This window comes from Arvicanthis niloticus, chromosome 9 (genome assembly GCF_011762505.2).
Source record: "Arvicanthis niloticus isolate mArvNil1 chromosome 9, mArvNil1.pat.X, whole genome shotgun sequence".
NCBI classification, from domain to species: Eukaryota; Metazoa; Chordata; class Mammalia; order Rodentia; family Muridae; genus Arvicanthis; species Arvicanthis niloticus.
Genome location: NC_047666.1, coordinates 48,322,551 through 48,610,908, shown reverse-complemented (window position 1 = coordinate 48,610,908; position 288,358 = coordinate 48,322,551). Strand labels below are relative to the sequence as shown.

General features: G+C 36.3%; 1 pseudogene; it reads right to left on the bottom strand.

Moving 5' to 3' along the window:
- Positions 1–184,721: 184,721 nt before the first annotated feature.
- On the bottom strand, positions 184,722–185,262 carry LOC117714655 (60S ribosome subunit biogenesis protein NIP7 homolog; annotated as a pseudogene).
- Positions 185,263–288,358: the final 103,096 nt, after the last annotated feature.

The following is a 288,358-nucleotide window of genomic DNA, read 5'->3' as shown; positions in this document are numbered from 1 at the left end:
ATTTTTTTTAATAAAGTAAATCTTTTTGAAAAGAAGGCTTAGGTCTCAGATTTTTGTATCTCTGGTGATCGTCAGCAAGTCACTGCATCTTTCATAACTATAATTCTTTCTTTATTTGATATTTTCTTTAGTAATGTTTCAAACGTTACCTCCTTTTTGGTTCCCCTTCCCAGGAAATCCCCTATCCTATCCCCCTTGCCCCTGCTTCTATGATGGTGTTCCTCCACCTACCCACCCACTCATTCCCATGTCCTTGCCCTAGCATTCCCCTACACTGGGGCATCAAGCCTTCACAAAACTACAATTTTTAAATGCTGAAAACGGGTATATCAATTCCTCACAGAAATAAAAGAAGTCATGGTGTGTCATTAACAGAAGTCTAAATGAACTATTCAAAGAAAAATGATAAAAGCTTAGAGTAAGACAAATGAATCCGTAAATGTGCCCAATGGGAACTTATTCAACTTCACTTCCCCCCAAAATTGCCCAATAGAATGTAAAAAGTAGAGACTTAAGAGGCAAATAAATACTAAAATTTCATCACACAATGTCTCCGTTAGAATAAAATTTGATAAATGGGCACAATCAGGAATGGAATGCTTTATGTTACCTTCTCCTTTTGTTTCTGTTTAATTTTTATAGCACCTAAATCAAAGGTTAGCAATATTTGAAAAAAAAATCAATCCCTAGAACATTTAGGATAACATGTTTTATACAGCTCAAATAAATGGAATTTTAAACAGCTAAGATAGCAAATCAAGACATTTGAAGGTAAATTCTCATCAAGATTAACATTCAGATAAAAGGATAAGCCTTCAATATGACATCAAGATTTGGAAGTGAAAAGGAATATGTTATATTTAATATTTTACTAGGGAGCAGACTTCATTCTAAAACGCCTCAATCATCCCAAGGCCATCAATTATTTCTAAATAACTAAATATTATACATGAAATGGATAATCCCTGTAAAGTTCTGTATTTCAAAAATAATCCAGCTATACAAAATCCAAAAATCTGTGAACATAACATATTGCTTGAATTCCAATCATGTGAACAAGTAGAAACAAAGTATGTTATTAAATTAAGAATCCTTAGACTGAAGAGTGCTTTGTTGCCATGCAAACAAGAATAGTTTATGCATGATGAATGAAGCAGGCAAGAGGCTCTCCAACTGAAAACCACAGGAAACATAGAGATTATGACCTCTTTCCAACATAGGTTTATCTAGACCAGTAGACTTTTTCCTTACAGATGCTAAAGAAAATACCTATGTGTGGATGCAGAAAATCATAAAGAAATTTGAGTTTTTGCAGATAGTCAAGAAAACACATCTGTCAATCACTTATTTGGTTACAATACAACATCCTTCATATTAAGGTTAAAAGAAAACTGGCCTGGACATTTAAATGTATTGTTAGAAAATCCAGCTTTAATTTCATTTTATCTGAGCATACCTAATCAAGGTTTTCAATAAAAGAATATTGGTTTTCTTATATATGAAATACAAGTGATGAAATTTATATGGTAATATATTTAGAAATATCAAGATAAAGAAAACAAGCCATGTGCTTAACATGGTTCAAGAAGTCATTTAAAATTGGACACCATTTCTTAATAATTTTTTGTTAAAGAAAATATTCTTGGGCTTAGTTCTTTTTAATTCTGGAATAAGAAAAAATAGACATGTAAAATTGTTGTTCCCTCTGCTATTTCATAACATAATTTTATATAAATAAGGAATTATAAAGATGACTATGTTCTTTTAAATGAATTGGAAACAGAAAACCAAGTAAACTCAATGGATATTAATCAAGTGCATAAGACCAAATGTAAAATTAGAAGGCAAGGTTATTTGTGACCATTAATCTTCATTGTCAACTTGAATGGATTTGTAGTCACCTAGGAGTCACATCTATGTGTCTGTCCATAAGGATGTTTCCAGGGATGTTCATTTAATAAGGAAAGACTCCTATGAATGTCAGTAGCACCATCTCTCACTCTCTTTGGAATGTTGTCTGTGTCTTAATCCACAATGAGCAATGGAATATTTGAACAAATCTTATGAATTGGTCCTACTTAAAGTAACACTACAAAAATACATTGATATGAGTCTTTCTGCAAGAATCTTATATTGTAAAACTGCATACATCTGAGTGAAAGATGGGCAAATGAAGATCAGTCACAAGTGTAAAACTAGTCTTCAAGTTACACAACAAACACATGGACCTGTCAATTATAGATCTGGATTGTGTTCTACAGTTTTTGGCAACTTAATATGACAGTGGTGTAGTAAAGGTATTTTCAATGCAGAAGAGTTTTGAAAAACAGAAATCTGAAAGTATCTTGATCTCTTGACATTAAGCTACTATTAGATGCTCCTGATAATTATTCAATGTTGTTTACAGATCAATGGGACTTTACATACAAATCTACCAATCACTTGTTAGTGGTCTCTGACAAGAGACTCAAGTGAAAAGATAAATCACCTATATCACTAAACACTAAGCTGAGTTTCATAGGCAATTTTTCTTAATTAATTACAGTGTGCAGTCACTTATGATAGGTCACAACTTTCTTATTTCTTAGTGTATCAGAAACAGGAGATAGGCACTCTAAATAGCTAAGTACTGGATTATTTAGACAAAAGCCAAAGAAAGCTAAATTGATTAAGTATAAATCAATCTTTACAAAAAAGTAACTGTTTTAAATACTGCTATGAACCATAGTGTATAAGCTATACAGTGAGTCACATCTTTAGCCAATTTTAGTGTCAAAAATGAAAGTTCAAAAGGAATCAGAAGCAGAGAAATTACATCCTGATAATTTACTATGTGCCAGGGGCCATGATAGGCCATTTATTGCATATTTGATGAGTGGCATGTGAACTAAGTATTCAGAGAATATGATTTTAAAAGATTTGTTACAGTTTTATATTTTTGTAAACCTTGATGGTTCTAAATGAATGAATCTAAGGTTTTCCATTCTCTTGTTGCTTTTTCTCTCTCCCACTTGGACACTGAAATTTCATGCATGTCATTGATTCACTTAAATATGTAAAAACTCGTGATACTGTGCCAGGCTCACAATACACTCAAACTCAATGCTTTGAAGAACGCAAAAGTAGCTGTCACCATCGTGATTGGACTCACCATTAGTAATGGATGTTTACATAGTAAAGATATTTGGAAACCAATACCTTTTATAATTGGCATTAATCATCTTTAAATCAGAACTCATTACTTAACAAATAATAGACTTACCTTGCTCAAGGTCTCACTGAGGAAGAGAGCTGGAGTCTGATAACATGTAACCACATGGCTTTTATTCAGTGTTTTGCCATGTGCCACTGTAACAAGCACATCTATTTGATTGATACTCAGAGCCTCAACAAAAGTTAATTCTTACTGTTTGTTCTTTCCTATAGTCCATGCCTTTGCTCTTCCATGCATCACTATATTTTGTGATCTTAAAAGTTTTAGGTGAATTTACTTTAAGAAGCTGTTGAAGGACTATGAACTGGTGTATTTGAAATATCTTGATATCCTAATGTGTATGATCAGCTAATGCCTACTATCAGCAACAGCTTAGGATTCTTCTAGCTTCTTCATTTTAAATATTCTTGCATTTTCTTGCCCAGAAATGATTACCCACTTAAACAAGTGACTGTTATTTTCTGTTCTATGTACTTTCGGTACACTCTTTTATACCTTTTGACGAGTGTTCAAATGAGTCTCAATGTGGGCATTCCAGATTCAAATGGATTCAATCGATATTGAAGTGACAAGTGAACATAGACTTGTTTGTGAATAAACATGATAATTAATGACAATCAATGGGACAGTTTCAGTCACGTACATTTTAAGAGTATTGCTCTTATTAATAAGCATTTGTCAAACTGTTCTACACAGTCAATTAGCTTGTCTTAGGAAGTTATTAGCAACAAGTTTTATCAAAACTACTGCCAAAAGAAAGCAAATGTACAAGGAAACTTCTCAGGAATATAAGGAAACCATGCTAAATTTGAAGGCTTAGGTATAAATTATTGACAGAATCTTTAATACATGTCTATTCTTCGTAAATAACACTCATTGGCTCAGAGAGAAAAAAATCATTATTTTGTTCTGCTCTACCACCAAAAATTATAGAATGTGAAATTATAGGTGGTGCCTCTGTGTGCATTTTTATAGCCCACAGAGTTTGGACTGTGACTGTAAAAAATACTTCAAAGTAATAATGAACAGAAACAAGCTACATGTGACAAAATGAATTGAGTTTAATTGAATTTAATTAGAAAATAAGCCAAAAAATGAGGTTAAATTATCTATGAATTATTTATGAATGTTTATAATGAAAGACGCTTTTAAAATTATCTATTGGGTCTCTAATGGATTTTCATAATAAGAATGAAATCCAGCTATTTGATCAAAGTATTTTGTGAGTAATTTTTTGCATTTATGATACTATTTCTAGTTGCCACTGTAGGAAACAATTTGGTTTCACATTTCCAATGCTAGTTCAGGACTTCAAATCTGAAAGCTTTGAGTTGGTAAAATGCATCTTAATTAACAGTAGATATTAAAGATCTGTGTCCAAATGCACACTTCAAATTCCTTAGAAAGCAAACAGTGACTGTTTCATACACTCCAAATTATTCAAATGCAATACGTTTCTTTTTGCATTAAATTTTTAAAATATCACCAATCCTTGTCTTTATAAAATGTAAAATGGCAAGTTACTTATCATGTCTATAACCACATAATCACCATGCTCTCAAGATCAAACAGTAGGACCTGAATCTTTTGGTGAGAATAAAATATTAGCTGGGTGTCAGCCTTTTTATGTGTAATATTCAAGCAGACTCAAAATAATGCAGAAAGGTTGATAGTGTTACAGTAACCAGGAATAAAGCTCAATGAAGATAAGTAGCCTACTTAAAATAAGCAGAGAAGGCAATAAAATGACCAATTAAAAATAACTTTTATAGTGTTTTCCATTGTCCATCATGAAGTTCAAGCAAATTAACATTCTTCTTTAACCAGCTTCTCCTTGTTTTGATAAATGAAAAGGCACAGTCAACCTTCCTCATTTATCAGGATTAACTCTTACAAGGGAAGACAGTCTGAATCTGAAGGTAAATAAGCTTCTAAAATATTGGGTAAGTATTAACTGTACACAGCAAGCTTGTGTTTTCTCTCTCTGTTTCTCTCTCTTTCTGTTTCTTTCTTTCTTTCTATTTATTTCTCTCTCTTTCTAAAACACACACAAAGACACACACACATACACTCCTACACCTACACACAAAGGGAGGGGAGAGTCAGAGTTAGGATTTGAAGGTTTTATTTTTTCACTTAAAATTATCATTCAGCTCTGTTTTTCTATACTTCCAAGGCTCTGTAAGTGCCTCAATACCAAAGTAGGGTTATATCATATAATGGAAACAAGATGATCTGGAGAAACCTTTTCAGGTGTCATGCTAAATTTTTACACTTGTTCTTCAACATGGTCCTTGTGAAATTCTTTACTGTACCTCTGTAAGGTTGTATTGCCATAAGACTCATGTGGGAGGGTATGTAATTTTCCCAGTTCATACTGCTAATAGACATAGAAAATAAGACCCTAGTACACTATCTGAAGTTGTAGCTGAATGCTGAGTGTTTAATGAGCAACTTGTAATATATAATGCATTCATCTATGTTTATGCACATGCCTATTATTATTTATGTAACCTATAGAAGAGAATCTGTAGGGATGGTGTAAACATAATTTATCTTGTAATTGAATGTCTCTTTTCCTGCCTAGACACTGAACCAACAAGGTTCGATTATCATTTTTCTTTTTTGTTAAAGTTCCGTACTGTCCAGCTCACAGTAGAAGTTCCTAATTTATGAGGAGCAAGATAGTCTCTGGTTTGAAACTACAAAGAAAGAGTAAGAAGAAAGATGGCACAAAGATAAAGTTTTCATTTGATTTCATACAGATTTGAAAGAGAAGCATATACTTCTTTACCGTAGCTGATAAAGCCCTTGAAGACCCAAACGTGGGCAAGAACAGATTAAAATATTAAAATATTCCTGATTAGCATTCTCTAAACTTGGAATCTTAAAAGGAAGGAACTTACTGTTGACCTACTTTTTTGGCATGATCAGATTTGTCATGCAAATAGATACCTTTACCTCTTTTTTCTTTTTTTTTTTTCCCCTTAACTGTGTGGAATGTATTTCCTTTCTTCTCTTTTTAAAAAAATCCATACCTCTTCCTTTCCTCCTTCCCTATTCTCCCTTTTAAAGCAGAGCTTTCAGTGAGTATAATAATAACCTCCAACCTTTAAGCTCACTGCAGTTAAGAGAGTAGTCCGGGATCTTTGGCCTGACCTGAATATTGGCTACATTCCTAACAGGAACATCTTTGGCCAACACAATGGGTCGGATCTTCAGTAAACTTCTACCTTCTGTTTAAACCACCTGTGGGAAAATATGATTCAACATAGAATTGTGTGAGTTATAAAACTTTTCATTAACATAATTTTTAACTAAAACATAAGTAGAATGTCTTGGAGCTGATATTTGTGCCATAATACACATTTAGAGGTGTTTTATTAATTAGAGGTAACACATACATATATGTGTTTCTGTAAGCACACTATATAAAATACTGCCTGTGTTATCTTGTCTTTCTTGGGAGGTTGTAAACATACACACAATCTTTACTCCAAAGCACCAATCTGTGATAAAGCAGAAATCAATTCTTCTTTTTATTTAGTTCAAGGTTGTTTCCAAGCCTTTTAATGTCTGATCACTGATACTGTAGCTGAACTTCAGAACCAGACATGAGCAATCTGAGGGCTTTGGATTTCCCAATGTTTAGTTGTCTCCCAACATTAAGTCATTTTCTTAGGTAATTCCCTTCTCTGGGTCTCTTGATGCATGATGGGGTTTTTATTCCAAATGATCTTGACAGGTATGCCTACATGATCCTGAGACTTGAACTTGGGAACCAGATTCTCTACAAATCCAAGAAAAGACACATCTTAAGCTTCCTTTGCCCTTACACATTTTCTATTGACAAGTAACAGAAGACATCATAGCTATATTTGACTACTTCATTGTTCTTATCATACAAGGTTTTAGTTCAGGTCTGAGCAAGTTTCAGGACTATTTTTGAATATAGTTAGCTGTTAGAGGGAAAAGACTTTTTCAGATAAGATATTTATTTCCTTCTTACTACATCTGTTGAGACTTATTTTGAATTTCAAATAATTATTGACAAAGATTACCCTGAAGGCTGAGCCCTGTGGCATTTCACTGCAAATCTTCTATTTTTGATAACATATCTTTATTTTCTGAAATATTTTCCCTTGGAAGTTTTGGGAACATCTAAATAATAAATTCTCAAATACTGTGTGTCTCTTCAAGTTCTTCCAGAAAATAGTAAGAAAGGGTTAGGCAATTGAATGGTATATGTTCATAAGGAGGGCTACTACCATTTTCCTTTGATCTTTTAACTTCAACTCATCCCCAAAATCCATTCTTTGCTTTCCTAAAAGACATTTCTTTTTTCTGAACAAAAGAAAAAAACATTAAATAATCTGAGGAATATGACTGCTTCATTTAGCCGGGCGGTGGTGGCACACGCCTTTAATCCCAGCACTTGGGAGGCAGAGGCAGGTGGATTTCTGAGTTCGAGGCCAGCCTGGTCTACAGAGTGAGTTCCAGGATAGCCAGGACTACACAGAGAAACCCTGTCTTAAAAAACCAAAACAAACAAACAAAAAATGACTGCTTCATTTAATTTTCTGCGAGAAGTTTACCAGCTAACTCAAGTTCAATCTGGTTGTATCACCTATGGTTCTCTCAGTTTAAACCACAGTTAAAACTTCATGATGATAACATATCCCTTATTGTGTACATGTCCACCTTAGAGTACCCCAGGTAATTTTCTATCCACAAGCCATCTCATTTCCAGATGAATCATATGAGATAAACATCCCCATATTATCCTAATTTATGAATAGTACAGCATACCACATCAACATAAGGAGCTTTGTATAGCACAATCCTTGTTTTCTTTAAGCTTATTACTCTATCTTTACATTAGACAACAGTCTACCAAGGTGTAGGTCATATCCAGCTTGCAGTCATTGTCCAATGAACCAAATTTTTTATACATTTTAAATGACTGTATTGTTAGTTATGTAAATAAATAATGATTCCATTTTCCCTATTGGGAGTCAGTTTTCAATCCTTATAATTCAGGTTTACAAGAATACAATGCTATGGATAATACAGAACTTATATTAGGATTCACTGAAGAACATTCAGTGACAGGGAAAACTGCATCGTCAAAACTTCCAAAACAACGGCTGGCCAATCTCAGCCAAATGGGAGACCATGAGGATATCCAGCTGAGCATCTCTTCTCTCCTGCTTCATTCCTCAGGTTTCTGTATTCTGCATTATGCTAACATAAGCCACCCCCCATTTGCCGATCTCAGATGAGCTCATCTGCATACTCAAATACATGTAACAATAAAATACCAGCATTATAGATTTGAACAGTACCTTGACAGAGAAGTTGAGATGACTTTAAGAGAAAAACAGGTGTGTGATCTTCAGCATTTTGAATAAACATCTCCATAGAAAAGAAATTTAAAATTCAATGTTGAAGACAAGACAGAAATAATTGAGTACAGTTGGTTCTTTTTTATGGACAACTTTTGAATCTAAGGAAAAAACACTGCAATTTCTCCTGGAATTCAGATCTACTTGAATAATTAACACTCTTCTCCCATTTTTTCAATATCTTAAAGTCCTGAGGCCCAAAAGACTCTTCAGGAAGGAGGAAAGGCCCACACAGACTTCTTTCTAACAGCCTTACTCTTTTGATGTCTTATAGCCTCTATTCTAAATTATTGGTTTTTATTGGAGTTATCGAAAAGATTTAACACTCTAGTTGCTCTGGCCAGAGACCATTTCAATTACACAGACTGCCTGAGTATCTAAATATCATTAAGTAATTACAATTCCATGCAAATTTTAGAAAGTGAGGGTTTGATTGTCTCACTGAACTAGCAGTTATGGGGTACAATTTTTCACTATGACAGCAACAAGCATAGAGTTTGTCTTGTTCACTTAAGAAAGACTCCTTGTCTTTACATCTTGACAGTAGGCAAGACCTATATGACATCAATTTTAATTTTCTGCTTAAGAAAATCATTGTCTGTCAATGAGACAGCATGCTGTCTTTTAAGTCAGTGTTCCACACCATCTTCCTGCAACTGTCTCCAGCATCTTCCTAATACCTTTTCTAAAATATATGTTTAATTATTCAACCAATAAATATTGAGCATAAGTTGTTTCAGAAACAAATCTGGAAATGTAAAGAAATATAGTCTTAATCAAAAAATTTATTCAACCTTCAATTTAAACAGCAATTTTTTAAATGGCTCACCATTGTTGGTGTCATGCACACTGAGTCTACCTTTATGAATGACACACACTTCTGCATCTGTACCTTTAAAGTGTTAATATAAGGTAATTTTTAGTAACACTTTAGGTATTCCTTCCAATTTGACTACAATCATCTGAAAAGTAGAGATATATTACTAAATTTAGATTTGCTGATACCGGTTAAGTATAAGTCTACATTTGGACTCTGCAGAACACTGGTGAGTAGGACTATTTGTGCGCTGTTCACATCAAAGCTCAAATCTCAACTAAGCGACCTTCCAAAAACAATGGCTGCTTATTTCTTTTAAATTCTGTATACTGATATTTACCTTTATAATTCTCACCCAAGAATATTTTTCTAAGACTAGTGGGCTGATGGTTTTTATTAACTTGGCCATTCATACTGTATTTGTGATTTGTTCTGTACATGTAGACTACTATTTTTGGCTGCACATCTGATATATTTAGCCTGCTCATGCATTAGCTATGTCATCAAAGCCAGACCAGATAAAGCTGATGCATGAGCTGTTTGATTGGACCTAAGCTAGACAAAACCAGAAAATAAGTCTTGGTCTAGAGGAAGGATTATAAGTATCGAGGTGAGAGAGAAAAGAAATGAAGAAATGAGACTATGAGGGTAAGATCCAGAACTATGCTCATTCATATACATCATGTACATATACATCATGTATATATATATATACATGATACATATATATATATACATATATATGTGTATATATATATAATATATATATATATATATATATATATATATATATATATGTATAGGTATATTTCTACCTATTGGTAGAAATCTGTATAATTATTATCAAGATGAAGTTATAATTCCTTAAATGGCACAAACTTTACTTTGATTTCAAATTTAAGGTTTTCATTGGTATGAGCTCCTTATTGATATAAAAGGGAGATGAATATTGATACTCTCATGGGCATTGTGCTTGTATAACACATTTAGAAATACAAGGCTTAGACCCAGTCCTTCTTTAACTTTTTTAACTGATCTGAGATGGTTAGCCTGTGAGTTAAGGGACTATAGCAAATTCATGGCTTTGAGTTTATTGTTAGGGTGTTTTCAATATTTTATTTAGAATTAGCTGAGAGGACTTAACAGACAACAGTCCAGGTTACCTTACATGGATAGTTGGTTTTCAAAATGTCAGAAGTCCATAGAATTGACGTTACAAATATTTCTATATTAATGTTCATTTTGATTAGAAACCTGTCTGCTCCTGATAGCTTCCTGTCTTGGATTCTAAGAAGAAATTGAGCATCCTTGGAGTTACTCCAGTTGTGGGGAGACAGCCACTAGGCAAGAATTACCTCTTTCCATCTACAGACAAATCACTGTCCAGAAAAGAACACATTTGCAGAATAGTCTACTGATTACATCTGCCTAGACAGAGTAATCAGCCTTTAATAATTCTGCATCACTAAGGTCTGTCAGATGATTCTGGGCCAGAAGGCTGAAGATTTGATGCTCCAACGTTCGGTAGTTTAGGGACTGTCCAGGTGTTCAGTGGTCACTATAAATTGACTAAGTTTTAGAAGCTATGCTTAGTGCTTCCCATAATTTCACTTAACTCAGTCATTCTGGACTTCTGACGGGGTTGAAGACCTATAGTCTCATAGCCAATCCTGGCTATTTACTTTGAGAGAAAAGATCTGAGTGGATGGTTTTCAACTGACATTCATTCTAAAGCCAAGAAAAAAGCCAGGTTCAAAGCTAAGTGTTTTAGTTAGGAGAGATGACAGAGGTTCTGGCTAGTTAACAAAATGATGGACTGGGTATTAGGACTATCTTGTACCTCACTGGTACAAATAGGCATAATTATGTTCTAATTGCATTTTGAGAGAAAAGGTTTATTTTAACAGGAAGGGTGATATGTAGGAGGAGCTAAGGGGGAAGGAGTACCGAGAGGAAAAGATGGAGTAAGGAGAGGAGAAGATGAAGGAGAGGAGAAGCTAGGTGATGAAAGAGAGAAACAGAGGAGGGGCATGAAGACAGATGTTCACGTGTCTCCACCAGTCAAAGATAGTTTATATATCTAGGTTGGGTATTGGGTTACACTTCTGATTGAGCATTACCAAACTTTTAAAGCCTTTGATTAATATTTTTAAAAAATTGTATAAAAGCAAAAAGGAAAAAGGGGGCATGGGATGGGGGTTTTCTAGGGAGGGGAAATGGGGAAAGGGGATGGCATCTGAAATGTAAATAAAATATCAAAAAAAAAAAAAAGAATGTATCTGCTTCCAAAATAACTCTTTCTTAGTAAAATCTAACATTACTATAATAAAGTAAGTAGGGCAGGAAAGGGTTTATTTGGCTTAAACTTCCTTCATCAAGAAGAAACACAAGCCAGGGCTTGAAACAAAACAGGACCCTAGAGAAAAGCTGAGGCAGAAGCTATGGAAGGATTGCTGCTTACTGGCTTGCTCTGTATGGCTTGCTCAACTTGCTTTTTTGTTTTGTTTGTGGTATTTTGTGTTTTCAGTTTGTCTTTATTAATTCCCAAAGTATGAAACACACATGTATAAAATATTAGTTTTCTGAGCTACAATGTGAAAAACAGATTATATATTTATATACATATATACACACATATATAATGCATATATACATATACATACACACACACATTATATATATATACACACACACACACACACACACACACAAACACACATATATGAATGTGTGTGTGCTATTCCAGAGAGACTCAATATATTTTCCAGGTATATATTAATTTAAATTGGAAAGGGAAACAGCAAGGAAAGGGGAACAAATAGAGAATATAGGAAGAAAAGGAGAAAAATCTATCTCACTTTCTGCATGTCTGTATGTCTGTATGTCTGTATGTATGTATGTAGAGAGAGATGGCTCAGCAGTTAAGAACACTGACTGCTCTTCCAGAAGTTCTGAGTTCAATTCCCAGCAATCATACAGTGGCTCACAACCATCTTTAATGAGATCCGATGCCCTCTTCTGGTGTGTCTGAAGAGAGCTGCAATGTACTCATATAAATAAAAAAATAAATAAATCTTGCTTGTTGTGGTTGCGCATGCCAGTAGGATTTGCGGAAGGAGGCATAGGCAGTAGGATCATGAGTTTGAGGTCAGCTTGCTTTCTTAAAGAACCCATGACCACCAGCTCAGGGACGGCATCACTCACAATGGACTGAACTCTCCCCCATCAATCAATAATTTAAGAAAATGCCCTATAGGCTTGCATACAATCTGATATTATGGAGATTTTTTTTTAAATGAAGTTTTTTCCTATCAGGTAAGTTTAGATTGTATCAAGATAAAACTGTCCAACATAAATTTTATTGGCATTAAGTAAAATTAACTAGAAGTTCCAGAACTATATTTCCTTCCACGTTAGCCAGAAAGATAACATGAAGAACGGTTCAGTTTGTTCAGAGGATAAGTGAAGATCCCACCATTGAACCTCTCATTCCTAGAACGTTGATCTTAGCAAAGGACATGGGGAGATCTTTCTGTAGATATGCAAAAAAAAATTTAAAATATATGCTCTAAAATGTGAAATAAAATCTTGATACTTCTCAAAAGGACTGGAACCTGAGTTGGCTGCATAAATATCAGATGTGCTGGATGCAAAGGGGATTGAAAATACTGAGATGTGGCACTCACTCTCAGGAATATTGATTTAATGAGCTGGAGGCAAATGTCAGGTTTTCTAAAAACCTTCAAGGAGATTTCAAAATGAGCAAATTCAACAAAAAGCACTGAAGAAGCCCTTTACACTTAACACATATTCGAAATATCTGGAAGGCTAGTCAATCACCTACACATCCTGATTATGGTAACATTTCTAACCATCTTTTTTAATGCTTATACTTAAAATCTTGTGACCACCCCTTGAGGTGCAAGGTCCTTGCATCTCAAAGTCATGGGTCAGTCATGACAATTATAATTTTGCTGTTAACGTGACTAACTCTTCATCTGGTCATGGAGGTTTGTTGTTTGTTTTTTGTTGGAGATTTGTTGTTTGTTTTTTGTTTATATATTTATTTATCATATAATAGAAACTTGCCCATGTCAGAGAACATAATTCATAGTGGCTGTCTGTATGCATATTATCAAATATTACAGCAGACAGCCTATTCTGAACAGTCATGAGCAGATAGCCTGTACTCAAAGATGTAACTGATGATCACAGACATGGAATGCTTGGATAAACAGAATAGCTCTTTTTATCCATCTGCCTGCGTACTTTTGAGGAGGGACAACAGACTATGTTAAAGATGTTCACATGATTTCCAGGATCAAGGTGCTCATGCCATGCTTGTATACAAACCTTTTAGTTCAGAAGACTGGCTGCTCAAAGTGATTAGAGAAAAAGCAAATGGTAAAAGCCAGATCTGGGCAGACAGCTTCCTCTTCTGCCACTGGCACTTTTGCAGAAGACAAGTTTCTTTCAGGATGTGTATATATACACACATATATATTTATATGCTTATGATTATACCTGTGAGTCTCAGAGGGAAACTATATAAATCTATTCTACATTAAGATGTTCATTGTCATTATTTATTTATAAAAGCAAAAGCCTTGGCTTTTGGCTAAGAGGAATCATTCCTGTTTGTACAAAAGCATAAAATCGAAGTTCACAGCCCAGGAAAAAGAGGCAGCACATATCCATGATAGACACCTGTGAGTGACAATTACTTATTCTACAATGACGCAAATGATCATTATTCAAGACAGTGAATCTGTGCAGCTTTCCATTTGTCATTCATAAGAGCGTAGTCCTTTACTATTGGATTGTTCCAAAGCAGCATTCAGTCCAGGTAAACACATTGTGAAGCAGATAGTATATATACAGAATTACAAAAACAATTGAAGGGACAAGTGTCACCATGACAAGGCTGTCACTTCAAGCTCTGTTGCTCTCAGCGACTGGAGACATTTTAAAACACAGTTTTAGATTAAAATATTTGAAGTAAAAATTTATTGTATTTTTCCGTATATATCTGCAAGCTTGTGCATGAATACTATACTTGTACAGGGTGCCCATAGTCTCCAGAATATGACATCAGGTCCCCTGGACCTGCAGTTACATATGATTGTGAGTTCAGGTCCTCTGCAACAGTGTATAGCTTTTAACTGCTGAGCCATCTCTCCATCCCTTAATATTAGGCTATTAAATATAACATGTGATGTAATTTTAATAGTAAAAATCTTTTCCAAAAGTCACTGGGACAGGTGCTGAAAGTTGGTTCCTTGCAGCCCATAAACTCTGGGTTCTTTTAATAGATAGATTGTCTACCCACAACTGCCTCAGTCCTTTGCTCATTCTGTCCGTATAATTATTTGCTTGTATTCTTCTTATATATGAGTTTGCTTGGTACTAATGTATTATGGGTAGTATATTAATAAAATTTGGTGTGGATGAAACAGTCTTCTTTCTTTCTTCACTAGAAGCAGAAGCACATAACTTCGAAGAATCATTCTCAAGGACAAAGTAATTCTGACATTTCTACTGTCCTAAGAGTCACTTAGCTTGAAATCGAGGAACAGTACTTATTTATAAATGTGTCTTTTAATTTTTTATCTACATTTTCCCACTATTTTATTACACATTGTTGTTGTTTTGAGACGTGTTTTCATATAAGATTAACAGCTGTATTCATCTGGGTTCTAGAATGGAGCATGATGAAGATCAAGGTCAGCTTTGATAGCTGTCCATTGGGTTTTGAACACAGGTTTTTATTATTTATATTTTTATTTTATTTTCTATGGGTGAGTGTTTTCCTACATATATGTATGTGCATTGCATGTTTGCCTTGTTCCTACATAGGTCACAAGATGGCACTGGATGGCCTGGAAGTACAGTTTTAGATGGGTTTAAACTACCACCTTAGTGCTGAACCTGAGTCCACTGCAGGAACAAGTGTCCTTCACCACGAAGCCATCTCTCCATCCCTTGAATCAAAAGTTTAACTACTATTATTTATATCATATAAACTTCTTAAACAAGTGTTCTCACATTTAAAATGTGGCTAGTAAAAGTCTTTATCACATGGAGGTATTAAAAGCAAATGGGTTGTATGTTTAAGGGAATGGCTTCGTCCATAGGAAATTAGATATGCACACTGAAGAATTTATATTACCTTGTTTACCTCTTGTTAGTAGTATATGGTGAATTCATTTTACCAATATTTATTTGTCTCTGTGTCTCTGCATGTCTGTGTGTATGCAGATGTGCATGTGTATACGTGTTTATATATAGTTATAGTTATATAGTTATAGTTACAAATACATAGATATGTGCATATATGTGTTTGAGTGTATATGTGTTATATGTGTGTAGGTCTGTGAGTGTATGTGGGTATGTGTGTATGTGTTGCTCCTTCTCAGTTCACATCATCACCTTTCATAAAAACATAGTCGTGTCCAGTTAGAACTGGTCTTACTGTTTTGCAGATCATAAAGCTGTAGCACCTCGACTTGTTATGCAACTGACTTGCACCTGACATAGCTTGTTGCTCAGCTTATTTATGTCCCTTACTAGTTGCTCTGCAACTTCTGGGCAGTGACTGTGCTTTATGGATTTTTGCCTCCAATATAACCATACACATTTTTGTTAGAATGCCAAGGACAGCTCACATTTCTAGATGACCCTGTTTTCAAATCTGTAGATCTTGGTGTAAGTCAGGATAAAGTTTATAGGTAAGAAAATAGAAACTTGCAACCTTTGAGACTTAGATAAGATAACATGATATAGAGACCATAAACATCATCATTTTATGTCTTTGACAGCCAGTTAAATTATATTATATATTCCTAAATTTCCTTTCTACGTGTCTATGTGCATGTGTGTACATTTTCACTTGTACATGCACTGCACATGTGTGCCAGTGCGCATGATGGTATATGTGCATGCAGGTACTCGTCCATGCTAGTGGAGGTCAAAGACTGAACTGGAGATCCCTTTTTATTCCAAACCCCCTTATTTTTATGGACAATATGGTTTATCACTAAACCCAGAGCTCACCTATTTGACTCAACTGGCTGGTTTTAAGTTTCAGGAATCTTTCTATCTCCACTTCACCAGCACTTGAATTACTAGTATGTGCTGTTACACTCACCCTTTACATAGGTACTCAGAATCTGATCCCAATCTCTTTATGGGTGCAAACACTTTATCCACTAAGCCATCTCCCCAGACCACATAACTCACATATGTAAGACAGAAATAATTGAGGCAATGTCAACATATAGACAAAGGAAATATCTTATAGCCAACAGAGCATAGTATAGTAAGATATAGCTTGGTATGAGTTTCCTTGATACTAGTTTATTTGGGGAATTATTCTAATAAGATTTATGGAGAAAGCAACAATCTCAAGTTTTGTTTCTTTGTCTTTTTTCCTGCTAGACCCAGAATCACATATATTAGATGAATCACTGTCAAGATCAAAGCAATGCTGATGTATCTAAGTGGCCTAACAGTCAATGAATTTCAATATCACCAAGATTCACCATCTTGAGATTTAATGACAAAGTACTGAAGATATGCCCCATAAATGCATTTTTGTATTTAGTACCTTGTCCAGTTGCAGAAATATTAATGTGAGAAAAATAACTTTACTCCTTACACATGTGCTCTGACAGGATGAAAAATGAATGGTTTTGATCCCAAAATAACTAAAAGACTTGGAGGGAGAACATACATATCTAGTCATTTAATTAATGTAATAATAAAACTATCCATATTATGTCACTCTTAAAATACAGGAATGCACTGTTTACTTTGTTGAAGAAAGATTTACTATATTTCACTAGAGGACCACCCACAAAAATATGTAAATAAGCATATTTATGGAAAACATAAAACTTTCCTAAGCTATTTTAGGTACCTTGCTTTATGGATGTTCAAACAACCTAAATAACAACCATTCAATTTTCTTTCTGCCCAAACTCAGTGCTTCTTCTAAATAAATGTATACAAGCATTTGGTCATCAAACCCTAAGGCAGCAGTTCTTAGCCTAACCAATACTGTGACCCTTAATTACAAATCTTCATGTTGTGACCACCCAACTATAAAATAATTTATTACTTCATATTGTATAATATTTGTATTAATATGTAATTGGTGCTTTTATTAATTCTAATGTAAATATCAGATATGCAGGATATCTAATTTAGAACTGCTACCCTAAGCATCCCAGGTAATATGTCATGTACTTGGTGAAAAAGCAAAGAATACCTTCATAGAAACAATGATTATATTCTGCTTATCAGAATATCTGTGTATATATATATATATATATATATATATATATATATATATGATTATAATTTAACAATAATGGTATTTTCCTTCTAGAATTATACATAAAACATAACTATGTGATCATTTGATATTAAAATTGTCTGGATATTGACTAGTTCTTCATCTCTCTGTAAATTTTCATCTGCTTCAAAAACAAGTTTTAATAATTAGAGTCAAGATATCCATTAATTTATGAATATAAAAATAAGTAATTAGGAATCATATTAATGTTCAATTACCAGAATCATAGTAGTAGGTTCTTTCCTAGGAACTATGGCCTGACTAGCCACAGATTCTTGGCCACAATATTAGTGCCATGTATATTCTTTGACTTGAGAATGAGCCTTAAATTATAGACAATTATTTTATGTTATCTTTTCCTATTAATGTACTAAGTCTTGAAAAGTAGATTATCATTGTAGCTCACAAGTTTCACAGCTGGGTAAGACTGATGTTTACTTTTCTCCCCCAGTAGTGATCATAGAAACTTCTAGTACTATGAAATATAACCCTATTGGATGAAGCATCTAGATAAGTAGCAACTTGGTATCTGTCTCCTCTGTCTTCTCAAGTGTATCAAGTATTTCAATAGGATCTTACTGTCAAAATCTGGGGGATAACTAACAGCAATAGCAATAACTTGTAATACTTATGGGTCTCTGGAGCCTCACTGGCCAAACACTTTACAAACAGTATCCCGTCATTATCACTGGACATTATATTTGCTAACATGTGGTATCTAGTAGGGCCATTATCACCCCATTATAGAATTACTCCATATAAACATTTTATCTTTGTACATGCATGTAGTTTTGGAAGTTTCTACAGTGGTAGGTTTCCATATGATACTTTAGAAATATTTTAGTGGTAGTTATCCATCCATTCTTTCCTCCTCTACCCAGACCCCTCAACCATCACCAGAGGAGAAGCTTCTTGTTGCAGTAATTGGGTATTAACATACATATCCTTAACTGGTCAATAGGTAGAGAATAAAGCGACTGTGAATACTCAGCCCTAAGTAGAAAATCTATTTTACAGTCCTTACTCTTCAGGCATAGGGATGATTCTGAAAGACAGGATGTAAACAGTTTAAGAGCCTGAGGTAAGTGTTTAAATGAAACAGTATTTCTAGATCCAAAATGGCAGTTGGTCATATAAATCTACAGCCATTGAAATACACGTGACCCATGCAAACTCAAGTTTGATCAAATTGCAGCTTAGAGAGGCAAGGTAGGTATGAATTTCTATACACATTCAAGGGGATATTGACAATAAATAGGCTCTGAAAGAGGAAGAGTCAGTTTCTCTAAAAATGTCACTGGTAAGTTGTCTATGTTTCAATAGAAGACTGCATGCCCAAGAATATGTAGGGAAAAAAAGTAAACTTGACATTGAGGAGGGAAGAATAAGGACACAATTTTTTTGTGGATAAAGATGGAGGATCTGCAAGAATTTAGAAGGGAGGAATAAATAAAAACAAAATGTAAAATTCCCAGTGCACTAATTTTAAAGGGAGAAAAATGTTGTCTGTGATTTGACAAGCTTATAGCATGGATGCAATTTGTTCTACGCCCTTTGTCCTTCTCATTCTACTTCTAGTCTATGGAGAACAGGGTTAGAGTAATAACTATGCTTTGCTAAATGATGTATATTTTGTTTCTCTTTCAAATGACAGCATCCTATAGGCATAAATTTTCAGTGACTATTTCAACAACAATTTGTTATCCATGCAGTAATGGAATGGTCGGATCTTACTGCTTACCATAGTATTAGAATGGGATCTTAAAATTTTAATGATTTGGCCTCAAAAATGATGAAATTTCCTAATATCTAAGCTCTCTTCTCCATAAGCACTTTTCATTTACAGCCTTCAATAATCAGTTCTTGACAATGCTCACGGGATGCTGCATTAGTTAAAGAGTAGACATATGCATCCCTCCTTTAAACTTTCATTGCACATTCATCATTTTGTGTCATTGCTGGTAATATTTTTCAGATGCCTCAAATTTATCATGCTCCATGCATAAATAAAACAATCATTTTCTTGATATGCTTATCAAAGATTTCATAAAGCTGTAAAGCAGATAAAATTTTGTACAAACAAAAGTTAATATTTACAAAAATACCTCCCCGCATGTAAAGCATAAATGTGGATATTGAAAGATAAATGTGAAAGTCTATAAATCCATAGTTTTTTCAATAGAAATACCAAGTAATAGTGACATGAAAGATTAACTACTCTTCAATATGAGATGATCACATTTCAAATATTATGGTAATTATATAACAATCATTACATTAGGTAGTGTTTATGGGTTCAGAAAGGTTAATATCATTATCATTACTTTCATGACAGTTAATTTTATCTGACTATTCAGCTAAACTACCCTCCCTATATCATGGGTCAAACATAAATTTAGATGTTGCTATGAAATTTGATTTTATATATGATTAGCAATTATATCAGTAGACTTGAGGGAGATAGCCCTCTGCTGTGTGAATGGGCCATATTCAACCAATTGAAGGTCTTAATGAATAAACACTGAGATTCTCTGAGAAAAAGATAATTCTGCCTCCAGGCTGCCTGTGACAAGAACTGTAACTAATATTAACTCATCACAGCTTACTACCCTGCACTTGCCTGGTCCTGAAATCACATGAACCAATATTTTAATCTCTCTCTTTTTCCTTCTCTTTCTCTATCTCTGTCTGTCTCTTACTCTCCATGGATATAATTAAATGCTTTTATTTTATGAAATAAAGGCTATATGTTTTCCTTAAAGGGGAATTCTGGGGTATATTGACAAATGATCCATTTGATCTTTACATCATAAAGTATATATGCTTTACCATCATTATAAATTTAAGATATTAATAATTATTTTTATCAAATTACTGCACATGTGGTATAAGCTATAATGCAAGGGTCAGTGATTCACTGAAGAATCTGTTCTCCATTCTATCAACTACTTAATCAGGTGAATTAAGTCTTCTCAAAACAATTATGAATTCCACAAATTATTAAGTCTTTTACCCATGCAACAATTGATTTTTCCTAGCATGGAGGTAAGGGTGGTCCAAGTTATGAATTCTTCCTTCCAGAGATAATATTTTCAAAATGTGTTGTCTTAATATAAACAAACAAAAGAACAAAAATGGGCATATTTAGAATGATATCTACTAAATTTTAAAGTTCTATTACTACTTAACAAATGATACAGTTTTGCTGGCTTTTAAATGCTATTGGTTACAAATGTAGTCTACATATATTTTTACATTCAGAAAAATAAACAAGAGAAGATGATCTATGAAAGGCAGATAGTAGTCTCCTCGGGGCTTTAAAAAGTACTGAAAGAAAATTAAGTATGCTTCATCTTTAATATTTTTTTAAAAGTCGGTACGTGACAAAAATATTTCAGTAAAAACATCTTTTATAAAGAATCTTCATAGCAATAGGCTTTGGTTTTGCTGATTGCTTTTTTTGCAGTACATCTCCCAATGTAAGAGTGTAACACATAAAACAATGTAACTTTGAATAAATATTTCCTTATAGTTGTACTGCAAAATAATTGCCACAATAAAACTTCAGAGAAATTGTCAGTTTACATATCAGAACATGAAAGGTATTTTCCCATTTATTTAATTATACAGAGAAACATTTTTTTCTTCAGGCCAGACAATGACATTTTCTCTATTTTTCATTTTCTAAACTTACAAATAAATTAAAGGGAAAAAAGACTTTCCTTGGTTCTGTCAATGAATCTGAATCTGATAACATACCCCACACAACTAATAATATAATTTATAATAACAAAAAATAGATAATGGGCAATGGTTTTTTTAGCAAGAAGAAGAGAAGGAGAAGGGAGGGGAGAGGAGGAAGAGAAGAAAGGAGAAGAGTGAGAAAGTAGTAACCTTCAACACTAAGCCTAGTGTGAACTCTAAATGTTATACATATTGTAATATTCACAAGAGCTCATTGAAATGGTTTATTTTGGAATTAACTGAATTCAATCAAACTATTTTTACTGTTAATTGTTTGGAAATTTTTATTAGTTCTTTGAGGATTTATACAACATATTTTGATTGTTATTCATCCCTTCCTCAACTCCTCCAAGATCCACTGTTCTACACTACCCACCCATTTTTTGTCTTTATTTTTCCTTAGCCATTAAAAGTATAATTTGTGCTTCCTGTGTGCTGTGCTCTTGAGGATGTGGCTATCCACTAGCATATGGTGGCTGTACCAAGTTCTATCTTCTTAAAACAAAAACAAAACCCTCTCTGCCCTGGAAGCTAACAATTACCAGTACCTCCCCAACTAGGGCTGGGACTTCATATCCACCAGCCCTCACCAAGTTTGGATTTAATCTGGATTGAGCATGCAAGGTCTTGTGCATGCTATGACAACTGCTCTGAACTCCTATGTGCATCTGCCATGTTATGTCCAAGAGATGTAGTTTCCTATTTTCTATGTCTGGATCTTATGTTCATATTGTCCCTCTATCTTCAACCACTCCTAGATATTTGTGAAAGAGTGTATGATAAAGATGCTCCATTTAGGGCTGAACTTTGACCAGGTATCTCTGTGTTCATCACGATCAACTGGAAATCAAAGCTTCTCTGATATGGGTGGGAGATTCATTAATATATGGACAATGATAACTCATAATGAGTCACTTCCATATGTCAGTTTAGTAGAATGATAGTAGCAGGTTGTTTCTTAGAATCTATAATTTGTATGGCAACAGGTTCAAAGCCATAATAATAATACTTTACTCTGAAAATCTTTACTCTGAAAATCTTTATAGTTTTAGGACGATTTTATGCTTATTCAATACTGGTGTAGTAGTAGAGAGAGATTCAATAGCAGCTGCTATATACTCTCCATACTACTAACATCTTGCATTAGTGAAATATGAAGCTATAATTAATGTGTCACTAACAGTTTATTATTGACCACAGCCTACAGCTTTTCCTTTATTCTGTGTATTTATATTGAAGTGTGCTTTTCAACTTTTTCTTATTTGATTATATCCCCATATACATATACATATACATATACATATGTGTATGTGTATGTAATGTATATTATATGTGTATGTGTATACATATGTAATGTATATGTATATTTATGAGAGAGAGGAGAGAGATTATAGATATAAATACATAATTACTTTTCCAATAGACTTCCCACAGTTATTGGATACTATTTTTTTCTGTTTCTCTTAATTGCATTCCAGTTGCCAGAGTTTTAATTGTCATGCTCTCAAGTTCAGGGCTTCTTTCAATGATTCTTTACAGTCTACTGTAAGGCTGTTGAAGCCATTATTCATTGTTGTTATGGGGATTTGCTTTCCAGGCAAGTTTCTCTTTCCTTATTCCTTCTTTTTTTTTGAAATTTATTTTTTATTGGATATTTTATTTATTTACATTTCAAATGTTATTCCCTTTCCTGGTTTGCCTCTGCCCCAGGAAACCCCCTATCCTATCTCCACTCCCCTTGCTTCTATGAGGTTGCTCTCCCACCCACCTACCCACTCCTGCCTCCCTGCCCTGGCATTCGTCTACACTGGGGCATCAAGCCTTCAAAGGACCAAGGGCCTCTCCTCCCATCCTTGTTGGATGCCCAACAAGGCCATCCTCTGCTACATTTGCGGCTAAAGCCATGAGTTGCTCCATGTGGACTCTTTGCTTGGTGGTTTAGTCATTGGAAGCTCTGGGGGGTCTGGTTGGTTGATCTTATTGTTCTTCCTATGGCATTGCAACCCCTTCAGCTCCTTCAGTACTTTCTCTAACTCCTCCAAGTGGATGCTTTAGTCCTTCTTAGAAGGAGAAACAAAATATTAATGGGAAGAAATACAGAGACAAAGTGTGGAGCAGAGACTGAAGGAAAGGCCACCCAGAGACTGCCCAACCTGGAGATCCATCCCATATACAGACACCATACCCAGACACTATTGCAGATGCCAAGAAGTGTTTACTGACAGGAACCTGATATAGCTGTCTCCTGAGAGGCTCTGCCAGAGCCTGACAAATACAGAAGCAGATGCTGGCAGCCAACCATTAAACTAAGTACGGGGTCCCCTTATTCCTTCTTTACCTCATTTCTCCTCCCCAACTTCTCACTATGTCTCCTTCTTTCTCTGGCAGTGTTTTGTTTGTTTGCTTGTTTTTATTTTGAAATAATGTCTCATTAGTCTAGGCCAACTTTGAATTATCAGCAGTCTTCTGGCTTCATCCTCTCATGTGCCAGAGTTACAAGAATAAGTGAACGTGCTGAGTTTAACATTTCTGTTATATACTTAAATCAAGCTTTTATCATCATGATTATCTTATTCGTCTATTCTAATCTGGTGTCTACAGGTTGATGTAATATTGTATTAATTCTCTGTGAGTTGTATACATGAATACAACATATTTAATTATATACAGCCTTCATTTCTCCTTTAGTTCCCTTTGATTCATCTTTATTTTTATTCCTTCCAAATGTCCATTTTGTTTGTTTCTTTATAGCCTACTGATTTTAATTTGTGCTCCTCATATATGTATTACTGTGGGGTCTATCACAGGACTAAGGTAAACATACCAACACCCTTAGAGAAAACTGACTGCTACTCCCCTAAAATTGAAAAACTTGTCAATAGCTCCTCAATTAATGAAGGACTGTAAGCCCCTGTCAATGATGACAGAATATTGCCTGGTTTGATCCTGTGCAGGTATTATGTACAAATAGTATGAATCCATCAGTGTAGCAGTGCTGTCATGCTCAAAAGATAGTGTTTTGTTCTGACATCAGGTCCGTACAGTCTTCCTTCCTTATAGTCCACAATGGTCCCTAAGTGTTTATACTTTGCTCATTAAACCATCTATGGTTTATGTAGAGGAATTTCAAACTTCTTATCTGACAATTCTAATGTTGGCACTATGTTTAAATCTCAATCTGATATACACTTTGTCTAATCATAGTGTGGTTTCCTTGTATTTTGTTGTGATTTAAATTTAGTTGAAAACTGGATATAATGTAACATATAAAAGAAATGAAAAATGCGTTAATTTTGTAGGAGTTTTTGTTTATTTGTTTATATTTGTTTGGGGTTTATGTTACAATAAAGTATTAGGTAACATTCGTAATAGTTTTAGTGTGAACATCTTTGATTTTCTTTTCCTCTTCTTGTTTTTGAGTGTTCTTACATACTTCTCGCTGCTTTCTCAATCATTAAACCACTCCTATTACACAAGCAATAACTACTAATCGTATTTACTACTGCATGATAATGCTAATATTTTGTTAGAAGTAAACATTTTTAATGAATAATAACAAATGTGTAGATGATAGAATAAGAAGCATTATACAATTCTATGGGTAAGTTTCATTGTTTTAGTTAATCTTGATCTATCATATGAGGTTCAGAATCATGACTATGTGTTTCCCTCAGTTGAAACAGAAAGGAGAATGGAACAGGACCTGGAATGAAGTTTTATTCATGTCCCACCACTGTTAAGTAGGGCCCTAGCAAATTAGATTTCACTGGAAGATGACCTCTTGCCTTGGCATCTTCTCCACAGCATTTCAGAAACAACTGTAGATGCTGCAGGTAAAACCTTGAAAGCATATCAATGACCTATGACTAGTCTCTAGAAGTTTTAACTCTCAAACTAGTAGCCATTTCTGATCTACCAATTATCAGTAACCATTTTAGGGTAACTACCAATTAGCTATTTCATAGTTATAGAATATATTTTGTTTGTGACTTCCATATTTACCTGTCTGTTTGTGATGACTCCAACCTCAATTCCTGATAGATATATGAAAATGCATTGTCACTGTGTTCAGATTTAAACTTAGGAGAGGGAAGTGATGATGTGTAGTGTTTAGCACAATACAGCTGGAAAATACAAGTCTTTGTAGATCGTTTTTGCATTCTTCCATTTCATATTCTACAATGGAGACATTTAGGTTTCTAAACATTTCTACACAAGATTCCCTGCTAACTAGGTGCAAGGTAGGTGCTTAACTTTGTGTAATTTTATAAATGAAGCAGATTGTGTCATTTTAAATTTTTTATTTATTTTAATTGTATGTATATGCATGTTCAGTGTTTGGGTTTAAGTGATTGTAGGTGCCCAAGGAGCTGTAGCTCCCCCATATCCCTAGAGAAAGTTTAAGAGGAGGTTTTGAACCACAAAATGTATGTCCTGGGAATTAAATGTAGGTCTTCTTCAACAGCAGTAGGAGCTCTTAATAGCTGAGCCATCTCTCTAGCCCCAAAAGGCAGTTTCTCAATCATTCTGCTTTGTTATTTTACTTTGAGAAGAAAGCTTCAGATGGAATACAAGAGATGGACAAACCTTTTCAAGTATGAGTTTGTCTTTCTGTGCCTACTGCCTGTAATCCCTACAAACTTCTCAGATTTTTAAGAGTATCACCAAAAGTAATCCCTAAGAAGATGGCACATGTTCGAAAAGAAAGATTTTAATTACATACAGCAACAGAAATCTGGACAACATATATGAGTTTGATGTCTAAGAATAATAGATAAGCAAGAAAGGAATGCATTTACCTGGGATGCATTTACTAGCATCAGTATACTAGGATAAAACTGTGTTTTCTCTTGAATCTATCTATGTGGTCCCAAGAAACTTTCACTATGTAAGACTTATCCTATTTGTAATCCACAGGGGACTCTGGAGATACTCTCATGTCTAGACAGAGAGAATAATACTCGTGTTTGTGTTTGTGTGTGTGTGTGTGTGTGTGGGCAGCCCCTATCATTCTAAGCTGAATCTTTGATCGTAATAAGGACACAGAAATCCCAGTATGACACAATCAAAATGGTGACATTCAGCTGCCTTACTTTGGCAGGTATGGATAACATAATATTAGTGCAGCATAGCCCTTACAAGTGAATCCTGATACATAGAGGCAACTGGCACTAGTAGAGACTCTTGTGGCCCTATGATTGAAATATGTGAGAAAGTAGCCAGCCTGTGATCACTCAGCAAACTCAGGATGTCAGGTGGTTGTTATGGAACAGAGAGGATTGCCTTTATATTGGAAGCTCTTTCATGTTCAGGTGAATGTGATGGTTCATACATCATCAAAAGCTTGTCTGGCTTTATATTATTTGCAACAAACATATTTTCTTAATAAACTTTCACTTCTCTCGTTGGGGCCCTTATAATCAATGTGTGTCAAAGTTTCATTATTAACCCTATTATTAATACATTTGCATGTGATTTTAAGTTACACTTAAAAATAAACTATTAATAATAGACAAAGAAATGTTAGGAACAACGTTTGGATGCTACCATTATTTTCTATAACAAATCATACAATAAGATTACTTACATTTTTATATAAACTTTTGATGTCCCTAGAAACTCACAGCAAATACAATTTTAACTTAATAACTATCAAGTTTCATGATTGCACAGGTCATTTTCTTATAAAGAAGTGTAGAGAAGTATAAATGTACTGGTAAAAAAATTGCTCTAATTTCAAATTTGACGGCTTGAAAATAGAAAAGTAGATTGCAGGCATATGGAAGGAATGCTGATAAACTTACTTTAACATCTGTGTAAACATACTGATGCTATTATATTCTGATTATAATTGTGCTTTACATGTGACATAGCAGAAGAGATGTGAATGCCTTGTAAACCCTATGATTTATACTGCTCATAGAAAATAAAATGGAAAAAATAATTACTTGAAAAATAAAACCCACAGTTTGAATTTGGTTCACAAGAAAAATGATTGTTCTGATTTGGTCCTATAATAAAATTTAGAATCAATATATCATTTAATTAATTCAATGAATGGTATTACGTTCATCAAGTTTAATTTGCTGAATTAGGGGCTGACAAGGTGGTTCAGTCAATAAGATATGCAAGCATGAAGAATTGAGTCCAGATATTCAGCACTACCATAAAAACCCACCATGTATCTGCATGTCAGTGCTGAGTAGGCAAAGACAAAAGAATCCCAGATAATTGATGTGTAGATGGTCTTTTAGAATCAGCAAGGCTCAGGTTTGGTGAAAAACCCTCTATCACAAAATTAGGGTATAGATTCAAATGAGGAGGAAGGAAGAAAAAACTGAAAAAAGTGGGGGTAGAGAAAAACATAATGGGAACAAACCATATGAAAAAGTCTATTTTCAGTAATATTTTCATTTAAAAAAATTATTCGTTATTTTATTTATTTACATTTCAAATGCTATCCCCCTTCCTGGTTTTTCCTCTACAAACCCTCTAGTCTACCACTTCCCCCCTGCTTCTATGAGGGTGCTCCCCCAGCCACCCACCCACCCACCCACCCACTCACTTCTGCCTCCCTGCCCCAGCATTCCCTTATGCTGGGGCATCAAGTCTTCACAGGACCAAGAACCTCTTTTCCCATTCATGGCAGATAAGGCCATACCCTGCTACATATGCATCTGAAGCCACGCGTTCCTCCATGTCTACCTTTGGTTGGTGGCTTAGTCCCTTGGAGTTCTGGGTGGTTAAAAGAGAAAGCTAAGGTAAATTATTACCAGGAGTCTACCTAACTGTGACATGCCTAAAAATTCTTTATTTGCAGTATGTTTTTCTTTTTTATATATTTTAAATGCATGTTCTTTCCTACAGGTCTGATGGATAATTAATGTTTGATTTTAACATACATTATTTTATTTACTTACATTTCATAGGACAATGACAAGCAACCACTTTTAGCAGATAATATGCAAATAATTAAGTGATAAATTGTCCTTCATAAAAATCTTCCTGACAGATAAAAGGTCAACCAATAACAATCTTCTGTATGTAATCCCTCCTACCCAAACCCACTAGAAAACCAGCTTTCATTCTCCTGAAAGATTTCAGGTTTGAAAGAAAACCTTGCCTCGTGGTTCACCCACAATTTAGATTGTTTAAAGCCCATAAAATAATGCTTAATAATTCATAGAATCATTGAGGCATATTTGGTGTCAGCTAACTAAGGTAAAAAGAAAAAAAATAACATCTTTAAGATTAAAAATAAAACTGTAGGTGATTGAAATAAATCATGGGAAAAATAGTTGTTGCTTTATAGGTAGATTGCTAAAGTTCTAGTGGCCAGTAGAGTCTCCTTAGAGAAGAAGTCTCAATAAGCTTAATATGTAATGTGCCCTGGTCACATATCTAGGGTCATGTTAAACAGTGTGCGAAAATCTCTTGTCACCTGAATGGCAAAGAATCTCTTCTACCTTTTGCAAACTAAAAGGTAAAGCATTCCCAAGTGGAATGATGTTCTCTCCGGTATACCACTGAGTATTGAAAGCCATGTGTCAAAGATGTCAAGAACTCTCAGTCTTTGAATATCCTACCACTCTGAATTCCTCCCACAACCATGTCATGACTACCTTGTCAGTTAGACTTCACATGTGTGGAAAGACAATGTTAGATGTTTGAATCTACTGAAATCTTACAGCTTTTATATTTTTTTGTTGCAATGCAAGTTATAACTCCAAGTGAAACTTTACTTTCTCACTCTCAAGTACTATTTATCCAACCATTTCAATGCTTTTGAGATACTTAGTTTATGCTGGGCATGCATTGTTGTATTCACAGTGCCTACATAAAGTTAACAAAGACTCTCTTAAAACTTTAAGGCCACCACCTTTCTTCTAACAGTTTTTCTCTAAATTCAAACAAGTAAAGAACAAATTTAATACTCAAATACTTTTATATGTCCCGAGTACATAAATCTAAGTTAAGTCATATTCCAAGTAAAATCTTGCCAGGCCATGCACAACAGGGAAATGAGGCATTATCTCAGTTACTTTTTCGTAGTGTTATTAAATACTTGGAAAAACCAACTTTAGGCGAAAAGGCTTTCTTTGCTTCAAAGTTAAAAGATGAAGTCTATCTTAACCAAGAAGCCTGGCATAGTTTCACAATTATAACTAAGTTAAGATAAATTTTATCCATTGGAGTAAATCTAATAGTGAGAGAGAGACAGAGACAGAGAGAGAGAGAGAGAGAGAGAGAGAGAGAGAGAGAGAGAGAGAGAGAGAGAAGAGGAAGAGGAAGAGGAAGAGGAAGAGGAAGAAGAAGAAGAAGAAGAAGAAGAAGAAGAAGAAGAAGAAGAAGAAGAAGAAGAAGAAGAAGAAGAAGAAGAAGACATGCAACTTTTAAGTAGGAAGCTAATAAGTCCCTCAAATTGATTTTTTCTTATAAATAAGTTCAAAAATAGAATTTAAAGTGTTTGTCTATGATTATTCTGGAGGAAATGGTTCCTAAGGAAACATGAAATAAATGCTTCACTTACATTAAACTCCCATGAGAGAAAGAAACTAACAAAATTTATTTATTAATAAACTAATAAAAAAAACTCCATTACTATTTGAGAGGAAGTAACTCAGAATGTTTGACTGTGTTATTGTGTTCCTCATCACCTGCTGCATCCAATTGACTCACTGAACTACAAAGGATCAAAAACAGTGAGTGTTGTGATATTGAAAATGGAAGTCTCAGAGAGGTGGCCCTTCTCTCCTACATTGAAGAAATGAGTAACTGTGGCCTAAAATGAAAAGTAAGGCAAAACACAAACAAATATATCATTACTATTGACCTACTTAGATTTTGATATGATAAACACCATGACTGAAAGCCACTTAGGGAGGAAAGGTTTATTTCAGTCTAGAGCTGATAATATTTCAGAAAAGAGAGTCAGGGAAAGAATTCAGCAAAAGAACCTGGAGACAGGATTTAAAGTAGAGACCATGGGGGAACATTGTTTACTGACTTGCAACCCATGGCTTTTCAGCCTGTTTTTTTTTTTTTTTTATACAGTCCAAGACCAGATGTGCAATGGTGACACCATCCACCCTCCAGTGGGCTGTCTACTTCCATGTTAATAGTAAATAAAAATATCCCTCACAGAATTGCCCATAGGTAGTTTCTCAATTGAGGTTTTTCTCTTGTCAAATGATCCTAACATGTGTCAAGTTGATGAAAAACTAACCCACACAACCATATGCTCATAGAAAATGAGGGCATGATCTGCTTTACTCTGTTCTTATATACTTACCCCCTTCTGCTGCCTTCTCCACCTCTCTCTCTCTCTTTCTCTCTCTCTTTCTCTCTTTCTCTCTCTGTCTTCCTGTATGTCTGTCTGTCTCTGTCTCTCTCTGTCTCTCTCTCTTTCTCTCTCTGTCTTCCTGTCTGTCTGTCTCTGTCTCTCTGTCTCTCTCTGTCTCTCTCTCTCTGTGTCTCTCTCTCTCTCTCTTCTCCTCACATTCCACAATTCTTTAATTTATTATGGAAAAATTACTAAGACTGATTACTTAGGTTTCAGAGCAACAGTGAATACAGCCTCACACACTCTTGCCAGCAAGAGAACAATAAAGCTGTGGTTCTTCCATGAGGTCTAAGAGAAATGATTAGGAATGAAGATGCAAAGAAGACAGTAAAGACAATACTTTCATCCTCAAACCTAGGATACTAACAACATTCACATTGCCTTAAGTCCACTTCGCCCTAGAATCCTTTGACTACAGGAACCTAACTAGGAAGTAGCTGACAATATGTCAACACATGATAATCAAGTATGTCCCTGTAAAGTTTTTTTTAATTCGTAGTTCATGCTGAAGAACACCAGCTGTTTGCTTCTGCTTGTCACATGTGAGCCTGATGCCACTGTTTGTGCCTGACAGTCAGATCATTATTTCTATGAGGGCTTTAGTTTCCATGGCGATAGCTACACAGCAGTGACATTGCTCTTCTCTCAGTTTCCATAAGATGAGCTTTCGCAGCTGCAGCAGGGCTTCTCTAGTCATCTGCAGTCAAGGATCATTTCATCTTATTCCCAGACCATCATACATTTCAACAGGTGGTCTGCTCTGTGTCATTAGCATGCACTCATGCCACATATGACCAACTATGTAAGCTGGCCTGCCTTCTTTATTTAGTAACCAAATCTATTAATTGTGTGATCCTAGTTGCAATAAAAACTCATCATTAAAAAAGTTCTTAAAACTTAGCTGCATCTTATTTTTTTGGTAGATTTCTCATTAATGGTGATAAAGAGCTTGTTTACTAGCTACAGAACTTTAGTTTACATTGTTACATGACATGTGTATCATTCTCTCTCCCTCTCTCTCCAACTAACTATCACACCCACACCCACACTCTGAAAAGTAATTTAAAATATGAAATATTTCAAAACTTTGTAAAAATGCATTTGCCTTTTTGAAAATTTTACATTCTCAATTCACAGAAAAAAACTACATTTTCAGTTTAACTTATAAAGGTCTAGAAACTTATGGAGTTTAGGGAAATAGAGAGTTCCTGCTCGTACCATGCTTTATATATGAAGTTGTTTTGAGGCTGGAAGGGTTAGTGGCAGTCATCTGAGTAGGAGGAGAAACACAGCACTCTTCCTGACCTGTTCTTCTCCCACATAACACATGGAAAATCCAGTTTAATTTCATGATATTGTCTCCAAAATATGAGTCAAATTTCTTTAAATAAGCCATTTATACAATGATACAAAGTGCTGAAAAAAATATTTTGCAGTATGACACCATTCCATTTGTTTAGTGATTTCATTAGGTGGTCAGTGAGAAATCTTAGTGGATAAAGTGCTTGTTCCACCACATTGAGGGAAGCAGTTCTGATCCCCCAAGTATACATAAACTCTGGGCAGGAACGGGGGTTATGTATAATATCAGCAATTAGAATGTGAAACTATCTAGCTACTCTAGCCCAGATTGGCTAACTCCAGCTCCAGTGAAAGACCCAGTAAATAAAGTAGAAAGCAATTGAAGAAAAAACACAGTGTGTACATTGTACTTGTACACAATTACCCACAAGAACCTATGCAAATGCAAAATATGTACACACACAAGTGTATACCATACACATACCCATGCAAAAAGAAAAGTATCTATAATTTATCTATGGCTCTCTGATGAGTTTTTCAACAAACATCTAAGTTTAAATTTTAAAGAATAAAAACTAGCTCTTCTTTTACTCTGCTCAAACTATTTTTATGCCTGTCTTGCATTAAGATGTGAAATCTACAATTTCCTGAGTGATAGATCTCATCCCTTTCAAATCTTACCTTTCACCTTTCCTCAGAACTCCAATCTCACCACTCCTCACTTCTTTAAGATTTCTTAACCACTGACATTGACATTTACCCAGGTTGATCATTTTGTTTGAAAATCATTTCCATTATTCAAATGAACTAAAATTAATTATCCAGATTGAAAAGAAATATCCTGGTATCATCATCAATGACATTCTATATCCCTCCACTGTAGAATGTACCATATTATCACATATTTTAATGTATATGTTTCTTTATTAAAATTAAAATATAATTACATAATTTTCACCTTTACTTTTCTTCTTTTAACTGCTTCTAAGTACATACTACCTCTCTCTCAAATCCATGGTTTCTTTTTCTTTGTTACTCCCACACATACACACACACATACAAACACACACACACACACACAGACATTTCTGAAACAATTTGTCTAGTCCATATAATGTTACTTGTATGTATATAATTTCTGAGCTGACCACTTAGCCTTAGATAACTAATTATGGGAGGGTCTCTTCTGTGGGGAAGTCTCTTCCATCATAGAATTCCTTAGCTGTCTACAGTTTTTTGTTTAGGTTTAAGGTCCCACAAGACTTTACTAAACAAACATACCCCCTAACTATAATCTAAGAATTTATCCTGATGCTCACAAGTAAGTATCGTCTTTGCCCTTCATCAAGGAATCTTCATGTAATGGAACAGAAAGCAACCATCAATCAAAATGAAGAGAACATGTAATTTTCTGGTGTGTAGGACCAAATAATATATCTATAACACAACTGTTGTATCTACAATGCAGAGGTCATTGTCAAAGTCTGGGTACCAGGATTGTAGAACCCAGAGAAATAGGGAGTTTTTAGTGAGACTGCATCTTCTAGAAGTATTGGAGGAAATATATCCAAGAAGTTTTAATAATAAGGTTGCCTAAACAAGATTTTAGCAAAGATGACACCAATAGTTTCCAAGCTAACATGGAAAGGAGAATATTTTCACATTTGAATTGATTATAGATTTATAGATGTCTGTTACATAATTAATTTTAAAGATAACCTCTAATCAAGTTTTCTGGGCAGAACTATATAACACATTGCAAAGCTCTTAATTCAGAGGCATTTTAAAACTTTTCCATTTATAACCTTCCTTTCCTATAACTCCATATTCCTGTCAGTGTATATGTGTATTTGTGTATATATACGTGTGTGTGTGTGTGTGTGTGTGTGTGTGTGTGTAGCACTGAAGTTTCCTTCCCAACTACAGTGGAAATCCCATGTTTGCAAGTAAGTTTGCTCAGCTCAAATGTACATTCTGGTACACAACAGATCTATCACATTACTAATACACTCATAAAGATATCATGCTGTCTGATATGGTATAAATAATATAATCCAAGTGAAATGAGAAATTAAAACCTAGGTCAATAATAATTATCAATAAAATAATAAATAAGGCCTATATTTCTATGAAATCATAAGTATCCAACATTCCTAGGAAGGTTGTCATCAGAGGTGGAACCCCAAAATTACCTGTGATCTATGCCTGAATAAATGACATTAAGAAATGGGAGAGAATTAATTTGCTTACTCAGAGAAATTACCTGGAAGAAAGTAGTAAAATTTTATAGTCAGTTCAAAACTCATTTTGTGTAGAAACTTAAAGGTGAATGGAAAAGCTGAAAGATTTAATTTTTCCCCTTTTAAATATGGTGGACAAAAAAAATATTCAAGGTCAAAATCAAACAATTAACGTCTGTCACCCAGTTGGTGGAGTGGTTTTATTTGAGTTTTCACATTCTTTTGTGCCTGGTGGCCAAAGATGAATGTCCCATGGCCCACAGAGGAACCTTGGGTAACTAATTGTCCACGTAGCCAATAAGCCTATGCCATTTATAATAGACTTAGACATGCTTGCTCTGCACTTTCTGCTTATTTTGGTAAAATTTATCTTTCTCTGGTCTCTGATGAGTTTAGGGAATTTTTTAACAGCAAAAACCAAGGTTCTAGCTGCCTTCTCAGTCCTCATCATATGTTAAAACCCAAAGCTCAAGCCTCACTCACTCTAGAGCTGCCAGTACAAAGTATAGGCACAATTTACCTCATTACCAAATTAAAAAAAAATTTCCAATGGGCTCCTAGCTGGTCTGCTCCCAAGAAAACAACATATCTTGACCCATCGTAGAGGATCCAATGCACTCAGAGCAGTTGAGGAAGCTGGACTCCCAGGAGTTCTAACACAACCAAGATCACAGGGTTTCAGGACCCTGAAGGCAGCCTGACTCCCAGGAGTTCTTACACCCAGGATCTCAAAATCACAGAATCACAGAAACAGCTGTTCTCTAAGGAGTTCTAACATAACCAAGATAATAGGAGAGACAGACTCTAGTCAAAGACAGTGAGTACGGGTAGCACTAGAGATAACCAGATGGCAAAAGGCACGTGTAAGAATATAAGCAACAGAAATCATGATTACCTGGCATCATCAGAACCCAGTTCTCCCACCATAGCAAAACCTGGACACCCCAATCACACCAGAAAACCAAAATTCAGATTTAAATCACTTCTCATGCTGATGTTAGAGGCCTTTAAGAATGACATAAATAACTCCTTTGAAGAAATACAGTAGAGCACACATAAAAAGGTAGAAGCCCTTAAGGAGGAAACACAAAAATCCCTTAAAGAATTGCAAGAAAACACAACCAAACAGGTGACAGAATTAAACAAAACCATTCAGGATCTAAAAATGGAAGTAGAACCAATGAAGAAATCACAAAGGGAGACTAGCCTGGAGACAGAAAACCTAGGAAAGAGATTAGGAGTCATTAAATTAGATGCAAGCATCAACTACAGAATGCAAGAGAGAAGAGAGAATCTCAGGTGCAGAAGACATTATGGAAAACGTTGACACAGCTGTCAAAGAAAATGCAAAATACAGAGAGCTCCTAACCCAAAGCATCCAGGAAATCCAGGACACAATGAGAAGACCAAACCTAAAGAAAATAGGTATAGATAAGAGGAAAGATTCCCAACTTAAAGGGCCAGTAATATCTTCAATAAAATTATAGAAGAAAATGTCCCTAACCTAAAGAAAGAGATATCTATGAACATACAATAAACCTACAGAACAACAAATAGACTAGACCAGAAAAGAAATTTCTCCCATCTAATAATAATCAAAACATCAAATGGACAAAATATAGAAAGAATATTAAAAAGAAGTAAGGGAAAAGGGTCAAGTAACATATAAGGCAGACCTATTAGAATTACACCAGACTTCTCACCAAAGACTATTAAAGCCAGAAGATCCTGGACAGATGGCATACAGACTCTAAGAGAACACAAAGGCCAGCCCAGACTACTATACCTTTCAAAACTCTCAATTACCATAGCTGGAGAAACCAAGATATGGTTCTCCATGACAAAACCAAATTTAAACAATATCTTTCCACAAATTCAGGCCTACAAAGGATAATAGATAGAAAACTCCAACACAAGGAGAGAAAACTACAATCCACAAAAAACCAAGAAAGTAATCTTTTAACAAACCCAAAAGAAGACAGACACACAACCATAATTCAAACTCTGATAACAAAAATAACAGAAAGAAACAATCACTTTTTCTTAATATCTCTTAACATCAATGAACTCAATTCCCCAATAAAATGACATAGACTAATGCACTGGATTCACAAACGGGACCTGGCATTTTCCTGCATACAAGAAATGCACCTCAGTGAGAAAGACAGACACTACCTCAGAGTAAAAGGCTGGAAAACAATTTTCTAAGCAAATGGTCCCATGAAACAAGCTGGAGTAGCCATTCTCATATAGAACAAAACCGACTTTCAACCAAAAGTTATCAAAAAAGATAAGGAAGGACACTTCATATTCATCAATGGAAAAATCTACCAAGACAAATTCTGAATTCTAAATATCTGTGCTACACATTCATAAAAGAAACTTTAGTAAAGTTCAAAGCACACATTGTACCTCACACAATAATAGTGGAAGACTTAAACACCCCACTATCACCAAAGGACAGATCATTGAAACAGAAGCTAAACAAAGACACAGTGAAACTAACAGAAGTTATGAACCAAATGGATTTAACAGATATCTGTAGAATATTCTATCCTAAAACAAAAGAATATACCTTCTTTTCAGCACCTCATGGTACCTGCTCTAAAGAGACCACATAATTGGTCATAAAACAGGCTTCAACAGATTAAAATAATCCCTTGCATCCTATCAGATCACCATGGACTAAGGCTGGTGGTCTTCAATAATTACGTAAATAATGGAAAGCCTACATACATGTGGAAATTGAACAACACTCTACTCAATGACAACTTGGTTAAGGAAGAAATAAAGAAAGGAATTTAAAACTTTTTAGAATTTAATGGAAAAGAAGGCACATCATACCAAAACTTATGAGACACAATGATAGCCTTGATAAGAGGAAAACCAAAAGCTCTGAGTGCCTCAAAAAAGAAACTGGAGAGAGCATGTATTAACAGTTTGACAGCACAACTGAAAGCTCTATAACAAAAAGAAACAAATACAAGAGAAGTAGACAGTAGGAAATAATCAAACTTAGGGCTGAAATCAACCAAGTATAAACAAAAAGAACTATACAAAGAATCAACAAAACCAAGCACTGGTTCTTTGATAAAATAAACAAGATAGATAAACTTTTAGCCAGACTAACAGGAGAGCACAGAGACAGTATTTAAATTAATAAAATCAGAAATGAATATGGAGACATAAAACAAAAACTGAGGAAATTCAAAAAATCATCAGATTCTACTATAAAAGCTTATACTCAATGAAACTGAAAAAATGGATGAAACGAACAATTTTCTAGACAGATAACAGAAACCAAAGTTTAATCAGGAGCCCATAAACCATCTAAATAGTCCCATAATCCCTAAAGAATTAGCAGCAATCATTTAAAGTCTCCCCACTAAAAAAGTCCAGGACAAGATGGTTTTAGTGTAGAAATCTATCAGACCTTCAAGGAAGATCTAATATAAATTCTCTTCAAACTATTCCACAAAATAGACACAGAAGGAACACTACCCAATTCATTCTATGAAGTCACAATTATGCTCATACCTAAACCACACAAAGACACACAAAGAAAAAGAGCTTCAGACTAATCACCCTTATGAATATTGATGCAAAAGTAATCAATAGAATTCTCACAAACAAGAGTCCAAGAACACAACAGAAAAATCATCCATCATGATCATATAGGCTTTATCCCAGGAATGAAGGGATTATTTAATATATGGAAATCCATCAACATAATTCACTATATTAACAAATTCAAATAAATAAAAAACACATAATCATCTCACTACAGGCTGAGAAAGCATTTGACAAATTTAACACCTCTTCATGGTACAAGTTGTGGAAAGATCAGGTATTCAAGACCCATACAAAAACGTAGTAAAATCAATATACAGCAAACCAGTAGCAAACTTCAAACTAAATGGAAAGAATCTTGAAACAATCCCACTAAAATCAGGGACTAGACAAGGCTGCCCACTCTCTCCCTACCTATTCAAAACAGTAATCAAAGTTTTAGCCAGAGGAATTAGACAACCAAAGGTGGTCAAAGAGATGCAAATTGTAAAGTAAGAACTCAAAATATCACTGTTAGCAGATGATATGATAGTATACTTATGTGACCACAAAACTTCCACCAGAGAACTCATAAACCTGATAAATAACTTCAGCGCAATAGCTAGATATACAATTATTTCAAACAAATCAGTAGTTTTACTCTACTCAAAGGATAAACAGGCTGAGAAAGAAATTAGGGAAATGACACCCTTCACAATAGTCACAAATAATATAACTTGGTGTGAATCTAGCTAAGCAAGTGAAAGATCTGTATGACAAGAACTTCAAGCCTCTGAAGAAAGAAACTGAAGAACTCAGAAAATGGAAGGATCTCCCATGCTCATGGATTGCCAGGATTAATATAGTAACAATGGCCCACTTGCCAAAAGCAATCTACAGATTCAATGCAATCCCCATCAAAATTCCAACTCAATTCTTCATACAGATACAAAGAGCAATTTGCAAATTAATTTGAATAATAAATAATCTAGGACAGTGAAAACCATTATCAACAAAAAAAGAACTTCTAGGTGTATCACCATCTGTGACCTCAAGCTGTACTACAGAGCAATAGTGATAAAAAACTGCATTGTATTGGTACAGAGAAAGGCAGGAAGATCAATGGAATAGAATTGAAGATCCAGAAATGAACCTATACACCTATAGTCACTTGATCATTGACAATGGAGCTAAAACCTTCCAGTGGTAAAACGACAGCATTTCCAACAAATGGTGCTAGTTCAACTGGAGGTCAGCATGTAGAAGAATGCAAATAGATTCATTCTTATTTCCTTGTACAATTCTCAAGTCCAAGTGGATCAAGGACCTACACATAAAACTAGATAACACTGAAACTAATAGAGAAGAAAGTGGGGAAGAGCCTTGAAAACTTGGGCACAGGGGAACATTTTCTGAACAGAACACTAAATGGCTTATGCTCTAAGATCAAGAATTGACAAATGGGACCTCATAAAATTGGAAAGCTTCTGTAAAGCAAAGGACACTCTTAATAGGAGAAAATGGTAACCAACAGATTGGGAAAAGATCTTTACCCATCCTTTATTTGATAGATAGCTAATATCCAAAATATACAAAGAACTAAAGAACTTAGAGTCCAGAGAATCAAATAACCATATTAAAAATGGTGTACAGAACTAAACAAAAAATTCTCAACTGAGGAATACCAAATGGCCAAGAAGCACATAAAAATTTTTCAACATCCTTATTCATCAGGGAAATGCAAATCAAAACAACCCTGAGATTCCACCTCACACCAGTCAGAATAGCTAAAAAACTCAGGTGATAGCAGTTGATGGAGAGGATGTGGAGAAAGAGGAACACTTCTCTATTGTTGGTTGGTTTGTAAGCTGGTGCAACCACTCTGGAAATCAGTCTGGAGGTTCCTCAGAAAATTGGACATAGTACTAACTGAGGACCCTGGGCATATACCTAAAAGATGCTCCAACATATAACAAGGACACATGCTCCATTATGTTCATAACAGCCTTATTTATAGTAGCCAGAAGCTGGAAAGAATCCAGATGTCCTTCAAATGAGAAATGGATGCAGAAAATGTGGTACCATTTATACAATGGATTTCTACTCAGCTATTAAAAACATTAAATTCGTGAAATTTTTGGCAAATGAATTGAACTAGAAAATATCATCCTGAGTGAGGTAACCCAATCACAAAAGAACATACATGGCATGTACTCACTGTTAAGTGGATAGAAAAAAATGATTTACGGTAATGAGGCAAATAAAAACTTGCTTCGCATTCCTTTCCCTCAATATATTACTGTTGTATTAAGACTTTAAATGTTCAAAATTTTAACATTAGTCAATAGAGTTATAATAAGCTATTAGCCTAACTCCGAGAAAGCCTTCTATTGTATGATATACAACTATCATAGTCACGAGCTCAAGATTTTAAATTTTATCTGGTTGTTTTCTAAATATACACTTTTAAAAAAGCCCTCTTTCACAGTCTGTGATCAGATGAGCTTTTGTCTTTTGTTTCAAGGAAGATTTTTTTTCTGAGTTCACCTTAAAGACTATTTATACTTTAACCCCAAATCGTTGCTCAGAGTATCTACTTTGACACAGAGATAAGAGTCTACTGTCGTTTTCTATAATGTGTTTTTCAACACAGATTACAAACAATGATAATGCTAACATGTCTAAGCCTTACTTCTTTTTGTAAACTTAGTAAGATGCTTATAGCTTCTATGGCCCTACAAAACTAGAGGGCCCTTGACCTCCTCATGCCTCCTATGGGTGACACCCGCACGTTCCTGGGAAAAACAGGGCTGCTACTACATCAATGAATCTGAAGAAAACCCAAATCATGTCACTCCACACATATTTTAAAGAACTCCACCAATATAAGCAGGACACATCGTCGGGCAGTGGTGGCACACGCCTTTAATCCCAGCACTTGGGAGGCAGAGGCAGGCGGATTTCTGAGTTCGAGGCCAGCCTGGTCTACAGAGTGAGCTTCAGGACAGCCAGAAACACAGAGAAACCCTGTCTCAAAAAACCAAAAAAAAAAAAAAAAAAAAAAAAAAAGCAGGACACATCTTCATTCCATTCTCTCTGACAGTCTTCACACTTCACGTGACTAGCTCCATTCATATTCAGTTTCTGTTTTGTCAGCATTATGTCTTTTCTTTGTTTATTTGTTTCTTTGTCCTTACTATAAGACACAAGCTGTCCTGGGACCTGTGATTCTTGCACCTAGTCTGTTTGTGCTGATTTTACAGATACGCTTGAAACCTGGTAGGATCTCACTACTAGTCCTTTCCTACAGATCACTATGACGCCATACCTGAGACAAATGGCATGGATGCTTCTCTGAGCTCTCTCTCCCCCCTCTTTCTCTTTCCTTCCTCCTCCTCCTCTTCTTCTTCTTCTTCTTCTTCTTCTTCTTCTTCTTCTTCTTCTTCTTCTTCTTCTTCTTCTTCTTCTTCTTCTTCTTCTTCTTCTTCCTCCTCCTCCTCCTCCTCCTCCTCCTCCTCCTCCTCCTCCTCCTCCTCCTCCTCCTCCTCCTTCTTCCTCTCTCTCTCTCTCTCTCTCTCTCTCTCTCTCTCTCTCTCTCTTTCTCTCTCATCCTAAAGTTACATCTGGTTGTCTTTTTTTCTTCTGGCTATACTCTTTGTGTTTACAAATAGTTGATATTCTGGAGCCATACTTTTAAAAGACTTTCATGAGATATAGTTTTCTATTTTGTCTAATGCCTCCTAATTTATTTCTCCTTCATGTCTCACTTTCTGTTCCAGCCAACCTGATCTGTATCTAGTTGTCTCTGCCCTTGATTTCACAAGATGCCCAGGATCTTCTTGGAAATAATGTCTTGTCAGTCCTTGGGCTTCAGCTTGGATGGAAATTTTCCCTGAGCACTCATTGCCTACCCTGGTGTTCCTTCTCTGTGCTCCCATGACAAGTATCATCTTTTACTTCTGGATGGAAACCAAGTAATAACAAGCACCTGAGGGTAGGATCTTTTTAGTGATGTAGTTAGTTGAAGTCCTGAAAGAAAACAAGTTTCTTATTATTGTTTAAATTGCAATAGAAAATAACTTTAGCAGCTATATAATTTGGGTATTCACTTTATACCAGAACCAAGTATGCCAAATATTTTATGTGTCTCTTAAAATTTGTTCATCAAAGTAGCTTTATGAACTGTATATTATCATTTAATTTTATATATGAAAAACCATGGATACAGAGAATTAAATTGTTTTCCAGTATCAAATAACTGAATCTGACTTGAAGTAGGTCTAATCCATGTATCTTAGACACAGTTTATCTTTGCAGACTATATCTCTTTTTACACAATTACATAAATTAAATACATCTTGTTATATGGGATTTTAAATGTTGAAATGTTTTAGCTTCTTGGTTCTAAATTAAAGAACATACATTTTTCAAAATTATGTTAAGGACTCAAATGCTGACAGTGATTAAAAATATACTATCTATAAATGAAGGGATGCATAAATAGTCTCAACTTAATTTGTTAATTTTATGTTAATTGTTAACTCTTGTAAGTATGTGTTTTAAAATACCAAGTTGAACCTTAGAGTTCAGGCCTAGTTTATAAATCTAGGCCTATATGATTTTTAAGTCTACAAATCAGAGGAAAAAAATCAACTGAAAAATAGTACACACACACACACACAAAAAAAAAAAAAACCTCTGTGAACTGAAATTTCAAGAGTGTGAAAAACATACTTTAAAACACTATTCAAAAATCAAAGGAAAGATCCTTCAATGTGAGCTAAAATGTTGTTCATTCATGAGTTTTGAATATGTAACAGGATTAGAGGTAGAAAACAGCCTGCCAAAGTCTACACCAAAAGTGATTATTGATAATGTTCTCTCTGAGAAATAATAAAAATCACATTAAATTTATTGTTAGTTTTAATACCTCTTATGACTCTTGTATTTACTTTTTTCAGAATTTCAATTTGATATCTCATAAGGATTGCTACAGGAGGTATGGGAAAGTAAAGACACTTTCAGATCCACTTGAGATCATGTTCTTTTGGGGTCTGTGGATAAATTTATTGGACAACATAATCCTCCAGAGCTAACTATAACCAAATAACCTTAGTAATAGTGGCTATCATCTTTTGGGTTTTTTTTATGAATCAATGGCTGTATGAAATGGATTATTTCACTAAAAAATATTTTCTCATGTGCCTATAAAACACAGACCATCTTCATTTGGCAAACAATAAAGCTGAATATCCCTTGTGAGTTCACAGAGCTAGAAAGACTATACAAGGGTTTCTACAACTAATTATAATTACAGAGTCTAGTCCTGCTCTGGACCAAGGTCAAAGTGATCAGACTTTATTTGGTACTTGTGTGTTCAGTACTTTTTAATTTGTTTTTAATGTGTAAATACTCATCTACATATATCCATCACCTTGTGTAGTTGCCATGGTGGCCTGAAGAGTGCATTTGTTCTACTGAAACTGAAGCTACAAAAAAAAATGGATACAGATATTATGTGTGAGAAAGAAGTGCTCTTAACTGCGGAGCCATAATCCCAGTTTACCTTCAATATATATCAAGGGAAACCATGTAACTAGAAAATTCTACTTTTTTAAATTACTCATATTCTTAAAATTCCATATGATTTAATCAGTTCAATATGATTTGAACCGACTCTCCTCTACCCTTAAGTGTGACAGGGCAACCAGACTGGCCAGATAATCCACCAAAAGAAAACAAAGCATAAAATTGTCTTGTTATGCAAACAGGACTGGAGTGTATTATCAATAACGATAGGGTTTTGAACAACTGGAATAAGATTGTAGAGGTGAAACCAAAGACTGCTTTAATGCAGATAACACCATTTAGGAAAGCATGGGTTAAATCAGTGGCCAAAGAGCAACTCTCCTTAATCAGGGGTCTAGTATTTACTAAGTTAATTCACGCAGCTTTCCTGCTACGTGTATTCTGTCCTTAAGTAGTATCTCTGATGCAGGAGCTAGCTCTGTCGGTAGTAAAACACAGAAGAAAAAACATGCTGAAAACTGAAAACTTCTGACATCTATTGTAGTGAGGACAGAGTGTAAATATCACTTTTATTTCTTCAGATGAAGAGATGTGATGAAAGCCATACACATGCCGTGTACATACACAGATTGGAATGAGCCTGGAGTGTTTCATTCTCTTTTCTAACTATCCACAGGCCTACACCTAGAAGCTTCTAGACTTTGTAAATTTTAATCTTCCAAGATGACTGATTCAGTATGGCTTCTGTCAGCTTCTGACTGAATTGCTCTGTCCGGCCTCATACCAACTATGGCAATATGTTCTAATCTTTTGAATTCTGCTAACTCTCTGACTCATTCTGTATTGACCTGTGTCTATCTTGTTCTCTCTTTAACCTGTCTCTGTAATTGCCCCACAACAACAACACACACAACACCACACACTTTTATTTCTCTCTCCCTGCTCTCACCCCATCTCTTCATCCGACCTTCCTATGCTGTTTTTTTTTTTTTTTTTTTTTTTTTTATAAGTTGAGTGTATACTATCTCTGACTCATTCTGTCAAATCTTTCTCTGATTTTGTCTGCCCTTCAATTAGACTTACTTTCAAACGTGGCTGCTTCCTTCTATAAACTAACCTTACCTCATTGTTAGGGATTAAATGTGTTTTGTGTGCATGTATCATCTGTCAAGGAAAAAGTGACTGCCTATAGGAAAGGGCAGAAATAAGGTGGGATATCTGGGAAAAAGAAAATTTTCTGAGATATAGCCAGATAGGCAAGATACATCTAGGAAGATGTGAGAAGAAGGTACCTGAGCACATGTAATCATCCACATGGCAGAATATAAATTAAAATAAATGGGAAATTTTAAGTTACCATCTAATAAAAGAAAAGCCTAGCTAAAGTATTTGTGAATATATTTTGAATCTGAGTCTTATTCTGTGATCATGAGGCTGGGGTGGGGGGAAGAACCAGACCAAACTTTTACAATTAAAGTTGTATACTAAGGATGTGTTTGCATTCTGTCTGGATCATATAGGCCTAGAAGGATTTTGGAAATGATCCCTTGCCAAAACAGTCATGTTGCTGGATTAAAATTCCTCTAGACAGAGAAGAGTTTCCAAATGAAGATTAAATATAAATATAAAAATGGCAAAGTCTGAAGCTTAAAGGAAGACTAATAAGAGGACTTGTTCCTGAGTATAAAAAAGCCAAACTAATGAGAAAGATGGGAGAAAGCATTGGGTAGTGCTACAGAACAGCTGCTCCTACCCTACTACTGCCTCAAGCCTTTGAAGGACCTATGAAAACCACAACTGTCCTTTTATATATCTTTATTTCAAATGCAGCTAATTGTAACATACTGAAAATAAAAGGGTTGCTTCTATCAATATGCATGTATAATGAGTTTCATGTGCCTTTGGCAAATTGCTGCTCTGCCCAAAAGATACAAATCACTGGCCTTTGGCAAAGTCTCTTTCTCATAGATAGATAGATAGATAGATAGATAGATAGATAGATAGATAGATAGATAGGTAGATAGGTAGATAGGTAGATAGGTAGATAGATGGATATGGATATATACAGATAAATAAATATAGATATATATGATTGTGTGTGTGTGTGTCTTTGTAGACATGTATGTACTACCACACAGATGTAGAAATTAATGAAGAAGCACTTGCAGGAGTTGGTTCAATCCATCTAACTTTTGGGTTATGGAGAGCAAATTCAAGCTATCAGGCTCAGCAGCGAGCACCCTTGCCTCCTGAGCCATCCTGCCAGCAATCATATAGCCTATCTCAACCTTCCATTTTATGATGACCACAAAATCATCCAGTCGTGCCCTTTCATTAGCCAGCTTATGACCCTGTTATTATCTGATATTGCAGAATTTTTGCTTTCAGTTAGTTAGCTTTTCTCCAAATTATTTTTTTTACCCCTGTCCTTTCTTACTAGCTGTATAAATAACCTGCCAATTTTGAGTCACACTTACACAGTCATCCCTTGACTTTCTTCTTGTTCGATAACAAGTATCTGGACTGCTGATGAAGAGAGTTTGCTAGTGACCTGCATCTTTTGAGGAGAACAGCAATCACAATTTGCCAAAGGCACACAAAACTCAATGATTTACTTGGTGTGTCACTCAGGAGGGGCAGCTTTCTCAGCCTTATTGCAAGCCTTTCTGTCTAAATTGGATGTTCCATACAGAGTCAATGAAGCAGTGAACATAAAGCTAAGGAAATGAGCAATATCCGTAGATAGATGTCATGTGGGTCTCACAGAACATTCAGCAAACTAAACTATTCTGTTTAGGAATGCAACTTACATAGTCATACAGATTGAACAAAATCTAAAGGATGTGTTCTTAGCGATTTAATATCCTTCCAAAATCCAAGAGCCCCCAGACTTGAATATCTGGTTAATTTCTGACATTACTGATTAAACAAACAAACAAACAAACAATTAGGAGAGGCTCCTAGGAGTTTCTTCATATTTTCTGTTTCAAATTTCGACATTTGTAACATGAATTGCAACTGAGTCCTGATTGCAACATAATTGCATTTACATTTAATAGATGAATAAATGCAGCAATGATATCTAAGTTGTGTTTTACCTTCATCAAACCTAAGGAATATTAGCCATAACTCCTTTAATTTAAATTACTTTTAAAATGTTTGATTTAGATTATACACGACTGCTATTATCTTCTCAGATCACTTCCTTGTAGTGATTAGTTGAAGATTCTGTAGTTGATGCTAAACCTTGCTTGAAAATCAATGTAAATATAAACAGCCTGTCTGGCAGAAAATGCCAAACAATTCATTCTTATATAGGAATTGCCTGAATTCCAATTCACCATAGAACATATAATCGCATAATAATATTTACCTTTTCATGAGGTATAAATTAATTTAAATAACACTTTAAATATAAATGTGAGGAAGAAAAAGACCCCAGAATGCAGTCCAGCATTGTATAATAATCAACTCAATATAATAATTATGAAACAAAAACATATAAATATAATCAAAACATTTTCATTCAATATAGTTATTAATCAATTGATTTCTGTAACTCACCCTGGAAAAGGCATAAATAAGTACCTGTGAATGTTGACTATAAAAACATCAGCACTGAACATAGATTTAAGGAGATAATAGTGAAGCCATTTGAAAAACAATCTATTAAGACATATTAACTCAAGTATAAATTATGTAAGTTAATGTGGACTATGAAGACTATGATTTGTCTGAATAATTCACTATCCAAAGGATGTAATGAAACATTGCACTTTTAAACAGATATTTGATAAAATCATTTTAGACAGCATTTTAAGGCTAAACATATATATCATATATATAATATATGTATATATATTATATATACACATATATATACAACAGTATATATGTTTATATATAGTTATATATAGTTACTTCAAAAATGTAGTTAGAACAAAAGAAAGCTGAAAACTATTTTATGACAGTTTCAAATGTTTGCTGGAAGTTAAATAAAGGTTACAATAAATTTATATAATGCCAGAATATGTAAATTTTTTAAAAAAAAAAAACAGGGTTTAACTAAATTTGGGGCAATTTGATTTTTACAGCACAATAAATCTGTTTTTAATAAATCTGATCTATATTTTGTAATTTGAGTCAGTGTAAACCAATTTCCAAACCCATATATTTAAAGCACTATAAAAATTTCAGAAACTCCTGTGTAAAGGCATGAAGTATTTAACAGGGGAAAAATTTAGTTGCAAGTTCTGTATGCATTTATTTATTTTATTATACTTTCAATTTTTGACAGTCTATTCATGAAGTTCAGATTGTTATAGAAGTTAAAAACATTCTTTCTTAGACTCTTGAGTGTTTGAATAACAGCTTATACTAATATCTGTGGGGGTGACTCATAAACACACACACACACATACACATACACACACACACGAGAGAGAGAGAGAGAGAGAGAGAGAGAGAGAGAGAGAGAGAGAGAGAGATCTACAAACTTAATTATTATGTAGATGTAGGTCATCAATTAAATAGAAAATCCTCTTACTATAGAGAACTGTAATATTTTTCGTAATAAAATGTTCAGAAGGTCAAGTTTGCACATAATTTTCTAATTTGATATCCCACTTGCATTTTGCCCTGATTCTCTTTAACTAAGTTCAGACATTTGTCTTAACTCCAGATACCTGAGATAAAATTAAGCATACTTATATCTGTTTGGAATGTGTATGTACTCACAGTACTTTCAGACATATTTGTAAAAATGCTTACAAGTTGTTTTTAATGGATATTGATACAAATCAATCTTTTCTTCATATTGTAGATTTTTCTGCTGTAGATTTTCCTTGCTAAGAAGTTCATTGTTATGTCAGTAGAACCTCTTGTGCTCTAATCTCATAAGTGAGTAAAAATAACACACATTCCTTGTTATTTTCAGGGGATCTGCAAATATTTTTCCTATTTTTCAAGAGTGCATAGAGAATCCTACAGCACCAAGCAATGTGAAAGTGATTAAGCCCATATTCAGCAGTTCTAGATCAGTAACAAGACGACTTCAGGACAATTACAAATTTACAGATAAAACGTGTCTTTCAGTGTATCACCTTATCATAACCATGGAAATGACTCCCCAAGAAATATTTAACACACACAAACAGCCATAGGACCACTATGTACTCAAAATCAAAAAGTAAAACAATCATGGAAGATGGTCCAAGCTACTTCAGTAGTGTCCTTTGATAAGCAGGGTAGGGAAAGATCTATTCTTCATCTACTACAGTGAAGTAGGTAACACATTGGTTGTAACGTGTCCTAAATAATTATCTTTCCAGTTTAGGATATATCACCTACTGGCCCTCGTACAATATAAACAATCACTAAACCTAAATGCTTCACATTGAAAAGGGAAGAAGCTCACTGACAAGGAAATTGTTATCTGTGTATAGTCACCTACCTTGCTGCTTGCTCTACATCATACCATAATTCCTACTCCATGCTGGGTAATTTAAAAGCTTGTTAACATGAATGTGTTGATGGGCAGACATATTCTCTTTCACCAAGAAGATATCACAAGCCCCCACACCTAAATGAAGAGTTGTGTGTAATCAGTGACTGGTGAGAGAAGGAGAATCAGTTTCTCCAGGGATGATCCCCCATAGGTTTTTTTTCAATCAGTAATTTGAAAGTGGTAGTTTGTTAATCTGCTCTAAACTCCCTGGAGGCTGATTCTTAGATTACTGGTTCTCCATCTTCACAGATTTCTTACTTGCATCATATTCTTTTTCTGACATAGCAATTCTAATATCTTCTTCTCCCCATGGTCCCTTGCCCAGGAAATCTAAATCCCTATCTCTGTCTCTCTGCTCAGCCATTGGCTGCTGACAAATTTATTTACCAATTAGAACCAGCTAGGGGCAGGGACTGTCAGTGTCTCACATGCATACATGTGAAGTCTCGTGTGTGATTTGGGGAAATGAATTAACAAAAATAGTATTAGAACATATAATTGTCCATGATTCACCAAACAATGATGCCCCAGACTCAGATAGTATGTGAACACAAAGAGTGTTTTATTTTGCAGCAGTCTAGCACCCTAGGGTCTCCAGTTACCAAGGTAGGGAGACAACCAAGTGAGCTCCCACAGCTAATTTATAGGACATTAAAGAATTCCATGGTAGGTGGGATTTGTCTTGCTCTATCTCTAATAACTGACTTGCCTGGACTTGCATGAACTTGCCCAGGTCTTAGGCCTAGTCTCCTAAACTAGAGATTTGAAGCCTGTCATTGGGTCAGCCTAGCCTTCTCAAACTAATCCTTATTCATCTTACACCCTTCCTATGTCACTTCAAGATAACTCCTTTTTTCTTACTGTTCAGGCGGGATATTTCTTCAGCCATCCTTCAGTCTTTCTTTTATATATATCTATATCTATATATCTATATATATCTATATATATCTATATAGATAGATATCTAGATAGATAGATAGATAGATAGATAGATAGATAGATAGATAGATGGATATATATATGGATATGTGGATAAAAGAAATATATATCTTTAAAACAGATTTTTAAAACTCTATCTACTTCTTTCCATTGCCTCCACTAAATCCCTGGCCTGAGCCCTTATCAACCAGTTTAGATAATTAGGTTATAATAGCTTTGAAATTGTAACCCAAATCTACTCTTAAACTCTTCCCCAGTTCACTCTCACTCTAGTTGTTTTTTATTTTATTCAGAATAAAACCAGAATTCTCATTATAACCTAGAAACCCTTTAGCAATCCAATCCAGTTGTATATTTCGATGCCATTTTCCATTATTGAAAGTGCCCACACTTACTGGGCCAATGTCACCTGATATGACCATGAAGAAATAAGCAGGTTAAATCAGCACAACTGAGGCTATGACAATTTTATTAAGAGCAGTCAGGCTTTTTATACTTTTATCAGAAACAAAATATAACGGCAATTGTCAGGATCAATATAGTTGTAGTTGCCAGGATATAATGATGTTTGCCAGCTATAGGAGGGTACACAAGATTTATGTCTAAGACCAATTGTACTGTGAACAGTTCATGCTTCCTTGACTACGAAGGGAACATACAGAAAAATACAAAGTGGCCTGAAGACTTCACTGTGTGAGGTAGTGCATCAGTCTCTCAGGAACTGGAAGGCACATTGTGCCCCAAGAGCCATGGATGCTAACCTGAAAAATAGATATGATGCATGTCTCTCAGGGCAGCTAGACAAGGCCAACTCTATGTTTCCCTGCATATCATCATCCTCCAAATCATTCTTTCTAGATATCCTATCAATGTCAGTATTCCTGGAACATTTATAATATACATGTGCTTACATACAACATTGTACTTACTGTCTGTCATGCCTGGAATTTAGTTTTAGAGATATGTTTTCTGCCAAATATCACCTTTCCACAAGTACTTTTCTTAACTTTGCCTGTTTAAGAAGCTACAACAAACTACCAGCCAGCCATAGAGATCAAAGATCAAACCACCAGCAGATTCTGTGTCTCATGAGAGCTTACATTCTAGTGCATAATAAGCATCTTCTCAATGCAACACAAGGATCTATCTGATGGAGCTGTAGCAGGCATCTTTAATAATGACAGTGATTTATATTTCTGTGGCCTCAGTCTTTACAGTTATACTTTTTACAAAAGCGTAGACATTACATTTGTGATTAGCTTTTCATCTGTAAATCCTGGGGATAGACATATAGTCAGACCATATCAAAACTGTCAGGCTCTATTGAATCAATTTTAAGTTAGATGAGTGGATACAGATGTGGCACATAGGAAAATGACTGTTTATAAAGCTAAAGGGGAAATCCTGTGTTAGGATAAGGTGTTTACTTTTAATTGGGCGTGTTAATTGGGTGAGCCAAAGGAGACTTTGGATTGCTGGTCTTCAATAAATTGGTAGCTAGACCTTGGTACTCAGCCTCAGGAGGAGGATGTGGCTAATTAAAGGAATAGAGCTTGGTGGCTAGGGTTCAAATGTCATCAAATGGTTTTTAGCAAGGCAGGGGGAATGGGCAATTAGGAAAAGGCTTGCCAGAGCTATACCTGCCATGCTTGAGCTGGCTGGAGTCCCTTCTGGTACTGCATTTGTGCAGGAAGAAGAGATAGGGCTGATGAAATTAGGCAACTGCCCAAAAATAGATCAAATTTGTCATCTTTTACCCATTGCCATTGGTTTTCAGTTCAGAAACTACTTCCTTTTACTCTGTGACTTTTCACAAGTAACAGATCATTGCTGAATTCTAATTCCATAACAATGAAACAAGGATTGTATTACCACGGCCACAGAACTGTTCTTATAGCATGAAACAGGATTAAATTGTGCAAGGCATTTACTCACTGCTGGCATCTGACTGATACTGAGAGGTAGTAATTCTCATCATTATTGCCTTTATTATCAATTTCCTCAGGCAACAGATTGGTGGTAATATTGTGATGTAGCACTTGATAATTATTTTACCCTTAGCCATTATGATTGCTTAACAAGGAACTAAACTCTGGCATGTTACTATCTGCATTTATTTATTACTCTCAAGGAGGCTCTTCACATGAGGCATTTCCACTGTATACTCTGTGTAGGCAGGTGTGGCTGTGGTTTATAAGTCACTCAGCTATGATGGCTATCATCTAAAAGTCTCTTAACTTCCCTCCAACCTTGTCAGCTAGTGAATATGTACTTTGACAGAAGCCAAGGAAAAAAAAAATGATTGCACCCCAGAATCTTTCAAACATACTTGCCAGACAACCACTAATCCATAAGACCAAGGTAAAGGCAGAGAAGTAAGCGATGATTGTCATGGGAGTGTCTTGAGAATTTACAAGGATAGTGAATGGAACAAGTTATAGACTGGTCACTCACCGTTTAACACTTGTATATGATCCCTTCTCCTCTGCGCATATACTCTAGAATCAGGACAAGTAATTTGTATTAGATGTTAAAACTAAATGAGCAGTAATACTAATATTCTAAATTCAAATGTTTAAACATTTTAAGATGTAATAGGAAGATTTAATATAACAAGAATAACCTACAGGACTCTTTCTAGTATAGCATGAGTTCCTTAGGATTCAGAAGAAAGTTTAAATTGCCATGCCCTGAAAAGCATGTTCCTGTCACATTGACTGGGACAATGAGAATACAGAAAGGACAGACAAAGTTATTCAGAAAATCTGGGAGAAATTGGGCCATGCACACCAAGTATGCAAGAAGAAACCTCAGAACACTTATTATTTACAGCTCAGGAGGAGGCAGTAACTGGTCTCTCAGAAGAAAGCCTCAATCCTGGAAGAGGAAGTTGCAGTTGCTAGTTTTTACACACTCTGGTCAATTGATAGAAAATGCTAATATTTGGAACAGAGGCTTTGCCACCCTCCTGAGCCTCACCCAGAATAAAGATTTGCAAAGTTCCATGGCGCTGAGGCATTTGCCTTTTTCAGTAATACACATCCACTTGGGACCTTATCCACCCCTTCACAATCATTCACAGCTTCCCCATTACCCCCAAAATAAGCCTTTAATATTTGTTCCTTTCTTTTGAACTGGATCTGGATATGTATCCCAAATTGCTGTTAAATTTCAATCCTTTTACATCTACTTTCGGAGTTCTGTGGTTACTGGTATTCATGAAAAAATCTAGCTCATGTTATTTTAAAATACTTAAAAATTTACATTATTTTATGTGATTGTGTTTGCTTCCATGAATGTCTATAAGTGGCACACATGCTTAATGTCCACAGAAGCCAGAAGAGGGGGTTAAAACAACATGAAAATGGATTTCCAGAAAGTTGTTGGTGTTGGGCATTAAACACAGGTCCTCTGTCACAGCAACTAGTGTTCTTCACTGATGAACCACATTATTATTATTTGTGATATACATCCAGGAGGCTGTACTGAAAGCTAAATTACATACCAGCACAAGTTGAAATGATTAATAAAAGTAAAATCAATGCAAACAGGTGAAATCAAGATAGGCAATGTTGGAGCTAGAGAGAAGGCTTACCAGTGAAGAGAACGAGCAGTAGCTGTTCTTCCAGAGAACTTGGTCTTGTTCCCTGCATCCACGAGGTAGCTCACAAGCTCTTGTAACTTGATTTACAGAGGATTTGATGTCTTCTTCTAGCTTCTACATGTAATCCATGCATATATAGGCAGGCAAAAAAACTCATACACATATAATAAAAACACTTATGTTTTAAATTTTATGCATGGATAATAATGAACCAATGTGAAAAATATAAAGAAATATGAGAAGGTACTGAGGTGAATAATTTCTGTCAATGAGAAGATAAATACACGCATTTAAAAATTATACATCTATAGGTTTTATAGAGAACCAATAAATGATAAAGAAGGTTCTGACTGAAATTAACCTAATTTGCTGCCAAAAACTGAATGGGACACAATCCTTTGTTATACTTCTAGGTACTTGCAGAGTTGAAGAATCCAAGCTTAATGAGTATAAAGAGAATCTGGCTTCTGAGAAATGAGCTTCCCTGTAACTTTAGATGGTTGGAAGGACAGGGACAGGTCTTGAATGCAAAGATAAAAGATTTGCATAAGTCATCTGCATCAGCACAGCTATTATCTGCAAATCATTATTTCTTGCCGACCAGTGATAATTTCATTTGCTTGGATAATCACACACAAGCCCATGTTTTCGATGAATATTTTTCATTTCACCTAATTTGGAACTGGGGAAGAAATTAATCTTTTCCCATTGAAAGCATTTAGAAAAACAAAATTTTGTGTTCATGGGGTTAATCCTAGAGAAATAGACATAAAATTGTGACCCTGATTTAGTGTTATCTCACTGTTAGAAATTGAGCAAACCATAACTGATTACATTCCAATGTAGGATTATTAGCTATTCCTATAAACTTGCTCATATTAGTTATTCTGATATGTAGACACATAGAATAGTAAATACAAAAGTTCTGAGCAATTTTCTTTTTGTTTTTTTATAACATGTTGTAACCTATATAATGAATAGAGTATCCCAAAATTAAGAAAATAGCATAGAAAATAACAAACTTCACTACATTTACAGAAAAAGTTCTTAACTTCCCAAATACATGAGCACGGTACAATTACAATGACTTCTTGGACAAACAAACTAAAAGTAATTGAACTTAATGTCTACTATTTTTTACATTTACTTATTTAATCGTTTATTTATTTATTTATTTATTTATTATTTATTATTTATTCATGCTGTATTGAGGTCAAAGGACTTCTTCATGGAGTTATCTTCTCCTATTGTATGTGTCTCAAGGGTAGAACTCAAGTTTTCTACCTTGATATCAAATCCTTTACCTGCTCAGCCATCTCACTGACCTCTGTACTATTTTTTTTTTCTTTTGGTTTGGTTTGGTTTGGTTTGGTTTGGTTTGGTTTGGTTAGGTTTGGTTTATTGCTGTTTTTGTTTGATGGGGTTGTAAATTGGGTGTCACTATGTAGTCCAGGCTGGCTTTGAACTCACCGTCCTTTTACTACAATCAAGTGTTGAGCTTACATACCTGCTTTACAATGCCTGACTCTAGCTAAAGTTATTTTCCTCCTGAGTATGTTCCTCAAATGTAAATACTTCAGTTTCTTTCCATAGACAATAGTGTTAATCTTTTTCTTCTAATATTGAAACTTTCCAACCTTATAGGAATTTCCTTAATCAGGAAGGTAAACAACATGAAAGAACTTCAGGAAGTTCCTGAAACTGACCAGTTAATTAATCCCCTCCCTACAAGAGTAAAAAATAACAGCTGAGGATCTCTCTCAGAGATTTCAAGCTGCAAAGGAGAAGATTTTGAGACCAGACCAGCCACCTGAAAGAAGTAGTGATCAGCTGAGTTTCCTGTAAGAAGTTTGGGCCACTTGAGACATTCTCCAATCATTTGAGTTGCCTGTATGTTGCACAGTTTGACCTAGTTTCCCAGATTTGTGAGATGTCATTCGTGCTAGTGTGGGCTTTGGTGGTATAGTAGTCTATGAGTCATGTTCTGCTCCTGTAAGTAAGCCGAATAAAACTCATTCATTCACCAAATTGGACATTGGTAGTATCCATAATTTGTTCTGTTGTTGGATATTCTCTTAAATAGGGTGCCTATTGCTACATTGAAATATCGGGTTTATTTGACTTACATTTCTACACTGTAGTCCACCTGTGAAAGAAATCACGCCAGAAACTCAGCAGGGCTGGAATCTGGAGGCAGTATCTAATACAGCAGCCATAAAAGAATATTGCTATGTGGCTTGTTCCCTCCAGCTTGCTCTGCCTGCTTCCTTATAAAACCCAAGACCACTAGGTGAGTGATGGCCTTACCCACAATGGTTTAGGCCCTCCCACATCAATCAATAATTAAGAAAACATCTATAGGCTTCAGAGACATTTACTTAATTGAGGTTCCTTCCTCTCAAATGACTTTAGTATGTGTCAAGTTGACATAAAACTAACCAGTATGGATTCCTATCTGGGGTGAGTTGATGTTTGTGTTGTACCTCCCCAGGAAAAGTTTTGTCACACAACAAAAATATAGGTTCATTAATATATTTTAAATCAAATCTTGTATTATAAATGGCCCTTGTATTAATGTTAGAGTTATTTTATTTTCATTTCAAATGACCTATCATTAACTGAAGCTCTCAACAACTTGTTGAAAATACTTCATGCCCTATTCACTATAAATATCTGAGTTCTAAGCTGTTATTTGCAAAATGTTTATTGATTCTAAATCATGAATTCAACTAGATCACAAACTTTCTTATATAGGAGTAATATCTTGATTCTTTGAAACAATTCTTTCCTACTGGTCCATTTATTTGCAGATATTCTTTTCAAGATGGCCACATTTGGTAATGTTCTTAATTTTTGATTTAATGTAGGTTTTGCTATTTACAAACTATAGTTTTGCTTCACCATATTCTTTATTTTGATTCTTTTTCAGAGTCAATAGAGGTTGTTTTTTCTTAAAGTAAACTGAAAAATTACATTATAAGACATTAGCTCTCTCATGGACATTTTAGAATGGAAACACAACTATGTATCCCATATATGGGATCACAGTTTCTCAAAAAAACTGCAAGGCAAGATTTGGGACACAGGGTAGAATTTTCTGAACTTATAAATTTCTAAGAGTTTGGAATTTTTTAAGATCTTATTTTATACAGAGTTGGGCATACATCTAACACCCAGTTGTATTTCTACCATCTTTCTCCCCAGACTGAACTTTGCTTAGGGTTCCAAGGTGTTCCTTATGACCATGTACAGGTAAAGCCAGATTCATCCCCAGCCCTGGTCATAGTTCTTCAAGAGGAACTGTGAAGATCATTATTGTAGAACTTTGCTAGTGATTTGTTTCACTTGAGCAATTGGCAAATTTCCAAACAATGAATGTTGATGAAAACTGACTTGAAGATGGGGCTTCAGAAAATTTATATTGTACCTTTCAAACAATAAGTAAAATATAATCTGTATTTCTATAGACTGTCATGACTAGATCCATTGTGTTTAACTGCTATAACCACAAAAGGTGGCAGCCTTCAGCTAAATAATATATGAAAGCAAGGCAGACACTGGTATAAAAGCACACCTATAATACCAGTGTTCAGGATATTAGAATAAGAGCAAGGCTCAACAAAAGCCAACCTGCGCTACCTAATGAGACTGGCACCAGTCATGGCTAAGTACAAGAGCCTATCTTAAAATTAATAAACATACAAAAAACTGAATGATAACAGCTACCTACATAACAATAAAAATGACAGACTGAAAAATAACACACTATCAAGTTGGTGACATTATCATGTCTAAAAGCATCTTTTGTTATACGAAGAAATATATTTTTCTCAATCTTTTAAAATGCATTCTAAATAAAATATATTGAACATCCTATAAACTATGTTCTGTGGATTATTCTTAGGAAATAGCAAATATGCAATCTCCCGTGGTATTAAATCCAGCTTCGGGTAGAACGAAGCCACAAGTAATTGTTTCTCTGTGTGTTTTCAAACAGATGAGTCCCCTTGTTCTATCATCCTTAACCATCTGCCTTTTACATTACTGTGAAGTTCTAGCTTAACAATCAGTCAGGTAAAAGCATGTCTGAATTCTTGTTTGTTTCTCTTCCTGGTGCAAACGTGGATGAAAACATCAAATATGTCACTGTTGCCTCTGTAAGATACAGAGAGACTAGCATTAAACTCAGCAGGAGAGAGACTACTAAGTGAATCTTCAACAGAAGTCTAGATACACTATTTCGTGGAGATAGGAAATAAATTTTTTTGTGCATGAAAGAATCCACTCATGTTTTGAGGCACTCTACTTCCAAAATTGTAAACAAACTTTTCAAATGCATTACCTCTATTTAGTGCTAAAGTTGTGTGGTCCACTCAGTATTATCTATAAATGGACAAAACTGCTTAAGAAATTATGGTTTATGTAAAAAGTGGTGCATTTTTACAAACAAGCATTGAAAGGACAAAAAAGAGAAGCCATGAATTTTTTCTGACAGGGTACCAATTAATAGATATAGTGTCTGTTACAACATGAGACTATCTGTTCAGCTCCCTGTTCCTAGGAAATCTCACAAGGTACATCCTTCTCCCTATGGCTTCCCCTTGGTGGAGAAGGACACAACCTCCCACTATTGAAGGGTGTGTGGAAGAGCTACTGAGCTATATATCCAACACAGTTACAAGACTGTGAGGATGGGAAACATTGCTGAAGAAAGTAAAACAAAGGGAAAAAAACAGAGAAAAGACAGAGTGAGGAGTCCTCCCCATATCATGTTCACATCTTCAATTTAATTTTTTCCCAAAGCTTTTTACATTTCACAATTTCCTCTACCATGAAGAAAAATGGTAGATGATAAATAGATTATAGGGAACTACATAAATAGAAGAGAGAACATTCACTATATGTGTTTACAACAAACCCATTTTAATAGGTTAATGCATAATTCCATTTTCTGTTGCTAACAGAATATTTAAATCTGTAGTTTTACCACCACCACCACCACCACCACCACCACTACTACTACTACTACTAATAATAATAATAATAATAATAAAGGGTTTATTACCTAACAATTCTAGATAATGCATCTCCAAGGTTAGTTTTCGTAGTTTCACTGTACAGCCTTTGATGAGGGTCCTCTCATCTTCATTTCAGCTTAATCAAAGACATCCTGACAGGGATACAAGGTGGAAGGGAGGATCTCACAGTGAGATGACAAAGCAGAGACTAGAGAGGAACTGGTTCCCTCTTTGATGACAACTAAGAACTGATGTTAGAAGAGAAGCTTTAATCCCTTTAAAAGTCACTTCCTACAAAGACTTAACTTCTTCCAGCTAAGCTGTTTCCCTCTTAAAGTTTCCATTGAATCAATACCACTACACCAAAGACCAGGCTTCAATCACACAATATGCAGACAAATCTTTCAAATCTTACCATTGCTCTGAGCAGTTTCTATTCAGAGATTTTCTTAAATTTTCTTAAATTTTTCAATTATTTTTTCCTCAGCATCATACCTCTGTCCCTTTTCACATATGTATATGCATCTGCACCCTTTCTCCTACATTTTATCTCAACAGAGAGCTGTCTGACCAAAATGTGTCACTCTCAGCATTTTAAGGTCTTTTATTACACCCCCTAAGTTTCCAACCCATAATTCAATTCTAGATCAGTCATCACTCTAGAGATATAAAATGGTATATGATTGTGTGAATATATCTGTCTCAGCTGTTCTTCAATAAACTTACCTGGACAATGGACTTCAGAAGCTACTGAAATTTGGGGGCATTTTGTAAAGTTGCAAATTTTTCTCTCTTAACCCTGCATTTTATCTAATTTATCCACCCATTGTACAAATATTTAAAGAGAATTATTATTTTATTTTTCAGAATTGCAAAGTTTTATAGTAATCCTGATAATTACCAAGTATGGCTCTCTCCCTGTGAGTTCCCAGAACTCAGGTTGAAGAGCAGCATTTTGATTCTGTGCTTCAGTCACTGAGGAGATAATGGGTTGTGATGCTGTCAACCTGAACAGGCCCTTGAAGGTGACGCCAGGAATGAGTTCTTCATTCAATCTGCAATGGCTACACCACTCTAACATTGTTCTAGCCATACCTAGTATGTCTCCAGTTGAATCCCAGACATCCTTCTTTCCCAGTCTCTCAACCAGCCAAAGCAGATTTTCTTTCTGTGTTAAGCCTCTTCCTGGCACAGTCATTGGTGGTTCTCAGCTCTGGTTACTCATGCTTCTTTTGAAGCATATCCAGTGACTCATGATGATGACAGTATGTCCCTTGAAGATTAGACTGCAGATTGTAAAAGGCTGTGACATCTAACTTACCCACTCATTTTTTGTTCTGTCACTGCTCTTTTTTTTTTTTTTTTTTTTTTTGGTCTGAGCTGGCATGTAGTGTGTAGCCCTTCAGAGATGTAAATAGACTAAAGAACCTATGCCAGAAGTCTGCAAAGAGCTCAGTCCTCCCAGTAAACATAGCAGAAAATTGATTTCAGCTGGCTTAAAGAGGTTAGTCACCTCAATAGTCATAATGGGGATGCCGACATTACAAAAATCTAACAGCACCTGGAATTTGCAACATTTTAGGTAAGGGATACACAACTGTGTAGAAAAATTCTTCACAAACATTGTTTGAAATGGCCTCATTATATAAACAAAGGAAATCTGTTGCATCATCATTGGTACAAGGCTGATGTACCACAGACATATGATCTGAAGGAGTGGCAATGCTTCAGTTAAATAAGGTGATGGGAAACTGAAACTCACAGTCCCCCATTGAAAGCCCACTCACTACTGGTTTGTATTATTAGTATACCAAAGTAAATATCTAGATTTCTTAACTGTGATTCTACTATGGCTTAGTGGTCTGAATATATAAGGAGCCCGTTTCTATTCAATCTTTAATTTTTATGGTTCACTTGATACCAACTTCATTCAAAACAATAACTAAACTAAAAGAACCAAAAAGTCAAAGTTCGATAATGCAAAGATCTTCTCTTTCCAGACATGCCTGTAGCCATTCAAGATGTCTCAAAGCATCCTGTTCTTAATCCCATAATGAATCAGCCATCCAGATAAGGAGCAGACTTTTTTGCCACAGTAGGAAGTGTTATTAATTCTTACTATTTAATGTCATATTTATTTTAAGTAATTGATATTTCTAAAAATTTCAGTTTTAATGCCCTAATAAGTTAACAAGCTTGATATTTGAATGAAAAAATCCAAGAAACAATGCAATGTTAAATGCAGTGCAGTATCACACACTGGCAGCTTTAAAACTCTGATTTAACACATTAGAAGAAAAATTAATAATATAGTGAGATACAGAAATCATTGTTGCAACTTAGGCTTTATTAATCCTCTTTAGCTGAAAACAAAGTATGTATTAATGCAGAAAATAAATACTGTCTATGCATCAATTGTCACGTGGAATAAGCAGTAATATTCCACTAACATATGTCTCAATACATTATATAGCTTACTTAGAGTAGCAGGCAAGTTGTTTCTCCATGCCCTCTTCTCTAGAAAGGCAAGCTTCCAATGTCTCTATATTAAACAACATTTAGGCATTGGTGGGCTCAATGGTGGGACAATTATTCTGTGCTTAATTTTACCAATGTACCTTCTCATTGTCTGTGTTTCATTCTAAACAAATTTTGTCTGCTATTAATAACGCTGTATCTAATAATTACTCACTAATTGATATAGGTATATCAATTAGGCAAGGCAATATTTTAATCTTGTATGAGTAATATGATTTAGATTTTATGTAAAGTCTCTAAATCAGACATAATACTGGTGTACTGGTGAATACTGAGACAAAGCATTTGCCACTTAATGAATGACTTGAGACTTGAGTCTAAGTTCCTCTGAATCTCAGAGTCCATGTCTCTTTCCTTTTGTGTTTGGTGACATATATGTGTGACTAATCGGTTCAGGTGTAAATTTTCTGGTCTCAAACTTATGAGGCACAAATGAAGAAACACAGCCTGAAAAAGGTCTTGGGTAATTCTTCAGTTGCTACTGTAGGATTATAGCAGATATATTTTACCTCCCCTACTCTATGTCATCAAAAGCTGAAAAATGTACAACCAGGAGGCAGTTGTCCTAGTTTTAGAAATGTTAAGCTTTAAGAGTGGCAGGAAATAATGTTTCATAACAAAACATGAGTTCAGGAGAAGCAAGCAACACAGAACAAATGGGCATTGACCTCTAATGTGTGATTAGACGTCTTTTTCTTGAGCTTTCTGAAAGTCTGAATCCAAAAGGAATTGAGTTCTGTTTGCACAGTGATGGGAGGCAAGTGCCATAATCTGCTAACTCACGACTCCAGTAAAGTGACATTATCTTTGTTGTGCATAGGCACAGAGACTGAGGCTGTGTCTGTGCATAGGAGACAGGCGTGGGTGAGAACAATTTTCCCAGACATCGAAGCTCTCCAGCCCAGCTGCATCCATCGAAGCTCTGCCCACATGACGCTTTGGCAAAGCACAGAACTAAAAGACGTTTCCTTTGAAAGAAGATAATGAATTATGTCAGAAGTTGTGAATTAAGGCACTGAGTAACAAAGCCAAACCCAGCACTGCACAGAGTTTGGTATAGATTAGGAAAGAATGAAGCCTTGATTACACCTTCTGTTTTCTTTCAACCATCACTCTCAGATTTTTTTTTTTCATCTCTAGTTCTTTCTTCAGTTGTTCCTGGAAGTTGATTTGAAAAAAGCATTAATAAGCCTGACAGCCAGGCATAATAACTTATTGCTTTAATGTGTTCTTTATATTCAGACTTTTATTTTCTTTGAAAGGTGGCAAGTGTTAAATAGAAAAAAAAAATGGTTCCATTAGGTAATATTCACTTTTTCTTAGGAAACATTAGAAATATTTTTCCAGTTGTCAGAATAAACATTTCCAATATTACTATTCTTAAGAACATTGAATGCACTCTGAGAAAACCCCACTAAAATAAAATCAATGTATAACCTTTGTATTGTTTTAAAAAACATTTTACATTATTTTGCACACTCACATTAAGAACACTACAGGTGATAGATCATCTTTAACAAATTTATGTGTGTAATTTGGTATCTTAAAACAAGCACATGTGTTTTGTATACTTTACTTTATCTTATATCAATATTTCATGTGCTAGGGACAGCTAAGGAAATTTACATGCTCTGTAAGCTGATATTTAATTGAATAACAACAGGTAATAGATGTGCATATAACTACTTGATAACTTAAAATATTTGGAAAAATAGAGTATTAAATATTGAATGTACTATTATAAAACACCCTAATGGGGAAAATCATTTCAGTTTGATTTTCTAAAGAAAGTGCAATTGAATTATAACTTGCAGACTTCCTAAGGCCATTAGTTTCCCATATTAAGTCTAAGTAAACAATATAAAATATCTTCCTGTCATAACCTTAGAAGAGCAAAGTTTTACTAACAAGTGTCCTAGCTCTTGAGATCTTGGTCTTGGAGCAAATGTCCTCATTCTAGGCCCTTTGTACCATTTAATAGTACCTTGGAGTAGCCACTAACTCTGTAATACAGGACTTCTTGGGAATGCTTATTAAAGCTAAAATAGCATGTTGTTAAATAAAATTATATTTTATCAATATGGTAGGAGGAAATATAATTTGTTTCTGTGCACGGTAGAGTGCCATCTGATAGTGGTAATAGAGATCAAAACAGAAACAAAGATTGAAAACAAATAATGACAACAAAAACCTTCAAAAACCTAACTTTATGCTAAGAGAGTAGAGAATCTGTAAAGACAGAATAGAAACAAACAGGGATTCAGTGGCCTCTGAGGGCTGAGAATTGGATTGTTGAAAGAAGTAGGCTTTTCATAAAAACTTTGTTAGATACACCAGGAGAATAAAGGTATAATATAATATAATATAATATAATATAATAGTCAAGGCTGTCAGGCTCCATGGCATAGCTCTTTCAATTCTGACTTTAAGAGAATTCTAAATTGTTTACTTTCCAGAATTGCTTTAAGTTGTTTATGAATGTCCTTGTCTGTGGGGCTTTCCTTGACACCCAAATCAAGCCACGTCTTGCACAAGACATTCAAATCTCAACATCTCTTATACAAAACAAAGACAGTTACACTATAGCAGATATTTGGAAGTTGGGCTTTTGATATCTTATCTTATTAGTAATGTGATTTTCTTATTGGGAGTTTAAATTTGTCTAGGAAAGCTGAGCACTTGTAATTCCAACTGTTATTTAGTTGCTATCAATTATTCTTCAATGCTTGATTTTATGTGTCAACCTCAATAGAGTAGCCCATGCTCTGATAGCTGGTAGAACCATCTGTTGGAGGTTTAAATATAACAAAAATAAAGGATAGACATCACATCTTTCCTCTTCTGACCACATAAATCAGAGCCTCTATAGCCACATAAATCATAGGCCTTCACCTGGGTTTGGGTATTGGCCAACTTGTTTGGCTTTCATTTAGGAATTCAGACTCATTCAGGAAGATTCCATGGCCATTTTTCCTACTTCTGCTTGCAGATGGCAGGCTGTAAGTTTTCTCTGCCTCTATAACTATGTGGTCAGCTTTCATACTGAATCTCATGTTTTTTCCTAAAAACATTTACCCAAAGAGAAAGCAATATCACTTTCTCTCTTAGCTGTGGATGTCTCCTAATAAGAACTCATCATAGTCAGGATCTCTCTATTACTAGATTCCTCTGTGCTCTGGGTATCAATTTCCAATCGTCCACCACTGACATCTTGTAGAAGGGAGTCAAGTTCATAGTATGTTATAACCATTTGATATGCATTCACTTTATTTTCCAAAAGCTGAGTGTATTTTTTTCCACTGGAGACAAAATAAATTATGTACCCAGGATGTGGATGATGTCTTGTGACTCACAAACTTGTGGGATTTGCTAGACAGAGATTTTTCTGGTGACAAGTCCTAATCTCAGAATTCCCCCACGCGGACACTTCTATTTTAAGATTCTGTTGCCATTTTGAAGTTTCAGAGTTAAAACTGAATGTAATATTGTAGAATGAGAAAGCCAGAGGGGCATTTTTTTAGTTTTTTTATTTTTTATTTTTTAATTTTGTGTCTTGTCGGAAGGTCTAGGAAATGACCCTGGTAGGTCAGTGCAGGTCTTCTCAACAGGTTATGAGAGCTTCAGTTAGTCAGCCCTACGGGCCTGCAGCTCTTTCAACCACAAAACACCAGTTATAGCCATTCCTTTCTAATTTTCCAGGCCATTAGATACAGCCTACAGGAGAACCACTGGGCACTTTAGAAGCTCCCTCTCTAAGGAAGATCATTGTTCATTTCTTAACTCATGTTCTAAAGTTACAGGTAAAGGGAAGGGCTAGACACAAGCCTCCTTCGGTCTTAAAGCTGACTTTTATCAGTTGAATAATTTCTTGAAACATGTACCTTGATGTTTCAAGTGCTTAGATAAAGCTACTTTTAACAACACAAATAATATTATAATAACTCTTCAGGATTTAGCTTTCTTCCAGGTTATTCAACCTTAAAAGTGATGTATTAAATAGCTACTTGGAACTTGGATATATTTGCTTTTGCCTCATTTTGAGAATTAAAACTCAGTATGCTCAAATGATAGACTGCAATTTGCAGTTTAATAAATTATGAGTTTATCAGTTTGGACAATTCCATTCTATTTTAGGATTTGATGTAGTTGCGAAGGTGAAGGATTCCTGTCATGAATATGAGGCCAACACAAATTATATAGTGAGTTCTGGACCAGGCTTAGCTACAAAGTAAAATGAGTCTTGAGACTTGAGGCACCAGGGTAGGTTGGTACTCAAAGGGGAACTCCCTCTTCTCGGAGTAAGGGGTGAGAGTGGGAAAAGGGACTCTAGGAGGGGGAACTATGATTAGGATATAAAGTGAATAAATAAATGACTTAATGGGAAACAGATCAAGGTTATGAAGTAGATAATATCTAATGATGTTTTGTTTTTAAGTAAACATTATTTTTGTCATCAAAAGAATGAAAAAAATATAACTGGTAAGATTTTTAAGCATTCTTGATTTTATCCTACACAGTATCCCTGTATTCATCAATACCCCTGGTGATTACTTAGCAAGAGATCATGAAAATAGGATTACAAGCATGTGATCAGCAGCTACCAAGGAGCCTCTTGCTCAAAGCTCTATGTAAAGGCAGCAACCGAAGTTGGCAGAAGTTCATATTTTCATCTTGGATAGCTCCAGCTATCCCACTGTTCACTGTTATTCTGTGGGAATATCAGTCTGTCTTTACTTTCAGTTTCCTACCTGGAAAACAGCAAGTGCCTCATTTTCTCTGTTGGAGTTAGTGCAATATTAGTATTACGGTTACTATTTTGTAATAGTATTTCCAAAAGATTTAGTGTAATGCTAATTTAGAAATATTGTTATTTCTTTTAAATATATAATGTATATTGTTTTTTGAAGCTTATGTCAAACATTTCTGGGTGTATAGAAATCCTCAATAGCATATTGTCATCATTTTCCTGGAGTTTCTTTCAATCTCATTCACAATTCAACACACAAAGCATAAAGAAAGTGATCTAGTATAGATCAATAAATTCACTGTTGAGGTCTCAGCATGTGGGCCTACATTCCTATTTCTTCATATGTGTCTTGAAAGGACATGGGAAGATAAAGTGATGGAAATGTATATACCAGCAATACTTGTTCTGAAGCAGGCAGAGTTTATTTTGAAAGCTAACTTTTCTTTTGACTGGCTGATTAATCAGACAAATTACCTTACTGAGTTAAAACTTCTTCAAAAGAAAAATAAGAATTAATAAAGACATTCACAAAGCAGATAAAAAGATTAATAGATAAATAAAATCTAGTTAATCTGTAATACTAATATAAAACTGTACTCACTCATTGAAAGACACACTAAATGACTTTACACACACACACATACATACACACATATATGTACACATTCAGACATGCAAATGTTCCTTTCAAAACATGTGATTTTATATGCATGTGTATGTGTATGTATATGTATATATACATATATATATTCTGAGATTATACACATATATGTATGTATATTCTGCATGTACATCTATGAACCATGTATATATATGCATTGTGTGAGGAAGCCAGAAGAGGATGTTGAGTCACTTGGTAGTTAAAGGCTTTGAGTGAACATGAAGCTTCTGGAAATTTGACCAGAAGCTTCTGGAAGAGTAGCCAATGCTCTTAATTGCTGAATAAACTCCAGCACCCACATCCATATTTTATGTAGCATATATCCATACGTTTTTATATTATTCTCATCATAAGTATATTAAGCTTCAGTGAAAATAAAAAGATATGAGCTGCCCATGTAGGCAGATATATAAAACAACCATAAAGGCAAGGCATGGTGTCTTACCTAGTCCCAGCCCTTTACAATACAATACAATACAATACAATACAATACAATACAATACAATAGTAATACAGTAGTGATTTTCACAAGTATGTGCATAAACATATACATCCTTTGCAAGCATTCTATAGCAGTTCCTTTAGATGTATTCACGTGGTTAGCAAGATAGCTTACAAGATAAAGATAAGCAGTGCCAAGGCTAAGCACATGAATTTGACCCCCAAAACCCACATCATGGGAAAAGGTGACCAACTCTACAAATTGACCTCTGATTTCCACATTTTTGCCACATCTTACAGGAGTACATCTTCATCCCACCTTCCATCATACATAAGCTAAATAAATAAATAAAATGTAATTTTTAAAGTATACATTATTTAAGATATTAACATGTCATGAAGTGTGCTACTTCTGAAGATACTATTAGAGAATAATAAAATAATTGCTAAAGACATCTGGATTTATGACAAAAACCAAAAACAATGCAAATTAAAGATGCTAGTATCAAATATTAGATTCTCCAGGTTTTCTTTAACATCCTACATGTGATCTTATTTTAAAAACATTAAAAATCATTTTATGAGGTTACACTGAGAGAGCTAATATAAAATATTCAGGAATTAATATTTTAAAACTACATCTATTATACTTTTGAGATTATAATATAATTACATAATTTCCCTTTACCTATTCCTCCCTGCAAATCCTTCCATATATCGCTCCTTGGTCTCTTTCAAATATATGGCCTCTTTTATCATTAATTGTTATTAAGAGAATAAGTGTATATGTATTCTTTAAGTACATAAAAACACCTACTGAATATATATAATATTAGTGGTGGTTATTTTTTTTAATAAGATGTCATTTCTGTTCAAATTCACAAGAATTATAAATTTCTTTTGGCACAGATACAACAGAAAACCTTTGGAATGAGAGCCTTGGAAAGGTTTCCTTGGTGTTGAAGCGAGGTCAAAAGAAATCTCAAAGGCACAGGGTAGGCAGGACCAAGTCTTGTCATTGCTAGATTCAGATATCACAGCCTGGCAACAGTCTCCCAAGACTAGTTCCAGATACTCCAACACCAAGCTGAGAAACTAAATCAAAAGTGAAAGTGTGAGTGTGTGTCTTAAAATAAGAGGGCCCATTAAAGTAGAGAAAAATATTTTTTTAAGATTTATTTATTTTACTCATATGAGTACACTGTAGCTAGCTGTCTTCAGACACAACGAAAGAGGGCATCAGGTCCCATGACAGATGGTTGTCATTCACCAAGTGGTTGCTGGGAATTAAACGCAGGACATCTGGAAGAGCAGTCATTGCTCTTAACCTCTAAGCCATCTCTCTAATCCTGATGAACATATTTTTAAAGGGAAGAGGGGAGGGGGAAATGAAGGTAATGATGTGCAGGTGACATGAAAGCTGAAGGGAGAATTTTGTGGGAGAATTTGGGACCAGGAAGAGCAAAGTAGTAGGAAATTGAGACATGCTTCACACAGGAGGCTGAATAATAAGAAAGTCTATTAAACTTACGGGAAAGTGTTATAATAAAATCCATTAGTTTATATTCTAATCATTTTTTTCCAAAAAGATATAGTTCTAAAATTAGGGCCAGAACAGAATAATACTGGAAAACTTTCACAGGTAGGAATAAAACAGTCACCTAATTTCTGAGTCAGAAGAATACATAGAAAATACACCATTAAATTCCTCAGCCTGCAGTACCTGAGAGAAAGCTCATAACTCCAGTCCTATTGCAGAAACCATAGCCAAGAACATGTCCTAAGTGCTTATAAATCTCACTCTTCCTTCAAGCAATGTTTCCAATTCTGCTTCTTTCTGAGGCCGTGCTCTTAGACCAGAGAAGTAACCAGACATTAGAAAAGCAACCATGAATCATGGTGTAGTACCCTGGCTAAAGTAGACACTGGCAGCCTCTGTCAGGTGTGCTTCAATCTCTACTTCACACTCTCAGCTGAGTTACCTAGAAACAATTCCAATATGTATAAACTGCAGTCTCTTCACAGACACAATGGAATTCATCACACCTTCCAAGTCAGGAGCTACTTATATGTGAAAATTACAAGACTTGCAAGCACCTCTGAGTGACAGAGCATTCATCTAGCAAACAGGAAGCTGAGGTTCAAGCCACAGTCCTATCAAACAAAATTAATTAATTATACTAAAATAAAATTCACACACACTGAAAAGTTAACGTGTTAACTTTGTGTGTTATCATGTTGATAACACATAAAGTTTGGCTTACATTGTGTGACAGCATGTTATCATATTAACCATTTAACAAAACTAAGTCCTGGGATGGCTGTTTTATTAGTTGATAGTTGTTTGAATAAATCCAGAGGCTGGACTAGCACCCAGTCTTTATATCCACTTTCATTCATTATTTATCCACACAGCATCCTACTTAAATAAAACACATAGACTCCTTTTCTTCCCATTGTCACGCTCCTTTTCCTCTTTTCCTATTCTTCTTCCTTTTTTCATCTCCTTCTCCTCTTCTTATTTTCACTTCCTGGATAGATGAAAAATACTTTTAAGGAAACTGAACCGAGGCTAAAGCTCAAACAAATGCTGTGTCATTTTGTCCTGTGGGTCACCAAATCCAAGATAACACTGCTAAACACAAAGAAAAACCTCGACTATTTCTTGAATCCTAATAAAAATAAATGCGAGCTTTTCAGAGTGGCCTTGATGATAATGATCATTTGATGCTCTTTCAGAGGACCCAGATTTGGTTTTTATTACCCACATTGTGGCTCAGAGGTATCTGTAACTTTAGTTTCAGAGAAGATGGAGATTTTTTTTTCTAGTTTCTGCAGGCAACAGGAAGGCATGTCTTGTGATACACACACACATAAACATACACACACATACACACATACACACATAGGCAAACACCCATATGCATAAAAATAAATAAATCGTTTTTAAAAGTAGATATAAGGTTAAAATTTATTGCTTAACAATTTATTCAATTAACCCTTATAAGGTAATATTATGATTAATACTATATATTCATGTATATTAACATGGTAGCATTTATCCTTGCATAATGTTACATGATGCAATACCTATTCCAAGGTATTACCACAAGAAGAGGGTAATAGTGAAGCTGAAACAATTAATGAGTGTGGTGTAATCAAGATTGAATGCTACACCCTGTACAAGGATAAGACCTTCAAGCTTTGTACCTCTTGCAAAACTCACAAAATTATCAAAGGCCTCCAACTTGTCTCTATTTCTAGAGAGATTACTCATCTAAATAGTTTATAGGTAATCATCAATACTTACTAAAATTCATTATACATGTGTGAAACTGTAATAAAAATAGAAATAAACTTAAAAATTTCTGAGAGTCTATTTTCTTTGCATTTAGGTGATTCTTTTAGAAAACATTCTAACATTGTGTGTGTGTGTGTGTGTGTGTGTGTGTGTGTGTGTGTGTGTGTGTGTCTGTGTTTGTGTGCATTTGTGTAGAAACAAGAACAACTTGCGGTTGTATATTATTTAATTCCTCCTTCTTGGTTCCAAGGACTGAACTCAGGTAAACTGAACTCAGAGGTTTAGAGGCAAGTGCCTTTACTTGCTGAGCCAATTCTGTTGACCCTCTTTAGATGATCCCTTTGTATTTAAGAACCACTGATGAAAATTTGCATGTTTACAAGAAAACAACTTAAAGTGAATGTATTTAAAAAAGAGTAAAAATATCTGCATTTGAGATCACTGACATGATATTCTACTTTTTAATATTACTTTATTATTTTTTACAGTCCAATCTTTACCACCCTCCCAGTCTGCCCTCCAACAGTTCCTCATGTCATTCCTCCTCCTCCTGTCTCAAAAAGGATATCCCCATTCCCCTTACCCTTCCTCACCCCTGCCAGGCCTCCCCACTTCCTGGGGCCTCAAGTGTTTCTAGGGTTAGGCACATTTTCTCTCATTGAGGCCAGACTAGGCAGTTCTCTGCTGTATATGTGTGCAGAGGGAGGTGGCAGAGTAGGCTCTCTGACCAGCTAGTGTATACTGCTTTGTCAGTGGCTCGGTGTCTGAGAGATCTCAGAGGTCCAGGTAAATTGAGACTGCTGGTCCTCCTATGGGTTCATCCTTTTCCTCATCCAGCCTTTCAGTAATTCAACCACAGTGGTCTCTAACTTTGGTCCATGGGCTGGGTATAACTCTGTCTCAGTCAGCTGATTGTTGTCTCTCAGAAGATAGCCATGTTAGGCTCTTGTCTGTAAGCACACCATAGCATCAGTAATAGTGTCAGGCATTGGAGCCTCCCCTTGAGCTGGATCCCACATTGGACCTCCTTTTTCCTCATTCTTGTCTCCAATTTTGTCCCTGAAGTTCTTTCAAACAGGAACAATGGTGGGTCAGAGGTTTTCACTGTGGAATGGCAACCGAATACCCCAATTTGTTGCCCTGCCTTTCTACTAGAGGTGGACTCCACAATTTTCCTCTCAGCACTCATGGGAATTTCATCTAAGTCTTGAATTTCAGTCAGTCCTGAGAGTCTCTGATCTCCCAATTCTCTGATACATTTTAGAGGGGCCTATTTGATGTAGCTTTATGCTTTTCTCTCACTTTTTCTCTTTCCTTTACTTCCCCCACCTAGCATTGTCTCTCAGCTTTTTTCAAATCTTATCACATTTAGAAAATCTCAAAATATAGTACTGCAGACACCCAACAACCTTTGCTAATACATTTCCAATATATTATTGACATTTTTATTGACATAAAAAAAATAGTGTAGAAAAACTGTCCTTTGAATTTTTGTATAGACCGTCAAGCATTACGTGCCAGTGTCCTTCACTCCAGACCTGTTACATGCTTTTACACAAGCATTCACATACCCCCACACATACATTCACATATGAGTCTAGGCAGAAATTAATCCAGATATTTAAAACTTGGAATTTTGGAGGAAAATTTCCCATAGTTAATTACTGCCTCTTTACTGTTATATGTTAGAACACACCTTATTGAAAAACAAGGAGCTTAGAATGAAAATAATTGTTAAATTTCACCTCAGTTGAATAAGAAAAATTATTTCATCACCATGGGACACTAGTCCTACAGAATGCTAGGTAGAGTAGGGGTGGCTTTTTGACAACTGTGTTTTCCATTTAAGTTGCAGCATTATAAGACTGAAACATAATTTTTATATAAATATAAACCTACCCAGGATGATATTCTCAAAATCCATCCATTTGCCTGAAACATTCATAGTGTCTTTGTCTTTAATAGCTGAATTTTATTCCCCCAGCTATTTTAATAGAATAGATTCCATTGTGAATCTATTGTGAATAGAATGTATTCTATTGTGTAGATGAATCACATTTTCTTTATCCATTCTTCAGTTGAGGGATATCCAGATTATTTTCAGGTTCTGGCTATTTTGAATAAAGCGTCTATGAACATAGTTGGACAAGTGTCTTTGTGACATGGTGGAGTGTATTTTTGGTATCTGCCCAGGAGTGGTATAACTGGGTCTTGAGGTAGAACTATTCCTAGTTTTCTGAGAAAACACAAAATTGATTTCCAAAATGGTTGTACAAGTTCTCACTCCCACTAACAATGAAGTACCCCTTGCTCCACATCCTCAACAGTAGGTGCTTTTGATTGAGTATTTGATCTTAGCCATTCTGGCCAGTATAAGAAGAAATTTCAGGGTTGTTTTGATTTGCATTTTCCTGATGACTAAGGACTTTGAATTTATTATATCTACAAGAAAGGCAGGAGCAGGGGTTGTAACAGAAAGTGAGGAAGTGACCAACCAACAACTGGCCCTACTTGAGACCTATCCCATGGGTAACCTCCAATTCCTGAAAGTTCATTAATACTCTGTTATGCTTGCAGACATTAGTCTAGCACGGTTGTCCTCTTAGAGGTTCCACCCATCAGCTGACTCAGATATATGCAGAGACCCATAGCCAAACACCAGATAGAGCTTGGGGAATCTTATAGAAGAACAGGAGGAAGAATGTCAACCTTTAAGGAGATAGAAATTATACATGAAGACCAACAGAGTCAACTAACCTGGATAGTTGGGGCTCTCAGAGACTGAACCACCAACAAAATAACATACATGGGCTCATCTTAGGCCTCCTCTCACATATGTAGCAGATATGCAGCTTGGTCTATGTATGGACTCTGAACAACTAAAACAGTGGCTACCCAAAACCTTTGTGGGATATGTTCTAGCTGAGTTGCCTTGATGTGCCAGGATTGGAGGCCTACACAAAGGCCCCCCAACTGCTCAGAGGAGAAGGGGATGGTTGATGGGGGTAAGGGTTGTGGAAGGGGATTAACAGGGATGAATCACACAATGATCTTTATTATATATTTCTGTTATTCTCCGACTAATTTATTTAGTATTTATCAACTTTACAGTCTGTATCAAGTAGAATTTATGTACTTAAAAAAGAGTAGTAAATGATTCACTTATAGTCAATAAACCAGTGTGTACTTGATTATCTTCAAAGAGATTTATTCTTCTGTAGGCTTGGTGTTTTGGGGGCACTGTGTAAAGATTATCCTTGTACCGATTGCCCATTTCTCTGCTCCAGTTCTTGGGCATTGCATTGTAATGACATTCCAAGTATCTCCTGTTACAAATTCGTATAAAGATTGCTCCCCATTTATTCTCTGACTTGTCAATAAAAGCTGTTGTTGGGGAAGACAGAAAATAGGGGAGGACTTCTGACAACAAGGGGAGTGGGGGGATCAAGAAGTGGGAAAGAAAGAAGAGGAGAATCTCCATGAGGAAGGGGTTAGGAGAGACATGACCAAAGAATACCTGAAGCCCAGAGATCCAGTTCAATACTGAAATGCAAGTATCTGAAGATTTTGGCTAGAAGGTAGCCAGATTAGCTAAAAAGGTTAGGGTAGATCATGACTGCCCAGTTATTGTGTTGTAAGATAATGAGATGAATCTTAGTCTCAGTCTCATTTGGGAACTAGCCAAGAATAGAGAAAAACTGACATTCGTTAAATTGCTTATATACTCTTCCCCCTATGTGAAGTGAGTACCTCTAAATATTGGTTACCACAAATGGATTGCATTAATTATGAATGTTGTTTCTTCTGTATTCTATCTTTATAAAGGTGTGTGTGTGTGTGTGTGTGTGTGTGTGTGTGTGTGTATGCATGAACGCATGCATGCATGTGTCAGTGTCTACGTGTATGGGGGGACTGTTGAAGAGAGTGTCATTGTGAATACTTGACTGGCTTGGTATTCACTTGGTGTCCTATGATTGCCTCAAGGTGGGGGAGATCTACATTTGGGGTTGAAGTTAGCTAGATCGAGCCTGGCTAACATAAACAAGTTAAGTTTCACATGGGAAACATGGTATATATTCTTTTTGCTTTGTTCCTTTTATATTCGGTAAAAAGAGTTTGTCATGTAGCAACAGTGAATTATTTATCTGTAAAGATAATTGTCAGATATTTGCTCAAAACAAAATAAAAATTGTAGAGTATTTTAGCAAACCACAGTGCTCAGAAAAGTTGAAAGAAAATGGGAGGGAAAATGGGGGGGGGAGAAATAGAGCTTGGAAAGGAAGAAAATGAAATAAAAATACAGACAATTCATGGGAAAAGGGAATACAGTGATTCACTGTCAGACAAGCAAAATTAACCTCACCCAAAGGGAGCTCACTTCGCAATCTGGATCAGTCTTCACCACCACAAAATTACAATTCAAAACAAATCAAATCACTGGAAGTAGTCCCATTTTTAATTAAGCATCATCTCTACACCTGGATGTGCTGCATACACTGTTTAGTTTGTTAATTATGTAATGTGAAGAGTAGAGTAAACCATTCATACTCAATGATTTATTGACTTAAACAATAGAGGTTCTATGTTTTTAAAAACACTTTGGGCATTCATGAGACAAAAAAGATAATAACTCGGTCCAAACCATCTTGGATTTATTTGTTCTTTGCTCTTATATATGTATTCACAGACAAGAAGTAATTTTGCTTCATTTCTACTCACAGTTTCATAATATAAGCTAAATTACCTTCTTTGATTCTTAAAAAAGATAATTTCCAAGCACTGAAGAATTTTGTCTTATACAGCTAATAAAAAGCAAATGTTTCTCTTGCACCAATGGACTGCTTCAGACTCTCAATAGATGCTCAACAACCAAGGTTAAAGAAAGTATTACTTTAATGTTTCTGACATGTAACATGTAAGTTCAAAATTAATTCAATTTTGTTTTTTTCTATGGGATTTCATTAATGGGAAATAGCTCCAGCCAGCACATTCATGTCCTCTGAAAATTGTGTTGAAACTTAATCCCTAAGAGTGATGAGGAAACTATTTCAATTGTGCTCACTATTTCCTGCTTTATTCAAGTGACTGAATCAGGATTTAGTACAATAAAATCAGAATAAAATCAGAGCTCCTCCTATAGAAAAGGAGTCACAAACTAAGACTTTTTTTTTTTTTTTTTTTTTTTTTTTTTTTTTTTGTAAGCTGCAGAGGGTAGGGAATTTTTGTTTCTCCCAGTTCACTTTCATTCCTTCTTTCTTGGTAAGCATGATATGGGGCTTTCTCATCTTTTTCCTATACAGTTTTTTTCTTTCCTAATCAAGAGGATTTTGTTGTTTGTTTGTTCATGTGTGTTTGGGACATTTAAATTTTATTTTCTTATTTGTCTCATTTGCATAATTTATTTATTTATTTATTATTTTTGGTTTGGAAACATTGATGTTTAAATTTTCTAAAAGGCCCTAGAAATGGATTTAAAAAAATGTGCCCCACTTAAATTTGTGTTCTCTTAATAACTTTTCTATTGTGACAAAATGCCATGATCAAGGGGAATAATAAAAAAAAAAACATTTAATTTAGGGATCATAGTTTTAAAATATTAGAGCACAAGACCATCATGGGAAGAATGAACATGATAGTAGCTAAGTGCTCACATGTCTTCTACAAGAACAAGACAGAGATAGAAATAAGGAGGGGGGGGGAGAGAAAGAGGGAAAGAGAGAGAGAGACAGAGAGAGAGAGAGAGAGAGAGAGAGAGAGAGAGAGAGAGAAATGGTATAGGCTTTGAAACTTTAAAGCCCACTCCCCAATAATACACTTCCTCCAACAAGGCCACATCTCCTAATACTTCTCATAATACTTCTCAAAATTGTTCACAAATTGGGAACCTGATATACATAAGCCTATGGTGACTTTTTTCATACAAACAATCATACAATCATATATACCTCAAACATTTCTACAGGAAGGAAAATGATAAGGGGATGCTTTCATGATGAGTTATGTGTTTTTTTAATACATTATAAAACATGCTTACACACATACATGAAAATGAAAAACAAGACATCATTAGTAAACAACCTTAACATGAGTTTCAATAGTGCGTCTGAATTGAAGAAAATTTTTACATTACATGCATTTCTGCAAGTAAACATTTCACATACATCCAAATAATATACTCATTAGCCTATTTAAAATTCATACTATGGTGATTATACTACATGCAAAGTCATGTATTTTTGTAATTAATTAGTAGTTTTTTAGTATTTTTACTCTGTCTAATTTGGTTTCTATTCATGTGAAAAAAGACCATAACAATAAGCAATCTGAGAATTAAAAGCTTTATTTAATTTTACACTTTATAGATGATTTTCCAGGAATCTCAAGGAAAGGAGTGAAGATAGGATCCTGGAGGTAGGAGCTGATTCAGAAGCCATGGAGGTCCCAGGTGCTTAGTGACTTCATTCCTCATGGGTTGCTCAGTCTACTTTCTTACACATCCCCAACCACATGCCCAAGATGGCATCACTCATACTAGGATGGACCCTTCCACAACAATCATCAGTCAAGAACATACCCAGTATACAGAAGCCAACCCTCTGGAGGCATTTTGTCCATTAATTTTCCTTCTTCCCAGAAGATCCTATTTTGTGTCAAGTTGACATAAAAACTTGCCAGCACAGTCTGTAACTGTATTTTTGGGAACTAACCCATTAAAACTAACTCATTTCCTTTCTTTTTTTCTGCCTCATTTTATTTGACCAGGAATGAATGCATACTTTACAAAAGTATTTTCACAAACATTATAAAGAAAAGATATTTCCCCATCAGTTGAATAAATAAATTAATACATAAACAAACAAGCAAACTTCCTTTGCAACCAATGGCCACATAACAATCTTTTGTTGTTGTTTTTTGTTTGTTTGTTTCTCTTTTTTCCCTTTTTTTTCTTTTTTCTTTTTTATTGGATATTATATTTACATTTCAGATTTTATCATGTTACCCCTTTCCCCCCACCACCCAGGAGCTTCCTACCCCATCCCCCCTCATCCTGTCTCCACCACGAACGTGTGTCCCCACCTACTCCCACTCCCACTTCCCCACCCTCGAATTCCTCCCCGCTCGATGTTCAGCCTTCATGGGACCAAGGATCTTCTCTCCCACCCATGCTTGACAAGGCCATCCTCCCCTAGGTATACAGCTGGAGTCATGGGTCCCTCCCTATGTGCTCCCAGGCTGGTGGTTTAGACCCTGGGGACCTCTGGTTGGTTGGCACTGTTGGGGCCACCATCCCTTTCAGTTCCTTCAGTCCTCTAACTTCTCCATTGGGAACCCTTGATCAAATCAATGGTTAGCTGCGAGCATCTGCCTCTGGATATGTCAGACTCTGGCAGACCTCCGAGGAGATAGCTACATCAGGCTCCTGTCAGCATGCACTTCCTGACATCCATATCAGCGTTGTTGTTTTTAACATACAAAGAACTCTTTGGTAAATTAAGTTCTTAGAAAGGTTTTTCCTTGACCCTTTTGTATCACAAACAAAGAAATAAACCAGAACTTTTTCAGGAAGGAAATACTTAGACATAAAAACAGCATTTATAATTCACAGTGAATGACTCTAATACTCAAAGCTTTCCAGGCAATGGCGGATGTTATATAATCTTGTTTAATATACCATAAAGTGCTGCTTAGTGCACAGAATATGTTCCCATTGAGTCATATCCCACTTGGTTCCACTTCACAATTCAAACATGATTTTCTGTGTAATCCTCTTAATATATCCATGTCTCTTAGTTTTGTTCTAGTATACCACAGGAGATGTATTCTTTTGTAGCTGATACTTTTCACTGTTATTCCTGTGAAAACAAAATGGCAATTTTTCCCCTCTAGATTTTTTTCTTCTTCACTTTCATTGCCTTATTATTCATATGTATGTAAAATGACACATAGGGTTAGCACATTATAGATATGCCTGTCTTAAGAAGATATTGTTTATAACATATAGTCAAGTGCTATGCAGTCACATCACTTAAAACACAATTTGCATCTTTAATAGGAAAATCTGAATTCGGAATATTAAAACAAGAAATCAGATTTTTTTTCTTCTTCATTATTTGTGAAGTCATTTGCAATAACTCATAACTATGAATAGGGTGTTCAGTGATATTTGTAAGGTATTTAAAATATTCTTATTAATTCTCTGCAAATTTCTTACAATAAATTTTGACCATATTCATTTCTTTACCCCTATATCCCCCAAGATCTACTTTTAAACTTTATAAATACCCAACCTTGTATGCTTATTTTATTGCGTTTGAACTCCCTGTGTCCCATTAGTTCTGTCTGTACACTCAGGTATGTGGCATTCACTTGAGGTTGGTAGCCCTACTAGAGGCCGCACTACTAAGGAAAGCTATTTCTTTCATTTCCGGAAGTTATTCTTTACCTTAGCTCCTCATATGAGGTGGGACTTCAAGCTATTTAATGATATTTTGTTTTTCTTGATCTTGTGCAGGTTTTGTACATGTTCCCACAAAGCTATGATTTCATATGTGCAACTTCCCTGTGACTAGAAACACCTTTTCTATTTCTTGCTCTTTCTGTATCTCTGGCATGTCCTCTTTGAAAATGCTAATTTTGTAAAGAGTTCCTTGATTTCCATTTGTTTCAGAGATTCTTATTCATTTATGTTTCAACATGTTAGTCTGCTGAAAATTTTTCTTCATTGTCAATAAAGAAAGAAAAGAAGAAATTGGTAAAGATAAATGGAGGAAAAGAGGAAGAGTAGGAGAAGTGTATAGGGGAATAAGAAAGAAGAAGAGAGGCAAGCAAGAAAGGAAAGGAGGAACTCTGCTACTCTGTGTCCATCACTGTTTATAGCTTTTCTGTTTCCTACTTCCTCTTTCATTCCACTCCTTCTATTTTCATATTTCTATTAGAATCTTCTTGCAATCGATCATTTCTTTGTAGACACTATTTTGTAATTTGTTCCAAGCTGTCTATAATTACTCATTGAATAATTTTCATAAAGGCTGAATTAAATGTTGGTTGGGCAACACTAACCTCTTGCCCTCTTAGGTTAACATATTTTGACTACCTGATGTAGGTTAGATACAGAGAAACCACCAAACTAGACCACTTCATGTGTTGAAAGATAGTTAATTTTGGAAAATAAACTTCTGGGATTTTGCTCAGGAGCTGAGAAAAGCAGCCAGTGGGAAAAGCCTTGTCTGTTTAATGGGGACAGGTTAGAAGCTAGAGAAAAGTTCCTGGCTAGAGCAGACTCAGAAGTAGCATCAGAATTTTGATCCCTTGCAGGCTATTTGTGGTAGTCAGAAATAAGGTTCTCTTTGCCCAAGGTAGTTGACCAATGAGGTTAGTTAAGTGAAGTAGCAGCTCTTCTGACAAACAGGAGAAAAGCTTCATGAGATTCCTGATTAAGGCTAAATTTAGGTTTTCATTTACTTCATAAGAATCTTTCTGTTTAATCTTCAGAGCCCTGCCCCTGGAATAGGCTGAGGCCATCATTAAGGGCATTGTCAAAACACTGCCATTTGGGGAATAGGGACACTTTGAACATAAAACACAGATTTGTTTAATTTGAGTTCTTCTTGATTTTGGTGGGACAAGTAGTGATTCTATGCACTAGGAGGGATGACGTTCCCCTGTGCTCATAAATAAGCACTTTAGAAACCAGGAATGTTAAATATACAAAGTTGTCTTTTCATTGAGAATTTTTTTCTATCCAAGAGGCTGGGGACAGATGAGATTAATATCCTGGTGAATTCTGCACTATCTCTCTGGCTAGGGAACACTAGTCTACTAGTTCCCCAAACCTTATCTTGAACTTCTTTACCTTGAAGTCTGATTTATCGGTTAATCTAAAGAACCTATCTTCATGGAAGATGTAACTTGTACTTTTCAAGAGTTTCCACATAATCATGCCTTGAGCTTTGTTGTGAACACTGGATTGAGTTAATTATCACCTGGATACTTTTTTTCATCAAATTGCTCTGTGTTTAAATATACCCAAAATTCACTTAAGGATCGACTATGGACAGTTTGAACCAACACTGTCATGTTGAACCAGACTTTTATTTTTGCTTTTTGCAGATCTATAGTTTCTTGGCCATCATGTTTGAGGAGACCCTCAACATATACAAAACTGGATAATATCTCGCTTCATTGTATCATTTTATGAGACTGCATTCTTTCAAATATATTTTATTGACACCAAGTTGGTGTGTGCACAATTTAAATCTGGCATTATATCCTGCTAATAATTGAGAGGGAAGAGCCTTTATATAATGGGTGGTGAGAAGTATGCACCCATATACTTTTCTGGCTATGAAAGAAAAGAATGCCTATTGCTACCCACATTGCCCACTGCCCTCTTTGGCATGCCCCTACAAGACATTCACTTGTTACACAGCTCCATATACACCTTTGCCTTCTTATAAAATATGACAGGGGATATAGTCCCTGGTTACTTTCTGATGAGGTTAGAAACTCGAGTTTTCCATAAGGTTACCCTGGATCATCTTGTGCTAATAGAAATCTTTATTGTTTTAAGGAAGGAAGATATGTATGCTTTCTTACTTGAGCCTCTCTTAACTATTCTAGTAGAGTAATAGATGTCTCTCAATCTAGATTTCTGAGAAAAATGATGCAATTCCTCATTCTAATGTTGCTGCTGTATATTTTGTAGTTATTTTATATTTTATTTTGTAGTTATATTTGTAGTTATCTTTGTATCTTATGGTTACTGTCAAATGCTCTGCCTGCCAGCATTTCTCCATCTACTTCTTTGAAATGGAAAAAAAATAGGCTATTTAGATGGCTTTCTTAATCTCAACTTACTGGTTTGTTGAATTGTCATTACTTAAGTCACAAACCCATGATATATGTGGTTAGAAGAAAATTCATGGGATTCAACATTATGGAAATCACATCCTTGGTTATCACAATATTAAAGACAAAAACTAATGAAGAATATTGTTTCTCTAAGTTCCAGTTTTCTTCCATGAAATGGTACAAGAACCCTCGGATTTAAAGATACTAAATTATCACAGTAAATCACAGAAATATAGGTGCCAATGTTCTTTGCATACATAAGAAACAACTCAGGTGGTAGATATTATTCCACTCATTTCACAAATGAACAAAGAGGATGAGAAATCAGCTCACTTGCTTAAGAAATAGATACCAAGAAATAGGAAGAAAATAATCTCAGAGATGCTGGTTTCAACAGCCCACTATTCTCACTTGACAAATGATCCAGCCATTGGATAAAAGATAATTCACTCCGGAAACACTGTACGTGAGGTAGTGACAGGAGCCTGTCTTCAGGAGAGAACAGCAGAGATCTTTATAGTTATTGACCTTTTCACCAAGAGTGAAGGTCAAGAATAGAATGAATTCATTCCAGATATATTCATTGATTGCCCAGTATACACTAACAACTCTTATGAGCTCTGTGGATAGAAATAACACTTCCAGGCTTAAGAAACAGCAAGCACAAAGGGCTTATTGTTAAGAAGAGCAGTCTCCTGAACACTTTGACATTTTTTTCATCTCTGTAGGAATTGTCATGTTCCTAGAATACTTTAGTGTTGAAGAGAGAAAGAGATCACAATTTCACTGTATATTCTTGGTTTGTTGCCCAATGTGAGAATGTCTTTTGCTGCTTCATAATCACTCTTTTCTCTCGAATGCTGAAGTTAGTTTTGTTATGTAGGACCTGACAAATGCAATACTGTAAGTATTTCTGAAGGGAGGTGATAAGACCTACATTCTACAGCCTGAGAGAGGTGCATGTATCTATTAACATGGTAGATGAGGGTATATAGATTAGGACAATTTCTTATGAAAAATTCCAAGCCTCTTTGAGGACACTGTTAGCTGCATAGAACCAGTACTTACAGTTAAGGCTGAACTTGTGTTTTCTCTTCTGCTCATGACTAAATCTTCCTCTGTCTAGTAAAGATTTGCCAGTTTGAGAGATTGCTCTACATTGGAAGGGAGTGGGTGGTAGGGCAATTAGGCAGAAACCACATTATGAAACATTTGGAAAAATGCAGTAAGATGCATGAACTTTGCTCCAAGAATGTTAACAGAAAATGTCTTAGTTGTTTTCAAGCAGAAAGTAGTCTCAGGTTGTGGAATTTGTATTGATGATGATAGCTATGTTTACAAGGGGGCAAATGAAGAGAATGTCCCTTCATTTTAGCAGCAGGAGTTTTGTTTTCTCTATTGATCCCAGAAGAGCAATAGGAATTGGGCCATTGTGCCAAAATAACATGTATTTGTTATGCATACCATTATGATTGTAAATATGCCTTAATGAGCACATATTTGTGTTAGGTGCTGTTCTAAACACCATATATGTATTATATTAATCAGTTTGCTCTCCATCCAAGAAAGAGGTTATTAATACCTCATTTGACTTAGAAGAAATCTAAATCATAAACCAGTTATATAATTTATCAAAGTCCTGCAGTTACTTAATTATTTAAATCAAGAGACAAACAATTTAAACATAAAAAGTAGTTTCCTGAGAAACTAACAATTAAATTGCATTTCATTTTTGGCTAGTATAAGAAATGTTTGCAAATTTTAAGTATTTGATAAATACAATTGAAATACACAACTAAGACATTACATTGGCACAGTGGGAACAGGATGTCTTGTTATTAGTTCATTTTTAATATTTTAACAAATACAAGTGTTGAACTGGATATCAGAGCTCATGCCATAGGGATGGTTTCTGCTCCCAATTTCTCACCTTTGCCTGAACCAGCACATTTCTCCTGTGTTTATGTTTGGGTTTTGGTAAATATCATATCACCATGTCCTTAGGAGCTAATTGAGGAGATAAGGCGAGATCAGCTTGTTACAGCCAGGGCAGCAGTACGTAGCTTTTCCTTCTAGTGGATAAGCTCCTGAGAGGAACCACACATCACTATGGGGGTCTGTCTTTGTTCATATGTCATTTTTCTCTATCTCTCAGTGACTCCAATGTACTTATTAAAATCCAGTGTTTGTTGTATCTTAAGGATCACGGAAGCAGATGTTTTATTTTTTTTGGCTGTCTACTACAGAATAATGTTGGCTAACTAATAATTACCAAAAAGCAAATAATGAATGAATAACTAAAAAGTACCCTAAATAATAATAATTTTGAGGCAGAATGCAGAAGCTAAGCACTGGTGCACATGATTTATTATTAAAGATTTTGCTTCATTGTAAGTACTGAACAGGGGATAACATTAAACTAATTTAGACAATAAAATTAGAGGAATCAGAAAAATACAGAATAGATGCCCACAAATATTCTACTCTATATTTAATGGTTATGTGTCTATTTATCATATATCCAGTAAGACTATGACAAAAAAAACCTACTAATTTCTTTAGCTAAAACTATAAAACTTTCTATCACAATAATTTAAAACTAGTCCATACACAGTAACAAATTAGTATGTGCCTACAGCTTTACTAAATTCCATAAAGATTGCTAAATAAAATTTGCAAATCAAAGATCTTATAAAAATAGAGATAAGACAGTAATATTATACATTAACATTTGAGTATACAGACATTCATAATCTAATGAGGTATAACTTAAGCAGTATTTACTATATCAGTAAAGACTCAATCTCATTATAAACAGGATCCCAGCCATATTTAGTAAGATACAAAAGTTAGCATTCTTATATTTATGTCATGATACTTGATTTGCTGGGAATCAGGGACTGTGTATTTTACTGTGATTTTAAGTTCAGCAAATGTGTTTCCAAAAAAAAAAAAAAAAAGGTTGATTACTGAATAGACATTTCAAAAGAGTCCGTTTCTTATAATTTTATTAGCATACTATTGAATTTTCTTCCTGGAAATCACAATTTTAAATGGTGAATAGAAAATTTAAAATTCACATTGTTTAACAGTTTCTCATTATTAATCATATTACAACTATCATCAATAGTTCATGTAGATTTTTATCTTCCCAAACAATGCATAAAACACATTATAAATACTACAAGTATTATTTCATTCTAATGAGCTATTTTTTGTGCTTTACATTGTAAAAGTGACACTGATATAATATGTTAACTGTTTTGTGTGATAAAGATTGTGGTGCTAAAATTTTAAGGAAAAAAGAATGCACCAGAATTTTCTCAAGTATAGCAGGTGATGTTTTTTCTTTAGTTTAGTTTCTTTTCAAATAAAGATATGTGGAGATTTACATTCCTTTATCTTGTATAAAGTAGATGACTTAGATACAAATTACTGCTCTTGAATTTACCCTCAGTTCTGTATTTTCTATCCTTATAATGATGTATTCACAGGATTGTGGCAATAAACATTTAACTAATTTTTAAATTAAACTTTCATTAACTGTATCATACATGGCAAAAAGGTTGCAGACAGACCAAAAAAATACAAAAAAAAAAAAAAAAAAAAAAGAAAATCCATAAAGAATATATAGTTACATATATAACTTACACTCACATTAAGAAACAACATTCATTCTGCATACAAGAAAGCCCTTCTTTTATGCAATCTAGTTGCTAAAATCACCACATTCCATAAACATGATAGTAATGAATAGCATGCTTTATGACCTAAGATTATGGGTTGGAGAGATAACTCAAATATTTCAGAGGAGTTGAGATCAGTTTGTTACACTCAAATCATTTTCAGGAGAGTCTTCTAGCAGGAAATCTAGTAGTAACATTATATCTGGGGTAGACATAAGAATGAATAGTTGTTTTCTAGAAGTATTTTGACCTTGAAAAAAATCATTGTAAAAAATACTTGTTTTCTATTATCTACAGAGATTTTTTTCCTGATTGAACCTTATAGCCTTTGCATCACTCTGGTCCTAAGAGTGTCCTGGCACACCTGGAGGGTCTTTCATTATTGAGTACCTCAAGCTGTACACAATAAGGACTAAGGTTGCAGAGGACTATGTTTTCCTTTGGGAAACATAAAGATTAGCCTATGGGCTTTGGTAGGAGGAACTTGTTTTATCCAAATGCAACTTTCGTGTAACAGTCAAAAAATATGCTTTTGAGCTGTTGTTAAGATTCAGTCCACAGAGACTGGCTCTCCCTCTGCCATCAAGGCCTTAACTTATCTTTGACTGGCTCTTTTCCTTTTATCATCTTGTGCAACTCAGAACACAGAAAAATCCCATTCCTGTTTTAGGAACAAGGCATATACATGGCATACAGACACACATACAGGCGTAAAACTCACATGCAAAAAGTAAAACTAAATAAATCTAAAGTAGAAACCCCAAGTGCCACATGGTACTTCTTGGGAGACTCAATAGTCAGCTACTCAATGGTGAGAATTCTAGACCTGCAGTCCTGGACTTCTCAGGGTGTGTTTACAGTCACTGCTGTAATTGTGTACTTCTTATAAGAAAAATAGGAATGCCTAGACACTACTGACTGGGATTTTTGCAGAGATCTTTCTTTGCAGTAGTTCAATTTCAATGGGTCTCACACTGCTCGCCCAGTCCTACTCACCTATAAATCTGAAAAACTACCCTAGATGGAGAAGAGAAAAAACTGTAGCAAGGAATCCAGATTCTGAAACCTTGTTTTGCTCTTTTTAGAAGCCTACTGTCATGACAACCAGATCTAAGATGCAGTGCTAAAGGCCTGCTGCCACCAGGAACAACCAGGCCTGCCAAAAGCAAGGACAATTCGATAGCTAAAGACCAGTGTAAGAAGACAATCAACAAAATGTGCCAGGGCAATATGACATCACAAGAATTCACATATCCTACTTAACAAACCTTGGAAATACTAATACACTTTAAGTACAAGAATATGACCTTATATCTATCCTTATGAAGATAATAGAGGCCTTTAAAAAAGAAATTAATAAGCAATTTACAGAAATACAGGCAAATACAATTAACTAGGTAGACCTTTAAAGAGAAAACAAGCAAATATAAAGAAATAAAGGAAAATACAATCAAACAGGTGTAGGAAATGAATAAAACTGTACAAAATCTGAAAATGGAAGCAGTAAAAGACACACACACTGAATCAATCCTGAAGATAGAAAACCTAGGAAAGAAAACAGGAAATATAGACATAGCCATTACCAACATAATATGGGAGACAGAAGAAAGAATCACAGGTGTAGAAAATACAATAGAAGAAAGTGATATATCAGTCAAAGAAAATGCTAAATCTAAACAGTTTCTAATGCAAACCATACAAAGAATTTGGGACAATATTAAAGCCCAAACCCAAGAATAATGAGAATAGAAAATGAAAAATTTCCAGCTCAAAGTTTGGAAATATCTTCAAGAAAATGTCTCTAGCCAAAAAAAAAAAAAAAAAAGAAAAAAAAAGAAAGCCTATAAACATCCTATAACCTTGCAGAACGTGTAATAGATTGGACCAGAAAAGAAAATCTTCCTGCTACATAATAATCAAAACACTAAATTACAGAACAAAGAAATACAAAAAGTTGCAAGGAAAAAAAGCAAATTAATGTATAAATGCAGAATATCAGAATTATACCTGACTTCTTGTGCCCTTCCCCCCAAGCCTTGAGCAGGCCTGAGAGACCTTGTTTACCACAACAGACCAAGTGATAGGATATAGGTGGAGTTACCCACCTTGGCTGCACAGAACACAGAAGCAGAACTGCCCCTGGGCTTGCCTTGAGACATCTCTGACCATGACCTAGAATGGATTATGGATTATCACTGGTCATTAGTATCTCTCAAAATCAACAGACTCAGTTTCCCATGAATGGTTCAATGGAGTTTGAATGCAATAAAATAAATATTTTGTAATATAAAAAAAAAAAAGACATGGCTTAATAGAATGGGAGCAGAAACAGAATCCATCATTCTCCTGCATACAAGAAACACACAACTCAGGAACAAATATAGATGTTACCTTAGAGTAAAGGGCTCTTTAAAATTTTCTAGACAAATGGACTCAAAAAGCAAGCTGGAGTAGTCATTCAAATATCTAATAAAATATACTTTCAATAAAAACTAATCAAAAGAGATGAAGAAGCATATTTAATATACATCAAAGGGAAACTGTACCAAGATTTTTCAATTCTGAACATCTCTGTCCCAAGTGCAAGGGCATTTACATTTGTAAAGGAAACTTTACTAGAGTTTAAACTACACATTGAAGCAAACATGTTGTAGTGGGAGACTTCAATACTCCACTCTCACTCTCTCATACACATGTCATTGAAACAGACACCAGAGAAATAAAGAAATTAATAGAGGTTATAAATCAAATAGATCTAACAGATTTCTGCAAAATATTATATTCAAACACACGAAAAAAGAATCCACTATCTTATTAGCACCTCAAGAGACTTTATATAGTTGGTCACAATGCAAGCATCAACAAAATGAGTGAAATAACCTCTTGCTTCATATGAGATTGTCATGGATTAAAGTTGAACTTCAACAAACACAGAAATAAACAAAAATGCGTACAAATTCATAGAAACTCAAAAACTACCTACTCAATGACCACTAGGTCAAAGAAGAAATAAACAAATTAAAGACTTTTTATAATTCACTGAAAAGAAAAGTACAACGTACCCAAACTTATGGGACACAATGAAAGCAGTGCTAAGAGGAAAGTTCATAGCACTAAGTGTCTTTATAAAGAAATAGGTGGAATCTCAGGGTTGTTTTGATTTGCATTTCCCTGATGACTAAGGATGTTGAACATTTCTTTAGGTGCTTTTCATCTGAGCTATTTCTAAATAAAATATAGAAAATACCCTAACAATAAACTCAAAGCCATGAATTTTCTATAGTCCCTTAACTCACAGGCTAACCATCTCAGATCAGTTTAAAAAGTTAAAGAAGGACTGGGTCTAAGCCTTTTATTCATAAATGTGTTATACAGGCACAATGCCCAAGAGAGTATCAATATTCATCTCACTTTTATATCAATAAGAAGCTCATACCAATGAAAACCTTAAATTTGAAATCAATTTGAAATTTGAAATGGTAAATTTTGTACCATTTAAGAAATGATAACTTCATCTTGATATTAATTATACAGATTTCTACCAATAGGTTATGGCTATGCAATAAATCCTAGCTAATGCTCCCTGTGCCAACAAAACCACTACTTTTCCCTAGAAAGACAGCCCAACATTTACCACCTTAGTCCCCAAGCCCAGGGAATAGGGGCGCTGACTCTTTAACTTCTTCAAGCTGATTATGGGCCAACGCCCATATTAGAAGAGGGGTGGGGGGAAGAGTAAATTCATAAGCCTCTGACACTGTGTCTTCACTGCATCCAGATTGAATTCCAGAACATCGGAGGTTTGAGCAGGTCTGCTCAGCTTGCTTGATGAGTAGATACACCAAAGCTGTGTATTCTGCAATATACAATTCTCAAAACAAGTTTTAGTATCAAGATAATTTTTATAAGGTAGACATTTTATTAAAGATGTTGGTTCTAACAACTCCCCCCCCTTTTTATTGGATATAATATTCACATTCCAAACTTTATCCCCTCATCCCGTTCCCCCACCACCCAGGAACTCCCTATCCCATCCCCCCTCCCTGTGCTTCCATGAGGGTGTGATTTTCCTGTTTTTTTTAAATTGGGTATTATATTTACATTTCAGATTTTATCCTCTTACCCCACTTCCTCCCACCACCCAGAAACCTCCTATCCCATCCCCCCTCTTCATGTTTCTATGAGGTTGTGCCCCCACCTACCCCTCATCCCCACTACCCCCTCCCCACCCTCACATCCCACGCACTCTGTGTTCATTTTTCATGGGACCAAGAATCTCCTCTCCCACCTATGCCCAACAAGGTCATCCTCCCCTACATATACCACTCGAGCCATGGGTCCCTCCCTATGTGCTCCCAGGCTGGTGGTTTAGACCCTGGGGGGCTCTGGTTGGTTGGTATTGTTGCTTTCCTCATGGGGTCACAAACGCTTTCTGCTGCTTCAGTCTTCTCTCTAACTTCTCCATTGGGAAACTCTTGATCATATCAGTGGTTAGCTGTGAGCATAGTCCTCTGAATGTGTCAGTCTCTGGCAGACCTCTAAGGAGACAGATATATCATGTTTTTGACAGCATGCACTTCCAGCCATCCACATCAATGTCTAGCTTAGATGACTGTACATGGGATGGATACCCAGGTGGAACAGTCTCCAGATGCCCCCTCTTTCCATTTCTGTCCCATGTTTTGTTTCCATATTTGCTCCCTTGAGTATTTTTGTTACTCGTTTTAAATAGAATTGAGGCATCCCCTCCTGGTCTTCCTTCTTCATGAGCTTCATGTGGTCTGTGAGTTGAGTCTTCACTATTCCAAACTTTTGGGCTAACATCTGCTTATCACTGAGTAAATACCATGTGTGTTCTTTTGTGATTGGGTTAACTCACTCAGGATGATAATTTCTAGTTCCATCCATTTACCTAAAAATTTCTCGAATTCATTATTTTTAATAGCTGAGTAATACTCCATTGTGTAAATGTACCACATTTTTTGTATCCATTCCTCTGTTGAGGGACATCTTGGTTCTTTCCAGCTTCTGGCTATTATAAATAAGGCTGCTATGAACATAGTGGAGCATATGTCCTTGTTATATGTTGGAGCATTTTCTGGGTATATGCTCAGGAGTGGTATACCTGGGTCCTCAGGTAGTGCTATGTCCAATTTTCCGAGAAACAGCCAGACTGATTTCCAGAGTCATTGTACCAGCTTGCAATCCCACCAACAATGGAGGAGTGTTCCTCCTTCTCCACATCCTTGCCAGCATCTACCATCACTTGAATTTTTCATGTTAGCCATTCTGACTGGTGTGAGGTAGAATCTCGGGGTTGTTTTAATTTGCATTTCCCTGATGACTAACGATGTTGAGAATTTCTTAAGGTGCTTCTTGGCCATTCAAGTTTCCTCAGTTGAGAATTCTTTGTTTCGCTCTGTACCCCATTTTTAAATAGGGTTATTTGATTGTCTGAAGTCTGATTTCTTGAGTTCTTTGTATGTATTGGATATTAGCCCTCTATCAGATGTAGTATTGGTAAAGATCTTTTCCCAATCTGTTGGTTGCCGTTTTGTCCTATTGACAGTGTCCTTTGCCTTACAGAAGCTTTGCAATTTTATGAGGTCCCATTTGTCAATTCTTGATCTTAGAACATAAGCCATTGGTGTTCTGTTCAGGAACTTTTCCCCTGTGCCTAGGTATTCAAGGCTCTACCCCATCTTATCTTCTGTTAGTTTCAGTGTATCTGGTTTTATGTGAAGGTCCTTTATCCACTTGGACTTGAGCTTTGTACAAGAAGATAAGAATGGATCCATTTGCATTCTTCTACATGCTGACCTCCAGTTGAACCAGCACCATTTGTTGAAAATGCTGTCCTTTTTCCACTGGGCAATTTTAGCTCCTTTCTCAAAGATTAAGTGACCATAGGTGTGTGGGTTCATTTCTGAATCTTCAATTCTATTCCATTGATCTTCTTTCCTGTCTTTGTACTGATACCATGCCATTTCTAATCACCATTGTTATACAGGTTGAAGTCAGGGATGGTGATTCCCCCAGAAATTTTTTTATTGTTGAGAATGGTTCTTGCTATCCTGGGTTTTTTGTTATCCAACTGAATTTGCAAATGCCTAAGATCAAAAACTCAGGTGATAGTAGATGCTGCTGAGGATGTGAAGAAAGAGGAATTTTTGGTGGGATTGCAAACTGGAGCAACCACTCTGGAAATCAGTCTGGTGGTTCCTCAAAAAACTGGACATAGCATTACCTGATGACTCAGCTATACCACTCTTGAGCGTATACTCAGAAGATGCTCCAACATATAACAAGGACATATGTGTCACTATGTTCATAGCAGCCTTATTTATAATAGCCAGCACTGGAAAAAACCCAGATGTCCTTCAACAGAGGAATAAATACAAAATAAATGTGGTACATTTACACAATGGAGTATTACTCAGCTATTAAAAATAATGAATTTGAGAAATTCTTAGGTAAATGGATGGAACTAGAAAATATCATCCTGAGTGACATAACCCAATCACAAAAAAACACACATCGTATTCACTCATTGATAATTGGATATTAGCCCAGCCGATTGAAATATCTGAGATTCAACTCACAGACCACATGAAACTCATGAAGAAAGAAGATCAAGTGTGGGTGCTTTGGTCCTTCTCAGAAGGAGTAACAAAATACTCATGGGAGCAAATATGGAGACAAAGTGTGAGACAGAAACTGAAGGAGAGGCCGTCTGGAGACCATTCCACCTGCGTATCCATCCCATGTGCAGTCATCAAAGGTAGACACTGATATGGATGTCAGGAAGTGCATGCTAACAGGAGCCTGATATAGCTGTCTCCTTTGAGATCTCCAAGAGTCTGACATATTCAGAGGCAGATGCTCACACCTAACCATTGAACTGATCAAGAGGTTCCCAAAGGAGGAGTTAGATAGAAGGAGCTGAAGGAGCTGAAAGGGTTTGCAGCACCATGAGGAGAGCAATAATATCAACTAACCAGAGCTTCTAGATTCTAAACCACCAGCCTGGGAGCACATAGGGAGGGACCCATAGCTCCAGCTGTATATGTAGGGGAGAATGGCCTTTTTGGGCATATGTGGGAGAGGAGATCCTTGGTCCCATGAAGGCTGGATACCAATTGTGAGGGAGTCCGAGCATGGGGAGTAGGAAGTCGGGTGTTGGCAAGGGGGGCACATGCTCATAGATGCAGGAGGAGAGAGGATGGGAGAGAGGGTTCCTGGGTTGGAGGGTGGAGAGAAATGGTGTAAGGGGATAACATCTGAACTGTAAATAAAATATTCAATAAAAAAAGAAATAGGAGCAATTTCATACTAGCAACTTAATAGCACACCTGAAAGCTGTACAACAAAAGGAAGCAAACACACCCAAGAAGAATATATGACAGGTAATAATCAAACTCAGGGCAGAAATCAGTCAATTAAAAACAAAATTATAGGATGAAGAACCAACAAAACCAAGATCTGATTCTTTGAGAAAAATCAACAATATAGACAAACGCTTAGCCAAACTAACTAAAAGGCAAAGAAACACTATCAAAGGTAATAAAATCAGAGATGAAAGGGAGCTATATCAAGAGACATGGTGGAAATCCAAAGAATCATTAGGTCTTACTTGAAATACCTGTACTACACACAATTGGAAAATCTTAATTAAATGGATGATTTTGTAGACAGATATTGATTAGCAAAGTTATATCAAGATTGGGCAATACTTTCAATAGTCCTATAATCACTAAGGAAATAAATACAATCATTAAAAGTCTCCTAACCCAAAAATGTCCAGGGTTAGATGGTTTTAGTTTAGACTTGTATAAGACTTTCAAAGAAGAGCTACTGCCAATACCCTTAAAACTCTTCCACAAAATAGAAACAGAAGAAACATTGCCCAACTTAGTTGATGAGATCACAGTCACTGGTACCTAAATGACACAAGACTCAGTAAAGAAAGTATTTCAGGTCAATTTTCCTTATGAACATTGATGGAAAAATACTAAATAAAATACTTGCAAACCAAATCTAAGAACACATCAAAAATATCCTCCACCATGTTCAAGTAGGCTTTATCAAATTGATGCAGGGATGGTTCAATATATGTAAAGTTATCAATGCAATCCACTCATATAGTTAAACTGAAAGAAATAAAACATGATCATCAAAAAAACCTTTGACAAAATCTAACACTCATTCATATTAAAAGTCTTAGAGAGATCAAAGAGATACAAATTAGAAAAGAAATCCAAGTATGATTAGTCACAGATAATATGATAGTATACATAAGTGAAGCCCCCCCCCCAAAAAAAAAAAAAAAAAACTCTACCAGTGAAATCTTACACTTAACAAACACCTTCAGCAAATTGGCTAGGTAGAAAATTAACTCAAAAACAACAAAAAAATCAGTAGCTGTCACTTATATAAACAATAAGCTGAATAAGAAAGCAATCAGTGAAAGAACTTCCACAATAGTCTCAAGTATTATAAAATATCTTGGTGTGACTCTAACCAAGCAAGTGAAAAACCTACATGACAAGAACTTCAAGTCTCTGGAAAAAATATATTGAAGAAGATGTCAGAGAATGGGCAAATTTCCCATATTCATGAATCCAAAGGATTACCATAATAAAAAATGGCTATCTAACCAAAAGCAACCTGCAAATTCAATGTAATTTTCATCAAAACTCCAACACAATTCTTTGCAGCCATTGAAAGAAAAATTCTCAACTTCATATGGGAAAAACAATACCCAGGATTGCTAAAAAAAATCCTGTATATAAAAGAACTTCTGGAGGTATCACATCCCTAATCTCAAGCTGCTCAACAAAGCATCAGTAGTACAGATATATGGTATTGTTATAGAAATAAGCATTTTGATCAATGGAATTGAAACCCTCACACCTAGGTGTTGGGCCATGGAAGGGTATCCTGGTTCTTGGGTTGTGGGTTCTGCCATGCCCCCAGAACCCAGGCTTCTGTCATGAGGCCTAATCTCCTTTCAATCTGCACCCTTCAGTCACTTATACAGGTGGAATGAACAGGCCCCAGGCCCTAGAAAGATTTACATACTAATGAGATACCTGAAGGCCACAGGGTAGAGTCAATTAAGTATTCCTCTTCAGCCCCTCCCCCTTCTTCCCCTCTGCATTTAAGTCAGGTCCGCCCTGGGTTTTATGGGGTGTGCATCTAGATCCATCCACCATCCGTCAAGCCAATAAACTGTTTTTGAAAACAAAGGACTTCCTTGTTTGTTGGGGCTGCGATGTGAGTAACAATGGAGACACCTTTAGTTAGTGAGCAGCAGGGCCTAACTTCCAGCTGGAGGAACCCAGGGCGTTCCCAGACAACTAGACAGTCTAGGGTGAGGAACTCCCGGTGTTCCTTCACCAGCCATCTTTTTGCCTACACCTAGGCACAGTTGATTTTTGACAAAGAAGTCAAACTTATAAAATGAAAAAAATGAAAGCATATTTAACAAATGGTGCTGACTTAACTGGACATCTGCATGTATAAGAATGCAAATAGAACCATATTTATCACCCTGCAAAAACTCAAGTCTAAATGGATCGAAGCCTTCAACATAAAACTGGACACACTAAATCTGATAGAAGGAGGAAGTGGGGAATGGACTTGAATGCACTGTTGCAGGAGACAACTGCCTGAACAGAACACCAACAGCTCAAATACTATGATCAACTAATAAATGGGACTCCAGGAAACTGAAAACACTTCTGTGGGTCTAAGGACACACACACACACACACACACACACACACACAAACAAAACCCCAAAACAGCAGCCTACAAATTAAGAAAAGACCTTTACCAACCCTACATCTGACAGAGTGCTCATACCCAAAATAGAGAAAAAACTCAAGAGGTAGACTCCAAAAAGCCAAATAACTCAATTAAAGAGTTGGTTATAGAGCTAAACAGAGATTTCTCAAGAGATGAATCTCTAGTGGCTGAGAAACACTTAAAGAAATGTTCAACATCCTTGTCATCACGTAAATGCAAATCAAAATAATGCTAAGATTATGCCTTATACCCATCAGAATGGCTAAGATCAAAAACTCAAGTGACAGCGTATTCTGGTGAGGATGTGTAGCAAGTGGAACACTCCTCCAGTGCTGGTGGGATTGCAAACTTGTACAACTTTGAAAATTATCTTGGTTGTTTCTCAGAAAATTGGAAGTAGTTCTACCTCAACACCTAGCTTTACCATTCCTGGACATGTAGCCAAAAGATGCTCCACCATAAAACAAGGTTGCTTGCTCCACTGTGATCATAGGTGCTTTATTCATAACAGCCAGAAACTTTAAATCACCTAGATATCTTGTAACTAAAGAATGGATGAAGAAAATGAGGTTCATTTACATAATGGAATACTACTCAGCTATTAAAATAGGGACATCATGAAATTTGCAAGGGAATGGAAAGAATTAGAAAGTATCTGTGTGAGATAACCCAGACCCAAAATCATATGCATAGTATGCATTCACTTATAAGTGTATACTAGCCATAAAGTGCAGAATATCCACACTATAATCCACAAATACAAAGAAACTAAATAACAAAGAGGGCCCAAGGGAGAACTCATAATCTCGCTCAGAAGGAAGTTTTATGGAGGGAGAAAACTGAGTGAGAGAAGAGATGGGGAAAAGAACTGTGCAGGGAGGGGGGTAGGGGTGGGGTGGTGGGGTGTGAGAGGCAGCTGGGAACCTGGTCGAGCTCAGGCCTCGAACCCCAGATAATACCCTAATGGGACAGTAGGTATTCGGCCTTGCTCCTGGTCTCTGGTTTCTTTCCCTTATCCACAGCCTCTCCCAAAGAAAGGTTTGTGGCTTTAGGTCACATAGCACAGGTAGCACAGGTAGAGGGCAGGACTACAGGTTGAAGAGCCTCAAGAGACCTCCATATTAATGAGAAACCTAAAGGCCAGAGGGTATAGCCAGTTAAGCATTCCTTCCCAGACTACTCACAAAAGGTATTTAACATCAGCCCCGCCCCGAGGACACGGAATACAACTTTATCCACTTTCCACCATGACAATAAATGTTTTGGAACCATGGATTTCCTCTTGTACTTGGGGCCTGCCATGGAGAACCATAGAGGGAGCCTCCAACCACTGAGCTGCAGCTTAATTTCCAACAGGAGGATATCTCGACATTCCAGCCAAGGAGGCCTGCCAACTCAAGCAAGCTAGCCAAGCCAGCCATGACCCAACCAAGCGAGTCACCATGACCAAGAGTCTCATTTTCCCTTGGGGTGCCACCAGAGGTTTTCCCTTTTTCCTCTTTTTGCTGTGGGCAGGTCCAGCCCATATTCCCTCCCCCATCTCAGTCCTTCTGTGGTCTCCCAGCGGTGTCTGGGAGCCCAAGGGCTGAGACCCGCTGGTCTCCCACCAGCTGCCTCGGCCTGGAGACCCCCTACCCAAGAGCTCTGCCCCACACCCAGGACCTCAGACTGAGATCTCCCCATGCCCTGAGTGGAGTTCTGTGACTTCTCACAGACCGATGTCTGCCCAGTGCCACGTGGAGTGAACTCAGTCAAATTCCCATGCTTCTGCCCCCCTGAGCCATGGCAGATGACAAGCTACAGCCCCGCAGGCAGTCATGTGAAAGGAGATCTCAAAAGAGAGGACTAGAAAGTTAAAAAAAAAAAATTGGCTGGTGATCAGGGAGTAGACTGGACATCTGTAGAATGTCCCAGAGACCAAAGATGGGAGAGCGCCAGGGAGTCAATGAGGGTGATTCTAGCTGAGACTTTTAGTAGTGGAAGATGTGTAGTCTGATGTGACCACCTTCTTAAGTTAGGCATGGACTCCCAGTGGAGGTATGAGAACACCAACATGCCTGCAAATCCTTCTTCCCCAAATCTGTCATACCTACAAAAAGTACGGGGACAAAGATAAAGCAGAGGGAAGGGCCAACCAATATCTGGACCAACTAGAGACCCATACCATGTGCAAGAGCCAATTCCTGATACTTTCAATGATTCTCCACCATGCTTCTGGACAGGAGCCTATCATATCTGTCCTCTGATAGGCTTTACCCTGTAATTTACAGAAACAGATGCATAGATTCACAGCCAAATGGAGCTTGACAAGTCTTATTGAAGACTTGGGGGAAAGAATTGAGGTACCCAGACAGAATAAATAATATAAAAGAAGTCAAATGGAGTCAACTAACCAGGACCCTTTGGGGCTCCCAGAGGCTGAACTACCAACCAAAAAATATACATGGATTAGACCTAGACCCCCTGCACATATGTAGCAGATGTTCAGCTTGATCTTCATGAGGATTCTCCAACAACTAGTATAGGATCTTCCCTGACTCTGTTGCCTGCCCAAGAATCCTGTTCTCCTAACAGGACTGCCTTGTCTGGACTCACCAGGAGGGGATGTTCCTAATTTTAGAGTGACTGATGTGCCAAGGTGGGTTGATACCCCAGGGAAGTTCCACTTATCAGAGAAGAAAATGAGGGGTATGCGGGAGGGGCTACATCAAGGGATACTTGGAGGATAGGTGCTGCAATCAGGATATATAGTAAATAATTTAAAAAGAAGATCAAATCTTAAGATACAAATAAAGCTAACAAAAAATGTTCACATCTGCTTTAAAAGTTACAGAATGGTTTTGCTTAAAGAAATAAAACACTTCCATTAAGAGAAAAAATCTAAACTAACTTTTAACTAAGATTCAAAGATAATTATTATTTTTATTAAGGACTAGTTAGGCCAGACTTTGGTGGTACATGCCTTTAATCCCAGCACTCAGTAGACACAGGCAGCGGGATCTCTCTGACTTTGAGGCCAGTCTATTCTACAGATCTAGTTTCAGGACAGCTAGGGCTACATAAAAAAATCTTCCTCTTCAACCTCTCACAAAGAAAAAGGCAAGATGATTTTTTTCCTAAATATTTGCCTATATTTATTAGATGCTACTCTTTTATATTTACTGTATAGTTACCATTCTTCATATTAATATTGTGCTTGCTTGTTAATCAACATAAAACCTTCTTATGTTCTAGAATACCTCTGTATATTCATGACCTTTCTAAATATGTTAGACTAATCATGCCTAGCTATTAATCTATATGAAAGCTTTCATGTTAAAAATGCATGCAAATTTTATGATTGTCTGGTGTATGTACATGCAGATAAAATGGAATCTGTTGTATATATATATATATATATATATGTATATATATTACATAAATATAATACATACATATAATAAATGTATAGAAGAAGAGTTCATGGAAATGAGATTATTTTTATAAACAGCTAATTGTTAGAGATTTTATTAGTTTTTATAGTTTCAAATACTTTTCTGTAAGTGCATAGTGGTACCTTGCCCAGTATGTGTAAGGCCTAAGCAAACAACTCTACCATTGAGCTATATTCTAAAATATATTTATTATCTGAGTGAATAATTCCTAGAAAAATTATGGTAAAAAACAACAAATAGTATAGTTTAGGAACAATGCTCTCTCTGTCCTATTTCGTTCTGGATCTTGTCTATAGTATTAAGTTTGGCCTATGCAGTATGCCAATGTTTCACTAAAATTCTGAAAGTTAACAAAAGAATAAAAAAGATCCTAAGGCTAGATGTGGCTCTTGTGTTAAGTGTTGCTTATGAACATACATTTATGTTCATAAGTGTGTATGTGAATGCATATCAGCCAGATGTTTGTAAAACCTTTCAATTAGTCATGAGGTAGCATGACAAATTCTAGATGGAACTTGGGTGATGTTCAATAGTTACAGTGTGTCTCCTCATAGGTACAAATTGTCATGATGGAGATTTGTCTTATTCTATGACTTGTCAACCATTTTTTAATAATTTGAATGATGCTCCAGTTTGGTTGTGAGTCCTTAAGCACATATTTTCAGGTAGAGTGTTTGGTGACATGCATACACAATAGCACTCAATTGCATACTTAACATGCTCATAAAATTTACTGATGATCCAAAGCAGTAAAAACAGGTAATATTTTGTACAACCACGTAAGCATTTTCTACAATATCAATCAGTAGGTATCTATCATAATCTGTTTTATAAATATGAAATATAGGCTACCTCAGAAAGAATTCAAAATGACAGTAAATTCCAGAATTTAGTTCTAAAGGAAATTCCTATGCTAATGATGTATCTGTTATAAAGAAGAATAATGAAGAAAATTGACCACAATAAATTCATTAGAGATGTAGCAGACAGAAAAGATTATGTTTAATGTGAATAACTTTCCCACAGATAAAAATGTTATCCTGAACAGAGAGAGTTTTCTAAACTCAAAGCCAAAGCTTTAATTATGACACACACTTTAGTCCCAAACTCCACCTGGTCAATTATGCCTTGAGCCAACAAATAATCTTTTTTGCTTAATGTAGTTTTCACTGTTTTTCTGTAGCTTGCAGCAAATTCTTTCCATCTGGAACTTGAGAGAATGATAAGACTCTTTACATATAAACACAAACGAAGAAAACTTTCACTTCTCTATGCATTTGACCTCAAATCTCATGATATGTAAAACAAATGCATGAAATTTTGTCTATTAATTTAAAATAAATTAAAATTGCAGAATTCTAAAAATAGCAAAAATAAAATATAAAAAAGCTCTGCTTGCATTTTAAGTAAGAGAAACAGGATTTAGTTCACTGAAGAAGTTTGTCTAAATTTAAGCAATCTGATGCAACAAATCCTGCCAAATAAGATAATATGGTCGAAGTTGAACAAGGTATTCAAAGAGATATTTGCAAAATGTGCCTACACTTTAAGCTGCAGATAGAAAGGTACATATGTTAATCTAGAAAGCCCCATACAATTGAAAAATCTACAATTGTGACTACAGTTTTATATTTAAGGGTCCAGTCTGTCATTAAAGAAGCTTGTTCTGCATCTGGCCAAAGCCACCCTGTACTGTGCCTTAAAATGTATCCCTTTATCCCTTTAGAATAAAATGAACAATTCCTTTAAAATTCAAATGAAGGGCACACGTTACTAAGTATATGGGCAGCAAACATTAGACATGATGGTTTTTATCAAAGAACACAAAATTTGGTGGGGTGGAAGGGCAGCTGGATCGGGGGAATGGATGGAGTGGGCAGAGTGGCTGAATATGATCAAAATACATTGCATAAAATTCTCAGAGAAACAATGAGCAATGAGGGACAAAAAGGAATTTTGTGGTAATGGAGATGCATTTAGTAAAACTAAAGTTTTACTTTTTCTAATATACTGTGAAAATTCAAAACTGTTAGGGGAATATTATTTCTTAAACAAGAATAATTCCGTATAAAAAATAATACAAATTAAAGTTCTGTTACCATGGTTATGTAGTTTAATTCAAAATGATTTTTATAAAGTGGTAATGTTACTGGAAGAGATTTAGTTATGATGTTTGATAAACATGTACATTTTAATGTTTACTAATAAACATTAAGGTAGTGAAAATTTACTTTCCTATGAATGAACATAAAGATTGTAGGGAACACATTGAATTTGGCATTTGGATAAAGTATAAATGAAGACATATGTCATTAGCATGTATATACTTTTATTAAATATAGCTTCACTTAATAGATTTCAGTGTTGTACAGAATGGAACCTTAATGAAAATAGCTGAGGCCCCAACTCCTGTAATGATTATGAACAGACTTTACATATGTTTTTGTGTCATCATATATCAACAGGCATGGTGATGCCTTCTGGAGGTTACTTTTAATTGTTATTGGAAAGAGAAAAAATAGATACTAAAAAATTGATTTTTATACTCAGTGACAAATACTCAGGGTATGTTAATGGCTGAAATTTTAACCTTTGCACCTTTTCTATGTGCCCTGAGAAAGTGGGTATTCATCATTTCTAAAAGTGACTTTTACATTCCTTTATTTTCTACATTACCCCAAATAATTTGATATGTTCACTGATTATTTATTCATTTTGTCTTTTTTGCTGTCATCGTTTTATTTTTCAGCTATTGAAGAGTGAACTGGTAGCATGGTTATATCTCAATATCTGTGAGAAACTGGTTCTGGATCCTGTCTATAGTATTTCTGTATCACTCTGGATGATCTCTAGGTGGCTTCTCATGAACATATAACACAAGTTAAGTGATGAGAGGCAGCTCTTCTACGCTGTCACTTGGGATATGATGATAAGAACAGCATGCCTGTATGTATTCAGTTCAGACACATGCTTTTATCTTACAAATATATTCAATGTGCAGTTGGTTGAATATCTGGGTGTAAATCTTGTAAATACATAGGGAAGACTTAATAGACTACTACAAGCAGAAATTTCATGCTGCCAATGTAAGCATGTATCCCTGGTAATCTCTGGAAACTTATCTACATGGTCTTCTAAATATCTGTTGTGAATTTTCTTTACAAAAAAATTTATGATTAATGCCTGATTGACCATGTGATCAGTTACCTTTAAATCCTATGTTCTCCATGTAGGGCATATTCCTGTACAACAATACAAAAATTGAAACATATCTAACATGAAGGTAGTACAAGAAGTGGCTTTACTCACTCAAAAATAAAATATACTAATATTGTAGAATTAAATCAGAGAGAAATTTTAATTCAATGTAGGCTACACCTGTACATATTGAAATTACTTCAAGTTTAGATCTTAGAGGTAACTCAGCAGTTCAAAGAATTTGCTGCTTTTGCAGAGAAACCAAATTTAATTTCAAGCAGCCACACGACAATTTAACCATCTGTAACACTGGTTCTAAGGCATTGACTGCTTTATCTTTGATTTTCATAGGCACCAGACATACATTCAAACACACACACACACGCATGCATGCATGCATGGAAAATACCCACATACATAAAAATGTTTTAAAAGAGCTTTTTTTTTTAATTTATGAAAAATGGAAAGCTATGAAAGAATTTTTTGTGTGAAAGATGATAGTTCCTACATCCTATTGTGTATAAAATCACCTACATAATAATCTTTACTAGATATTTCTTTCCATTCTTGCTAAAGTTGTTAAGGTAACACTTTATGATTCATATTATACTTATTAATAATAAAATTATGAGGATCACAATTAATATTCAACAGTTACCTGTTTCAGGAAAAATGACATGTCATAGCTGGGAGAAATTGAACACAAAATCTACTATAGAACACCCATGAATATATGGAAATACATGAAAAATAACACCTATATTATCCAATTTATTACATATTATATGTATATATTTAAGACTCAAAGATGTACTATTCTAAGAATATATTCATCAATCTAAAATATTGACAGTATAAAAGTATATTTAATACTCTCCATCAAAATGTGGTGTATCAGCATTAAAAAGATTTTTAAAAACTTCAAAACATATATTTTATTACTGAGTAATGCATTTCAGATATCTATGCACTAGTAACAATACATTTACACTTTCTTATATTTAGAAATCTCTATGCAGACTTATGAATTCACATATACACAAGAACGCTAGATGACTATGCTAAAGTTCATTTCTTTTGCTTTTTTGTAATTATTATTCATACTGGAAAGCATGTAATTCAGTATCAGTCATGACATTTATTCATGCAGTTATTGACCTTTATCAATATATGTAATAATATATGAAAATCCATTTGAGTACCTTCTACCATATTCTAATAGCAGAGAATTCTCAACATTTTTTAGCACTTATTGTGGAACAATTAGTAATCACATTCGATCATCGTTTAATATTGAGGGTCTTAAGCATTCCTACAGTTATGCAATGTAGACATTGTTACAAGTTTTACTTGACAGAAAAAAAAGTGTAGACCATCTAATTCATAGGTAAGTGTTTTCAAAATTGAGATCTGAACTTGGGAAATGAAACTCTGAAACTTGGGCAGTATAACCCTGAAGCTTATAATTTTAACTACAATATTGTATTGATGCTTATTTTTAAACTAATTGTATCCTCATTAAAAATAATTCCCTTGTGCTTCATTAAATTAAAGATAGCCACTCATATCCTCTTATTTCAATGTAAAATGTCTCCAATATGCTTGTGTGTTTGAATACGTTTCCACAGCAAATGGTGCAGTTTGGAGCCAGGTAGAAAAAACTTAGATATGTGAAAGCAGCACACTATATTCTAGAGAAAAATAAGGTTGTTAAGGCAAGAAAGACCAGGTAAAAAGGCTGTTTATTCAGAAATATATCCCATGAAGTTGTGGTAACTCAGCAAGCTCAGGGCAGGCTATTTTGAAGATGGAAATAGAATAAAGTTCTTGCAACAAGCCAATCAACTTGGTAAACACCTGTAACAGGGAAATATCCCCATCACTAAACTTGAAATATAAAGACTTTGCAGAGATTTGGTTTATGACAGTCATTAAAACAGTGGCTACATATAGTACATAATACAAGGCTAACATTGAGAACATACAACAAGTATAAAAGAAATAGGTAGGAAAACTATAAGAACTGTAAAGGCCAGTAAATAACACCGTAGGGAATGGCGAGTTCTCTGTAAACTGGGAGCTAAGATGTTAGTAAGAGGTAGGAGAATATCACAGTAACTTAATCATGTCTTAAGAGACATCAGGGACAAAGTATGGAGTTAAAACTTTTTAAGAAAAAAGGGTAGTAATATTTTACAAGAATAAGTGAGTCCCACATAATCATGGGGGATTTATTAAGTATGTTAGGCTTCTTTTTTCTGCCTTTGCTTCAAGGGATTAAAATGGGCACAATTATATTTTAAAATGCCTTTGAGAAATGGTCATTTCCTCAGAGTGTCATGGTCTTAATACATGTCCTTTGTGAAAGAGCTTAGTGAAAAAATTATTAAGGGGCAAAGAGATTGAGAAAAATATGACTAGCAATGCATTTGGGGGGCTTTACAGCATGTACCTGACTTGTTCTGAATAGCAAGCATGTTTTTTTTATTATGTAGGTAAAAGTGATACTGTTTTCCCACTGAAAGAACTCTACATTCCATCATTGATCAAACCAAATATTTATCAATTAATGACTATTTCAAGTTATTAGGTTGATCATCTAACTCAGCAATAAGTATGTCATCAATTATAAAGTTTTCCCAAATAAGCATGATTCAGGAACAAATGAGTCTTAGTTTGTTTTGAAAAAAAAATTATAAAGGTATTTGATGTTTCTGTGAGGCTGAAATCTAATATATTCGATGATACAGAGCATAAATTGTAGAATATTTGAGTAGTAATAAAAGACAAAAAAGAGAAAATGATGCTAGTTTTAAGCTAGATAATAGTCCCATAAAAGGAAAAAAGCTTAGGGAAATTAGATAGAAAGGAGGAAGGACAATTCCTGTTTGATGATGGAGAAGATACAGCATTATGAAAAAAATTGAAAACTAGAACCAAGTATGTGCTAAATAAGTACTGTATCACTGAGCTACATCATCTGCTGTTGCATGTCTGTGACCCATCAATGCAAAAGAGGTGACTGTCATGTTTAGAGTTGGGTTTTATCCAACATGGGTCATCATGGATATACCATTTTTAACAAACTTAAGAAGAACAAATTCCAATATCCAAAACATTACTTGTCTCAAACATTATTCATAAGGTATATTTAATCTGTGACATTTTATTTGGGAACAACTGAAAGAATGTCCTGTCCAGCAGGGCATTAAACAGGGGTCCGGGAGGTCATCTGAAAGAGAAAGTGGGGGAAACAGGTCAACGCGAAGAATGACAATTTGTCTATAGTATGATCAAATTGTTGATTTTACTTTTTTCACACAGGAGTTATATGCACATAGAGACAGGATGTGAGGAAGGGGATGACACAGAAGTATAGATGTTCAGGGGGAGTACAGATATCTTTCAGAACAGAGTATCAGCTGGGTGAAGGTTCAGGGGACAGATCATTATGACTCTGCCTATGATTCACTTGCCCTTATCTAAGTTGGTACAATCCACCAAGGTTACCAATCTACAAGGTCTATGACTACTCAGGCTGGCAATTTTCCACCAAAACTGCTTGTTTACAATAGCTTATAGCCATTTGTTTCAGTGTTTTTCCACAGAGACCCAAGATTTTGTGTTATCAGGTGTGTATGTCAGGCCTATTGCTGTTTTTAGTCCTATGACTTATTCTGGGCCTTCAGTGTATAAGCAGGGTTGCCCCTGACAAAAGAAAGAAAGAAACACACACACACACACACACACACACACACACACACTTTAGTCATTTATCATAAAGCTTTGTAAACTCCTGTTTTAGTTTCAGTATATTATAACACTTGATCTAATAATTGTCAGGCAATCCCAGTAATTTAAAGACCTATTATTTTAAGGGTTTATAGATAGTGCTTTATACTAAATCTTTTGATACATTTATTTTCCCATCTTAATCTAATTTTATCCCATGTAGTTTTCACAAAACAGGCTAGTGCTTGCTGTTCATGGAGAACATTATCAAACTAAGCAGGTTAAGTAGATTAGAATCTTTAGAAATTTGTCATTTAAAGGAATGCAAACAGCTTAGAAAATTTCATTTCTCAGAACAAGCAAATATGTACATGAGACTTTATAAAGGTGGTAGACCTAGTAATTTACAGAAAATCTTAAGTAGCAATGGATATTACCTCACACATCTGCTCTTGTGCAATTTCTTCATTACTTGATAATCCTTTAAAAGGTAGTAATTTCTCTCACTCACTGTTAAAACATTTGCTTTGAAGATACAAATTATGTATGACAAAAACACAAAAGATATAACTTCAGAGGAATTATGGAACTTTCATAAAGTGTGTTCCAAGGAAGACAGGAAACCTGACCAGTGGCATTCAAGATTAATAACTCTATAACAAATAAGTATTTAGCTATAAACATGTAATAATGAGTACTTATATATCCATATATACTCAAGCATGTATACAAAACATGTATATGACACACACATATAAAAAAAGAGTGTGAAGACATAGGTACAGATACAAGAGAAGAAAGATGGCATGCTTATATCAAAGCAGTATTTGATTGTCAATGTACCTTTCATAAAAATTTATTTGTATGATCCTACAAATGAAAAAATTAAAGTCATTATGAATTTACAGCAGTTGTATGTTTTAGCAATATAAGCATCAGGTCTTTGGATTGAAATTAGAAGAGCCTGACTCAGAAATAATATAATCTACAACCTCCAGCCTCTATTTCACATATAGTTTGGTTTAGAGGTAAAGACATAAATAACTTAAATAGTCTAGGTTCCAATGTGTACTCAGTTTCTCAAACAGGGTTAGAACTGAGGCATGCGGCAGGATGGTATTGATTAAAGGATGATTGAATAAGCACATTTAAGTGCATTACAAAGTTTCTTCAGATTTGTGATCTTTTTATATAAATGATAAAAAAACAACACCTCTTCTAATAAAATGAGGTAGACAAGAACATCACTGTATGAGCATAGAAACGATAGGCTTGGGACACTTTTAGCACATGCAAAGATTTGGTAAAATTGTCAAATTGTCACAAACAAAAGCAAAGAATAATTGAGTTTAAGTGTAGCTTAGCTACTTCTTTTACTTTCATCCTCTCTCTCGCTCTGATCAAGTGTGTCTTAGAAGACTCTGATCATCAATTATGCATGCCCCACAAGAGCTCGTGGCTCCCTAGTCATGAAACAGTCATCTTCTATACTCTGGTTCTCTAACAGCTGCTGTTATGAGAATGAGGATCATATCTCCAACAGCAAAAGGACATTTTAGTATAAGAAGAAAAGAAGCAACATCTCTCATATCAGGCGCTCAATGTGAGTATCCAGAAAGAGATAAAGAGAAAATAAATACTGACTGTACAGCTAAATCCCATTTCTAAAGAGAAAATGAGAAGGTAAATAAAGCAAGCAGGCAAATGCCAAGTGTATGAAAGCATTATTTTTTGTGTGCATAATTTTCTATACTTCTATATTATATAACAAATTTACAACATAGTGATACCCTGAAGAGGAGAAGGGAAGAGGGAACTAAGTAACATCCAAAGCAGAGCTATGAAGAAATCTGATTGACATGGGGAGTTGGGAGTCCTGATGTATACTCGGGGCAAAGAAGGAAAAAGATGTCAAGCAGGACCATGGTAACCCACATGAAATGCCTTTGTGGTTCTAGTATAGGTTCCTGCTTTAACCTACATTGATGTGTGCTGACTGCCCTTTTTTCTCACATTGATGTCTCCCTAAAAGGTGGAAGAAACACAGATGACGCCCTATTAGAAAATAACTGCATACTTTTTCTCAATTCCTCTTCTAGACTAAAAACCTGTGACCTGGAATAGAAAAATGAGTTCTTAAATGAGTCCATGTGATATGAGTCAGTATTCATTTCTATAAGATGAAAATGAATTGAGTTTGATGAGTAAGAACCTGTGATAGATCTGAAGAAGCTACAAGAAAATTATTAATCTAGTCATTATACAACCCTGATTTGAGGGCAGACAGAGAAATAAGGTCAATGAGTTGATAATCCCTTAGGTTAGGTTACAGGCCAATGGCTTTGTATTTGATCTTTTTTTTTCTTTAATTTTGCATAATATTAAACTTTATATAATCTTGTACATGTTGAAAATTTGTAGTTTTAATTTTTTCCAAATTGAAAAATAAAATTTAAAAAGTCTTTATCATAAAACTGTTAACCTTGTAGTAATGAACATAAAATTGATATTTGTAGATAAATATGATTTGGCATGCATTTAAAAATGCAAAAATATCATTTTCTTTAACTGTTGATTAGCAAATACTCCATTGTGTAAATATACAACAGTTTCTTTATCTATTCTTAGGTTGAGGGACACCTAAATTTTTATGCAAATGGATTGAAGTTGAAAATATCATCCCAAGTGGTATAACTCAGACCCAGAAAGATAAATGTGATATGTCCTCACTTATAAGTGAATATTACCTGTTAAGCAAAAGATGAACATACTATAATCCCCAGGCCCAAAAAAGTTAGATAAAGAAGAGATGTCTATAGGAGTGGGGGGGGGCACAGAAATTTACCTGGGAAGTGGAAATAGAATAGACTTTATAGGTGGACTGGGGCAAGTAGAGAAAAGCAAGGATCAAGCTGGGGTGGGAGGTAAAGAGGGAGAGAGTACAAGGAAAGATGAGTAGAACAGGTAGATATTTAGGGGTTGATGTGGAAACCTTGTGGAGTAGAAACTTCTTGGCGCCTATAAGGGTGACCCGAGCGAGGACTCCTGGTAGTGGAGGACATGGAGCCTGAACTGGCCATATTGTATATTCAGGCTAGGTTCCTGGTGGTTAGACTGGGACATCAGCCCAGCCACAAGACCTAGGACCACAATCTGTCCTGCCTACCAGAAGCAATGCCTACTATGGCAATAGTAGCTCAGAGCTTGTGAGAGTGGCCAATCAATGACAACCAAGCCAGGGGGAATCCATGCCTGACACTGACTGGATGGCCAGAATCCAGAAGCTCAGAACAAAACAGGATTGAAAAGAAAACTAAATATATTCTATGTATTTACAGACCAGTTCCAAGCTTAATCATCATCAGAGAGATGTCTCCTATCAGCTGATGATAGTACATGCAGAGACCCACAGATAAACATTAGGAGAAAGCTAGGTAATTGACCAGAATATGGTGAGGAAGAATTGATTGTAATAGTTTGAGGGTTTGAGGACACCAGGAAAATACGGCTCAAAGAATCTATTGACCTGGACTCATAAGGGTTCACAGACACTGATATAGCAACCACAGAACCTGAGCGGGTTTGTGACAAGTCCTCTGCATGTATGCAGGTTGTTGTTTAGCTTGGTGTTTTGTGCCTAGTCTCCTTGCGTCTTGTTATGCCATGTTTGGTGATTTCAATGGGAGGTCTGCTTTTTTCTGAAGTTAAATGAAGGAGCAGTGGATCTGGGGTAAAGTGGAAGTGGTGCTGGGGTACTTGCAGGGATGAAGGGAGGAGAGGCTGTGGAAGGGATATATTGTATGAGAGAATTAAGAAAAATGCAAGGAGGGCACACAAATAGAATTTTGATGTAAAAGTTGCTGAACACAAAATGAAAGAGTCTTAGGTTTTGAAAGATGACTCTGTGGTTAAGAGTGCTTCCCAACCTTCTAGAAGACATCTCTCCATACTTGGAAAAGTAGCTACTCTAAAACATGTCCCTAACTTTGAAAGGTAAAGACCTTCATAAAACATAAGCACAGATGTTTATGATAAAAGCCGGATGAAGACATATGAGGAAAGGGTTCAACAAGCACATGTTGAGGACAACAGTGAAAAGTTGCTAACTTTATAATGAATGTGTGTTCTGTAATTTATTCTAGTGAAGTCTCTAAGAGAAGCTGATATGTTTTGTGAAGTTAAGAGTGAACGGAATTCAACTAGTGACATGTTTGGATGGGGTAGGATTGTAATAGGAACAAACCATTGCAAAACAAAACAAAAAACAAACAAATGAAAAACCATCACCATCAACAACAAAAATGAAAACAAAATCACTATTTGTTACAAAACACAACTCCAAAACTTAACTATATGGCAACACTATTTAAAGAGGACAAAAAGATCCAGACAAGCAGCATGCATTCTTCAAGGTATTATCTTTACACATGACAGGGGAGCTGCACCCAAGAAATCTCAAATATTTGTCCAAGCAAGACCAAAACACACACACACACACACACACACACACACACACACTCACAAACCCATCAGAGTAGAAGTTAATGTGGATGGAACAATTCTCACAAGGCCCTGTTCCTCGATGAAAAATTGCTAAGAGAGAGAGAGTCAGTCTTCTCCAAGTGTGAATACCCTGATAGATTATCCAATCCTAAGAGGTCATCCCTAGAGACATATGATTAACATTAAATAGGCTTATCAGATTATACTTATAAAATCATAATTAAAAAATAAGAGACCATAAATTTGGCTATAAGTATGAGAAAAATGGGAAGAATTGGAAGGAGAAGAAGGAGGAGAAAGAATGTTGTAAATAGAGTATTTGTATATAAAGTTGTCAACAAATAAATTTGAAAACCAAAGAGACAATATCAAATATAGGACATGAAAGAACTGGCCCTGAGGATGGCCTTGTGATGCAAGGCTTAGATGCAGAATAAGATGTCCCCAAGAGAAGTGATTAGGAAAATGAGCAGTTTTCATCTTATAAGTCTTATCTGACAGGCCAGGCTGTTAGGCTATGACACAATGGCTGTACTCTTCCTGATAAGATCATTTAAGCCATGAATAACCAGGATTTATTCCTAGAAGTTATGATTTTATAGGTCCTTAGGGAGTTGGAGTAGGTGATATTATTTTAAGTGATTTTTATATTCAAGAAAATTAAAACACCAGGGAAATGCAAGTTAAAACAACCCTGAGATACCACCTCACACCAATCAGAATGGCTAAGATAAAAAATTCAAGTGATGGTAGATGCTGGCAAGGATGTGGAGAAAGGGGAACATTCTTTGATTGTTGGTGGGATTGCAAACTGGTACAAACTGGTACACTCTGGAAATCAGTCTGGCGGTTCCTCAGAAAATTGGACATAGCACTACCTGAGGACCCAGCTATACTACTCCTGAGCATATACCCAGAAGATGCTCCAACATATAACAAGGACATATGATCCACTATGTTCATAGTAGTCTTAGTTATAATAGCCAGAAGCTGGAAAGAACCCAGATGTCCTTCAACAGAGGAATAGATACAAAAAAATGTGGTGCATTTACACAATGTAGTACTTCTCAGCTATTAAAACTAATGAATTTGAGAAATTCTTAGGTAAATGGATGGAACTAGAAAATATCATCCTGAGTGAGGTAATCCAATCACAAAAAAACACACATGATATTTACTCACTGATAAGCAGATATTAGACCAAAAGCTTGAAATAGCTAAGATTCAACCCACAGACCACATGAAGCTCATGAAGAAGGAAGACCAAGTGTGGATGCCTCAGTCCTACTTGGAAGGAGTGACAGAATGCTCAAGGGAGCAAATATGGAGACAAAGTGTGGGACAGAAACTCAAGGAGGGGTCGTCTGGAGACCATTCTACCTATTATATACACATATATAAGAGACCATTCTATTCTATTATATACACATACATATATAATGTATGCTATAGCATCTAGAGTAACAGCATATATCATGAATATTACATAATACTATATGCCATGAATATATTTACAATCAATAAACAAATTAGAGACTTTCTGGGTATACCAAAAATAGTCATAATTATAGACAAATATGGACAAGCTGTCACTTTCTATGGCTTTACTGTAATATATAGTATTTCTAAATATAAATATAATATTCTGACATATACTGACATGTATATAATACTTGGAGTATTGACATATATCTATTTAAATATGGGTAAATTTTTACCCATATAAAGAATTTGTAGACATCATTTGCTTGTTTATATTTCTTTAGGGTGAAAGATTAGAAGAGTTTTCATGTGCATTGTATGTGAAATTAGTTGATGGACAGAAAGACAGACATACCTGAACGTAATTAAAAGACAGATCATTGAATTATTGTCAAATTTTGCTGAATGACCTCTGGGAATGAGTGAATGAACTGAGCTCTAGGACACTGACCTGTTTAAAAGATACTGATACAGTGAACTAAACGAAAACAAAACTAAGCTTTCCTTGATTTTGAAGATGTCTTAACTTTCAATGAACTGACCCACCCCTTCCTTCATTCCTTTTACAATTCTGAGCAGTAGTCTGCACTAACCATGAAACAGTAGTTAACAAGTTAGGAAGAGAGGGATTGCCACAGAGGGTCAACTAAACATCATGAAGGTTGCAAAGAGTATTTCCATGCCAAAGGTTATGCCCCTTTCTGGAGCCTTATACTTCAAAAAAACAAGCAAACAAAGCAACAAAGTCAATGACACACACACACACACACACACACACACACACACACACACACACACACACAAACAATTTAACTCGCTAGAAGTAGGTTCAGGTACATGTAGATAAACAACAAGTAGAAAAGAATTCAAAAATCATTTTATTTTTAAGGACGCAACAACATAAAAGCCTCAGCAGCAATCAGATGTTAAAATACAGGAAGTCATCAACATTAATTCCCCTTGAAAGAGCTTCGGGAAAACATCAAAGACGCCTGTGAAGATGTCTTTGTGCTCAGTTTAAGAAAATGTTATTTCTCAGAGACAGTAATTTTGTACAATTTCATTATATAAGAAACAGGATTTAAAAACAGAATTTTTTGAACAAGTTGTCCCACCTAAAATAAAACCAAAATAAGGAGGAAGCCTAGCAATGGATCCCTCACATGATGGTCACCATTTTGAAAGGATGATACTACAGAGAACACAGGTTGAGAACACACCTTGAAACTGTTAAAAAAAAAAAAAAAAAAAAAAAACACTCTGAACTTCTGCATAACCTGAGTGCGTTGGTGGGAAAAGAAACAGAAGAGAAAGAAAACTTTCCTAATAGTCTGTTTCTGAGAGGGGAAAAAAAAGTACTTTAATGGGAAAAAAAGCATCCTTTTAACCTGACAATCTCTTTCTTGTCTAATGTTATCAAGTGTGATAAATTAGCTTTCTAACTTCACCATTATTATTCCTGCTCGAGACCATGCTGCAGATTTAAAAGGGAAAGTGTTGGGGGAAGGAAGAAAAAGAGCATATACACCTGTCAATCTACATGTGAAGTCCATAATAAGACTTCTGGTAAATGGCCACACCAAAGACACTTCCTTCCATTCAAAAATCTACCTAGGGAAGAAAATGCCTATTTCAGTTTTTTTCTTAAAATGAAAAGGACTTCATCTCATTTTATTGAAAACATCTTTATTCTTCCCCTAAAAAAAAAAATTGTCAATATAGAACTTGGGGAAAACAGACCAATAAATGTTTCTATAGAACACGCACACAAAAAAAGAGGAATTGTGAATTTAGATGTTACACAAATCATCTATGAAAACCTGAAAGAATCTAAACAATAAAGGATGAAAATGAATTATAGAAATTTCTTCTTCTATTCAAATAAGAATTGTTAAGTTTTAACAATAGATTTGGGGAAGAAAAGAAGAAATGGTACAACAAAACAGGCTATACAATGTTACATAAAAACCCATGGATTCATCCATGTTAATTCCACTTCTGAGAAGAACAATGAACAAGATAAGAATGAAAAGTGAGAAGTCTTGACCAAGGAAAAAGTTCAGCATGATTTGTGATCATGAAAAGGAACAATACTCCTGTAGAGTGTCTAGAAATGGAGTGTTGAGTGGGGTCTGTGAGCTGCTGAACATGCTCAAATGGATGATATATAACTTGAGAATGATACAGAATCATAGAAACTAGAAAGTTATAAAATAAAGTTTTTAAAAATATCTAAGTGTTTGTAATGGAATACATAAGAATAAAATGGGCAGAATGAATATTCAGTGAGAAAATATGTGAGAAAAACAGAATTTGAAAGGAGAGATGTGTTGATAAAGTGAAAAATGAACATGTTCACAGTAAACATATTTAATCTTATGCCAGTAAGTATGTATATCATATATTTATCCTTATAGTCTTCATTATTATACAGAATTTATACCAAGGATATTTATTTTACATATATTGAACAATAGTGAAATACACCCTGATGCTTGTGGCATAGGCATTTTGAAAAATTAACTTATATTTGATAATCTATTCCCTTGTGTAACTGGTTCTTGGTTACCAATAATCAGTCCTATGTACATATAAGAGACAGATACTTACGAAGACACATGTATCTGCATAATAGATTAATTAATGACTTCACCAGTATAGCCCATTGATGCCAACAATATTTTATCAGACTCAGAGGAACATTCCAATTACTATTTTTTCAATTATTTATGGCTTTACTGCTTTTTTTCCCCTAAGCTGCCTATAGGTAAACTTTGGAGTAACAGAAAAATGATTGAACATGTATCAATAGAGTTGATGATTTAAACCAGATATTTCCAGGTGAAAATATGAGCAAAGAACATAAACTTAACATAGGCAAATGAATATGAAAGAACTATAAGGTTTTATTACTTTTAGAAACAAGTTACAGTATTATACAACTGGTTATCATTAAAGAGAAACACATATCATAAAGAATGTAGTTGACAACAAAATAGGCCTATGCTATATTGTAGTGCATGCATATCATATGCTCTAGTATCTTTTAATCAGAAACTAAAGTGAAGCATATTAAGGTTACAGGGTTACATAGATAAAGTTTTTTCCACAAGTCTGAGAAAGTAAAAATAATTCTTTTGATGATATAATTTTGAGACTGTAGAAGAGACATGAGATGAAAACACAAAAAGCAAATTAATGATTTACTTAAAAACCAATGTGAATTTTACACTACTAAATTGAAAAACTCTACCTTAAAGTCAGTAACAATCATTAATTTTTTTAGAAAGCAGATATATTGTTTTAAGATTCACTTTAATAAATGATATTTTAGATGAATATATCAAAACACATTATTTAATTGTTCCCATTTATTTGATCATAGCATGACTTTTTGCATAATTATAAAGATGCTCATATTGCAGGAACATAATGTCTCATGAAGAAAATATATAGAAACTATAATCTCTATATATTACTAAACAATATATGTGTGAATGTGTAAGTCTGTGAGTGTATACTGTGTGTATCAATCTATCAAGAGAGATAAAAGAAACTACTAATTCTCTAATTATCAATTTTATATATTTTTTACAACAAATGAAAAATTGACATTTATCTAAGAAGTTTCACTCTTCAACAAACAAAGTTCATGCTTCACCAAAATATAGAGATCAATACACTGTTGGGTGCACAGTCTTATGAGGTATGGATTCTATAATACAATCTCTATACCTGAGGGTAAGGGCACATTGCAAAAGGAGATGGAAAGATTGTAAAAAATATAATCATTAGTCATAGGTATCCAGGACTTAGTGTAATCCCTCAACAAAATTCAGTGCTGTTCTTTACAGAAAGAGGAAAACAAAACAAAACAAAACTCTGTTCTAAAATTCATAAGGACCCACAAAAGTGTTATAAGAAATTTGATCTGAAAGAGAGCAAGGTTATCTTATGATAGTTATATATAGCAGTGAATGGTATTATCATAAAAGTAGACACTAGTCAAAGAAACAGAAGAAAGAGCAAATGCGCGCGCGCACACACACACACACACACACACACACACAAATATAGGGGACTTCTGACAGGTACCAGCAATGTAAGTGAGATAAAGAGACTTCAGCAAATGTAGGAAAAACTAGGTATCAAATAGCAAAACAGTGAAACTGGATCTTTATACCATAAACATAAGTCATTGCAAGATAGATTAAAAGTTTTACAAAAGCTTTGGAATCACAAACATCTTAACGGAAAACAGCAAAGTTGTTGATATCATTTTTGATGACATACTAGATTAGACAGTCAAAGCATAGATAATTATAGCAAAGGTAGACAAAAGGTACCAAAACAAACTAAATGTATGCATTGCCCAGGAAAATTCAACAAAAGAAAAATTACAACATATGAAATATGAAAATGTATTGCCAAATTATGTGTCTGATAAATGATTCATTTTCAAAATATATAAGGTACCTGTACTATTAAATAACCAAGCTAAATTATTCTGAAAAAATATGAAAGTACTTGTAATAGTATTTGTAGGTATATGCAAGAAAATATGCAATAACATTAATTACAGAAAAAGTGTAACAAAACATTTATGAAATATCACCTTGCTCACATTAGCATGGCTATTACAAGATAAATTGTAGATAAATATTTATGGTAATGTCAGAAAATTAGAACTTCTATGCCTATAGGTGAGTATGTGAAATGGTACCTTAGCTACTGAAGCCAATATGGATGTACTCCCCCAAAAAGAACATAAATGCACTACATGAATCAGCAATTTGGCTAATGCGTAAACAGTCTAATCAAAATAACTGAAATCAGGATGTAGAAGAGATTTATGCTCACCATATTATAGTTTTCATAGGACTAAAGACAAGAAAATAGCCCCGTCTATCAACAGATAACAAAAATGTGGCAGATGTGGAATACTACGCAGCCACTACTAAGACTGTCAGTGTAACAACATGAATAGATATAAACAGCAATGTGCTAAATAACGAACACACAGAGTAACAAGTATTGGGTTATACTGGTATATGAAATTTGTCAACCAGTAAATTTATAAATTACAAAAGTAACTTTTAGAAGATAAAGCTATAGAAATTTAGAAGGGCTTTTTAATTTTAATGGATTTAAAGTTAAATGCATATTGAATACTTTGCCAATAGTTAGTGAATAAAAATAAAAGGAAGAAGAAAAGCACAAAACAATGCAAGGATACTTCAGACCATGTTGGAGCTTTTGCTTATCCTGCTTATGGTTATGACCTCAGAAGTGTAGGCAGATGTAAAAATGTACCAACATAAATAGATGCATGCACACAATCCTTCCTGTAGCAACTCTACTTCAACACAGCTGTAAAGATGGGCTAAAAGAATCTCTACTTATTTGCAGTCAGATTTTAAGTCTAAATTTATAAAAATTAAGTAAAAATGTTCCCATTTCAAAAGATAAATAAATAATTCAATAAGCAACACAAAAACGTAACCATTATCTAAGACCTTCAGACTATGTGAATTCCACATTCTAACTTAACAGTGACGTCAGTTTTATTGTCCATTACTTGTTTTTCTTAACATTACCCATAAACAGAATAATTGTCTCTCCTAGTAGATCTTAAAACTACATATTTCCTTACATCTTATTAGCTTGTGTATGGATGTTTTACCTATATGTTCAGAATGATACCACCTGAGTGCAGTAAAAGCAGATGCTAGAAAAGATAGAGTCACTAGAACTGGAGTTAGATCTCTGATGCCTTGTATGCTGAGAAGCAAAGCCAGGTGCTAAGTAAGAGCAACAGCATGTGCTCTTACATAGAGATGGCACTCAGCCATCTCTCCAGCCCTTAAACAGTGTTTTTTTAAAGCATCTATTCCTAAAAATTATCACTCAAAACCTCTGAGCAGTATAATATATTGAAACCTCACAAACATCAAGCATATCTACCATTAATGATGCAACAATTCCCATTATTTGTGTCACAGGTTATGTTTGGGAAGAGTGCATGTGATCTAATATACTTACAACATAATATATATCATATGACCATGTGGCCTTTTCAGTTTCCTAAGTGTTTGCATAATCATAAAATTTGAACAATGGTACAACATTAGTATTCAGTAAAAGCTGAGACACTCACTTCTTGCATTTGAGAGGATGATTAAACATTCAATTCCCCTCAGGTTCTAAAAGATCAAGACACATAGTGATGACTTAATAATGTCCTTCCTCAAGGAAAGTGTGGCTAAGGCTAAGGCATCAGAAGAAGAAAAGCATAGACACGCATAAAATTCATGGACAAAACTAAAAATATTGTTTTTAATTCAAATAAATAATGAAGAGCAGTCACTATGCCTACGTGAAGTTGAATTTATGAAACTAGAAATGTTTAAAACAGGAAGCCTGATATTTGCCCTGTTAAGTTTGTGTTGTCACTTAGCATTTAAAATTACAATAGACTCCTCTATAAATTGTAGTTATGACTGAGTTGTAGACACTAGCCATTATTTCGGCCAATGGCCCTTAATTCATGGATAACAGAACTAAATATGTGTGGTGTCTTAAGATCTCAGCACCTTTTAGATAATTACTTAAAAAGTTAAATTATCTGTTTGTATATATTTCAATCTATACATTTTGCTTTGGTGTTATATTGTGTATAGTTTAGTGTAATAACCCATTATGTTTATAGTATTTCAAATATAAATTAAAATTCACTCCCATAGCATATTTGGTTCCTTCTTTAGTTCATATACTATTTTGTATTTTTCACATTATGGAAAAATCATTTTCTTTGCCAACACAGGAGAAGGATTTCATTTAAAAGTTATCACCAATCAATTTCCATAGTGTCATTTTCCTTACCACACCCTTAGATGAAAACAATTTTTATGGGAATCTAAAGCAGAGACCCTGACTTGGCGTTCAGTGTTCAACTTGACTTTGATTATTGACAGTCAGTCTCCACTTGAAGACAGAGTCGTCTTACTGTCATACACTGCAGAAATGGTTTTCCCTCTCCTGGAGATTAAACTTGGCATCATTCTGGCAAGCTGTAGTGGTACTCTTGAGCATCTGAATTGCACTTTTCTTTAAAGTGTCCATGCTGGCTCTCTGCACGGACTTTCTGGCTCAAAGCACTATGTTATTGATTAGTTTGTACCATCCAAAGGTTTAAATAACTAGTGTTTGAGAACCCACAGTGAAAAGAAATAACACCAAATCAAACAGCTTACATTCTGCTCTAAAGCACAGACAATGAACCTCACTTTTTTTTTTTAAATTACAGAGTATCCAAAGTTGTTAATTAATGTGTCCATTTTAAAATGCAAAATCATGTATTGAAATTTTCTTTCATTTGAAACTCATGGTAGCAGTCTTACACTAAGAGGTAGCAGGTAGTATCCTTTAACTCAATTTTAAAGAAAGAAAGTATGTGTACAGTTGATGTCTTCAAAACCATAAAAGGCATCTCCATTCATTTGGGTGATACAGGTGTGTGCCAGGCTCTTTGATGAAGCCAGTTTCAGAAGCCATGTGTGAAAATCAGAATAGCTAGAACCTGCCACTTAGAAATCACTCAAGGGACTTCTGTTTTTACCTCAGAAAGAAAGAAAGAAAGAAAGAAAGAAAGAAAGAAAGAAAGAAAGAAAGAAAGAAAGAAAGAAAGAAAGAAAGAAAGGAAGGAAGGAAGGAAGGAAGGAAGGAAGGAAGGAAGGAAGAAAGAAAAAAAAAAAAGAAAGAAATTGATTAGTGAGTCTCATCCTACATATGGCTCTTTTGATTCCAGCACCAGCCAGCTTAAAAATACTGGTCAGATCTCACATCTCCACCTTAGATATTTCCATGGTAGAATGAGAGTGACAGAATGGTGACCTTGCAATCATCCCCCAGCCTTAGAACTCAGAGATTTGTTTTTATTATCCAGAAAATGAGATGTGTGACATGTGCCCCATGCTGATGACCTTTATTGATGCTGGAAGGAAGGAGCCCTGCAGCATTTATTATTTTCTTTTTATTGAAAATAGATTATTTTTTCATCCAACATATCCTGATTATGGTTTACCCTTTCTGTACTCCTTCATGTCTCTCTTTATCTAACATACCCTCCAGATCTATTCCCTTTCTGTCTCTCCTTAGAAAATAACAGAGTTTTAAGACATAACAACCAAACATGACAAAATAAATTTAATATAATGAAGTAAAAACTATCATATCAGTGTTACACACAGCAACCCAATAGGAAGAGAAGAGCCTGAAGAATAGACCGAAGAGTCAGAGAGCAATGTGGTCTCCCACTGAAGAGTCCCATAAAAATACTAAGCTAAACACCATAATATAAATTTAGAATACCTGGTATAGGCTAATTAGGTCCAGAACCTGCTGTTTCAGTCTCTGTGAGTTCATATATGCCTTTCTTAATTGATTCAGAGAGCCTTGTTCTCAAGGTATTTGTCATTCACTCTGTAACATGCAGTCTTTCCATCTATTCTGCCATGGGATCCCCTGAGCTCTGGGAAGAGGGATTTGATAAAAAAAAACAAAAACAAAAACAAAAACTTCCTTTCTTCCTTTTAGAATGTCTGGCTATGAGTCTCTGCATCTGTTCCTGTCTATTTCTAGAGGAAGCCTCTCTAATGATGACTAGATAAAGCACTGATCTATGAATATAGCAGAGTGCCATTAAGAGTCAGCACTACTTCTTGTTTATACAGTAATGAACCATTACTAACAAAACAGAAAACAGTCATTAATTTCATCATGATTTTATCCAGGAGAAATATAAAACATGATAAAAGTATAAAGTGCATACATGATGAAAATAATGATAATTTAATGAATACATATAGAGCAGGAATTGAAGATGAAAAAGAGTGTTAATTTAGATTAAATGAGCAAAGATTTTGCCATGGACATGGCATCTGCCTGAGTGAACTATAAGGAGAAATGAAAGAACACACACACACATAAAACAACTGATCAACAAACAGTTCAGTTCAGGAAAATCAAAGCTTTCCTAATTCTAGCCTAAATTGGCTTAAACATTTATTGTACCATTAATATTATATTGTCAAACATTGTAAATGGTTTCTGCTAATCTATTTTCTAAATTTTATCAATGCCCTTGGTCATCAGTCCTCAATCTCTTAGTATATTTTATTCTAATAATCATTACTCATGGTTTGATTATTAAGCACACCATTCTCACCTTTGAAGAACCTCAGGGGCAGAGTAATATTTTTCTTTGTTGTGAAAATACAACAGTAAGTTCTACAATGCCTTGTAGATGAAGGTGAGCACTGAAAAGTTAAACTCATGCTTTACTATTAAAGGCATAGTTTTCACATTTCTCATTTACTGTGGAGTTACAGTGGCTTTCAACTTAAATATGCTCTGCCTATCAAAATAGTAGTGGGCTCCAAAGACCCAACAGTATCCTAGCCACAGGCCAACCAGAAAGGGCAAGACAGGGAGGTGTCTTCTTAGTGTTAGAATCCCTTTTAAGAATGGGAACAAATAATTCCTAGAATTTAACTCACTATAAGACACAGATCAAAATGAGAATTCAATGTTGGACAGGACTGTAGATCAGAAATCACAGGGCAGACTGATACCTTCCCTCAACCCAACTAACCATTACTAACCTGACCATGAATGACCTCTTCTACATCCTTTATTCTTAGACTTTAACTCAAAAATCTTTCCAGATTGTTCTATAAATGAGCATCAGATACAAACAAAAACTTCTATAACTTCAGCATTACTTTTGTTTATTTTCTTATCTATCCCTAAGATCTGATGTTCTATTGGGGAAAATGGTCCCTTACATCCATGTCAGATGATGTATTCTCATTCCTCTGCACATTCATCTTTCTACTTGGAGTGTCACAGAAGTCTCTGGTTTTGCTGGATCCCAACATTTCTTTCCATTTTCCTTCTGGATTAACTACTTTAATAGTTCCTTCATGTAAAACATGAATCCTCTTGTACTTCACCTCATGCCCATAACCTAAAACAACCTATGGTAGAAAAGGACCTTTGTATTTTATACACTGAGACATAATATTCTTCCATTCTTGAAGAGTATGAAGGACTTGAAGAAGGAATCATGGAGTTGTGCTGGTTGCCATGCTTAGAAGCTCATGCTTAGCTAATTCAGGAAGTGGTGCCCCTTGAGTGGGCTGGTCTCTCTTGCACCAAATAACAATCAAGACAATTCCCCACAGACGTCACTGTAGGTCAGTTTGCTGTGGACAATTGCACCATTGAGACTCCCATCCGTGTAATTATAGACTGTTTCAAATTGACACTTAAAACTAATTAGAACATGGTCTTATCTTTTCCTGACCTCTTTGTCAACTTAAGTTAACTTAACTTAAGTTAAGAGCTATAACAAACTCTCAAATACTTACTAGTTTGTAAACTATTAAGTCAGTTTATGGAGGTCAGTGAGACCAAGATCAATACAGATTCTATGTCTTGTGGGTATCTCCTTAAAGAGACTCTTTGAAAGTGCCTTCTTCCTGGGTTCTCACATGGAATCAGTTGGCTACGTGTCTAGGGCATGCTTTTTTTAATAAGGGCATATATGCCATAATGAATATTGTCCTCAGGAATCATCTATTTCACAAAAGTCCTATTCATAACACCTTTATATGGTTACAGAGATCACCATATCAATTCAAGATTGCACATTCAGACCAAAGAAATGTCTAGATTCAAGTGATCTAAGTAATTGCCCAGAGTAAAGACATTGTGACTTGACAAGCCCAAACCAACCAATTCATTTAATTCTTCGAAAACTAAAAGTTTGTGTGTGTGTGGGAGTTTTAGATAATCAATCTAATCATTCAGAAGGCAGATGCAGACAGGTGGCTGTGAATTTGAGCTCAGACTGGTCTACATAAGGAGCTACATCTGTAGCCTAAGCTATAGAATATAGCCTTGTCTTTTTAAAAAGACATACATAGGCAGGAAAAGAAAGGAAAAGAAAAAAGAAAAGAAAGGAAAGGAAAAGAAAGAGGATACAAACATAAAGGAAGGGAGGGAAGGAGAGAGGGTTGGGGGAAGGAAGGAAGGAAGGAATGAAAGAAATAAAGAAAGAAAGAAAGAAAGAAAGAAAGAAAGAAAGAAAGAAAGAAAGTAAGAAAGGAGGGAGGGAGGGAGGGAGGGAGGGAGGGAGGGAGGAAGGGAGGGAGGAAAGAAAAGAAAGTAAATTATTGGAACATGACCACAGATATTTGTATATGTCTATGGCTACTTCTGAACTTATCCAGAATCATGAGTAGTTGTGACAGAAAACACAATGGTACATGAAGCCTTAATCCCCCATGGTTGGTGCTTCATGGAAAAACATCCACCAACCTCTCTACTTTTGTTCTCACCCTCAAGAAGAACTTAAAATGCCTATTTCTCTTACCCCCTTTCCTCATTTGTTTTCATCTTTCTTCTCTTCTATAATCCTTTCAAACATGTCTTTCTTTTCCTTATTCTGTTTAATTCTCAAAATAGTTCTTTAACCTTCACTTCAAAGAACGCTCAAGCCACATATGTTTTTTTAAAAAGTAACAACCAGCATAAAAGTTCTTTAAGCCATTACAAATTGTTTTCCAATAAACTATTCTCTTTGTCAATATAAACCTGTTTTATTTAAATTGAGACTCTCTTGTGCTGCAAACATAAACGCTCAAACTTCTCTAGATGTGCATCTACTCAGAAGCGTCACCTTCACACTCAGGGCTTAGCTCACTGAGTTACGCTATTTGCCTGTGCTAACTCAAATACTCAAATATTCCCCTTCAAGGTGTCTAAATTTGGGGCATTGTAATCTTACACTGTCATTTACAACTGTACTGGACCACATTTATACCTATACCATGGTGTACGCAGCCTCTAGGCAGACGTTTAGGCAGCCTGTCTACACCGATTTTTTTACTTCATTATTGCCTTTTCCACTGTTATTTAAAGAGAAGTTTATCAAAATAGTTATGACTGGTTGGGAAGATAGATCACTGCAAGTATGAGGATCTGAGTACGGTTCTCAAGAATCCACATGAAATAAAAATTTAGCAGGGCAGCACAAGTCTGCAGCACAAGCACCAGATTAACATCCAGCCACACACACACACACACACACACACACACACACACACACACACACACATGCATGAACATGCACACATGTATGCACACAAACAGGCACACACCATTTGTCGCCATTTCTATATTTCTTCCAGAACATATTTCAAATTAGGATTTGTCTTCCTAGCACTCAACTTAAATCTCTTCTTAGGATCCCTAAGCATTTCAGTTGTGCTCAGTTCAAAAGCCAATTTTCATTCTATGTAGTATGTTCCCATATGGTATCCGTGTTTGCTTTGTCCAAACATTTGATTCAGCTTTATACTTTTATCTTTCTGACTTTATTACCTTAGATAATATCAATGAATGCAGAGGCTAAGAAAGATCCTAGATTTGACCTCCAGGATCGCTGTGACCTAGTCTAACCACTCTGAGGTTTACCCCATCTGTTATAGATGACATTGTTTTGGATTGTACATCTGGGTTATTTTCTTCAGTCCTTCTTCCCAACACTTCCTAACTGTCATTCTGTCTTTATTTTTCTCTTTAGTGTTTAATAGTATCTCAGTTACTTTTGGTTCCAGTTCTTTGTACCTATCCACTCATTAGAATGTAAATTGCATAAAACAAGAATATTGAATACATTTATCTTCAGGGCAGTATCTATCCCTCACCTGAATTAGGCCTTCACTTACACTGACTTTTTCATACATAGTTCTTGAATTAAAACACACACACACACACACACACACACACACACACACACACACACACACAAAACCTCAAGGGGAGCGAGAAATCAGGGTGTTTTTTTTTCATAAAGATATTCTTGATTTTTGACCCTGAAATGCTAGTAAAAGCAGTTAGCTCCAAGGTTGTGTATATTTATTAATTTATATTCTTTTTAATAAAGTATAGCTATCAATTCTGAAAGCTTTTGTTATGGGACCTGAAGTGGAAAATTGGCTGCCTTGCATATTTTTCCTTCCGTGAATTGAATTTGAGAAAAATCTATGCTTATACTAAATATATTCTACTTGGTTGTTTTCTTTCACAGAGTCATCTGTCATATTTCTCCTGTTCACAAGTTTCAATCCAATGGGTTTATAAGCTATAAAATGTTCAAAATTTTTCCTCAGGGTGAATAGATTTTCAATAATTTATATGCTTAGACTATTCAAGGATATCTTTTTAAAAATCCAGGCAACCAATATACTCAGTACCACATTAAGATGGCCAAATGATTAAGGTCACTTATAATCATCTCTAGACACAGATGCAGTTTGTGGATGGACAGAAAGTTTCCTTGACAGTTAACCAGATTACCAAGTTAGCTCAGTTAATTAGTTCACTAATTGAATTCACTCAAACTCAACAGTTCAGCAAACATTCAGTGTATTCTTACAGTGGATTATGTTCTGTTGTATGCATTTGGGATGTGTGATAAGACAGTATAAATTCACCATTTTAATGAATTTTAAATTCTATTAGACACACACATATGAAAAAAAAAGATAAGTATCAACTAATACCTTGGCATTCACATGGTGAGAATGGTTTCCCTAAAGTTTCATTTGCTGAAAGTCTCTTTTCATTGTGGGCATGTGGAAACTGTTAGAATCCTATGGACTGAGGCCTCGTGGAAGGTCACTAGGTCACAAAGATCTTAAAGCAGAATATTGATCACAGAACAACTTGTACAAAAATCTTTTAAAATCTTTCTCTGGATTCCAATCTTGAAAAAAAAAATCATCTGTTCAAGGACCTGCCAACCACCATAAGGTCACAGAGTAAAAGTAGTTTTTTGTTTTGTTGTGTATTATTTTTCTTTTGCCAGAGCCTATGCTATGTCATTTAGGCATTTAGCTTCTAAAAATGAAAATTAACTCAAAACTGACAATGAACTTTTTTCATTGTAGCCATAGTATACATTAAGTAACAACATCATAGCAATGAAAGTTGAATTAATATAGTCAATTACTCAATTACTTAACAATAACAATAATAATAATAAAGATAATTATGGCAGTGTGATTGATAAGAGAGCAAGTGTAGAGTGGCCAGGAAGAGCCTTAAACCATAGTTTTAGTAGAGAGATAAAAGAAAAATAAAATTCAACACAAAAGGATACAGATGGGAAAAAGTTGACCACAAACCTTATATATCTCCACTGTAAACTATAACTATGTGCTCTTTATGAGTAAAACCTAATTTATTTTCATATCTTTAATGCATTGCATATACAACATTATATATATTTTGGAGAAAAGAAATTTTAAAAAACAGAGCCTATGTTTAAGATTTTTATTATGAATGCCATTGCAATTCTAGAATTTTGGTGAGAAGATCTACCAATATATTTTATAACCATACTATGTTCTTCAACTCTGATTCAGTTTTATTTTTGAGCATACTAAAATACTTCTCATGAAATCTTACAAGTATAGAAATCTTCAATTTCTATATTGCTATGTCTTCCATTTACTGTTTAACTCCCTTTCCAGTTGAAAATTCTGCCCTTCCTTCTTCTAAAACATAAGTTTTTAAAATCTAAAACTTGACCCTTCTTATAAATAATGAAGCTTAAAAGATACATTTTGGGCTATATGTTTTACTTTATAATATAGCCTATAAATCTTATAAATTCAGAGATCTTTCTCTTATTCTGTATACCTCTGTAATACCTCATAATAAAGTAAATGATAGATTCAACAAACCTCCCATAACTAAAAATTGTAGATGCCTAGATTACATTTTAATAAAATCAGTAATTTACAGACATGAATAGTGTATTCCTTAATATGCATACTTGGAGGTGCATCTTCGAGATAATATTTTGGTCACTTAGTTTGCTTTTTAAAGTTTAGATACTTATCAAAGTTTGTTTTCTTTCTCCTTCCAATGTGGCATATGGATACTTAACTTCCCCCATAGCTTCATGAACATAGTTCGTCATTATATGCTGAAAAGATTCTAATCCAACAGCATCTCAGCATGCTTTATTTTCTTCCTTTTTTTATTGGATATTTTATTTACATTTCAGATGTGGTCCTCTTTCCCCATTTTTCTCCCACCCAGAACCCCTATCCCATCCCCCCTCTTCTTTCTTCTATGAAGATTGCCCCACCCACTCACCCACTCCCACCTCCCCACCCACGAATTCTCTCATACTGGGGCATCCAGCCTTCACTGGACCAAGAACTTCCTTTCCCACCTATGCCCAACAATGCCATTCTCCCCTTCATATACAGCTGGATCCATGGGTCCCTCCCTATGTGCTTTCAGGCTCTTGGTTTAGACCCTGGGAGCTGTGGTTGGTTGGTATTGTTGCTCTCCTCATGGGGCCGCAAACCCTTTCAGCTCCTCCAGTCTTCTCTCTTCATTCCTCCATTGGGAACCCCATGATCAGTTCAATAGTTAGCTGTGAGCATACACCTCTGTATATTTCAGGCTCTGGCAGACCTCTAAGGAGACAGCTATATCAGGCTCCTGTCAGCATACACTTCCTGACATCCACATCAGCATCTACCTTTGTTGACTGCACATGGGATGGATACCCAGGTGGAACAGTCTCCAGACGGCCCCTCCTTCAGTTTCTGTCCCACGATTTGTCTCCATATTTGTTCTCATGAGTATTTTGTTATTCCTTCTAAGAAGGACCAAAGCACCCACACTTTGGTTTTCCTTCTTCATGAGCTTCATGTGGTCTGTGAGTTGTATCTTGGAAATTATGAGCTTTTGGGCTAATATCCAATTATTAGTGAGTGCATACCATGTGTGTTCTTTTATGATTGGGTTACGTCACTCAGGATGATATTTTCTAGATCCACCCATTTGCCTAAGAATTTCTCGAATTCATTGTTTTTAATAGCTGGGTAATATTTCATTATGTAAATGTACCACATTTTCTGTATTCGTTCCTCTGTTGAAAAACATCTGGATTCTTAAATTTCACTTCCCATGAAGTTGAGTATACATTCATATGACTAAGAAAATTATGAGTTCGTCCAGTGATTTCTTTTCTACGTGTATTTTAAAATCTTTAATATTTACATTTTTTCTCAAATTTGTTATGTAAATTTTTGAGTTAATTTTGACTATTACATCTTAGCATATACTGGCATTTAAATTGGGTTATTGATTTTGGGAGAAGCAGATTTTAATTTATTTCAATTTTAGTAACCATACAAGTATATACATAATAAGCAGAGCTGATCTTTTCAGATATGTGAATGTCACATACACACATCCGAGCAGGGAGGAATTCGAGGGTGGGATGGGGAGTGTGGGGTAGGTGGGGGCACACCCTTGTGGAGGCAGGAGGAAAGACTGGACAGGGGGTTCCTGGGTGGTGGGGGGAATTGGGTGAGGGAATAGAATCTAAAATGTATTTTTAATTAATTAATTAATTAATTAATTAAAAATTAAAAAATAAAAATAAAATAAATAAATAAATACAAACGAAAATTTAAATTCCTTTATATTTAAAATTATAGACCATGGTTGATCTTAGCTATGAATTTACTTAAAGCACACACTAGCCAATAAATAAAGTTTATAAAAGAAAGGATCTTTCCTTGCTTAGCTAGTATCTTAATTTGTCTTCTATTGCTGTGATGAAGACCACAAACAACAGCAACTTAGGGAATAAAGAATATACATCACAGTAAAAGTCACAATCCTTCATTGACAAATTTCAGAGCAAGAACTCAAAGCAGGATTCTAGAGGCAGGAAATGAAGTTGAGACCATGGAGAAGTATTGCTTACTGGCTTACCCTCTTGGCTTGATCAGCCTCCTTTCTCAACTACTTATGAAAACCTACCCATAGGTGTTAGTTACCAACCACAGTAAGCATGGCCCTCCCACATCAAACATTGAAATAAATTATGTGCTTATAGGCTTATGTGGTAGATACCTTTTCTCAGTTGAGGTAGTTTTCTCTCAGATAAAACACTCCAGCTTGGGTCAAGTTGAGGAAATGCTAAACAGCATAGATAAGAAGCCAAAAACTTAGTTTATAGATAGGTTTATAAATTTCTGAATATTATTTGAGAATACTTTTAAGGGCTTATGTAATTATTCAGTGAGTAAACATGCTTTGTATGTAAGGCTGTTGACCTTATTTACATCTCTGGAACAGATGGAAAGATTAAGAGCAAGTGAATAGATGCTACAAAGTTGTGCTCTGGCTTCCATATAAGCACTGTGGCACACTTATGTCTACACAGTCATGTATAGTATATCACACACCCACATTAATAATAGATACAAAGAAAAATTTTAAATTATTTTGTAATTAAAATTTTATACCTTTTTAAAAAATTTTAGCTATGGATATACTTAGAGCACATACTAACCATGAAACAAACTTTATTAAAGAAAGAATATTCTGAATCAGGTATAGTGGCTTTTTCTTGTTTTCCTAGTACTCAAGTAGTTGAAACAGAAAAATTGTTACAATTAGCAAGCCAACCTGGGATACAGAGCAACTACTAAGCTAGCCAGAACTATAAATCATGACCCTGCCTCAGAAAAACAAAAGGCAAGAACAAGAAACAGAAAAAACTGAAAGCATGTGAATTAATAAGAGAGATTGAGAAAAATACAGACAGACAGACAGACAGACACACACACAGAGGACAAAAGAGAGAGAGAGAGACAGACAAACAGAAAGAGACAGAGACAAAGACAAAAACAGAGAGAGAGAAAGAAAGAAAGAGAGAGAGAGATTTCTAAATAAAAACTCTTCCATCTATGGTCTCAAATGGATCAATATTTAATCTTGATTCTGCTATGTATTGACAAGCCTAAAGTTAGTAATAGCTTCATGATGCCTGGGGCTACTGGAGATTCATTTTTTTTTTTATTACACATGTGCTATTAGCAACTAAGGACTGATAATTCCTATCTTAGTATTCAAGAGGGTTAAGTACAATGTTTACTTCATGGCTGTTAATATAGCTCAATTATATCATCTTTTAATTAAACATTATGTATCTCTATATGAAGTAGAAGGTAAGAGGTCTATATGAGTTTAAGGCACTATTTGGAGGTGTGGCATTTTAGATTAGGTGAGGCATTACTGGAGAAAATGTCACTGGGGCAACCATGAGGTTTCAGATGCTCAAGCCAGGCCCATTGTCTCACACTCTTCCTGCTGCCCACAGATCCAGATGTAGAACACTTAGCTACCTTTACAGCACCATGGCTGCCTGCATGCTGCCATGTAAATCTCTGACCTATAAACCAGTCCCAGTTAAATGTTTTCCTTTATTAGATGTGCCATAATCATGTTGCTCTTAACGACATTAAAACCCTAACTAATACTATGTAAAGACCAAGACCATAGAATTATTTAACCAGGTTTTACAAATAAGTTGTCTCATATCAGACAGGAAAAAGAATGCAAAAGAAACACATTTGAACTGTTTTCTTGTTACTCTGCCCTTGTTGTTATTTCTTTAATGAGATTTCTTTAGCAAAAATAAGATCAGTTGTTGTTACTGAGTGATTAATTAGAATGTCTTTAGCCATGTACAAAACATCTGGTCAATTTGGTTGACACCATTGCTCAAGCTGCCAATTCTATTTTAAAGAAAACTGCTCATCCCGCTTGGATCATTAACAGCTCCATACTTCCAAATGGCCAGACTTACATCCTTTCCTCTTTTGTAGAGAAAGTTTAGTGGACCTGGCAGTAACTTTAATATGCATGTCTAAAATAGCTAGACAGATCTATTGCCTCAGAACTCTGTTTATCCACCTAGGAAAAAGGAAACAAAGATAAGAAAATATGCACGTAAAAATCACTGCTTCTCTACTGATACTTAGGACAAGACAAAGACAAGGACAGGAACCTAAGGAACAGACTTTCTTCATGCTCATGTAGTTCTAACTATTGTATCATCTTTTAAAGCTTTATTTTTTATTGGTTATTTTCTTTATTTACATTTCAAATGTTATCCCCCCTCACAGTTTCCCCTTCACAAGCCCCCTATCCCGTCCTCCCTCCCCTGCCTCTATGAGGGTGCTCCCCCACCTGCCCACCCACTCCTGCCTCAGCAGCCTAGTGTTCCCCAATTCTGGGTCATAAAGTCTCCACAAGACCAAGGGGCCCCCTTCCCAGTGATGTCAGATAAGGCAATCCTGTGCTACATATCTAGCTGGAGCCATGGGTACCCCTGTGTACTCTTTGATTGATCCCATACCAACTGATGCAGAGCATCCAAGTAATAAGCCTCCTCTTTTTTGTGCAGTGTGTTGATTACATCACAGGGGAATTCTTACTAGTGAACTAGGAACAGTGTGTGTGTGTATGTTTGTAGATGTATATCTGTGTGTGTTTCATAAAGGATAAAGCACACTGATCTAACAACTATTAGTAGATTACTCAAATATTCTATAATTTGTGCTTCAATCTTTCCTCAAAAAACCTTCTTTATCTGTTATTATGTACTTTACAAAGCAACAAAAACCTAAATTTGAAAGTACAAGGAAATTCCTGTCAATTTCACATCTCATCACTTTATTTCTCATAGTATTGTAGACAGTAAAGATTGTGAAGTATATGGGATAGTGGTTATTACTGAGAGTAATAAATTTGAAATGTTTACTTGGGTTATATTTTCTTGTTTTATAAATGGCAGTGCTGTAGTTGAGTGAGCTCTACTGACTAGGGCAAGAGAGAATTTACAATAGGGATGGAATTCAAACCCACACAATGAAACTTATGGGTGCAAGTAATTAACTGCTACATTAGAATGTTCATGACAATAAACAGATATGAATCCATAAATTACAATATCAAGAAAGAATACCAATACTATGATTAATTTATTTCTTTTTCATTGAAAACACCACTATGAGATGGCATATGCTATCAAATACAATTTATAAGTGAGTTAGAATTCTAAAATATTATAAATTTATTTATTATATGGTTATATGCTTAGATTCTGAAAGGTTTCTTTTTGTGGTGACATTAGCTAGGCCAGGTCATTTTCTGTTTATTTGCTTGTTACTTCTAAACTTGAAGATCTCAGAAAAATTTTGGTTTGGTTTATGATTACGTCTTCAGTAAATAGCCCTGTCTATAAAATCCATCGGGCACAGGCTTAGATACAGAGAATAAACAGTTGTATTATCTAAGTCTTCTTTTTTTACATGCTTATACTTCTCTCAAAACAAACAGAATGGACTTGATTATTTCTCATATCTGTTTTGTTAAACAGAGATCTTCATAGGAAGCTCACAACTCCTGATAGACATGCAAAGTATTAATGGGTCATCCTGAAGCAATATTATTCAATATTTTAGGAAATCAATTATTCCAATTTAATATACCTAAAAAGAAGTATCATTTTCATTGGTATGCACAGCTATTTCTGTGGATTGGTATGCCGATGGGCACATATAAAAAGACGTATCTTAAAACTTTCATGACAGGGTTGCTATTTACAGGCAAATATCAAGGCCTTTCCATGTTCACATGTTACGGGGTCCTTGAAAGTAATGAGTTGGTAATGCATGACAAATTAGCTCTCCATGAGCTGTGTTTCAAGACCAAAGCAAAACAGAATAAAACTGTGGTGGCTGGAAGAAAACTGAGCTTGACAGATGAGTTCTTCAGAAACCTGGGCAACTTTTATAAATCACTGGCATCGATTTCTCATGCTCAAAATGAGGGATATGACAGGGCTTTACAAGACATTTACAAGGATCAAATGAGTTAAAACATGTAAAACACAAAAGGACACTGTGTAGCAAATATTCCTTAACTTAGTTTATTTTCATAATATTTATGTTTTAGAATATAAAAGTATTAGATGTCTCTCTTCCTAAACAGTTTCAAACTACCAAAAGTAACGGCAGCCAGTGCAAGAGTAATCAACTTCTGCTTCAAAACGTGTTCTCTAACTTCAGTGAAGGAGAAGGATAGGGATTTACCATCAATCAGGCAGTATCCCCACCTGGGTGAACTTATCTGAATTCCAAGTCATTCTTACAAATTAGTCTTCAATAAGTCACCAAACTTATTTACATGGTTTCTTGGAAGCTGATTTTGTGGTTTAAACCAATATTTCAAATGATTAGAGTCTAGAATGATTCAATTTCATTGGCTCTAGAGGTTTTGGGACATTGCAGGCATAAGTTTCTATCATTTGCATGTTTAGAACACATTTTTATAAGCCAGAGTGTTGCCGTATTTCATTTAAAAAAAAAGAAAATAAAATTTTACCATTCTATTAAGAATAAACAAAATATTTAAAGAAATTCATGTCTTGTTTCTCATCCAAGATCATAAAGATATAGCTATCACCATGAATTGAGACCTAGAAATTTTAGTTGTAGGTCATAAATCTTTGGTATAGACTCCCCTCAAATAAAATGGAGATGGCAAAAGCAAGAGACGATAAAACTCAAGGAAATTTTAGGATAGTACTACCTAAAGGAAAAATAAGTCTCAAATATACCACTTGACACTCAATTTTGATTGCCTCTCTCTCTCTCTCTCTCTCTCTCTCTCTCTCTCTCTCTCTCTCTCTCTCTCTCACAGACACACACACACACACACACACACACACACACACACACACAATGTTAATTTGTTTTTAACCTGTTGTAAGGAAATGACCTAAGAAAATTAAAACACTAAAAGTCACATGTAAATTTTAGTGTATAATTTCTCTATCCTTCCTTTGAATAAAGAATGCTACAGTGTCCTTGCCTATAAAATGTCCCTTCCACTTTAGAAATTGTTACTTTTTAATAAAACATTTTGTATAATCAGGGATTGTGATTCACTTTGTGAACATCTTTTGGAGAATGAGCAGGCCTTAAACAGATTATAGGCTATGAGAAATCTATGGAATGGAAAATTTTGAAATTTTCTACTTCGATCACAGAATCCCTTTCTCCTGGAATATCTATTAGTTTCCTATAGGACCTGTATTCCAATATGCATAATTTGGGAGACAACCTTCTGAATCATTCTGAGTCATCCAAGTACCAGTTGCCTCCCTTTGATAGTTCATTGGATTAATTTGGCAAATGTGGTTTCACTTTTTACAATTCAATGAGAGTGCCTTTTGAGAATATATATATATATATATATATATATATATATATATATATATATATATTATGTTTCTGTGTCTTCAAATTCCAAAACTCATAAAACTATGGTCTCTGCTCTCTGTAAAGACAACTCACTAGTATCCAGAAGCAATGCTTCCTCTCAGGAACTGCTCTTTCCATGCATAGTCAGTCATAGACAAAGTTTTCACTTCCCCAGGGTGAGATGCTCTGGGGAGTGTTTGCAGGTCCTGTAAATAAGCTGGCATCATGGCTGTTCAAAGAAAGTGATGCCATCATAATATGTAAGTTGGGGTGGTAATATGTGGGTCCTGGTGCTGGCAAGCTTTCCACGAAGATCTCAGGCCCGGCCAGGTTTGAGGGTTCAGGCCAAAGGGATAGAGTGTGAGCAGGGAGGGGAAATTGCCTCCACTGCCTCCGCTTCCTCTACTGCTGTCTCTACTGGAGATAGATAGCATCTCTGCTGTTACCACCTAGTTGCACTTAGGTGTTGCTCTTGTCTGAGTCGGTCTGAGCTGAGCCCTTGGGAAGCCGACTTGCTAGCAAGGAGTGCCAGGAGAAGGGTCCTGAGGGTGCTTTGGAAGAGCAGATCTGTTCCCAGGTGGTAGTGTTACAGCTCTTGCGACAGAAACTCTCAGACAACTGGATGATTCTCACACACCTTTACTTCTCCTGAATAGGATTCTTATATACAGTTTTGGGGTGGGTTAGGGTCTGGCATCAAGTAACTCCTATTGACTTGGTCTGAAAGCTTGGAGATACCTCATCTACCTATGGGAGAGCCTGGGGCACTGTTCCTATGTGACTAACGGCCATAGACCTCTCTCTGTGGGAGGAGCTGTGGAGAGCAGAAGGTAAGTGAGGGGAACCAGGGGGCCCAGGAGCACCACCAAACTTCTATCATCCCTTTAGGGTCTTTGGGGTCCGAAGCAGGCTCTACTAGGCACCCCACTGCCTCTCACAGCCTACTGTAGTACAGTACTGGACATAGAGTCGCAAACCCTGGAGAACTCTAAGCTTAAGACAGTCAAAGGCATATGCCATAAGCTTCTTGTGTTCTCTGGGAAGCTGCATGTCTCTGAGTGCTCTGCAGCTGATAAGTCCAGTGGGAAAACGAGGCCTGGCTGAGACTTGATTGAATGGTGAAAGCAAGGTTATCTTTCCAGATAATCAAAGTTAATCCTTCCCCAGCCTTTCTAAGAAGATAAGACACTCAGGTTCCTAATTTAATTGCAGGAATCCCCATAGGTATAAGACGAAAGACAACTGATGTTTCTTGATCCTATCTACAAACCACTTAATACTTGGCCACTGGAAACTACAGGGTATGAAACACTGTGACCTTTGATGGGTAAAAGTAAGGACCATAATGTCCTCTCCTCTACCTCTGCTAATGGATTGCTTGAGTAAGAAAAGATGTATGAAGTTTTCAAAGATTAATTGCCAGGGGAAATATTTTTTCATCAGCATCAGGTAGATAGGAATAGTTTAGGACTACAGGTGGAGGAAAATCTAGGTGCTAAAAATGGTTTTGGTCTATAACTGGAAAGAATACAAACTTAGAAAAGGAGACTAAAGATTCCCAGCTAAAGGCAAGCTTATAGGGGAATTTAAACATAAATATTATATTACATGTTAAAGTGTGTGATCTATTTCTTCAAGAAGGGACCAAAGAAGTCTCACATGTCTAATTCTACCTTATTTCTTCCAAAAGCAACCACTTTGTTTTAGATTATAGCCAGGTACACACTAGGAATTACATGCTATACTTTCTCATGTCAACCCTCTTGTCAATATCTTCTTCATTATTCACAGTGACTTTCCATCTCTGTATTCTGTGGACAACATTCCATGTTTCATATGACTCTAATATTCCAAAAGTGTGGCCATGAATGAAAGAAGGTCTTGTCACATCTATAGCCAAACTTTGAGACTGTGAACTCTCCTTTTTCACCAGAGTTTGTTGGCTACCAACTTGAGGGAAGAAACAGAGCAGAGGTGAAGAAGCAAGAAGCAGGGTTAAAATGGCCCTAAGTATGGATGGAATGTCCTCCATGGACGAATATGGGATAAGTCTACTTTACTCTTTCAGGGATAGGATATATAAGGTTTTTTGGGGGGTATATATTGAAAGGGCTAATTGTCATGGCATCTAGTGAACAGGAAGAGCTGGTTGGTTATAGGATGTCATGCAGGTGGAACACACAGTGAGACACGAGTGCTGAGTTATGCAGCCTTGCAGAGAGTTCTATATAAGGTCAAGTGTTGTTTTGTTGTTGTTGTTGTTTGTTTGTTTGTTTGTTTTTTCCGACAATTCAAGAGACGGCCAACCACCTGTGTTCAGGGACACTCTTCAGATAAAGACAGGCAGAGACAAGAAACCCCCACCTGAAAAAAGAACTCTCCCATTTTGGGCCAAGCTCAGAAAGCCATCAGAACATGAGGGACTGCTACTTTAATAGCAAGATTCCCCACAAGGACAGTACTTAGGCACATGCTAGTTAACAGGTCGCCTCAACAGCTTTCTGTTTCTCAGGGGTTCTCATAGAAAGTGTTTATATTTATCTTCCCTTCCCTTTTATATTTTTATTGTTGCTTATTTTATTTATTTACATTTCAAATGTTATCTCCCTTGTCAGATTCCCTGCTGTAACCCCCCTATCCCATCCCACCTCCATCCTGCTACTATGAGGGAGCTTCCCTACCCACCCACGCACCAACTCCTATCTCACTGCCCTAGCATTTCCTCAGACTGGGGCATCCAGCCTCCACAGGACAAAGGGTCTCTCTTCCCATTGGTGCCAGATAAGGTAATTCTCTCCTACATATGCAGCTGGAGCCATGAGTTCCTCCATGTGCATGCTTTGGTTGGTGGTTTGGTCCCTGGGAGCTCTGGAGCTTCTGGCTGGTTGATATTGCTGTCCTTCCTATGGGGTTTCAAACCCCTTCACCTCCTTCAGCTCTTTTAGTCCTTCACCTAACTCCTCCATTGGAGTCCCTAGGCTCAGTCTGATGGTTGGCTGCAAGCATCCAAATCATTATTGGTAAGGCTCTGGCATAGCCTCTCAGGGGACAGATATACTAGGCTCCTATCAGCAAGTACTTCTTGGCATCAGCAACAGCATCTGGGTTTGGTTTCTGCAGACAGGATGAATCCCTCAGTGGGGCAGTCTCTGGATGGCCTTTCCTTCAGTCTCTGCTCCACTCTTTGTCCCTGCATTTCCTTTAGACACGAGCAATTCTGGGTTAATATTTTTGAGATGGGTAAGTGGACCCATCCCTCAACCAGGGGCCTTGCCTACTCACTGGATGTGGTCTCTACAAGTTCTTTGTTCACTCTGTTGGATATTTCGGCTAATGTCATCCTGGTGTGGTCCTGGGAACCTCTTTGATCCCTGGAATCTGGGACTTTCTAGTGGCTACCCCAGTTCTACATCCCCCCACTGCTACATGTTTCTGTTTAATCTTCTGATCCTCTGTACTTCCTCCCTGTCTCCTCCTACACCTGATTCTGCCACCTTTTTCCCCTCCCCCTCTTTTCTTCCTCTCCTGAAAATACTTTTGAAGAAGACTAAGCAACACAACAATCAAGGTGACAGCACTTTTCATTAAAGAAAAAAAAATATTAAAAATTTTAGGATCAATAATGATTGATATGACATAGTACAACAGTCAGATTGTAGGCCATTCTATACAACTCTTTTTTTTACTGATAAATTTAACTCATAATTAATGAGCCAAATGTGTAATTTCCTGGCTTTCACAACTAACTAATTTGTTCAGGTATGGATCTAAGCATGTGAATGCTGCCATGTAGACTTGAGCATTTTCCTGCTTCATGATCAAACACACACAGACATCATCAGCCACAGATGAGCTTCTCTTTCCAAGTTGCTTTAAACATATGATGAGAAGATCTCCCTGTTCCTGGATATGTCACATACTCATCCAATAAACAAGAAATACTCAGAATATGTTGGCCAAATAAACCTATTTAACAGTCCTCCATGAGTCAGCCAGTGAACAGATTCTAAGCCTCCCCTTGAAGAATTTGACCTAACAGTATAAAAATAAGCTTCCTAAAGATCAAAGGAAAACTTGGATCTGAATGAAGAAAATTAGTAAATAGATGCTAGAAATATAGCTGCTCAGGACTGCTTCAAAGCAGCAACAACTAAGCCTAGGGGTTTTCAAAGACTTTCATCTTATCATGTTGCTTTCTTCTATACATCCTGAACTTCATTTCCAAGGAAATTAATGTAAAAGGCATCATGACAGGGAGAAAGAAAAAAGTAAGCCAAACACTGTAGCATGTGCCTTGTGGGCCTTGTTTCCGTAATCTTTTCTAACCAAGAGCAATAATGTACTTACGATAGTGACAACTCCTACTCTCTGTTACATGTCACACCACCCAACCCTGCTATACTCAATGACCAAGATGTAATGGAAAGTAACCGTGCAAATGAATGCTCATGAATTTACTGACCAAAACCCAAATGGCTTTGTACTGAAAATATTCAGTGATAATTAAATTGCAACACAGAACTTCCCTGAGAAATCTTCATAACTAGGACTAGGTGATTTGAAGAATATTAAACTAGGTGTCTTAGAATCTAAGTTGACTTGTGACAAAGGGATGGCCCAGCAGATGATGATACTTGACATCAGATCTGATGGCTGGTGTTTAATTACTGGAACCCATATGGTAAAAAAAAAAAATGTACCATCAAGTTGTTCCTGATCACCACATGCATCATGACATATATGTGCCCATACATGCAGAGAGAGAGAGAGAGAGAGAGAGAGAGAGAGAACAGAGAAAGAAACACAGAGAGGGGAGAGAGAGAGGGAGAGAGAGAGGGAAAGAGAGTGAGAGAGAGAGGAGAAAGAAGAAGTGAGAGCACATAAATGAATTTAAAAATTGATTTATTTGTTTTCCTTTTGCTATTCAACATTCCTTCCTTTGTTTTCTCTTTTTAATCATGAAGGTCTCTCAAAGGTAGACTATGTATTTCTTCAATGTGTCATGTTACTTATCTTTCATTATCAAATCTCTCATTCTAGAAAAATGGCTCATAGAGAACAGGCTCACATTAGTATCAGATAAATAAGTCAAGAGTGAAAAACTTGGTTCAGGAACATCAATATGTTAACAGGGAATTTATGTTCTGGGGCAGAAAATGATAGGAAAAGATTATAGATTCAAGTCAACTATGAATTTACAAAATTGACAAGATATGCATGCAACAAATATTTTAGAAACAAATAATTTGGATTTTTTCAAGCCTTTGATTAGATAATATAGCTTGATAGACAACCAAAGGAATATGTGGGGTATGGAAGGAAACAGAAAGAATATGACTAAACAAGTTGAATTTAACAAGTTGATTTTTGTTAAAACTCAGATTACCAGTTCTCATTAAAATATCAAGTCATTTAAAGACATGGAACCATACTAACAAACCTGTGACAAAATGATGACAAATTAAATTTAAATTCTTACCTCTAATACTGTAAACAACAACAACACAAACCAAAGCAAACAAATAAGCAAACAAAACCAAAAATAACTAAAGCAATGCTAACTCGCCTTGAGAAACTAAGTATGACAAAAGCAGCTCTATCTGCAGCAAGAGCAGCATACTCTGTCTCTTCACAAAAGTGAGTGAAGGTCTTCAGGATTATGATTAACTACAACAGGATAAAGACAATAAAGACGATTACTTTGGGATTTCAGAGTTTTCAGGAGGCCTCTATTTGGTTTATGATGAATCACAAGATTCCTTTGTCCTGAAGGGGAATTGCTTACATCTCATAGTTAAACACACATTTCCATTGGCACAGCACATACAATCCAATTATAAAGCATTTTTTGTGTGCTGGAGATCTGGAGGCAAGCAAGGTGTAATCACACCTCTGAGTCTGCTGATGAGAATAAATGCTACCGTAGTCATTGCAGAGGAGAATGAAGAACTCTGGGTAGAAGACAAAAGATAACTTCTTAAGGATACAGAATAACCGATAGAATTAAGCAAAATGAAGGAGGTATCTGACCTTTTGAAAAATGAGGATCTGGAAGACAGACCCATCTTCACAAGACTTTCCACTGAACTCCTCTGCATGAATATTAAAATCCAGCCTAATCCTAAGTAAAGTGGAACATCATAGAAGGTTATTACAAACAGCATAGGCATGTCATAGGTAGCTGGTCCCCTGTGTATTACATGCCTACTTTTATGAAACAGTTGACCACAAAGACATAGTTCAAATTTTTTCTTTTTCTATTTTATTTTATATTTTATTTACATTTAAGATGCTATCCCCTTTCCCCATTTCCCTTCCCTAGAAAACCCCTGTCCCATGCCCCCCTTTCCTTTTTGCTTTTATACAATTTTGATTTTTTTTTGTTGTTTTGTTTTTTTTGAGACAGGGTTTCTCTGTGTAGCCCTGGCTTTCCTGGAACTCACTCTGTAGACCAGGCTGGCCTCGAACTCAGAAATCCACCTGTCTCTGCCTCCCAAGTGCTGGGATTAAAGGCATGTGCCACCACCACCTGGCTCAAAAATTTTCAATATGTTAAATAATATACAATGTTAATTTGTTTCAGGTTATCAGTGATGGAGTGTAGTTGCCTAAGTGGATGGAAACTGACCTAATTAAAAAAAAAGTCTAAATGGAAAGGAGTCTAAATTTCAAGTGTAGTATCCATTATTTCTCAGCTCTCAAACTATACTACAGAGTACTCAATGGAAGGTGTCAGACAAGTTGGGAAATGGGAGATTTTCCTGCTGTTACCAATCACAGTAGAAGTAAAATTAGTTGAAGTATTGCCAAATTATATTTGTTTTATTTGTTGATGCACTGATTTACTTTTAAAAATATAAAACCAAGTTAAATTCAAATACATTCCAGATAGTAAACCACACACAGTCATGCATGTATGTGCATATACAAAAACACACATACACAGACACACACACCCTATAATTGCTACCACTACAACCACAACCATTCATAGAAAAGTGAGTTTTAACATCTACAGCACTCCAAATATCTATTAAGTGATAAATAAATTTCTAAATAGTTTTCTTTAAAAGCTACAAGTATAAACTTATTAAAAAACAAGTTAATTAAAAATGGACCTCATATTAACCATATTTTAAAAATACCATATATTATCTCAAAATAACTACTAAAATATGTTTAGGAAATTACAAGTATTGTATAAGTGTAAGTCACATTTTTATTTATCATTGAGTAAATACCATGTGTTTTCTTTTGTATCCAGGTTATCTCACTCTGGAGAATATTTTCTAATTCTATCCATTTGCTTGTGAATTTCATGATGTCATTGTTTTTAATAGCTGAGTAGTACTCCATTGTTTAAATGTACCACATTTTCTGTATCCTTTCCTTTGTTGAGGGACATCTGGGTTGTTTCCAGCTTCTGGCTATTGTAAATAAGGCAGCTATAAACATAGTAGAGCATTATTATATGTTGGAGCATCTTTTGAGTATATGCCAAGTAACAGTAATGCTGAGTCTTCAGGTAAAACTACTTCCAATTTCCTGAGGAAATGCCAGACTGATTTCCAAAGTAGTTGTACCAGCTTGCAATCCCACCAGCAATAGAGGAGTATTTGCCTTTCTTCACATCCTTGCCAGCATCTGCTGTTTGATTCATGTCAAATGGGGAAGATGAGTTATTTTAGAAATAACTACACAGTAGCTAAGAAGTATACTCTGTGACTCTTAATTGGTACAGCTGGCTGACAGAATCATTCTAATCTTTACTCTGTGTGTGTGTGTGTGTGTGTGTGTGTGTGTGTGAGAGAGAGAGAGAGAGAGAGAGAGAGAGAGAGAGAGAGAGAGAGAGAGAGAGAGAGACTCTGTGTGTACACACAAATGTGTGTGGGCTCATGTATGCTATGAGTGAGTGATGGTCCTAAAACAACTTTAGATATTAGACCACACCTTTTATTGTTTGAGACAGGTACCCTTAAGGTTTCTGCCAAACAGACTAGCTGGCCCTGAGAGGATTCTCTTATCCTCAACTCCCATCTTGTGTGTTTGGATTAAGAGGTATCCCTTATTGCATCTGATATTACTTGGGAATTCAACTTAGGCCTTCATGCTTATGTGGCATGCACTTTACTCTGGATATAGAAGACTGGGCTGGTATCTGTGGTCTTGTAAAGTCTGTAGGACATCTGACCAGAACCTTCTGGCTTTGAGAGTCTATGTTTAGAAATTGCATATAATACCAATAGATCTGCCTTTACATATTAGTTGGCCTTTTTCCCTTGCTGTTAATATTTTTTTCTTTAGTCTATATGTTTAGTGTTCTTTGTTATTATAGATCTGTCAGCCTTAGCATTTAATTATTTATTTAGTACTTACTTACTTACTCTTTTTGAGCTGTAGTCTCACTCTATGTTCTGGCTGACCAGGAACTCACTATGTAATGTTGGGAGCCACTTGTAGCAGAAAGCGGCTATCAGCTTTGCAGCCATCTCAAGCCATATACCCTGATGTGAGACTTGTTTTTCAACAGCCTACAACAGCTGAAGCACACTCTGATATTCCACAAATTTTGTTTTGCTGTTTACTGCCCCCAGCTGCAAGGTACACGTGGTATCCATGCCTGCAAGACATGCAGTTCACGTGCTATCCACGTGCTATCCATGCCATACATGCCTGTAACGCACACGTGGTATCCAAGCCTGCAAGGCGCACGGTGCACGTAAGGCTTATGTCATATCCTCACCTGCAAGGCATGTGGTTTCTACACTCCTACAAGGCACGTGGCAAAAGCCTATAAATACCCCAGATTTCCCTTCAATAGAGGGAATACAGGAGACAAGAAAGAATACGGGAGACAATGAGAGAGACAATAAGAGAGAGAGAGAGACAATAAACAAGACTTGAGACTTGATCAGAACCTCTGTCTTGTCTCCATTCTTCAAGTCACTTGCCCCACACTCTCTCTTGCTAGACCCGGACCTGCGGAACAGAGCAGGCCATTACAGTTTGGCCGCCCAACGTGGGGCAGCTCGGGCGTTACAATGTAACCCTAGCAAGCCTCAAACTCATGGCAATTACCTTGCCGCTTTATCTGGACTGTCAATATTGCAGCATGAGATACCAATCCTGACTGTTATTCCTCCTAAATTGTGCCTGTTTCTCCTTTATATTTACCATCTTGGATGTAAATGATCATTTGGGGGTTGTTTTGCCTTGCTTAGGAAATGATATTTTTTTATATTTATCATGTCAGTAAATAGTCTTAATTCTAAAATGTACTTTATCTGACATAGTCATAATCAATTTGACAACTGTTTTAATATTATATCTTTTCATTTTATTTTTAATTATAATATTGTTTGTAGAGAAAATATAGCCTTAGCTCACATACTGCACTGACAATTTCGACTCTGACAATAGCTAGACTTTTAATTAAGATATAGTTAATATTGAAAGAGTTTGGTTTAACTCCATAAACTTATGTTTGTCTTTTCTTCTACTTGCTCCTTTTATCTTCTTTATCTATATTATTTTGATTTTTATGATGTGTTTTATCTCCATAAATAACTAATTAACATATTAATAACTCTATGACATTGTGTGGTGCGGGGGGAGGTGGAGCACTTGTTTGCATGTGTGTTTCCTATTGTTTCAGTAGGATGTTGGGCACATGTTAATTTATCAGACTATATTCACATATAAAAGTGAGTTTCACTGCTTAACTGTTTTCTTTTCTGCTGGTTTTGTCATGCATTGAAGTTCTTTTAACTTCTCATTTATTTTAATACTTCACATACTATGTCAAGTTTTCTTTTTTAAAAGATTATTGAAATGTAAGAATATGGCATAAATGAGGGGCCTCGTTGTCAAATTACTCAAAAGTGAGCCAAACCCTTAGCCTAGGACAGATGTTTTGTTTTTCATTAATAATGTATTTATTCATTTTACATCCCAATATCATCCCCCTTTTTCCTGAGTCCCCCCACAGCCACTCCCACATTCTCCTCACCTCTTTTCCTATGAGATAGGGGGAGAACCCCTCTGAATATCTTCCTCCACCACCTCACCTCCCTACCTTCAACCACAGGACATCAGTCACTACAGGACTAGGTGCATCCTTTCTCACAGAGGCCAGAGCAGGCAGCCCAGTTTGGGGAACAGGAAGGGAGCCACAGGCAAGCAACAAATTCAGGGACAGTCTATGCTCCAGTCATTGAGGGACCTACACGAGAACCAAGCTACATATCTGCTATATGTATGTGAGGGCCTAGGTCAGTTTATGCTTACTCTTTGGCTGGTTGTTCAGTCTCTGTGAACCCACAATGGTCAAGGTTATTTGACTATGTTGGGTTACCTGTGGAGAGGGACAGGTACTTCTAAGCTGATACTTTAGTCTTCTAGATCAATAGTTCTTGATCTTCCTAATGCTGTGATCCTTTAATAGAGTTCTTCATGTGATGCCTTCAAACTTTAAATTTATTGTGTTTCCACTTCTTAACAGTAGCCATTTTGCTACTGATATGGATTATAATATAAATATCTGATATGCAAGATATCTGATATACAACCCCTGTGAAAGGTTCATTCAATCCCTAAAAGAGACATGATCCATAGCTTGAGAACCACTGTCTTAGATTCATCATTTTTAAAAAAAAGTTTGTATTGTATGTTCTGTTTTTATTTTTATACCCATTATTTTCATGTTTCATCTTTGCAATGTGTAGGTTTATGTTATAAGTCAATCATGAGTCTTCCATAACCTGTACATAGTATGTCCTTTATGTTGTACTTTTTCTTAAAAGTCCAGTTTATTTATAGCTTTTACTATATTTTGTCCTCTTTTAAATGTAACTTGAGGTTCAAAGGTGTTTTCAAATCTATAGTTTATTTTAGTTTTCATTAAGTACAGAACAACATGAACCATTATTTCTAAAAACAATATTTTTCTACTGATCCTCTGTTCTACTAATTATGGTTTCATGATAGATCATTTTGACCTTTATCTAAATAGGTAATTTCATTGTACCTAAATCCTCAATGTCTCATGTGCAGTGTCTAAGCAGCAGTAACTCACCCAGTGCAGTTTTTACCAAGAAAGATGCTTGGCAATATAGAACTTCCTTTACCTTACTTTTCTTTTTAATTTATTTAATATTGAAAATACATTTTTAAAATTGAATACATTCTGATGTTACAGGTTATAATCTCAACTTCTTTCAGATTGTCACAATATTGCCACTCATAAAATTTATACTTTTTATGACACTCATTAGAATATAATACTATTATTATTAATGATATTTAATATAAATTAATAAACTAGTATAAGTAAATGAAAATATTAATAATTTAATAAATAGTAAATAAACAATTGTGGGAAGCGGCTCCGCTCTTGCCATTACAAGGTGGCGCTTGGCATAGGCATTGCTCGAGAGAAAAGACAACTTCATATATAGAGTTGTATGCGCTGAGAGGTGTGGTTACCCTATCACCCCACCTTGCATCATTGAGAATGGCCAATCTCCAGTGACTTCGTGGCAGCTGCTGATAGGATTAAGGCAATGCTTATAAGGGGCTGCGGGAGCTGGGGAGAGAAAGAGAAGAGAGAGAGAAGAAGCTTGCTGTACAGGGATAGCTGAATAAACCGCTTGAAGAACACGGTTGCTGTTGCCTTATTCCGCGGGTCGGACATGGGTATCGACAAATAATAATAAAATAAGTTGAAATAAAAACAAACAAACCAAAATTCCAGAAAACAAACTGAAAATAAAATACACAAGGAACACATATACACACAGAGACACATGCATTCACATACACAGATGTCCTGTAAAAACCTAAAACTGGTTTGAAATCATAAAAAAAAATCAGTACAGGAAAAAATAAAAATTAAAATGTCTAGATAAAGCATCATGAAACAAACAAACAATCCAAAAATACAATGAGTTCTTGTTTGTGTTGGATATCTACTTCTAGGCATGGGGTATAGCCTTAAGTGTGACTTATATACCCACTAAGACATCACTGGAGAAAACTAACTTAGCTTTTGCAAAGTTATTGATTTAAGATCGCTTTGGGTTTAGGGATGGGGTCTTGGGTCCACTTCATCTATCAGCGATGGGAACTCATCTGGATTAGGCTTGTGCATGCTGCTTCAGTCTCTCTGAGCTCATATGAGCATTGGTTCTGTTGTGTCTTGAAGTCATTGTTTCCTTGGTGTTTTTCATCTTCACTGTTCTTAAAATCTTTATACCTCCTCTTCCACAGAGCTTCCTGAGCCCTGGAAGAAGGATTTGTTGATCCTATTTAGCACTGAGTGTTCCTCCAAGGTTTCTCACTCTCTGCATATTACCTGGCTGTGGGTCTCTGTACTTGATTCCATCTGCTGTAGGATGAAGATTCTTTGTCAATAGCTGAGCAAGACATTGATTTGTGAATGTATCAGAATGTCTTTAGGAGTCATTTTATTGTTTTATTGCTTTAACAGAACAATAGTATTTGGTCCTCCCCTAGGTCTATAGCTTTTCTAGTCTCAGGCTATAGGACACCCAGGCAGTGTTGAGCATGGCTTTCATTTATGGAGGGAGTCAGTCACTTAGAGAGGCTGGCTACTTCTACATTTATGCCACTATTACACCATCTTGCATGCAGGTCACAATTGTAGATCATAGGGTTTTGAGCTGGTCATTGTTTACTTTCTACTCCAGTAGCACGTAGTGTGTTTTCCGGTATGATGAACATTAGGGTTGAAAGGTCTTGTCTTCAGCAATAGGGCCTTACCATCAATTTATGGAGAGCAACAAATATCATGGCAATAACCTGGGTTGTGCGTGTGGTTCTATGGGATCCATTTGTGCGATAACTAAAATAGATGTAATTTATTCAAGTGATATCTAGCTGAAGCTTTGTCTCTCCAGGTATTTTCTTTTAGATGTCTTTCATATATATATACTCCACGTGCTTGCCAGCATCTGCTGTCACCTGAGTTTTTGATCTTAGCCCTTTAGACTGGTGTGAGGTGGAATCCAGGATTGTTTTGATTTGCATTTCCCTGATGACTAAGGATGCTCAACATTTCTTTAGGTGCTTCTAGGCCATTCGGTATTCCTCAGTTGAGAAATCTTTATTTAGCTCTGTACCCCATTTTTAATAGGGTTATTTGATTCTCTTGAGTCTAACTTCTTGAGTTCTTTGCATATATTGGATATTAACCTTATATCAGATGTAGAACTGGTAAAGATCTTTTCCTTATTTGTTGGTTGCCGTTTTGTTCTATTGACAGTGTCCTTTGCTATACAGAAGTTTTGCAATTTTATGAGGTCCTATTTGTCGATTCTTAAACTCAGAGCATAAGCCATTGGTATTCTGTTCAGGAAATTTTCCCCTTTGCCCATGTGTTGAAGGCTCTTCCTCACTTTCCCCTCTATTAGTTTCAGGGTATCTGGTTTTATGTGGAGGTCCTTGATCCACTTGGATTTGAGATTTGTACAAGAAGATTGGAATGGGTCCATTTCTATTCTTCTACATGCTGACCTTGAGTTGAACCAGCACCATTTGTTGAAAATGATGTCTTTTTTCCAGTGGATTGTTTTAGCTCCTTTGTCAATGATCAAATGACCATAAATGTGTGGTTTCATTTCTGGATCTTCAATTCTGTTTCATTGATCTGCCTGCCTGTGTCTGCACCAATACCATGCAGTTTTGTTTGTTTGTTTGTTTGTCTGTCTTATATTTTTATCACTATTGCTCTGTAATACAGCTTGTGGTCAGGGATGGTGATTTCCCCAGAAGTTCTTTTATTGTTAAGAATAGTTTTTGCCATCCTGGGTTTTTTGTTGTTCCAAATGAATTTGAGAATTTCTCTTTCTAACTCTATAAAAAATTGAGTTGGAATTTTGATGGGGATTGCATTGAGTCAGTAGATTGCTTTTGGCAAGATGGTCATTTTTTACTATATTAATCCTGCCAGTCCATGAGCAGGATTATGGTTCTGAGATCACCTTTGATTTCTTTCTTCAGATACTTGAAGTTTTTATCAAAAATATCTTTCACTTGCTTGGTAAGAGTCACACCAAAGTATTTTATATTATTTGTGACTATTGTAAAGGGTGTCATTTCCCTAATTTCTTTCTCAGCCTGTTTATCCTTTGAGTAGAGAAAGGTTACTGATTTGTTTGAGTTAATTTTATATCCAGCCACTTTGCTGAAGTTGTCTATCAGGTTTAGAAGTTCTCTGGTGGTTTGGAAGTTTCCAAGTTTCTCTTGGAAGTTTTGTGGTCACTTAAGTGTACTATCACATCATCTGCAAATAGTGATATTTTGACTTCTTTCAGTTTGTATCCCTTTGACCTGCTTTTGTTGTCTAATTACTCTAGCTAGAACTTCAAGTACTATATTGAATAGGTAGGGAGAGAGTGGGCAGCATTTTCTAGTCCCTCATTTTAATGAGATTGCTTCAAGTTTCTATTTAGTTTGATGTTGGCTACTGGTTTGCTGTATAGTGCTTTTAGTATGTTTATTTATGGGCCTTGGATTCTTGATCTTTCCAAGACTTTTACCATGAAGGGATTTTGAATTTTGTCAAATGCTTTCTTGGCATCTAATGAAATGATCATGTGGTTTTTTTTTCTTTGAGTTTGTTTATGTAGTGGATTATGTTGATGGATTTTTGTATATTGAATCATTCCAGCATCCCTGGGATAAATCCTACTTGATCATGGTATTTGATCATTTTTATGTGTTCTTTGATTCAGTTTGTGAGAATTTTATTGAGTAATTTTGCATCAATGTTCATAAGTTGAATTGGTCTGTAGTTCTCTTTCTTTGTTGGGAGTTTGCGTAGCACTAGGAAATGGATTTATTACCAATGCTTTGCAACAGGGAATCAAGAATTGTTGCCTATTGCATTTCTTGAGGAAAATATTTAAGCTTTATTTTTCTTTATTTGAGTACTTCCTCTTTTCAACTCAGTAAGTCTACCTAATGATTTTACAAGTTTGTTTGTCTTATCAAAAATCCAACTTGGTTTCACACAACTTTTCTATTGTTTGTTTAGTCCCCATTGATTTCTGATTGAATCTAAACGTTATGGTACATCTTCCAAGTGTTACAAGTCATACAACATACAAGAAAATATTTTGTACACACATAAAATATGTTTTCATAAGAGATCTTGTTTTTTAATAAGAAACAAATTATTTTAATTTTTACTGCTAAGATATATATAAATATTTCCTAAGTATCTACTCTAGTTTCAGTTTCCATGAACACTCAAAATGTTATTTTCTGTGTCAGGTTTTGAACATAGTGTTCAAATACATGCTGTGAGTAATCATTCAAGGAAACCATGAGTCAATATTAACATGACTAATAGAAATAACGTACACACGAAATACTGTGAGTTAAAGTGTAGGCACAAGAGTACATGGTCACTCAATAGATTTGGTGTACAGCTCAGTGGCACAACTTTTTCACAGTGTATTAAGGGTCTTGGGTTCAATCCACATCCTTAGAGATAAGGAGTGGGGGAGCATGCATTATCACTACAGCAAATGACAGGAAAGAGAGTAGTTGGCAAATCATGCAAAACTTTAGGAAGTAGCTGTAAAATATGGGCAAAAATCATTCAATAAAAGCATGGTTTAAGTGTGTACTTAACTGAGAGAACAGGGAAACTCCCATTTTATAACCTAATTAACTGGGCAGCCATGTTCAAGGACTACATGTTCAGACAGGGAGATAAATTTTAGTCTCTCCTGTATAGAACAATCACTACTCATTTTTTTGTGTGTGTTCAATCATTTTGTATCATGAACACAGTGCAAATATGCAAATAATTAATGCTTGTTCTAAAATAATAATTCTGCAAAGAACAACACTGGATATCAGCAGTGTTATAAATAATATTACATAAATGGAACAATTGCTACATTCTAATTAAGCCACATAATTAGATTCTACTGAGGCAGTAGAAGCTCTCTCATGTAGTCATTAGTCAGAAACTGTCTCATCTGTATCACGTTATTGCTGATGACACAGTGGCACCACATGGATTCTCCCAGGATCAGTTTGCTAAACACTGCAACATCTACAGCACTGAATGTTAATACTGCTCTGCAGACACACTAAAAACCACAGTTAAAAAGTAGGACCCACTGTGCTTTTCTCTTTGTAAAATATACTAGTTTTTAGACATGTTTTGGTTCTTGTTTCTTATGAGAATCTCTCTTTTGCTATATCTGTGCTTGTCTGTTTTCAGAGACTAATCGTTATGCATTCAAGACACAGATAAAAGTCTATTTTAGTAAACTCAACTCACCATGAAAAATTAGAAACAAAGATACAACTGTTTACCAGATAACCAAACTAAAGAGTTGAACACTAAACAATGTAAGCACCATAATTACTTTTATCAAACTTCTCTGTGTAATTTTTTAAAATTCACATACAAACCATTATCTTAGAATACTGCTTTCCAGACACTGACTAAAACCAGAAAAGAAGTAGAGCTCTGAGTGAGCAGGGCTGCTATTAAGGGTGACAGTGAAGGAAGGTGAACCAGCCTTTACCAGAACTAAGCAAAGCCATCGGCCTATTTCTTTCAAAGTATAGAATTCCATTCTTCCACAAAGAAGTTCCTTCTTTCCCTATCAACCTTGGTATTTCTTTGGCATCTGCAACAGGGAACTAGATGGAAAGGCGAAAATGTGGCTTGATGATTTCCAGCCAAGTCAACATAAAGCAGAAGGTAGAAAGAATTTGGAGCATAATAACCAACATACCTCCTTGACATTTTCTTTTCCACTCAATTGAGAAGGCCTTAAAGGCATTGATACTGCTTCTTCTATCCTACTTCCTAAGTATCTACTCTGGTGTCAGATTCATAGTGGCACTCACCTTTTCCCTTTCATTCAGAAGGAATAACAATAAATATTAATGAATATGTATTTGGAGGAAAACTATCTGGACAAATGTAAGAGGGAACATTTTTATTGTGTGATGAATATTTTCAGTGATTAAATAGTGAACAGAAATAAGTAACTTTTGTGGAGGCTGTTGGCTCAGTGTATAATGAATGACTGTGCCATAGGGTCCAGGTCACCTTCCCTCCACCCTCCACATTTGACTCACTCTCTTCTCCCTCCTAATAATATCTTTTAAATCTTTGCTGGATATTTACTTTCTTAACCACTCCCCTGGGCCTGTGTATACCCCAAGTTGCAAGTGTCATGTCTATTCTTGTTATACACTTATTCACAAAATATTATCAGTTGTTTTATATATATGTGTGTGTGTGTGTGTGTGTGTGTGTGTGTGTGTGTGTGTGTGTGTCAGTAGAAGTAAAGGGTCCAACTCAAACTCATCAGAGACCTTCTAGAAATGTGTCAGGGTATTTGCACAGATTTCAATTTATCTTCTCTTCAGTTAAGATTCTTATAGATGGCAATCATACATTTCCAGACCAAAGTATTTCAATTTATGTGATCAGTTTTACATAGTTTAACATATACTTAGAAATTTATCTAATATTGTAAGTTTATGATAAATGAACAGAATATATTTTCTACTAATGGTTGTAACCAAAAGTATTTGGAATTCAGTGGAATGACTACAAATACTAAGAACATAAAAACTGAATGCTTTTATATACTAGAAACTCACAAATATGTATTAGTTCCAGAATTGAATGTAGCATCTCTACAAGCTCCATACTGTTACATTCTGGGATTATAGGAGAGCAAAAGAAAGAGAAAAAAATGAATTGCTTATTAGGTACACAAGCAAAATATATAAAACTGCCACAAATCATCTAATGTGCTCTATAGCCAGCTTTCATTTATTGTGAAAGGCTGAAGATGATTAGCTTCAACAGGAAAATGTCCATCAGTGATTGGTCTGTTGCTCCTGGCCTGTTTTATGAAAGGGTATTGTGGAAGATTCCATGAAAAAAACAGTTCTATTGGCTGCCTTGTGACTTAGAAAGAGTAAAAGGAAGAGGCTGAAGTCTATCGTACCAATACATTCAAGGGAATACCCTAATGGAAAAAGACATCTATCCAATCTTACCTCTTAAAATGCTCTACCACCTACTAATACCATCAAGCTACAAAACAAAATATTGAAGGACATTTAAGACACAATGTGTAGAATGTGTATTACAATTTGCAGGTGATTCAGATATTTCCTCTTTGAGCAAATATATCTTTTCTCTTTTTATCTTATAGACTTAATAATCTTTTATCCTACAGGACTGAGCATCAAAATAGAAAAATCTTGTAAAAGCAATAAAATATCAGAGCAGTCACTTACACCCTATTTGAAGATTTTGATTAAGTCTTTCAGTGTTTTACATGTGTATGTATATTTCAGACTTCTAATTAAAAATCTATCTTCTGCCAGGCAGTGGTGGAACACGCCTTTAATCCCAGTACTCGGGAGACAGAGGCAGGTGGATTTCTGAGTTCGAGGCCAGCCTGGTCTACAGAGTGAGTTCCAGAACTGCCAGGGCTATTCTGAGAGAAACCCTGTCTCGAGAAAAAAATCAATCAATCAAACAAAAACAAAAAATCTATCTTCTGACCCAGGGGATCTGGAGGATTGCTTGAACTGATGATCTTTAAAAGTTCTTCCATGGGCCACAAGCAGAGGGAGAAGCATCTAAACTCTGAACCTCATAGTGTATTCTCTCATTAGTGTCTTGCTATTGGTAGACTCCTTCCTGCAAAATAACTGGTCTCCTGATGATGAAATAGGGGATATCTGGACCACTGTTGGGGTTCTTAGTCTCACTAATAAAAAAAATTAAGAAAGGGCTCAAAAAACTCTCATAGATAACTTTATTAATGTTTATAAAGAGACAAATAGGGTAAACAAATTATAAATGTCAATAGCTGCCCAGAGAATAAAGGAGAACAGAAAAAAAGACATAAACATATGCTGTTTAAGCTGACATAGTGTTTATGACATGAGTGACAATTAGATACATGGTAGGGAAGGAGGCCCTAGAGAAAGAATAAGGAAACTCAAAATGTTGGGCAAAACTACAGTGTTAGAACAACCATGTTTCAAAGAGACACAGAAACAAAGGAGATATTAATGATAAACAACTCAGAAAAGCATGTGGACTTAGATGCTATAGAATAAGGAGCCAGTGCCCTCACTAGAAAATGTACAAAATCTCATTAATAGGTTATTTATGTACAGATCTCTTTAGTGTGGCTGTAGTGAGCCTACATTCTTAAGGGTGATACCTTGTTCAAGTGATCAACCCAGCCCAAGTGAACTGTTAGGTCTTCATCCTGACCAGATCTTTACTTCTCTTTACCAGGAGGTTTCCTTTAACCAGCATTTATTGCTAGTGTAACCCTATTAAAGATAATAAAATAAGAATAAATAAATTAATTAGCTAACTTACTAATTAATTAATTAGACAAAACGTTAGTGAGGATTCTTTTTAAGAGACCCTTTAGAAAATCATTCCCACCCCCACCACCCAAAAATATTTTAAGAATTTAAAATATTTATTGGTATCTGTAGATATAGCTCAGTAGATAAAGTGCCTACCATAGAAACCTAGTTTGCCATCCTCAACATGGCATAAAAATAGCATGTACCTCATGTCCTTGTTCTGAGGAAGCAGACCCTGGAGGATTTTAGCAGTGTTGGCTTGCCCAGATATTCTAGCAAAAAAAAAAAGTATGAGAAACTTTTATTTTTCTCTCAACAATAGTAAGACAGACAATGACACAACCTTTCTAAATTTCTCTTTCCCCTTCTTTAGAAATTACCTTATCAGTTCAGACTGTGAAGATGAGCTCTCCTTAGTGAGATGGGACAGTCACCATCCAGGCAGACATAAAAAGATGAGACCATTTTGGGGGTCAGGGGGAGTATATTTGCTAACACAGTTTGGCCTGTGGGGGAAAAACTTTTATGCAAACAAAATTCACCTTGCCAAACCATTTTTATTATATTTTCCTTTGTGTAACAGGAATTGTTCTTTTCCCCACTAGGGGCTCTAAAGATTGAGAAATCATTTTAAAAACTAAGAGAGAGAATGACTGAGGAAGACACTCCCAACATCACCCTCTGGACTGCACACACACACACACACACACACACACACACACACACACACACACACCTACCAGTTGAATTGTTTCCCAACATATTAATCATTAATTCATTAATCAAAGAATGGCTCAGAGAGACATCTTCAACACCTTCAAGCTATGTTCTTACTGGTGCTCAGTAGATTTCCTGATATACCCCCACTAACTATTTCCTATTTCCCCTGTACTGCCTATGTTTTGGTCACACCAAAGCAAAACTGTCTCTCAAGGACAACTCAACCACTCAACACAGCTTCTCAGAGTTTCATTACTGAATACCACATGACAACATAATTCACTCCTAGATCTCTTCTTCTGTACACAAAGCTGTGGGCATGAAGACAGTTACAATTTACCATTTGATCTTATTCAACTCTTCCACCTTTCTTTCTCTGTGCCATTCAACATTTGATATGAGCAACTTCAATTCTGCAATCTTTTTAGGAAACATTATCTCTGTTCCAGGGAGATAGTTCAATGGGTAAAGGCACCTTCTGCCAAGCTAAGAAAAACCCCTGGTCAATCCCCAGACAGGATATATGATGGAAATAGACAACAGATTCCTAAAAATTGAACTTTAACCATCTTATAGATTGTCAAGAAAAATAAGGATTAAATTCTATCAATTGTTAATTATATACTCAACATTTACTTTGTTTCTTTCTTTCTTTCTTTCTTTCTTTTTTACCTTTACTTTATCTGCATTTATTTTATGCTGAATTTATTCCTGTACCATGAGGTTTTGTTTCTTCAGTTTCTTCTGGGATATTGTTTTCTTCTGTGCAACCTCTTCTGGCTTTGGAACAATCTCTTCCTTCTCAGTGAGGATCATCTTAATGTGGCAGGGGGAGCTCAAATATGCGTAAATCCAGCCATGAGCTCTGTAGGTTTGTCGGTGCAGTTCACCTGGATGTGTTCAATGACTAACGAATCTACATCTACACCCCTAAGTTCAGCATTACTCTCTGCGTTTTAAAGCATGTGCAGCAAAAATTCAGCACTCTTTTTTTGGTCACCATCCCTATGTCTAGCCCCACTGTTTAGCCTGGGTGTACCTACTGGCTCCACCATTATACCACCACCGGAATGGCATACATTGCTTCTTTAAAGTGACATTCTTCACATACGGTGGCTTTTCAGATATGCATATCCTTGAAGGCCTGGGTAGTTTCCCAAGTGTTCTTAAGTGAACATGAAGGTCTGAGCCTCTTGATTTGTATGATTTTGTGAGGGTTTCTATGTCAAGAAAGTAGTGAACCATCTTCACAGGTCACCTCTGGCCATTTACAGAAAGAGGAAGCCCAACATTTATATTCTTATCTGGTAAGTGTCTTCATTTCCACTTTCAAATATAAAGAAACTATACCAACAACAGTCAGTATGAAATCTAGTGATGATGGAAACATAATTCAATCAATCCCATGAGACTCTTTACACAAAGTTGCTTTCTTGAGAGAAAAAAAAATGGTTAGATTCGATTGAAAACAAATTAGAAAAGAGACATGTTTTGTACTGATCATGGTGTAAAAAGTCTTTGAAATTTGTGAAAATGCATAGTACTTAAAATATATTTTCAAAATAAATTTACCCCAAACTATACAAATATATAGAATTTAAAGAATGATCTTAAAATATAAGGAGAAAAATTAAAATCAAGTGAGGAAAGAAAATATTGGTCATCTTTCAAGCGTTTGTAGAATATACATTAGACAAAACCATTCAAAACATAGACCATGCCATATTCCACAAAAACAAGCAAACTAACAGGATCTTATTTAGTTGGATAATTTAAGTTAGAAAATTAGAGAACAAAGCAGACATTATTCTTCAACAGTAAAGAAATGATTTAGCACTTGAAAAAGTAGACATTAAATCTTGGTAGCAATTTTAAAAATCTAACAACAACCTGGGTTTAATTGTTTGCACTTTGAAAATTATCCCACAGAAAGTGTGCTTTATTTAAAAGAGAAGTATCTTAGGGTTGCCTTAGGAAATACCAACATATTCTTATACACAAGAGACAGGATTGCCAAGTCCTAGATTGCTGATTTCTCTGAAACTGCCTTAACTAGAGAAAACCTTTTACTGTAAGAATCTGCAACTCTAGGGATGTGTTTAGTCCTAAACAATAATTTAATAGACTTTGAAATCCAAATCAGCCAGTGGCATAAGACAAACATCACAAGTCCATAGGTTGACATGATAAAAGGGCTTATGGTGAGTGGGCACAGTTGTCTGGGGGTGAGGAGGGAGAACAGAACAAACTAAAGCACACAACTGAAGAAAGGAGACAATGTCAATGTGGAATGACAAACACCATTTCTTCAAAGAATAAGTCATAGGAATTTGCTGAGTAACGTCTTACTGGTTTATTGGTTCATCACACATTTCTATTAGACAACTTCTAAATATTAGAACCATTTGTGTAGTATGTTGTGTTTTAAAATCAGCTTCTGAAATGCATAGTTTTAGATAATTAGTGGAGATTAATTTCCTTTGAAGTTGGAATGTAAGTGGTGTGCATTGTCATAAGTGTCGTTACCTTCCATATGGTAAACAAAATGCCTCTCTCCTTTCTCACTTACTTTTAATGGAATCTACATTTTGTTCTTTTCTAATTCACACATTTGCTTTCTTGAGAGAAACAAAAAGGAGGAAGATAACCTCCATTCTATGAGAAATCGGGCTGGAAACACACCTCAAGCAAGGGCAGCCAGGATGGGTCTTTCAGGGATTGCTATAAAATCAATCTACCAAAGTCATATTGAAGTTCCTGGTACTTAGTGAAAAGGTATCTAATGCAACTTTCTTCATTTATTCACTTGCTCATGAAAGGATTACATCTAAGCTATTCTTATCTACTATTCCAAAAGCAAAGAGAAATTGCTTCAATATTAACTTCTCATGATTACTCTAGCTTTCTGATATGTAGTCTGCAGAAGATGGTCAAGACTAGGACTGTCAGGAAGCAACTGGCCCATGAATAAAAGGAAAATCATTCAAGTATTGGAAGAGAAAATCATAAATCTATAGAAACAGGGAAAAGGTGATTAACAAATATCTTTTTTTAAAAGTTGTTTTAAAGCTTTTATGGGCATGAACTTGTGTGTGTGTGTGTGTGTGTGTGTGTGTGTGTGTGTGTGTGTGTGCGCGAGCATGCACCATATGGCTGTTTGATACCTGCACAGGCCAGAAGAAAGCACTGGATCTCCTGGAATTGAAGGATGGTTTCAAAGTCCCATGTGGGTACTGGAAACCAAATCCAGGTCCACTGTAAGAACAGCATGTATACTTAACTGCTGAGCCATTTCTTCATACCTTCACTTAACAATTTGATAGACTGGTGGGAATACTGACTTCTCTGGAGAAAGAGAGAAGAAATGAAATAAATCAGCATAAGAATGGTTTCAAAGATCAAGCAGAAGATGGTAAGCGGGCAAGAACAGAAGTTAATCCTAGGCAGATTACACATGCCACTGCTTTAAAAATCCTTTAAAGTATTTAGTATAAAAACAACATGATATATCATTCTGAAAATTTTTTCTAAAGTACCTCAAAGAGTCCAAATAAAAATAGAAAGTTAACAATTTTTACTGTGTGTCTGTATGCTTTCATATGTCATGTCTATATGCTCCTGTGCATATGTATGTGTTGTTGTTGTTTGTTGTTTTTTGACAAACATTGGATAAGCATTTCTAAGGCAAAGCTCTCTGTTCAGATAATGAATACACAAAGAATTTTAATCTCAGTAGTAATCAGAAAAATAGAGAAATTTAAAACTTAACATTGCTCTCATTAGATTAGCAACCATTTAAGGATAAATTGTAGGAATAATAATCATGCAGATTATGTTACACAAAATAAACTTCACAGTTAATGTCTTAGAAAATTTACTTTCACCTTTTGCTTTTGGTGTCACAAAGAAACATTTCTGAAAATAGATGAGTTTTGTGGCCTGAGTTGCCCCACATTTGGGGGTCCAAGTGTCTTGGGCCATTCTGTCAATGTTGGAACCCGCACTGCCAAAAGCCTTGGGGACTAACTTGTCAGCCCCCACTGCCCCAAGCAGCTCCGGTCTACGGGTCGAGGTTCAGCAAGAGAGAGAGTGAGGATTGACTTGAGGAATGGAGACCAGACAGAGTGTAATTCAATCTCGCTTATTCTTCAGTCTCTCTTCTTCTCTCCAAGTCCCAAGTCTTGAGTTCCTAGTCCTTAGTTCCTAGTCCCTAGTGCCTCCAAGTTCCAAGTTCCTTCTTCCAAGTGCCAAGTGCCTAATGTCTAATTCTAACTTCTTACTCCAAGTGCCAAATACCTAATGCCTAATAACTAACTCCAAGTTGCTCTCTCCTAATGCCTAATCCCCACTCACTAACTCCAAGTGGTACTGTAAGCCGTGCTCCTCCAAGTGTCTAATGTCTACTCCTACTCCAAATTGTTCTGAACTCTCCTGTCTGCCTCTTGCCTTTTATATGTCTCACTTCTAAGCCACGACTCTAAGTCATGCCTTTAATCATGCCCTTACGTCTTGTCTCTAAATCTGATCTCTAAGTCACACCCTTAAGTCACACACCTTTAAGTCTCACACACTCAAGGGAAAATCCTGGGTATCTAAAGCAAGATGTTATCAGAGTGTGCTCAGCTGCTGCAGGCTAATGTAATCAAGTCTTTTATCTGGGTATATGGCTCAAGATGGCTGCAAGGATGATAGCCACCTTCTGTTGGCTCCCCACAGATAAGGTGGCATACATGAAGATACTTGTCTTATGTATGCTTATAACACCATTTGCAATAGCAGATTATAGTGGAAATGTTATGATTTATTCAGGAGAAAAGGCTAACCCTATTATGGTCTGCCTATACAATGAGAGAATAAAGATAAAAAACAATACTATAAAAAAATTGATGTGTGCTAATCTAGATGGTATATCTATATTTTATGGAAGTTTTTAAAAAAAGAAAATTGTATAATATTGTATAGCATATGCCATCTGTTATTAATTATATATCAATTCTGTGGAAATAATGCATTAACTATAGATTAAGAAGATGATATTCCAACTCTGGAGAGAACTTCTCTCGGCAATAGAGAATGGATTTTAAAAGGATGGCATTGTGGTACATGTCTACAATTTCACCAATCTACAGTTTGAGCAGGAAGATGGTTGCTAACTTGAAGCCAATGTGAGACACATAGTAAGTTTAAGAACACTCAGAGATGTATAGTAAGATCCCACCTCAAAAAGGAAATAAAGTACTTCAATATAAAAATAATTTTCTTCCTTAAAAGTTGTAAAACTTCTATCAAAATATAAGCCCCTTTGGGTCACATTCAAATATGAATGTAACACTCTAAACAGTTCAAGAAATCCTGACAGGCCCAAGGGTACTTGTTTCTGTACTTCTCTGTGCTTTTTTTTTTTTTTTTCTCTGCCCAAAGGATTTCTCACAACAAAAATGAAAGGGGGAGGAGAAATACATTGAAAAATAAGAGTAGTATTATAAAAGAAAGCACAAGACAAGAGAAGAATGTTTAACAAAACCAAAAGAAATAAAATTAAGGGAAAACAGAAAATGTGGAAGAGGAACATAAATAATTTTAGTGACAGTGAAGAAAGGTGGCAGATTCATATCTCACCCTTCTTATTTTTGTGTTTTTGTTAAAATATTCCTTGACATTTTAAACATGTATACTTTGGACAGCTTTACTTGGTGTTATCATCATTTGCTCTCCTTATATTCTGAGTCCCTTCATATTCCCAATAAATCCATATTCTTTTTTAATATCTTTATTGCTGTTGTTATTGTTCAACAATCTGTGGCCCACTGTGTCTAGTCAGGGTTGCTGGCATAAACATGTGTGGGGATGATTTACTGGGTCCTAAGCAATTTGTCAGTGGCCATGCTACTGAGGAAATCACCCTTCTCCAGTACAGTCTGTTAACTACCACTAGCTCTTTTGGGTGAGATGTGACCTGATGCACTCCACCCAACCACATCTTGTGCTGGTGACCACAAGTCCAGTAAATTCACTAGTAAGCTAAGCATGGCGTGTCTAGAAGACAGCCCTTCACACAGCTTCTCTTTGTCCTCCAGTGCTTACAATCTTTGTACCCCTCATCTGTGCTATGTTCTCTGTATTCAAGAAGGTGATATAAAAGTCTCAGTGATGTCTGAGCACATTATTATCAGCCCTTTAATCAGCTATGTGTGTCTGCATTAACCATCAGTCATTTTCAACAGAGGCTTTTCTGACCAAGGTTGAGAGCTGCACTATGTTGACAGCATTATTACCTCTCCAGTAGACAGTGGTATTCCTTTCCTGAAACTGGGAATCCACTTTCCTATTTTTTTTCTTGTTTCCTTTTTTTTATTCTTCTGCCATTTGCTTCATTTCCTCTTTCACAAGATGTAAAAATCAGAAAATACTTATCAACATCAAGCTATCTTTATAATCTAATTTCATACACAAATGCATTCACAGGCTAGTGCCTGAAACAAACACTCTCCAAGAGTTTGTCAAGCACCATTGCTTCTTGACAAGTTCAGGAAGAAACCACACATGCTATAAAACTTAACCAGCAATGTGACAGTGTTATTTCATGTCCTTTGACATGATAACAAGTCTGGGCTTTTATTCTGTGGATCATGTCTTTATCTCACTGTTATATTATTTGATATAAAAAGATATTTACACTAGGGTGAGGAGAGACAGCTCAGCAGTTAAAAATAATTATCCCTCTTACAGATGACCTGAATTGGTTCATAGCACCCACATAGCAGCTTACAATACAATCACATCTAATTCCAGTTCCAAAGAATCTAAAGTCTTCTTCTGGTGGAGAATATATATATATATATACATATATATATATATATATATATATATATATATATATATATATATGTATATATATATATATATGTGTGTGTGTGTGTGTGTGTGTGTGTGTGTGTGTGTATACATGTGTGTGTATATATATATAGGCATATATGCACATACACCTATATCAAAACAAATATTCTCCAAATGTTTTATATAACTATGTCATTTCAATGGTTTCAAAATTATTAAATGTCAAAATACAGAATAGCTTTGAAAAGGGCTGGGGAGAAATGATCTGAAGAATAAGGAAAAAAGACCAAGGGCTCAGTGAGCAAAGAAAGTTGATGCCAAGCCCAATCACCCGATTTTGCTCCCTGCCACCCATAGTTGAAGGACAGAAATAACTCCTATATGCTGTTTTCTGGCTTATCTACCTGCACAGTGACGATGTGGCAATGTACACATGTGTGCACACGCATACACATTAAATAATCAGTTAAATGTGATTTAGAAAGAGGTAAAGCAACAGAAGTTAAGACTTCCATCTGGGTTGAGGAATCTGTTCATGGGAGGAAGATAGAGACTCTGTTGCTCCTCATATCATCAAAGTCATATATCAAACTCAAGTGACTGATCAAACAAAACCAACCACTTTATCCACAATCCCAAAAGATACTACCTTTGCGATTCATTAAAGCAAAGAAACAAAAATTAAAAACTGTTCACAAAAGATGCAGAGAGAGAAAAAAAACTATTCCCTAAATGAATTTTTAAAAATCTAGTAAAACATACATACTGCTTAGTGTGGACTCCAAAGTGGGATTATCAGTGTCCCTGAACTGTTTGTCTGTGTTTAGACACTTTTCCTCCTACAGAGTTGTCTCCTACATCCTTGAAATGAGGATATGCATCTAGTTTGATTATGATTGGTTAGGCCATGTTCAGTGGCTATCCCTTCCAGGTCTGCTTTTTTGGAAACAGGAAGAGTCGATATGGAGGAGAGGGGAGGTGTGTGTTTGTGTGTGTGTGTGTGTGTGTGTGTGTGTGTGTGTGTGTGTGTGTGTGTGGGTGGGTGAAATCTAGAATGAAAGGGAGGAGGGGAACCTGTGCTTCGAATATAATGTCTGAGAGAAGAATTTAAAAAATAATCTGGGAAAAACATAAATCTATCTTTATGTTTACTTCTGAAATCCTACTCTAGCCATTCTGAAAGGCCAGTGCAGACTGGGTCTGAGGGTCGTATCATCAAAGGAGCTCTTGTTTCAGATCTCATAACACCAGGTCCAGCTCTGCTCATATTCTCTCCTTCAGGGAGCTGACCAGACAGGACCAGACAGTCAGGTGGCTTCTAGGCCAAGCCTCAGTACTCCGGAGCTCTGCTTACATAACTGGCCTCAGCTTTTTTAGGTAAACCTTGTGAAATAACATCATAAGCTTTTCAGCTAAGCTCAGCTTGCTAACTGAAAACCTGGAAAATGAGGACAAGGAGCACGTGTTCCTATAAACATTTTCAGAAAAAGAATTCCTATGTGAAAAGGAGGCTTCTCAGTTAATAAAGTGAGCATTCACTGCTTTTACTAGTAATGCTGTTAATTTTAATCAAAGCCATATGCATATGCATTTTCATTCTTCAATAAACTATGAAAGACTATGATTTGTGCAATTTGGTAATATTAAATAGAATATTAAATTTGGCAGTTGAAGATTTTTTTAGGAACATATAATAAAAGTATTAGTCAAGTAAACACAGAGGAGAAACTTTTGATAATTTTCTAGTTATTGTAATTTTTGGGTATTTGAGGTATGTTTTTTACATAACTGTACATATTATGTATCCAGTATGATAATTCAAGCCATGTATATTGTATGTACTTATTATTTTTGTGTAATTAGCATTTCCATTTCTTTAAACATCATTTCTGTTTGGAAGTCCTCAGTCTCTCTTCTATTTTTCTGCTAAATTTGTAATAAATTTTGGTAAACTGTCACACCCTGCTGTGTTAAAATACATGAAACCTCTCCTTCTCATTGTATTTTGAGTGTGAGTAACATTTTATGCTCTACAAGAAGTCATGACAGGAATCAGTAGGTGAACACTGCAGGGAAAAATTTCTAAGGAAACAGAGAGAACGTTTAAATATTACTGATCAAAATAAATAAAAGAGTTTTATTTATTCAATAAAAACTATGCTTTACATAGGTTGTTAAAAATATGAGACATATATTAACCCACTTATACAATATACACCATAGTTCAGAAATAAATGCCTTAATTAAGGAATTTGAACACTCTTGGGATGATTTCAGATTCTCAGATATGTTTGGTTTGAAAAAAATGCCTTCTGCTAATACATTTTCTACATATTCAATATCAGAAAAATGTTTTTCTCCCTTCAGAAAAATGTGACAATCTCTTAAAACATCTATTGTTATTCTATGTTGTTTTGGGTGCTATTGCCATATATAATAGAAGAGATAATAATGTTACTAATTATAGAACAACCACCACCTTATAGATAAACCTACAGCAAACTATCATCAATACAATGGAGGGGAAATCATTTGTCTCTTCTCATCTTTAAAACTCAGTTTCCTGGCAGGTCCAACTGTATACTATTGTCCAGTTTACCAAGGTATTGTGTACATCACCTAACTAACTATTTCCTGCTTTCATTTCCTTCCTATTTTCTCAATTTAGCTACTAGTTTTCACAGTCTCTCCTAATCTTATCTTCCTGCTGTCAAACTCAGAACTGCTGTCCAGTCCCCTAAGTGACCAAACATCTTATTAAAATAAAATTTACCACCTCTAGGGGGTTAGCTCACACTAGTGTTTCAATTATAAAATGCACTCAGAGATTGTTCTCTTTGGGGGACTGTTTAAAATATACATAGACCCTTTTATAGAAGAAATCCTGTGCACATGCTGGCTTCACATGTTACTGAAAAACTCCAGCATCTTGATTTTCTGAGCACTGTATCTTAGAAATTTTTTCCAATCTGGTCTTGCAGCCTAAAGCAAAGAAGCAGAATTTTTTTTTTTTTTTTGGAAAGGGCTCTGTAGCCTTCATTAGGGCAAGGCATCTCCCCGTTACTTCCATCCCAGTCCTCTGAGATTTGAGCTCTAAGCTGGATGCAGCTAGAAAAGTCTAAGGAAAAGATTTGACTGTATCAACAGAGTTCCCCACTGGGCAAAAGGTTGCCTTTAAAACGATGTGAGACTGGGCTGTGTGCCTCAGATGTGAGCAGGCACAACTGATTTTCTGTGCCTTTATTATGATGATAATAGAACTTTAAAAGACAAGGAGAGATGGCACACTGCCCCAAATAGCTACAGATCATCAGAAATAACACTATTGTAAGTTCTTTGTTTTGAAGAAAATTAAGCTATTTTAAATTCTTGAGCTTCTCATAACCTAATAAAAATACATAGGTGGGATGTACATGATTATAAATGTACAATAAAGCAACAAAACAAAAAAGGCAATAAAAACTTTCAGGGTTTGTAGAAATAAAATATGATGCACCCCTTGTTTTATGTATATACATATATATATATACACATATATATATACACACATAATACATATATACATATGTATTATGTATATGTATATACATATGTATATGATGTATATGTACATATTTGTATATATAGACATATATACATATATATGTATGTATATATATAAATAAAATGATGAATAGGCATTGTACCTTATATAATTTTATTATATAATTTTTCATCCTATTTGAATGTATCAAATCTGGAAACATATATTTGATATTTTAGAATTTATCATTATTATTATTATTATTATATTACTTGCCTTAGTATAAGTGAGTGGGGCTCACTTCTTGTGTATGAAGGTCATATACATCTACCCTTGATTACTGAATACATAATAAATATAATAATACCAGAGGCAAGCTCCAAGAAGAGAATAAAGTATAAATATAAATAAATGAAAGATTATAACTTATACAAATTATATTTGTCTTCTGAAAAAAACATCTGAGTCACTATTCATCAGACTTGTAATTAAAATTTTTATTTCCTAGACTTCATTTAAAGTATACCTATTCCTCCTCTTAATGGTCTAGCAAAAATCAAAGTATAATTTAACTGTAGTTGACCTTGGGGGAACTGATAAGTTTATTAGGCATACTTATAAAGCATAGGCATGGAGAACACTGACAGGAGTATTGGTGACCTGAAAGTAACTACACTGGAATCTCTTCAACAAATAAGGATGCTGGGTTGCCCAGTATATTTCTTCTAGTAACTCCCCTGGAACCTAGGACTATGTATAATAAGTACCCTACATGTTACATGAAGTTGGGTGGACGGAATGGCTGAAATATAAGGGAGGAATTCAATGTCCACATCTCTATTTTCCTCTGAAGAAATGTCAAAAGCCCCAAAATTTCATCATAATGGATGCTCAAATGTAGGTACAAATAATATCTCAGCAAGGATGATCTCATGATAACAGCCATCTGGCTATGAGGACAGTGACATAACATTGATATATCTAACTTCCTCTATTAAAACACCTTTTAACTCTGTAGCTCAGTGCACAGCAAGTGAAATACCAACTACTACAAGTATGTACATCTGTCCATGCAGTATAAAAACAGCAATGGGTCACATTAAGAAAAAGAACATAGCCCCTTTAATAAAACTTTATTCACCTTAAAAGAAAAACAAGATCTAGTAGATGGCCTTCAGTTCATAGAACCCTGTGTTCAAGTAAGACATAGAAAAATTATTGTATGTCCCCTTAAATACAGTCATTCCCTTGGTTCAATCTTGGAGCCTTACAGCAGTTACTGACACAGCTCAGAAACTATGAAATAAATTGAAAGGAATAAATATTTAACATGAAATTATAATACCATAGTAAGATTATGTGTGCTACAAAAAATCTGCTTCTCCAGTGTCCAAAAATGTATTCGCACACTACAGGTACTTTATTACATCTCCATCTTTATTATTGGAAAATTCCTTCTCTATTCTTTGTTCTTACACTTTTAACCTCAACTTATCTTTTTTTTTTCTTTTTCTTTTTTTTTTTTTTTTTGTCTCCTTCATAAAACATACATTACTGGGGTTTTTCTCTCTTTCAAAAACCTGTCTGGTCTAGTAGCCAAGCCAGTTATCACACCTTTTCACCAGCAGAGGTGAACAAATGCCACTAGGAAGAAACATTTTTGAATGATGGGTGAGGGAAGGCCAGCGACTTCTTGCTGCACAAGGTTTTCTCTTGTGATCTAGAGGAACTGGTGTGAAAATAAATATTAGTCATGTCTGTTTTCTTCAACTGCTATTAAAAAAAAAAAACGACCTAGACACAGTAGCTTGCAAAACAAAACATATCTACTTCTTAAAGTTCTGGAGGATGGAATGTCCAGAATCAGAGAGAAAATGTGGCCAAATTTTAATAGGTCTCTCTCTCTCTCTCTAGTTTCAGACTGCTGATTTCTTATAATGACCTTGTATGATGGTACTGAATGGGATCCCAGGCCTTCTGCATAAGGGCACTTTACTGTTCTTGGGGAAATGATCCTTAGCACTTAATTCCATCCTTAAAAAGATCACCCTCTCTAAACCATCACTTTTGGAGTTAACAATTCAATGTATGATGTTTAGGAGAATCAAATACCATGACTACAATAAATCCTCATGTGTACTAGAATCACACTTGGATTTGGTGGCTCAGGCCACTTCCTTAAAGGTGTCTTAGCCAAGTAAGTCATTTCTTAAAACAGAAATTTAAACATAGTCTGCTTCCATGCAATACCCAATACAATAGATCCATCAGAAAAGTCTTCTGAGGCTCTATTCTAACCAGCTTTCTGTTGGTGTAATAAACACCATGTTCAAAAGTACAAAAGTAACTCTGGAGGGAAAGAGTTGATTTGTATTACACTTGTAGGTTACAGCTCATCCATGAGAGAGATCAGGATGAGCACTTGCATAGGATCTGAAGTAGAGAACTCTGCTTACTTGCTGCTCAATTAGCTTCCTTTGGAGCCATTATCAACCTGCTTGGGGTTAGCAATCCCCACAGTCAGCTAGATATGCCTGCATCTATCAGCAATCAAGAAAATACCCTATAGACATGCCCATAGGCCAGTCTAATTAAGGCAATGTTTCAGTAGTGGCACCATAGATATCTCTAGGATGCATCATGTTGAAACTGAAGCTAACAAAAAGATACATTCCAGAAAGTGGAACTAATTACCTTTAGAAGAGAATAGAGTTTTTGTTTTGATAGTGTGTGTGTGTGTGTGTGTGTGTGTGTGTGTGTGTGTGTGTGTGTGTACTTGTTCTTTGTAAATCTAGCAAACCCAACCACAGAGGGCACGTTAGGTTTATGATGAATGATGGCTTCCTCAGATTCCTTTCTGAATATTACAACTCTTTCTCTGAACCCTTTGGCACTACACATTTTCATCCATCTTAGAATGCCCTAAAGTGGTAAGAGAGAGAAATGAGAAAAATCAAATAATGCCTGTCAGAAAGCAAAATATGCACAGTGTATTTCATCTCATTACTGCACATTGCAAGGGCTAACGGCAGAAATCGTATCTATAGTCAGAGACACTTACATAGGAATTTACATTGAAAAGTAATTGCCATAGATTAAAATTGGTTGATTAGGTGTTCTCGATTCCTTAACTACATGATACATGCCAGGCTTTCAGAGGACCAATTTCTGTGAAAAGAAATGTAATTTGTCCCTTATAAAATATCAAGTTATAAAATGTTATCACCTACTCCACCTCCTCCCAGGCCAGCGATTACCTCCAATGGAAGTAGTAACCAGTTACCATTATCAAAGTAATTGACACAGAGGAAAAAATTGTGAAGTTGGCCCCAAATCATGCTAATTTGTTTGAACTGTTCAGCAAATTGGTTTTCCCACATTATGCTAATAATTTCAATAATTTGTGATTCTCCATATAATAATCTTATCTTAGTGGGAAGTTCAATGTATCAGTATAGAGTTTGACTCTCTTCTTAAATTGCAAAGTCTCCAGTTGGGTTTGCATGAGCAGGTTATTCTATATCTAGACAGGGGGGATCAAAACCAAACAGGTTTTTGGTAACTTTTCAGTCCTCAGCAGCCTTGGTTTCCGCAGGACTCCTATTATCCAACTGAGGGTGGGGCACTGCCAAAACCACTAAAGTCATCTCTGATTCTCTAATTAGACACTGTCTTAGTTCCACTTTAACTTTCAGACCTACTTCCTGTTACTACACTCTCAGATTTCACCTCAGCTCAATTACTTCTTCCAACTCACACATGAGATTAAGGAAGAAACAAAGTAGAGCTGCTGATTTAATTCTGCACCTCATAAATCCTAAAGTCTGCAGTGACTGAAATCATGAAGATAATCAGGTATATTTTATTTTTTACAAGTAAGGGTTAGTAGAGCTAGTCATAACTGTCTCTATAATTCACAGGACATTTGCCCTAGGAAAGTTTTTTTAAGTGACTCCTAATGTCATTGTTAGTATTCTGTCTAAACTCCACCTCCACAGTTACCTGGCAACAGCCAGGTAGGCCTGGCCCACTATAAAAGGGGCTGCTTGCCCCCTCCATTCTCTCTTGATCTCTTGATCTCTTGCCTCTAGCCTCTAGCTTCTCTCTGTCCCCTCCCCTCTGCCTCCTTTTCTTCCCCCTCTCTCCATGTGTCTTTGACATTCAAGGATTTGTAATAAAAATCAAAATGAAAATGCAAAAAGAATTACACTTAGGAAAAATGCAAAAAAAAAATGTAGTTGAGGGGTTGAAGACATGGCTCAGAAAGCAAAGTGTTTAACGTAATAAGCATGAGTATCAAAGTTCAAATCCCCAAAGCTGCATAAAGCTGGATGTGGTGGGAATGTCTCTAACTCTGAAGCTTCTATAGTGAGTTGAGAGGAAGAGACAGGAGAATCCTCAGAAGCATGAGAGCCAGTTAGCATGGGGTATAGACAACCTACTCTCCCAGTTTAATAAAATGACAGAATTGAAGCTTGACCAAGCATACCCTAGGCTTGCTTGACTTCTGTGTTACTATAAAGTCAGAAATAGAATCCATACCGCAGTCCTTATTAGAGAGCTATCAAAGTCCCCTGTCTCAAAATAAGCTGAGATATTTATTGAAATATTTATCTGAAGGCTCATCTCCAGATCTATTTGGAATATGACCCATAGAGCTTGGAGACCTGAAATTCTGCCTTTTTAATGAATCATTCAAGAGATTGTTTTGTTAAGTGAAGATTCACTGCTTTTGTTTGCCTGTCGTTGTCACTTTAGGCTACTTTAACCAAAATACCAAAGACTGGAATTTAAACCTGAAGAATACAAAATTATCTTTCTTAGCTCTGAAGCCTGGAAATCAGAGTATGGGTTTCTAAACAGGGATTTGATTGCTGTTGAAGGCCACTTCCTGACTTAGACATTACCATTTTAGTGTGTGCTGACATGATGGAGAGAAAAGCCTCTGCTACTTTTAGGTCATATAACCTCGAAGTCCAAATTTCATTCAAAGGCCTCTTTGCTAAATGTCATTTTTCTGAGGATTACAGCTGCAAGAAAAGAATTCTGGTGCCTTGCCATCACCCAGTGTATGTATGGAGTGCTGAGACTCAAATGTTTAACTCTAGCAACTGAGCTACATCTAAGCCCTTCCATGTACTTTATCTCATCGCTAGGTTAGTGTACTTAAAATATCTAATGAAATGTCAATGCTAACCAAATATGTGTCATCTGTACTGTTTTAGGAAATAATAGGAGAGCCTGAACATATTAAACCTAAATATATTCTTCTAAATATTTTCCAATATCAATTGATTCCAAAATGCAGAAAAAAATAAATGCAAATAATTGGATATATATTGTTTGATTTTCAAATATTTGTATATTTTAAAGAAAGGGTAAGATTTCTAATTTTATTCAAAAATATTACTTTATGTGATTTCAGTCTCTTTAAGTTTGGAGACTTATTTTATGATTCAATATATGGTCTATCATGGTGAATATTTTACTAATCCAGGAAACAGTTTATATTTGACTATTAGATGCAGTGTTATATGAATGTTATCTATACTAAGATTATTGACTGTGTTATTTATCTCTTCTGTATCCTTAATGACTCAGAGTTCTATTTGCTGTTATCTATTAAATGATTAATTAAAATTGCATTCTTTTGTAAAAAGAATTCTTGGGAAAACAAATATTCATCTCATAGGATTTTACTCTTAGACTTCAAATGACTTCCCGACAGTCTACAAATGCAATAGCCTCACAAGTCTTAACTAATTCTTAAGTCTAAAATTCAAATATCTATCAATATGTCATAAAAATAAGATATGGCTAAAATGCAAGGTAAAGTTTTTTACCAACCATAATCTTAAGAAATTGGGTAATTTTTATGTTTTCACAATACAGTGATAGAGAAAGTAAAGGCTAAACATTTTGACCCTTAACACAAGAAATTGGAAGGAAAAGGCAAGATAAACCACAAATAGGTTTCATTCCCAGTAAAGTCTCATCAAAGAACTCAAAGCTTGAAATTAATTTTTCTTCGACCGAAACTCTATGTTAAAAACTTCAGATGAAGTCTTCATTTCACATTCAAGGAATCACAATTCATGATCCTATTCCCAAGGAACCTAACTCATAAAAATAAAACAAAATTACTCAGTTTAGTAAGATATAAATAATAATTTAATCTGATGTTCACTGCAAGAACTTGTTAGTGTGGGATCTAGTATGCACACACATAAGTGGTCCATCAAAAATGTTAGAGACTCAGTATGTTGCTCATAATAGTTTCAAACCAGTGGAATCTACTCAAATGTAACCATTTAACATGATGGAAAGAGTAAGCTAGTGTCTTTTCTTCACCCTACTACTTATCTCCCTAAAGCTTTGCTCTAAGTAAAGTATATCCTTGGAAAGTAGTATATATTTAGTAAAGTTAAGCCTTTCAAATATGGGTCAAATGTGTCATGAGGTTTCTGAAATATTGCTACAAACCTGCAAAAGGCAGTTCTGGATTTCAGATGCAGGGAATATACTGAGGCATATATTTCAGAGTTTGTGCTACCAAAAGGACATCCCAGGGTAACAAATAGATCTATTTATCCTGAGTTCTGCATTGGCCAGGCAGCAAGATGTAATTTGCTGAATGACAAAACTTATTTCTCCAAACTAAGAAAAGCTAAGGTGGAATCACTAGAGAGTAGAAGATGGCTGAATTTTCATTTCAGACCTTGAACTACATAGAACAAAGGCTTAAAGAGAAAGTTGTAAAAATGAAGAATAGTTGACCGGTACCTTGTGAAGGTACTTAAACAGAGGTTAAAAATTTTTTTATTAACCACTGCATAGGTCACTGCCTGACTCTGTGACTACAAAGGCAAGAAGGGAAAGCCAGTAACTAGCAGGGCTCATTTAGTTTGTTGTACAGTTTTGATTTATAGATTTTTGGACACCTCGGCTTACAAACAAAGATGGCATATCATCTTTCTATCTATTGGGTGTAGATAAGGAGTTACTGATAAAGATGGGTGATATCTGCCATAAGTAAAGAATGTAAAATATGCTTAGAATTGTAATGGACTGTAGTAAAAACTACTGGAATAACATGATCCATTTCTTAAATGACATACATTTGTCCTAGACTTATCACAATGTTATCTTCTTATAGCTAGTGCTATAATGTGATTAGGTCATTAGAACACTACAACATGCCATTCAAATACATTTCATTTATTTATTAGATTTCCTGTCTTTTTTCTTTTCCTGATTATCTGTTTGTCATCTACCTACCTATCAACCCACAATCAGTTTGTAATTTCTCATTGCAAGTACTATAGTATGAATAAATATTAAAAATAAGACACATGTAAAGAATTTCAATAATAAGCTCTAGTTTATTTACCATTTAAATTCTACTCCAGGTAATTTGAGTACTATACCCATTAATCCATCTTTCCATATGTCCATCTTCCCATCAGTCCATTTTGTTATTGATATTTCAAAGACATTTCATAAAAAATATTTCAGAAGCCAACTGACATCACTACACCTAATATAAATTTACATATGATAATTTGGTACTTTATCACAATTTTCCCTTTGGTACAAAATTTACACATTAGGAAATGGACAGATATTAACTATATACTTGCAATGTAATAGAGAATGAAAATATAACTGTTACACTACAGCCTACAAATATACTTAACATGACTCAATACCTAACTACATGCTTAATTAGAAGAGAACATTGGATTTTATATCCCATGTTTTTTCATTTTCCTGACTATGGACAGACCAGATATGAATACAAAATTGATATTACTGATAACCACCTGATTCTCCTGGCTTCATGACTTCCCATTCATATGGTCTGCATTCTCCCAAACTGTTAGCTCCAGTTTTCCCTTTCTTCTTTAAATCATCAAGTATTTAATCACTGGAATTAGAAAAGTAACTAACCTAGGTAGTTTGTACACATACTGCATTCAGTCTCTTAGGAGAGCCATATGCTGAGGACAAAGACTATGACAGTACTGCTCTGTTTACTATAGCCTCATCTACATCACAGGCCCCACATGGACAACAAACATCTGTTCTCTTATTTTCATATACCTAGTGCTAACGATTAGCAAGCATTTCATAAGTATTTATCACCATTAATTCACACCTATTAGTATGCTATCTCAAAGAGCTCCAAACTCCAGAGACCCTTCCTTAAGTCTTAGGACATTGCGGACACCCAAAAATCACAAGAAACCATACCTGGATGCAATCAGCAGAGGTTTATTAGGGGAAGAGCCGGCGGTCAAAACGACAAGCTCTTTAGCTCCAAGAGCAGGGTTTTGGCCCTGAGTGGTGGGTTAAAGGGTCTTTTATAGCATGGGGTGGGGGAAGGAAGGCATTTTCGCGCGCTTACACATGAATGGTTGCATTTTTGCGTGCTTACACATGAATGGTTGCATTACAAATTTTGAACATAGCACTGGGAAGACCAAGGGAGGGGTAACCAAGAACAGTGAAACATTTCAGAGAATCTAGCCCAAATGATCTAGAGTCATGTGGAAATCGTTCTGCACACTGATTCTTCTCAAATATGTGGTTTTTACCATGCTATTGTGTCCTATCCTGCCATTTCAGATTACTATCTTCTGGCTATAGCCCCACCTAGGTGGCAGCATCTTTTTCTGTAGTCAGGAATGCCTCCCAGCCTTGGGCGAGGCTTGGGGAATGTAATCTAGCAAGTGTCCTTCACCTGGAATGTGAAGGCCTGAAATCTTATTTTCAGTTCCGCGTTCTGTAAGGCAAAAAATCTACACATATTTCATAAAATGGCCTTTATAATTTTTCACTCTACAATCTTGAATAGTAGTTTGAATATGCCCAAACTTCTCCTTTAGTTCTCTGTGTTCAACAGTATTTTCAAACTCTCACTGCCAAGAATAGACTTGTTACAGACATGTTGCAGGTATTTCCTCTGAGGTCATGAAAGTGCAGTAGTATAATGACCAGTTACATCAGGGCTAAGAAATGTGTTTAGAAATAAACAGGTCCAATTCCCTCTGACTACTCAACTGATGTAGAAAACACTAAGGAATTTTACTGCACTTAATAAATATTTTATGTAGAAAATATGATAAAAATTTCCCCTATCTTGGGCTTTACTTTAAAATTTGAAGAAGTAGAGTTATTCCAAAGAGTTTGTCATTTTCAGTAAGATAAGGAAACTTGCTTTCCTTGGAGTGACATATGAAGAAATTGTCTGAATGTTTGAAATTTAAGAACTAACCAATTTTCCATCTAGATACCTGCATTTCACTAGTTTTTATTTCACTGGCAAAATAAAATCTCCAAACTGTATCACTATACTCCTGAAGAACAGAATCTCTGAATTTTATTTGACTGGTCATGTTCTATGGCATTTGAACTTAGTATTTCAACATTGCATCCCTAAAGACTGTCCACACATAAATCCCTAAATAAACATGGCCATGTACATTTTTCTGAATTAAAGTCAATGGTCAAAGTCACAAGGTAGAAATAAATATATAACTCTCAGTGGGAAGCAGTGAAGCAGGCAATTCTGAATCATAAATCTTTGCCCTGCTTGACAGTCAGAAAGAATGCAAGCTAATGATCTGTGAAAGGTACAAATCTACTTGTAGATGACTATCCATCTTCAAAAATATGGCTGAATGGTGCCCCAAAATAAGCAGGTGCAATCTGTCTAGACAAGCATAGCTCTAACATTTTCTCATTTTCTCTGCTTAAGTGATAGGTGAATCTCCTGAGTTGGAACATCATCCTTGTCTAGGTAGGAAGCAACTTAATGAGTTTAAATTCATCATGCATGATTATTATTTTTAACTAAATACTAATGTAATAAAAAGGGGGGATTGCACACACACACCATCAGAATTTAAGTTTGTGATTTAGAAACCGCCTGATGCCTTTTGGAAATGATGTCTGTAATCCTTTCAATTAGACAACATCTGCATGTGCAGCACGTGTTTTCTGAGCACTTCTTGATCTTAATTTATCCCTTTCTGTGATAAAGCAAATTTTTATCTGAGTAAAATTTGGTTGAATATGAAATTATGTATCAGAGTAGACTGATATGTCCATATTATTAAAATAAATATATCTTGATACAAGACCTACATGTAGAGTTCGGTTGCTTTTATACTCTTTGTTCCTGTCTATTTTTGCATTATAATATCCCCATTCAATGCAAGATAAATGCAGACACAGGAAAGTTTATGGGTATGCAAAATGAATAGTTATATTCAAAAAGGCTATACTGTTTTTAAATCTATATCTTTTATTTTACAAGATTATAATATAACTGCATTGTTGTCCCTTCCTTTTCTTCCCTTTAAACCTTCCATACAGTGCTTCTTGCTTTCAAACACATGGCCTCAGCAACTGACCAATGCAAAGGTAGATGCTTGGAGCCAACCATTAGGCTGACTGAACTCAGGGAACCTGGTGGAGGAGCTGGCAGAAGGACTGGAGGAGCAGAGGGGAATTGCAACTGCATTGGAAGAAAAACATAGGCTTGCCTGACCACCCAGTTCTTCCAAAGACTAGACCACCAACCACAGAGTATTCTGAAAGGGATCTTTGGCTCCAGATACATACGTAGCAGAGAATGGCCTTGCCGGACAGCAATGGAGAAGGAAGGCTCTTGTTCTCTGGGAGGTTTGATACCCCAGATTAGGGGAATGCTGGAATGGTGGGGCAGAAGAATGTGAGTGGGTAGGAAAGCACTCTCATACAGGCAAAAGGCAGCGGGGAGGGCAGATATAGGAAAGGGGGTAACGGAGGGGTAACCAGAAGTGGGATATCATGGGATGGGGGTGGGTTGGTAGAGGGGCTCACAGGGAAGTGGGATATCATTTGAGATGTAAATAAATGGAATGATTAATTAAAGTTAAAAAACAAATACATGGCCTCAGTTTTCAATAATTATTTTTAAATATATTGGTGAGAACAACTCATATAAGCACAACCTGTTCAGTCTGCATGATGCATTTATATGTGTATTATCACTGCTGACAATTGATGGGTGTTTTAGAACCAGTTGGTATGATCTTCCCTTGGGAATACTTTTCTTTACTCTTGCTCTAGCATTCCATACTTGCCTCTTGGTTTTTGTTTGTTTGTTTGTTTGTTTGTTTTTGTTTTTTGGGTTTTGGTTTTTTGTTGTTGTTGTTGTTTTGTTTTGTTTTGTTTTTTGCATAAGGTTCAGGACTCACGGAATTGCCCCGCACAACATCCACTTGTTCCACATGGTGCCTACTGTTGTTGTGTTTGCTTGGCTCCTGATTAGTTAGTCACATACATGAGACTTTATAAATATAGCTTCTCTTGGTTTAATGCCCTGTGGTTGTCATCTTAAAATTGTCAGTAATCTCCTCTCAACTTGCATTTTGTGTCTGAGACCTGATTGGAGAACATATTCATGTATAGAACCATTGATGTTCCACAATAAGCAAATAGAAGTAGCCCAGATAGCATTTAAAGGGATCCAGAAATAAACTAAGGTAAGTATATTACATTACGACTTGCTAACTGAGGGTACAATACATCCTAAAAGATCAGACTTTATTTTGAAATAGAACATGCTCTTTCTGTTCAGTTTTTAAAGGGGTATGTGTGTGTGTCTATCTCTCTGTGTCTGTGTGTGTGTATGTGTGTGTGTGTGTGTGTAGACCAGAAAAATGCATTGACTTAGAGGCAGAGATGAAATAACAAGTGGTTGCAAGCTACTTGACAAAGGATATTCAGAACTAAACACTGGTCCTCTAAAAAAGAAGCAAGTACCTTGTTAGTCATCTTTCTATCCCACATAAAATGTACTTTAAAGATGGAAAGGTAATGACACTGTAAGAAAGATGCACAGTAAAAAAAAAAATCATGTTTTTCCACATTACTTTATTTGCCAAGTACTTGTGCAAAAATGATAACACTGAGATTAATTTTCTCTTGTTCCTTCCTTACACATTACTAAGCCTCAAATACTGTTAAGAGAATGTGTACCTGTCAAGTAAAGTCAGAATTCTGAAGATGGTTTTGTGTTTCTATTTTATTCTTGTATTAAGAGCCAAATCTCTATGTGCATCTATAAATTATAAAGGATTAAGGATTCCTTTATGACTCTACATATGAATCAAATTTAAATTTTCAAATACTATTGTAAAGCATAAGGAAAAATAAGACCCATGCTTACAATATAAATCAACTTTTTGTACTTCGAAAGACATTCAATGATGAGTAACTATGACAAGATAAAAGAGAAAATACAAAAAAAAAAAAAGAAAGAAAAAGCTTCAAAGTACTTTGTACTTGCTTTTTTTGAACAGAAGGCTCAGATCTCTAGAATCCATATGTCAGCTGTTGGTCCTGAATGAAAAGAAATGCTTTAATTACTATCACAAAATTGTACTCCTAGAAATAACTGGAAATCTTTTATAGACACACCAGGTACAAAACCATTATAAAGTAGAGAGTTTAGGGAGAAATGTTCCCATGTAGTCTCCTTCCTTCAAAACTGCATTCTGTGTCTGTGCATGAGCTGACATTGTAATGCCTTACCATCTTCCAGGCTCTTTCTCTTTCATTAAACTATTGTTAAGCTTTAAAACTTTAAGTCAAGAGCTAAGAAACATGGGTTCTTTAGAATTTAGTGGTAAATGTGTTTTAATTGATCTTCAAAATCATATCTTGCTATACATTTAATTGTCATATTCCCTTTCCAGGAAACACATTTTTCCAGAGATAGGCAAGTGGATGCCTTTGGTAAGTAGCCTTTTGGCCAACATTATGCAAGACAACTGGTGATATAGACTTTAGCAGCATTCAAGCAATACAAACATCATACTGTGAAACAGAACACTGTTAGCAATTATATACAACTTATATGTAGTTCAAGAATGCCAGTCAAAGACTTGTTTTGAACCTTGAAGTGGTTAGAAATCATGATCAACAGAAAGGATTAGAATCAAATGTAACAGAAGCATTGTCCACTTATTTGAGAAGCAATGTTTGGTAGTGTCTGTCCAAGTACTTGCTAAAGCTTTGGTACTGGAAAATGAGTAGCAAATATCATAAGTGTATAATGATAGTTGTTGGCTATGAATCAGGACAGAATGGGCAGAATTCTCTATGGAAACCATGGTTCTTATCCTCATTATCATTTCTGCTCTTTATTTTCAAGTACATAATTATTACTGTAGAAATAAGTAAATAAATACAAAATAAGCAAGTGATACTTTTGCTGAAAAATGTAGACCTGAATAAATAAGAAGCACACATATTTTGAAAAACAAAATCACCAGGATGTAGTGGGAGCCTTTAGATGACAACTAACATATATCAATTCTTGGTTTTTTTAAAAACTGAAATTCTTAGAAAATATTACCAGACAGATATACACATCTGAAGCAAAGAAACGTGAGTAATCTCCTCAACAATGATTCCAAATGCCTAAAGAATAATGTTTGTTTGAAAGATGAGATAAATATTTTGACATAAGAAATTACTGTGAGTTCCATAGAGAAGGAAATGAAACGTACACGATACAAAATGAGAAACTAAGGCACAGATGGATTCATGAAGTCTGAGAAAGAGAGGTGGAAGACTGCAAACAAAGACATACAAAAGTTAGGTAATGGGAGCAGAAAAGAAGGCAAGGAGATACTTGTGACATACAGCAGTGTGAGAACTAACGTTTGCTTAATTTTACTTGTTTTTTTGAGACTATAGTTGTGACATTTCTTTCTTCTGTTTCTTTTTTTCCTTATCTTTCACCAAGGAAGGTTTGAAAGCAGTTATTAGGAAAAGACTGTCTGGGTGCTTTCCAGTGCAATTTTTCTTTGTTATCACTTCCCAAACTTGTTTCATAAAGTCTCACCACTTTTCAAGTCTCTATGAATTTCAATTTGGATTTCTTTGAGGATGTAGCATTTCTTCTTGAGATAGCTGTCATGCTATATTATACGAAAGAAACAAAGAAACCAGTATAGCATGGTATATAGAACAGACATCTAGAATACCTATGGCAGAGAAAAGGTCTCTAGGACAGTAGAAACTATTAACTAGATAGACCACAGAGGAAAGTTAACGCAAAGAATCTGAAACTTTTCTGTCACAGGAGGACAGCAACATAGCAGTAACTGTGTGGGTCTATAGCAGAATCCTTTGGCAATATAGAAATTTAGAAAAACACTTGCACCAAAAGAAAATAGAGAAGGAAGGAATGCTGAAGAGTTCGATCCATTTATTACTTATTAATAAATACATCCAGCAAATTAATGTAAATAATAAACATAAAAGTTTGATTGTGTCACTATCTCAAAGATGGGTAATAGTCTATATTTGTTTGTTGAAAAGATACATGAACAAAATGCATATTAAACAAATAAGAAGAATGTCTCATAGTAGCTAAACTGATGCATTATATTGCAAGAATATTTGGGTTAAAATCTTTCATAATTTATATCTTGTTGTTTCAAAATATTGAGTATATCTACCAGCAGTGGGAATCCAAAGTACCAACTCATAACTGAATGTCAATATTCTGTAACAATATGGAAAATAACATATTCTGTTACATATAAGAAGACAGATATTTAAACAGTGGAAATAATTTATCCAAAGTCACAACTCTGCAGTATCTTGGGTCTCCTAGGCTACCCGAGACAAAATTTACTGGTTTTTATTTTTAAAAACAGCCATATAGAGATAAACTTGGAATAAATTAATTTTGATACATATTGGCCCTTGGTTTGAATTTCAACAGTACCCCCTACACACACACACACACACAAAAGATGGAAAAAATAATTTATAACAATATCCAACACTTTAAATAAAGATTGCCTTAGTTATCCTTCTATTACTTCTGAAAAATTACCTGAAAAAGATTCTTATTAAAACAGTGTTTAGTTTGGTACAGCCAATTCCAGAGATTTAGTCCCTAAAAATTGTAGCAGGAAGCATGTCAGGTGTCATGGCATTGAAGCTGTGGCTGAGAACTAATATCTGCTCCTTCCTCCAAAAAGGACATATCTCCTAATCTTTCTCAGCAGAATACCACTAGGGACCAAACATTCAAATATATAATCCTTTTGAGCCATTATAATTCAAACCACAACAAAGATAATTGTCAAGTAAGTTATAAAACAAAAGAAAGAATTGTTTCTTTGAAAATATATTTTGAAATCTTAGTGAAATAGTTACAGACTAAGAATGTTGGATTTGAACTTGGACAGTCGATTTTATTACCATTACAATGACAAAATGATTAATTTGATTACATTTCTCACTATCTTTATCTGTAACAGCATCATACCCAGATTGTCACACTGAAAAAAAATTGGTCCTTAAAGATATTAAGTCTGAGTTTCATCCTGAATATTATATAGACTATAAACAACACAAGAGATTTAGAAGCAATATAATATCTAAAATTCATAATCAGTATACACTTTATTTTGACACTAAGCAGACCAGATGTCCCACAACAGAAGAATGGGTACAGAAAATGTGGTTTATTTACATAATGAAATACTGCTCAGCTATTAAGAACAAGAACATCATGGTGGATGGAACTAGAATATACCATCCTGGGTGAGGTAACTCAGACCCAAAAGTTCATGGATGATATGTGCTCGCTAATAAGTGAATATTAGCAAACAAAAAAACCCAACAACAATAACAAAACAAACAAACAAAAAAAAAAAAACAGAATTCCCAGGATACAATCCACAAACCGAAGGGCCAAGTGAGGATGTTTTAATCCCACTCTTAATCCCACTTGGGAGGGAGAAAAATACAATCACAGGAGTGGGGAGAGAGGGCAGGACTTGGGTGAAAAAGGGGACAGGGAGAGGAAGAGGGAAATATGATCAGGTATTGGGGGAAGGGACAAAACAGAAGCCCTGAGGGCCAGCCAAAAGAATGGAAACTGGCAACCTTGGGATGTAGGAGTTGGGGTAACTCACTAAAATGTATCAGAGGCCTGGGAGGCGAAAGACTCTCAGGACTCAAAGGGAGGGATCTTATGTGAATTGCCCTACAGTGGGGAGAGGAAACTTGTAGAGTCCACCTCTAGTAGAAAGACAGGGCATCTACAGGAGAGATGGGTTGCCATCCTACAGTCAAAAACTCTGATCCAGAATTGTTCCTGTCTGAAAACAACAACAACAATAACAACAACAACAAAAACCCAAAAAAACAAAAAACAAACAAACAAACACAAAAATCTGCAGGGACAAAAATGGAGAAGAGCCTGAGAAAAAGGTGATGTAGTGACAGGTCCAAATTGGGATCCAGCTCACTGGTGGGGCATGGAGTGGGGCAGGGCCTGACTGGTGCTATGGTGTGCTTACAAACAAGAGCCTATCATGGCTGCCCTCCAAAAGTCCCAACAAGCAGAACAAAGAGTCAGATGCAGATATTGATACCCAACCAATGGACAGAAGCTTGTGACCCCTATGATTGAATTAGGGATAAGCTGGAAGAAGCTGAGGAGGAAGGTGACCCTGTAAGAAGACCAGCAGTCTCAACTAACCTGGCCCCTTGGGATCTCTCAGACACTGAGCCACTAACCAGGCAGCATACACCAGCTGATATGAGATCCCCATCACATATACAGCAGAGGACTGCTGGGTCTGGCCTCATTCAGAGAAGATGCACCTAACCATCAAGAGACAGGGTCTCCTCAGGGAGTGGGGAGGTCTGGTGGGGTAGGATGGGGTTAGAGACATCTTTGGAGATGGGGGGAGGATGTATGAGATAAGAAACAGTCGGACAGTGGGCCAGGAGTTGAATAAAGTCTGGACTGTAAAAAAAAAAAAAAAAAATTAAAGAATAAGAAAAAAGAGAAAAAAGAAAACACTGGGTATTTGGATTACAGGTGATAGGTATATTTTACTCATATTTGTATGTAATTTGGATTTCCTTCAAACACTATTAATTATATTTTATAAAATACATATTAACCTCAATATACACAAAATTAGATAGACATAGAAACTATAAACAAAAAAGACTGTAGAAAATACACATAAAAACTTGTAGGCATTGATATAAAATAAAATTGGCATATTATTGACATTGAACAATACTACATTCTCAAGTTGCTACTTAGGATATATCATAAGTTGTATATTAAGTATGTCTTTAAATACTTTGACATTTCTCCCACTAAGAGCTATGGCCAATGTCTTCTTCACTGAGATAAATTTCTATGTACACAGAGAAAGTTACAAGTATATTGTAAAGTAGGAAACATGATTGATTCTTCTTTTCTTTTGAATGTCTGCATTAGTAGATTTCCTTGGGGACCACCACTCCTTAAGATCACCAATTCAGCATTCTTTGTTGAGAGACAACATGGTGGGAGATTGAGTAGTAGGTAGTCACTTGCTTTCTGCAATCAGGTTGAGTCACCTGAAATATTCCAGCCTTTTCAGCTTTCTTATCATAGCAGACTGAAGAACCTTACAGGTACCATTCTACTCCACTAAGTTTTGGACAATTTACAATTTCAAAAAATCCAGTGATTAAATGATATTTGTGAATGTGAAAATAACAACTACAAAGTTCTAATTAAAGTTCTTTCTGAAAGCACAATTACTTGATTTACTGTAGTTTCCATTTCTAATAAAACCAGAAAATTACATGGTTGAATTACCAGGTCTTTTTCTACAATAACTACTATAGAGATCTGAAAAAAAAAATGTTTACCAATCAAAAAATTTTAAAATTTAAAGCATTGGTGTCCATAGTTCTAAAACATTGTCTTAGTTGTTTTCTACATTGCCATGATAAAACATTATGATTGAGACAACCTATAAAAGAAATCATTCATTATTAGCTAAGATCTTAGAAAGAATCCTCATTCTAAGGGCATACAGAAGGAAGAGGAAAGACAGACAGACAGACAGCACTAACTAGGAGGTCTGACATTAGTGTTCTGAAACCCCAAATCCCACCCCATCTCCTCCATCAAGGCTACACCTCCTAATCTTCCAAACAGTTCCTTCAACTGGGGATCAAGTATTCAAACTCATGATTCTATGAGTGTATTCTTATTCAAATTACCATAGAAATGTTGAAATCACTAAAGAGATTTTTCTCATTCAGCGTGTTTGAAGCTTCATAACTTAATAAACAAACATGGAATTATTACACTGTTTCTTTAAGAAAAGATTACAGATGCAACACAGAATGCCTTCCCTACAGGATATTTATTAATTACAGTACAATTTCATAATTTTAGTTGTAGTAGAAAATTGAATTATTTTCTTTTCTTTTTGTTGAATTTTTTACTTTCATTGTTAAAAAAAATCAAAGACAGACATGCTTGATTAAATCTATTCTGAAAGAATCAGTAAAGTACTGATCTGTGCAACATTACTTTTATAAAGCCTGATACAATTTAAATTTTGAGAACTAAATCAAGAGTGTGGAAACATAGAGCTAATTTCTTATTTGAGCATGGATATATTCAAGTCCCAACATCTAGATGCTTATATACCATAGAGTTAAGCATGTAATCTCTTTATCTACTTCTAACAAGCAGAACTTTGTATTTCATTTATAAGAATAATTCATTTGAGGCTAGAGAAATGGCTCAGTGGTTAACAGCACTGGCTGTTTTGCAGAGGATCTAGATTTGATTTCCAGCACACACAATCATGACCCTTAAGTCCGGTGCCAGGAAAACCATCACTCCTTTCTAGATTCTGTGGTTACTGCATATACATTAGAGCCAACCTGCATAATTGTAGGCAAAACATTCATTTATACACAAAAAATAAAAAGCTTAAAAAGAATTATTCTTTGGTGCGTACACTCAAAGTCAAAGAATAATAACAGTTTCTGAAAATTGCTGACTGAGAATATAACTATGAACACTTGCTCTTTAATTTAAAGCTAGTGTAACTACAGGCCTATCAGTTTATATATCTTCTAGGTGGATCACAATTGTTCTTATTATATTATGGGATGTAGGCTTTCTATCAAGGTTACCTGTGACTGAAGCATGTTCCACGACAGCTTGCTCTTCTCTTCTATGCTGCATGTAAGGATCATAATATATAACCACCAAAGCTAACAGATATTCTGCTGCCCTTTGGTTGTCATAGACTCCAAAACCTTTAGTTCAGTATTTATTTAAAGATATAATTTAATTATTTCCAAAGCCACACATGGAAAATACATACATCATGATAATTCTATTAAAAGCACAGAATCTTGAAGGTGCTTTTTAATGTAGAGTATACACATTTGGAAATTAAGCACAGTGTACATTGTTCAGAGTGTTGAACTAAAATAATAAAATAAACTTACATATCTTTTTTAATGACCGAAATCTGATGCTGGGATATTACATTTAGCAAGGGAGTAAAAATACCAGTAACTCTGATTTTTGCTAGCAGGAATGCAAACAGATATTGACATTTTGGAAGATAATTTGGAGTTTCTTAGCCAAAATATAGTCTATTCATGTGATGAAGAAGTGATAATCCTTGGCATTAACCTGAACCCACATATGGATGAGTATATAGTGACTTCAATCATAACTGCCAAAATATAGGAATCCATCAAGATGTGTTTTGGGTAAGTAAAATATTGTATGCCTGGGTGGTAGAATATTTACTCAGTGCCAAAATAAAATGAGCTATTATGTGATAAATTGACATTTGGAGATAAGTAAGTAAAAACAAAATTCTGATATGAAAAGCCTGCATAGGGATGATTCCAATTACAAAAGATTCTGAAAAAGACAAAACTACTATGATCCTCAGAAATATTAGTGGTTACCAGAGGATAGGAGATTAAAAAGTTGAAATATAGAGAAATTTTAACACTGTACTATAACTTATACTGTACTGAATTTTGATACTGTACTGTAATCAAATGCTGTAATTTGATACTTTAAATGGATATATTCATCAAAAACTCAGCCAAAACTAAGATGAAGAGTCAGTTATAACATAAGTTATGAGTGTCAGGTGATATACAAGCATCAAGTTTGAGTTATGAACTATAATGTATCTATGCTTTTTGGAAAGATATTGGACTATGAAGTAGGCTGTGCATATGACAAGGTAGAGGACATGTGAAAAACTAACTGTCTAAAAATAAAGTATTTGGGAAAGTCTATAACTATAAAATGCTCAATTATAATTTTATCAGTATTTCTGCTTTGAATTATTGTCCTTGTCCATCATTTAAATTAAACAATTCTGTAAGGAAGATGGTGTGATATCTGCTCACAGTTGGCTCATGTTGTTTTTTACTTCACTCTTTATTCACATTTAGATTCAGCTCCAGTAATGCCCACTGCCCTATCATAATGTTCACTGATACTACTCCCATCTGGTTCACATTTATTGATGAGGCATTAATGGATGCTTCTTGGATAGTTACTGTCTATTTTCTTGCTATCACACTGATTTGACTTTTCTTACAATTCTCATCTGTCCCCTAAAGTCATGTTAGGTTGGAATGAAATCTACCTTTCCATCTTTATTCCTTTTTTAAATGTAAAAACATTAAAATTTATTAAATTCCATATGTAAAATCACAGGCATGGCCGACTATCCTTATATGGCTATTTCTACCTTTAATATTAACTAACAATAGAAAGTCTACTGTGCTATTATGAGACTGGAAAACAGTGTTATCACAGATAACAGTAAGATTACTCCTGTCCTCAGTGAAGTAACTTAGAAACCATGACTCAGAACAAGTCTGATTCAAACAAGGGTGACGCAGACACAAAGCAGAAACACTATTTACTCAGACACTCACAAGGTCTGGTTTGGGTTTTTTGAGACAAGTCTCACTATGTAGCCCAGGCTAGTCTTGAACTTGCCAAGTAGCTTGAGCCAGCTTTATACTTGTGACCCACCCTGCTTTTGCCTTTAGAGGGCCAGAAAACCTATTTTTGAGCTACTTGTGTTGATATCTCAGTGTCATCCAGATTTAACATGATGGCCTGCACACAGGAAACAAAGCTAAATCCTCTCACACAGCAAAATGTTCTTGGGATAACCACCCTAAGTCACTGTCTCTTCATGGCATACGTACTTCCAAATGTCTGCTTGATGGAACATCACAATTGCCATGGGGTCCACTTTTCTGCAGTCTTGGGAAGACTTTGCTGCCAACCAAAAACCCAATGTACCGTCGACCATGGAATAAACCACTACTCCCTGGTACTGAGACGTGTTCTCAGTAATTCAACCCAGACCAGATTTCAACATATGGTTTCCATAGAAGAAAGACTGCCCTGCTCCAGGCCTTATCTATATTTTATACTTGGCATAGGGTGCAAGGTAATCCAGAGCAGTAACATGCAGCCAGAATTTGTGGGTCTTAGTAGACATTCCAAAATATGTCCCCAGTGATACTAGCTTATCTCGGAGACATTGGCAGCCAGCTTCAGGATCATCTCACCCACAGAGTATACTCAGTCATTGTGCAGCCAGAAACAGTAGGTGTGTCAGGTCTGTCCACCAGGAGTTGTAGATTCTCTTCAAAGTATCTCGAAATCTTCTCAAACATTACCTAGGTCTCTTCTTCAGTCAAAGTCCTCATTTTCCCATTAGCTTGGCTCCCCTCCATCTTTATTCTAAGACACCATTTGATCTTCAATGTTGTCTTCCTTTTTGTATTAGTGACTTTATCTTTATAAAAAAATTATTGGATATTTTATTTACATTTCATATGCCATCCCCTTTCCCCATTTCCCCTCCCTAGAAAAACCTCTATCCCATCCCCCTTCTCCTTTTTGCTTTTATACAATTTTTTTAATGTTAATCAAAGGCTTTATAAGTTTGGTAATGCTCAATAACAAGATGCCCATACGATCAGAAGTGTAACCCAATACCCAACCTAGATATATCAACTACCTTTGAATGGTGGAGACACATGAACATCTGCCCCTCCCCCTTCAAGACAGGGTTTCTCTGTATAGCCCTGGCTGTCCTGGAACTCACTTTGTAGACCAGGCTGGCCTCAAACTCAGAAATATGCCTGCCTCTGCCTCCCAAGTGCTTGGATTAAAGGCGTGCGCCACTGCTGCCCAGCAAAACTTTTCTCTTAAAATACAATTAGAGCATAACTATACCAATTTATGTCACTAAGGTACAAGATAAGTAATAAATATGTGATTCCTTTGGGTACCTTGTAGGATCATGCTGATGCTGATATTGTATTCAAGTCTTTCAGAACTACACCTCAGAATGAAGTGGATAAAGGGCCAGGCTATAAAGCCCCAAGACTGTGCCCCCTATGATTCACTTCCTCTAACATCTTTCCACCCACTAAAGATTGTACATCCTTACCAAATACCACCACCAAATAGAGACCAGGTGTTGATGAGCTTACTGTTGACATTTTATATTACACCACACAACTCTCAATAGGTTCAATTTCTATAAAATGCTAACACTACAAATTAGGGCCATAGATACCAACCTTCACACATAGGTCTTGAAGAACATTCTGAAGATCCAAATTATAAGAGAGAAATTATTATCTCAAAAATAATGGGGAATAAGAACATTCCCAATTAATGTATAGGGCTATTCTAGCTCCAGCAAATAGACTGTTTGAAATAGAAGTCATGTCTTTTGAGTTGTTTTCCTTTAGAAGATTTGTATCACTCTTTCTGCCCAGTTTGGTAGGCATACTCCTCCAGTCTAGGAGCTATGGTGTGAGATTCGACTTCTGCATCATGCTCATGTGCCTCCCTTCATTGTTCCAAAAACAAAAAGCCAAAAAACTTGCCACTCCCTTCATGAATTAGAAAGTGCTATGTGCCCAGTTATGCACTTTTCCTACAGCTGTAGCATTTTCAAACACTTAAGTAGATATTTGTGGAGTGGTACTATTTACCTAATAACATCTATACACTGTAGGCTTGGCTTATTAATGTACATGTGGAGGCTTCTCATTCTCATATAACTGAAGAATCATAACAAGTAATCATTAAAACGAGTAGCTGAAAAGTTTTCTCATTTTAAAAAGCAGTAGAAGAAGAGAAGGCAAGAATCTTGGTAACAGTTCTCAACTGTTGATCAGATTTTACATTCTACACTCCTATTTAATTTGAAATACTGGCATCACAGTCTCTCAGTAACTGAGTAGGTTGACTAATATTGAAATGAGCCTTGAAGAAAGAGTACTTAAGTTGTTTTTGTAAAATAGTAATTAGGATATTTGACAATGGATATGATAATTAGCTTGAGAGTGGTTAGCATTTCACAGTATGTACATACTTTAAATCCTTAAATTGTATGCCTTAATTAATACCTTATCAATCATGGATTAATCACACTAGGTAAACTATAAATAATCCCCAAACTTTTAAAAATATTATGCATGAGAACATTGCAAGACATTTCTCAGACCACAGTTCATGTTTTTCTCAATGTCTTGTTCTGCATGTTGTTAGGGAAGAAAGCATGTCGTCAACTTTCTTGAGTGACTGATTGGTTAACATGGCAGCTTTTATAATTATAAACTATAGAATATGTCATACATTGTTGACAAGAAGAATTATGGTTACATCATTTATTCCAACAGTCAGAAGGCTGAAGCAGATGGATCATGAATTAATAATATGTCTGGATTAAGTGGCAATACAATGTAGAAAGTAGAAGAGTTGAAGGAGAAAAGGAAGTAGAAAGGAGGCAGTAAAATTCAAGAATGGATGACAGGGTGTGGAAATGCCCCCCTTAATGCCAGCAATTAGAAGGTAAAGGCAGAAAAATCTATAAAAAACAAGTCCAGCCTCCTAGTTCCATGGTTTCATAGCAAACAAATGTCTCAAACAAACAACAAACACAAAAGGCACTGTTGTCTACGTCCCCATAGGGCTGAAGAGTTTGAACTATTTCTTTTCTTCTGTGTGCTTGGAATGTTACCAGACAATAGGCCAAAGAGTAATGAAGAGTTAAACTAAACATGTGCCAAGATGTAATCATCTTAACATTTTTGTTTAGTTTGATTTGTTCTGTGTTTCAGACAAGCTTTCTCTATATAGCTCAAATCCAACTCTTCATTCTGCAATATCCTCTGAGTGAAGGTCTCTGTCTTCACACTCGACATATTAACTATTTTGACATTTTTTTTCTTTATAGTGTATAATTATTGCTGACAATAACTGCTATCAGAGATTGGGATTTAATGGTCATACATGATAGATATGATGGACAAATTAAGGAACACTATTTATACTTGTTCATTTAAGAATTTAGTCCTAACAATCTAGACTCTTTGGTGCAGAGAGGTATTCTGCAGGCTGCTGACAGAAAAATCTGGACACCAACAGAACCACAAAAACTTCAACCTACAATTTGTTCTGCATGCAAGCTGTGCTGAGACAGTGATGGCATAGAGCTTGTGGAATGGGAAAGGCCAACCCATTCTCCCATTACATGAGAAGGATCCCATGCTTAACACTTAGATGGCCAGAAATGTGAGACTAGATAGGCTGGAGACTTAATGTAGAACATTATACAGAAAGAGGGAGTCTGAATTGGAGGATTCCATAATGTCCCTCCCCTCAGAGTTCAGGGCACTTCACAGAAGAAGAGAGGAAATATTATGAGAGTCAGAAAAGACAGAGGACACCAGGAGATCACAGCCTTCTGAATAGGGGCTCATATGAGTTCACAGAGACTAAAGAGTCACAGGTCTACACCAGGATCTGTGTGTATGTGATGGTTGTTAGCTTGTGTGGGGAGGAGTGTATGTGAATCCTAATAATGGGAATGGGTATGTGTCTGAGTCTTTCCTGCTATTAGGACTCTTTTCCTTCTTTTGGGTTACCATGTCCAGTTTCCACATGATGGTGTTTGCCTTATCTTGCTGTTTCTTGTTTTTGTCATGTTTGGTTGTTGTCTCTTGGTGACCTGCTTCTTTCTGAATGGAAATGGAGGAGCAGTGGATCTGGAGGGGAAGGTAGGCAGGGGGAATCTGGGAGGAGTAGAGGTAGAAAAAACAGTGGTTGGTAAGTATTTTATGAGAGAAGAACATATTTCCAATATTTCCAATGATGAAAAAATTCAGTGAGCATAACTACATACCCTATATTTCAAGGATAAAAATCACAAATGATAAATTATCCATAAAGTTCTGAAAGCAGACATAGATTATTATAGAAAGAAGAAGAAATTACTCTGGGCAAATATATTTTTACAGGAATGTACTTCTATGACATATTGCTGCTGGGGAGTGAACATGTTTTATTGCTATCGCAATATTGGCAGGTATTCCCTTTCCTGTATAAGATAGTTTGTTTGATTGTTTGTTTGACTCTGAAGTAAGCATATATATATATATATATATATATATATATATATATACTCATATATATATGTATGTATATGTGTATATGTATGCATACATGTGTATGTGTATACATATATGTGTACACACTACACAGCACCTACATATATATATGTATGTATATATACATATATATATGTATGTATATATATGTATATATACATACATATATATTTATTCATTTCTCAGGCTTCTTGGTCTGTATCTTTTTCAAGTTTTCTTACCATACTTTTTCTGTCATGCTCATCTCTCTCTAAAGTGAATTTTCTGTGTGTAGAGTAAAATAAACATTTCCCAAAAGCTTTTAGACTATGTGATTTTTCTAACATGATCTCAGATGGATCCTGGTTCAGCTCTGTTAAGATAGAATTAAATAGATGTTTGAAAGAATGCCACATAGTGTTCACTGAGGAGAGTTGGGGTGTGGTTTGTCTTTGCTGATATGTCATCTTTGGACAGTTAAAACCTCAGGAGACAGTATTTTCATAATTGTCTTTAACAGGCAGATTTTAAAGGCAGTGTACTCTTAAGGAGAAAAATGTCTGCCACCTTGTGTGACCAAATGAGGTACTTCACTCTTACTTTTCACTTCTTGGATTTGCTGGATACATCCAAAATGTTACACAAATGTTTGTCTTTAGTCACTAATTACAAACTGTTTGTTGTTAATTCTATAATTCCCAGGGGTTAGAATACAAGTAATTTAAATCAATATAGTCTTTACACTCAAGAGACTCCTGTCTTGCAATGGAAGACAGATGTGATGATGTGGGGAATCTGTCAGTCCAAGCACAGTCAAATCTCTTAGAGCTTGGAGGAATAAAACACATTTTCATGTTCAAGGTACATGTTTATTCTAAAACATTTTTCAGTTCATTAAAATGTATGTTTCCCTGTATTTCAATAAAGCAAATTGAAAACAGTATTACCAAAAAGAAAACAAACAAACAACAAAAAAAAACTACATGGGTACCTCACAGCTAACAAATTAATATTTTAGTAAAAATATAAAGGTTGTATGGTAGGAAAATATGGGACCTGCTTAGACATTTGGGAATTAAGAGGAAGGGCAGCATGAATTCTCAGAAGGCTTGATAGAGATAGACTTCATTTTGAAAAATGAATAGAACCTATACAAAAAAGGATAATTTAATATTACCTAGATTATCTATCTTTGATATCTTTTAAAATCAGAGACTGTGTTATCAGGAAAGTTTACTGAGGTGCTGTTCCCTAAGGTGATGAAAAACAACTGTGAAAGGAAGGGGTTTCCACACTGAAAATTCACCTCATATCTTCATCCACAGGAGACTATTTCAATTAAAAACCTCTCTTCAAACTAAACTGAGCCAAGAACAGTAATTATACTGGGTCTTGTGTTTTACACATTTTTACTTACTGCTTTAAAATGATAACTGTCTTTACTGAAATTTTGTGTTTTAACTGATGGGTTCTTTGTGAGAGAGAGGAAAAATACTAACATGTTTATATAAAAAATCAGTATTTGAAATATATTTCAAGTGAGATGAGTGGGAAAAGTGAAAAATTATCTGAAATATTTCATACAAACACAGCATGGCAGCTCTCAATTTCAGGTGGACTTCAGAGAGATAATTGAGAAGATTAGCTGCTAAAAACTATAGACTTTCTTCTTGTGTCACAGATAACTTCTTCAAACACACAGACAGACACAGGCACACAATGCACACATGTAATATATATTATAGATAATCATATATTTTGTATAAATATTATTTAATCATATACACATTATAGATAGATAGATAGATAGATAGATAGATAGATAGATAGATAGATAGATAGATAGATACGTGTTAAGCTGCCCGTAGTTAAACCCACCAGGCTTCAACCCTAGACAAAGAACTATAGAAAACTGAATAAACCTGGGAGCAAGCAGAAGTGGCCTTTCCCAGGGAAAAACACAGCAATCAGCTATCCTGTGCAAAATGGTCAGCAATTAAAATATACATGTAAAGTAACACTATACAAACTTCACTCATTTTATATATATATATATATATATATATATATATATATATATATATTACAAATGTGTATATATACAAGTGTGTATATACATACATATGTACACAAATATATATGTGAATGTAACAAAAAACTGTATATATGCTGAAGAAAATGATTATATAAAAGTGATAGTATATAGTGGGTGTACACTAGACATGGATGGTAAATGTTACAATGCAATTCATCAACAGTAGATAAATGATACTGTTACAGATGATAGTAGATAACTTGCATTTAGAATAAAGGTAGATAACAGATTAATGAATAATTAGATTGTAAATAAGTATATGAGAGAGATAGATGATGGTAGATGATAGATAGAGAGATAGATAGATAGAGAGATAGATAGATAGAGAGATAGATAGATAGATAGATAGATAGATAGATAGATAGATAGATAGATAGATAGATAGACTTGAAAATAAGACAAAATGTTTAATGAGACTCTGAAAGCCAGAGTGTATTGTCAAAGGAAAGGAAGCCATCCATTCACTATAACAGAAGTATGGTTTTTTCAATACAATGACCAAAGCAATTCCACATCAAAAATAAACAGTGCATTGTATTAGCTGACAGTTTTCTCTATGTACATGCTATTTTATCTATGAAAAATTTTAAAGGAACAATTGTACATGTGCTTCTGTGTTCTTATTAAAATGTAGGAGAATTATTTCTTGATAATTTATACTTTCCTGAATTTGCTTAGGTCAAACCAATTGTGACCCAATTTTTCTAATTTTCAAAGTCTCAAGTTGTTGTATAAATTATTTATGACATTGACCAAAGCAAAAGGACAAAGAATGCTTCCAAAAGAGAAAATATCTCTTTACTGCAGGATAGCCCAGAATATGGGAACAAATCATATGAAAGCAACCAAGATGGAGTGATAAAATATTAAACAAATTTAATAATCACTAAAACTCATTACAGGTCAACACTGTCTTTTTCTGGAGGAAAATGAAAATAAACTTTACAAGTTGCGCCACATGAAATCAGGTGTAAACAATATCCTTACCAGGCATTCTGGTTTTTTTTTTTTTCACTGAGATCATAACTCAAAAACTAAATAAACTGAAGAGATCCTATCCCCATCTGTGTTTCTTGCAACATCAGACACACTGATAGCACACTTCTGAGTAGCAGGGAGTCTTGCTGTCTTACTTGCCCCCTGGGGACATGGTATGATTCCTGTCCATTAATGCTTTCCTCTTTGTGTTCTTGAAATCCCTATGACTTCTAAAAACACATTCTGTCATATAAGACTAGAGAAGAAGAAGCAATAATTGGTTGGTTAGCTGACTTTTACCCTTTTACATAAACTACACTGATGTGTGATTCCATTTGATAAAGCATGTCCAACTTTGTGGTCTAAACTTTTCATATTATGAGGGAAATTCTAAGATTTATTGAATTTTAATACCATGGATTGACTCAGTTCTATGAAGAAAGAATACACTGAGGACTCTCTATCAGACTTATTTGGCTGGTCTTTATAGCCCAGTATCGACTACTATACTTTTATTATAGAATGAAGAGAATGGAGTAGACCCAGAAGTGTGTTCTGTATTAGCTTCAGTTTCAGCATTATGAGTTCCAAGTTCCAGAAAATCCTCAGCCCTGGGAAAATTGGGTTGGTTCTAAGGGGTGACTAGAATACAACTAGGAGTGACATCAGTGCTCTTTATGACTTCATCCCATTGTCATATGTGATTCCTACCTCAGGAAATAAAGAAGAATATATGGATGAACTGTTGTGATGATCAAATCTATTCCTTAAATTATTAAAGGTCACCAGGGTGCCTGAGAGTGTCAATAGCAACCTATAGAGAGAAAAGAAAGTGGCAATAGTCCACTATATGGTGATAGAACTTGAAATACAGACTTTACTAGATGTTTCATCTCATTTGGGGCCCTTGCATATTTTTCAGTAAGTAATTCATATTTTTAATTGAATATTTTATTTACATTTCAGATGTTATCCCCTTTCCCTGTTTCCCACCACCCAGAAAGCCCCTATCTAACCCCCATCCTGCTTCTATGAGGATGTGCCCCCACCCACCCACCCACCCACAAATTACCTCACATTGGGGCATCCAGCCTTCACTGGACCAATGACTTCCTCACCCACCTATACCTGACACTGTCATCCTCCCCTACATATACAGCTGGAGCCATGGGTCCCTCCCTTTTTACTCCCAGGCTGGTGGTTTAGACCCTGAGAGCTCTGGTTGGTTGGTATTGTTGCTCTCCCCATGGGGCCACAAACACTTTCAACTTCTTCAGTCTTCTCTCTAACTCCTCCATTGGGAACCTTGATGTTTCAATGGTTAGCTGTGGGCATCCACCTCTGTATATGTCAGACTCTGGCAGACCTCTAGGAGACAGCTGTATCAGACTCCTGTCAGCATGCACTTCTTGACATCCACATCAGCATCTACCTTTGGTGACTGCACATGGGATGAATACCCAGGTGGAGCAGTCTCCGGGCCGGCTCCTCCTTCAGTTTCTGTCCCAAACATTGTCTCCATATTTGCTCCCATGAGTATTTTGTTACTCCTTCTAAGAAGGACAGAAGCACCCACACTTTGGTCTTCCTTCTTAATGAGCTTCATAGGGTCTGTGAGTTGTTTCCATGAGCTCATAAAACATACTCTTCATTTCTAATAGTCTATTCAAAACACACCTATTTTCTTTCCTTCTTATTCATCAAGTATCTTGACAGTCTTTCCCATGCTTACTTTTGTAATGTCTTTAGATACTGCTACTTTGGCAGGAAATGTCAGGTTCTTCTATGGTATTGTTTTCTCTGTTCAGCATAGCAACAGTAATCGTTGTCTCTTGAGGGCTACTATGAACTAAGCATCATGTTACCTAAGATCTCACTGATGCTTACAACAGCCTTGCGGCACTGGTATCCTGAAATTCATCCTTCCTTGCTTCATTCTTTCTTTCATTTTTTCCTCCCTCTTCTCCCTCCCTCCCTCCTTCCTTCCTCCCTTCCTTCTCTCTTCCTTCTTTCCATCCACATTTCCTTCCTCCCTACATACCTTCTTTCCACTCTTCCTTCCTTTCTTCCTTTTGCTTCCTCCTTTCTTTTTCTTTTCCTTCATTCCCTCCTTCTTTTCATTCCCCCTTCCTCCCTAGCTAAAAGTAGCTAGCACTGTACTAGCATAGAAAGAAGGATGCTGAACTAAGATCAAAACAGTATTATGCTGCACCAGATCATTAGCAATATTAAGAATATAGATAAAAATGTCCCTGTCCCTCGTTCATTAATTAATTATATTCAGTGTAAATTTAATTTAGATTTTAGTAATACTGTAAGGTTTTGATAATTAAGGCTATATTACTTCTGTGCATAAGTATGCATTTTAAAAGCAGAATTTGGCTATTATAAATGGCATAGATTGAGTAAAGTATAAGTCTGAATCCAGCTAGCAGAGCCTTATAGAAGTCAATAATATTTTATAAATGGACTGTGAATACAAGACTTGGACTATTCAAGAAAACACACACACACACACACACACACACACACACAAACAGATAAAGCCCCAAATGTCTATATTATGGACTTCAATATGAGCTTCCACCAAAAGAGATTATTTTTCATATTAGCTAATGATGGGGATTTGAATTTCTCATTATTTATGCTTTTGTTTGCCCATATTTGTTGCATATGTTTCAAATTAGTAGGTAAAAGGAAAAAGAATTGAAGAAAGAGAAACAAACAAACAAAACAAAATAAACAAAGAAATAACTAAGAATGGAGAGCAGGACAAAATTTTGATAATTGAAGGACCTGAACTGTCAGTGACTGAAACTTTTGGGATATCTTCTGTCACATAGACCATAGTCCTTAGCATCACCTCCTTTCTCTTCTCTTCCATAGCCAGACTGAATTTGAATTGAATACAGAAAATAAGTTTATATAACATAGCACATTAAAAGACAAAAGAGATATTTTCAACTTGTAAAAATTTCAGAAGTGTTTAGCTGAAATAAACAGCATAAAAAATCAAGTGTCACTGTGGTTAATAATATTGCACAAAAAACTGCAGTGACCTGGAAAAATAAGCCTGTTTTTAGTTTTCACATCAAAGCAAAAAGCATCAGACATAGAATTTGTTTCTACAATATCCACTTTCTTCAAAGGATGTGAATTATCTTCAGCTTTTTGTTACAGTGGTGTTGCGCCCATATGGTTATGATAAACATAGAGGCTAAAGACCCCCACCATAATGTCACAGGTCATTAAAAGGCAAGGAGTGTTCAATAGTCTCTGAGACTCTTAATGGTATGAGTAAAAAGTAACCAACAATAACAGAAGGAAAAAAACTGAAATTGTGAAATAGAGGGAAAAACTCTAAACTAGTGTAATATATAATATGTTGCTAAATTGTCATGTACTTTTAAGGTTGTTGAAAATAGATTATGGAAGAATGGTAGCATACTCCATACTAGCCTCAAGCATATTTGTATGAAAATGTTCTCCAAGATCCCTTATCTCTTTTTGGTTCTATAAAGGCGTAGATATGGAAAAACAGAAAGTAGCTGAAAATGTTAAAGGCATTATTATATCCTTAAGAACAGCTAAAAGGCAAATGATTTCCAATAGATATTATTATTTCCTCATTTATCCCATGATATAAAAAAAATTTACCATAGGGGCACAAAGCCAGCCCCTCATCAGTAGCCAGACTACCAACCAGGAAGTCCAGAATGACTTTTTCTTTGCCAGTTAATTTCTTCTGAATGTTTATACGGTCTGGAATTGATTATGCACCCTGTGTTTGCTCTTTTATATGCACCACTCCAGTTTACTTTGCTAGATATTATAAGTGCCTCAGTTGCATACAGTGCTGTTTATCTGATTTTCTTGCTCATCTGCTACTTTCTATTTTTTTTTTTACTTTTGCTTGTTACATACTTAATAATCTCATTCATTTGAAGCTGAAAGTATAGCTGCTGTAGATCATTCTCCAGACCACACAAAATGGCTTGCTTTCTGACTTAATCTCATACCAATATAAATTCTGTGGCATATGGCCGCATGCTAGTCAAACATTCTTCTTTATTTGATTTTTACACATTTTATAATAGGAATGGATATTTATGGTATATCTTAAGCAATTTATAAAATGAGATCTTAAAATTACAGATTAGTCATAATTTCCTATTAGTAAATTCCTAATGTCTTTCAGGCTACTGAAAATAAATGGAGAAAGAAGAATTAGAAAACCTCTTTGAGTTCACAGTTCATTTCTATTTTGGGTTCATCAAATAAACCTATGTCTACCTCTTTCAAGAATCCAGGAAATGATATTTCAAAACATCTGATTCATATGTAATATTAGACAATCATTTCATATTACAGCAACTACCTTTTAAGAATGGCTCCATAAGAACAACAGAGTGGAGGCAAATTAATTATATTTAGCTGGAAAGAAAAAAATCTTACTACATTAATTAGAAAACACATCTCCACTTCAGAACTTGTCCCTGTATACCATGTTAATTAAAGGAAGAGACGGGTTATTCAACTACCTATCTTAATCTTGATTGATGTTAATCCCTTTCCCACTTTCTAAATCTCTCAATCATTACCATTTAAGACTTGCCACAAGAGTAGTAGGAAATATTTACAACTTAAAAAATGCCCAGAGGAAAACCACATCTTCACACAGGAAGAAAACCAGGCATACTTATATTAAAATGGGAGGGAAATTTTAATGCATTAAAAGTATAAATGCTATATACCTCAAATTATTGATGACTTAACAAAGCAGCAGATCTTTATTAACCTATGAACAGAGGTCACACCACACATATATTCAACTTAGAAAAAGAATTATTCCAATTACTATCATGACAAATTCAGGTGACAGAATTATTTGTGAGTACAGTTATTCCAACACTCTTAGGTGTGATTGGCAGGGCGCTGTGGGAGAACATCGCCAGCATGCATACTAACCTTTCAAGCCCTGAAATAGACTAACTCTAGATAAGGTTACTAAATATTAGATCATTTGAAATTATAGTACCTATATGTTTTAACTGAAAGAAAAGTAAGCCAAAAAAAGACATTAGAAAATTTATTTTGTGGCATCATCAGATGGAGTCTCGTGTGTGTGTGTGTGTGTGTGTGTGTGTGTGTGTGTGTGTGTGTATGGGGGTGGGTGTTTGTGAACAATAGCAGAGAAAGTCAGATGTGATGAAAACCTGGACAAGAGATAAAACTGTGCATCAAATATCAAATACATGGCATATTGTTGATACACACATGTGAACATATGCATATATATATAACCCCCAAAATTAATTATATTATAGGATTATAATATTAGACTATTATAGTGTATATAGTATATGTTACTATAGTTGATTTATCTAATCTAATCTTCCCAGGGGTGGTGGCATGAGTTTCTCACTACCTGTCCCAATGCTCTGGATTCCCAACTGAAAGACAAACATACACACACACACACGCATGCAGCCTCATATTTAGTATGCCTTAATCAGCACAATGGCTGGGTCACTCTCAGACTTCCACATTGTTAATGCCTCCCCTTTTGACATTCCTGAGTTATTACTTATTAGTATATATTTTTGTCTTGGTTACCTAGACCCAATTGAAGCTGGGAGTGCTGGAGCCACTCATTCCTGGCTCTCACAGGATTGGTACTATGTGAGAAATACCACCATAGAGAGTTTATATTAGTTAAGATTTTGAGAACACTCTGAGCAAAAAAAAAAAAAAGAGACTATAGCCAAAGATCCTGGAGCAGAGAAGAAATGGCATGTTGCAGATGGAGGTAAGACGAGCACTCTTTGTTAGCGAGTGAAACCTCAGAAGAATCATCCATCCTAAGTGGCAATGGTTGACCTCTGCCTTTGGTCCAGTATGTGATAAACAGAGGTGTCATCTTGTCTGTCCTTCCAAGAGAAAAGTTGAACTAACTGAGAAGCAAACCTCACCTGAAATCCACAGGAGAACTGAAACCATAGGCCAAAGGTCCTCTTCATAATGAAAGAGAAAACAAAGGCATGGATTTACTAGGAACAGAAACTGTAGCTATCCACTGACAGGAAGCATGGAGGAAAGTGACTAAAGGCTGGATGTGAGAGTGCATTTGTTAAGCATAACAATCTCTTATAGGCAGCATACTTATGGGATCCTGCAAAACTCTTGAGTCATTACTAAGATCCTACTATAAGATCCTAACATTCTTTGGGTGAATGAAGAAAGAAAATTCCTTCTCATTTTTAGCAGGAGTGCTGGAGAAATTAAAACTTAAAATATGCCCACAATATTTCGTTATCATCAACCAATTTCTTCCCTCAAGGGGAAAAGAAAAAACTAGATCCAAACCAACATGAGCTTTAAAAGAATGAAATGACATAGAGGAAAGAAAAAATAATTAGCTTTATAGCTTCCAAAGGAATTCCACCCTTATACCACAAATCACAAGGGTCCAGAATAGCTACAGATGCTACCAACTGAAAACGTTAAATTCACTTGAAAAATAGATTAGTGTTATACAATTTTGTAACTCAATTGCACAGATCTCAAACAAGAAATTGAAATAGAAGACAATGTCCTGTCTAAAGAAGTTGAACATCCATGAGAACCTGCATGATGAGAGGATGCTTAATTTTAAGCATACACTTTGAACCACCTTATTACATCTTATATGGTATAATATAAAGCGACACCTGAGAATGGGGTTAACTCATTGAAAAGCAGTACAGAATTACAGTTATATAAAAGTCTGTATTGTTGCAGGATCTTTCCAGCCCATTGTATTTGCAGTGGAACTTTGTGATTGGGCAGTAGAAAAGGTAGGTGGAGCTAGGAGCTGGGAGGAGGAAGGAAGAAAGAAAAAGAAAGGAAGAAGAAAGAAAAGGAAGGAGAGGAAAGAAAGATGGTTCGTGTCTCTATCAGTCTTGGGTATTTATTCATGTCAAAAGGTTAGATATTGGGATAACAATTCTAATTGTGTGAGCATCTTGTGTATTGATTAATTGCAGATATATAAATCCATTGGATAATCTTTAAGCATTAAAAGTTTTATTTCTACTGGGTACCTTGAGGATGGTGGTTATTGTCTGGGGTTGAGCTGAGCACTATGAATTTGTCAAAGTTGGCCCAAGGGCCATGCTTAGAGCCATGGACTCCACAGAGCTGACCAGCAGAGGCAACACCCACACCAACGTCTCATGAGTCCAGGGCCAGCTGGTGCCTCGGTTAGAGCTGGAATATGAATAGAGCAGGAATATGGTGGCGCCTTCACTTTTCTATTACCTCCCACTACATGTACTCACAAAACTTCTGTATGATGACAAGAATAGAGCTAAATATAAGAACAAGGTTATGAATCTAGTTTAGGGATCTACTAGGAACACAAAGATGACAAATATGACAGATTATAGAATAGCATCTATACTTGTACCAAGAAATACAGATAGCTTAAACACTGGCATGAAATAAATTCTCATGTAAAAATCTTTCTCCCCATATACCATGACTATATCAGCCAGTCAGTTTTCCATCACTGTGACACACACACAAAAAAATGAATACCCTAGTTCAATAACTTATGGGACAAAAGGTTTCTTTTTGCCCATGATTTCAGAGGTTTCCATTTATGTTTACTTGAGCCTGTTGATCAGGGCCTGTGAAGGCAAAGTATACCTAGTCAGAAATAGAATAAATTAAGTTCATTCTTCCATGGTGCCTGGAAAGCAAAAAGAGAGAGAGACAGGAAGGACCTAGTATTCCAACATCTCCTACCATGAAATGCCCTGATGACTTCCCTAGTAGAAGGTTCCATTGCCTCATAAACTAGCATCACACATTTAGCACATACCCATGTGCTAAATTAGGCAATTAGGAGACATGCAACACCATGGCACAGCAACAGAAACTCTAAACCATTCGAAAATGCTCACAAAATTCCTATGAGAAGTGAATCCTACCACAGGGGTCACACCCTAGTGACTTTATATAAGTCTGTGTCTCAAAGGAACCATTTGTACAAATCATCAAATTCAGAAATAGAACTTTAACACATGTTTTGAGAACACACAATACAGTATTCAGTAACTGAAAACTCCAGGGAAATCACTATTTTTGAAGCATATTTTAGTCTAAAAGAAGAGAGAAAATGAAATTATTTAAAATGCATTATTAAAACCAAAGACGGTAGAGACCCTTGTTCCCCAATCTACTTATAGCAGAAAAAGTGGTGACAGTTTGAATGTGGTATGACTACTTAATCAGATCACGCATTCCACTTGAGTCTGGCCACATGAGACCAATGAATATTATTGACTAAATATAAAAATCCCCAAGTGTATATAACACACCATGAGTGTAAGTCAATTGTAAAATCCCCAGTACTATTATCAAGGGTGGTAACTCTGGTAATGCTACAGTTAGACAGATGTTTTAGTATTATTTGTCTCAACAAAGTTACTTTCTCTCATTTAAAACTGTAATATTAACCCCAAGCTTAATAGCAGTTATATTGGATGCCTTAATATTTTATAATTATCATTAACAAAAAAGTCAGCTTGCCTTTATTAACATCACACATATCCATTAGAATAACCAGTTGAAAACCCCTGTGATTGTGAACTGATAAACAAAGTAAAAAGGAATGTTAAAACTGAACTTCAAGATATCAGATTGAGATGACTCAGTATTTTGAAAGTAGTAGAAGCTAATTAGCTCATATATCTCATCTCAAATTAAGGAACTTGTATATAATATTGGGTTTTCGTTTTAAAAATCCTTAAAATCTAATGACCTATAAGCATATGATAGGGATCAGAATTGAGCTCAGTGACAGACTTATTTGCCTAGCATGTATGAGGCCTTGGATTCAATCTCAGCCTCCTTATCAGTTCTCTGACTTTTGGCTAAGAGCAAGTGAAATTCCTAGGTACAAGGGTGAGAGGCAAAGAGAAAAAAAAAGACACAATACGAGAAAAAGTGTCATGGGAAGAAGGGGGAAAGAGGACAGGTAAGGAAAAAGAAGAGGGGAGAGAAGAGAGGGCAAAGAACAGTACAGATGCATGCATGCCCATGTTATTAATTGTAGCATTATTCAATATAGCCAAAAGTTGGAGGGAATCTAAGAGGAAAAGAAAAACTACTACACATCTCATGGAATATTATGTATTCTGGAAATAGAAGAACAAATACACTAGATTATGGAGGATCTTTTGAAACAATATCTAGGTCAGTTAAATCAGTGACAAGTGGCCATAGCTAAAGTATCAGAATAGATATCCTAGACAGCCACAAAATAAAATGTTTTGTCAGGGATGGAATTAAGTGAAAAATGAAGTCACTGTTTAATTAGATATACCTTCAGTTGTAAGGTGAACTTTTTCTGAAAAGGGGCAAAGGTAACAATTACAAGCAGAATATGAATAACATGATATAGATATTCAGCATTAAACTAAAACATGGTCCATTAGCAAATTTGGGGTTATGAATGGTTTATTAAAATTAGAAAGTTCAAAACATTGATGCTTGCACTGGCTACACAATATTTGCATTGTATCAGTAAACTGTGCACTTAAAAAAATCTAAGGTGGCAAATTTTATGACTTGAATCTCACCAGAAGACTCTAGTTTTATTGCTGTTGCTGAGACTCTAACAAAAAAACAGCTTCAGCAAAGAAGAATTTATTTCAGCTTACACTGTTTGATTGTGGCAAGTAATAGCAAGTGACCCAAGTCAGAAGGAACCAAGAACTGTGAGTCACATCACATCAACTGTCAAAGGAAGAGGGAAACAATGCATAGGCTCTTCCTTATGCTCAGATCCAATTCTACAGTGATATAGTCCATAATTCCTTGCTAAAAAAATGGTATCACCTACAGTGGGTATGTCTTCTCATGTCAATTAATGTAATCAAGATAATTCCCAAAGATGTGGTCACAGACAAACCTGATCTAGACAATCTCTTCTTAGAACACTCTTCCTTAGTAGAGTTTATCAAATTGATAATTAAAATTAACCATCATGCTCATTAAAAATGCACATTAACATTAAAAAGAGAGATAATCTAGAAAATAAATAAAAGGTAACCAAAGTAAAGCAGCGACAGATATCTCATATAATTTTAACTATATTAATAATCACTTTGAGATCTAAGTATACCAGTAAACTTTGAAGGCTATCATAAGGCTTTAAAATTATAGTCAGAAATATGTTGTCTTTATAAAACATAGGTTAAATATAAGGATAAAGATATATTAAAAACCAAGATTTTGAAAAGCCAATAGCACTACCAAGCAAAAGAAAGCTGAAGAAATTTATTAAGTTTAGACGAAGCCAAATTGCCATGGAGGGAAATTATCAAAGATAAAGAGGAGTATCATTTTGTAATAAGAGAGGTAATATTCTAAGACAATACAATAAATATTAACATGTATGTATCTAATAAGAATATTTGTGAATCAAAACCTGAAATCTAAGCAAAAAGTCATAACAGATTTCAGCACCCCTTTATCAGTAATTGACAGATCCAGTAGGCAGAAAATCAGTCAAATGACAGTTATGTCAAACTACCATCCATCACACAGATATTATTGACATTTATAAGTTATTTTACACAATAACAACAGAAGATAGATACCTTATTAGCTGAAATGCAATGTTTGTCAAACACAGCATATCTGAGGCCATGGAATAATTCTTACCAAATTTTAAAAATTAAAAATTTTGTCATGTATTATTTAATGTTACTAAAAGTAGGAATTATATTATTTTAACTAAATAATTGAAAATAAAACACAGTTTACAAAAAACATATGGAATATTTGCAGAAGCAGTTTTTATTTTTAAACACTGTAGCATTAAATAATATAAAAGGAGGTAAAAATCCAAAATCAGTAATTTAGCACTTTCATTTAGCAAACTCAAAAGCAAAATAAGCAAAAATAACAACAACAACAACCAAACAACACAATCCAAAGTGAATTAAATAACAAGAATAAAACAAAAATACTAATTTTAAAATGTAGAGAAAATGTAACATAAACCTGAAAATATAAACTTATATTTATAAATATATAAATATAGGTATATTCATAGCCTGAAAGCTAGATTTTTGATTTAATGGCAAAATTGAATAATCTCTAGCTGGAATAAGTGAAAAAAAAAACAAGAGGAGACACAAATTAATAATAACAAAAATGAACAAAGTACCGTTGTTACTATGGCCAGTGTGTTTTATCAGGACAGTGAGTTGGAAGACAGTACCTTGAATGCAGTGCAGTAAAGTTAGGAGTTTACTCCTTTTTGAATTTCTGCAGCTCAGTGCCGGTCAGCAGAGGCAGTTGAAGCCAGAGAATAAGATGGAGCCAGAAGATCAGAACAAATTACCAGAATTACTTTGAAGCCATGCAGAGCAATTCAGTCAGAAGCTGAGAGAAATCAACTTGGAGAGGAATTTGAGCCAGAACAGCTGAGTTGAACCAGACAGCCTCTGAGATGACAATTACATCTGGGAAATTAAAAGTTACTTTTATATATTCCTTTGTAAATTATGGTTGTTACTCTTTTACTTTCTATCTTTCATTCTTTTCTTCAAGTTGGATCTCAAGATCAGTGTATAGAAGGTCTTAATGTTTCATACATCTGGCTGTCCCCAACCTCTAACTGACAATGACCGTGCTACTTTAGAAAAGCAGTCAACTTTTGGCTGGGGAAGACACCTAACAGGTCTGCTCCCACGACGACACCATATATTGAACCTTCCTAGAGGAGCAGAGCAGTGGTGAAACCAATGCACTCAGAGCAGCAGAGGAATCACTGAACTTAGAACAGTGGAAGAACCACTGCACTCAGAGCAGCAGAAGAACCACTGCACTCAGAGGAGCAGGATTTCAGGATCCCTAAGGAAGCCTGAGTCCCAGGAACTCTTCCACCCAGAAGCACAGGATCACAGGATGAGAGAGACATCTGGACTCTGAGGAGTTCTGACACAAGCAAGACAGTCTCCAGTCAGAGACAGTGAGTACAGGTAACACTAGAGTTAACCAGATGGTGAAAGGCAAGTGAAAGAATATAAGCAACAGAAACCAAAGTTACCTAGCATCATCAGAACCCAGTTCTCCTACCATAGCAAATCCTGGACACCCCATCACACCTGAAAAGCAGGATTCAGATTTAAAATCACTTCTCATGATGATGATAGAGGAATTTGAGAAAGACATAAACAACTTCCTTAAATAAATACAGGAGAACACAGGTAAACAAGTAGAAACCCTTAAAGAGGAAACAAAAATTCCTTAAATAATTGGAAGAAAACACAATCAAACAGGTGGAGGAATTACACAAAACCGTCTAGAATCTAAAAATGGAAGTAGAAACAATAAAGAAATCTCAAAGGGAGACTACCCTGGAGGTAGACAACCTAGAAAAGAAATCAGGAGTTATAGATACAAGCATCACCAACAGAATATAAGAGCTAGAAGAGGGAATCTCATGTGCAGAAGATACCATGGAAAACATTGACAAAACTGTCAATGAAAATGCAAAATGCAAAAAGCTCCTAGCCCAAAACAGCCAAGAAATACAGGACACAATGAGAAGAACAAACCTAAGGATAATAAGTATACATGAGAGTGAAGATTCCTAACTTAAAGGTCCAGTAAATATCTTCAACAAAATTATAGAAAAATACTTTCCTAACCTAAAGAAAGAGATGCCAATGAACATAAGGGAAGCCTACAGAACTCCAAATAAACAAGACAAGGAAAAAAAATTCCTCCTGTCACATAATAATCAAAACATCAAATATACAAAACAAAGAAAAAATACTAAAAGCAGTAAGGGAAGAAGGTCAAGTAACATATAAAGGCCGACCTATAAGAATTACAACAGATTTCTCATCAGACACTATAAAAGCCAGAGGATCCTGGAGTGATATTATACAGACCCTAAGAGAACAAATTGCCAGCCCAGACTACTATACCTAGTAAAACTCTCAATCACTATAGATAGAGAAACCAAGATATTCCATGACAAAACCAAATTTACACAATATCTTTCAACAAATCAACTATAAAGGATAAGAGAAGGAAAACTCCAACACAAGGAGAAAACCTACAACATAGAAAAAGCAAGAAAGTAATCTTCCAACACACACAAAAGAATCTAGCTACACAAACATAATTACACCTCTAATAACTAAAATAATAGGAAGAAACAATCACTTTTCCTTAATATCTGTTAACATCAAAGGACTCAATTCCCCCAACAAGAAGATGTAGACTAACAGACTATATATGTAAATAGGACCCAAAATTTTGCTGCTGAATTTTTCTGAGGGGCCACAGAAAACATAACTCAGTGGCAAAGACAGACACTACCTCAGAGTAAAGAGCTGGAAAACAATTTTCCAAGCAAATGGTCCCAAGAAACAAGCTAGAGTAGCCATTCTAATTTTGAATAAAATACACTTTCAACCAAAAGTTTAAAAAGATAAGGAAGGACACTTTTTACTTGTCAAAAGAAAAATCAACCAAGATGAACTCTCAATTCTTAACATCTATGCTCCAAATGCAAGACCCCTCAAATCCCAAGAGAAACTTTACTGAAGCTCAAAGCACACATTGCACCTCACACAATAATAGTGGAGGATTTCAACACCCCACACTCAGCAATGGACAGATCATGAAAACAGAACCTAAACAGAGACACAGTGGAATTAACAGAAGTTATGAACCAAATAGATTTAACTGATATCTATAGAACATTTCATCTTAAAACAAAAGAATATACCTTTTTCTCAGCACCTCATGGTACCGTCTCCAAAATAGAACATGTAATTGGTCACAAAGCAGGCCTCAACAGATACAAAACGATTGAAATAATTCCTTGCATCCTATCACCATGGACTAAGGCTGGTCTTCAATAATAACAAAATCAATAGAAAGCCCACATACATGTGGAAACTGAACAACACTCTACTCAATGATAACTCAGTCAAGGAAGAAATAAAGAAATTAAAGACTTTTCAGAATTTAAGAAAATGAAGGCTTGTCATACCAAAACTTATGGAATGCAATGAAAGCAGTACTAAGGAAAACTCATAGCTCTAAGTGTCTTAAGAGAGAGAGAGAGAGAGAGAGAGAGAGAGAGAGAGAGAGAAACTGAGCCTGTAGACACCCTAGGGAGGTCACAGACGTCAAAGCAGCTGGTAGGAAAACATGCATACTACCCTAGGCCTTAGAAGCACAACTAGCAGTAGGGAGCCCCCAGAGGGAACCTGGCATCCAGACCCTGCCCCTGCAAAGAGCCACTCCCCTTCTGCCCCTGGCCCTGATAGCAGTGGCTGGAGCAGTCTCCCAGATGATCTGCTCCCCTCTGGAAACTGAGTCCAGAGGCACCCTAGGGAGGTCATGGACTACAGAGCTGCAGAGGTACCTAAAAGAGGTCAAGGACCACAGAGTTGCAAGCATCCTAGAGAGGACATGGCCCACAGAGCAGCAGAGCAGGGGACACTATATCCTGAAGCATCCTAGAAGAGCAACTACATTCAGAGCAGCAAACACATAGCTGGTCTACCACTGTGGAGACTGCATATCCTGAAATATCCTAGAGGAGCCACTGTACCCAGAGCAGCTGGAGCTCAGGATCATAGAGTCATCCAGACCCAAAGGAGTTCTGACACAACCAAGATAACTGGAAAGGCAGACTCCAGTCAGAACCAGTGAGTGCGAGTAGCACTACAGCTAACCAAATGGCAAAAGGCAAGCTTAAGAATGTAAACAACAGAAACCAAAGTTACTTGGCATCACCAGAACCCAGTTCCCCAACCATAGCAAGTCCTAAACACCACATCACACAAGAAAAGCAGGACTAAGAATTAAAATCACTTCTCATGATGATGATAGAGGACTTTAAAAAGGACATAAACAACACTCTCAAAGAATCTGAGGAGAATGCAGGTAAACAGGTAGAAGCCATTAAAGAAATGCAAGAAAACATAAATGAACAGGTGAAGGAATTACACAAAACCATCCAGGATCTAAAAATTGAAATAGAAACAATAAAGAACTCTCAAAAGGAGAGTGCCCTGGATATAGAAAACCTAGGAAAAAGATTAGGAATCATAGACGCAAGTATCACCAACAGAATACAAGAGATAGAAGAGAGAATTTCATGCGCAGAAGATACCATGGAAAACATAGACACAACGGTCAAAGAAAATGTGAAATATAAAAAGCTCCTACCACAAAACATCCAGGAAATCCAGGACACAATGGGAAGACTAAACCTAAGAATAATAGGTATAGATGAAGGTGAAGACTCCCAATTTAAAGGGCCAGTAAATATCTTCAACAAAATTATAGAGGAAAACTTCCCTAACCTAAAGAAAGAGATGTCCTTAAATATACAAGAAGCCTACAGAACCCCAAATAGACTAGACCAAAAGAGAAACCTCCCATCACATAATAATCAAAACATCAAATATACAAAACAAAGAGAAGATACTAAAAGCAGTAAGGGAAAAAGGTAAAGTAACATATAAAGGCAGACCTATAAGAATTACACCAGATTTCTCACCAGAGACTATAAAAGCCAGAAGATCCTGGACTGATATCATACAGGCCCTAAGAAACACAAATGCCAGCCCAGACTACTATACCCAGCAAAACTCTCAATCAATATTGATGGAGAAACCAAAATATTCCATGACAAATCTAAATTTACACAATATCTTCCCACAAATCCAGCCCTTCAAAGGATAATTGGTGGAAAACTCCAACACAAGGAGGGAAACTACAACCTAGAAAAAGCAAGAAAGTAATCTTCCAACAAATCTAAAAGAAGGTAGCTATACAAACGTAACTCCAATGCCAATAACAAAAATAACAGAAAACAACATCCATTTTTCCTTAATATCTCTTAATATCAATGGATTCAAATCTCCAATAAAAAGACATAGACTATCAGATTGGATACATAAACAGGACCCAACATTTTGCTGCATACAGGAAACTCACCTTTGTGACAAAGACAGACAGTACCTCAGAGTAAAAGGTTGGAAAACAATCTTCCAAGCAAATGGCCTCCAAGAAACAAGCTGGAGTAGCAATTCTAATATCAAATAAAATCGTTTTTCAACCAAAAGTAATCAAAAAAGATAAAGAAGAACACTTCATAGTCATCAAAGGAAAAATGTACCAAGAGGAACTTGCAATTCTGAACATCTATGCTCCAAATGCAAGGGCACCCACATACATAAAAGAAACATTACTAAAGCTTAAAGCATACATTGCACCCTACACAATAATAGTGGGAGATTTCAACACCCCACTCTCAGCTATGGACAGATGGTAGAAACAGAAACTAAACCGAGACACAATGAAACTAACAGAAGTTATGAACCAATTGGACTTAACTGAAATCTACAGAACATTTCATCCTAAAACAAAAGAATATACCTTCTTCTCAGCACCTCATGGTACCTTCTCCAAAATAGACCATGTAATTGGTCACAAAAAAGGCCTCAACAGATACAAAAAGATTGAAATAATCCCTTTTACCCTATCAGACCACCATAGACTAAGACTCGTCTTTGACATGGACAAAAACAACGGAAAGCCCACATATACTTGGAAACTAAAGAATGTTCTACTCAATGATAACTTGGTAAAGGAAGAAATAAAGAAAGAAATTAAAGACTTTTTAGATTTTAATGAAAATGAGGACACATCATATCAAAATTTTTAGGACTCCCTGAAAGCAGTACTAAGAGGAAAAATCATAGCTCTAAGTGCCCACAAAAAGAAAATGGAAAGAGCATACATTAATAACTTGACAGCACACCTGAAAGCCTTAGAACAAAAAGAAGCTAATATACCGAAGAGGAGTAGACGGCAGGAAATAATCAAACTCAGGGCTGAAATCAACCAAATTGAAACAGAGAGAACTATACAAATTATCAACAAAACCAGGAGCTGGTTCTTTGAGAAAATCAACAAGATAGACAAACCCTTAGCCAGGCTAACCAAAGGGCGCAGAGACAGTACTCAAATTAATAAAATCAGAACTGAAAAGGGAGACATAACAACAGAAACAGAGAAATTTAAAAAAAATCATCATGTCCTACTACAAAGGCCTATACTCAACAAAATTGGAAAATCTGGATGAAATGGACAATTTTCTAGATAGATACCAGGTACCAAAGTTAAACGAGGAACAGATAAACCATCTAAACAGTTGTATAACCCTTAATGAAATAGAAGCAGTCATTAAAAACCTCCCCACCAAAAAAATTCCGGGGCCAGATGGTTTTAGTGTAGAATTCTATCAGACCTTCCAGGAAGACCTAATATCAATTCTATTCAAATTATTCCACAGAATAGAAACAGAAGGAACAATACCCAATTCATTCTATGAAGCTACAATTACGCTCATACCTAAGCCTCACAAACACCCAACAAAGAAGGAGAATTATGGACTAATCTCTCTTACGAATATCAATGCAAATATACTCAATAAAATTCTCGCAAACCGAATCCAACAACACATCAAAGCAATCATCCATCATGATCAAGTAGGCTAAACATAGTAAAAGCAATATACAGCAAGCCAGTAGCCAACATCAAACTAAATGGAGAGAAACTTGAAGCAATCCCACTAAGATCAGGGACTAGACAAGGCTGCCCACTCTCACCCTACCTATTCAATATAGTACTGGAAGTCCTAGCTAGAGTGATTAGACAACAAAAGGAAGTCAAAGGGATACAAATAGGAAAGGAAGAAGTCAAAATTTCACTATTTGCAGATGATATGATAGTATACTTAAGTGACCCTAAAACTTCCACCAGAGAACTCCTAAACCTGATAAACAACTTCAGTAAAGTGGCTGGATATAAAATCAACTCAAACAAATCAGTAGCCTTCCTACACTCAAAAGATAAACAGGCTGAGAAAGAAATTATTGAAATGACACCCTTCACAATAGTTACAAATAATATATCTTGGAGTGAATCTAACTAAGCAAGTGAAAGATCTGTATGACAAGAACTTCAAGTCTCTGAAGAAAGAAATAGAAGATCTCAGAAGATGGAAAGATCTCCCATGCTCCTGGATTGGCAGGATTAATATAGTAAAAATAACAATCTTGCCAAAAGCAAACTATAGATTCAATGCAATCCCATCAAAATTCCAAATCAATTCTTCATAGAGATAGAAAGAGCAATTTGCAAATTTATTTGGAACAACAAAAAACCCAGGATAGCGAGAACTATTCTCAACAACAAAAGAACTTATGGGGAATCATCATCCCTGACCTCAACCTATACTACAGGGCAATAGTAATAAAAACTGCATGGTATTGGTACAGAGACAGTCATGAAGATCAATGGAATAGAATTGAAGATCCAGAAATGAGCCCACATACCTATGGTCACTTGATCTTTGACAAAGGAGCTAAAACCATCCATTGGAAAATGGACAGCATTTTCAGCAAATGGTTCAACTGGAGGTCAACATGTAGAAGGATACAAATCAATCCATTCCTATCCCCTTGTACAAAGTTCAAATCCAAGTGGATAAAGGACCTTCACATAAAACCAGATACACTGAAACTAATAGAAGAGAAGGTGGGAAAGACCCTCGAATACCTAGGCACAGGGGAAAAGTTCCTAAACAGAACACCAATGGCTTATGCGCTAAGATCAAGAATTGACAAATGGGACCTCATCAAATTGCAAAGCTTCTGTAAGGCAAAGGACATTGTCAATAAGACAAATCGGCAACCAACAGATTGGGAAAAGATCCTAACCAATCCTACATCAGATAGAGGGCTAATATCCAAGATATACAAAGAACTCAAGAAATTATACTCCAGACAACCATATAACTCTATTAAAAATTGGGTACAGAGCTAAACAAAGAATTCTCAACAGAGGAAACTTGAATGGCTGAGAAGCACCTTAAGAAATGCACCACATCCTTAGTCATCAGGGAAATGCAAATCAAAACAACCCTGAGATTCCACCTCACACCAATCAGAATGACTAAGATCAAAAACTCAAGTGATAGTAGATGCTGGCGAGGATGCAGAGAAAGAGGAACACTCCTTCATTGTTGGTGGGATTGCAAGCTGGTACAACCATTCTGGAAATCAGTCTGGTGGTTCCTTAAAAAACTGGACATAGCATTACCAGAGGATCCAGCTATAGCACTCCTGGGCATATACCCAGAAGATGCTCCAACATATAATAAAGACATATGCTCCACTATGTTCATAGCAGCCTTATGTACAATAGCCAGAAGCTGGAAAGAACCAAGATGTCCCTCAACAGAGGAATGGATACAAAAAAATGTGGTACATCTACACAATGGAGTATTACTCAGCTATTAAAAATAATGAATTGGAGAAAGTTTTAGGTAAATGGATGGATCTAGAAATTATCATCTTGAGTGAGTTAATGCAATCCCAAAAGAACACAAAGAAACAAAAAAGAAACAAAAGATCACTTTTAAGCGGATGTTAGCCCAAAAGCTTGGATTAGTGAAGACTCAACCCACAGACCACATTAAGTTCATGAAGAAGGAAGACCAAGAGGGGATGCCTCAGTTCTACTTAGAACGAGTAACAAAAATGCTCAAGGGAGCAAATATGGAAACAAAACATGGGACAGAAACTGAAGGAGGGGCCATCAGGAGACCATTCCACCTGGGTATTCATCCCATGTACAGCCACCTAAGCTAAACACTGTTGTGGATGGCTGGAAGTGCATGCTGTCAGGAACATAATATAGCTGTCTCCTTAGCTGTCTGCTAAAGACTAACACACTAAGAGGACGTTGCTCACAGATATGATCAGGGGTTTCCCAATGGAGAACTTAGAGAGAGGACTGAAGGAGCAGAAAGGGTTTGTGACCCCAGGAGGAAAGCAACAATACCAAGCAACCAGAGCTCCTCAGGGTCTAAACCACTAGCCTTTGAACACATAGAGAGGGAACCAAGACTCCATCAGTATATGTAGGGGAGGATGGTCTTGTCAGGCATAGGTGGGAGAGGAATTTCTTGGTCCCATAAAAAAATAAACACAGAGTGGGGGAAATGTGAGGATGGGGAGGGGATAGTGGGGGGGTAGGTGCAGTCACTGCCTCATAGAAGCATGAGGAGGGGATGGAATAGGAGGTTTCTGGGTGGTAGGAGGAAGTGGGGTAAGGGGATAAAATCTGAAATGTAAATATTACAACCAATTTTACAAAGGGAAAAAAAAGAAAAGTTGTTAGAACCAACATCTTTTAAAAAAATGTCAGCCCCCTAGGGGAATAATTTTTTTTTTCTTCATACTAAAACTTGTTCTGAGAATTGTATATTGCATAATACACAGCGCCTTGGTGTATCTACTCATCAAGCATACTGAGCAGACCTGCCCAAACCTCCAATGTCCTGGAATTCCATCTGGATTCAGTGAAGACACAGCTTCAGAGGCTTATCAACTTACTCTCCCCCCCCACACACACCCCTCTTCTAAAATCTCAACGCCCTTAATCAGCTTGAAGAAGTTAAAGAAGAGTCAGCGCCCCTATTCCCTGGGCTTGAGGACTAATGTGGTTAATAATGGTCTTTCTAGGGAAAAATAGTGGTTTTGTTGGAACAGGGAGGATTAGCTAGGACTTATTGCATAGCCATAACCTATTGGTTAGAAATCTGTATAATTATTATCAAGATGAAGTTATAATTTCTTAAATGGTACAAAATTTACTTTGATTTCAAACTTAAGGTTTTCATTGGTATGAGCTTCTTATTAATATAAAAGTGAGATGAATATTGATACTTTCATGGGCATTGTGCCTGTATAACACATTTAGGAATACAAGGCCTAGACCCAGTCCTTTAACTTTTTTAAGTGATTTGGGACCATTAACCTATGAGTTAAGGGACTATAGCAAATTCATGGCTTTGAGTTTATTGTTAGGGTGTTTCCCATATTTTATTTAGAAATAGCTGAGAGGAGTGAAGAGACAACAGTCCAGGTTACCTTAATGTCCATTCTGATTAGAGACCTGTCTGCTCCTGACAGCTTCCTGTCGTGGATTCTAAGAAGAAATTGAGCATCCTTGGAGTTACTCCAGTTGTGTGGTGACAGCCACTAGGCAAGAATTGCCTCTTTCCATCTACAGACGAATTACTATCCAGAAAAGGACACACATGCAGAATAGTCGACTGATTATATCTGCCAAGACAGAGTAATCAGCCCTTAATAATCCTGCATCACTAAGGTCTGTCAGATGACTCTGGGCCAAAAGGCTGAAGATTTGATGCTCCAACGTTCGGTAATATAGGGGCTTTCCAGGTGTTCAGCGGTCTCTATAAATTGGCTAAGTTTTAGAAGCTATGCTTAGTGCTTCCCATAATTTCAGTTAATTCAGTCATTCTGGATTTCTGATGGGGTTGAAGACCTATAATCTCATAGCCAATCCTGGCTATTTACTTTGAGAGGAAAGATCTGAGTGGATGTTTTTCAACTGACATTCATTCTTAAGCCAAGAAAAAAACCAGGTTCAGAACTAAGTGTTTTAATTAGGAGAGATGACAGAAGTTCTGGTTAGTCAACAAAATGATGGACTGGGTATTAGGACTATCTTGTACCTCACTGGTACAATTAGGAATAATTATGCTCTAATTGCATTTTGAGAGAAAAATTTTATTCTAACAGGAAGGGTGAAGCTAGGTGATGAGAGAAAGAAAGAGAGAGAAGAGAGAGAAAGGGGTGGGGGGCATGGAGGCAGATGTTCACGTGTCTCCACCAGTCAAAGTTAGTTTATATATCTAGGTTGGGTATTGGGTTACACTTCTGATTGAGCATTACCAAACTTATAAAGCCTTTGATTAACATTTTAAAAATCTATAAAAGCAAAAAGGAAAAGGGGGCATGGGATAGAGGTTTTCTAGGGAATGTAAATGGGGAAAGGGGATGGCATCTGAAATGGTAATAAAAAAAAAAAAAAACCTGGAGATAGCATGTACTAGCAACAAGTCTCCCCACAAAAAAAAAAAAAAAAAAAAGCCCAGGACCAAATGGTTTTAGTGCAGAATTGTATCAGACATTCAAGGAAGACCTAATACCTCATCTCTTCAAACTATTCCACAAAATAGACACAGAAGAAACAATACCAAATTTTTTCAATGAAGCCACAATTACACTCACACCTAAACCTCACAAAAACCCAACAAAGAAAATGAACTTCAGACCAATCTCCCTTATGAATATTGATGTAAAAATACTCAATAAAATTCTCACAAACTGAATCCAACAACACATCAAAACAATCATCCAACATGATCAAGTAGGCTTTATCCCAGGAATGCAGGGATGGTTCAACATTCAGAAATCCATCAATGTAATCCACTATATAATCAAACTCAAAAAAAAAAAAAAAAAACCCACATGATTATCTCACTAGATGCTGAGAAAGCATTTGACAAAATTCAACATCTCTTCATGGTAAAAGTCTTGGAAAGATAAGGAATTGGAGGACCATACCTAAACATAGTAAAAGCAATATACAGCAAACCAGTAGCAAACATCAAACTAAATGGAGAGAAACTTGAAGCAATCCCACTAAAATTAGAGACTAGACAAGGCTGCCCACTCTCTCCCTACCTATTCAATATAGTACTAGAAGTTCTAGCCATAGCAATTAGACAACAAAAAGAAGTCAAATGAATACAAATAGAAAAAGAAGAAGTCAAAATATCCCTATTTGCAGATGATATGATAGTGTACTTAAGTGACCCTAAAACTTCCACCAGAGAACTCCTAAACCTGATAAACAACTTTAGCAAAATGGCTGGTTATAATATCAACTCAAACAAATCAGTAGCCTTCCACTACTCAAACGATAAACAGGCTGAGAAAGAAATTAGGGAAATGACACCCTTCACAATAGTCACAAATAATATAAAATACCTTGGTGTGAATCTTACCAAGCAAGTGAAAGATTTGTATGACAAGAACTTCAAGTCTCTGAAGAAAGAAATTGAAGATCTCAGAAGATGGAAATATCTCTCATGCTCATGGATTGGCAGGATTAATATAGTTAAAATGGCCATCTTGCCGAAAGCAATCTACAGATTTAATGCAATCCCCATTAAAACCCCAACTCAATTCTTCACAGAGTTAGAAAGAGAAATTCTCAAATTTATTTAGATTAACAAAAAACCCAGGATAGTAAAAACTATTCTCAACAACAACAACAAAAAAAAAAAAAAAAAAAAAAAAAAAAAAAAAAACTTCTGGAGAAATAACCATCCCTGGCCTCAAGCTGTACTACAGAGCAATAATGATAAAAAACTGTGTGGTATTGGTACAGAGACAGGCAGGAAGATTAATGGAATACAATTGAAGATCCAGAAATGAACTCACACATCTATGGTCACTTAATCTTTGACAAAGGAGCTAAAACCATCCGGTGGAAAATGGACAGCATTTTAAACAAATGATGCTGGTTCAACTGGAGGTCAGCATGTAAAAGAATGCAAATCTATCCATTCTTATCTTTTTGTACAAAGCTTAAGTCAAACTGGCTAAAGAACCTTCACATAAAACCAGATACACTGAAACTAATAGAAGAGGAGGTAGGAAAAAACCTTGAATACTTAGGCACAGGGAAAACGTTCCTGAACAGAACACCAATGGCTTATGCTCTAAGATCAAGAATTGACAAATGGGACCTCATCAAATTGCAAAGTTTCTGTAATGCAAAGGACACTGTCAATAGGACAAAATGCAATCAAGAGATTGGGAAAAGAAAGAGTATAGAGCTAAATAAAAAAATCTCAACTGAAAAAACTCGATGGCCAAGAAGCACCTAAAGAATTTTTCAGCATCCTTAGAAATCAGGGAAATGCAAATCAAAACAACCCTGATATTCCACCTCACACCAGTCAGTATGGCTAAGATCAAAAACTCAGGTGATAGTAGATGCTGTCGAGGATGTGGAGCAAGAGGAATATTCCTCCATTTTTGGTGGGATTGCAAGATGGTGCAACCACTCTGGTAATCAGACTGGTGGTAATCAGAAAATTGGATATAGCATTATCTGAGGACCCAGGTATACCACTCCTGGATATATACCCAAAGTATGCTCCAACATATAACAAGGGCACATGCTCCACTATATTCATAGCAGTCTTATTTATAATAGCCAGAAGCTGGAAAGAACCCAGATGTCTTTCAACAGAGGAATGGATAAAAAAAAAAAATGTTGTACATTTACACAATGGAGTATTACTTAGCTATTAAAAATAATGAAATTAAGAAATTCTTAGGTAAATGGGTGGAACTAGAAAATATTATTCTGAGTGATATAACTCAATCACAAAAAAACACACATGGTATTCACTCACTGATAATTGGATTTTAGTCCAGAAGCTTGCCATACCCAAGATTTAACTCACAGACCACATTAAGTTCATGAAGGAGGAAGACCAAATGTGGGTGCTTTTGTCCTTGTTAGAAGGCGTAACAAAATACTCAAGGGAGCAAATATGGTGGCAATGTGTGGGACAGAAACTGAAGGAGGTTCCGTCCAGAGACTGCTCTACCTGAGTATCCATCCCATGTGCAGTCACCAAATGTAGATGTTGATGTGGATGTCAGGAAGTGCATACTGACAGGATCCTGATAATAGCTGTCTCCTAGAGGTCTGCCAGAGTCTGACATATACAGAGGCGGATGGTCACAGCTAACCATTGAACTGATCAAGAGGTTCCCAGTGGAGGGGTTAGAGAGAAGGAGCTGAAGGAGCTGAAAGGGTTTGCTGCCCCATGAGAACAATACCAACCAACCACAGCTCCCAGGGTCTAAACCATCAGCCACATAGGGAGGGACCCATGGCTTCATCTGTATATGTAGGAAAAGATGGCCTTGTAGGGCATAGGTGGGAGAGGAGAGCCTTGGTCCCATGAAAGCTGAACGCCGAATGTGTGGAGTATGTGGGAAATTCATAGATGGGGAGGTGGGAGTGGGTGGGTCCTCATAGAAGAAGGATATGATAGGGGGTTCCTTGGCAGGGAGGTAAGGAGATAACATCTGAAATGCAAATAAAATATCCAATAAGAAAATAAAATAAAAGTTCACACCAATTGGTTATCCAATACTAAATGATCTGGCCTGAAAAGATATACATTCAAGTAACCATATATGGACTCAATGGTTGTATTTCTGCATTTAAAACATGGTTGTATTTCTCTATTTAGAAAATTGTCAAATTTCTGAATTTTCCTTTATTTAATTCTTGTATATTTGGTATATATAAACAATTAAATAAAAAGTCTCAAAAAAAAGAAAAGAAAAAAAGAAAAGCAGTCAAGTGATATATAAACAAACCAGATTGACTTCAGCCACAGAAAAAAAGTTCAGAATTGCTTTGTTCAGTGAGACTTCATTTCAAATTCATGGATTCATCCAGTATCCCTTGGGTCATTGAAAATTGATTTTGACTTTTCTACCTGTTCATACTTACTACTCCAAAAGAACCTTTACAATAGAGGATAAGAATAAAAGGGCTATACTTCCAATATTCAGAAGGCTGGAACAGCTGAAATAATAAGCATTGAAAGCAAAGAAGGGATTTACCATGCATGCAGACATTTCTCCCCAAATTCAACCAACTTAAATTGTTTATTGAATGGAAACTTGCATAAGATTAGGTTCATAAGGATAAAGAGTTACTTGCTTTTTATATCAGATAGTGTTTAGACTCTGAGTTCGCAATACTATTTCTCTCATTGATTTTGGCAATTTCTATATAACATTTCATACTAAGAAATTGTAGGCTTTTTATGTCTCAGACACTTAGCAACTATATAACATGCCTTCTAATTATTTGCATGGAAAATCAATTTTGCACATTGTCAGTTTTTTTGTAGACACACTAATCTCAAGGGTGAAGGGCAAATCAACATGGTAGTGATGCCTTTTCTCTCCATAAATGAAAAATAAGCAGGACAATTCAGTCATGCGTCGATTTCTCTTGAAAGCAACCATAGCTGTCTTGACTAACAACAACAACAAAATCTAGATTTACATGTGGTTTTTAATCTAAAATAATTCCCTAGTGTTTACTCTCTTTTCTTTGACACACCTGTGAGGCATAGAACATTATTTAGGTCTTTATTAGGAAGAGAAATGAAGCTCAGAAAAGCTGTCTTCTACTCTCTGGCATGCATATCAGAAACAAAGGACCTGGAGCATTATGTTTTAGTAACTCTTCCAGTTTCAAAGTCATCTCCCTTTCATCTAGTATCCTGTATTTGAAAATGACACCAAGTTAAACTTTGAGAATGCAAATGATGGCAGTAAATACCAACAGTCAAATTCTATTAGCCAATTGGTTTTGTAAACAAAATCTTAGGGAAATGACTACAGTTTTTTAATTGAGCTGTTCCACCCCTACAGTGTCAAGGCCCAACAGCATGCTGCATCACCTGAACATGTTTGCAACACTGGTTTATACATGCAGACAACTGGAAACATGGGAAATGAAGTCCAACTGACAAGAACTTTATGTTTAGGTCCTGAGAATGTTGGCTTTGTCCTTGAGCAAACCATTTCTTTTTGAGAAATTCGACTGCTTATTATTTGCCAACTTTCTGGAAGTGTTCAAAAGTGAAAATTTTAAACTATACCTCTTGGAATTCTGGTATGTCAGACAGCCAAGATGAGAGTAGGGTGCAAAGATACAACAATGTCTCTGTGATTTAAACAAAATCTCTAAGCAAAGCAAAACAATGTACACACACACACACACACACACACACACACACACACACACAGGCACACACTATCATACACACACACACACACATCTCAGAAGACCTTTCCTCTGCCTATAATACTCTGGTAGAATTTATGGTACTGTGGTGATAACAAAGTATTAAAATAGTACCAAGATTGGCAAATATTTCTTCACTGACCATCAAAAATAACATAAAATTGCAATTACCAGAATTCACCTCTGTCTCTTCTGATAAAAATCAGATATTCATGACAGAAAGTAGGTTGCCATGGTAATTGAAGAAAAATGGGCATGACATTGGGTAACAAGGAAAAAAGTTATTTGTACTGTCTTTATTAAGAGTTTCTTTGGACTCAGCATGAGACATTGCACCATCTGTCCCTCTCATGAAACAAGGATGTTTTTCCATAATGATAATATCTCCTACGGGATCAGCCTGTCTGTTTTCTAAACAAACCCAGTAACTTAAAGGGCTACTGCATTAGGTTGGATATTATAATACCAGAGAAACTGAGGGTACCCAAGTTATCTTTAAAGGATAACCAAATTGCCCTTATGAATAGATGAAAATCTGTTCTTAACAACAGACAAAACATTAAAAATCACATTCAATATATGGTAGAACAACAGATCATTCAGGAAAGTGCATGATTTATATGGATTACATGGCTGGGTATACCATGGAATATAGGGACTCACACGTAGTTACTTTTGATTTAGATATGGTGTGTCTAAAAGGCTCCTGTAATGAAGGTCTTGTTTCCAACTGGTGTCAGTATAGAGAGGTGGCTGTATCATAAATGTGGTACCATATATACGCATTGATCCATTGATAAGTTCATAGCTGTAAGAGCCATAAGGAGATAGTGCCTTGTCCAAGAAATTGGTGCATTAGTGGCATGCATTTGCAGGATATATGTTGTTCCTAATTCCTTCTCTTTCTCTCCTCATCTTATCTTACTTCTTGGCTTAGGTGAGGTGAGCAGCTTTGCTTTAACATGGACTCTTCACCGTGATGTTTTGCGTAATCACTGGGGCAGCATTATAGACATAAAATTTTGAAACCTGAGCCAGAACATTTTTTTTTTTTAATTTAGGTTTACTCAGGTCTTTGTCACAGTGATGAAAAGGTACTTTACTGTGTTAAAGAGTTTACATCCTACATAGAAAAGTTATCTCTTGATCAGATCAGTGGTTAGCTGTGAGCATCTGCCTCTGAATATGTCAGACTCTGGCAGACCTCTAAGGAGACAGCTATATCAGGCTCTTGTCAGCATGCACTTTCTGACATCCACATAGGGAGGAACCCATGAGTCCATCTGTATATATAGGGAAGGATGGCCTTGTCGGGCATAGGTGGGAGAGGAGATCCTTGGTCCCATGAAGGCTGAATACCAAGTGGGGGAGAATTCGAGGGTGGGGAGATGGGAGTGGGGGGGTAGGTGGGGGCACATCCTCATAGAAACAGGAGGAGGGGGGATGAGAAAGGAGGTTCCTGGGTGGTGGGTATAATGGGGTAAGGGAATAAAATCTGAAATGTAAATATAATATCCAATAAAAAAAAAAGAAAGAAAAGTTATCTCTTCAAAACCATGTATCAACATGCAACAAGGAGACTGATAGGTTACCCAGATGTTCTGATTCCAGGTCAGAGGACATATGTTGCTGAAGAATGTGTGTGTGTGTGTGTGTGTGTGTGTGTGTGTGTGTGTGTGTGTGCATGTGTGTGCATGTGTGTGTGTACATTTCAATAATTCTTACCATTATTATCTATGAACCACAATTTAAGTGGTTCAATAAGCATAGATGCTAACAAATTTCCCTTTTTCCTAAAAGATCATGGCTTACAGCTACCTGCTAGATGCACCTGGGTACTTCTTATTTCTTTCATCAGATTTAATTTCTTAGCTTTCACAACTTCAGTGAACACTTAAATGTCTATAATTCTAGAACTACTTATTGTAGAAACTCCCATCAGTTCACTAGAATATGCTGTTCTTTTATATCCCCAAAACAAAGGTATTACCTTTGAAAAATCACTGGCAGGTGCAAAGGAAACTCACCCCATATCCAACGTAAGCCCAGTGTTAGCATTAGCTCTTTGCACTGATCCGTCATTGAATAACTTTCAATGATCTGTCAATTATATATACACCTTCTGTCACCAAGGGGTACATTATATGTAGGCAATTATGAAGCTGCTTACCTACTTCAAGATCTTTCAGACACCTACTTTCCAAGCTAGTGTTGAGTCGATCTGCTTTTTTTCAGGGAAAAAAAAAAAAAAAAAACTTACGAGAAAAAAAAAAAAACATGACAGCATGACAGAATTTTGTGGAATTTTAAGGTAACAGAAAAGAGGATAAGTGGAGGAACAAAATACAACATAATTGGTCTGTAATCTTCCCACCTCTGCTATCTCAAAAAAATATATCACGAAAGGAGACCAATGATAAATCAGGTGGTTAACCATAAGGCTACCATTTGGTGGACAGGTCTGGGAAACACCCAACTGATGCCTTATTCCTTCTTTAATTCAATGTTCAACCTTTTTAGTCTCAGGTAAATTTCTTATACATTTTATGATACAAAGAGTAAGTAGTATAATAGCCCATTTAAATAATAATCAATAGTTACACATACAAAATACAGTCAAAATCAATAATTACATAGAATTTCATGTACATTTAGCTGAACAAATAAGATAAATTAATTTACAATGATCTAGTCAGTGCTTTACTATTCAAGGTTCTCCACAAAAATATAATAAATATGAAAAGGGGAAATGAGGTAAAGGTAGGAAAAGGAAAGAAAAGAAGAGATGTGAGGAAGAGACTAAGGCAGAATTATATGCAGAGACTGAGACAGAAAGACTATAGAGATTGAGGATTAGTATGAAGAAATGATTGATATGCAGTCATAAAAGCCAAATCCCACACTTGCCATCTGCACAGTACTGACCTAGGAAAACCTTTATGAAGTATAACTAACATATAAAAATACCCTCTTTTAATGAGTACATTCCGAACTTAGGCAAAGTACACAGTTTTTTCTTCAATCTTGTGTGAAGACCCCCATACTCGGGAGACCCTTCCTCAAGTCTCAGGAAATCACGACCACCCAAAGATCACAAGAAACCATACCTGGATACAATCAGCAGAGGTTTATTAGGGAAGAAACCTGGCAGCCAGCGGTCTCACCACGCACTCGAGCAGGAGTGGGGTTCGACCCCAACATCCAGTCCGTGGAGGGTTTTAAAGGGAAAAACCACAAACCAGGGGAGTGGGGAGGGGAGGAGGGGTTGCCAAGGATACATAACATAAGAATAGTGAAACATTCCAGAAAAACCCACCTTGAATGGTTAGTGTCATGTGGAAATCACCCTGCATTCTTCTCAAAAATGTGGTTTTTATCATGTCATTGTGTCCTATCCTGCCATTACCAACTATTTCAGATTAACTATCTTCCAGCTATAGCCCCACCTAGGTGGCAGCATCTTTATCTGTAGTCAGGAATGCCTTCCTGCCTTGGGCCTCTCCCACCCATAGGTGGGCCTACTTCTTGAGGCTTGAGGAATGTAATTCATCCAGCAAGTGTCCTGGGGTATGAAGGCCTGAAATCTTATTTTCAGTTCCGCGTTCTGGGACCTGTATTTTTCTGCCCAGGTCTAAGGGCAAAGAAATCTACACATATTTCATCAAATGGCCTTTATAATTTTTCACTCTACAGTGTACCAGCACCACAGTTAAAACCTCCAAAAACTTGTGTTCTTTGATGTTCTCCTTTGTTTTGTTTCTAAGAATAAAGAGAACTTACCATGAGATTACCCACTTACATTTGAAAGTGGGAAGCAACATTTTATATACAATATATATATACTATGTTGGGTATCAGATTCCTGAACATATTTATTTTATGTAAGTGGAATAGGAAAGACATGGAGCAGGTTCTTCTTAGCTACCTCTCCCTGGGGGATGGGAGGGCTGTCCATCACCATTCTGCTCTTTGTGTCTTAGCTTGTATAATTTGATGGCTCATAAATTTTTTTTTAAGATGAGCCATCAGACAGAATCATCTCTGTGTTTCTGTCATGGTCACAATTTACATTTACATGAATTATAGCAGGTCCCCACTAAATCATTTTAAAACAAATGACAAGATTGGATAGCTTTACAAAATTGCCAGCTTTCTTATAAATAAAACCTGGATAAGAGGACTTCAGAAATCTCTGCCTGAGCCCATAAAACATACATAATTTCATGTTATATAAGGGCTCTAATACTCTAACTTTATCACCTTCCTTAATGACAGATACTTTAACATATTATAAGTCAAAAGCTTTAACAGCATTCCATAGGACAAAACCTGCATGAGTAGAGCTAGATATGCCATACACCACTTCTTCTAAACAGGGCAAGCGAAGGGGTGGTTTGGTTTGTAAGATCAGGCACCCACACCAGTTGCTAGGCCCTAGTTCCAACACATGCGTACTCAAGGAGATTTGGGGCAAATTGAGTAGATCCTTAAAGCACATGTTTGCTTCACTTCAAGGTAGTATCAACTCAGAAAGTGTAAGTTGCATCCAGTTCACAGAATTTTTATGGTGACACATTACCTAGGGCATAGAAAACAAAGGCATGGTACCAAGCACATTGCATTAGATAATTTATTATTCAGAATTTAATATGAGAGCAGCATTAAAATTCTGGGAATTATTTTTTACATTTCATTTTGGCAATATTTCAAAAAAAAAAAAAAAATACCTTTACATCTGTGCCCTTCCCCCAGGCCCAAGCAAGCTTGCAAGTCTTTTACCACAATAGACCAAGCAACAGTAGGACCTGAGATGCGTTGCATTGCCAGCCTTGGCGCCCTACTGTCTGCTACCAAGCTAAGAATGGACCTCCTGCTTAGCTAGCCTTGACACCTTCTGGACTGCTATCTCCTAACCCAGCCCCTGGGCTGAACAGAGAAGACACTCTGAGGGGCGGGGCTTCCCCTTTATATGTGAAAGCAAAATATTAAACTTCGGGCCTTGATCAGAATACTTTGTCTTGGCCTCATGTTTCCCTCACCCTCCATTCCCTTTCATTCCCAGGCTTCCTCTCAGGTGAACCTGGTTCCTGTAGCCACTGGAGGCTACATACATCATTGTGGGAAGCCATGGCAAGGCCTTACTCTTGGCAAACACTCACCCTTGGCTCTCCTATCTACTATTCTTCTTTCTGCTTACCTTCCATGATTCACTTGTCAGTTCTCAGAACTTCAAACAAGGCCTCATAGCAGCCCACCTCAGTAACCCTTCCACCTGATCTCTAGATTTAGCCAACATCCTGCTAGATAGATGTTTTTAGAACCCCTGGTAACAGGAAGGCTTTGTAAGAATAACTTAGTTAGATTCAACAGTTACAGCTAGCTTCCTCCACCTTCAAAGATACATAGATGGCATCTTTATATGCTACGACTGTGTGTTTGCTACGCTGGGTGCCCACAAATTTGTTGCAGGGCAGAAGGCGCTGCCAGCAATTCACTGTTTCGAAGGGTTCAAAGTTGAACATCAGGTACTTAACACTGTCTGAGCAGCTGTGGTCAAAGTCCACGCTCAGAGCCACCTGGGAGAGCACCCCTCTTGTCAAGGCCCCAGACCCAATGGGGCCTCTGGAGCCTCCGGAGCCTCCAGAGCTGGCCATCCTGGGTTCAATCCGGATAGACCAGGTTGCAGAATTCATGACCACCGCCTGGGCCGAGCCAAAGGACCACACTTCCCAGCCAGGAACCTCAAGCCCCAGCTGAGGATGCTCTCCCTTGTGCTTCTTCCACAGAAAATGCTCCCCCCAAGAATGATGATCCTGCTGCTGATGGTGATACTGTTTCAGATTGGCTCGCCCATCAAACTTACGCGGCCATTGACTAACATCCATCATCCTTTCGCAGCAAACTCCTCAAAGAAATCCCACAAAAACTTCCTGTCGCTATAGGACCTAATTCAGTTTTGTTCCCTCACCAACCTGCTCCACCTTCCAACTCTCGACCTCCTCCTCCTCTTCCTCCTCCTCCTCCTCCTTTCCCCCACCTCCTTCCCCCCACTTCTGCTTTGCAAGATCCTGCCACACTAAAGTCAACTCCCTTGTTAACAACTGTTTCCTATCATTCTTTCTTCTTCACACCTATGTTGGGCCTTGGATGAGGTAACTCCATTTAACCTGTTACCTTCAGTCACGTAGGACACAGGTAGAGGGCGTGATTAACAAGTCTCTACCTCCAGAGATTTAAATATTAATGAATTATCAAAAGGCCAGGGGCGTAGCTAATTAAGTTATTCCCTCCCCTTTTTCCTTCCCTATAAAATGAGACTCCCCTGGCCTTTGGCGGGGGAAGCGCGTACCACTTACATCCATTAACCATGTCATGAACAATAAAGCTTTGGAAAACCGGACTCCACGTGTCACATGGTCGCTCTGCCTGATTCCCAGCTTTTGGAACCCTGGAACCTTGCCAATGCAGCCGCCAGCCCGCCCACCGACAGCTGCGTGAATGTGGGACCCTCTGCTGGCGATGTGGGAAGCCCGCCCGGGACCCTGATGCTGGACTCCCTCCCCCAGCTTGAGAGATTTCTTCCCCACACACCTTGTCTTTTCCATTGTAGAACAGACATTTGCTGCCATCAATGATTCTCATCCAGAGCTCACGCAAGAGTGCTGGCTTTGCTATCATTCTTCCCCTTCTTTCTATGAAGGAATTGCTATCCTCCATAATAATTTTACTCTCTCCACAGAACATAGTTCCTGCTGTTAGCAACATTTCTCCTTTAAAAGATTTTCTTTGGAGATGGTCTCAGGATCTGATACCTGCATCACCACTCCCGAAACAAGCTGCCTCCTACCTTTGCTTGCATTATAATCAGACTCAAACCTCTTTTAACTTTACAGACGACTTTTACCTTATCCCTCTTGAGGATAACTGGTGAGCCTGCTCCTCTGGACCCACTCCATGCATACACCTTAGCACCTTTATGGCTTCAAAGTACTTTTTGTGCAGGTTCTCCCATGCTTAGCCTATTACTCCTCAGATGACTTTTTCCACTTATGGAACCAAGAGGAGTGCCTTTCCTGGACCTCACCCTCAAGACACGATGAAGTTCTCCTCTGACAAAAGCGAGAGCCCATCATTGCAGTGACCATTGCAGTTATCTTGGGGCTAGTGGCAGTGGGCGCTGGGACTGGAATTTCCTCCCTTGTCCTCTCCAATCGCTACTACTCTGAGCTTAGTGCCACCATTGATCAAGATGTTAGAGAGCGACAGCAGAGCATCGAAGCCCTTAGGGAGTCACTTTCCTCTTTAGCTAAAGTTGTCCTCTAGAATAGGTGAGGAGGCTTAGATTTCTTGCTTTTTCAACAGGAAGGACTCTGCACTTCTTTAAAGGAAGAATTCTGCTTCTTTGCAGATAAATCAGGGGCAGTAAAAGATAGCACATGCCGAGTTCAGCTCGAGAGGGCTTAGAGAAAAGATAGAGAGGGAAAAAAAAGAGCGAGAGCTGGTATAAGAACTGGTTCTCTACTTCGCCTTGGCTTTCTACCTTGCTCCCTTCTATCCTTGGACCTCTTGGACCTCTCATTGGCCTTCTCTTGTTCATTTTTTTTATTATTTTTTATTAATTCTATTTATTTGTTTATTTATTTATTTTTTGGCTTCTGGGACTTCTCTTGCCTTACTACTCTCATAAAGACCCAGGTAGACAACCTGGCGGCCAATCCACTCCTGGTCCATTACCTAAAATTGGACTCTGATGATGAACCCACTCCATAAGTTGTCAAGCGCCAGCCCCAACATGGTGCTCCAAAGTTCAGTCCCCCCAAAAAATTCCCTAGAGTAGCTGCCTTTGTGAGATGTCCTAAAGGCGCCACTGATACCATTGAACATCCTCTGTAAAGGGGGATGCTGGAGGGTGCAGGACAAAGTACTGCAGGGATACCTCTTTCTTTGGGTTCAAAGATGGGATCCTGAGAAGCATGCTTGATTGCATATGGGTGGCATAGATCACTCTTCCCATCCCCTTGAATAAGTACCCAGGAGGCTGGCGCTTGGCTTCCCCAACCAAGGAGTGCTTAGCCCTTCAGAGCAAAGCCTGAAACTCAGAGGGGATCAGGCCTCTATGTCCCCCTCCATGCTTCCAGTGCTCTATTATACAAAGAAGGGGGAAATGTGGGAAGCCATGGCAAGGCCTTACTCTTGGCAAACATTCACCCTTGGCTCTCCTATCTACTATTCCTCTTTCTGCTGACCTTCCATGATTCACTTGTCAGTTCTCAGAACTTCAAACAAGGCCTCATAGCAACCCACCTTAGTAACCCTTCCTCCTGATCTCTGGATTTAGCCAACATCCTGCTAGACAGATGTTTTTAGAACCCCTAGTAATTACAAGGCTTTGTAAGAATAACTTAGACCCCACAGTTGAAGCTAGCTTCTTCCACCTGAAAAGCCCTCTTTCCTTTCCTACCCCTCCCCATAGCCTGTTTTCAGAGTATATAACCTGTGTGAACAATAAAACCTTTGCCAGCTTGATCAGACTTCTTGACTTGCTGTGCCTTTTTATTTTCTTATGCATCTCCACTGGGTCTAAGGGTCCCACTTGATTGTCTAGCTGGCCTGGACACATTATATGTTATTTTTATTGAAAGAAAGGTGCCAAGGTAGCTGGGCTAGCTGCTGCCAGAGCCAGAGACTTGTGGCTGCCCTGCTTCACTCCTATTTTTTTCTTAATGTACCACTTAATATATTCTCCATCTGGCATTCAGAATCAAGAGCTAAATACCACCACTGTTTTTGTATTAGTTACTCAAGGAAAGAAACACATAATTCAACTGAGAGTAATGCCTTAAAGAGATTATAGTGGAGATTGTCCCTCTGGGAAACTGACAGAAGGACCAGCTAACCTCTCCAGGGAATATAGGGATTTCCATTAGCAAGTAATTGTCTTCAATTTAATCCTTCTTCACAGCAGTGTGACTAAGAAAAGAGGAATAGAGGTCTAGGTCTAAGTGTTAGGTTATCCACACATTCACATTAAGGATCTATGACTTAGTAGGGTAAATCCAAATAGAAAGTGTTAGCTGGCACTATGGCACTATGCTGATACTTGTCATCTTGGATTAGGCTCAATATACAATTGCTAAATGAATGAGAATGAGTGAAGACTGAGGGAAATTCCCTTTACCCTGAGGTTTTCTTAACTGAAAAGAAACACACACACACACATACACACAGAGAGAGAGAGAGAGAGAGAGAGACAGAGACAGAGACTGAGACAAAAAGAGACAGACAGACAGACAGACAGAGAAATACTGGATTGTAGGATCCATTTCAGCTTAGTGTTGCAGTACTACCACTAAGCAGTACAGATTTCAGAAATGTGGCTAGTAGTCAAGCCTTGTTAGTCTTGTGCTTGTCTACCAACTCTGCACATAACATGCCTTGTTTGACAGTCTAGTTTTATAGAAATTATTCATACAAATCTGTTCTTGGGTTGCAAGAAGAAAAACCTGAAGATCACAGAGTCGATGTATTGACCTTTAACCCCACTGGGACAAAAGAGACTAGATAAAATAGGGCACATTTAATTTCACAGTTAATAATATATCTAACTGATAGCAGATCATATGAAACATCCAAATGTTAAATAAGCTAAGGCCTGAACATTTCCATTCTTTTATTAACAACTCCAATGGTAGTAGTTATAGAGGCAGTCACTGTGACTTTAATACGCTGACAATAATACCAAAGACAGCAACAATAGTGAATTAAGCACTGAAGAAGCCCTCATCCTGAATCACCCCTGCTGTGCTCAGTTGGACTTTGTATTTTGCCTGTGTCAATTATTCTTCCTTCCCTTTTTAGTGATGTCTCTGCTTTGTCCTCTGGTTACAGAAATAGACAATTCAACCCAGACCAGCCCAATTACCTCATATTCCAATCCAACTGGCAAGTTAAGTCTGTGATTTCCATATAAATAAAGAGAATAAGAATGTCTTGCAATTCAGTGTGTCAAGAGGGAAGATAGAGTTAAAGTTGGCGGCATGTGTTCCTTTGCCACAGAGTGGAAAACTTCTGGAGATAAAGCAGAGAAAGATGGAACCCATATCTGATTCAATCCTCTGAGCTCCTGTGAACAGCCACATATACAGTCCATCACGCAGTAACTTTTAAGTGGCATAAGCCAGTGAATATCCCTTTTTACTTTAGTAATTTTGAACTGTTTCAATTATTAGTTTTACATGATGTAAAAAAAATATTATTACATATTGCCAGTCAGGCATGGCTTTGGTAGGGACAGAATGACATTGTTCCTGCCCCTGGGACAAGGCCAGCAGGTGTTGGCCTCCACGAGTGTGTCTAAGGCTGCTGTGGGCCAGTAAGGCTTATTTGTATAATAACATACATATCTTATGTTCCTCTTTCAAGGAATTTCCTCCCTGTTAATATATATGTGTATATATATATATATATATATATATATATATATATATATATATGTGTGTGTGTGTGTGTGTATATATATATATATAATGACACCATGATAATCAGAGACAGCAGGAGTCAGGGAGGCAAAGGTGTGGCTAATGTCTCAAAATAATGGTAAATAAATGCTGGGACCTTCATAACAGCCCTTAAGTGGAAAAGAACCCTAAAACCATGGGTTCAAAATTATAATTTCTCAAAAAATAAGGAATCAATATGAATTATATGTTAGTTTTCATGAATCTAAAAAAACAAACACAGCTGTGCTGTGAGCCAACTTGTCAGAAAGATACAAAGGAGACAAAGAGCTTTAGTGAGTGGTGATTGCAGGAGATCCCATCCAGCTAAGTATTTTTATTTATGCTTATGAGGGCTGACAGATTCCTGACTTCAGGGTTAGGTTGGGGCAGAGCAAGATTAAACCCAGGTGTGGTAGAAATGGTAATTTGAGGACAGTGTGGTCACAACCTGCTAGTTTGTCTTCTGTGCTTAATAGAGGCAGGCAGAACACTGAATTCTTTAGCAATGTTAAAAGAAAATGTGTGCTTGCTGTCTCCTAGAAATTAAGTGGATGGGGTCATGGGATGCTGATTCATAGGATAATCAAAAAGGAAATCTGGAGTAAATGACTGGATTGATATGTGAAATAAAATACTGGGCTTATGATCTGCAAGAGATGAACTATCCAAAGAACTTTTTAGAATAGCAAGAAAAAAAACTGCTTGGAGAACTGTCTTGAGAAGAAAGCAGAGAATAAGCTGTCTGGAGATCTCCAGAGAGAGAGAGAGAGCAAAGTATAGCGAAAGCAATCTGGAAAGCTGTCATGAACAGAACATAGGTCGCCAGCTTGGACCCATAATTTGACATTGAGTCATTTGTTTTGCTGCTCCCAGACACCCCTTCCTCAGAACCCCTCCAAGTCAAGGCTGATTCTTGGCAATATATATTATTTTTGTAACCAACAATTTATAAGACTTTCTTTGAAATTCTTATAAAAATAATTTCTAGAAAGTACTACTATATTTGTTACTTGGTATATGATCCAGAACTTGCACTGAATACCTCCTCATGGATATATTCTTGTTCAACTTGGTCAGATTCTTAGGATCACCATATTCTCCCAACATATATCACTACATTCAAGATATATAATTTTAATCTAGAATATCTACGAAAAAGCAGCCTTAAAGTGATACAGTGAAATGTTGTTTGGGATACTGGATAGCCCCAAATGTAAGCATTGTATTGAATTATCACAGTATAGTTGCATTCATTCTATCAAAATTTTACATACATAGAACGATGTCACAGATTCAACTTTGCTTTACAGTAGCTGAAAAACTTGGAAAGCCACTTTCTATTTTTTTTTTTTTTTTGCTATATTCTCTCACTGTGAGATAGGACGAGAAGGATGGGTAAATTGATACAGGAATGGTAAGAATCTAGGTAAAAAATAATTAAGTTGGAAGAAGAATGATCTACTTCTGTCATCAGATTGTGGGTAGGGGTAAGGACCACAAAACCTGAAGACTTTCTACCCATTGTCTCCATAGCAGTTATTTGCATGTACAATCTTTCTATTAATCATCTCTGACTTCACAGTAGTTTCTTCATCTTTAGACTACCTGAGACTTGGTGACAGTGAATTTTTTTGTTTCTTTGTTTGATTGTTTGCTTGTGTGCCTCAGGGTACTTGTTTTGTCTTTGAGCCAAGATCTTGATATATTTTCTGGTCTCTAAAAACTACTAAATTCAGCAATTATCTTTCCTCAGTCTCCTCTGTAATCAAAAAAAGGATGCCATGATTAAAGTAAACTGCTATTTTCTATCTTTGCTCTCCAGTTCTCTGATTGAAAGTCTGGATTCTGGACCAAAAACTTAAATTTTTAACAACAAGGTCTGGAACTTGTTATAATAACAAGATTGTTATTATAAAATTTCAGAGACTTTGATAGGGGAAAAAAAGTACATTATCTAACCTGTGTGTCTGCAAGTCAGAGAAACAATCCCTCCTACTGAGTTACAATCACCCCATTTTGTAAAGTGTTTAGGTATAAAGAAAGAAACTTTCTGTCTACTTGGATAAGAATGACTGAGTGAGAAGACATTCATGTGGAAATCTTCTGGGGGCAAATTCCCTTATCCAGTATATCTTCTAGCAATAATTCCATAAATTAATACTGGCTATCATTTCAGAAAACAGGTACAGCAATAGTATCATGGCTTTTGTAATCTTTATAAAGCCTGATTCAAGGGGTAGTGAAAATCATATCTTTTATTTGCCCAAAAATGCACATTCAAACCATCAATTTAAACAGTACATCTATGTCCTCAAATACCTGGTTGCACAGGTAATAAATTAATTACACTACAAATCAATAAGGAGTCTAACCAAGTGTATTCCAGTTGCTTACAGGAAAGAAAAAAACTAAAGCTTCCAGCAGTCTTTAAAATTATTCATATTTTATTATATTGGAGGAAAAATAGGAATAACATATTGGAAGAACATTATGTTTTTATTACATTTCTAGGAAGTATGATAATTTAACGCCCCAAGATGAGTGAAACTCTCACTGTTTATGCACAATGAAGGGTTTCCTCTGTGAAGATGTGCCAGCCAGCTTTTGCTGGATTTCTCTGCCAACAATTTTGGAAAGGTAGAATGACTGAATGAAAAGTAGTCCTGGTGTCAGTATGCACTTGCCTTTAGAAATTTCCACCTATAGACATTACAATTTAAATTCACTCTCTGAAGGAGAAAAGGTTTGGAAGAATCTCTGTCAAATCTCTCTGTACCTATAAATTTGCAGAGGGTCCACTGAGTAACAGACATGGAAGTACTAGAAAACCTGCAGGTACAGTTAAAATCCAGCCAGAGCTTCCTGTTTTCTGAAACAGCTGTTTGTTTGTTTTTAGTTTTGTAGTTTTTCCCCAACAATGAGCAGAACCTTGAGGAGAAAAGACACAGAAGATGAACATCTGTCTCCTAGAGGCCAAGAGCTTTCCTGGAACACAAGGAGTCTCATGTGTCTGAGATCTATAGGTCCAAGACACACATGAGACACACACTTTAGAACTGTGCTTCTTTACTGAAAGCATATGAAAATTGTTTTGTAATTTTCTAAGTAATATGTATTTTATATATAATATATAAGTGATATTAATGCTATATATATATATATATTATATATAATAGCAACTTGAATATAATATAAAGAAATGAGAACAAGAAAACTAAATATAAGGAGATGAGTTTAGGCAGTGGATACAGTTATAATAGAGGGAATAATGATAATTGTTTCTCTAGTTCTAACTTGGTCATGAATGCTTGGGATTAGGTGGTAGATAAGTACATTAAATACAGTCTGTACAACTTAATGTGAAGCTTCACAGCTTCCAGTTTGAATGCTAATTCTAACTACAAAGAAGTTTATTGAGTTGCATAGATGGATCTGGATAATATTCTTGTGCAATGGGTTTTATTTACTTAAAAGCGTTTTATAACAACGTTTATAAAAAATAAATAAATGTCACAAACATTTAAAACCCAAAAAGGAAAGAAGGAAGAACAGCTTATGTGGCATTACACTGTATTAGATATTATAAACAATCAAGAGATTACTTAAAGTGTATAAGAGAATATGCAAAAGTTATAATCCAATATAAAAATTTACTTGAAAGACTTGGGTGTCTTTAAACTTGGAATTCAAGGGCAAAGAGGTGTCCCAGAGTAGATACCAATGGACAATTAATGGCAAATGGTTCTTTTGTTCACATAGATATCTTTCTTGTACTACCTGACTAGGTTAATACTATTCTGTCTCTTAACCATCCTAACATAGCACAAATGTTTTCATGAACACATTTATTACATGGTAAATATTACTAGTAATCAATGAATAAAAACAATCCTTTATAAAATAATCTTTTAAAGCTAAGTGAGAATACTCCCCTCAATTCAGACAACAGGCTCTCAGAGGAGCTAAGTTCCTGGATGAGGTCCCCAGCCTCATCTGTCAACATTTCCAGGATATTCCCTTATGGTCTATTATCAGTATTTCTAAAATTAAGTGAGTTCTTACCTAGCAGCAATTTTTTCTCATTAATTAATTTATTTATTTTATATCCCCATCACAACCCCCCTCTCTTCCCAGTCACATCCTTACAAAGCCCTCTCCCCATTACCCCTTCAGTCTCTCCTTAGAAAAGGACAAGCCCCCTTGAGTACTACTACCCCACTCTGGAACATCCATTTTAGCAGTACTAAATGCATCCTTTCCGACTGAGGCCCAACCAGGCAGTCCAGTTAGTGTCAGGGGATCCAATGGCAGGCAACAAAGTGAGAGACAGTCCACTGATAGAAGCCATCTAGAAAAGGTTATGGCAAGCAAGTGAGATACCGCAGACAGCCCACTATTCTGAGTGGCTAAGATGAGTGCACTCTGGAGAAGCACAGAGATATTATCCCAAAATTGCTTCTTGTTGCTGATATTCCTTTCCTGGCACTATTACACACACTAATGATTCCTGGGCATCAGCCCACTAATCAACATGAAGATGACCTTTTGTGAGTTAATGCTTTTTAGAGAAATTAATGACATTATTGAATTCCTGAATTGATTCAAATAATTTTAGGAAGAAAGTTTAAGGAGATTGTTTTAATTATTTTTTTCCAGAAAGATATAATAACGTTAGAATCAAAATTAGAATCCCCCCCATTGAATAGTAAGTAAATACTGCATAATAAAGAATACAATGAGCTTCTGTAAAATGCAAGAAGAAGAGAAATCATCTTAGAACAGATTTATGATCATGGGAACACATTCATTCTAGGTCAGGTCCAAAGATAAAGCCATAGGTATGCACTATGATAAAACATGGCCATGTGATATGTTGGCTTTGAACTTATAATGAGCTTATACAATGAAACACTGCTTTGAACTTACTATTGACAGGCTTCTGTAACTACTCTTTTGTGTAACATTTTATCTATGAGGTAATTTTATACAGAACTTTTGTCTAAGAAGGAATAAAAAAACCTGAGAGAAAAAGAAAGTGTAGCTTTGGGGCTTTGCTCCATCCACTAAATTTATATAATGTATCTCTCCCCTCCTCTCTGTCTCTCTCTGTCTCTCTCTGTCTCTCTCTGTCTCTCTCTGTCTCTCTAGATAGATAGATAGATAGATAGATAGATAGATAGATAGATAGAGATATAGATAGTATTATGTAAGTATATATTTGCACTTGTAAAACTGATAAAACAGATGGTCAGGCCTGAGCAGTGTGTGTGTACCTGACTCTCTCTCTCTCTCTCTCTCTCTCTCTCTCTCTCTCTCTCTCCCCCCCCCCTTTCTTTCTCTGTGCAATTAACGAACATTATAAGCTTTTAGTCTCACAATAGCAAGAGTAAGTTAAATTGTTAGAAGTCATCAACTTTTGGCCCCAGAGTAGTAAAACTTATATTGTTACAAGTCATCAGTTTCTGGGCTCCGGAACAGTAAGAGAGAGTTATAAGTTCAGATGTTATCAGTCTTTGGCTTTTATCAGATGTTGTGTCCTACCACAGTACCTGACTTATCAGAGCTGGCCCCCAGTACCTGACTCCAATCTGTTTATCCCTGAGCATATTGTAGGCAGGACAAATTTAAGGTTGAAAATTTTATGGGTAGGTAGATGTCTTTCTCCTTCCACTGGAAGTCCTGCCTGACTACAAGAAGTGGTCTTTAGTCTCCATATCCCTCCCTGGTAGAAGTCTCAGCTAGGGTCACCCCATAAACTCCCCAGAGCGCCCCCTGGATCAGGTCTTTAGCTAGTCTTAGAGATGCCTCCATCAATTTCTACTAGGAGAGTCCTCCAGGGCAGGAGCCCTTTCTTGGTTCAGATGACCACACATTCTATCAGTTTTTATTTCTGTGTCATTCAAAGGTTTTCCAAAGTCACAATTGCATTGATCTGGTGAAAAGTACTGACACATAAGCAGAGATATAACTGTCTTTTTCTGGCAAACTTTGATGTTTAAACACAGCTGGTCAGAAATAATAGCACGTGATTGTTTGGCAGACACTCCTTTCTCATCAAAAACAAGGTCAGTATCGTCATCCGATAGATCAGTCCTGCTTCTCTGGGGTCAGTGAGCCTGGCCCATCTGACCTATCATCAAACAATCATACCTTGTATCTCACTCGGAAATCCCAGGCTTTTGCCTCATAACAGGGGATTTTCTCTGAAGATTTATCACACCTACTCTTCAGGTTCTTGTGTGAATCACTGATCTTGTTCTAATATTACACAATGACAGAAACAGAAAAGACTGGGGAAAATCCTTTATTTTCTTCTGTCCTGAATCACTGGCCATTAAAAGGAAAAAAATCAATTTTGTCCCAACCTCATAATAGTGGTCAGAGGTTATAATAGAGTGCTCAAAATGAAGAATAACCTTGGGTTCAGGTTTACAGATCCTTTTGGCTGACAGGAGAAAATCACTCCCTCACACAAATACCTTGGGTACAGATGGCTAAAAGAGGTTAAGATTCAACTGAAGCAAAGGCAAAACTTTTAAGAAAAATCAACAAGAGGAGAAAAAGAGAAAATATGGAAGGGAAAGGATTGGAGGGATTAAGATGGACACAGACCTGAAGAAAGGTGCTGTCTGTTTTTACTTCTCCAGGAGTGACATTGTTTTCCAGATCATCAGGCAAAATATAATACACAGCTGCTCAGCTGTTATATTAAGACAAGACATATTGGCTGTGTCGTCTTTTTGTAATATTGATCACCTCCCATCCCCCTCACTTGAAATCTAAATACCTCAGAAATTTGTAACACAGTCTCTTAGGAAACATTTTGGAAGGCACTGATTAATATTAGCTGCCAAGTAGTCAACACTGACTATTTATTATGGTCACCTTCTAAAGCAGCACTCTAGTTAGATGCACACACTCCAGTGAGTCTTTACTGGGTATTAGTTGATGGGTAATAGAACTTTGCTTAAGCACAGGGTTACTCGGGAGAAACAAGCTCAAGTCTTTTCAGAAAGCATAGAATTCTGTTTCTGTCAGCACTTCTCTTCCACATTAAATATCTTTTAGTAATAGTGTGTGGTGGTGGTGTGGGGTAAGAACACTTAGATAGTACTTTCTGCTCTGAATTTAAGACAAATAAATATTCTTCAATACAAAGTCAAACAGCATCATTGATTTACTGGGTGGCTTTGTGTAATAGCCAGCCCCGACTCTCATCATTGTTTTTTTGAGGTGGCTACTCTGACAGACAGGAAGTGCCTTCAGTATGGATACATGGTGATTTCTTAGTAAACATGCTAAATATTTTCTTGTGTTTGATTATTTTCAACTACATTAAACAGTTCCATCACATAATGGACCTCAAAACGCTAGAAGTAGTAGTTCTGAGTTTGTAAAAAAGAAAAAACAAAACAAAACAAACAAACAAACAAACTAGACTCTGCATGTCAGACTCCCCCAGAGGGATATAAGTGTCCCATTATTGTTCCTGCCATCAATACAGGTAAATGGGATCCTTTTTGTTTGTGATCTAGATATGAATGTTGTTGAAAAGTTCCCCAGTGAATAATGTGATTGGCAGTAGAGTTTATGAAATCATGCAGCTCAGTCCAGAGGAAGAATCTGTAGGAGTTTCTGCTGCCATAGCCTTCTGGAGATAAGTGTCTAAATGATAGGGTGAGTGGCAACCCCTTTCTCCACATAAGTACAATAACCTGAAATGTCTTCTGACAGAACAGAGTTTCTTCATTGAAATCGCATATTAGAAAACAGTTGTTTACTAGGATAAACATTCACTTATAATCATTCTTTCTATATTAAATTAGTGACAAATTATGTTTTATAAAATATAAAGTTTAAATTTGGTTTATAAAGTATAAATTTTATATTTGGAACTGTTGAAAGCAATACTCCATTTCAAGTTTAGAATCCCAATTACTGATGTTTTAAGAAATATATATGATACTAATTATATGGAATATACTGCTGTTTTAAGAAATGTTTTTGACTGTAAGTCAAAAGCACTGACACTATTTGATTATTTTATTTTCTGGATCAGGCTGTCCTAGAACTTATTATCTAGACCAGAATGGACTCTTAAACTCAAATGCAATCCTCCTGCTTCAGACTTATAAGTACCAGCATACCCATCTATCAGACTTTAAATTTTAATGTTTCCTAATGATGCTAATATGTTATTTTGTCTGTCTTCCTTCCTCTGTCCCTTCTCCCTTCCTGCTTCTTTTCTTCCTTTCTTCTTCATTTCTACTTTCCCTGTTGTCTTTCTTTCTAATTAACTCATTTCTAATTCAGTATTTATTCATTAATGACTGACTTAGATGCTGAAAAAAATATTAAAATTTTGGGTTAGTTTCCTAAAAGTCTATTAAACACATCAAACACCCACATTTTATAATATAAATCTTAGTTATATAAAAACTACTAAAATGTAAATAAATACTTACATTATTTAGAACCCAGTTGTCAAAGACAGAAAACACCATTCCTGTTCCTTAGATTATGTTCTCAACTTTAAGAAAATAATAAAAAGTCCTTCCAGTCTGGGCCAGAGCACTGAGCAGATCTTGGGTGGCAGCTCTGCCCCCAACCTCCAAGAACCCAGAGGAAGCGGGGATCCCAGGTGCTCTAACTCAGGCAGTATCTTCGAATACACAGCCTTGGTGTATCTACTCATCAAGCATACTGAGTAGACCTGCCCAAACCTCCGATGTCCTGGAATTCCATCTGGATTCAGTGAAGACACAGCATCAGAGGCTTATCAACTTACTCTTCCCCCCACCCCTCTTCTAAAATCTCAACGCCCTTAATCAGCTTGAAGAAGTTAAAGAAGAGTCAGCGCCCCTATTCCCTTAGCTTGGGGACTAATGTGGTTAATAATGGTCTGTCTTTCTAGGGAAAAGTAGTGGTTTTGTTGGAACAGGGGGGATTAGCTAGGACTTATTGCATAGCCATAACCTATTGGTAGAAATCTGTATAATTATTATCAAGATTAAGTTATAATTTCTTAAATGGTACAAAATTTACCTTGATTTCAAATTTAAGGTTTTCATTGGTATGAGCCTCTTATTAATATAAAAATGAGATGAATATTGATACTCTCATGGGCATTGTGCCTGTATAACACATTTAGGAATACAAGGCCTAGACCCAGCCCTTTTTTAACTTTTTTAACTTTTTTAACTGATTTGGGACGGTTAACCTATGAGTTAAGGGACTATGGCAAATTCATGGCTTTGAGTTTATTGTTAGGGTGTTTTCCATATTTTATTTAGAAATAGCTGAGAGGAGTGAACAGACAACAGTCCAGGTTACCTTACATGGATAGTTGGTTTTCAAAACATCAGAAGTCCATAGAACTGACACTACAAATATTTATATATTAATGTTCATTTTGATTAGAGACCTGTCTGCTCCTGACAGCTTCCTGTCGTGGATTCGAAGAAGAAATTGAGCTTCCTTGGAGATACTCCAGTTGTGTGGTGACAGCCACTAGGCAAGAATTGCCTCTCTCCATCTACAGACAAATTACTGTCCAGAAAAGGACATACATGCAGAATAGTCGACTGATTATATCTGCCAAGACAGAGTAATCAGCCCTTAATAATCCTGCATCACTAAGGTCTGTCAGGTGACTCTGGGCCAGAAGGCTGAAGATTTGATGCTCCAACGTTCGGTAGTATAGGGGCTTTTCAGGTGTTCAGCGGTCTCTATAATTTGGCTAAGTTTTAGAAGCTATGCTTAGTGCTTCCCATAACTTCAGTTAACTCAGTCATTCTGGATTTCTGATGGGGTTGAAGACCTATAGTCTCATAACCAATCCTGGCTATTTACTTTGAGAGAAAAGATCTGAATAGATGGTTTTCAGCTGACATTCATTCTAAAGCCAAAAAGCCAGGATCAAAAGTAAGTGTTTTAGTTAGAAGAGATGACAGAGGTTCTAGTTAGTCAACAGAATGATGGACTGGGTATTAGGACTATCTTGTACCTCACTGGTACAATTAGGATTAAGTATGCTCTAATTGTATTTTGAAAGAAAAGTTCTACTTTAACAGGAAGAGTGATATGTAGGAGGAGCTAAGTGGGAAGAAGTACTGAAAGGAAGAGATGGAACAAAGAGAGAAGATGAATAAGAGGAGAAGCTAGGTGATGAGAGAGAGAAAGAGAGAGGGGGCATGGAGGCAGATGTTCACATGTCTCCACCAGTCAAAGATAGTTTTTATATCTAGGTTGGGTATTGGGTTATGCTTCTGATTGAGCATTACCAAACTTATAAATCCTTTGATTAATATTTTAAAAAATCATATAAAAGCAAAAAGGAAAGGGGGGCATGGGACAGGGGTGTTCTAGGGAGGGGAAATGTGGAAAGGGGATGGCATCTTAAATGTAAATAAAATATAAAATAAAAAAAATCAGCAAGATAAAAAAAGAAAATAATAAAAAAATAAAATGCCCATGGATTAGTGGACATAAAATGGGGGAGGGTATGTATACATATGTGTGAATTCGAAATACATATTATGTAAAATGCCTATAAGAAAAACAGAGCCACAACTTCTCAACGAATGCATATGTTTAAAAAATTAAACTCCAAATGCATGTATTCACACAGAGGAATCAGTTTTTGTTCAGCAGTGGAACACTGATAATAGTTTTGAGCTTCCATATAATTAGTACATATGTTTTATCATCTAAATTTAATGTAAATCAAATGTCTAGATGACTCCCGAGCCATCTCAACAACATTGAAATCAGAGACATGCCTTGTAAAGGTTAGTACCAATGAACTCCGGATTTACACAAAAGACTCCTGACAAGCTAGCAAGTGAGCCAGGCCTGTCATGATTCTCATTTACATTCTTGTACATGACTCAAAGCTGCTCTTCCTAGCAGATACTAATTTTATTACTGAAAGGGAAATCACAGTTAACTTGAACAGAAAGGACTCTGTAAGCTAGCCATTACCGGTAAGACATATCTTCTTTAGAGAGAAGCAGGAAAATGTAAAACTCGATAGGTTACCTGACACTGAGTTACATTCTGTTTACAAGCAAGCTATCATTTAGTCAGAGTCATATCACCCTCATTAAAATCCTCTCTAGTTTGTTCTGGCATCTATTCTTCCCCTTCTTCAAAGCCTGTTTCCCAGTGGGTCCAGCTTCAATGCATTTATTGTCCTCTTCTCCTGATGAGGCAAGTTCTGCTTCCCACAACATGCTACCCTGAGGTGTAATTAAGGTTGAGCTGTGCTTTCCCTTGACACTAAGATTCTCTCAAATCTATCATCTGAAGTATAAGCAACATGTTAGTTATTTTTCCACAAGCTCTTCTGAAAGAAGAAAAAAATATGAACTGGAAGAAACTTGTATTTTTATGAAATATATAAACAATATTATTATTAGGCTTGAGTTATAAACTTACCTTGTATTTCTACACATCATGGGTAAAGTAAAATTTAGGGAAAAAAAGTCTCTTTGCTCTAGAAAATTTATTTCTGAAAAGTAAGACTGTAAATTAAATGAAATAGTGTCCTTTCCAAAACTGATCGCTTGCTGATCAATAGTTACCCTCAGGAGCCTCAACTCACTATGCCTCAAAATATGAAGTTCTCATAACAATAAATTCAGTCCATTTTCAAAATGCTCTGCTCCTTGAAAGATCCAGTCTGTATACTGGACATATCCTCAACTGTAAGTCCCAAAAATTCCCTTCTGAGACTCATTAGCTCATTTGACAATGTGGTACTCCCTCATGCAGAAAGTTTAATAAACTGAGTTTTTTTTTTTGTTTTTTGTTTTTTGTTTTTTTTTTGAGAGAGAGAGATAGTTTTAGGTTATTAGACTTTCCTAGTGTTTAGACCTGAGTAGGGAGGGTAGATGAGAGCGAGAGAGAGTGAGAGAGAGAGAGAGACAGAGACAGAGACAGAGAGAGAGACAGAGACACAGAGAGAGAGACAGAGAAAGACAAAGAAACAGACAGAGACAGAGAAAGACAGAGAGAGACGGAGAGACAGAGAGGCACAGAGAAAGACAGAAAATAGAAAAACACAGAGTGAGACAGAGACAGAGAGACAGAGAAAGAGACAGAGAGACAGAGGGAGAGACGGAGAGAGACAGAGAGGCACAGAGAAAGAAAATAGAGAGACACAGAGTGAGACAGAGAAAAAGAGCAACAAAGCACAGAGAGATAGACAAAAACAGAGAAAGAAGAAAGACACAGAGTGGGACAATGGCAGAAACATGAGAGAAACAGAAAGAGAGACAGAGAAACATAGAGGGAGAGAGAAACAGACAGAAATATAGAGATGGGGGAAATGATCTAAATAGGTAATTCATATTGAAAGTACACTAAGTACTTGTATAGTCAGGTAGAATTCTTGAAAGTAAGAGAACACTTCTAAGTAATCAGGGAACAGGTGAAAATTCCTGACTAAAAAAGCATTAAGGCTTAGCATTTTGAAGGACAGGCTTTCCACAGTAGGAATAAAAGATGGCTGATATAATCGAAGGGAAGATTTTGAGCCAAAGTGGGGGGAAAAGCCTAGACTGCTTTAGTAAATAAAAATATCTGGTGATCTTGGCAAACTGTTTTATGGGTCAAGTACAAAAGACAGCTGGAACCAGGAACAGGAAAGCAGCCAATGGGGAGTCTGAAGTATGAAGCAGAAAACTTGTAAATTTTACAATCTCTTATGCTTAAATTCCCAGGTGAACTTTGCATTGATATTTTTTTTAATTTATTTATTCACTTTACATTCAGATTACTGTCCCCTGTCGTCATCCCCGTCACACAATCCTTACCTCATTCTCCCTTTCAATTCTCCTCTGAGAGAGTGGAACACCCCGTGGGTATACCCTGACCATGGCATATAAAGTCCATGCAGGGATAAGTGCTTCTTCTCCTACTGAGGCCAAACAAGACAGTTGAATTAGAGGAACAGGTCCCACAGACAGGAAACAGCTCTAGAAATAGCCCCAGCTCTAGTTTTCTGAGGTCCACATGAAGACCAAGTTGCACACCTGCAGCATATGTGAAGGAAAGTCTGGATCCAGCCCATGTAAGCTCTTTGACTGGTGGTTCAATCTCTGAGAGCCCCTAATGGTCCAGGTTAGTTGTCTTCCTGTAAAGTTCCAATTCCTTCGAGACCTTTAATCCTTCCCCCAACACTTCCATATGAAGCTCCATCTAATGTCTCGGTCTCTGCATCTGTGTGAATCAGCTGCTAGGTAGAGCCTTTCAAAAGACAACATGCTACTGTCTGCAAGCATAACAGAGTATCATTAATAGTGTTAGGGCTTTGTGCTTGCCCATGGAATGGGTCTCAAATTGAGCCAATTATTGCTTGGCTATTTCCTCAGTCTCTGTTTCATCCCCCCAGCCCTGATTTTCTTGTAAGCAGGATAAATATTGGGTCACACGTTTTGTGGGGGAATTGGTTTTCCTATTGCTCTGGCATTGATTTTTTTTAAATGGTTTTGAGCCCCTTAAGTTCAAAGGTGTTGCCATGAACCATATATTCAATTATTCTAAAATAGTATACTAAACAGAGGGATTTACAAATTCTGGTCAAAGACACTGACCAGAATTTTATTTTTATTTTATTACTTTTTGATATTTATATAAGAAATTCATAACAGATCTCTGAGGAAGGTAATTTGACTGGTATTAACAGCTTTAGAGGCTTAGAACAGCCCAGAACCTGGTAGCGTAGTCTAGAGCTTATTAATAAACTTAATGGTGTCTTAGTTAGGGTTTTACTGCAGTGAAAAGACACCATGACCAAGGCAACTCTTATAAGGACAACATTTAATTGAGGCTGACTTACAGGTTCAGAGGTTCAGTCCATTATCATCAAGGCAGAAAAATGGCAACATCTAAGCAGGCATGGTGCAGGAGAAGGTGAGAGTTCTACATCTTCATCTGAAGATTGCTAACAAATTGTTGACTTCTATGAAGCTAAGTTGAAGGTCTTAAAGCCCATACCCACAGTGACACACCTACTCCAAAAAGGCCACAAACTTACTCCAACAAGTCTACACACTCTTAATAGTGTCAATTCCTAGGCCTAGCAAACACAAACCATCACAAGGTCTTTTTGATGATGGATGCCAGGGCTAATTTAGAGTTAAGAATTTCTGATTATAGCAAAATCAAATGCCCTGCATATAAAAGATATTTATGGCCTTAATCAGTATATCCCATGGTCCCTACAGCCTCCCATCTTCCCCACCCCTATAATCAATTTCTTTATCAAGACATTGGAATTTTATTCATGAATGTATGCCTGACATACAGCACCTGTATGTCAACACTAGTTCACATATCAGGAAAGTGGTGTGGGTGTCAAGAACACAATGAAACCCTGTCAGGTTCTTTTACTAATAGAATTTATGGCATGGTGAGTATTTTTCCATTTTTGTTACCTCAGCACTTGCACATATCAATTAATTAATTCTATAATTTCAGAAGTGATATACTGATATTTATTTTACTTATTCATTTATTTATTTATTTACAATTCTGATACCATTACCTTCCTGTTCCACCCTTTGACTGTTCCAAATTCCATACCTCCTCCCTGACCCCCTGTCTCCATGAGAGTGTCCCCCCCACCCACTCTCTTCCACACCAGATCTCTAAAATCCCTGTGGCCTCCAGTCTCTTGTGGGTTAGGTGCATCTTCTTTGACTAAACTCAGACCTGGAAGTCCTCTGTAATATATGTGTTGGGGGCCTCATATCAGGTGGTGTATGCTGCCTGGTTGGTAGTCCAGTGTTTGAGAGATCTCAGGGGTCCAGGTTAACTGAGACTGCTGGTCCTACTACAGGGTTGCCCTCCTCCTCAGCCTCCTCCAGCCTTTCCCCAATTCAACCACAGGGGTCAGCAGCTTCTGTCCATTGCTGGGGTGCAAATATCTGCATCTGACTCAGCTGCTTGCTGGCAGTCATCGTGACAGTTCACTTTTTGTGAGTGCCTCATAGCCTCAGCAATAATGTCAGGCCTTGGGACCTCCCCTTGAAGTGGATCCTACTTTGGGCCTGTCTCTGGACCTTCTTTTCCTCAGGCTCTTCTCCATTTCCATCCCTGCAGTTCTTTCAGATAGGAACAATTATGGGTCATAGTTTTGACTATGGGTTAGCAACTCCTCTCACTTGATGCCCTGTCTTCCTGCTGGAAGTGGGCTCTGTAAGCTCTCTCTCCCTACTGTCTGGTATTTCATCCAAGGTCCCTCCCTTCCTTGAGACCTGAAAGTATCTCATTCCTCAGGACTCTAGTGCATTCTAGAGAGTCCCCTCAACCATACAACTCCCAAGGTTGCCTGTTTTCACTCTTTCTGTTCACCCTCAGGACTCCAGTCCTTTTCTCTTAAGCAATAGCAGATCAGGTTCCCCTCTTCCCTCCCTCCAATTCCACATTCCCTCACAGGCCCCTTCCTCTCCCCCCCCCCGCTCCCCCCCGCCTCGTGTTTGCTTTCTTCTCCCTCTCAAATGGGGACTGAGGGTCTTCACTTGGGCCCTTCAACTTATTGATGTTTTTGAGTTTTGTGAACTATATCTTCGGTATTCTGTACATTTTTGTTTGTTTGTTTTTGGCTAATATCCACTTATTAGTGAGTACATACCATGCATGTCTTTTGGGGTCTGAGTTACCTCACTCAGAATGATACTTTCTAGTTCTATCCACTTACCTGAAAAACTAAGAGAAAGCAGTGCTAGGAGGAAACTTTACAGCTCTAAGTACCTGGGAAAGAAACAGAATGATCTTACACGAGTAACTTAACAGCACACCTGAGAGTTCTAGAACAAAAAGAAGCAAACACATGCAAGAGGTGTAAACAGCAGGAAATAGTCAAACTCAGGGCTGAAATAGAAATATCAACCAAATAGAAACAAAGAGAACGATATAAATAATAGACAAAACCAAACGCTGATTCTTTGAGAGAATCAAAAATATAGATAAACCCCTAGAAAAACTAACTAAAGGACCCAGAGACAATATCCAAATTAACAAAATCAGAAATGAAACAGGAGACATAACAACAGAAATGGAGGAAATTCAAAAAAATCATCAGATCCTACTACAAAAGCCTATACTCAACAAAACTGGAAAATCTAAATGAATTGGATGCATTTCTAGACAGATACCATATGCCAACGTTAAATTAAGGGCAGATAAATATCTAAACAGGCCCATATTCCTTAAGTAAATAGAAAAAGTCATTAAAAAAAAAAAAAAAACTCCCAACCCAAAACAGCCCAGGGACAGATGGATTTAGTGCAGAATTCTACCAGTCCTTCAAAGAACTAATCCCAATGTTCCTCAAACTATTCCATATAATAGAAACAGAAGGAACACTACCTAATTCATTCTATGAATCCACAATTACTCTGATACCTAAACTACACAAGGACCCAACAAAAAAGAGAACTACTAATATTTATTTTAAAAATACTACCCAGTGTACATTAAGTAGATTTACTCAGAGGCCCACTGTCAACATATTTAGAGCTTTTTTGTTTATGATTTCAGTCATAAGTCTAGGGCAAATTTAGACCAAAATCTATGAAATGTAGTGTTTGTCATAAAAAAGAAAGTCTATTTTCTGTTTTTGAAATCACTATGTGCTTTAATCTATACAATAGGACAATATTTCTGTATGAAAAGCCATATCTAGTCTTTCAAAGTGAATTAGAAAGCAGATGCTAGACACTGCATTTTGTAGTCCCTCCTTACCATGACACCTAAAATACTAAAATTATTCAGATAAAATATTTAAGGCTGGAAGCTTCTTGAAACCAGTAATTTGTATGATTCAATGAGAGAATACAGATACTTTATCTACAAAGAGTAACTATTAACAAGGGGAAAACACTTGTTTGTATACAGCATTCTTACTGGTCACACAGATTCATACAATAAGTCAAGCCCATATGCTAATATGCTGTAAATGGTAAACCTACCCCATGTCAATCACTGCCTTCAGATTGCTCCAGATTTCCAGTTTATTTATTGTTCAAGTTCAAATCATTGGAAGAGTAATCTAACTTTGCACCTACTTCTTTGTCTGAGTATATTTGTAAAATATCAAAAATATTCAGTGGCTGAACTTGTTAATCAACATTAGGTACAATTGCCAAAGTGGCAAATAGAGCCAACTTGATGGCTTTTGCCTCAATGTGAAGAAATAAATATTTCATATAAAGCACTAATACATGACTAAAAGATAAGAACTTAGGCTCTCTGAAGAGTGCAGATGCTCTTAACAGCCAAGCCCCTCATAACACCATCCTTAGCTTTCTTATGGAAGGCATCTAACAGGGCTGGAGAACTAATGGTGCAGGTAATACTCTTGCACAGGATCTGAGTTCAGTTCCCAGCAACCATACCAGGTGGCTCACAACTACCTCTAATTTTAGCTCTAGGGCATCTGGTGCCCTCCTTTGAAATCCACGAAAAGTCAGATATACACAAACATGTATGATTGTGTACTTATAGCACTAGATTGTGAGAAAATTTAGTGCTATTCGTGACAGTAATTTCTAGACAAAGGTTAACAGACTAAATTTCATCAAGGTCATTTTAGAAGTGGTGTTTCTCAGGACACTGAGCTTGAAAGACAGCTCAGTATTGACAAGTGGGTGATTGCATGCCACTTGGAACTAAATAGTACAAAGCAGAGTTGTGAGTGGTGTGTGTGTATGTGTGTGTGTGTGTGTGTGTGTGTGTGTGTGTGTGTGTCTGTATGAAGAAAACTTTGAACCATGGTGTGGGAAGGGGCATGTATGTATTTTGTCTAAGCCAACAGTCTTTACAGAAATTACAAAGAAGAACAGGACCTTGCAAATGACAGGAGGTGAGAAGACCCAAGTCTAATTTTTCATTTAAAAGGAAAGCTAAGGTAAGCTTTCGGTGAATTTGTGAGTTTCTTCTATGGATCCCTGAAAGCTGAACTCAGAAGACAGGATTTTCACAACCCTATTTAGCTTCAAGATTTATTTCTGTTTCCATGGTAATTCTGCCACATAAAACTGCATTACTCCTCCTGGTAAGAAGCCTTTCATCTGTCATGTAAACCCATAGCCCAAACAGTGCCTTCAAAGTCTGAGTCCAGTCCTAAATGCACAGCAAACTGGCTAATATATTTATTTTAAATCAATAGTGTCACTACATTTTAATAACAATGGCATTCTTATTCAGCATTTTATTTGCTACATCAATTCTAAAGTCCTATTTTATTAGCTGGTATGGCCCTTCTGAGTACAGCAGTGCTAGTGCTGCAGAAGTCAATAAAAGTAATAAATTAAATGCACCAGTCAGTCATTTTTCCCTAGCTCAGATCTACAAATCCCTCTGCAACCCTGACAGCACTGAGAACCTTATGCTAATGTCCCGTGCTTATGCCATTGTTAAAAATAATAATAGGATGAAGAGCTACTAGACAGGAGTTTGCCAAGAGAGCTGCTATAAAGGAAGGTGAGCAATGGGTTATTAATATTCTCCTGGATACTTCTCCCAGTGGCTGCTCACATGTGCTTATTCTCCGAACCTCTGTCATAGGTCTCTTTGATCACTTGTGAGGGATATAAGTCACAACCACAGCTTTAGAGCTGAAGGGATATCATTGGGAATCATATAAGTCACAATCACAGCTTTTGAGCTAAAGGGATCTTGGCGTCTACATGTCCCAATCTACTCCTTTAAAAATAGAGGGAGGAAACTCTGTGAGATTATGTGGTTCATGTAAGGTTAAACACTCAGAGGCAAAGCTTAAAGGACATGCCTGGTTTTTGCTTCCATTGTGGAAATAGCAGAGCATCTGCTAGTATACAGGTTTTTACTACTGAGGGAAGAAAATCTGTGGCATTCCACTAGAGATGCTTTCTGCATAAGCATCATAAGTGAGCTTTGAAGTTGTAAATGCATTGTTGTAATCAGCTGAATTAAACTGTGCATTAGCAAGGGCTGTTTGAATATTATTCTAATATAATGAGTTTTGTTGTATGCAACGATTGTATTTATGAAATTCTAAATGAGAGTAGTTTGTATTTATTAAAGCCTAAAATAGGTTGGATTTCCTGCTTAAAATTGACTCTTCAGGCAGTAATTCAAGTCACTAAGTGTTTGAGTACTATTGGTAATGAGTGTATATAATATATATGAATTAATTGTGTTACGTGGAGGAAGCAATGAAACTAGAGGCAAAACTATCTGTCCAGATGGCTTACAGGAATCCCAGAACTACCTGCTGAAAAAAAAATGGAGCCCAATAAAAGACTGAGAACCATCACAGACAAGTCCACAGGCTTACTTAAGTAAGCTTGCTTATCTGATGAGAAATTTCTTCTTTTAAACAGGTTGTCAGCATCGTGGTTTGTTTGAAACCAGCAGGTGCTCTGTCCTCAGTCACAGAGAATAAGACTCAAGAAGCAGTTATATCACCATGGCTCCCTGGTCTATTCATCTAGGGAGAGCACATAGCCTTGTGAATCAGTTCAGTGCAAGCTGTTTCTAAAGCAAGAATATGTAGAACTTCTTGGTAACTTTTCATAGCTGAGATATTTAGAAAAGACTAATCTTGGCAATGCATGAAGGAATACATAGAACACCATGCTTGACCTAGGTACCCTTTTTTTCCTCTAATGCCAAGGGTTCACTTGATTCCTTGATGAATGAAATTCAATTTTATACAGTCTATTCCAAATTGGATAATTGAGAAAGTAAAGGTAAACGGGGGAGAATAGAGAGATCACAGAGAATGTGCAATGGTTTTATATTTCAGCAATTCAGAAATTGCAGAAAGAAGACTTTACAGGTGTTCTTATGGGCTTACCTAACAAAAGACAAAAAATAAATAAATAAATAAATAAATAAATAAATAAATAAATAAATAAATAAAAGAGGATTTGGCTGAGAATGGAACTTTAGAAGAAGCAGACCCATAGCATTTCCTGACTCTCACACAACAGTCACTGAAACAGCTTGCACAGTCCCTGAAGAACAAATGTTTACTAGACTAGGAATCAATTATATCCTAGATCGTGCCATAGCTTCTGAGCAAGTAAAATATGTAACATATATATGCAATATTATATATGTTATATATGCAATGTTGTATATTATTTATTTAATATATGTGTACTATGTGTTTGTATATAATGTGTATATATACATAAGTGCATATATGTGTATATATTTGTGTGTATATGTGTATGTATATTTTTTCATTCATACATGCACATGCACATGCACTTTACATATATGCTTGTACATGCACACACAATTTCTATGGAGCTCACAGCTGCTGACATCACACTGTCAGAGTCATCTGAGAAAGTGTTATTTATCTTTTCATTCCAATTTTTTATTGGCTATATTATTTATTTACATTTCAAATGTTATCCACTTTCCTGGTTTGTTTCCCCTCTGGAAATACCCTATCCCATCCTCCCTCTTCCTGCTTCTATGAGGGTACTCACCCACCCTCCTACCCACTACAGCCTTCCCACACAAGTATTCTCCACACTGGGGCATGGAGCCTTCCCAGGACCAAGGGCCTCTCCTCTACATATGCTGCTAGAGCCATGGGAACCTCCATGTGTACTCTTTAGTTGGTGGTTTAGTTCCTGGGAGCTCTGTGGGTTCTTGTTGGTTAATATTGTTGTTCTTCTTAGGGGTTGCAAACTCCTTCAGCTACTTCAGTCCTTTTTTTGAACTCCTCCATTGGAGACCTCATGTCCAATGGTTGGCTTTGAGCATCTACCTATGTATTTGCAAGGCTCTGAAAGATCCTCTCAAGAGACAGCTATATCAGGCTCCTGTCAGCAAGCGCTTCTTGGCATGCACAATAGTGTCTGGGTTTGGTGTCTATATATGGAATGGAACCCCAGATGGGGCAATCTCTGGGTGGCCTTACCTTCAGTCTCTACTACATATATTGTCTCTTTATTTCCTATTATAAATATTTTCTTCCTGCTTCTAAGGACTGAAGCATCCACACTTTGGTCTTCCTTCTTGAGCTTCACTTGGTCTATGAATTATATATTGAGTATTCTGAGCTTTTAGGATAATATCCAAATCAATGAGTGTTTGCCGTGTGTGTGTGTATGTGTGTGTGTGTGTGTGTGTGTGTGTGTGTGTGTGTGTGTATGTGTTTTGTCACTGAGTTACCTCATTCAGGATGATACTTTCTAGTTCCATCCATTTCTGTGTGAATTTTATGATGCCACTTACTTAATAGCTGAGTAATACTCCATTATGTAAATGTACCACATTTTCTGTATCCATTCCTCTGTTGAAGGACATCAGGATTCTTCCCAGCTTCTGGCTATTATAAATAAGGCTGCTATGAACATAGTGTATCATGTGTCCTAGTTATATGTTGGAGCATCTTTTGGGTATATGCCCAAGAGAGGTATAGCTGGGTCCTCAGGTAGTACTATTTCCAATTTTCTGAGGAACTGCTAGAATGATTTCCAGAGTGGGGGTGCCAGCTAACAATCCCACAAACAATGGAGGAGTGTTCCTCTTTCACCACATCCTCACTAGCATCTGCTATCACCTTTGTTTTTGATCTCCGTCATTCTGATTGGTGTGAAGTGGAATCACGGCATTGTTTTGATTTGCATTTCCCCGATGACTAAAGATGTTGAACATTTCTTTAGGTGCTTCTTAGCCACTCAAGTTTCCTCAGTTGAGAATTTTTGTTTAGTTCTGTACCCCAATTTAAATTGGGTTATTTGGTTCTCTGGAGTTTAACTTCGTGTGTTCTTTGTATATATTGGATATTAGCCACTATAGGACGTAGGATTGGAAGAGATCTTTTCCCAATATGTTGGTCGCAATTTTGTCCTATTGACAGTGTCCTTTGCCTTACAGAAGCTTTGCAATTTTATGAGGTTCCATTTCCCCTGTGACCATGTGTTTGCAGCTCTTCTGCACTTTCTACTCTATTAGTTTCAGTGTATCTGGTTTTATGTGGAGGTCCTTGATCCACTTGGACTTGAGCTTTGTACTAGGAGATAAGACTGGGTTGATTTGCATTCTTTTATATTTTGACCTTCAGTTGAACTAGTACCATCTGTTGAAAATGATGTCTTTTTTCCATTGAATGGTTTTAGCTCCTTTGTCAAATATTAAGTGACCCTATGTGTATGATTTCATTTCTGAGTCTTCAATTCTGTTCCATTGATCTACCTGCCAGTCTCTGTATGAATACCATGCAGTTTTGGTTTTGTTTTTTGTTTGTTTGTTTGTTTGTTTTTGTTTTGTTTTTTATCACTATTGCTCTGTAATACAGCTTGAGGTCAGGGCTGGTGATTCTTCCAGAAGTTCTTTTATTGTTGAGAATAGTTTTCAGTATCCTGGTTTTGCTTGTTTGCTTGTTTGTTTGTTATTCCAAATAAATTTGCAAATTGCTCTTTCTAACTCTATGAAGAAGTGAGTTGGAATTTTAATGGGGATTGCATTGAATCTGTAGATTGCTTTCAGCAAGATGGGCATTTTTACTATATCAGTCCTGCCAATCCATGAGCATGAGAGATCCTTTCATCTTCTGAGGTCTTCTTGGATTTCTTACTTCAGAGACTTGAAATTCTTGTACAGATCATTCATTTGCTTGATTAGAGTGACATCACAAGGTATTTAATATTTGTTACTTTTGTGAAGAATGTAATTTTCCTATTTCTTTCTCAGCCTGTTTATGCTTTGAGTACAGGAAGGCTAATAATTTGTTTGAGTTAATTTTATATCTAGTCACTCTGCTGGAGTTGTTTATCAGGTTTAGGAGTTCTCTGGTGGAAGTTTTGGGGTCACATAAGCATATCATATCATCTGCAAATAGTGATAGTTTGATTTCTTTCTTTCCAATTCATATCCCTTTGACCTCCTTTTGTTGTCTAATTGCTCTGGCTAAGACTTGGAGTACTATATTCAATATGGAGAGAGTAGGTAGCCTTGTCTAATCCCAGATTTTAGTGGGATTGCTTCAAGTTTTTCCCCTTTTAGTTTGTTGTTGGCTACTGGCTTGCTGTATGTTGTTTTTACTATGTTTAGATATAGGCCTTGAATTCCTGACCTTTTCACCACTTTTGTCATAAAGGGATGTTGAATTTTGTCAAATGCTTCCTCAGCATCTAATGAAATGATTAGGTAGTTTTTTTCTGAGTTTGTTTATATAGTGGATGACATTGATGGATTTCCATATATTGAACCATCCCTGCATCCCTGTGATGAAGTCTATTTGATCATGGTGAATGATGGTTTTGATGTGTTCTTGGATTCAGTTTGTGAGAATTGGGTAAATTTGGTCCTGAGTGATTTTTTGTTTGGTTGGTTTTTGTTTTTGTTTTTTTGTTTGGAAAAATTTTAATGACTGCTTCTATTTCTTTAGAGATTGAGGGTCTGTTTAGTTGGTTTATCCGATCCTTATTTAACTTTGGTACCTGGTATCTGTCTGGAAAATTGTCCATTTCATACAGATTTCCCAGGGTTTTTTGTCTGTTTGCTTGCTTGCTTGAGTATAGGAATTTGTAGTAGAATCTGATGATTTTCTGGATTTTCTTTCTTTGGTTTCTTCTGTTATGCCTCCCTTTTCATTTCTGATTTTGTTATTTTGGATACTGTCTCTATGCCCTTCGGTTAGTCTGGCTAAGGGTTTATCTATCATGTTGATTTCAAAGAACCAATTCCTGGTTTTGTTGATTTTTTTGTATAGTTCTCTTTGTTTCTACTTGGTTGATTTCAGCTCTGAGTTTGATTATTTCCTGCCTTTTACTCCTCTTTTTTGTATTTGCTTCTTTTTGTTCTAGAGATTTCACTTGTGCTGTCAAGTTGCTAGTGTATGCCCTTTCTAGTTTCTTTTTGGAGCCACTCAGAGCTATGAGTTTTCCCCTTAGCACTGCTTTCCTTGTGTCCCATAAGTTTTGGTATGTTGTGCCTTTATTTTCATTGAATTCTAAACAGGCTTTAATCTCTCTCTCTCTCTCTCTCTCTCTCTCTCTCTCTCTCTCTCTCTCTCCCTCTCTCTCTCTCTCTCTTTCTTTCTTTCTTCCTTGACCACACTATCATGGAGTAGAGCATTGTTCAGCTTCCATGTGTATGTGAGCTTTTTGTTGTTTTTGTCATTTTTGAGGACAAGGCTTAGTCCTTGGTGATCTGACAGATTGCATAGAATTATTTCAATCTTACTGTATTTGCTGAGGCCTGTTTTGTGACCTATTATATGGTCAATTTTAGAGAATATACCACGAGATGCTAAAAAAAAGGTATATTCTTTGGTTTTAGGATGAAATCTTCTATAGATATCTGTTAAATCCATTTGGTTAATAACTTTTGTTAGTTTCACTAGGTCTCTGTTTAGTCTCTGTCCATTACTGAGTGTGGGGTGTTGAAATCCCCCACTATTATCATGTGAGGTACAATGTGTCCTTTGAGCTTCAGTAAAGTTTCTTTTATAAATGTTGGTTTTCTTGCATTTGAAGTATAGATGTTCAGAATTGAGAGTTCATCTTGGTAGATTTTTCCTTTGACAAGTATGAAGTGTCTTTCATTATCTTTTTTGATAACTTTTGGCTGAAAGTCTATTTTATTAGATATTAGAATGACTACTCCAGCTTGTTTCTTGGGGCCAATTGCTTGAAAAATTGTTTTCCAGCCCTTTACTCTGGGGTAGTGTCTGTCTTTGTTACTGAGTTGCATTTCCTGTATGCAGAAAAATGCTGGGTCCTGTTTACATAACCAGTCTGTTAGTCTATGTCTTTTTATTGGGGAATTGAGTCCATTGATGTTAAGGGATATTAAGGATTAGTAATTGTTGCCTCCTGGTTTTTTGTTGTTAGAGGTGGAATTATGTTTGTGTGGCTAGCTTTTTTGGGGGTTGTTGAAAGATTACCTTTTTGCTTTTTCTAGGATGTAGTTTCCCTCCTTGTGTTGGACTTTTCCATTTATTATACTTTGTAAAGCTTGATTTGTGAACAGATATTGTGTAAATTTGTTTTTGTCATGGAATATCTTGGTTTCTCCATCTAGTTAATTGAGAGTTTTGCTGAGTATATTAGCCTGGGCTGGCATTTTAGTTCTCTTTGGGTCTGTATGACATCTGCCCAGGATCTGCTGGCTTTTATAGTCTCTGATAAGATGTCTGGTGTAATTCTGATAAATCTGCCTTTATATGTTACTTGATCTTTTGCACTTACTGCTTTTAATATTTTTTCTTTGTTTTGTGTATTTGGTGTTTTGACTATTATGTGACAGGAGGAATTCCTTTTCTGGTCTAATCTTGGGAGACCAGCTCTCTCCTGGCAGAATTTGTGCTGGTTATCGGGGCAAATGTGGTGATCTCTCTAGAGAATTTATAAAGCAGAGATCCAGTGTTTTTGGAAGGTGAGAGGAAACAAAGAAAGGATGGGAAGTGTTTCTTCCTGAATTTAATCAAGAAATGACGTCTTTCCAAACAGCTTCTCATAGGTTCTCAGCTCTTTCGTTATTGACATAATACAGAGTTGTCTGTAGTTGTGTTTCTGAAATTAAAATTGTCAAAGCTAAGAATTATCATAATGGTTTTTTTTAGAAAGGACTTGGACTAGGGGACAACAAGGTTTATCTTAATGTCTTTGCCATAGTGAAGAGGTTTTCCAATGCCATAATTTTGTCTACCCTTGTACCCAGATGGAGCAAAGCTGTGCAGCTAGAGGTCAGTTTTTTCTGATGACTAGATAAAGTCAATTTTTTCAAAACAGGAAAAAATTTAAAGACCAACTGAGTCCTATTATCCCCCTTAGAAAGCACAGCTAACAATCAACAAGTATAACAGATAGCTTCTATTTGATTCTTTGCGTGACAAAAAACCTTACTACAGTGGGGACAGCCAAGTCACAATTTACTACAATGTTTTTGGTCAGATTCAGCAATATTCTCTGATAGTTTATGGATAAAGCCACTAAAAGAGAATAAAAAATCTACATGGTAGCTTATTTTATCTTTAAAATATTTGTTTGTTTGTTTGTTTTACATATATGGATGCTCTATCTGTATGTACACCTGCATACCAGAAGTGGGCATCAGATCCCAGTAGAGATGACTATGAGCACCCATGTGGTTGGTAGAAATTGACCTCAGGACCTCTGGAAGAACAAACAATGCTCTTCATGGTGGTGCAATCTGGTAGGATTTGCTGAAGGAGACAGAAGAAGGAGGATGAGGAGTTTGAGGCTGGAAAGGGCTACTGCAATGATAGTGAATTAGTTATTATTTCTTTAAGTAGTCTCTACTAAGAGGTGAAAATTTTCCCAGGTCTTTTATGGAAAGACAAGGATGGGAGGTGGAGTTCTCTTTTGTCCTTCCTAATTCTTACTTTTGGCTTAAGATATTAGTATGCCTATGTTGAAGGCTTACTACCCTTAATCTTAAATCCTTAAACATTATGCACTATTGTATGACTTGGGTGTACACATTTGCCAAAGACCAATCCTTCTCTCAGTGAATTCACGGTGTTTATGAAAAAGTCTTTTATTCCCTCATCTCCTACTCTTTATACAACTAAAAGGCACCAATCCATCCATCCATCCACTCACTATTTTATGTAATATTTACTCAGCACTTATTATTATTATCAGGGCTGAGATATTGCTAAGGAATTAATAATGAACAACATAGAAAAGGTTACTTCTAGAAAAATCTTAGATTTATAAAATATCCACAAGAGTACATTCCTGGGAAACAATAACTTGTTATTACTACAAAGACATAATTTAATGCAAAAAAAAAAAACCCTGAAAATGAAGACTCCTAAATACAACTTGTTTGACAAATGGGAGTTATTCAGAATAGATGGAGTCATTCATCTGCTACAAGAATGAGTGAGATAGCACCAATAGAACATCAATTTTATGCGAAATCCCTGGATGGGCAACACAGCTAACAAACTAATAGATTTGAGTAATTCCCCAAAAAGAGTGCCAGAATCTTACTACTTCATTTTTATATGCAACTTGATAATTTGTAAAACTTCATTTATATGTATCAATTGTAGGTACTATAAAATATTTCTACATTTGTCATTAAATAAATCACCCAAAATAGCTCATCCTATGATATTTCTTATAGCTATATGGATGTGGCAGGAGAGAATATCCTGGCTCTACTCTGTAACTAGTGAATTGAAGTCTCAAAGATATTAACTTATCTTGTTTAGTCAGGACCATGGTATTAAATGAAGCCCTTAAATTTACTGGGTTTTCTTTCAGATATTAAACATCTATGATTATCTATTTGAAGCAAATAAGACTCAGTCTTAGCTCAGAGAAATGTCTTGACCCATTCATTATTACATACACTAAACCAAGGATGAACTTGAATTAGGCATATTCAGAAAATAAACACGGCTAAGTTGTTTTAAATAGAATTTTTATAGGATTTCTTCCTTGCCAGTACATGTTTTCACTCAGAAAGACAGTGGTGAACAGCATCCATGATCCATTGAGTTACTGCATGTGGGTTTATCTGAAGTAGTCAGATCTATCTGAGAGTATTTAGGACACAGTAGTATAAAGGCATCATAATAGCTCAGATATTTTGAACTTCAGTTGCTTAGTGGGAAAGTCTATGCTTTTTAATGACATTTGTTATATGCAATTAGAAGTCTCAAATATTGACAATGTGTTCCTATAGATATATGTAAATAAATGTGTGATGCCAAAAGCAATTATTTTTTAAGCAGAATTCTACAGAATTATTCAATATCTGTTGATTAGAAGAGATCAACAGGTGATGAAAAATGAAAAATTTCTGAACCTTCCCTTGAACACTGCAATACTGCATTCTTCAGTTGTAGTTGTGTGAGGACAACCCAAATATTATAGAAGCATCTAATGCCCACTTGCTGACTTTACAGCTCATTGTTAGGACTTTACTTATTCTTCCAGATGACTCAATTAGAGAGACACACTTCATTAGAACTATCCAAGGAGAAATCTATAGCAGCAAATACATGTTTATTATAAAGGAATAATGTTCCTTTTTCTAAGTAGTAAATATGTTCCTTAAAGTGAAAACAGTCATTTGGGATTCTGTCAAATGACTAAAATGCATATCAGCCTAAGATGAATTAGAAAACTCACAAAGATATATGAACATAGTGGAGAGTGATTGTAGCTGCCACAGAAAACACATGCCATTTCTAGAATCTTTTACTCAGAAACTATGGTTAAAAAAAAATGATGCTTACAGGCAGAGATACAATGTTCCTGATCTCAAACTTCTTAAATATTTAAAATAAAATCTTAATCTGAAGAACAGAATAAATTGCTGGAATGTCTGGAACAGATGTTAACAACAAAAGTTTCACAAACCCTTTGGTAGTTGCATATCAGGTATCCTGCATCTCAGGTATTTACATTGTGATTCATAACAGGAGCAACAAATAACCTTATGATTGGGGTCACCACAACATGAGAAACTGTATTAAAAGATCACAGCACTAGAAAGGTTGAGAACCACTGACCAAGAAAAACCCAATCTGATGAGTTTTAGATGTCTCTAAGGAGCTGACATCTTAACCAGAACATGAGATTCCAAAGTAAATATGAGAAAAAGGCTGTAGATAATAAGCAGGTTGTGTATCAGTCACTTTCTTATTACTGGGGTAAAACACTAGGACCAAGGAAAAAGCATGTGGCAGGCACAACACCTATAACATCAGTCTCAGAGCTCACATCTTGAATCACAGAAAACAAAGAGACTGAACTGTAAGCAATTGAGGGTTTGGTCTTTAAGCTATTAAAGCACATCTCCAGTGAAAACCTTCCTCAGTCAAGGCCATAAGCTCAACCAGTGTCACCAGCTGGGCACTTAGTTTTCAAACAACTGACAAAAAGGGGGCACATGTCTCATACAAAATATCACAGATGGTATATTTGCAAACCAGTCTTCTGTTTAATATAGTAAGAGTGGTACAGACTAGTGTTGGAGGAGAGAGTGCGGAGATGCAGAGCGGGGCTCAAATTCTATAGGATTGGGACTATTTGATATAGGATAAACATAGCTCTTATGTTTTTCAAATCATCTTACAAAGAAAACACAGTATTAATATACTAAGGAAAGACAAGATTTACATTTAACGTTCATTCTGTAAAGGTGACAGAGTTAACAATTTGGGGAAGCAGTCCTACTTTTTGAAGGAATTTGGAAAATGGAATGAGTACAAAGCATGTGAAGTTGATAAGCAGGCAGAGTGATAAGTGAGAACTGAAGACACAGAGGCAACATAGACCAGCTTCAATTATAAACTATACAATCAGACTGTCACAAGATATGTGCTAAATTCATAACTCACACATGCTCAAAAACCCTAACAAAAAATACTGGCATTTCTTCAAGCCCCAGGAAGAACATGGGAAAACACACTTAAGGAAGCATGATACTCCTCAATTCTAGAGTATCAATTATTTACCTAATTTAACAGGTTCCTCAAAGGTAAAAGCAGTTAAAAATAGCCTGCCGCAAAGGGTGTTATGAGAAATGAGAACAATTTTTGCGAAGAATGTGTTGGGTGATTGATCAATACTATGTGACCAATATTGCTATTATTATTCATTTTATAGGCCTTTCTGTGCATTTATGCATTTCTAAAGCTACACTGAATTAATTTGTATAATGTTTATAGTTTATTGCAAAGCAAGCCCTATAATATTTATAATTCATATTCTGCTTTACATTTGCACTTGTGTGATTCACAATGAATAAAAATAAATCGACCCTAATTCTTCATTTTTTTTCAGTGCTGTTTGTTCCCTGAGCTTGTTCCTTTACCTTAGGCTCTATAAAGACAAATATATACTTAGTTCTCTGTTTACCCCAAGTACTTGGCTGAGTTCTTATTGCACAGTACATGCTTATGCTCAGAGGAAGAATATATAAAAAAGAAAGCAATGAAAAAAATCTCACAACTTGTCTCAAGGAATTAAAATGTGCACCCATCTCACACCAAGTGGTCATGCAAGAAGGATGAAGACTACAAGCTGAAACATGTAGCATCTAAACCGTACATGCAGGAGAGAGATTGCTGTTGCTTGGTAACTTGCAAACATTTTTCATCACACTAGCTAGAACCTTTTTATAAACATCATTTATTCATAGAAAAATTAAAAATAGGGAACCTAAACTCAGTTAGTGTGTTGACATTTTTAAATTAGTGAGGAGTAGAAGTATTTAATGCATTGGAGGGAAAGCAGAATTTAGGCCACATTTTGCTCCTGAAATTGGAACAAGTGTGATTTCTGCCACTTTCTCAATGCAAGACACTAGAAATCTGGGGAATTACACACTAAGTCACCATGTAAGCTTCTCAAGTATGAAGAAAAGAAGAGAAACAGCAAGGGATATTTTACTCAAGGTAAAATTAATTAATTGTGCGCTCCTAAGTTTTTTGCCTCCAGAAATCCAGACTGGACATGAAGAAGCTAATAAGCTCAAAACACTTATGAAGGCAGTCTACACATGTACAGCTTAAGCCTGCTGCCTCTTAGTCAAGGATCTAGAAAGGGTAACAAGCATAGTGGGTTCTTTTAGCTAATAGCTATACCAGCCAAATATCTCAGAAAACCTGTGACATCACAGCATTTCATTCAAAGGTTAAATAGAGAACCTAGGCTCCCATTCATATGGATTTACAACATTCTGACTCCCCATGCCCCAACTAATGCTGAGTCAGAGAAGACCAAATAGGAAGCTGGGACCTTCATTCATGGTAGCAGTAAGTGCTTGTGGTGGTTAGTATTGTAAATATGACTTACCTAGAATCATCTGGGTTAGAGGCTTGTGGATATACTTATGGGCGATTATCTTGATTGCTTTAAATTATGGGGGAAGGCCTGTGGGTGGCATCATGCTCTAGCTTGGAATCTCGACTATCTAAGTGGTGAAAGGAACCAACACGCAGCACATTCGTTATCCTCTTCTAACTCAGGACAGGTTTTGACAAGCCACTTTAACTTCCTATAACCATGACTTCCCAGCCATGATGAACTGGACATTGACCTGTGAAACAAAATAAAGACTTTTTTTCTTCAAGTTGCTCTTTTTGGGGTGATTTACTTACCACAATAGGAAAGTAACTAAGGCAATGCCTTTCTATCTATTGGTACTATGAAGAGCTGATAAAGAGGCAGCCTTTTATCCCAAAAAGCAAAAGAACACTAGCTCTCTTGGATTTCAATGGCATCTGAGAATTTACGCAGCTGTGAGAAGCTAGACTGCACACAGCAGTAATGCAGCGGCACCGGCACCTTTCTTTCTGCTATCTGTATGGTGACAAAACAAGCTAAGCGAAAAGTGACATCCGATTTCATGAATGATGTATCTGAAATGTTGTGGTCTCAAAAACCGATATAACCAACATAAAGCAGTAGTAACATGTTAAGTTGAAAGGAAAAGGCAATAAATAAGTGCTATTGTTGAGATCAAGGAGATGTGAGAAATCAGTGAGGACACTTCTAAGGTATGAATAATAAAGCTCTTTCTGTGAGAAAATAAAAAGTAGCTAGAAACTATTAAAAAAATCAATAAATTAAAAATTCATTAAAATTCAATAAATATTTATAAAGCAATGGAAGATATATTTTAAAACAGAGTAAAAATATAAGGAAAAAAATAATTACCAAGCATTGTTAAATGAACAATGGACAATAACAGGATGGAAGAGACAGACACAAACATTTAAGTGGCCTTGAGGACAGTTTGACTAAATGAGGGGGGGAAAAGTGAGCTGAATGCCTGTGACCTGTGGGAGAATTGGTACAAATCTATCATTTGTGCCCCCAAAAGACTGCAAACGTAAGCAAACCAACAAAAACGTCAAAAAAATCAATACTATAACTTTCAAATATTAGCATAACACATACAATGAATTCTGAAAACAAGCTGAACTGTTAAGCCATGAAATCCACATAGTGAAATATGGCATTTCAGAAGAGAGAGGACAAAAGAGAGTCTATCAGAGAAGTGAACCCTTTCTTTCAGGCACCAAAGGCTCTGAATGACTAATGAGATCTTCTGTCTCACATCAGGAAAAGAGTAATAAGAGAGCACAGGATTCTTTAAAGAGCAAATGCAAAGAATTATCAACCAAGATTCCTTTATTCAAGAGACACATATTTTAGGAATCAAAGAGAATAAAAAATAATCCAAAGAAGAAGGAAAACCCAACATACTTGTCTCTAGAAGATTCTTCTTTAAAACACTGAATAAATGTTCTCTAAATGGGAAAAGCATTATAGTATCTAAATAAGAGCCTTATAGTATCAGGAAGGTAACATGTGGGCAAATTTCCCCTGCCTGTCCCCTTGAGTCTTTAACATCGTATCTGATACCAAAAGTAAAAATTGCAACATTGTCTCATGGGGTTATAAGACACATGGAGAAATTATTTTAGATAACTATAGTTTGTACAAGGAAGTGCAGGTAACATAAATAGTAGTAAAGTTTTAATGTCACTTTACCACATTAAAGGATAGAACCAGTCTATGAGTTACAAAAAGTGTTTTGTTAAAAAAAATAAAAATTAAAGGTTATAACAAAATTTTAAAATGAAAAGTATACAAATAAATCACAAGAATACAGTACAAAAAAGATATGCAAAAGAAGATAGAGCAAACATGCATGATGGATTAAGTTGCAGCACATCGACTCATTAAAGAAAATCAACAAATATTATGGACAACTCTACATTCGAAATCTTGCAATTTATGTAGAATCAACAACTTCTACAAAATACACAGACTCTGCTTAATTTATAAAAATTGTGATAATGCTGATAACTACTATTAATGAAAAATGAATGTTTAATTTTAAATTTAATATAATAGAAAAATTACATTTCAATGTTTTCAACAGGAAATTCTACCAAATATTGAAAGAAAAATTAAGAAAAAGGCCCAGAGTCTGACCAAAGAAAACTCAAGCTACAATAGTGTAAATAATTCAGTGTTATCTGGGATTTACTCATTAACTTCTGAGATCCTCTAAGGGGCTTGAGTCTCTTCTCTGGCTCCACCCTCTGCAGCACACAGCTTGTCCTCTAGGCTCTGGCATGCTCCACTCTTCATTTGCTGCTATTCTTCATGGTCTTCCCATTGTCCTGGCAACTCCAAATGCTGGAATCTCTTCTGCATCTGGACTACACTTTTACCAGCCTCTTCTGGGCTCTTTTCATACTACCAAACTTCAACTCCTCTCCATGACCCCTTCAATCTTGGGACTTCAATTGCTACTATGACTATACCTTCTCCAATGGTTATCATTGGCTTTTACAGTACTTTTTCAACTACTTTTCATGACTCCTTATTGCCTTCAAACCAGTCTCATCTGGGTGACTCTTGGCCATTATCAAGTTTGGTTGCCAGTGTAAGGTACACTCTTGGCACCTCAGATACATCTGGGAAAAACAGCCACTGTATGCTGATGCTAAGAAAATACTTCCAAGATTTTTACTTCAATAATTCTGGCCTCTCCTCATAGTTACCAATAATTTTTTAACTCTAACTAGCCATGATAGATTATCCCAGTAAAACAGAAGTTTTCCTCAGTGTTTCTGGTCTATTGTTATTCACAACGGATTCTTCAGGTCCAGATAACCAGAACAACAGATTCTCAACTCAAAATAGCAAATGGCACTGATAGGCTTTAAGTGACTCTCAGACTTCTCTCTGGAATTTTAAAAGCCAGGTTTCCATTGTCAGAATGTCTCTTAACATTCCTATCTTCCCACAATAAAGCTCAAAAAGCTATAAACCCTCAATGGCTTTTCTAGCTCAAAGTTTCAAAGTCCTTTCAGGAACTTCCCAAAATAACATAATCAGGTCTGTCACAGGAATGCCTCATGATTCTAAAACCAATTTGTCTTAGTTAGGGTTGCTATTGCTGTGATAAAACACAATGACCCAAGGCAACATGGGGAGGACAGGGTTTATTTGCCTCCCAGTTCCATACAAGAAATCATCATCAAATGTAGCAAGGATGGAAACTCAGGCAGGGCAGGAGGCAGAAGTTTATGCAGAGGTCACGAAGGGGTAATATTTTTTTTAATTAGATTTTTTTAATTTTATTTAATCTTTTTTTTAACACTCCAGATTTGATCGATCTCCCCATCCATCCTCTGAGTATTCCACATTCCGTACCTCCTCCCCCTACCCCACTAGATCTCCCCACTACATGGGGCCTCCAGTCTCTTGAGGATTAGATGCATCTTCCCTGACTGAACACAGACCTGGCAGTCCTCTGCTGTATATATGTTGGGGGCCTCATATCAGCTGGTATATATTGCCTGATTGGGTCAGAGTTTTTGACTATGGGATGGCAATCCCCTCCCTCATTTGATGTCCTGTCTTCCTGCTGGAGGTGGGCTCTACAAGTTCCCTCTCCCCAATGTAGGGCATTTCACTTAAGGTTCCTCCCTTTAAGTCCTGAGAGTTTCTCACCTCCCAGGTCCCTGGTACATTCTAGAGGGTCCCCCCCACCTCCTACCTTCTGAGGTTGCCTGTTTCCATTCCTTCTGTTGGCCTTCAGGTCTTCAGTCCTTTCCCCCGACCAATACCTGATCATGGTCCCCTCTTCCCTTTCCTGTCCCCTTTCCCACCCAAGACACTCTCTCCCCCCATGTGTTTGCTTTCTTCTCCCTCACAAGTGGAATTGAGGCATCCTCACTTGGGCCATTTATCTTGTGTAATCACTAATAGGTGGATATTAGCCAAAGTACAGAATCCCCAGGATACAGTCCACAGAACTCAAAAAGGAGGGTTGCTTCTTAATGTTCTGTTTCTGTTACTTACTCATTAAGCCTACTTTCTTATAGAAGCCAGGACTAATATCCCATTGGTTGTCCCACACCAAATGGGCTGGGCCTTCCACACCAATCTTTAATTAAGAAAATATCCTAAAAACTTGCATACAGCTAGAATCTATGGAGGCATTTTCTCAATTGAGGCTCCCTATTTTCTGATAACTCTAGATTGAGTTAAGTTGACATATACCTAGTCAGCACACATACTATACTCATGGATCAGAAAAGTCAGTATTGAAAATAAACTGAAAACAAACTGTGTCTCCTGATGTTACAGGCAAGAAAGTCAGATGCTACCAGTACTTTACAAATCAATATGGTAAACTAAATATATGTATGTTATATATAACACAATAGCTGGAATCTTATGTATTTAATACAAAAAATGAGTTTTCCTCATAAAAAACTCAATTTAAATATTTAAATAGTAGTTCATTAATATTTTCAAATTGGAAAGAATCAAGATATTATGAAGTAGGCAAATGGCTGAGCAGATCAAACTTTCCCTACTTGTTACTCTGCATTCTGCTTCTCTGTGAGAGCAGACTGTACAGTCAGTCTAGTCCTAAGTCTCACAGAGCATTTAGCTGTTCTTGGATCCCTATGCAAGACCATGTAACAAGGCCAAGGGACCTGTCTCTTACTAAGATGAATGCCCTGTCTCATCATCTCTTGTGACAAAAGGCACAAGGAAATAGAAAAAAAAACACACAGTTTAGCAGTTAAAATGGTTTTACATAGCCCAGATGTCAATGACTGGTGGGAGACAATCAACAGGAAAAAATAAATTAAAATTTGTCATTTTTAAAAGACATATTTAGGGTAAAAGGGCTTGGTAAAACTACATACTGAAGCTTAAGTCATATGTCTCTGTTTAATCATTTCATTGAATATCCAATAACTAAAAATTACTTAGTCACAATCACTATAGTTTCTTTATTGGATTGTGAAGTAATAATCTCATAATATCTAACATGATGATGAATATGGGTAGAGTGTTGCATATTTTTCAGAAGAATAGCCTGCTCTCTGTACCAGTGAATTCTACATCCATGGTTCAATAAACAAGGATGCAAAATACTTGGAGGATAAAAATTGGGTCTCTACAAATTTCACAATTTTCTCAACATTATTCCCTAATACTATAGTATAATAATTGTGCATTCACCTTTTTATTGTGTTCAGACTATTTAAAACAGGCAGAGGAGTTAGCAAAAGTTCTACCATGGCCTTTACATATGGAATTTGATTGTCTGTGAATGTTGACTATCCTTGAGATTGTGGAACTAATCACAGTGGATACTGAAGGACAATTAAGCTCCCAGTATAAGATGGTTACGATTTGGCTTGTCTATTCAGCCTATATACATGAGTATGTTTGTATGTATATATATGTACATACATTTCAGAAACATGTTTACTATTAAATATTAACTTACTCTGATCCTTTAAAATGTCAAGGAGAAAATATGGTCATAAATCTATTACTTATATGTTAGGGGTTTGAACATTAAAGGCTTGAATTTACAAAGTTGCACTTATTTTACTAAGCTTGGCTTAGAAGAGGAAGAAGGTCACTCCATGCAGCAATTCAAATATTATCAGTCAACACTATTGACTTAATAACCATAAGTTATCAACAACTCAGCTATGTACCTAATAGGTTTTGTTTTAATTGTAATTTTTTATGACAGCTTCTCTCTATGTGTGAGTTATTTCTCACTTGGTTCACAGATACTTGTCACTTGGTTATAGACATGTGATTGTCTCTCACTCCTGTTGTTAGAACTTGGTAACTTATGAAAAATTATTCATGCTTTGTAAGTCAACATATTTTCAGTATCTTTAGCATTAAACCATTTCTATGGCTCACACAGTTAATACTAATAGTCTCAAGCAGATGACAGAAGAAATCTTTGTAACATATTCAAGTAACTGATGCTTCTGAGAAAGGGAGTGTAAACAGAACATAATTAATGTTGCAAGCTACTTGAAATAGAAATCAGGATAAATTATGCCAAACATACAATAAACAAAGTACAATATCCTAAACCCTAATATTGAAAGAAATGTTGTAATGTCCCCATAATGACAATATTTACAGCCTTTTTTCCATTATCTGACAAGCTTAGATATGTTTGATATAAAAAGGAGTTCTCAACTGAGGAATATAGAAGGGCTGAGAAGCAATTAAAGAAATGTTCAACATTCTTAGTCATCAGGAAAATGCGTATCAAAATGACTGAGATTCAATCTCACCCCAACCAGAGTGGCTAAGGGAGAGAGTAGAGGGAGGAGAAAAAAAAGGGCCAGAAACAGGTATTGGAAGAAACAGCAGAGAAGTACAGAGAAAATTGAATAGAAACATGTAGCAGTGAGGGATGGGGAACTGGGGGTAGCCACTAGAAAGTCCCAGATTCCAGAAAAGTGAGAGTCTCCCAGGAGCCAATGGTGTTGACTGTAGTAGAAACACCCACCAAAGGGGAGATACAACCTGGAGAGGCCACTTCCAGTAGATAGGCACAGCTCCCAGTTGAGGGAAGAGACTACCCACACAGCTCAAAATTTTTAACCCAAAATTGTTCCTGTCCAAAGGAAAGACAGAGATACAAAATGAAACAAAGACTGAAGGAAAAGCCATCCAGAGACAGCCCCACCTAGGGATCTATCCAATCTGCAGACACCAAACCCCACACTATTGCTGATGCCAAGAAGTACTTGCTGACATAAGCCTGATATGTCTGTTCCCTGAGAATTTTTAGCAGCACTTAACCAATACAGATGCAGATACTCACAGTCAACCATCTGACTGAGCCCAGAGACTCCAATGAAAGAGTTAGGAGAAGGACTGAAGGAGCTGAAGGTGATTACAACCCCATAGGAAGAACAATATCAACTAACTGGACCACCAAGAGCTCCCAGGGAGTAAACCACCAAACAGAATATACATGGTGGGAGTCATGACTCCAGATACTTACGTAGCAAAGGATGGCCTATCTGACATCAATGGAAGGGGAAGGAAGTTTGATGCCCCAGTGCAGGGGGATGATAGAGGAATGAGGTAAGAGTGGGTGAGTGGATGGAGGCAAAGGAGAGGGGTAATAGGGAGAATGGGATGGGGGTTTTGTGGAGGTGTAACCAGAAGAAATATAAATGAATAAAATGATCAATTTTAAAAAAAGGAGTCTAGTCAAAGTTAAAGAGATGACCTGATGGTTACAAGCACTGACTTCTCTTGCAGAGAACAAGAATTGAGTTACAGACTGATATGGTGGTTCACAACCACCTATAACACTGGGCCTAGGGATCCAGCACTCTCTTCTGACCTCCATAGTCTCATGCATGTTGTAGTACCCATAAATATATAATATGCACATGCAATAAAATTAAATATACTTATTTTGAGGAAGGTAGAGGTAACTTCTATGTCTTTATGAACCTACTTCTATAAAACCCTCAACTGTCAAAAAGCAGACAAAGAAACAAGGGTTGATTTGCAAGTTATGTCTAAAGAAGCAACACAACAGAAAATCTATTTCTTTTATCTAGAAGCAACTCTAATTAATCTCAAACTTTTTAATGATAGAAAGAAATCTTAATTAACAAGAACAGTTAGATCCATCACCATTTACTGATGGCTTTCCATGGGCCGCTGAGACTTTGGTTTGCATATCTCCTTCACAGTTCAAAATTCTTGGGATGCATATAAATAACTAGGGAATCTGATTCGTTTTTCCAAAGCTATTCAGAAAATGACTTTTACTTCTGGTTCAAGGTTTCTGATACCAACCTATCTTAAAGTACTCTTAACTCAAATGTTTAACAACTTAAGTCATAACTTTTAGTTCATATGAATAATGAGGACTAAAGATCTATTTCCATCTTATCAATTATAATATCTCTTCATAAAGACAGGAGTTCAGCTCTGTTCCTGGCCCCCTGGCTCTCTCAGCTTCTGTCCTTCACAGCCCCTCCCACAGAGAGGTTGAGAAGTCTATGACCATCGACCATTGGGCCACATAGGAATTGTACCCTAGGCTCTCCTCACATGCATATGAGGCATCCCCAAGACCTCAGGCTAAGCCAATGGGTTTACCTGCTGTTAAAACCTTCACCCACCCCAAACTGTATATATTGAGCTTAATTGAGAAGTAAAGTGCCCTCAAGAATCATCCTGTTGTTGGAGAGCTTCTGTCGTAGACCCTCCCCTCTTTGCCATCTAGCTGGCTCCAGAGCTGTTAACATTGGGCAAGGGATCTACCCTCTTTCCCTGCTACCTAGCAGGCACTACCCAACTTAGCAAAGAGCTGTAACACTTCAGAACCTGCCGGCTCTCCTGGAACCTGCCTGGGACACCAGGCTGCCTCCTTGACAGCTAGCCGGCTCCTTATCGGCCCATCCCGGGCCTGGACTGCACGGATTTAAGTAAGCCAAAGGAGCTTTTGCTACCTCCTGGCCAGGGCCACTCTCTGGTGTTGGTTCAAGGCTTCCCTGGCCTCTGCTTAAATCCCAACAGCCCGCAACAGGCGTTGGCAAAGGCTCTCTATCTAGACTCTCTTTAAAACAAAAAGAAAAACAAACAAAAAAACAAACAAAAAAAACAAAACAAAAAAAAACAAAACAAAACAAAAAAAAGCACAAAAACCGGTAACGCAGCAGCTAGTTAAAAGCCACAGGGCGGCTGCCAGTTCTTAAATCTACAGAAAGGCTTAGTGCTTTGGATCTCTGCGGAATCCCCCAGAAGCCAATAGGCCAAGGGAAAGTTCCTATTGGACAAAGTGTTTCTCCTCTTTCCTATCATGGGAAACTCCATCTCACATAAACGAGGCCAGGCAAATATATTCCCTACTAAAGATTCACGGAATAAAAATAGGCAAAAAGCAAGCCTCCTTGTTTTGGGAGGAAGTCCTTCAGATAGCACCATGCATGGCAGAGGATAATATTTACAGTCCAGACTCATGGAACAAAGTAGCTTCCCTTATCAAAAACAGAGATAAAAAACCCCCTTGTGAGTTTTTGCAAATCTTAGCTGCAATTTGGCAATATATAGGACCATCGAAAATGGGACAGACTGAAAACAACAACACAGCTTCTGGGACCCCTCAGTCAAATGAACCCAAAGATCAAGGTCCCCCAAATCACCTCTTTTCAGACCTCACAGCTCTTACCCAATTAATAAGAGAAATAAAATCAATCTACCCACCCCTTCCCCCTTGTGCCTTGGAGGAAAAGCCAAAAAATCCATCTGCTCCTTTTGCTCCTCCCTCCCCCATCCAAAGGCAAGGCTCCATTAAAATACCAAAGGAGCTTTCCCCTGCCTCCCCACTTACTTCCCAACCAAAGAGAGAAAAATCCCCTCCCCCTTCTCCTAGCCACAAAAGTAAGAGACCTCCAGAATATGCAGATAAAATCCTGCCAAATTCCATAGTTCCTTATAATCAACCATCAACCACTCAACAACTTTGCAATCTCAGGGACTCTCACACAAAAACTAACCCCACTTCCCATGCTACTCAGGAATCTGTTGCAGAACTCAAAACTCAAACTACTCGAGCATTTCCGGTTAATATCAACCCCACCTGAGCTAAGCCACTTAACTAGTATCCACTCCAAGCCTCAGATCTAAAAGAACTTAGGCAAGCAGTGAAAGAAGATGGCATTCATGCACTGTGGACAAAATCCCTCCTGCAGAGCCATATTGCCAACTTAAACACCCCCCAAGATTGGAGAGATATTTGCTGTTCTGCACTTCCTGGCCCAATGTTTCTAGAGTGGGAAGCCTATTATCATGATGAATGTCTTCAACAAGTCAGGCAAAACCAGGGAAGAGGCCATGACACTCCATGGGGTTTTAAAGAACTCTTTGACCAGGAAGATTTCTCTACTGGAACACAACAGGCAACTCAGCCAGCAGGGTACTATGACCAGGTCCGCCTCCTTGCCATTCAAGCCTGGAATAGGCTCACTTCACCCTCAGGGTCACAAGACCCCACTCACTCCCTGCTCTCCCTCCATCAGAAGCCTGGAGAATCTCTATCTGATTTTATTCTCAGAACTAAAATGAGCTTAGAAAGAAAAATCTCCAACCCCACAGCTAGAGACCTTCTTCTTAAAAACATTGTTTGGGAAGGCATGACTTCTGAGTCTAGGCTAGCTTGCAAGGGTCTCCAGGAAGAGCATCATGATAGGTGGATTGTAGCAACCTGAGAAATAGGAACCGCATCACATCAGGTCACATCCATAGCTCAGGCATTTGTGGCAGCAGTAAAAACAGAAGGAATCTGCTTCAAATGTGGAGAGGCAGGACATTGGAAGGATGAATGCCCACTAAACTCCCCTTCTATAACAGATTCCAATCCTCCTAAGGTCCCCTGTTCCCGTTGCAGAAAGGGCTTCCACTAGTGGAGACACTGTACTGCTCGATATGATAAAGATGGTAAACGACTAGAGCCTTTAAACTTCAAACGGAGCAACCCTCAGCCCGGACAGTAAGAGGGAAAACTACTCCCATAGAAGCTTTATGGGTGTTCAGCATCTCAGAAGGCTCCCACCAAAAGTTAACCATTAAAATAGATGATAAACCATTCAAGTGTCTTATTGACACCGGAGCAGACCAGACGATTCTAAGACAGCAAGAGGTCCCACAGAACTGGCAGTTGACCCCTGGGCCCAAGCTCTTAGGCATAGGGGGTACCTCTCACGAATTCATCACCAAACAGACCTATAGGTGGGAAGACCCAGATGGGGCTACAGGCCTTATATGCCCCCTGGTAGCTCAAGTAGCCACCAATCTCTTAGGAAGAGATATCTTACAAGCCTTAGATGTGGTTCTTACTATGAAGCCAGAAAGAGACCACATTAAGATAGAGGATATTACTTATGAAGAAAATAGTACCCAAGGAGACCCAAATAACCCCCCTCCACATCACCCCCAATTCTAGGGGCCACTTTAAATTTAGTACTCCCTGCCTTGACTGGCTCTCTGATGAAGCCGTCTGGGTCCCACAGTGGCCTCTATCAAGGGAGAAACTTAAGGCCCTCAGAGAACACATAGAGGAACAGCTGTCTCTACAATACATCCACCCCTCCCACAGTCCATGGAACACCCTTGTGTTTGCTATTAAAAAAAAAAAAAAGAGCTCAGGGGGGTGGAGACTATTGCAAGATTTGAGGGCAATTAACAAAACCATACGAATCTGGGGCTCCCTGCAAAGAGGGCTAACCCACATCTCAGCCATTCCTGCCAATGTTTCTCTATTAGCAATAGACATAAGAGATTGCTTTTTTTCCATCCCTCTCCATCCCTGGGACTGTGAACACTTTGCATTCTCAGTGCCCCCCATTAACAACTCTGGCCCAGCCTTGCCATATGAATGGACCATTCTTCCCCAATGAATGGCTAACAATCCTACCATTTGTCAGGAGGCTGTAGCCACTGCACTAAAACCCTATTTAGACAAAGGACTCAACATCTATCATTACATGGATGACATCTTGGTCTAGGGAGATGCTTCTACCTCCCCCTCCCAACTTAAAGACCAGCTAATACCTTCCCTATCTACCCTAGGATTCAAAATAGCCCCTCACAAAATCCAACTTATTCCCCACATTGCATTTCTAGGAACAGAGATCTCCCTTACTTCAATACGTCCCCTCAAGCCCAGCCTTTCCTTCCCTCAAAAATTAACTCTTGCCTCGATACAGAGCTTTTTGGGCAACCTTAATTGGCTTCGACCCTGGCTTCACCTCCCCACAAGCAACCTTCAACCCCTCTTTAACCTCTTTATCTTTAAGGAGATAAAAATCCCTCCTCCCCAAGGACACTGTCCCCAGAAGCAGTCCAAGCCCTGAAATCTGTCAATTCAGCCCTAAATGATATGGCTCTGGCTAGATATGACCCAACAGTACCTGTACATCTCCTTATCTTTAATTCTTTCCCTACCCTCGTAGGAGCCCTTTACCAACCACAGGGGGTGCTAGAATGGCTCCATAACCCGATGAGTGGTGCACCCCAAATTCTAAATGAAGTGGATGCACTTGCCAATATGATTAAAAATGGCAGAGATAGGGCCCTACAAATCCTAGGAAAAGAACCTGACATTCTTGTCACCCCCTTCTCCCTCTCAGATGTTCAGTGGCTGATCAAAAATCATACCCACTTCGCTATCAGCTTAATAGGACTCCCAGGACAAATTGACAACCATTATCCTGATGAAAAATGGGCCTCTGCTCTCCCTCTGTTGTGGTGGCTACCACCAAACTATTCTCCAGAGAGCCCATAGCAAGAGCCCCCTCAATATTTACTGATGGGGGAAGAGGGGAGCTGCAGCAGTAATGTACTACTTCCCTGAAGATGAACCCCCTATCCTCCAATTCAAAGAGCTCGCCCACCACTGCCCCCAATATAAAGAACTATATGCCATTTACCTAGCTTTAAAAGAAGTCAAAAGCCCCTTTAACCTCTTTTCAGACAGCGTATATGCTGTCAATTTGCTTCCTTGGTTGTCAAGATCATTTATCAAACTAGATGACAACCCACTTTCCCCTCTACTCATACAGGTTTCTGCCCTCCTACAGGAGAGAGCCTCCCCCATCTATATCCAGCACATCCGATCCCACAGTCCCCTGCCAGGTCCTATATCTGAGGAGAATGCACTCGCTGACCAAACTGCCTCAACAGGAACATTTATAGCCTCCACTGAGCAAGCTAACCAATTTCACTCACGCACACACATAAATCTAAAGGGGCTTCATGCTTGCTTCCCCCACTTCCCCCTTGCTCAGCTTCAAAGGATAATAAGAACATGTGCCTCTTGTGCATCCCTCATTACCACCCCAGCTTTACAAACCATGGGCACCAATCCCCGAGGCCTCAAATCTAATGCCTTATGGCAAATTGATGTTACCCATGTTCCCCAATTCGGTAGACAAAAATATGTTTTTGTCACCATAGATACTTACTCACATTTTGTATGGGCTACAGCCCAGACAGGTGAAAACTCAAAAAGGCTGATCTACCATATGCTCTCTACCTTTGCCATCATGGGCATTCCTCAACAGATAAAAACTGATAACAGCCCCACTTTCACTAGCTCTCAATTTAAAACTTTCTGCGAACACTGGGAAATTGCCCATCATATGGGAATTCCCCACAACCCTCAGGGTCAAGAAATAATAGAAAGAACACCCCAGACCCTAAAGGCCCAGCTCCAGAAACAACAAACCACCACTTATCCCCCTAATGTACAATTAATGATGGCCCTGACTACCCTAAACATATTCAACATCTACAAAACCTCCAAACACCCTCCTATTTCCCTCCATTGGCACACACCAAAATTAGCTCCCCCATCCTAGTTTGATGGCGAGATCCTTTGGATGGAATTTGAAAGGGACCAGACCTCCTCCTCACAACCAGGAGGGGTTTCATTTGTGTTTGTCCACAGGACCAGCCCAAGCCTATCTGGGTCCATGACAGAAATGTCCGACACCAACCCACCAACCAAGAAGATGGCCCACCTCTCATTGACAGATCAAGAACCAAGGATGAGGAGGAGAAGGCAAAGGAGACACCATGCCCAGAGGAGCAGCAGGATCTCCTGGAAGGACATCCATGACCTGATGACAGCTGCCCAGGCCATGTGCCTTCCACAAGCCCCACTCTCCATTCTCTTGGCAGTTTTTGTCATCCTTCCTGCTAACTCTGCTACTGCCCAGACTCCCGCTAGCCTTCCCAACACCTACCATTGGAGATTCTATGCTAGAGGAACCTATAATGGACACAATAAAGTTATAGGAACCCAGGACTGCCCACTTGAAGGATGTCGAACCAAGATTGGGATCCCCCTACACCCGGAATCCATCTCCACTATCCCCAGCCCTTTTCTCTGCTTTCCTTACCAAAACACAGGTGAATGTCTCTGGGAAGTCTCCACATATGGAGGTTGCAGATATTGGAACTGCAGGATGGAATCCACCAGTCTCGGTGGCACCATGCTCACCAACCTTGAAACTCATTTTCAGCTTTCCATCAGCGATCCATGGAATGAACGTTGGTGAACCAGAGTCCTGGGTATACCAGACACCCGGTAGCTGACCTGCATGTCTCCCATGAACTTGTCCCTGCCCCCAAACCAGCCTTTACTCATGCAAATATTATCCAATAGGAAAACCAGTCTCAGGAGGAACTACAAGCTACCCTCTCCTGGCTACAATACATCCAATATACAGCAGACCTCCTTCCCCTGACGACCCATCCCAATTCCTCTCAATGCTTTTTCTGTGCCTCCCTCTCCCAACCATTATTAACAGCTGTTCCCATTAACTTTTCACTTTATGACCTCCATGGACCCCTGCCCACGAGGAAAACACAGGACATTCCTCCCTTTGACCTACCCCCACCTCTTTGCCTTGTAGGACCCTCCTCGAAACCCCATCTCACATGTGCTCATGACATCACCATTACCAAATCAGTATGTGTCAACCCTCCTGCCCTACTCTGGTGCAAAGGCACTACAGGTGCCTGTATCAACCCTCATTTTCAAGGCTCCTGCACCACCCACTCAGAGGAAAAGGGGAATGGGAAGAGGATTGTGGGAGGGGGTGATCAGAAGGGGGTGGAGAGGATGCCTGGTACCCAGTTTTATCACCTTCTGCTTTATTTATTTATTCATTCATTTATGTAATCACTTCATCTCTTGCTCACTGCCCCCTTCTGATCACCCACTCCCACAATCCTCTTCCCATTCCCCTTTTTCCTCTGAGTGGGTGGGGACACCTGGGTATCCCTTCACCCTGGTACATCAAGTCTGTGTGAGGCTAGGAACATTCTCTTTCACTGAGGCCAGGTAAGGCAGCCCAACTAGAATCACATATCCCACATACAAACAACAGCTTTTAGCATAATTCCTGCTCCAATTGTTTGGGACCCACATCTGCTACATATGAGCAGGGAGACCTAGGTTCGCCCATTTATGTTTTTTTGTTTGTGTTTCAGTCTCTGAGAGACCCAAGGGTCCAAGTTAGTTGACTCTGTTGGTCTGCCTGTGGAGATCCTATCCTCTTTGGGGACTTCAATCCTTCCTGCTATATATCAGTTAGAGTCCTCTAGGTCCATCAATTATTTGGCTGTGGCGTCTGTGTCTATCTGAGTTAGTTGCTTGGAGGAATCTCTCAGAGGACAACCATGCTAGACTTCTATCTGCAAACATAGCAGAGTATTATTAATTGTTTCAGGTATTGCTGTTTGCCCATGGGATAGGTCTCAAGTTGGACCAGTTATTGATTGGCCATTCCCTCAGGCTCTGCTTTGTCCCTCAATCATGCCTGCATTCCTCGTAGACTGGATAAACTTAAGGTCAAAAGTTTTGTTGGTGGATTGGTGTCCCTATTACTCCATTAGGGTTCCTGCCTGGCTACAGGAGGTAGACTCTTCTGGTTCCATATCCCCAGTGTTACGAGTCACAGCTAAGGACACCCTCACTGATTGCTGGGAGCCTCCCTTATCCCAGGTCTCTATCTTGTCCTGGAGACGCCTGTCAATAGGACAAAATGGCAGCCTACAGATTCAGAAAGAATCTTCACCAACCCTACATCTGACAGAGGGCTAATATCCAAAATATATAATGAACTAAAGAGGATAGACACCAACAAACCAAATAACCCAATTAAACAATTGTATATATAACTAAACAGAGAATTTTCATCACAGAAATCTTGAATGGCCCAGAAGTACTTAAAGAAATGTTCAAAGTCTTTAGTCATCAGGGAAATGCAAATTGAAACAACTCTGAAGTTTCCTCTTACCCATCAGAATGATTAAGATTAAAAACTCAAGAGACAGCACATGTGGAGCAGGGGATTACTCTTCCATTGCTGCTTGAAGTGTAAACTTGTACAAACACTGGCAATCAATTTCATGGTTTCTCAGAAAACTGAGAATTGTTCTACCTCAAGACCCAGATATACTATTCTTGGGCATATACCCACAGTATTCTCTACCATCCTACAAAGACACTTGCTCAAGTATGTTCATAGAAGTTTTATTCAAAATGGCCAGAACCTGGAAACAACCTGAATGTTCCTCAACTTAAGAATGGATAAAGAAAATATTGTACATCTACACAGTAGAATACTATTCCGCTATTAAAACTAAAACACCATGAATTTTGCAAACAAATGGATGGATCTTGAGAATGTCATCTTGACTGAGGTAACCCAATCTGAAAATGACATGCACAGTACGTACTCACTTAGAAGTGGACATTAGCCATAAAATACAAGATACCCAATGCTACAGTCCACAGATCCAAAGAAGCTAAACAAGAAGGAAGGCACAAGTGAGGATGGTTGAATCTCACTTATAAGGGGGACTAAAACAGTCATAAGGGGCAGATGGAGGGAAGGAGTCCTTTTCCCTCGCCCAATACCAGATCAGGTTCTCCTCTCCCCTTCCACCCTTGTCCACTTTTGGCACATACCAGTAGGATTTGCTAAAGGAGGCAGATGCAGAGGATCACAAGTTCTAGTGTTGGATCCTTAAACCTGGCAGGTTCAGGAGAGAGGAGAGGTCCCACTTGGTCTCTCCAGAGCTGAGCAGGATGGTGAGTCCTGCTGGGAGTCTTGTCAAAGCAGGAACTTAACTTTAATGTAACAGACTCTTGTTTATATAAACTTGGCGCATAGGGCTGAGGAGTTTTGGTGGAGTGAGATGACAGAGGGGAAAAAGAAGGGTGACAGACTGTTTGGGGAGACTGACAGGGCCAATTGCAAAGCTCATCAGCAACACCATCAGCAAAAGCTGAGCAGAGGCAGGGCCAAACAGGTCCTGTTGAGTCACCCCAGTAGGGAAGTGACCAAGACAGGTCTCAAACTTGAGCCAGGCTTAAACTCTCCCACAAGGCCAAAGAAACCACAGTCAGGCTCAAATTTGTCCACAAGGCCCAAACCAGGGCAGAAATAGGACCCAACATCCTAGGCCAGCCTGGGCTCAACTTCTAAAAAACGTAAACATTTTTGGCATTTTCTCTGCAGGACAAAGCAATACAATTGAAATTCATTACATCCTATCAAAGATGTGATAACTGATAGCTCATAAGCAATTAAAGCAATTAAATCAACCTTAGTGGTACAAAGTTTCCTTCTCATGTGAACATCAGAAATTATGATCATGGAGACATTTCTAAAACCTTCATTTCACATTTCAGGCTATGTAGTCCTATTTAAATGGCCCATTGTTGATATGTGCAGCAGTACATTTCCAGGCACTGCTAAAGTAAAAGCTGCATTTATTATAACAGCAGTTAAAATGAAATCATGTGACCTTTAGAAAGTCTAATTTGACACATACTTCAGAGAAACAAACTATATTGGCCTCCACTAGGAAGGAGTTTTGAGACCGTATTTCCTTGTGACCAAAATATAATCAGCATTTTCTCCTAAGAAACCTCCAGGACACCTCTTCCTGAGTGCTTTGAGTCCTGTTAGAATGTTGTACTAGTTAGTTGTTCCTTCTTATATTTGTAGACTCATTAGGTGAAATTACTTTTGTGAAGGTTCCAACAGGTAGAAAATAAATCTCTTGAGAATCAGCCAGGAAGAATATGTTCGGCAAGTTTATTAATATTTATTAATTGATTATTGCAAAATTCTATTTTACACAGTGCTTCCTAACATCTTCTTGGAAGGCTTTTTCCAAGTAAGTTTTATTTTGATAATAGCAGCTCAAAAGCCTGCCATATTGTAGTCAATTGATGGAGTTGGAAACATCCTTCCTGAGTTTCAAGCTTAAGTGTTTCTTCTGTGCCTGAACTTCTCTATGCCTAAAGCCCTCTATAGTAATGTGATCAGAAAAGTAGTCTTCCTTCATAAAATTGCTGTGAGAATGAAAGTAAGATGTACACATGGCTTAAAACAGTGGAATATGTTCAAAGTGTGGTAGCTCCACGCCCATAGCTAAAGAATAAATGTAAAACACTGTATATAAGCCACTCTTCTAAATGTGAGCATACTAAAGACTCTGAAAAGCCTTAATTAAAAATCTGTTTAGTGTATTATATACTAAATTTAAGTAGCATATCATCCAATGATTGCTATATTAATTATCAGTAGACTATTCACTCCCAGCCACTTGTAGGAATGGTAAATCAAATTAAATTGATAGTTACTAGATAGATCAATATAAGCAATCATGGAAAAACAGAACCACCACATAACAAATAATGATTGTAAGATAATTTGTAAGATACTCATGAGCCAAAACACATCTTTTCAAAGGCAAGCCTCGTGAACAGAACTAGAAGATTTCAAAATAGGACCTTCAAAGTGCCTTTAAGCAATTAATAGTGTCTCAGTCAAGGGTCATAAGTCATGGAATTCTTGAAGGTTAATGGTATATTAGTTCAAACTATTTCTCTTCCCTGACAATTATTTATGTACTCGATACAGAGAGCAGAATGTTGGCTTTACATTTGACCATAGGACAAGAGAACACTAAGACTTCAGCCTATTTTTTTAAGAAAAATATTTGGCATTGAGTAATGATATACATCTTTCATTAACTTGGGTAGGTCCAGGCAAATTATGATATTTCTAATTCTCATGGAATTTTTCACACATTTTAATATCTGATTTGCTCCTAAAGTAGTAAATCTAAACAATAATTAGCCAGCTTTGAATCCACTCCCGAGCTTATATTTGGATCCAAGTCTACAGAGATTTGAAAGCTATTCATTGTGTATATTATCCTGACTATCAAAGCAAGGAGTTTAATAAATCATTTTACTTCGCTAACATTTTAAATCTTGTAAAACCATCATCTCTTTTTCCTTATGTAAGGTGGAGTTAGTTCCTCAGAGAAACAAAATGATAGACTTTGGTGAGAGCACAGACTCTGAGTACTTACACTCTGGGTAAGTGTATGCTTCTGTTAATTTTGGCTGGCATAGAGAAAAACCCAGGAAATACTGCTGGGCAGCTTTGAAACAGAAACTAGAGGAGTCTAACTTCTTAGGAATCTACAGTGGGACAAATAAACCATATCGTTTCTGGTAACGTTTCTCATCGTTCTTTATCTACGGCTAGTAATTTTGCTGTAGGAGGAACTGAACTCATATGAGTTAATGGTAAAATTGGATTAGCTATATGGAATTCTGATTTATCACCAATAACTTAAGAACACATCCATACTTGTAGATAGATGCAGGACAGCTGTTCAGTAGGAGAAATTTAATATTTGGATTTGGCCATCTCATCTTCAGAGACTGACTAACAAAAAAAGAATAAAGTAAACAACAGTCAGGCCCAATTGCCATTCCTAAGATGAAAGGTAGTAAAAGGAGCCAACAGCTTTCTGCTTTCATTTTCTAGTAACATTAAGAGGCAAACATAAATCTATGTGACCAGGATGGACTGGGACGATTTTCAGTCATATGCAAATAATGACTAGAGACCACTTTGGCTAGGCATCACTACTACAGTATGTAGATGGACCAACATTTCTCACTTTTATGTATAAATTATGCAAATGATTGTCAGTGGGCTTGCTCTATTATTGGGCTATGACATTAATGAACTGGTATTGATTTGCCAGTATACCTGAGGCTATAAAATTATAATTATAAATGTTTATTGAGTAAAGTACAGACTTGGGTATTATAGACTGATAGTGACCCAAGGCATATAAATAATTTGAAGAAGCAACCTTAATTAAAATTAAATGAAGAAACTAAGAGTTGCAGATGAGTGGAGGCATGGAAACCTACCTGCTTTAAAGGAGCAATATAACTTTCTTTAGACATCGGCTGATAATCCAGGGAAATGACTGGATATTTAATTTTAAAAGATAGCTAATGATTAGCAAAATATTATCCAACAACTCTAGTGGCCCATCAACAGGTGATGGAGACACTTAATCATATCACTCACAATATGATAGACAACTAAAGTACAATGAAGCTTAGCAATTGCTATAAGAGGAAATTATAACTTCTTCATGCAAGTATCAAATATAAATCCCCAAAATTTGATTGATTAATTCCTTAGTATCAAGGGAATACAAGGCAATAAATGAGGTTCAGGCACATACACACATACACACACACACACACACACACACACAGACATGCACGCATGAGTGTGTGTATTAGAATCTGATCAAAAAGAATACAATCTCAGCCTGGGTTGACTAGGTGGATATCTAATGTTCCAGTTGGTCCAAGAAACCACCTGTATGAAGACAGCTTACATTGAGACATGGTGAGAAGCTGGTGGAATAAGTCATCTTTTAATGTGATATTGTAGCTTTTTCCCCAGAATCTCTGCTCCTAGTGTAGTACCTTATTGAGGGTCTATTATGTATCATCCTATATCTACCTACTTTTCTGAATATTTCTCAACACTTTGTGTTTCTCCAGTGTTTGGGGGATTCCTTACACAGTTTCCCTTACTGCAATGAACTTCTTTGTAGGGCATATGTCTGACCTACATAGCAGCTTAAACAGTATGGCCTCATTTTCTCTTTCTCTCCTTCATTCTCTGGGCAGCTGCTGAGATTCACCTGTTGCCTGCCCTTTATGTTTTTTCTTTTATGCTAATAAAACTTCTCTTGATCATTTACTTGATAAGGTTCTTATTTAGACTAAGAAACCCAGTAGTAGATACTAATTCCCCCTGAGTCATCTGTAAATTATAGAGATGAATATTTTCAGTAATTGTAATGAGCGGGAAAATATACTGTAATTCATTGACATTTGATTTAGCTTTCAACTATTATAAGAAGTGGGTCATCATCAGAATTATCAAAATTATCAAAAAATTATCAATATTTGAGACAATGGCCTGTCAAATTTTCAAAAAACAAATAGAGGGGTATACATATTTAAATATAATAAACTGATCATTTATAAATATAAATTTTAATTTTAAGTTTTGGTTTAATTTTTTAAGTTTTAACTAAGGAATATTACTATTTATTATTATACAAGCATGAGAAGCTGAATCAAATCCTGAGAACTGACATAAAATATTTAGCTACAGCTACCTTTTCATTGCTTTTGAGAAAACATCATGACCAAAGAAACTTATTAAAGAAAGCATTTAATTGGGTTGGTGGTTTTGGAAGTTTGGAGTCCATACTAGAGTAAAGGCATGGCAACCAGAACTACTGGGAACTCACCTACTGATATGTACATGGGAGTTAGTGGTCACCCTCGCAATGGCATAGGTCCTCTGAAATCTCAAAGCTCATGCAGGGAAACACCTCCTCCAACATGACCATATTTTCCAATCTTTCTCAAGCAGTTCTACAAACTGGAAAATATTCAAATACATGAGCCTATAGAACCATTCTTTTTCAAATGACTACTAGAGGCAATGGCAAATCAATGGAGTAGATTGTAGCTCACAGGTCAGCTGGACTAGTGTACACTATAGGAATGACAACAAAGATAAACAAAGTGAGAGGCAAAGACTAATCCCCAAGATGTCTTCTGACCTCTGTGGATGCTTTGTGGTATGTGTGTGCTCACATCTACAGAGAAATGTACACATGAACACACTTGTAGAGACAAACTACCAACACATGATGTACACATACTCTCTTAGTAAGGGTTACTATTGCTGAGATGAAACTATACCCAAAAGTTAGCTGAAAAAAGGGGTTTATTTAGATCACACTTCTCATCCCAGTCCATCATTAAAAGAAGTCAAGGCAGGAACTCAAACAATGTAGAAACCTAGAAGTGGGTACTCATAGGAAGATTATGAAGGGGCACTGTTTAGTGGCTTGCCTATAGCTAATCTTCCAGGGGCATTTTCTCAATTACAGTTCACTCCTCTCAAATGACTCTAGTGTGATTTTAAGTTGATGTAAAAACTAGCATACACACACATACACACGTGCACGCACATGGACATACACACGAGCACACACACACAACTTTTGTTTACTGTCTTGACCAAAATTTCTAGGGATAATAACTTGACTCAAAGAGAGTTAACTACATAAATGTACCAAGTAACATAAAAAATAACTAACCTAATTACTAAGTAATGCCACACAACAGCACAAGAGATGTTCAGGAAGATTATACTAACTCTTCAATCCAGTATACCCTGTGGTGTGACTGAATCTTTACATTTTTCAATGTATAGCATGAAAATGAAGCAATGAACTGGAAATAGTTGCTCTATCAAATTGTTATCAAATTGTCAACATTTGTTAGTCCCATGTCATATGTAAGATGGTATCCTAAGTAGAATTTTCAGGGATCTACAAAGTCATTACATTTATTATGAAAATAATTTTGTGTTGCTATTTTTTCCTGAATGATCATCAAATTAGAAATTTGAATATATAGATAATACTAGTTCCCCAAGATCATCTTTTTCAGTGTGTTTACTGAACTGTTTATCTATGTACTAGGAGAAAAGTTGCTAGCAAGATAATTTCTTGACTGCATGGGATTTCAGAGTTAAGTAGAAAAAAGCATAAATAAATTGGCACTAGCTAAATGTATACTAACCTTGGTCTCTACTTACAATTTGAATATATTGTAAGTAAATATTTTACCTCAAGATTGAGGTCTTAAAACATAAAGTGGGGGATTATAACTGGTCTTATAAAGTGATGACATTTTAAAGAGACATTTATTCTGTCCAATTGATTATCACACTGTTGAAACAGATACTCCAAACAAACTGGACTTCCTCAGGTATCTCATCCTAGGGGAAGAACTGTGAAATCCCAAGTTATTTCACACAGTTCCAACACCATCTCAGATCACCTTACAAGACTGAAGTCCATACTATGTTGAGTCAGTGATAGACAATAGCACACATTGACCCTACCTGCTTTAACCTTAAAGATGGACTTGGGGCAATTACTGGATTTCTCTCCTTTTCCAAATGTCACTTTGAATAAATCTCCTTTTAATGCTTTCCATTATTTTCAAAATGAGTTTTAAAGATTGTATTAATCAGAGTTCTCTAGAGGAATAAAACTGAGTGTGCACACACACACATCATATGTATGTATGTATATATGTATGTATGTATACATGCATGAATGTATATATTAGAGTGACTTACAGACTGTGATCTAGATAGTTCAACAATGACTGTTTACCCATGCAAAGTTCAAGAATTTAAGAATTATTCAATCCAAGAGCATATATTTCTCAGCTTGTCTTCAGTCTATGCTGGAATAGGGAAGAAGTAGATTGTGATTACAGTGAAAGAATAAACATGCCAGTGAGAGCAAATACACACACATGTAAAGTATAAAAGTGTTCTCCCTCCATGTCCTTTATATAGGGTAGCATCAGAAAATGTGGTCCGGTTTAAAAGTAGATTTTCTTGTCTCACAATATTTAGATTAAATATGGATCTTTTGACTTGAAGTGATTTAATTAAGAAATACATTGCTAGTTTACAGATGTTGGGTTTCAGTTAATTCAAGATATATTCAAGTTAACAAGCAAGAATAGCCAGCCATTGCAGTGAAGGAGACAGCTTTTAAGCAATATTATAAAACACACAACCAAATGTAACACATACTATTAAAGTGCTGATAATGAGGCTGAAGGTCCTTTATGACAGAGAATGATAAATAGAATTAAAAATAAGGTGACTAAATAAGAAATCATAAAATTACAAGAGTCATCCATAATCAGAATTTGAGTGAAGTGCAATTTAAGAAAATAAAATACATATACAAAGAATCATAAATAGTAAAGGTATTTAGGAACAAATTAAGATTATAATATTGGCATGAAAGTGAGTATTTTCACTCACTTGTTATAATGATCTCCATAATTTATCCCGGAAATCATCAATAGGTTCAGTTACCATATTTAGTCAATGTGTCTAAGGTACTTTAAGGTAAAAGGCAATTTCTCATGCCCAATCTGGAATGCTATAAATGGATTAGGTGAGGGAAACATACTCAATTCAGGTTATAACATATGTCACCTTGATTGAAATTATAATTTGGATTGAATGTAGCTTTATAAAAATATTTCAAATTCTGACCATCTGGAAGATGCACAATCAATGTAATGCAAAACTCTCAAACCTGAAAGTTATCTTCATCAGTAGAACAAGGAACAATGAATTCAAATTTTGAACGTGGTGCTACTCTTTCCTGGGAGAGGAATAATGATGAATCCAGTCACCATTTCAAGCACTACTGTTTGAACTGATATTGTTAATATTTGGCTTTGCTGTCTTCTTTATCATAGTATTTTAATCTATTTCTCAAATGTCAACAAACACTATTTTTAAAAGTATTAGTTTTAAGTAAAACAGAAGAATCAAACATTTCACCAATCCTGCTTCTTATAAAACTATAAAATTATGATCACAGAAAATTAAAATAAACACCTAGCTAAAGGTTGTTTCTCTCTAAAGACCAGAATAAGATGGACAGCTAGAACTATAGTAAAAAAATTCTATTACTATGAAAATAGAGTAACTGCCCTCAGTATTTAATAAGTACTTTAATATATAAGACACTGAAGAAAATATCATATATTAGACAATATATATTAAATTACATATCTATATTATATACTTCAAACCTTAAAAATTCAAACATAAAATGACCTCAATATAAAAACAAGAAAATGTTATTTCCAAAATGTGTTCTACAAAGTATCAGATTACCCAATTTTCAAGCCTAGGTCATCTAGCTCAGCTGCCTGACATTTTTTAGTTTTTTGAATTTTCAAAAGCTATGACAGAAACAAATCAAGATTACAAAGGAATGAAAATAAAATAGGAGCATCCCAGAAGGAAGGTCCATCTTAACTAAAGGCCTATTCACATAAATAAAAGATAGTGCTACATTGCAAGCTTTTCCATATCTCAGAATCATATAATAAAATTCATTGATTTCTCACAGACTTATATGGTTCATCTACTTGATACTATAAAATGTTAGTTCTGGGTATGACAAGCCATGTGGCTTTTTACTGCTTTTCCATGCTCTGGTCCTTCTTGGGCAATGCAGAAGAGAGAAGTACAGAGAGAACGAAGAATGCATTCCTAGAAACAGTCAGAGTAAAAGTCACTCTGAAGATCATTTCTGCCTCTCCTGTCACCAATAAGTCAAAAGACCAAACGCAACAAGAAAGTTACACTCCAAATAAGGGATAAGGAAATGCTAAAAAGTTTAATAGAGGCAGCATGATTCAAGAAAGCATGAATCCCAGAGCTACTGCTGGTGCAAACACAATATACATAAATAGCAGGGGGTGATTGCTCAGAATATCTGTCACTAGAGCTACAGCAAAGCAACTGTAGACCTCAGCTCAAAGACTATTTTAGTGATATTTATAAACATGAGATAAAAGAGATGCCAGTCTAATAAAGCTTGGTAATTTCGACAGTCCTTTCTTCTTTAATCCCTTGACTACTGTCCTGAAATGCAGCATCTCACATTAGCGAATTCTCCAGAAATCAAGGTATCCCAGTAGTCACCAATGCTTTTGATGGTACACTGATAATTAGCGTTTTTATTCTCCCATTTCACAAAATGAACACAAATTACACTGCATTAATTGGAAAAAAAGAAAAAAAAATGTTGCACAGCCTATTCTGATAGTATGCATGGTATCCTCCAATACAAACCAAAGCTGGTTCTTCTTATGGACCAGGTTTGCCTGCCATATTCTTGGTTTGAAAAGGGCATTAGGCTGCCACCTTCTCATGACATTGGTTGAGAAGACACTCTGATGAATCTCAGGTATGTGCTTATGAGCTGCTGCACAGAAAGTGAAGTCAGCTTAAAGAGAACAGTCACATGTCATTTTCTGAGAGGAAAATGAATTTTTCTGCACCAAACCAAGCCTTTAATCTCTGGAAGTCTAAAGCTTATTGTATACATATTTTTAAATGATTATCTTAAAATTTTCTCTTTACTCGAGATTTTAGAATATACAAATATTTTGATACGTCATTACTATAGATGTCAATATATATTCCTTGATCCATAACATCTTATACTTGTAAGCATATAAGAATATAAGTATATCAGAGAATATTTTTTGTGCAAACAGGTCTTTTTACATGAATTAATATTATTCTTTGTGAGAATGGAATAAGTATAAATGCATAGAATTTAGCTCAAAATGGCTATTTAAGAATAGTCAATATATTAAAAGTTATGAAAGCAGGTGAGTGAAATAGCTCAGCTGAGAAAATAATATAATCTAAGTGCTAAGAAGGCAGAGACAAGAGAATTGCTGAGACCCACTGGATACCTAGCCTAGTCTAATTGGTGAGCCCTAGATGTCAATAAGACATCAACCAATATGAATGTTTCTTGTCCAAGAATGAGGCTGACCTCTGACCTCTAAATGCAGACACCCCATATGTGAACACACATATGTAAGCACACACAAATAAGTTCAGTGTATATTGCTAAGTGGAACAAAAGAAAGCCATCCACAAAAGCTACATACTACATGATTTATGAAATTCTAGAAAATCAAACCTAAAGAGAATATAATGACATTAATAGCTTCCGGACACTAGTGGAAAAGAAGAATGCATTGACAGAGTTCAGAAGATATTAGGAGAAGGGTTATCATGTAGTGGATGCACAATATTATACATTTCTTCAAACTATGAAATGTACAACAAAAAGAATGACCCCTATTGAATACTGCATACTCTAGGGAAGAATGTATCAGTGAGATTCTACCTGCTGTGGCAAGTATACCACTCTGGAGACAAAGCTATTGTTGACCTAGGTAGGCGACACATGTTGCAGACAAGGATATAAAGGGAAATTGTTATACTTTCTTCTCAATCATGCTGTGAAATTAAAATGATCATAATATGTAAACTTTTAAGGTGTTACTCAGAAGCCACATGGACATATGTGTGACTCAAGAAACACCAATATGTAAGAGGAAAAGTATCATCTTTTAAAACCTACAAAGTTTTGGGGCCATATTTCCTAGCAAAGAACCTATAATTTGTAGAAAAACTGAGAATCCATTCAAATGTGGTTTTGTTACTTAAATAGCTGTTGTTTTTGCTTTAATTTTTAAAAAACAGCATCTTGTGTAGTCTAGACTGATCTGCATCTCACTCTATAGAGGAAGCTAGCCTTGAACTCCAGATCCTACTGTTTATAACTACTAAGTACAAGGATTGCAGGTATATGTCATCATGATGGTTAAATAGACATCTATTCATCTATCATTTCTAGGCATTTTAGTATTTCTGACCATTGTAACCCAGCCACTAAAGCATAATGTGTCTATGGCTCTTGATTTTCAGATAGTTCTTTTTCTGCCCTTGCCTCATTTCTCTGTTGAAGAATCTAAAGCCAGTGCATAAATATGCCTGCAGTGGAGAGTTTCTGCCTATTCAATCACGGTGCAGAGCAGCATGCACCATCTACCTTCTTCACTTCCTTGTAAGTCAGCCAGGTGATCGAGAGACATCATTGGAATCCTTTCCAATTCCTTTGGAAAGATGGCATATAGTTCAAAACTGTAGAGAGAAGTCCACTTGTCTACAATAAAGTTAGTGACTTTTCCATATTATCCTACAATGCCACTTATAGACATGTGCTGCAAAGAACTGCAAGTCTATGTACACAAAGATTCTTGTTCAAAAATGTCCATAGTGGCATTATTTAAAACATCAAAAATAAAAATAGTTAAGCACCCATTAACTCATGAAAAGATTAACAATATGTGGTGTATCTAGAAAACAGAAATCTGTCTGCCAAAAATAATATAGGAATGCTTGATTCAACATGGATAAATACCTTTTAAGTGAAAGGAGTAAGGTACTAAAACTCTCATCATTTTATAATGTCATTTACAAACTAACTGTGCCTTTATTGTTAGGGATTAAAGGTGTGTACTAAGGGTATATCTATATTCTGGCCAGATCATACTATAATACAGGGTGTGTCTATGTTCTGGTCAGATCACATACAATTTGAAGATCTTCGGATATGATCTCTGCCTTAACAGCCACATTGCTGGGTTAAAATTCCTCCACATCTTCCCCTTTCTGTTTAAACTAAAAATTGTACATAGCTTAAAATTTACAGCATAAACTTTTATCAATCCCACAAAT